This window comes from Acomys russatus, chromosome 5 (assembly GCF_903995435.1).
Source record: "Acomys russatus chromosome 5, mAcoRus1.1, whole genome shotgun sequence".
NCBI lineage: Eukaryota > Metazoa > Chordata > Mammalia > Rodentia > Muridae > Acomys > Acomys russatus.
In genome coordinates, this window is record NC_067141.1 from 60,742,575 (window position 1) to 60,993,671 (window position 251,097).

Genomic DNA, 251,097 nt, shown 5'->3' on the forward strand with positions numbered 1-251,097 from the left:
TTCAGGAAGCTCAAGCAGCAGGCTGGGAGTTTAAATCCAGCACAGGCTACACAGCAGGACCATGTCTCCAAAACAAAAACAAAAAAACAAAACAACACACACACAGACACTCAACCACACACAGAGACACACACAGACACATGGGGGGGGGAGAGGGAGAGAAGAGAAAGAGAGGGAGAGAAGAGAGAGAGAGAGAGAGAGAGAGAGAGAGAGAGAGAGAGAGAGAGAAAGAGAGTTGTTGCTTAGCTTCCATCTCCCTAAAGGGGCTTATCTTCCTAGTATCCTGCTGGGAGGGAGCTCTCAAGTGTCCTCATTAATGTTTTTGTTTTTTCCTGGCCACACTGTTAATACTATTTACCATTTATCTCACTTAGGACCGAATGCTGGAGTCAACACTGAGTGCATCGTATGTGTCACCAAGTCATCTCATTTATTTCTCCCAGCAGCGTTATATGCAAATGACATGTGATTATTCTCTAGTTCCTAGATGAGGAAACTGAAGATGTGAAGGACAGTGACACATTGTAAGTCCCAGGGCCAAGCAAATCAGAGACACATTTGAAAAGAGGCTTCCAAGGGCAGCTTCTCATGCTTACGTCTTGCTGGGGAACTGAAGACCCTAATTAGGTAAGAGCAGAGAAATCTAGAATTTTTTGAGGCAGGAGGAGAATTTGGTAGGAGCCAAAAAGGGGACATAGATTAGGGCCAAGACAAAGGAACTAAAGGTCAAGTGTGGAAAGCAACATTTAGAGGAGGCCTGGCATTGGGTGAGGAAGACTGCGGGCCGGAGTCTGCAGGAATAGGGTGCTGAGTGGTGAGGTGTAGAGGCAGGAGGGCAGGGGATGAAAAATAATAAGACAAACAGCTGGGGCAGGGAGGTCTTGCATAACCTCATGACTTATGCCAAGCAAGTTTACTAAGAAGTATAGCATCAGGCCACGCGCGCGCGGTGGCGCACACCTTTAATCCCAGCAACGGGAGGCAGGGGCAGACAGATCTCTGTGAGTTCCAGGCCAGCCTGGTTTACAGAGAGAGTCCAGGACAGCCAGGGCTTCACAGAAAAATCCTGTCTTGACAAAACCAAAACCAAAACCAAAACCAAAACAAACAAACAAACAAAAAAAAGCACAGCATCATATATACTGTCTGGAGGGGAGAAATGGGCCAAGGTCAGCAGAAAGCTAAATCAAGCAATGTTGCCAGGGGACATAGGATCCCTTAGATACAGCTACCTTAACTGCTAACCATAGCCCTTCAGGGGTTCCCAGGAACTAAAACCATAACTCCTGGGAGGCCAGGCTCCAGCCCCAGACTGGACCTTGCTAAGTCTGCTCCTGGACATGGACACAGAGCTAATGTTCCCTTTGACCTTTCACTGGGACCTCTGAGAAAGCCTTGGATTGGTCTGGCAACAAGGAACACAGAAGGAAAACTTGCTGAAAGACTTTTGGCTTCCTGCGGAGGCTATGTGCACACTCCCCTTGGGCAATCCTAGCTGTGTAGCACTGTGAACTCCTGTTTGCAGGTTTGCTCCAAAACTGAATTCCATCTTCTCCCAGTGACAGGCGGGAGGTGGTGGCTACTAGTTAAAGTACAGGGGAGGCCCCTGAACAGTTTGTGTTTCTGTTCTGGTTTCTCATCTATAGGTTTTTATTTTTTAATTTTTTTTTGGGGGGGGGGGGGAAGACAGGGTATCTTGTAGCCAAAGCTGCCCCTGAACTCCTGATCTTACCTATGCCAGTGGGAGCAGTGCATGCAGGTCTATTATGTTCATTTTTAAGGATGAGGCTGGGAGATTCTGCAGTTCGACTGAGGACTGCAATAAAACGTGGAACAGTGGCTCACACCTTTAATCCCAGGACTTGGAAGGCAGGGGCAGGAGGATCTCATTGGATTTAAGGCTGGCCTGGTCTACGTAGTGATTCAAAGGCAAGTTGTGAATAAGATTTTTAACCCCATATTAAGGCCAACAGATGCCTAAGAGGCACATGACTGTGGAAGGCACAGAAAGTATAGGAGCATGGCCTTCAGGCTAGCTGGGCGAGCTTGAACTCCTGGTCTCTGTAACCTTCGTGGTCTATCCTGTGTTCTCAGCTGTGCTGTAAGTGGGGGCAAAGATACCGGCTTCACAGTACTTTTTTTTTTTTTTCACTTTTTAAATTTTTTTTTATTTTTATTTTTTGGTTTTTCGAGACAGGGTTTCTCTGTGTAGCCTTGGCTGTCCTGGACTCACTTTGTAGATTAGGCTGGCCTCGAACTCACAGCGATCCACCTGCTTCTGCCTCTTGAGTGCTTTTCCTTAGGACACGCTTCAAGCTTGCACCTGGAGACCTAGAAGGCAGCTTCAACACTGTCAAGGCTGCAGAACCAGGAAGAAAGTTCTTTACGGGAAAGGTGTGTGCCACCACTGCCTGGCCACAGTATATTCTGAAAATAGAAAAATTGAGCCTGGTGGCACACATCTTTAATCCTAGTACTTGGGAGGCAGAGGCAGGCAGATCTCTGAGTTTGAGGCCAGCCTGGTCTATAGAGTGAGTTCCAGGTCTACACAGAGAAACCCTGTCTCAAAAAAAAAAAAAAAAAAAAAAGTGTGTGTGTGTATGTGTGTAGGGACAAAGGAAAAAAGGAAACAGGGAAAGAGTTATTATTTATAAAGCACTAACAAGGCTGCTTAGCTTGACGTAGGCACTCAATGATTTCACGTTAAAACTTTTCTTGGCTCTCTGACAAAAATACAGAAGATGGCCCAGTTGTGTTGTCAGCTGTTTAAATGTGGGTTTTGCTCTCCAACAGGGATTCATGAGACCAGCTCCATTCTTAGTGATAGGCCACTGCCTGGCTAATGTTTAATGCTCATGAAGAGGTTAAATGGAAATAAACTAAGAAACCACAGCCTGGCCAGGTGTGGTGGCGCACGCCTCTAACCCCAACACTCAGGAGGCAGAGGCAGGTGGATCACTGTGAGTTCGAGGCCAGCCTGGTCCAAGACAGCCAAGGCTAACACAGAAAGACCCTGTCTCAAAAAACCAAACCAAACCAACCAACCAACCAAATAAAAGACCACAGCCTGAGCCGGGCGTGGTGGCGCACGCCTTTAATCCCAGCACTCGGGAGGCAGAGGCAGGTGGATCGCTGTGAGTTCGAGGCCAGCCTGGTCTACAAAGTGAGTCCAGGATGGCCAAGGCTACACAGAGAAACCCTGTCTCGAAAAAACCAAAAAAAAAAAAAAAAAAAAAAAAAAAAAAAGACCACAGCGTGGGTAAGAGAATTGGTCCTGTCAAGTGGGTACTACTAACTGAGGTGAGGAGGGACAGAAACTAGGATTCATCCCTTTCTGAAATGTTATAAGGGCCTGACCTTTGCTTTTCCTTAGGACAAGCTTCAAGCTTGCACCTGGAGATCTAGAAGGCAGCCTCAATACTGTCGAGGCTGCAGAACCAGGAAGAAAGTTCCTTACGGGAAAAAAGGAATATATTGAACAGTATTCTGACTAGAGTGACGGCGAATGCCTTTAATCCCAGCACTTCGGAGGCAGAGGCAGCCGATCTCTGAGTTCTAGGCCAAATTGGTCTATAGAGCTAGTTCCAGGACAGAGAAACTTTGTCTCGAAAATACCAAATAAAGGGGCTGGAGAGATGGCTCAGAGGTTAAGGGCACTAACTGCTCCTCCAGAGGTCCTGAGTTCAATTCCCAGCAACCACATGATGGCTCACAACCATCTATACTGGAATCTGATGCTCTCTTCTAGGTTGTACATGCAGGCAGAGCACTGTATACACAATAAATAAATATCTAAAAGAAAGAAAGAAAGAAAGAAAATACCAAATAAAGAAAGGGAACAGTGTTACATTGAAGGGAAATAGCAGCAACGCATGTTTATGTTCATAGAGCACTTTCTGGCAGACAGGTACCACTTTTACAAGTGAGGCTGAGAGGTTCCGTGGTCTGTCCGAAGAAGTAAAAATTAAGAGGGAAAGAGTGTACATTCGAATGCGCAGGGATGGGACTGTGGCCTGGCCAGAACAAAGAGCTGTTCAAAGGGTAAGCGACCATGCCTAAGGAGGAAGCACCGAGTGGCAGGCGTCCCGGGCCTCAAGCTTGCTACCGGCATCCTCCGCCCTCCCTGCTTACGTGCGGTCCGTGACTGCTGCGGCGCACGCGGGTACCGCTACTTACAACGCATGCGCACTGTCGCCCCGGGAGCACAACACCTCCCGCTTCTCGAGCCGCGGAACTTGCTTGGGGCGCATGCGCACACCCGGCGGGCGGAGGTCTCTAGAGCGAGTGGAAAGATTTCGGGAAGAAAGTGCGCGGGAGCTGGGCGGAGGATCACGAGTGCGCAGGCGCGGCCGGGGGGGGCGGGCTGCAAGCGGAATCTCAGCGATCCTCAGTTCCTACCGCATCGCCTGCCTGTCGCCATGGCTGCCTACAAGCTGGTGCTGATCCGGCATGGCGAGAGCGCCTGGAACCTGGAGAACCGCTTCAGCGGCTGGTACGACGCCGACCTGAGCCCGGCGGGCCACGAGGAGGCGAAGCGCGGAGGACAGGCGTTGCGAGGTGCGAGTGGGGAAAAGCGCGGTGTCGCGAGCAGGGCCCGCACTCTCCAGGAGGCCGCCTGAACCCCCGGGCCCTCTCCACAATCGGCCACCTCGGGCGGCCTCTCCAGTTGAGTTTGCAGCTGGGGAGATGAGCGCAAGATGAGGCGCCCGCTTGTCAAGGTCACCCCGGTTGTAGTGTGAGGGGCTGGCCGAAAAAGAGGGCGCCGACTCTGCAAGGCGAAATTCTACCCTTCTAGTCTGAGCAGCCCCCACCTGTGGCGTTTAGGACCCTTTAGGGTACCACGAGGACCTAGGGTGGCTGGCGGAGGATGCCCCATGACATCAGTGGCTGTACCCAAGTTTATCCACGAGGCTCCTGCGGATTATGGCGAAGCGGCAGGCCATGAGCTCGTCCTTTGCAGTGGGGGTGGGGGTGGTGCTAGGTGGGGATGTCTGGCCTTCGAGATACCTGGAAACCCGGGGGCTACTGAGAGCTTTGTAGCTCAGTAGTATAGCCCAGTACTATGTCCAAAACGAATCCAGAGATGTGAGTGGGTGATTTGAGTTGATGCTCTCTACAGCCCTATAAAACAGGCAGGTTTTATTTTCTTCTTTTTCTGTTTTGTTTTGTTTTTCGAGGCAGAGTTTCTCTGTGTAGCCTTGGCTGTCTTGGACTCACTTTGTAGACTAGGCTGGCCTCGAACTCACAGTGATCCACCTGCCTCTGCCTCCCGAGTGCTGGGATTAAAGGCGTGCACCACCTATTTCCTTCCTTTTTCATCTCTATCCCCTTTTTAGAGTTTAGGAAAGTGACTGGAAAGACTTGTCCAAGGTCATAACTACTTAGTTCTAAGCCAGTGTCCTTGCCCCATTTCTGGGTGGAGTAACAAGTTAAGTGTGAGGAACTGGCAGGCTGCTAGCCAAGGACAGAAGCTGGGCAAAGTGTGGAGGCTTCCAGGAGATAAGGCTTGCCTTTGCATATGCGTGCTTAGTGATTTTGGAATGCTAATAAGCAAATCCTGCAGCCAGGAGAACCCTTGGGGAGAAGAGGTACAGCTGTCGATTAGGGCAGAGCCTGTCCTGCATCTTTCTAAAAACTTGCTCATAGGGCTGGAGAGATGGCTCAGTGGTTAAGAGCGCCACCTGCTCTTCTAGAGGTCCTGAGTTCAATTCCCAGCACCACATGGTGGCTCAAAACCATCTATAATGTGATCTGGTGCCCTTTTCTGCAGATAAAAGCACTCATATACAATAAATAAATAAATATTTAAAAAAAAAAAACTTGCTCATAGCAGCAGCCTGGGAAGAGGGTTGCTGATGCCTCCTTGCAGTGATCTTGTGTGTCTTGGTTGCCCCCTTTTCAAATGAAGGGAGACTTGGACAGGAAGTTCTGATGCAAGGAGATGAGGATGCTTTGAGGTGGGTAGCCTATGTGGGAGAGACTAGAGAGAGGAAAGTGCTGGTAAAGGAAGCCATTTTCTTTAGCTCTGTGGCGTGAGGTACTATAGAGGCCTGTGGTAGTTTGCTGCTGCGTAGCTCAGGACTGCCTCTGTTCTCGGATGATTGTATGTTGAACTTGTCATCACTGGAAAATAATAAGACCCATTTCAGCCTTAAATGTTGTAGCACTAAGTTTTAGAAAATCACACAGGAGACCACACGTGGTGCTGCAATACCTGTAATCTTTTCAGCACCCAGGGAGCCGAGAGTCTCTCCCAAAGGTATCACAGATAATTAAAAGAATGAAAGATTAAAAGCTGAAGGAAGGTGCTGGGCATGGTGGGGCACGCCTTTATTTAATCCCAGCACTTGGGGAGGCAGAGGCAGGCAGATCGCTGTGAGTTCGAGGCCAGCTTGGTCTACAAAGTGAGTCCAGGACAGCCAAGGCTACACAGAGAAAGCCTGTCTCAAAAAACCGAAAAGAAAACCAAAAAAGGCTGAATGAAGACAAGGACTGTGGATGATACAGTAACGTGACGGCCTAAGTGTATAGTTTCACCAGTGCTCCTTTTCTTAAGTCTGATTTCAGAAGGAAGCCAGTGAGACTTTCTCCTTGCAGCCTTAGGCTGAGGAAAGAGGGGACCCCCGCGGGGAGAATGGGAATCCATGTGGGCATGTCCACGTCCACTGTACCCCTAGCTATGCTTTGGATTAATGGAAATGTCTTTGTGCGTCTGATCCTGTGGCATTCTTGCCAGGGTCCTAAGTGGGGACCACTTCAGCCTTGGGGGGGCTGTTTTTGTGTCTAAAGTGAGACAGAGAGAGGCCGTGTTGCAAGAGGAAGTAATTGCAGCTCGGCAGCCGGTAGCATCATCCCGGGAGCTGAGGCTTCTTCTGTGGGTATTCTCAGTGACTCAGCCTTTTGTTGGGGTGCAATTCTTCATCTTCTGGTTAAGGAGGTGGTGGTAAAGGATGTGATGGGAGTCAGTAGTCCAGAGGCTGGGGTGAGATCCAACTTCTCTTGTGGCTGGTGGTGGTTTTCCTGGTATTAATCTTCCCCCCTCCCCCATAGTTGGTCTCAGTGGCCTCATTGTCAGTTGAATAATGACTACCAGGAAAATTGCCTTCACGTTTTATTACTGTTGCTGGTCTCAATATGAAGCAATGCCCAGAAAACTTTGTGGTTAATTTTGAAGAGGGCCTTGTGTGCTGGAGAAAACAGCAGTGTGTCTTGACATAAGAAAAGGGATAGCTCCTTAATAAAAAAAAATTTTTTTTAAGTGATTTATTTTCATGTGCATTGGTGTTTAGCCTGCATGTATGTCTGTATGAGGGTATCAGCTGTTGGAGTTACAGTTGTGAGCTGTCATTGTGGGTCCTGGGACTTGAACCCAGGTCCCCTGGAAGAGCAGTTAGTGCTCTTAACTGCTGAGCCATCTTCCCAGCCACCTTAACTCAAAAATTTAGAGACAAGCATTGAACTCAAGACCCCCTTGGCTCTGTCTGCTGAGCTGGGAAGCTGTCTCGAAAAACTGAAAACTGGAAAAAGTGTGCCCAGCTGCTGGCTTTATTTTCCTAATCTGGTAAAGATGGGCTGCGAGGATTGTAACTTCATAGGAGTCTAGTGAAGACTGAATCAGTTTGGTGTGGACCAGGGATGAGCCATCTAGAAAGGTTAGCTATGACTTAAGAGCTCCCAAGTTTTTGTGATCTTTTTCAAAAATTTTAAACCAGCTGGGTGGTGCTGGTATATGCCTTTAATCCCAGCACTCAGGAGGCAGAGGCAGGCAGATCTCTGTGAGTTCGAGGCCAGACTGGTCTACAAAGCAAAGCTCAGGACAGCCAAGGCTACATAGAGAAACCAAAAAATAAAAATAAAAAAATAAATAAGCCAGCTGGCTGTGGTGCTACGCATACCTTTAATTCCAGCATTTGGGAGACAGAAGCAGGCGGATCACTGAGTTTGAGGCCAGCCTGGTCTACAAAGTGAGTCTAGTACAGCCAAGGCTACACTGAGAAACCCAGTCTTAAAAAACCAAAAGAAAAAAATAGAAAAAAGATTGGACTCATTCATTTATTGTGTGTGTGTGCAAGCACAGGCTTGTACACATGCGTGTGCCAAGGTGCATGTGTGGAGGTCAGGACAACTTGTGCTCAGCACCCTCTTTCCACTATGTGGGTTCTAGGTATTGAACCAATCAAAATGCATTTAGGTGTAACATTCTAGGGGTTAGATTAAGCTGTACAGGCCTCGGTTAGTTGGTTACAATACAGTTAGGAATTTTTGGAGGTGTACTGTTATCTGTAATAAGTTAACAAAATTTGCCCTCAGGGTGCAAGGATAATAAATACTTTGTCAGGTAGGTCCTCCCCGACCCCCAGACAGGGTCTCACCATCCATGACTGGTCTGGAACTAAGTAGCCCAGGCTGGCCTCCACCTCACAGATCATCTGCCTTTGCCTTCTTCATACTGGTATTAAAGGTGTGTGCCACTACACCTCGCCTGGTTAGTTTCCCCTGTATAAAACAGTTGTAGCTCAGGTTAGGCCTTGTTAACTTCTCACTTGGCATTTGTATTTTCTCTTTGAGACAAAGACTCTTTGTAGCTGGGGCTGTCCTGGAACTTGCTATGTACCTGGCTCATTTGGCACTTCTTAATTTATAGATGCTGGCTATGAATTTGACATCTGCTTCACCTCCGTGCAGAAGAGAGCAATCAGAACCCTCTGGACAGTCCTGGATGCCATTGACCAGATGTGGCTGCCAGTGGTCAGGACCTGGCGCCTCAATGAGCGACACTACGGGGGTCTGACTGGTCTGAACAAAGCAGAAACTGCCGCCAAGCACGGCGAGGCACAGGTGAAGATCTGGAGGCGATCTTACGACGTCCCACCGCCCCCGATGGAGCCGGGTCACCCCTTCTACAGCAATATCAGCAAGGTAGGGTGAAGCCACGTTCCAATTCATGTGCATAGGTGTTTTTCCTGCGTATATTTCTGTGTGCCCCACTTGTGCCTGGTGCCTTTGAAAGTCAGAAGAATACACCAGAGCCTCTGGAGCTGGAGCTAGAGGTGGTTGTGAGCCTCCATATGAGTGCTGAGAACCAAATCCAGGTCCTCCAGAAGAGCACCAACTGCTCTTAACTACTGAGCCACCTGCAGACCTCTTACATGTGTCTGTCCACTGTCATTAACCTTATAATTTGTGATGAAATAACTAACATAATAGCCTTCACTTGTTAACAGCATTTAGTTGGAAGTCAATGTTAGGTATCTGAGAGACACGCCTTCTTCACATCTTTATTGCCATATTTTCAAAACCATCTCCAGCCTCCTAAACCAACTGCAAACTAAAGTGAATTGGGAAACCTTTGTTAAGCTCCTTCCCCCACTTTCTAAGGCCCTTGTGTTTTGGATTGAGGAATAGGATTGAAGGATGATGACCACTGAGATATATACACACATACGTACGTACGTACGTACATACATACATACATACATACATACATACATACATACATACATACATTTTCCTTAAGTTCTCAGCTGCATTCTGGACCCTTGAGAGACCTTCATGAATCCCTTAATCCCCAAAGAGCTGAGCTGGGCAGAATTGATACACACAAAAGTTCTTTAGAGATACAACTGGGAATAACTGGCAACTTTGAAACAAGTCTTTGTTGCTTAGGATCGCAGGTATGCAGACCTTACTGAGGACCAGCTACCTTCCTGTGAGAGCCTGAAGGACACTATTGCCAGAGCACTTCCCTTCTGGAATGAAGAAATTGTCCCCCAGATCAAGGAGGGGAAAAGGGTCTTGATTGCTGCCCACGGCAACAGCCTTCGGGGCATCGTCAAGCATCTGGAGGGTATGTGCATCTTTTTTTTTTTTTTTGGTTTTTCGAGACAGGGTGTCTCTGTGTAGCCTTGGCCATCCTGGACTCCCTTTGTAGACCAGGCTGGCCTTGAACTCACAGCGATCCGCCTGCCTCTGCCTCCCGAGTGCTGGGATTAAAGGCGTGTGCCACCACGCCCGTCCTCTTTTTTTTTTTTTTAAGAGTTATTTAATATTATGTATACATTGCTCTGCCTGCATGTACCCCTGCAGGCCAGAAGAGGGCATCAGATCACATTATAGGTGGTTGTGAGCCACCATGTGGTTGCTGGGAATTGAACACAGGACCTATGGAAGAGCAGTCAGTGCACTTAACCTTTGAGCCATCTCTCCGGCCCCATGTACATTTTCTTATAGGAGTCCTTAAGGGTGATAAAGCAGTACTGTCACCAATCAGATTGACTTTGTAGCAAGGAGGCCTCTGGGGAAAAAATCTGACAAGGCAGATGAACTTAAGGAAAAATGTGTTTCTTCTTCAGAATATGGTCTACTAGCTTGATGTGCTGGCTTACGTCTCTGACCAGCACCAGGAAGCAAGAGAATCACTTTGAGTTCCAGGCCAGCCAGGGCTATATAGTAAGTGATTCAGAGGCAGCAGGAAGGGTTACAGAACTGTGACAGTGAGCCTCTGACACTGCAGGGCCATATTCAGTTCAGAGTGGTCACGTGCAAGTGATTGGATATACATTAAAGTTGTACGTGCCTACCTGCTCTAGGAGGAGGAGCAGAAACTGGTCACGGTGTGACTCATCTAAACCTTAGTTGTCATCCATGAAGGCCCAGCTGGTGGGACTTTGGGGTGTCTGAGGAGCACAAGCTGTAGTGTAACTTTCTATGGTTTTTTGGTGGCCCACTTAGTCTTGTGTACTTTCTCATACTCTTCTCCCCCACCCCCCACCCCAGACAGGGTTTCTTTATAGCCTTGGCTGTCCTATAGACCAGGCTGGCCTTGAACTTATAGTGATCCGCCTACTTCTGCCTCCCTTGAGTGCTGGGATTAAAGGTGTGCACCACCATACCCGGCTCTCTTATGCTCTTTTTTAAAACATTTATTTATTTTATGTATTATGAAGGCTTTATCTGCATATACGCCTACATGTCAGAAGAGGGCATGAGATCCTTGTACAGATGGTTGTGAGCCACCATGTCGTTGGTGATAATTGAACTCAGAACCTCTAGAAGAGCAAACAGGGCTCTTACCCGCTGAGTCTTCTCTCCAGTCCCTTTCTTACGCTCTTTAGGGGCTTGAGGAGATGTAATTGGAAGCTGTAACTTGGGAACGGGTCAGAAAGGACATTGTCAGTTCTCACTGACGTGCTTTGCCTGAGGGCAGCATGTGGGCTCGTCTTGTGGCTGAACGTGGCCGCTCTTTTAGGTCTCTCGGAAGAGGCCATCATGGAGCTGAACCTGCCGACCGGCATCCCCATCGTCTATGAGCTGGACAAGAACCTGAAGCCCGTCAAGCCCATGCAGTTCCTGGGAGACGAGGAGACCGTGCGCAAAGCCATGGAAGCTGTGGCCGCTCAGGGCAAGGTCAAGAAGTGAGGATGAGCAGGCAGACTCCTCCCCCACGAGCACCCTCCCTGCCTGCTCCTGCCCCCTGCACCTTCCCCAACACCTGTTGTACTGACTACGTCTTTAGGATCTTAAGTTTAACTTGTAATTGCAGATGGGACCCGTGGCTCCCATTTTCATTTTAGTATTTTATCCCCCGCACCCACTCCCTCCATAGAATCCAGTCAGAGTAAGCCCTCTGGGGTGCAGGTTCTCGGGCCACACCCAGGGACAGCTCCTCTTACCAGGAGAGCTGAGAGGTAGTGGTTCCAGTTTTAGTCCTCTGTTTACTAAGGGTCTGTTTAGGGAGTGGTCAGAGAGGGACCATGTTGTGATAAGACCAACGGCCAGAAGCTGCAGTGTTGTCCCCGGAGCCCGGCCTGCGCTCTTCCGCAGCTAGGTAACTGGGGGCTCTAGTCATTCCAGTAGAGGGTGAGAGTAACTTCCATGGTGATTTAAAAGACTGTACTGTACTTCCTCTCTGACCCTAAAGGAGCTGCCGGCCCCAGAAGGTGGGATCAATCTTGTCAAGTCTATGCGTTACATTTACTTTTACAAAAAAAGGGTACATATATATATGTACACATATATATATCAGCACATAAAAGCCCCTCTGAGGTTTCTAGTGTCAGTTGAAACAGTCCTGTGCGGTCACTAGAAAATAAGCCATTCCTCATATCAAGTGGGATAAACTTGTCCTCAAGGGGCAGGATACCTCTTGCTGTGTTAGGATCCCGCTGCCTTGTGTAGAGGTGAAGGGCCCCTTGCTCATGTCCGAGTTTTTGTCTTTCACTGTCTGAATCATGTTCCAGCTGCTTGACCCTGCCATGAGGGTTCAGAACTAAATCTTTCCAGATCAGTATAATAAAGGAGTGATGTGCAATATTACTGTCTGGTGTGTTATGCCTGTGATCTGAGGACACCTCAGCATTCAGTTTGAAGTGCTCACGAAGTTCTTGTTTGAATATTAATAGGTGTTGGAGAAAGGGCTCAGCAGACCAGGCTGCCTCCAGCTCCCAGGATCTGCCTGCCCTTGCCTCCTGAATGCTGAGATCAAAGCCTTCCTTATTACCTACTGAGCCTCCAACCCAATTAGCAAGTATCACCAATGTGGGAAACTAGGTCCAAGGTACAAGAGACCTTTACTTCTAATGCTGGGCTTGACTCCTAGGACTTTGCCAATGTGTTGAGTCAAGCCCAGCTGCAGAGCATGTACTCACCCTAATTTGACCCTCAGCACAGCAAACAACAAACTGCATGCCCTGGCTAGTTTTATGTCAACTCAACACAAACCAGTTAACCTAAAAGGAGGGAACCACAGTTGAGAAAATGCCTTACCATGATTCAGCTGCAAAGCATTGTGTGTGTGATCAAAGTGGGAAGGCCCTGTGGGTGGCTGCAACCCTGGGCTGTGGTCCTGGTTTCTGTAAGAAAGCAAGCTGAGCAAGCCAGTAAGTAGCACCTTTCTGTGGCCTCTGCATCACTTAACTCCAGGTTAACTCTCTGTCCAACTCATTTTCTTCAATGATGAACAGTGATGTGGAAGTGTAAGCCAAAGAAACCAACCCTAACCCTCCCTAACTTGCTTTTGGTCACAGTGTTTTGTCAGCAATAGAAATCCCCCCCAAAGACAGGCCCTATAGTTAACACACTAAAAACATTTTTAAGGATTTTACTGTTGTAGCCTAGATTGGCCTTAACCTATGTTTCTCCTGCCTTAGTCTCCTGAATGTTAGAATTGCAAGTGCCACCTTGGGCATAATAGAAATTTCAATGAAGGAAACAAAAAATGGGCTGGTGTCAGCAGGTAAAAGTGCCAAATCTGACAACCCAAGTTTTATCCCTGGGGCCCAAAGGAAGAAACCCACTGACAAGTTGACCTCTGACTTCCACATGCACGTAAACAAAAAAGATCAATATTAGCTTTTTATTTTTTTGGACTCAAGATGGCATGGTGTGTGAAGGCCCTTGCCACGGAAGCATGACTTGAGTTTGGTCCCTGGAACCCATGTAAAAAGCTGGATGCAGTAGCATCTGTCTGCAATGCCAGCACTCCTACAGTGGGGACTGCCTGGAAGCTCATGGGCTAGCTAGCCTAAGCCCACAATGCAGCAGAAACAGCAAAAAGACTGCACCTCAAACAAGGTAGGGGCCAGTGAGGTGGCTCAGCAGGTGAAGGTGTTTGCTGTGGTCTGAGTTTGATCTCTAGAACCCAGAGAAAGTGGAAGGAGAAAGCTGACTCCACAAGATTGTCCTTTGACCTCTATATATGCACATGCTGTGTCGTGCTATATGGCACAAACTTGTGCACATACAAGTTAAAAAGAAAATTGGCCATTGTAAAACAAAGCAGGGGTTTCTTTTGTGTAGCCTTTGGATGTCCTGGACTCACTTTGTAGAGACTGGCTGAACTCAGTGATCTGCCTTCCTCTGCCTGGGTGGGATTACAGGCGTGTACCACCTTGCCCAGCTAAATATTTTTTAAAGATAGCTGGGCATGGTGGTGCATGCCTGTAATCCCAGCACTGCAGAGGCAGAGGCAGAGGCAGGTGGATCATGGTGAGTTCGAGGCCAGCCTGGTCTACAAAGAGAGTCCAGGACAGCCAAGGCTGCACAGAGAAACCCTGTCTCAAAAAACAAAACAAAAAGCAAAAAGATGGGATGGAGACTGGCTCAGAGGTTAAGAGCACTGATTGCTTTTCCAGATACTCAAAGGTCCTGAGTTCAATTCCCAGCATCTACACGGTGGCTCACAGCCATCTATTATATGATCTGATGCTCTCTTCTAGTCTATAGGTGTACATGCAGGCAGAGCACTGTATACATAATAATAAATAAATCTTAAAAAAAGAAAGAAAGTACACTAACCTGTTCAAAGTTAGCACTGCAGATGGCAAGCCCAGAGCTCACCCCCACCACAGGCAAACCACATTTAACTTACATGTTCTTTCATGTCCCTGTGCAGCAGTCTCTTCGTGCTAGTTCACAGCGATCCTTCCCTCCTCCCCAAACACACGCATGTGCTAGGGTGTCCTCTGCTTGGAGGGCCTTCACTTCAAACTTACCTACTATCTTTACAATTGCTTTTGGTCTTGTCACCAAATCCTTCCTTGCCCATCTCACACGGTAGCATTCTGTCTCTTCAGACAATTCAGAATTAACAGTTTCTGGGATACCTATTCTGACACAGTAACCACTCAGGTGCTATTTGAATCACCCATAGGCCCGAGAGTTTTCACTAAACAACATAATATTAGTAGTTTATATGAAGTGCTTGATCCAGTGGATGAAGGAGGCAGAGCATGGTGGTGCATTGTCTTTAATCCCAGCACTTGGGAAGCAGAGGCAGGTAGATGCTTGTGAGACAGGCCAGCCTCGTCTACAGTGTAGTCAGACATTGTCTCAAAAAAAACAAAACAGAAAAGTGGGTGAGATCAGTGGCTGGAGAGATGGCTCAGTGACAAAGAACATGGAGCTCACAACCACTTGGAAATCCAGTTGGGGAGTCAGTGCCTTCTTTGGCCTCCTGAGGCAACACACCTGCACGTATACACTCACGCACATACAATGAAATTGGTGATCCGGGCTGGTTGAGTTAATGAATGCCACTAGGTGAGCAAACACCTGATCCAAAAGCCACAACACTGCTTAGAGTCTTCTCATTGCTACAGACAACAGAAGACAATTAAATCCTAGCACTGAGAAAAAAAGGTGGCTGCAAGTCTACCTTCTAAATAGTGAGATCAGGGGTTGAGGAGAGGGCTGACCAGGTAAGGGTAACTGCTACCCAACCATGGACACCCGAGTTCAAATTCCAAGCATCCATGAAAAAGCTAGGCCTAAGTCTCATGAAAACACACACACACACACACACACACACACACAGAAATAAGAAAACCATACCATTAACAAAAAAAAATTTCCAGTCATTGCAAAATACATATATACATATTCATAAAAAAGGCACAGGGTATTTCCAATATTACATGATTTTGTTTGCTGAATGCCTTTAAATGAGATTGATTCATGAGCCCAGAGAATAAAAATCCGTCTTTTCCTAAGAATTTTGTTTCAGTTAGTGTACATTTTCTTCTTGTCTCAGATGCAGGAGCCTTGGGTGTTCACTACGAGATGAATGTATTTCTGGCACATCTTCCAAGAAGTGGTTGCTAGCTGACTGCAGGCACCTCAGTAAAGACATGGATCTTGACGTTCTCTTCCTATGTGCGCTTTTGGAAGTAGTTACGCCCTTCGGGACAGCGCGCTTAGGTCTGTAAGAACTCGGGCTGCACTCTGGCCACTTTTCGGAATTCTTTAGTGTGGGTCTTAGGGCACTGCATCTCACACCAGCTGATGGGGACCATCTGCACACCTGGAAGGATGAAGACAAAGGGTAATGTGGGAGGCGTGAACGCCAGACACTCTGCTGAGGTCCTTTTCAGCTAGACATGACGTGGCTTGCTTAGCATGTGAAAGAGAACAGTGTCACCCCAGCACTAAGGGAGAAGGAAACCTTGTTTACTCCATGACATATGGGACATTAACCCATTCCATACTGAGTACGTGCTCTGAGAGATGATTTCCAACACTGGACAAAACCAGCGTGTACTCACAGATGGCAGGACACACAACCACGTCACCAGATGATATTATCTTTTTTCTTTTCTTTACTGGGGAAGATGCTGGGGACTAGACCTAGAGCCTTGTGGACGCTCAGGAAGTGCTCTACCATTGAGCTCCATCCTTAAGGCCAGGTGTTACAATTGTAGGGGATCCACCGCAGAATGTGGCACACACAGTTGATCAAAATATTATTTCCTGGGCTGGAGAGATGGCTCAGCGGTTAAGAGCACTGTCTGTTTCTCCAGGGGTCCTGAGTTCAATTCCCAGCAACCACATGGCGGCTCACAACCATCTATAATGAGATCTGGTGCTCTCTTCTGATGTATAGGTGTATAAGGAGGCAGAACACCGTATGTAATAAATAAATAAATATTAAAAAAATATTATTTCCTATACCACATGTGACTACATGCGCTCCTATTGCTTCCCAGGGAAACGGACTCGGGAGCAAGAATAGCTTACCGGATTCGCTGTGGGCCACCACTACTCCTAGCTCATTTTCTGCAGTGGTCAGCAGGTAATTGGACTGCGCATCACCTAGGGAGATCTAGTCACACCGCCCAGTGAAGGGAAATGAGAGACTTAAAGTGATGTTGCTTCTGCCACTTCACCCCCTTTTTATACGTCTTGTTTTTCTGACACGAGGCTTTATGTATCCCAGGCCAGCCTCGAACTCCTGATCCTCCTGCCTTCACCTTCCAAGTGCTGGGATAACATGATGTGTCATTATGCCTGGTTCCATTTCTTCTTTTGACAAAGAACCAGAAATCTGGCCAAAGAATACAACTTTGGCCAGACAGTGGTGACACATGCATTTAATTCCAGCACTCAGGAGACATAGGCAGGTGGATCTCTGAGTTTGAGGCGAGCCTGGTCTACAGAGTGAGTTCCAGAACAACCATGTATACACAGAGAATCTCTCAAAAACCCAAACCAAACCAAACCAAGAGGGATACAACTTTGGCCAATACTATGTCACCTGGGCGGAAACTCTTGTAAATTTCAACCTGCAAAAAAACAAACAGGGGTAAAGGTACAGATTCATCTACTTGACATCATTAAGCCACCCAGAAGACCCAGGCTACTTTCTAATCCCAGGGGGGAGGGGCCATTATTATATCAATTCAGATGTTTATTGTTTCTGTATCATGTCAATAAAAGAATTTGAATTTAGTAACTTGATCAGAGATCTGACAAAAGGAAGTATAATTGGGCTGAGAAGACTCCAGAGTGTGAGGAGTAATGAATAAACGAGCTTCCAAAGGCCAAGAGCAGAGACACTGTGGTCACATGCCTGTCAACAGCACAGGGGAGGCAGAGGAGGGAAAGTCAAGTCTGAGGCTAGCCTGGGCAAATCGGCAAGATCCCACCTCAAAGCAATAAACTTTGTGGGGTTGGAGCACATATACACACGCATGAGGCGTATTTGTGTTGAGGTCAGACTGACATCTGGTGTGGTGAGAATTTTGGTTTCTTTTTTGTTTGTTTGTTTTGTTTTTTTGGGACAGGGTCTCTCTGTGTAGCCTTGGCCATCCTGGACTCACTTTGTAGACCAGGCTGGCCTCGAACTCACAGCGATCCGCCTGCCTCTGCCTCCCGAGTGCTGGGATTAAAGGCATGCGCCACCACGCCCGGCTTTTTGTTTGTTTTTTGAGACAGGGTTTCTCTGTGTAGCCTTGGCTGTCCTGGACTCCCTTTGTAGACCAAGTTGGCCTCAAACTCACAGAAATCCACCTGCCTCTGCCTCCCGAGTGCTGGGATTAAAGGCGTGCGTCACCACGCCTGGCCTAAATCAAGATTTCTAACGTCATAGAAACACCCTACAAAACCACCACTAATCATCAACCTTGTCTTTTTCAGTTGCTCGGATATCTTCCTTGCTATAAAAAGAAAAAAGAAAAAGTAAAATTAGTTATCCATGAGAAGGAAAGAATAGTAAACAAATAAAACAGGCCATATTGGGTTCCTAGCTGCTACAAGGATGGGGGGCCATCTTCAGCATGTATGATAAACATTTAGCTTTTCTTGGACAATATAGAACAATAGTATTTATAACTCTTGACAATGGAAAAGCTTATCAGAAATTCAAGGCTATTCTTGGCTACATATGGAATTTAAGGACAGACTGACTATAGGACTTTTGTCCAAACAAAACAAATCAAGACAAGCCCACCAACCATCTAGCCTACAATAATTGCACAATCATTTCTCTTCAAAGAAGCCACAAAACAATCTACCATTTCTCCCACAAACTTTTGCTATTACTTTTTAAAAAAAGATTTATTTATTTTACTTTCTGTGTATGAGTGTTTTTGCCTGTGTCCGTGTATGTGTCTGGTCCCCTGGGACTGAAGTTACTATGTGGTGCTGGGAATTGAACCCGGGTCCTCTACGAGAGCAACAGGTGCTCTTAACTGTTGAGCTATCTCTCCAGCCCCTACACAAAATTCTTCTTACAACCTTTGGGTTCAATCAATATTAAAGAGTAAGATGTACATCCAAGTGCACATGGGAGGTAGAGGCAGGCAAATGTCTAAGTTCAAGGCCAGCCAGGATTCAATAGCAGGATGCTGTCTTAAGCAAACAAAAACATAAAACAAAGAATACAAAGGTGGGCTGGGAGGATGGCTCAGGGGCTAGAGATGTGTGTTGGTGACCTCTCTGGAACCAACGTCAAGGTGGAGAGAGAACTGACTCTGTAAGATTGTCCTGGCCTTCACATGAGTGCTGAGGTACATACACATACACAGCAGTAATAAAAATATGGGAAGAAGTGAAGAACATGAAAGGCCTTCCGATGAGCCTCTGCTTGTTTGGCTCATCCCGACACTGCTGGTTTACAGCTTCCCTCAGTCCTTACTGAGACAGGGTCTCATGTAGCCCAGGTTGGCCTTGAACTTCTCATGCACCTGCCTCCATCTCTAAGTGCTGTGGCTGCAGGCATCAGAGGGTCAAATCTAGAGCTTCTCCATCAACTGAGATATAGACCACCAGCTGCCCCCCCAGCCCCACCCTCACCTTTATTTAGAAATCCTCTTTTATCATTAACATTTTCCTTTCCTCATAGCTCTGGGGCAAGAAGTAAAGCACTAAGGAGAGTCAAAAGCAGGCAGAAGGGACTATAATTGCTTGACAGATTTCAGTCTTCCCTCTACTCCTGTCTCACTCCTGGTGCTGAGGCAAGCGTGAACTCAAGAATACCTCTTACCGGATAGTTCCTCGAAAAGCGTTTTTAAGTGGTGTGGATCCCACATACAGGATGTGGACTTTGGCAAAACGTGAATTGATGCTAGAGACCTGGGAACAGAGAGGAAGGATAGGTTCAGAGCGCCAGCCACTCACTGCTCGCTCTGCAGCAAGTGAGGGTAACTCTACTACACAGACTTAAGGGGTTTTGTTCGGTTGTGTTTATATTTGATCTTGTGTGATGAGTGCTTTGCCTGTATGTGTGTATGTATGTATTTATGTATGTATGTATGTATACCACACATGTGCCTGGTGTCCACAAAGGTCAGAAGAGGGGCTTGGATCTCCCGGAACTGGAGTTACACAGATGGTTGATGGTTGTGAACTACCATGTAGGTGCTAGAAATTGAACCCAGGCCCTCTCCAAGAGCAGCAAATGCTTTAGCTAATAAGCCATCTCTCCAGCCCTTTAGTTCATATCCAAATTTACATGCGTATGTATGTCTGTGCACATGAGTGCAGGTGCCCACGGAGGCCAGAGGTGTTGTATCCATGCCAGGAAACGGGGTCATAGGCAGCTGAGCTGCTCAGAGTGGATGCTGGGAAGGGAAAGCAGGCTCTCTGGAGAGGCAGCAAGTGCTCTTAACCTGAGATCCATCTATCCAGCCATGTCTAAGCCGTGTCTGTGGGCTGGAAGCCACAATGGCTACCTGATAGTGCTTTTACGGAAATCCAAGGAGAAGACAGAGTATTGACTTTAAAAAGTACTCAAACCTAAATAACATTAGGTGTGGCAGTGAATGTCTATAAGACAATCCAAACCACAACAGAGGCTGAAACAGGAAGGTCTCAAGATCGAAACCAACTTGGTCTACACAGCAAGTCTGGGGCAAGCTTCAACAACTCAGCGAGACGATGCTGTCTCAATTTTTCCCCCTCCAAGACAAGGTTTTTTCTGTGTAGGCCCTGAACCTGAGATCCCCCTGACTCTGCCTCCCAAGTGCTGGGATCTAAGGGCATGGGCGACCACTGCATGGCTCAATATTAGCAAAAAAGCTCACTAAGCCGTATATAAAAATACAGTGTACGGTAACAAATCTAGGCATTTAACAGTTTTTGTCAAGAAACTAGTCTGTGTATGGAATCCAATCGACAGTGCAGCTAATTCCTGATGTTGAGGTCATTGTGACAATTTTAGGGGTTTTTTTTTGTGTGTTGTTGTTGTTTTGTTTTTTTCTGAGACAGGGTCTCTCTGTGTAACCTTGGCTGTCCTGGACTCACTTTGTAAACTAGGCTGGCCTCCAACTCACAGCGATCCGCCTGCCTCTGCCTTCCGAGTGCTGGGATTAAAAGCGTGTGCCACCACCGCCCAGCTCATTTTGATAGTTTCAAAACACATTCTTTCCCCCTATAATAGTTTACAAAGAGAAAGGAACGAAGCTGTGTGAGGTGTGGGAACAGGAATGTGTGAGGTGGACACAAGAGGCTCAGTACATAATCATCCTCGGTTACACTATAGGCCTGAGGCCACCTGGGCTCCATAGGACCCAGGCAGGGGGTATGATCAATGGACATAAATAAAACTTGTTGAGGATGGGGATGAGTACGGAATAACACTCTGGACATTATAGGCACACAAAGCATCTAACGTTAATTTGCATCTTCTCTCCAATCCTCTGGGGCTGAGGGTGGAACTCAGGTGGCAGAACACTGGACTAGTCTATCCGCAGATTCTTAGCCCAGCATTTCATAACACCAGGCACGGTGCTACGTACCTGTAATCCTAGCATTTTGGAGGTAGAGGACTGATTGCCTCGCCAGGTCTGAGGGCAGCTACACAGTGAGCTCCATGGCACCTGGGACTACAGAATGAAACTTCCTCAAGGGAAAAGAGGACACCCTTTCCCAGACATAAGCAGAACAGCTCAGAGAGAAGAATTATGAATCTTTCGAGATGGTAGAGCCTAGGCTGGCTTCAAACTCAGTACATAGGAGAGGATGAGGCTGAACTTTTGATCTCCTTGCCTCTGCCTCCTGAGCACTACAATTATGGGTGTACAACACCACGTCAATTTATGTAGTGCCTACACGTTGAGAGCCCTGTGCCTCATGCATGGTAAGTAAGCAATCTACCAAGTAAACTACACGCCAGGCAAAAACTAGATGTCTGAATTATCTATATTGATCCTGGAAATTTTCAGACCAACAGAATACAGTGAAACTTTCTTTAAACAAAATCAATAGAATAAGCCTTTCTTTCTCACTTTTTAGGAACTCTCTACCATCATCCCCATCATCATGCTAAGTGTGTGTTGGGGGCAGTGAGCGCAGGCTCACACCCCACAGCATGTGTGGAGGTCTGCTCCAGTTACTGTGTAAATACTTGGTGTAAATACACCAAGACCAAAAGCAATTTGGGGAGGAACTGGCTTACAGAACAGTCCTATATTAGGGAAAGCCAAGGTAGAAGAAACTTCAGGCAGGAAGCTGGAGTCAGGAACTGGAGGAGAGGCCATGGAGAGGTGCTGCCTCCTGGCTTACACGGCTTGCTCAGCCTGCTTTCTTATACAACCCAAGACCACCTTCCTAGTTGTGCCACTACCCACAAGGGTCTGGGCCCTGCCACATCGATCATCAATCAAGAAAATGTGCCACAGACAGGCCAAGCTGAAGGCTTCGGTTCCTCAGCCGAGGTTTCTTCTTTGCAGGTGACTCTAGTATATAGTAAGCCGATCAAAACTAACCAGGCAACTCTGTGGAGCTGGTTTTCTCCTGGATCCACACGCTCATGGGTCAGCAGGCTCCCATGGAAAGGCATCTGAGAGGCTATGTTACTGACAGACGCACATTCTCCCTCTACCTCTCCCCCTTTTCTTCTTCTTTTTTTTGAGATAAAACTTCTCTGTGTAATAGCCCTGGCTGTCCTGGAACTCAGAGATCCTCTTGCCTCTGTCTCCCGAGTGCTGAGATTAAAGGCATGCACCACAAAGCCAGGCTCTTCATTTGTTTTAAGATGTGGTGTTATTATGTAGCCCTGCTTGTATTGCCACTCAATTTGTAAGCCAGGCTGGCCTTGAACTCACAGAGATATGCCTTCTTCTTTCTCTTGAGTGCTAGTAGTAAAGGCACAAGCCAAAGTGTCTGTCTTCCCTCTACCTCTTCTGTGGGACAGAGCATCACCATGTAGCCCAGCTTCGTTTTGAGATCCTCTGCCTCTCAAGCGACATCAGAGGTGTGTGTGTGCTGCTACACCCTGGCAGGAAAACATTCCGGGTTGACAGAAATGTCATTTCATGAGGCTGGCTCAGCAGTTAAGAGGACTGGCTGCTCTTCCATAGGACTTGGTTTCAAGAGCTAGCATCCACATGGCAGTTTATAATAATCTGTACTCAAGCCCTAAGGGGTGCCAACAGTCCTTCCCAGCCTCGGCGGCACCGGGGATGCATAGAATACAGACAAAGCACCAACACACATAAGATGACATGAAAGACCAAACCAAACCAAAAATTATTTCCTACAGCTGAGGATGTAGTTCAGGGGTTCCATCACTTCCTCACACAACCCCAAACAAAAGCATGTGCCAGCCAACATGGCAGTCACTAACCACAATTTGCTACTGAGTACTTAAGATGTGGATAGTGTTGGGATTGTGGGGGTCAGGGTCTCACTCTGTAGCCCACACTGGTCTTGAACTGTTCAATTTCCCAAATACTGAGATTACAGATATGCGTCATATCTATATTTCAGCCTGGCTGAAAATGAAGTTTTCTTTCTTTCTTTCTTTCTTTTTTTTTTTTTTTTTTTTTTTTTGAGTCAGGGGTTCTCTATGCAGTCCTGGCTGTCCTGGAACTCACTCTGTAGACCAGGTTGGCCTTGAGTATCCACCTGCCTCTGCCTCCTGAGTGCCGGGGTTAAAGGAATACGCCACCATGCCTATCCCTGAAAATGAATTTTTAACACTTAATAAACTTAAGCAGCCCCATACAGCTGGTGACTACTGTATCAAGTAGCAGAACGCAGCAGTTGTAGACTCTTAAGCACAAGATTAGGGCCAGCTCACCTTACAGGTGACCACAGCTCCCACATCTGGAAGAAGTTGGGACTCTGTCTCTCTCATCACAGACACCACAGGAAGCTGTGGAGAGAATGCAAAGTCAGTGAACTGGCTAAGAAAGCCTTGGGTAAAGACAGCTGAGGTCTGAGAAGAATATAGAATTGTCTTCAACCCGTCAGGCGTCACAAGCGCATACTGTAGATTCATTTATAGCTTATAGCAGAGGACACTAGTGATTTTATGAAATTGGAAAAAAATTTTTCAGCAAATAAAGTGGATAAGAGGCCATTAGAATTAGGCTGCCAGATTTAATATGAACTTTTTTTTTTTTCCTTTGAGACAGGGTTTCTCTGTGAGGCCTTGGCTGTCCTAGACTCACTTTGTAGACCAGGCTGGCCTCGAACTCAGTGATCCACCTGTCTCTGCCTCCCGAGTGCTGGGATTGAAGGCATGCGCCACCACGCCCGGCTTAATATGAACATTTCTCATTAGTTCTAAGTTTTTAAAGGTTCTCTTGGAGTTTCTTGGCATACAATCATATTGCTTATAATTATGAAGATCTTGGCTCCTTCGAAGATATACTGCTTTAAAAAAAAATACTGCATAAGGTAGAATTTACAATTAAATGCTATAGAATAGCAATTCTTGTTTTACTCCAGTGGCAATCAGTGTATCGTCTTCGAACAAGAAGGCAGGACCTCTCTTGCTCTGTTGTCCTACCTTCCTAAATTGTTCCTGTTTCAAATTGTCTGCTTAACCCATTCTTAACGTCAGAACCGAATTCTTTCCACTCCTCCACCTCCACTACTCTCTAGAATAACAGACATAAAGCCCACCACATGTTTTCATTGCACTGCACAATTCTTCTGAACACACACACCTGTGCATATGTCATGGTTTGTGCCTGCCTCCTCCATGGCAAAAGTTACTTGGCTCATGATTCTATCCCCAGCAGTCAATCAGGGCAGCACTGTGCAGGGCACATGAAAGTGCTCAAGAGAGATCTATAGTAGTGATGAAACAGACAGGCTGAGTTTATTTCCAAAACCAATTGACTGCGACCTATTTTTTTTTTTTTTTTTTTTTAACAAATAAGCTGAACCCAAAGCAGAAAATTTAGGTTTAGCCAGGTCTTACAAGTTTGATTCTTTTTAACTTTTTCAAGCAGTGCTGGAAATTGAACCTGTGGTCCCAAGCTTGGCATTCTAAGAAAGCACTGTACCGCCAGGCACAAGCCCATAGGCTAAGGTTTTAATTATTATTATTTTTTTAAAGATTTATTTATTATTATGAATACAGTGCTCTGTCTGCATGTACACCTGCAGGACAGAAGAGGGCATCAGATCACATTCTGGATGGTTGTGAGCCATCATGTGGTTGCCGGGAATTGAACTCAGGACCTCTGGAGGAGCAGTCAGTGCCCTTGACCTCTGAGCCATCTCTCCAGCGTCCCTTAATTTTTAATCTTTAATTGTCTAACGCAGGTCAATCACTGCTTTATCTATGCCTCTTAGTACCTGGGAATGCAGTTGTGTACCATCACCATGCATGGCTACACCTAAACGTCTAATTGGGCAAGAATCTAGTGGGGTAAATGTAATCAAGAGGTAACAAATTTACATGAGTGCTTGGGAAGAAGATTCTTGGGCATGACAATCCCACTCCCACCAAAACCCCGTTTTCTCAATCAGCGGGTCCAGAAGGTCTTCTCTGGTTTAAAAAAAAAAAAAAAAAAAAAAAAGCCGATTAACGAAAGGGGCTGGGCAGGAGTGTGTTCCAGATAGAGGCACGTGCATAGGCAGGAGGAGCATTACTACACTGGTGTCAGTGAGGTGGGACAGTAGAGCTACATGAAAGTAGAGAGGCAGTCGAGACGCACGACGGGAGGAAGCTCTCCACTGGCTGGGATACTTTGATTTGCATGCTTTTCCCTCCACTTCTTTCTATGAGAACATCCACACATCCAATCCAGATTAACCTCACTGGCGTGCAGCGGGTGTGCTTTAGCACAGCGCAGGGGTCAGAGCTGGGAGAAACCAAGAGACCAAAGCGTTCTACTGCTCAGGAACCAAAGACACGTCCGCAGTGCCTGTGCCCAAGGACCAGCACTCAACGGCAGCCTGGGAGAGAACGCGCGCTAGGTAGCCGCTTGCTTTACCGCGCCATTATCGCTGGTCTTCGTCAGGCAGCCTGCCAGCGACGAAAAGATGTAGCCGTGCCGGGTGTAGGTGCCGCTGCCGGGGCTGCCTTCTTCCAAGTTACACAGACGTTCGCCTGCAGAAAGAAAGGCCGCATCAGCCATGGTCTCCCAGAAGCTGGTTGCCATGCAGCCTGGGACTGCGTGCAGAGACCGCTCACTTACCGGGGATACAGTATCTCACAGGTGGTGCCATGCTTGCCACTGTCCAAAACCCGGATGAGGACGAAGTCTAGTTTTCATTGGTCAGCTAAAGGTGTAGCCTCGCAGTAACATGTGCACCAATTGGCGCCTTTAACCGCGCAGGGTAAGAGTGAGGCCCGACTACATTTCCCAGGCTGCCCCGGCCCAGAGCTCTGGGCGTGTCTTTGCAGGCTCCGGAACTCGCGCCTGCGCAGCTGGGTAATGATGGGCGGGCGGCGGGTCCCGGTCCACTGGCTGTGGGCCATGGTGGGTCGTGCTGATCTCTGCCCGGCCCGGGTCCACAGCTGGAGCCGGAGGCAGTGAGCGGCGGACAGGGCGATTGGGCTGAATCTAGCTGATTGAAAAGCTATCACGAAGCAGGTAAAGGCGAAGGTGCGGTGCTTGCTTCCCACCAGAGTCCCGGGTGTCCAGGCCTTTAAGTTCAAGTTCCTGGTCTCTCCATGCCCTGCCCTGCGTGGCTGCGCCCTTCTGAGTCCGAGCGCACCCTTAGCCTCAACCTGCAACCCCAACTTGCCCATTTCACGGGTTTAAAGACTCAGATCCAGAGACAAGGTTTGGCTTGTCCAGTCTCAAGATAATTCGAGACATCCCAAACCTAATCCTATTTTTTGACCCGAGCCCATCATACTTGGTCCCGCTGCTCTTGGAGACACAACATTTTTTCTGGTTTTGTAAACTGACAGTTTCTTCTCTTGCAGGCAGATACTCGAGAGTGTAAGCTCCTTGCATGTGAATGAGCAACTCGACGTTAATATTACCACTCCTTTTTTTTTCTTCCTTTGATTTTAGCACGTTAGCCGGGAAAGAAGCCTTCATAAATAGAATATTGTGTTTTGTTTTTGTTTTTGAGACAGGGTTTCTCTGTGTAGTCCAGGCTGTCCTGGACTCACTTTGTAGTCCAGGCTGGCCTCAGACTCACAGAGATCCACCTGCCTCTGCCACCCGAGTGCTGGGATCACAGGCGTTTGCCACCACGCCAGGCTGAATATTGTGCTTTACTGATGTCTGACATCAGGTTGAGGTGGCAAAGGTCACGGGAGCAGCATTTTTGTCCAGATAAAGTTTCCCATGACTTTGATCTCATTTTCATCCGTTGGCTTTGGAATTTATTCCTATCTCCTCCTCCGCCCCTGCTTGTCAGGCTTCTCTGAGGTACAGATGGTGATGTACGGAAGTGCTGGTGCTTTAATCTTTAATCTGCTGGCAGATGGCCACGTGGCCTGTGGGCACTAATGAGGGATGGCGTTCCTCAGGGTTTGGAGGAACCGTGTTTGTTTAGTCCTCCTCTGTTCACTCAGATCATCCTTTGCCGCACTTAGATTTAAAATAGCTGCTTTTTCTTTATTTCCTGAGGTAAAACCTGTTTCACTCTTGGCCCACGGACAATACATCGTGTCCTAGCCTCGTCATTATCCTCTTATTCCTAGTAGGTAAAGTGAGGAGATGGGCCTGGTCTGATACTTGGTTCATTCAAATTTCATCAGCACCTACAAGCTTTCAGTTTTACATGTTTCTAGTTTGATTTGCCCTCTGAATTATCGTATTCTAATAATGGTTCTATTTCTTTATTCATTAGAAAGAATGAGAGCAGCAAATCCTTTGGTGTCATCACATCAGCGAGCGTGCCCTTGCTGGCTTCTGTAGAACAGCCAGCCTTTCCAGTCCTGCGTCTCTCCAGGTCATTCATCCAAGAAATTTTTATTGAATACTTCTATGAGCCAGGTATTATGCTGGGTATAAAAAGCCTTTGATTTAAAAAAAAAAAAAAAAGTGGCCAGGTGGTGGCGGCACATGCCTTTAATTCCAGCACTTAGAAGGCAGAGGCAGGGAGATTGCTGTGAGTTCGAGGCCAGCCTGGTCTACAAAGCAAGACCAGGACAGTCAAGGCTACACATAGAAACCCTATCTCGAAAAAAAAACAAACAAAACAACAACAACAGCAAAAAAGCATTTGATTTAAACCTGGGCCATATACCTGTGTGTGTATGTGTATATATGTGATATGTTTGCATGTACACATAGACATTTGTATGTATAAAAAATTTAAGGTTTAGAGAAGGTTATAGGACTGTTTAGGTAAAGACTTGAACCCTAAATTGGGTATAAATAGATGAGAATTGGTCAGTTGAGCCTTTGAAGTAGGCGTTTTATGCAGAATTCAAGAATGTAAGAGGTGATTGACAATCTGACTTTTTTAAAAAAAGACACCGTCTTACGTGTCTTTTGCTGGCCTCAAAGTGGCTGTGTGGCCAAGGATGATTTGACATTCTGATCCTCTCGCCTCCAGGTGTACACACCATCATGCTCAGTTTTGAGGATTTTTAATTATTATTTTAGACAGGGTCTCATACTATGTAGCTGACTATCCTGGAACTCACTCTGTAGACCAGTCTCAAACTGACAGAAACCCACCTGTTTTTACCTCATTAAAAGCATGCACCATGCCCACCTGCCTCCGCCCCCCCTCCCCCCCCCCCCAGGGGTTCTCTTTGTTGCTTTGGCTGTCCTGGACTCGCTTTGTAGACCAGACCAGGCTGGCCTTGAACTCACAACATCAGTCCACCTGCCTCTGCCTCCTGAATTCTGGCATTAAAGGGTGCCATCGAGCCTTGCCCATCTTGAGAATTTTTAAATATAGTAATCATAGTAGCTCTGAAGTGGCATATAATTTGCATTTATTACAAATTAGGAAAGTATCTCAGGTTTTTTTGAGACAGGGTTTCTCTGTGTAGCCTTGCTGTCCAGGACTTGTTTTGTAGACCAGGCTGGCCTCTTCCACCTCCCCTCCCCCACCCCCAGTGCTGGGATTAAAGGCGTGTGCCACCATGCCCAGCTAAGTATCTCAGTTTTAAACACTATTGCTATAAAAGGTATCTCATCAAGTAGAACACTTTCCATTATCCCTAAAGAGGGAATATGTAGTAACACAGTGCTGTGGGGGAGTGTGCAGTGGCACAATGCTGTCGAGGAGTGTGCAGTGGCACAGTGCTGTGGGGGAGTGTGCAGTGGCACAGTGCTGTGGGGGAGTGTGCAGTGGCGCAGTGCTGTGGGGGAGTATGCAGTGCCGCACTGCTGTCGGGGAGTGTGCAGTGGCGCAGTGCTGTGGGGGAGTGTGCAGTGGTGCAGTGCTGTGGGGGAGTGTGCAGTGGTGCAGTGCTGTGGGGGAGTGTGCAGTGGCGCAGTGCTGTGGGGGAGTGTGCAGTGGCGCAGTGCTGTGGGGGGTGTGCAGTGGCACAGTGCTGTGGAGGAGTGTGCAGTGGCGCAGTGCTGTGGGGGAGTGTGCAGTGGCGCAGTGCTGCGGGGGAGTGTGCAGTGGCGCAGTGCTGTGGGGGAGTGTGCAGTGGTGCAGTGCTGTGGAGGAGTGTGCAGTGAATCATGATTCTGAGTAATAGCAGTCCACTTAAGTGATGATGTAAGCATGACATTTCTGCTTCTTTTCTTTTGAGACCGGGTTTCTCTGTGTAGCTCTGGCTACTCTAGGACTCTCTGTAGACCAGGCTGGCTTCTTCCTCCTCCATGCTGAGATTAAAGGCATGTGCCACCACTGCCCAGCTTCAGTCTTTTTTTTTTTTTTTCCCTACATTTTCTGTTAATTCTTTCAGCTTTATGGGAAGTGATGAGAAAGGCTAGTTTCTCCCCTGGTGCTTTGGCCTCTCCCTGTTAAGCTTCAATTTTCTTGCAGGCTTTTTTTTTTTAAAAACAGGTTTTCTTTTCACTTGTGTTTCCAAGCTTGTGGAAGGAGATAAGTAACTATTTTCTTTGAAAAGCTGTTTGTGGGGATGAACCAGGGTGCAAGGAGAGTGCATTACTCCAGTTACTGAACTGAAACCCATCTCCACAGCAGAGTAACCGCGTCTAGTTTCTGCTGGGTTATGAGCTGCCTGTTAAATAAGTCAGTGGGGTTGCCGAGGACAAAGCAGTATTCCCTGTCCATTGTTAAAGTAGATTATCTTTATGTAGCTACTGAGACTATCATGGAAAGTCTGTTGGCATCTATTCCATACCTGTGTTCACTGCCTGGGTAGTGAGAGTGTAGAGCCGGGGGCACATTAAGAGCAGCCACGGAGAGTGCAGAGAGCCAGGAGGGTGCCTGCGAAGATTGAGGTGTCAGTCACAGAGCTGGCACTCAAACCCAGAAGACCTGGACCTGGTCCCTCCCACTGCTTGTCTCATCCTCTGAATACCTGAAGTTACCTTGGCTGTTATATCCCTGGCTTAGGGCTGGAAGTGGAACTGGAGACAAAGTATCTTCTGTCATCCAAGTGGTGGCTGACTGTCCTGGCAGGGAACAAGGAGTCATGTCATCTGGCTGGCCTGTAACCTCAGCCCAATAGAGTAGAAACACCTGGATAGGACCAGGAGAGTTCTAGTTACAGGATCCTGCGTGCTACATCCTGGCAACCCCCTGCCTCAGTGACACAGTCAGACATAGTGGCAGCCTTGTTTATGTTGGTTAAGCTTCGCTCTGTGGTCTTTGTAGACAGATACCTCCAAAAAACCCTTCAGGGAGCTGAGGAGATGCCTCAGCTGGGAAAGTCCATGCCACAGGCATGATGACCTAAGTTTGATCATATAGAACTCATGTGAAAAGAGAAGCATGTCTGTAATCCTAGTGCTGGTGAGGCAGAGACAGGTGGATTCCTGGAGCTTGTTTAGCTGAACTAGTGAGTTTCAGTTTGGGGTATGGGGGGGAGCTGAGAGAAGGCAATTAGGAATACTTGCTGTTCTTTAATATTATTAGTTTTTACTTTGGTTTTTTGAGATAGTGTTTCTCTGTGTAGTCCTGGACCTGTAGACCAGGTTAGCCTTGAACTTGAGACCTGCCTGCTTCTGCCTCCCAAGTACTAGGGAAGACTCAGCTCAGTGGTAGCTCACAGCCATCTGTAACTAAAGCTCCATGCAATCAGACAGCCTCCTCCAGCCTCTGGACACTAGGTATACACATTCGGGAAAGCATCCATAAAATAAAAATAAATTTAAAAGAAGTATGTGGAGGCCAGGCATGGTGGCGCTCGCCTTTAATCCCAGCACTCGGGAGGCAGAGGCAGGTGGATAACGGTGAGTCTACAAAATGAGTCCAGGACAGCCCAGACTGCTATACAGAGAAACCCTGTCTCAAAAAAACTAGGGAAAAAAAAAAAAAAAAGTAGTGTGTGGAGAGTGACTGGGGAGGAGATAGCTGCTATCTTCCTCTGTCCTGCATATGTGCTACACACAGAGAACGCCTCTGACCTTGAGCTGTTTCTCCCTCCACTGTAGCCCTTCAGGTGTAAGTTACCTAGGATCTGCTGCATAATTATGCAGTATAATGTAAATACTTTTAATAGGCTCAGAACTGTCGGTCCCTACCTCAGTAATATAGTTGGAACAGTGACCCTGGCAATTGTATAGAGAAGTAACATTTTTCTTTCACAGCTGATAACTGGCTTAATTGAGAAGTTCTCTAAACTGATGCTTTGACCTTTCTCACTGATAGGGTAGGACAGGCCCAGACTGGATGCTTATATTAGTATTCTCTCTTAAGAGCCATGCGGGGCCAGCGGAGTTTGCTATTGGGCCCAGCCCGCCTCTGCCTACGTCTCCTTCTGCTCCTGGGCTACAGGCGTCGCTGCCCTCCTCTGCTCCGTGGCCTGGTACAGCGCTGGCGTTATGGCAAGGTTTGCCTGCGCTCCCTGCTGTACAACTCCTTTGGGGGCAGTGACACTGCTGTTGATGCTGCCTTTGAGCCTATCTACTGGCTGGTGGACAACGTGATCCGCTGGTTCGGAGTGGTAAGTGATGATGCCCAGGGAGCCCAAGAAAAGGGGATGCTTTGGGGGAAAAGGGTGTTTCTGATGGACTCACACTAAGCTTTGGAGCCAACCTACCATGGCCAGGAAGTTCCTGAGTCTTGATGGGTATAGCTCTCTCATGGTTCTTCTTGACCTCACTGGTGTTGGCAGGTGTTTGTGGTGCTGGTGATCGTGCTGACTGGGTCCATTGTGGCCATTGCTTATCTGTGTGTCCTGCCCCTCATCCTCCGAACCTACTCAGTACCACGGCTCTGCTGGCATTTCTTCTATAGTCACTGGAATCTGATCCTCATCGTCTTCCATTACTACCAGGCCATCACCACTCCTCCTGGATACCCACCCCAGGTGGGACCCCACAGGGGAATGGGGAGGAGCAGAGTTGCACACTATGGTAGCCAGTCCTTTGAATGGGATGGGGAATGACTTGGAATCTTTTGAAGCAGAAGTCTTGTGTCCCTACAATGGTCAAATGTTCTCAATTTGCACAGGGCAGAAATGACATTGCTACCGTCTCCATCTGTAAGAAGTGCATTTACCCTAAGCCAGCACGAACACATCACTGCAGCATCTGTAATAGGTAGGTCCTGGCTTTGCTGTGAACCTCATTCAAGGCCCTTTTGCTATAACCCTAGGGCAAAACTTGGCCCTGGAGTTAGTTAATTGTGTATCAAAGTACCTATTAAGATCAGGCATGGCTGGGTATAGTGGCACACACCTTTAATCCCAGCGCTGAGGAGGCAAAGGCAGGTGGGACTTTTTGAGTTTGAGGGCAGTCTGGTCCACAAAGGGCAAGCCAGAACAGCCAAGGCTACATAGAGAAACCTTGTCTCCAAACCCCAAAACAAACTAGGTTCTGTGCTTCCCATTTGCTCACACCTAGTCTTCAGTAGGATCCTATGAGTGAGGCATTTTTGTTACCTGTATAAACTGAGGTGACAAGATGTTTCCTTGTCACCTAGCCAGTAAACAACAGAACTGGGTTTGAAGGAAGGCCTGGCTGTCTTCGAAGTCTGTGCCCTTTCCACCTCAGCAGGATCCTGGTCCTAGTAGGAAAGGATTGTCACTGACATCTCAAGCTCCTTGGCCACCATAACAGCCTGTGTCCCTCCCTCACAGGTGTGTGCTGAAGATGGACCATCACTGCCGTATCCTTTTCTATCTTCACCCTAAGACCCTCAGGTTTACCCCCAGAGCACTGCACAGGCTTCACATCACAAGTTCCAGGCTGTCTAACTAGTGTTATTTTCCAGGGAATTCTGGTTCCCGAGAAGTTAGTAGAAGAGGTGCTATGGGGGGCTTGGCATCTTTGGCGGGGAGGGGGGGGGGCAGAATGTTTACAGACTTTCTAAAATGGATCTTGTAGGAGAAGGGAATTTTCTGGCAGGCCTTTTGTGGAGAAGCCAAGTGTTTGGGCTTCTGTAGCTGGAGGCACCAGATGAACTGTGGGTCCTGTTTTGTCTTTGCATACAGATGGGTGGTGAACCTAAATTAGGTTGAATATTTGCAGGTGGTTAAGATTTTCTGCTGGCAGCTGTGCATGGGGGGCGGGGAGGTGGAGGCAGGTAGATCTCTGAGTTGGAGGCCAGCCTAGTCTACAGAGTGGGTCCAGGACAGCCAAGGCTGCCCAGAGAAGCCCTGTCTCAAAAACCAGCCAAACAAGAAAGATTTCCTGGTGGCATCTGAAAGCTCTGAAAAGCTTAGATACTTTTTACCTTAACCTTGGGAAACTGCCCTGTTCTCTTGCCTTTGTGCTTGGGTGGTGTTGAACTAAGGCTGTGCTGTAGGTGCTTAGCCGCCCCCTCAGTACATCTGATCTTGTCCTTAATCATTCTTCCACCAGCCTGGTTAAACAACTGTGTGGGCCACTATAACCACCGCTACTTCTTCTCTTTCTGCTTTTTCATGACTCTGGGCTGTGTCTACTGTAGCTATGGAAGTTGGGACCTTTTCCGGGAGGCTTATGCTGCCATCGAGGTGAGCCCGTGGATAGGAGCAGAGTTACAACACAGCAGAAACCTTTCCCCAAGGAATGGGTTGGTAGCGCCCTGTCTTAGAAGCCTGAGTATAACCAGCACTGTTTTCATCCCCTTAGAAAATGAAACAGCTTGACAAGAACAAACTGCAGGCAATTGCCAACCAGGTGGGCAGTCTCCACCCCACTGCCTCCTGCTGCTCAGGCCTGGGGGTTAAGAGTTACTTAGGTCACTGGGTCTGCTGCTTTAGTTAGACAGGCTGCCTGCCAGACCAGGCCAGCACTTCCTGAGGGTGTGAGGGCTTGCTGGAAGTCTCTGGCATGGAAGCTTTTAGTAGCTGGCATCACTTCTTTGGGCTAAGCCTGGACTCTGCCCTCACGATGGCCTGAGCAGCAAGGGGTCTATGTTAGTCTGTGTAATGGGGTTCCAGGGGACAGATACCATGCTGGTCTGGCAGCTTCCGATTATTTCCCCTCCCTATTCCTGTTCCTTTTAGGAACCCCTTATTTTGTGCACATCTTGGACTTGTATACTGTACTCCTGTAGTCTTTTCACAGTCCTCCCCCATTAGTCAGTGGCAGGTATAGTGCTATCTATCTCTTGTGGATGTAGCCACACAGCGAAGATGTGGCTGGCTAGAGACTGGTGTGGCTTCCCTGGAGTCCCATTACTGCTGTCAACCTACAAGCTCAGAGTCAGTTCCTTTTGTGCTTTGCTATCCACCCATTGTCTGTCCATGTGATGGTACCACTGGGTTTGGTTCCCCCCATCTGGCTGCTGGTCTGATTTCCTCTGTGGCTTTAATCCCCATTTTTATCTGCCTGGTTTTATATTCCTGCCTATAGGTGCTTGGGGCTCTGGTGGCAGTTGCTGGAGACTGACAGAGCATGGGAGCCAGGCTTTGCTGTTTTCTCTTTGTAGACTTACCACCAGACTCCACCACCTACCTTCTCCTTCCGAGAAAGGATAACTCACAAAAGTCTTGTCTACCTCTGGTTCCTGTGCAGGTATTTTATTTAACTCTGTTTTGACGGGTTTAAAAAAATTTTTTTTTTGTATATGAGTGATCTGTATTCACATACACCAGAAGAGGGAATTGGATCCCATTACAGATGGTTGTGAGCCACCATGTAGTTGCTGGGAATGAACTCAGGACTCTAGAAGAACAGCCAGTACTTTTAGCTGCTAAGCCATCTCTCCAGCCCCAGTTTTGATAGTTTTAAGGGAGGGTAGCATTAAGAAAATTGTTGCCAGGCATGGTGGCGCACGCCTTTAATCCCAGCACTTGGGAGGCAGAGGCAGGCGGATTGCTGTAAGTTCGAGGCCAGCCTGGTCTACAAAGTGAGTCTTTGACACCCAAGGCTACACAGAGAAACCCTGTCTCGGAAAAACAAAACAAACAAACAAAAAATTGTTGTAGGTCCTTTTTCCTCTTTGGCTGTCTGAAGGTAAGATGGGTCACCAGCAGCGCTACTGGAGTCACCCACGGAAATTCGGCCAGGGTTCTTGCTCCTGCCGCGTTTGCTCTAACCGCCACGGTCTGATCCAGAAATACGGGCTCAACATGTGCCGTCAGTGTTTCTGTCAGTAGGCGAAGGACATAGGCTTCATTAAGTTGGACTAAGTGACCTTGAGTGGATTATTCAAGACTGTCTGCCCAGTGAAACTGATCATGCTAGCCTTTGTACATAAAGAATAAAAAAGTGAAGACCTTCAAAAAAAAAATTGTTGTAGGTGCCCATACTCAGAGAGGATTCATCTGAGTCACTTGCCATTGTCCTTCTCTAACTGAGGCTGCAAACGGGGCTTCTCTTCACTATTTTAGGGCAGAGAACAGTAAGGATATGGCATTGCTGGATAATACGATCATGCCAGTTATGTGCCAAGCTAAGCTAAGCTTTTGCTTTATTGCTTCTTAACCAAAAGCTAGGTGACTCCCCATTTACTGAGAAGGGATATTGGAAACTTAGAGGAAGTAAAGGGATTTGTTCTGCAATGTACAGCTAGTTGTTGCAGAGTTGGAATATGAACTCTGCCAGCCCAGTTATGCCCGTGATGCTTGTATGATCCTTCACTACCTTCCAAGTGTGGGCATTGTAGGAAAAGTGACACTTTCCTCAGTAGCAGACTTATTTCCCCATCTTCCCTTCCACATCAATTTATTTATTTATTTATTTATTTTGTTTTTTTGAGACAGGGTCTCTTTGTGTAGCCTTGGCTGTCCTAGACTCACCTTGTAGACCAGGCTGGTCTCAAACTCACAAAGATCTGTCTGCCTCTGCCTCCCCAGGTGCTGGGATTAAAGGTGTGCGCCACCATGCCCGGCTTTTTGTTTGTTTTTTGTTTTGATTCCCCAATGTCTATCAGCTTCTAATTTATATCCATTTCGGCCTCTTTTCCTAGTTCTGTGGCATTGGCCCTGGGTGCCCTGACCATATGGCATGCCGTTCTCATCAGTCGCGGTGAGACTAGCATCGAAAGACATATCAACAAGAAGGAGAGACGCCGCTTACAGGCCAAGGGCAGAGTGAGTGGGAAAGAGGGCACTTGGGTGAGCAGGTGGGTAACTGACCCTACATCTGATAAACAGGCCATGGTCAGGGCAGACTGGACAAGGGTCCAGTTTTGTTTGTTATGTAGTCCGTCTGCCTGAGTGATGGGGGCAAAGGCTTGCATCACCACAACCAGTCGGCAGGTGTCTTAAGGAGCTTACAGAAGCTGTATCCTCATGTCTAAGATGAGGAGATGAAGTGGAAGAGATTTGTAGAAATGTATTTTTCTTGTCTCTAGGTATTTAGGAATCCTTATAACTACGGCTGCTTGGACAACTGGAAGGTGTTCCTAGGTGTGGACACAGGAAGGTAAAGTAAGAGAGAGCAGTGCTGTGCAGCAGACCCAAACTCCCATGACAGAGAAAATGGCCTACCCACAGGAGCAGGGAATATGGTAGTGCCACTGAGGAGTTTAGAGTTAAGTTTCCTCCTTAGGAGCAGCCACATCTGACCAGCTTTTTGTTATAGACTCTAGACTACCACCACTGTTTTATTTGACCCATTGGGGCCTGAGGCTAAAACTTTTGTTTTCAATTTAAGAAGATATTTGTGGGCAGGGTGTGGTGACCCACACCTTTAATCCCAGCACCTAGGGAGGCAGAGGTAGGCAGATCTCTGGCCAGCCTGGTCTACAAAGAGAGTCCACGGACAGCCAGGGCTACACAGAGAAACCCTGTTTTTTTTTGGGGGGGGGGGAGAGGTATTTGTGAGTATTTTGCACACATAAATATGTATACATCATGTGTATGCCTGGTGCCTGAGGAGGTCAGGAGGGGGCACTGGGTGGATCCCTTGGAACTGGAATTGTAGACGGTTATAAGCTGTCATGTGGGTCCGTCTTCTGCAGGACCAGCAAGTACTCTCTGATCACTTCTTTTTGTTTTGTTTTTTGAGACAGGGTTTCTCTGTGTCCTGGACCCGCTTTGAAGACCAGGCTGGCCTCCAACTCCCTCAGAGATCCGCCTCCCTCTAGCTCCCCAGTACTGGGATTAAAGGCTTGTGCCACTATGCTCAGCTGCACCAACCACTCTTAACTGCTAAGCCATCTCTCCAGTCCTTTGCACTGTGGTGTAAGAGATGTGGTTCAGGAAGACTACAGAAGAGTACTGAGAAAGCAGTTCCTAAGACAGGCCATGTAGGTAGGATGGATTAGTCACCAACTCTCTTTCAGCTGTACGGAAGTACGGTATCCGGAGTTCAAGCAAACAATGTGAGAGACTGAGGTAATCTACACATGACAGAGGTCCTACAGCAGTTATGTGAGGCTAGCTTTATTCAGTCCAAGAGGCAAGAGCAAACTGCTTTTCAAACGGCAAATGACAAGGCTAGGCCCCACTGTGCACATCTGTAATTCTAGCACCTGGAAGTCACAGGCAGAAGATCAGGAGTTTATGGCTTTGTCTCCCCTCAATCCATGCCACTCCTGACAGTTATTGAAAGGGCAACAAGCAGATGAATCTAAGCACTTTTCTCTTTGCCTTGTCCTCATTGCATTCCCACCTACCACTGTGTTTATAGTGCCACAGCTGTAATTCCAGTACTCAGAAGTCCAGGGTAGTAGGATCAGTAATACAAGGCCAACCTGGGTTATACAGGACACCCTAACTTGAAACAAAAGTAAGTGACTTGAATTGAGAAGCCTAGAGGAGTGTATGCAAACTGTTAAGCCCCCCACCCCACATGCTTTTGTTGTATGCGTAAATGTAATTAAAACTTTTTCTTATATATAAAAAGAGTGCTCAAGATGCCTTCAGAGCCCCAGAGGATACAGTTCTCAGACACTATCAGATAGCGATTAGAATCACATAGTCTTTGTGACTATTGTATGCTTGCTGCAGGAAGGACAACCAAAAACTCAGAACTAAACAGAATTTTTTTGTCATTCCTCACAGGCATTGGCTGACTCGGGTGCTGTTACCTTCTAGTCACTTACCCCATGGGAATGGTATGAGCTGGGATCCTCCTCCCTGGGTGACTGCTCACTCAGCCTCTGTGATGGCTGTGTGAGCCATGATGTGAACACTGTTGGATGCTTATTGTGTCTCTCAAGAGCTTCCAAGGGCAGCTTTTCTTGGAATCCATGACCATAACGAGCCATTAGGTCCGCACAGGGACAATGAAAAGGAATCTTCTGGCCATCTCAAAACAAGACACGTGGAGAACCCCCAGGACTGATGTCTCTTTACTCAGGCAAATCAGTTTTAGCCCCAGACTAGGGGTCAGGCAACTAGCTACCTTGTCCAGTGCTGACCCTGACATCCTTTAGGTCACAGCGCTGGGGCTGGACACCATCTCTTTCACTTTTGGAAAAGATTCATCAGGTATGTTGAAATTCTGGCTTCTCAATGGGACAAAGACTCTAAGCCTATTGCCAAGGTCACTGCCATTTCTCACATGCTATGGAAGGAGCGAAAATAAAGGCATTTGATTTGTAAAGATAACTCTGCCTTGATGATGGGGGAAGTCAGGATCAAGAAGGCCTACTAAATAGGTGTTCTCATGGTGTCTCCTATGCCCTTGTTTTCAAGGGCTGAGAGTTCTCTGGAACATTCTGGCGTATGTAGGATAAAGGGAATACATGTCAATCTGCCCATTATTTTTAAAAAAAGAAAAAAGACAAATTTTATTTTCTGGCAGGTGCACACACACACAACAATCCCTAGCCCTCAAGGTTGCACTCAACTGCATTCACCGTTCAGCAGCACAGCTTCCTTTTCCTGACACAGAACAGCCACAAGGTCTTTTCCTCAAATACAAGTCTCACTCAGTTTCTTCACTAAGTATCTTCTACAGCCATGCAGAAGCCCAGTATTTGCACTGTATCCATGGTTAGACAGGCTGTGGTCTCCTTGTCTGTTGGGATGGCTGATAGTTAGTACTTGCAGGTTAGATTGTCAGAAGGGTCTAGGCCAGGACCAAAGGCTCAGCTCCCTGGACTCCCCAGCAGAAACCTGTAGACACAAAGGATGTTGCAACACTGCTGTGAGGCTCTTGGCGCCATCACTCCCCTCAGCCTACAGCTTACCACTCTCCCCTGGCTGATACTGCTTCCTTGCGTACAAGTCTCTTCTTGTCATCCAGAGGCTTCGCTAAGGCCCGGATCACCTGAGCTTTGTACGGCAGCAGCTGTGAAGTGAGAGGACATCATTTACTCCATACTCTGCAGGAAATGGTGCTCTGACACTAGGCAGCTCATACTCTGCAGGAAATGGTGCTCTGACACTAGGCAGCTCATACTCTGCAGGAAGTGAGATGTGCCCCACATCTAAGAGTTACCTATTTTATGTGCATGCCTGGTACCTTGAGGCCAGAGAAGGGCATCAGATTTAGATGGCTGTGAGCTGTCATGTGGACGCTGGGAATCAAACCTGGGTTCTCTGGAAGAGCAGGCAGTTCTCTTAAGCAGTGAGCTGTCTCTCCAGCCTCATTTTCCTAATTTAAGGTTTGAACACAGGACCTCATCCGTTACACATTTGCAGTGAGACTCAAATGATGGGAAGAGGCAGGATGACCAGTGTCATCAGGTGGTCAAAATTTACTGGAACCATTCTGAGCGCCCAGGGAGTGTGTATGGTGGGGAGTCTGTGCTTTGCTATGTGTACCGTGCATGTAGTTGCTATCTTTTTTATTTATTTATTTATTTATTTATTTATTTTTTTGTAGTTGCTATCTTACCATACTCAGTTGGGTGACTGATCTCACTAGAGAGAGAGAGAGAAAAAAAACAAAAAAACAAAACCACCACCACCACCAACAAAAACCCAACCAGGTGTGTCAGTTGACACGAGTCAGGCCAGTTTTGGATAGCAGAGACCACTCTGTCTCAAAGACTTACCACAGGAGTGGGTAGGCGAGTGAGAGCATGCATGCACTGCAGAGCAGCAATCCGGACAGCCTGGAACACAAACGAGGTCAGAGGAGACAAAAGAGAAAGGCACTAAAGGGATATGCTGGGCTCAACACACCATCGAATGACTGGAGCTGAGGCTCAGGAATTTGGTGACCAGGGTATCCACATGAAGACTCATGACTTGGGGTGCTTCTAGCAGAAGGGGTTGGAGACAGCTGAGAGTGGAAAGCTGGACCACGGAGTCAGGGCAGGACAGTGCCTCCAGCAGCAAGGAAAGGAGCTGAGAAGTATTGGAAAATGGGGTGCACATTATGGTTTGGCTCTCCTCTACCAGCCCTAGCCATGGAGCAGCCCTCTCCCTTGCTGAGGGGTGACAGCAGGACTTACTGTGGGCAGCTCTGGTAAAAGCACTGGCTTGGGCAGCCTGTTGAGGACATGAGACAGGCCTTTCAGATAGTTCGGCTTCACATCTGGGAGGAAAAAAGATGCACAGGAGGCAAGATGGGCTAGACACTGAGTCTGAGATTTCAACTCCAATCTAACCCATACACCAGACAATTAAAAGGGGTACTGAGTGTGGTAGCCGAAGCCTATTCAGGACTCAGGAGGCTGCGCAGCGGGGGTGGGGTGGGGGTTCAAAGCTAGCCTGTGCTGCAGTATGAGACCTGTGGAAAGAAGTGGGCTTGAGGCTAGGGAAGATATAGCTCAGGTGGTAAAGTGTTTTCTGTGCAACATGAGTCCCACTGAACCACGTAAACAGCTAAGTGCTGTAGTTCACACCTGCAATCCCAGCCTTGGGGAAGTGAAGATAGAGTGCTTGGGGCTTGGTGACTAGCCAGTCGTCACAAAGCAGCAAGCTCTAGGTTCACTGAGAGATCCTGTCTCAAAAATTCAGTGGAAGGGATGGCAAGATAGCTCCTAAGGTAAAGGCTCTTGCCTTTATAGCCTAAACCCCATCCCTGGAATCCACTTGGTACAACTAACTTTTGCAGGCTGTTTTTTGACCTCCAGATGCATGCATCCATACGCATGCACACAAACAATGTGGAGAGCAGTGGAAGACCAGTCAGGCCAGTGAAGTGATCAGCGGGTCAGTGGGTAATGGAACCTGCTGTTAGGCCTGACAGTTTGAGTTCAATCCTTGGGACCTATATGGTGGAAGGAGAGACCTCCACAGGTATATTGTGGCATGCAATTAATTAAAAACATGTAATAAAAACAATGTCTGCATGTACACACACACACACACACACACACACACACACACACACACACACACAGTTTTAACAATAAGCCTCTTGAGCTCTTAATAGCTCAGATGTACCCGTTAAGGGAAAAAGTGGGATGAAGTATAGGTTTGTAGGTGCAGAGCACAGGATAGCATCTGGGTTCTAAATGACTGTAGGGACTGTGGCCAAGAGGAGAGCTCCATGCATTTGGAGACCAGCTTTCAGACACCTTGGGGAGCAGCATGGAAGCCTTGGACCAAAGCAGGCACATTGTCTGTGAAGAACCGCTGGCGGAACATAATCCGAACATCAGCATGGCCAGCACGTGTCAGCACATCAGAGCCGTCAGACATGAGCAGAGAAAAGCCATCAGCTGCTGCAGGGCCAAGTACTGGATCACTGAGGAGGCCCATGAGCTGGTGAAAGGAAAAAGAGCCTTTGAAGTATGCCGGAAGGAAAAATTTCTAATACCAATGAGGATGAAAGCCTTGTAAGAATAAGAGACCAGAACCAGGTGTGGCGGCATGCACCTTTAATCCTAGTACTCTGGAGGCAGAGGCAGGTGAATTGCTGTGAGTTCAAGACCAGCCTGGTCTACAAAGTGGGTCCAGGACAGCCAAGTCTACACAGAGAAACCCTGTCTCAAAAAACAAAAACAAACAAACAAACCCCAAAACCAAAACCAAAAAAAGAGTAAGAGTCCAGGGACTGGAGAGGTTATCAGTGGTTGTGATCACAAGGTCGTTCAGAGAACTTGGGTTCAGTTCCCAGCATCCACATGGTGGTTCACAACTGTCCATAACTCCACTTCTAGGAGATTTGGCAATGTCCTCTGCCTTCCTTGGGCAGCAGAAATGCATGTGACACACATACAAAACACACATAAATATTTTTTCCCCTTTAGGACAAGGGTCTCTTTCTATAGTTCTGGCTGTCCTGGAGCTCTTAAGGTGGACCAGGCTGACATCGAACTCAGAGATCTGCCTATTTTTTGCCTGAGTGCTGGGATTAAAAAGTATGCACCACCATGCCCAACACAAATAAATCCATCTTCAGAGAAGAACAGTAAGAGATAATGGGATCTAAGGAAAGTTCCTCTTTAGATCCCAGGTATGTGTCAGGAAGGACTTACCCGGGTGGTAAGACAGGTGCTGAGAGGATGGTACCTGAGGACCAAAGCCTTGGTTATCTGTAACAGGGAAAAGGGTAGTCAGGGTCCGACATTCAAGCTCCAGAACCCCAAGATACACCTGCTACATGTGGCCCAGGAGCTTTGGTGACTTGAGTGAGATGTCTGTGCCCCGTAAAGCTCAGGCATTTGAGTACCTGGTCCCCAGTTGGTGGCTGTTCAGGGAATACTAGGAGGTATGGCCTTGCTGGAGGAAATGTGTCTTGGGCGTGGGTTCTGTGTTTTAAAAGACTCAAGCCATTCCCAGTGTCTCTCTATGTCTTCTTATTTTGGCTTAAGATGTGAGTTCTCTGCTGTTTCTGCTGTCACGCCTTTGCTCTACCATTGTGGACTCTGACCTCCTGAGACTGGCTGTATACTCAATTAAATGCTTTCTTTTCTAAGCCATCTTGGTCACAGTGTTTTAACAGGGCAGTAGAAAAGTAACTACTACGGGCAAACAGGTATTTTATTTAGCGACATGATTATCTGTGTCTAGCCAGCATCTATGCTCCCTTCTCACCCAGAGTAGCAGTGTGAAAGCCTGATTATGGGAAGATTCAGAGGCCAGGCCAGCCTCCACTGTGTCCACAGCGAGCTGGAGCAACTCGTCCAACTGCTGCCCTAAAAAGGAAGGAGGACATAATTGTGCAATGGCAATGTGGTCTTTTCCTTTAATGACAAAGAATGCAAATCATCTAGTGCAGAGCACCTGGGAAGCTGTTAGAAAAGGACAATCAAAATGACAGAATGCCAGCAGGACAGTCTGTATGGCAGAGGCGCAGCACTCTCAGCACAATGCTGGAGACAGAGCTGTCTACTCCAATACAGACCTACTCCATGGAGGCTGGGGAGATGGCTCAGCAGTTGAGAGCACTAGCTGTTCTTAAAGAAGACCAGGTTTGGCTCCCACAACCCACGTGTCAGTTCACAAGCACATATAACTCCAGTTCTAGGGGGTCCTCCAGTGTCCAAGGACACCAGGCACCCATGTGATGCACACACGTACAGGTAAGCTCTCATATACAAAAGATAAGCATCCTTTAAAAATATTTCTATTATCTTTAAGTATGTACAGGCATGTGTCTGTGCGGCCATGTACATTTGAGTACCAATGCTCCAGGAGTCCAGAAGACCGTGTCACAATTGTCTGGAGCTGGACTGACAGGCATGACTACTGGAAATGGCTGTTTAAGCGCAGTACACACTTCTAACCACTGAGCCATCTCTCCAGACCACAAACACATAAATATGTATTTAAAAATTATTCTTCGTAGCACCATGATGGAGTAAGCTGGCAAGAGTGAGTTGAACCTGCTCCTTCTACTCTCATCTTGGACCCTGAGATACTCTGCGAAACTCTATAGTCTCTGATAAGACCATCTGAAGACAGTAGGTGAAGAGTAATCATTTTGTTTTGTTTCCCGAGACAGGGTTTCTCTGTGTAGCCTTGGCTGTCCTGGATTCACTTTGTAGACCAGGCTGGCCTCAAACTCACAGAGATCTGCCTGCCTCTGCCTCCCAAGTGCTGAGATTACTGGTGTGCACCACTGTACCCGGCTATTATAAGCTTCTTTAAGGAGAACAAGGACTGAAATTGTAGATTTCATCACTAGGTGGCTAAGAGCGGCTCCGGACCCACACCCAGCCCAGTACCTTGAGGTTGCTTATTGAGGAGCCCGGCAAAGCACTTGGCGGCGGCAGTGGAGGAGAAGGGGCAGCTGTGGCCGCAACTCTGCTCCAAAAGCTCCCGCATGAGTCGGTTCAGTTGGGGGATTTCCACCTATAGAAAACCTGGCCATGTAATGGACCCAGAAGACACTTGAACTCCAAGAAATAGTCAGTAGAAAGTGACATCAGAGTTCAGTATGGAAGAGAACATATATAAGTGGGGAAGCAAAAGGTAGTTTAGGCTGTGGCCAGCTCAGGCCAGAGGACCTCTGCATCCCAGGGTCTCAATGTGCTGACTTACATTTCGTGGCAGGGAGCAGACAAAAGCTGTAAGCAGTGCAACCAGCCGCCTCTGCCCAGAGGAGCCATCATCCTGTGATGAAAGAAGAGCTCCTTTGAGCCTGTCCTACTGGCAGTAGGCATGTGTGTCCCTCAGCCCATCCCAGAATAGTCCTACAATTAAGTCTGAAGGATGTGAACTCTAGGTTTACACCATCAGAGGTATCAGACTATTACCTGGAATGGCTGGAACTGGCCTGGAAAGCTGTTTTCAGGTAGAAAAGAGGTGTTGCCATCTAAGAAGAGGGGCACGATGCATGTGACACTCTGGGCAGCTAGTCTGGAGACAGAATACCAGGTGTTATCAAGGAGTTAGGGTATGTGCACACTTGTGTGTTGGTGCCATGGTTATTCACATATTCAAGTTAATTTGGCACAAAAATAGTTTCTGTTCTAGACCTTGATAGTACAGAAATGAACCAGACCAGTCAATGTCTATCCTCTTACCATACCGTCTTATAAGTTCAATGCATAGTGTTTTGTTGTTGCTGTTGTTTTTTAATGTTCATTAATGGAAGGGTGTAACATCCCCTGGAACTGACAGTTGTGAGCTGCCATGTGGGTGCTGGGAATTGAACCTGGATCCTTTGGAAGAGCAGCCAGTTAACTACTGAGCCATCTCTCTAGCCCCTCAATGCATAGTTTAAAAACAGTCCACTGGTGATCCCAGGACTGGAAAGATGGCTTAGTGGTTAAGAGCACTTGTTTTTGCAGAGAACCCAACTTTGGTTCCCAGAACCCACATATGCAGGCTAACAATTGTTTTAACTTAGTTCCAGCTAATACCTTTTTCTGTCTGCATTAGGTACTGCATCATGCATTCACATGGTGCACACATGTACATGCAGGCAAAACACCAATACACATGAAAGAATAAACCTACAAATCTCCCAAGAGCCAGGCTCGGTGGTGCACGCTTGTAATCCTAGTACTTGGGAGGAAGAGGCAGGCAGATGTCTGTAAGTTCATGGCCCATCTGGTTTACAGAGCAAGTCCAGGACAGCCAAGGCTACACAGAGAAACCCTGTCTCGAAAAACTAAAAAAGCAAAACAACAACAATAAACTCTAAAAATATAAACCACCACACCACTACCACTACCAACAAAAACCCTATTAAGTCGAAGGCTTACCCAATAGCCTATGATGTTTTTAAAACAACTACACTTACATACAGGTACAAAGGACAACTGGGAAAGCATTATTGGTGGCTTTTGCCTAAGAATGTTCTCTCCTTCCCTGGGGTGCAGGTCACTCAAGTTTATACTCACTCGGGGCTCAGGTGGGTGGTGGCAGTGCTGATGACAGAGGCCAAGGCAGCTAAGACCTCATCCTCCAACAGGACTTTTCTCAGAACTGATGATTCCTTTGCTGAAAAAAACAAACAAACAAAACACCCATCTATACATGTACATCCACACAGCCACAAGGCCACTACTGTGGTTCAGAAACCCACATGTGGCTGGCAGTGGTGGTGCACACCTTTAGTCTCAGAACTTGGAAGGCAGAGGTAGGCGGATCTGAGTTCAATGTCAGCTTGGTTTACAGAGCAAGTTCCTGGATAGTCAGGACTACACAGAGAAACCCTGTCTCCAAGAAAAAAAAAAAAAAAAAGCACTGCAAATTTGGGTCAAGGCTGCCTATAGTAACAGCCTTGTAAAGAGAACTGTGGACTTGAGGTCAAACCTGGGTTAAATAGTGAAACTAGTAAGTAAAAAGGAGAAAGGAATTCAAAGTAGTTTTTGTCCTTATAATAGACTAACTCTGAAGCATTTTGTACATTTTAAAATTATTTTTAAAATTATGTGTATATGCGTGTTGTGTGTGCAAGTGGGGCAGTTGCTGCACATGAGTGCAGGTGTCCTCTGAGTCCAGAAGAGAGTATGGGATCCCCTGGAGCTAGAGTGGAAGGTGAATGTGGGCCAGCACTGGGAATTGAGTACAGGTTCCCTGGAAAAGCAGCCAGCACTCGTAACTACTGAGCTACCCCTCCAGCCCCTACCATTTCAGCCTCCCCAACACCCTGCTTGGAGACAGGGCAACATCATGTAGTACTGGCTAGCCTAGGACTTGCACTGTAGACCAGGCTGGCCTCATACTTACGGAGACCCACTTACCTTTGCCTCTTGAGTGCTGGGATTAAAGGCACGCACTGCCGTCACAGTTTTATTTTTATTTCTTAAACACAGGGTCTCACATAGCCCAGGCTACCCTTGAACTCCTGATCCTCCTAACTCCACTTTCCACTGGGATTATAGTAGTACTCTACCACACTTGGTGAAAGCCAACAAGTCTACTGTATCCTGCAGAAATGCTGTGTCTTAAACCTTAAAGGGAGGCAGAAGCTGCCCAGCTCTGACCCAGGGGCACAGGAGGAGGAACATTGTGCACTGTGCTTACGATAGGCAGCAGTGGCAAACGAGGCTGGCTAATATGGACAGTCTTGACTGACACTGAAAGTAGAAAGTTGGTCTAATGAAAAAATTTAAAGATGTGTTTATCTTGATAGCAACTATCATACAATGAGAACTATTGTCTCACAGCACCATTAATCCTTACACAATATATGTGATTTTATACACACACACATACACACAAACTCACACTCACACAGGATGCTTTATTCTGCATGTTATAGGTGAGGATGGAGCATCCAGACAAGGTATTTTATAAAGTTAGCAAGTGGAAGATGAGACCATACCTGACCTACTGGACTCCAAAGCTCAATCCTAATAAATTAACTGTATAGCAATTAAAATGTGCACTCCTTTGCCTGATGCTATTACCACTGGATTCTGGTCATTACTGTGAAATCTATACTTAACAGGATAACATGCAGTACCTGAAATACCCAGAAGGTGGTGCTGTCCAACGCTATTAGAAAGCCAACTTCCTAGAGGATGGAAACAAAAAATTACCTGGCATGGAAGCCTGCACAGCCAACGCAAATAGGCAGGGTACAGCTGTCTCATGGAAATACCAGTAGCTCTCAGGGTCCTGCTGGCATTTTTCTGCCACCTGCTGGAGACTCTGACAGACAGCAATAACTTCACTGGACTCTGTAATCACATTCCCTGTGTGGAGACAAATTCAGTATGCTCTGTAGGGTTTTCTCTAAAGCATTTCCAGGTATATTTTTTAAATTAAAAAATTGTATGTATGTATGTATGTATGTATGTATGTATGTATGTACGTACGGACGTATGTATATGTAAGGCTGGGTGTTTTGCCAGTATACGTATGTCTGTGTACCACATGCATACTTAATGCATCAAGGCCCCTGTGACAGAGTGACAGGCATTTGTGAGGTGCCAGTGGGTACAGGGAATGATACATACAAGCCTCCCAGAGAACCCTGGTTCATGTATCGTAAGATGACTGTATATTTCTGATATTACTGCTTCTTCCTCTGAGTGTTGGTTTACAGGCAGCTAAGATCAGGTCCATTTGATGCAGTCCAGTGTTTGATTCATACTAGTCAAGTGCTCTATGTACTCAGCTACCCGCAGCTCACAGTGCAACTGTCATACAACAGGACCTCTAGCCACAGAGCTGCAAAGACTGCACATGTGCAACCCTGGGAGAGCAGTGCATTCATTCGGAAGACAGAGAGACTAGCGGGGTGGGACTGAGATCCACAGCAGCCTTTCCTTTCTTTCATCTCCCCCTTTAAAAAAAGATTATTTATTTATTATACAGTGTTATGCCTGCATGTAATGCCTGCATGCCAGAAATGGCCACCAGATCTCATTATAGATGGTCATGAGTAACCATGTGGTTGCTGGGAATTGACTCAGCACTTTTGGAAGAATAGTCAATGCTCTTAACCTGTAAGCCATCTCTCCAGGAGCCCCCTCCATTTTTGTTTCGTTTTGTTTTTTTGTTTGTTTGTTTGTTTTTACATTTATCATGTCCACAAGAAAGGAAAATATTTCATGTTTCAAATATTAGTTACCAGAGCCTGGAAAGGAAATGAAATGGGGAACAGATACCGGGCACTACACTGGAAGAATAACTTCTGTGGGTGTGTACATGAAGGCTAAGGGTTGATGGCCTAGGTGTCTTTTTTTTTTTTTGAGATAGGGTTTCTCTGTATAATAGCCTTGGTTGTCCTGAACTCACTTTGTAGATCAGGCTGGCCTCGAACTCACAAAGATCTGGCTGCCTCTGCCTTCCAAGTGCTGGGATCACAGGCGTGCGCTACCACGCCCGGCAGTCATAGGTATCTTTAATCATGCTCCATCCTATTTTTGAGACCTGGTCTCTCATCGAACCTTGAGCTTGCAGAAACAGCTAGAAGAGCTAACCAGGCAGCTCTGAGGATATAACTATGGATGACAACAGATCCTGAATATTACAAGATACCTAGTAGACATGATTCTGAAAACTCCCAAGATACAAGAAAGGAAGAAATGTGAGTTGATAGATCCATCACTTTCTTTCTTCTGATGTATTTTATTGAAATGTCACACTGTACATAAACATACACATATCTCTTTTTTTAAAGATTTTATTTATTGTATATGAGTACTCTATTCGCATGTACACCTGTATGTCAGAAGAGGGCATTATATCACATTGTAGATGGTTGTAAGCCACCATGTGGTTGCTGGGAATTGAACTAAGGACCTCTGGGAGAGCAGATAGCCCCCAAATATCTTTATAAATGGATATCCACTCACTATATTAACATTACTATACATACTTTACTAGGTATTGGGGGTTTTTGTTTTTGTTTTTAGGTATTGGTTTTTAAAGAATTACCATGTCACTGCTATGTACAACTACAATTACAGGCCTAGCTCAGGGCTCCATTTAGCCCTGCGCCTTGATGAGTATTACTGGTAGTTACCTTTGTTTGCCTGACAGAGATGCTGCAGCAGCAGAGGCAGTGTCTCCTTGACAATGCTGGGGTGTGTTGAAACAGCTGACAAAGCTTGCAGACAGCGGAAATGCCGGGAATATTTGGTGGGACCAACCTCTCTCGCCACATCTGACTCCCCTGAAAGCAATCAGCGAGGTAAGTTTTCATTGTGTGATCGTGTGAAGGAGACCCTTCTCAGAAAGCCTTGCTAGCAAGAATTGGGCCACAGATTAGCACATACCTTTATGCAGCTCCTCAGCAAGCTTGGGTAGCAAGTGGCTGCTGAAGGCCCCAGGATACAGAGCGGTCAGGGTTCCTGATGCCTCCAGTGCTGCCACCCTACTGGGGACACGGAAGAGCATCAGCTGATGCATCAGCTCGGCCCATCACTCTTCCCACTGCCTGAAAGCAGGAGGGTCCAGGACATGCTAAAGAGCAAGACCCAATCCTACAACACTCAGTTGAACAGGTCTTTTTAAATTTTTGTTTGTTTGTTTGTATAGCCTGTGTAGCCCTAGCTGTTCTAGAACTTACTATGTAGACCAGGCTGAGCTCAAACTCACAGAGATCTGCCTGCCTCTGCCTCCTATGTGCTGGTTTTAAAGGGATGTGCTACCGCTGCCTGCCAGGATAGGTTTCCCTAGTACCTAAAAGAGAGAGCAGCTTCACACCTGTCCAGCCACTAACCATACAGCAAAGAACTTGGCCCTTGCTCCATCTGGTGCTGCTGATACAAAGGCAGGGAGCAATTGCCCAGGATACCTCAACTGCTTTAGATGCTCACCAACTCTGGGAATCTTCCTCCAGGAAGCTCAGTCGGTACAGGTGACCTACAGCCAACTCCAAGTCCCCAGAAGATAGGAGATCTGTGGTTAGAAAGAACACAAACTACATCTTTCTTTCCTTACGGCCACCACCCTTCCAAGAAATCCTATCAGAAATTCACATCACCCAGTGCTGCAGTCATAATAGGGAAATCACTGTCTTCACTTAAGACAGGTGAGGGAAGGAGGGATCAATACCAGTTCTCAGCTTTTTTCCTTTGAGATGTACCTGGCTGGGCACCCAAGACTGTGAGTGTCCGAATGCCAACAAGCTGAAGCTGGGTGCTGGGGTCTGTTAGAGCCATGAATACCAACGAGCACAGCTGGTCCTTGAAGCTACTCAGTGGCCTTTCATCTAAAAGAGACAGAGGCCATATCATAAGGGCTTACGCCCACCCACCTGATTCTAGTGCTGCAGACAACGTTGGGCAGATTTTAAGAGCTGAAACCCATAGTGTTTCCAGAATATGCACTGGAAAATGGCAATCCAATAAGTACAGTCTTGTGCTGCAACCTCTGAACAGGCCCACTCTCCTGGACTGCTCTGCCCTACTATACTTCTGGGCTATAGGGCCCAGGATACATCAACTGCAAAGTGATCTCACCTTTGTCTTCATAGCTCCATTTCTGCTGTAGCTTTAAGAAACCCAGGATCATTTCAAGGATTGTCCGCCGCTGGTTGCTCTGTAATGTTTTAAGGATTTCGGTTCTGACATAAGAGAAAACCCTAGCTCTATCTGGGCCCAGTCACTCCAAGAAAGGACCCAGTACCCCGGTCCCGCCTGCCCCTTACCTGAGTGTGCTGATGGAACTGTTCCAGCAGCAAGGGAAGCACGCTGTTGGTAATGTGCTCGCAGGCCCGGGCAGACGCACCTGCAGCAGCCTGCAACAGCTTGGCACTAGGCCATACGAGTTTCATGTCTGGTTCACATAGATGGTGCCTGCAGTCTAGAGAGGCAGCAATCACAGACCTGGGGAGTAGGCCGAATATTGCCTGATTCCCCTTAATCATAGAGGTTGGAGATGACACCTGGAATTGTTTGCTAGCAGTTACCATCTAATTGTCTCCTATACAAGTAGGGCTGCAATCTCCAAATTACTGGACATGATGTGGGAGCCACCCACAGAGGGCCACTGGCCCCAAAGAAATGCTAGCTCTAAGGTGCTCACTCCCCTGCTGGCTCCATAGTCCCATTACCCTGTAGAATGTTGCTGAGGAAGGAGTCCAGGAGGTCCTCAGCATCAGCCCTCAGCACCGAGCAAGACAGACACGCAGTCAGGGAGTGGAGGGCAGCCAGGCCCTCAGCCTCTACTCGCTCACTTGCCGTCTGGAACACCTGTCAGGGAGGGATCCCATGGCTACTGAGGTGAGCTTGAACCACCCACCCACTGTCTTTTTTCTTGGGGGGTGGAAGGATATGTCTTTGAGAATGTTTGGGGGCACAGCAATGAAAATTAAAACCCCAACTTAGTAGTACCTCCTTCATTAGTTAAATGTTCAACAAGTCTTTTGCCCCACTAGAAAGAACACATTGTAAGAAACAGGTTACCAATGCTAAACAGAGGTTAGTGACCTTAATTTTAAGTCTCTTTCTCTACTCTTGCATTCAGATGGTCCCAGAGCACCATGACCTATGCTCCTTGCCATGAGAGGACAAGAAGCAGGCGCTGTACAAAGGTGGTCATGACTATCACAAAGCAGTTCCCTCATAAGGAAACTGTCTCCTTTGCCATTCAACTGGAAGTCTATATCTATCCCTTTGCTTGTTCACTGAAAAGACCAACACAGCATCTTGACCCTGGGGGATAGGAAAAAGGACAGGGAGGGTACATGACTCCTCCTCGTGCCTGACACCTGTCAGTTAACAGCAGTGCATTTACCCAACTAACACTCACCTCTCTGCGGATAGAGGCCCAAAGGCTGGGGAGGAAGTCCTTAAGTTCCTTCTGTCCATACACAGCACAGCAGGCATTCTGCCAGGAGAAGCGCAGGCATCAGCTAGCTCACACTCAAAGTCCTTGAGAATACGTGGGGCTAATGAGGTAAGCTCTCAGCAGAACCCTCTGAGGTGTCCTATCAGTCCGACCCAGGGCAGAGTAAAGAGCTCACCCCGACTCTTATGAAAGCACAAGGCTGACATGTAGCCCAGTGGAAGAGTGTTTACTGAGGATATATGAAGCTTTGGGTTCAATTCCCAGCATTCAATCTCCCCTAAAACAAAGACTGGTGTGGCAACACACGGGTAATCTCATCACTTGGGAGGTGGAGGTAAAAAGATCAAGAAATCAAGGCCAGCTTGAGCTAATGGACCCTTTCTCAAAAACCCAAAAAGGAAAACCATGAGCACTGACAAGCTCTTGGTTACATAGAATAAGACAATGCAAATGTAACATGGTGCCCAGATCCTGGCCCATGGGGTTCATGAACTGACCTCCACTGGCCAAGCAACTGTACTTTAGTACTACTAACCTCTGTAAAGATAGCCAGATCCTGCAAGGAAAAACACTCACCAGAGTTTGCAGAGAATCCAGCTTGGCACTTAAAATCTCAGAATCTACTTTCTCAATTAGCAGTGGCAGTAAGAACTGTAGAAAAGAAGGAAAAATTTAGGCTTGAGATAGTGTGTTAGCCATCAGAACTAATGCCTGTATTGTCATCAGTCCTAAGAGACAGTGTTACATCAAGGAGTGAGACTCTGAGTTACAACTGTAAGCCAATTATCCTGTCACGTTGTGGTACCTGAGAAACAGGCACATTGTCAGAAAAGCTGGTGGATCTCAAGTATACAGAAGAGATTAGTTTTTTAGGGGATGAGATGGTGAAGTTTTCTATACTGAAAGTCTAAAAATATGTGGCAAATAAGACACTTGCAGGCTACCAAACCCTAAAATTTGTAAGAGCATTCCTTCTTCTATTGCTTTTACATTTTAAAAAAATTTTCATTTTAGCCAGGCCTGATGGTGCATGCCTGTAATCCCAGCACTCAGGGAGGCAGAAGCAGGTGGATCTCTTTGAGTTTATTTTTGTGCATTGATGCTTTGTCTGTATATATGTCAATGTGTGAGTGTCAGATCTTGGAGTTACAGACAGTTGTGAGCTGCCAAGTGGGTGCTGAGATTTGAACCTAGGTTCTCTGGAAGAGCAATCAGTGCCCTTACCGCCGAGCCATCTCTTCAGCTACCATACTGCTCTTTCTTTACATTTACAGCTTTCTCTGGGCAGAAACTATTACCTTAACTTAGACCAGACCCACCTCAGCAAAGCGTGGTGTAGAAGCCAGCACAGCACGAAGACTCAGGATGAGATCATCTCTCTGGATGCCATAGGGATCATTAGGTGGCTGAAAATGGAAAGGAATCATGGCTTTGTGTAATTTCAGGCCACCTTTGGACATAAATCTGAACCTGGCAGGCCTGCAGAGTAGGTGATACTTTGACCCAATCTAGTACAATCATACACAATGAGGTCCCAGCAAGAAGACATGCTCACTCTTAACATATTTTTGTCTTTTAGGTATGTATTTATTTTTCTGTTTGAAACAGGGTCTAAGTAGCCCCAGCTAATCTGTGCTTGAATGCTGGGATTAAAGGTGTATACTGGGTGGTGACACCCAGAAAGGCATTTATTTTTTGCAGTGCTAAAATTAAACTGAGGATTTTGTACACTTCAGGCAAACACTCTACCACTAAGCTACCTTCCTAGCCCCAGGCCCATTACATTCCCCTTCCAACTTTATTTTGGTGTCTTTTTTTTTTTTTTAAAGATTCATTTATCTATTAAGTATACAATGTTTTGCCTGTATGTATGCCTGCAGGCCAGAAGAGGTCACCAGATCTCATTATAGATGGTTGTGAGCCATCATGTGGTTGCTGGGAATCAAGCTCAGGACCTCTGGAAGAGCAGACAGTGTTCTTAACCTCTGAGCCATCTCTCAAGCTCTATTTTTGTGTTTTGAGATATAGTTGCTATGTAGCCTCTCGAATGCTAGTATTAGTAAATTGAGCTAAAACACTGAACCCAATCACACATTTTCTTTCTGATCTACTATTTTAACACTTAGAAATAAGCCCCATCGTCTGTCAGTTGTACTGCTTCTCTGTATATACAGTAAGATTAGTGTGTGTTTGTATGGCTTGTGATCCATTTTTTTCAATATCTACATTAAGGGCACCTTTTTAATAAGATAAGATCTCGTGTAGCTCAGGCTACTTGGAGCACTTTAATGTAACCAGTGTGTCTACCTCTCAAGTGTCGGGGTTACAGGTATGTGCCACCAAACCTGTTTAGTGCTAGAATCAAACCCAAGATTTTGCGCAAGCACTCTACCACTGAGTTACACTGCCAATTACATTAAGAACATTTCCTGCCAAGGTTGGTGGCACATACCTTTAATCCCAGCACTTGGGAGGTAGAGGCAGGAGGATCTCTGAGTTCAAAGCTAGCTTTGTCTAAAGAGTGAGTCCAGGACAGCCAAGATAAAACAGAGAAACCCTGTCTCAAGCAAACAGAATGAAAATAGAATAAAGCATTTTCAAATGGCATTACTTTTCTGCAGCATCAGTTTTACTGTGTGACTAAGCCAGTTCATTTAAATAATTTCTCTTTGATGGACATTTCTATTTCTTTTCACTTGTATAAAAAGCAGCAACTATGACAGCATAAAAAACATTGATAATTGTTGTGTCAAACTAGCCGACTCAATATCAATCAGATTTTTCCTTTTCTCCTCTAGAAACTGCACCAAAATTACAGTAAAGGTTTTTTTTTCTTTTTAATTTTTAAAAAGCCATAAAGCTCAGTGTTGAAGAGAACCAGGTAAGAGGTACTTGAAACAAAATTCTGTAACCTGGAAGGCAGATGGTAAGAAGAAAATGACTCAACACATCTAAGGTGAAAGAACCCAGGTAGACCTGGGGATAGCTCAGTGACCACCACTGCACAGCCCCTGGAAGGCTTTGCAAGTGGCAATTCTCAGGGAAGCTGGAATTGCATATGGGACAGAGAAGCAATCTGAGAGCCTCTCTTCTCTTCCTTAGTCATAGCAGAGTCTTGAAGTTTAATTTTCAAGACTGGGTAACAAGGGTCTTTAGTTTTAGAGGCACAGTAGAGGGGCTCAGTGCTGCACCAGGAGGCCAAAGGGATATGAAACCGGTATTGATGGTCTTAGCCGCCTTCTGCTAGGCACACCTCAGGTCTTTTTCTGGAAGAATAGCAAAGTAGAAGCTCACACATAACTCCTTCACATGTGCTCAGGGCTTCCTGTCAAAAAACTATGAGGGGATAAAGAACATGAATATGCATGTATATACATATACATACAGAGAGTGGTGTTAGGATTTAACGGGGCCAGTGCTGGCTCAGCAGGTAAGGGTCCTTGCTGTGTAAGTCTAGAGATCTGAGTTCAATCCTGAGAACCCATGTAAAAGTGGAAAAGATAACTGACTCCATAAAGTTGTCTTTTGATATCTACCTGTATCCCATGGCACATACGTCATGTGCCTCTCACTACACACACACTCTCAGAAGTAAGACCAGGGCTGGGCTTGGTGGTGCACGGCTTTAATCCCAGCACTGGGGAGGCAGAGGAAGGTGGATCACTGAGCGTTTGAGGCCAGCCTGTTCTGCAAAGTGAGTCTAGAACCACCAAAGCTACAGAGAGAAACCCTGTTTTGAAAAACAAACAAACAACTTCCCCCCCCCCAAAACAACAAAACAAAAAAGAAAAAAAGTAAGACCAAAGAGATGGTTCAGTTGGTAAAAGGCTGTCACCACGGCTGACAACCTGAGTTCAATCCCTGGGACCCACATGGTAGGTGAGCCCAACTCCTGCAAGCTGTTCCCTGACTCCACATGCACCATGCGTTGTGTAGCGGTTTCCTCAGACGTTAAAGTCATTCATTTTGGAGAAACTTAAGACATAGGATATAAATGGGGGAATATTTTAAGATAGGATGTTTAGATGGAGATGAAACATTCCATCCTTTAGACAAGCCAATTAAGACAGGAAACAAGGCCGGGCCAGGTGGTGCACGTCTGTAATCCCATCTGTGAGTTTGAGGCAAGCCTGGTCTACAAAGCAAGTCCAGAACAAACACTCAAAATAGCTTGAAATTAGCTGGGTGTGGTGGAGCATGCCTTTAATCCTAGCACATAGGAGGCAGAGGCAGGTGAATTGCTGTGAGTTCAAGGCCAGCTTGATCTACAAAGAGAGTTCCAGGGCAGCCAGGGCTACCTTGTCTCGTGAAGGAAAAACAAAACAAAACAAAACAAAACAAAACAAAACAAAAAACAAAAAGAAAGAAAGAAAAACAAAACAAAACAAAAACAAAAAAAGTGTGAGATGATCTCAGAGAAGCCAAGCAGTCTGGAAGAAACAGACCAGCTGAGCCGCCTGAAAGAGGCTCAGAGCAGCCGATACCTGGCAAGGACTCTGCAGCCTGATGGCCTGCACCAGGCCGTGAAGTGTGCACCATGTTTTTTTGTGAATTGTCTGTGGTGATGCAGCAGTCTTTGAGTCACTTCTGTTCCTGTAAGTAACCTTTCACTCTTATTCCTATTAGAACCTCAATAAAATTAACTGCTTCACCAGTTCAGACTTTGGTGGTGTCCACACTTCGGTCTGTTGACAGTTCCCTATCTGGGGTAAGTGACATTTGTTTCCATCTCCAAGGAACCGTGCTTCAGTGTCGGAGTATTCACACAAATGAATGTAACAAATACAAAGATTTAAGGGCTAGAGAGAGATGGAACATTGGGCAAGACCACATAGTGATCTTACAAAACCACATCTGAGTTCAGTTTCTAGCACCTGTGTCAGCTGTTCACAGGACTTATAATTGCAGTCCCAAGGAACCTGATACGCTCTTTTCGCATATGCAGGCACCTGCACACATGAGACATGGACTCACTTGGACACACACCATAAATATAAAAATCCTTTCAAAAAAATTTTAAGGTAACATTATTTTTAAAAAACATATGTAGCCATAAGCTAAAAACAGAATGCTATAAATCAATGATGGTAAATAACAACAACAAGGAAAATTCTCCTAAGAGTGACACAGAGAGTATGTCAAAAGATGTACCTACAGCCTGTAATCACAACACTTAGAGACTGAGCCTTGCCACAACCCAGGGTCACACTTCTCTCCCTCCACGCCCTTGCTCTGTCTGTTGGTCTCCTGAGCCAGCTTCCCACATTTCAGAGGTGTTTCTTCTGAGTTGTAATGAAGGTTATTGATCATGAAGCCGCTTTAGAAAAGAGGTGGCCTAACATGATGATGACAGAAATAAGCTAGTAAGTGACGCCCAGCAAAGACAGCTGTGGCTCCTTAAGGTTAGACAGAGTCCACATACTCAAGCATCATTTGGCAGGCGGCAATAGAGCATTCATTTCTTTCACGCTACTAATACTTTCTGTACATATACCCACACATCCCACACAGCACACTAAATAAATGTACAGTGTCTCCGTATACCATGTACTCTGAGTACTGATAAAGAATGAAGGTGCTACTTACAGGGGTAAAATCAATAGGGAAATAACAAGATGTCACTTCAAATAACTCTTCCACAAAAGGTCCTGTGGCAACAGACAAAGAATGAAGTTGACTTAGGTTCATTATATCTGACCATCTTCAACCAGCTACTTCCTGCTATGCAAACATACCCAGACTGAAGTCCTTGGAGATGAGGTCATGGACAATGTGGAAAGCCAATAAAAGATTACGAGGATCCTTTTCTCCATCCATCACCTGGATGAAGCCAAATGTGAAGTCAGCTCCTAGGCCCTTCAGCTCTGGGAAGGAAAGAACAAGTCACTGCTGTCCCATGGGACAGAAAGCCTGGTGTCCTCCTGCTGTCACTTGTTCTCCTTTCCTGCCTAGCTCCAAGAACTCACTGCAGATATGTTCAAGTCTGTGTATGCATGCATGTGCATTTACACAAGTCTAGAATTAAAAACCTTCCTGCACTGGGAGAAGCCTGGACCCCACAGAGTCCTGCCTGTCTACACACCCCCTAGAGAACAATATAATGCTCTAAAGGGGAGAGATAGCAACCGCTTGTTTTTCAGACTCCTCAGACAGCCCTGCCGCTTACCTTCTTCTCGAGATCGCATGAAGTTAGTGATGATACTGAACACCGTATGGCGATCCACCTGTAGCAGGGACTTGAGGGTGTAGAAGAAAAGAAGTAAGTGGAAAAAGAGGACAAAAGAACACTTCAAACACAGCAGCCATTTCCGGCTTCACAATCTCTATGTGGACAGTCCTTTCCAAAGCATCCTAAGATCACAGTAAGAGGGACTGTAGAGAAAGAGCTACTGGTCTACCAGCACAACAGTGATGCTAATAACCAAGACCTGCATCCTGTATGGCTTAGGCTCTTCAGCTGTGAAGACAGGTCAGGCTTAATGTCATTATTTCTCCATTACCCAGTAGAAAGGGAGACCATATACACAAGGTTACCCAGCCTCAAAGTGTTCAGAACGTGGAAGACAAAGTGTGTTGTCACCAAATTCTAGTTATATCAAGTACAAGACAAAAACCAGCAACAAAGAAAACCAGCAACTATTATCACTCACCTGTACATGTACCCCTTGGAAGATGGCTTTAAGCACAGAGACAGCCAGCCCCGGGGGCATGGCCACAGACAGGCTCTGGGGGAGAAGGAAGATATGAGACTGTTGTCTCTAAAGTATAGCTCTACAATGTGTCTCAGTGGGTAAATGGACATTCCAACAAACCCATGTCAGGAGGAAGGACTCAGTGAGAAACTTTCTCTAGCCAAGAATTTCTCCATAGCTCCTTCCAAACCAGCCCAATTTCAATTGCCCAACGGTGGGTTTATTTCTTCTACATGTACACTTTCGTAAAGTGGACCATCTAAAGGGTGCCACTGCCACACAAGGTGACCTACAGAGCTGGCTGACCATAACTTACTCCTATATTTGGGCCTTTGTCCGTCAGCATGTGAAGGTTTATCCCTAAAAGACCAGCAGAGAACTGTACAAGGGCTCCCACAAACACAGTTGTAGTAGAAAGGACTCACAAGCGCCCTCAGGCCCTGCAGGACAGATGGGATCACGAGATGATGGTCCTTCAGCCGGTTCTCATAGAACAGGATCAGGTGCACCACTGTATAAACCAGATGCAGCCGTTAGCCTAGCAACTGCGATGAAGACCCACTAGCTACGTTTCCCGCTTCCTAAGGCCATTCCATTTTGGCTTTCACTATAAATGTTCTCTGGCATCAGGAAGTGAGTGGCCTCCCACTCGATGACGCCTTTGTGAGTTAGAGAAATAGGCAAGTCTCTTATAATCTCATATAATCTCCTAGTGAAACCCAGCTCCGCCCTCAGAATCGCTTCCTTTGTAACTTCGTTACTCTATGTGGCCGTGGTGGTCTGAGTAAGAATGGCCCGCACAGGTTCCATATTTGAAAGCTTGGGGGTGGCACTACTTGAAAGGGATTAGGCGGTGAGGCCTTGTTGGAGGAAGTGTGTGTCACTGCAAGTATTTCAAAAGCCCAAGCCAGGCCCAATGTCTTTCTTTCCTTGTTGCCTGTGGTTCTAGATGTAGAATTCTCAGCTCCTTCTCCATCACCTTTTCTGCTTGTATGCCGCCAGGCGCCGTCATGATGACAATGGATTAAACCTCTGAAACTGTAAGCCAGCCCTAATTAATATCTTTCTTTTATCAGAGCTGCCATGGTCATGGTTTCTCTTTGCAGCAATAGAACACCAAGACAGTGCAGTTATGCGGCAAGTGGAAAACTTCCAGAAGCCAGTTCCCTCCTCCTACCTTCATGTGAGATAAAACTTAGGTCTCCAGGGTTTTACCTAAAGCGCCCAACACTCACGTATAGAACTTTTCCTCTTTTCCTTTGGTGATGGAGACTGAAAGCTGTTTCATGAGCCCCACCACCACTAAGCTTTCTTTCTGATGTGTTTTGAAGGGGTCTATTTAACTAGGGATAACTTTCAGGAACTGTTCTCTCCTTTTACTGTGGTTTAGGGATCAAGCTCTGGCTGTCAGGCTTGCACAGGAAGCACTTGTACCCACTGAGCCATGACAACAGCTCACCATCTTTCCTTAAAGGGCCAGACAGTGGGTATTATATATGTTTGCAGGATGTAGATACACTGAAAAAAAAAAAAAAATCAAAGACTTGAAGTTCAAGTGCTTGCATCTTGTAATTTATTTATTTATTTATTTATTTATTTTTTGTTTTTTTGTTTTTCAAGACAGGGTTTCTTTGTGTAGCCTTGGCTGTCCTGGACTCACTTTGTAGAGCAGGCTGGCCTTGAACTCACAGCAATCCGCCTGCCTCTGCCTCCTGAGTATTGGGATTAAAGGCATGCACCACCACGCTCAGTGTGATTTAATTTTAATAACCTTTGCCATATATACCAGCAAGGAATGAAGTGCACTGAGTTAGTTGTTCATAGACACTCCAAAACCCTTGATTTGGAAAGACTTCCTCCTAGTGGTGAAAGTACCTTCCTTCTCCAAGAGCAAGGAGTGACACTGGAGTAGCACCTGTGACAAAAGCTGGATTCCTCGTGCCCGAGTCCTGGGTTCTGGATTCTCCAAAGAGGATCTAGGAAACAGCAAGATAGAAAGCATCTGCCATTCCAGTTCAAATCATAAAGTAACACTAGTTACTGGTCACGAGTCACACTTACTCCCTGGGTAATAGAGAGCAACAGCATCCTAAAAGAACTTTAAACAAAACAAAAGAGCCCATGAATAGTGTCCAGTAAACACTGAAGCCCCAGCCAGGTGGTAGCACACACCTTTAATCCCAGCACTCAGGAGGCGGAGGCAGGCAGATCTCTGAGTTCACGGTCAGCCTGGTCTACAGAGTAAGTTTCAGGACAGTTAGGGCTTCACAGAGAAACTCTGTCTTGAAGGGAGTTAAAAAAAAAAAAAAAAAAAAAAAGACTGAAGTCCAAACCTATTTGTAAAGTCTTGCTAAGGGGGACATAGCTTTTTCCCTTTTTGGAGACAGTTTCACACAGCCCAGGTTGGCCTCAAACCCTCCATAACTGAGGATAGCCCTGACCCTATGCTTCAGCTATCAGTAGTGGGTTACAGGTGTATATTACCTCTAATTTTATGTTGTTCTGGGGACTGAACCAATGGCTTTGCGCATGCTTAACAAGGTTTCTACCAACTGAGCCACACTGCAGCAGTTTTGTTTTGTTTTGCTTTGCTTTGCTTTCAAGACGGTATTTCTTTGTGTAGCTCTACCTGAACTAGCTCTGTAGACCAGGCTGGCCTTGAACTCAGAGAGATCTAGCTGCCTCTCCCTCCCAAGTGGTAGGATTAAAGGCCTGCACCATTACACCCCTCAAACTGCAGCACGAAGGCCTACTGATAAGGGAGCAGCTGAACTGAAGAAAAAGATTACTTATATTCAAAATAACTCTCCTGAGATCACACTTAAAACTTAACCTGGGTAGGACGTAGGTTTTCTGGAAAGCTGATCCCAAGAATTTTAAATTAAACCTTAAAGATAAAGGAACATGCAATGGTGCAGAAATAAAACCACCCTTGACTGCATTCTGAGGACAGGAAGTCACAGAAATGTTTCTGCTTAGCAGGTAGAATATTGTGCATTTGCAGCATTTAAAAGAACGACCAATGCACACAAATGCTCATAACAGCATTTTTCATAAAGGACAAAAGTGGAAACAATCCAGATGTCCATCACAACTCATGAATAGTTAAATAAAATGCTGGCCATTGGTACAATAAAAGCCTGTTTAATGAGCAAAGAAATGTAGAACTGACATTCTCAACACGAACACACCTTGTAAACATGGTGCTATGTTAACACTGGTTATTATCTTACTGATCTAGATGGCCCAGGAGACAAACCTCTAGGCCTACTGTGAGAGATTACCTATAGTAAATATTCCTTTTAAGGATTTTCTTATTGAAATTGAGTTGGGAAATATCGTTCTCTGGTCTACAATCCTGGATGTAGTGAGAACTCTGCTTCCTGCTTTGAGTAAAATGTGACCTCATTTACGCCTCAAACTCCTACAACTAGCATTTCCGCAACACAGTGTTTCACCCTTGAACTGTGAGCCAAAATAAACCCTTTCTCCCTTAAGTTGCTCTTGTCAGTATTTTATCACAGTAGTAGAAAAAGTAAAATACATGCTCAATGAGAGAAACCAGACACAGAGGGCACACAGCCTGTGGCTCCACATATCAGAAATTTCTACACCAGGTAAATTCATAGATTGTCAGGGGACGGGAGAAAGAAGGACAATGGAATGATGCTGAGGAGCAGGAATTTCATTTTGGAGTGCTAAAGATGTTCAAATGGTGACTGTGGGGAAGAATGCACAGAATCACACACTTTAAAACAGTGAGCCTTGTGATATGTCATATATACATGTGTGTGTTTGTGTCAATACAAATAGAAACATACATACATACATACATACATACATACATACATACATATATATATATATTCATATACAAACAATCAAAGCAAAAAAAAACCCCTAAGGTCCCAAGAAGGTAAACAGAAAAGATTTGCTTATTTTTATGTTTATAGATGCTTTGTCTGTGTACCATGTGCATGCCTGGTTCCCATGGAAGCCGGAAGAGGGTGCCAGATCCCCCAGGGCTGGAGGTACTGTTGTTAGCTGCCATATGGGTATTGGGAACTGAACCTGGGTCCTCTGGAAGAACAGCCAGTGCTTTTAACCACTAAGCCATCTTTCCAGCCCTATGTCAGTTTATTTTCAATAAAATTTTTATTAAAAAAAAAAAAAAAATTCTAGGGCTCAGAGATTAAGAGCACTGTCTGCTCTTCCAAAGGTTCCTGAGTTCAATTCCCAACAACCACATGGTGGCTCACAACCATCTTTAATGTGATATGATGCCCTCTTCTGGCCTGCAGATATAAATGCAGGCAGAGCACTGTACACATAATAAATAAATAAATCTTAAAAAAAAAAAAAAAAAAGTCTTGCACACCTTTAATCCCAGCACTCAGGAAGCAGAAACAGGTGGATTCCTGAGTTCGAGGCCAGCCTGGTCTACAGGGCAAGTTCCAGGACAGCCAGGGCTACCTAGAGAAACCCTGCCTCCAAAACAAAGAAAGCCAAAAACAAAAAACAAAACAAAAAAACCCTAAGATTCCAAGGGAAACAAAAAGCTAAATGATCTGTTCTGTGTAAGGTGTGGCAGCTTTTAAATCTTCCTTCAATTTTCTAGTTTTTTTTCTATATCATAAGACATGATGATATCTTCTGAATAATAACTTATTAATAAGACTTGTTAGGGCTGGAGAGATGGCTCAGAGGTTAAGAGCACTGTCTGTTCTTCCAAAAGTCCTGAGTTCAATTCCCAGCAACCACATGGTGGTTCACAACCATCTATAATGAGAACTGGTGCCCTCTTCTGGTGTGCACACATGTGGGCAGAATACTGTATAAATAATAAATAAATAAATCTTAAAAAAAAAAAAGAAAAAGACTTGACAACTTAAGTGGTCGACCAGGCATGTGATCTGGGGAAAGCAAGCCCTAGACTATAGGCATGTATTTAATATGACTCGTAGAAGCCCAGGTTATAATACTGCTCTGGCACAGTCAGTCTTCTAAGCATTCTACAGACAGGGAGACAGGCCTACACTATGTCTGAGCCATGTGGAGCAACTAGACTCCTGAGGGATTAGGTGGATCTAAGGCAGCACAAAAGGAATTCTAGTTCCAACGAGATACAGTGGAAGGCCTTACTGCCCACTCACTCCATCCCTACAGGCTGAGTCAAAACCTGGTGTACAGGCTTACATTCTATATCTGTTTATGGAGAACCACCCAAGAACAGCTTAGACTGAGGTGCTGATGTGGACAAGGGGGAAAATCAGGTTCCAGGGAAACAGTAATGCATGAAAGTATCTAGGCAAGACTGGAGCAATATTCTAGAACAGAGGTTCTTACCCAAGGGCTTCTACTACTTGTAACACTGTATAGAGACCAGACTTCACATCTAGAAGAAACAAAAGAAATATGGAAAAGTTAAACAGACTTCAATGGTTAAGTATTTCCTGTTTGCACTAGGCTCTGTGCTAGGAGACCACACTCTGCTGGACAAGATCCCCTCCTAGATAAGAAAGAAGTTTCCACATTTCAAATACGAAGTGTAGAGGATTTAAAAAACAAAAAATAATCATTATCATTTGTAACTGCAATGTCTGTATATGTAGAAAATCCAAATTAAAAAATAAGCTATGTACAGATTAGTATTACCACATAAAAAATCCTGTCTATATACACACACTATTCTATAAGACAGCATAAAAGATGAAAGGGGACAAATGGTACCAAGGCAAAGAAAAGCCAAAAAATCAAACCCCCCGCACTGAAGGTGCAGCTCAGTTGACTGAGTGCTTGCCCAGCATCCACGGAGCACTGAGCTCATCCCTAACACTGCATAAGCAGTGGGCAGCACATCCACTTGTAGAGGAGGGCAGATCAGAAGACCAAGAAAGAAAATACCTAGATACAAATTTAGCAAAAATGTACATTTAAAGCTACCGGGTGTTCTGGCTTCCTAGTTGCCAGGATGGTACTTAGAAAATAGACAAGCGACAAGGGCCGGGAAGGAGAGAGAGAAGAGGGCATCTGTGTATAAACATCATTGGTGAGAACATAAACTGGTATAACTGCTATGGAAAACAGTAGGGAGGTACCTCATAAAGTGAAAAAGCAATATTCTACAACCCAGTTGTAACTCCTGGTTTTATATGCTAAAGGAAATGGATTATATCTGAAAAGGTGGTCATATGCCCATGTTCCCTGTAGCATTATTCATAATAGCACAGATGTGAAACAAGACCAAAGCAGCTGAGCTGGGGGCTGGGGCACATGCCTGTAATGCCAGCACTATCTCTGTGAGGCTGATCTCTGAGTTTGAGGCCAGCCTACTCTACAAAGTAAGTCCAGAAGCTCACAACTTTAATCCCAGCATTCTGTATCTGTTTATGGAAAACCACCCAAGACCAGCTTAGACTGACTGAGGTGCTAACGTGGATAAGGGGGAGGCAGAGGCAAGTGGATCACTGTAAGTTCAAGGCCAGCCTGGTCTACAAAGGGAATACAGGACAGGCAGGGCTGTCTCGAAAAAAAAACCCTAAAAAAAAAAAAAAAAATGTAAGTCCAGAACAGCCAAGGCTATATAGAGAAACCCTGTCTCAAAAAACAAAACAACAAAAAAGACTGAAGCAGTTATATATACACTGAAAATTGGACAAGATCTCAATGTAGAACAGTGTTATACAACCAACATTTAAAAAAATAACAACAACAACAACAACAACAATATTATGTTATATATATTATATAATAATAATTATTATTAGTGTTGTTATTGTTGTTGTTATTCTACTACAAATGTTTTAATTATATAGCCCAGGCTGGTGGATTTCAGAGATTCATTAGCTTCTGCTTCCTGGGTGCTAGGCTAAAAGTCATATGCCACCATACCTGGCCTTGGGATAATTTCAGATTATTAGAAAGGTTGCAAAGACAATGCAGTGTTTTCCCTACTTCATAATTTTACATAACAGCTGTTAAAACTAAGAGATTAACATTAGCACTTGACTACCTACACTCTGGATGTTATTCAGGTTTCACTAGTCTTCCCACTAATGCCATGGTTCTGTTACAAGAGCCATTAGTGTCAAGAACCCTCAGTCTCCTCGGTAAGTTTCTCAGTTTTCCTTGCTTTTCATGACTTTGATAAAGTTACTTGATAGAATGCCCTTCAAGTTGGGTTTGACACTCTCATGTTTAGACTGTGGCTACTAGTTTGTAAGAGTATCACAGGTGATATTTTCTCACTCTGTAGCAGGGGTTCAAGTCACCCACAACACCTCTCACACTCACTGGAGCCTCTTGGATTAGGTGCATCCAGTCTCTGCACTACGTGCGGCTACTTTTGCCTTTTAGGTACCCATGGTCAGCCCCTATTTAAGGAGAACAAAATTAAGTTCTACTTTCTAGAGGAAGGAATATCTATCTACGTTATTTTAATTTATTTATAAAAAGTTTAGCTATTACTGTGTTAGTATTGGCTAGTATATATTTATATGCCGTGAGTTACAATCCTATAAATATATTCCATTTAGTAATATCCAACAAATAGGTCTATTTTATTGCACCTATTGCTCCATATTTGCTCACTGAGCTTTGTGTACGTATGACTGAAGTTGTGCGTGTACCATAGCATCCAAGTGGAGGCCAGAGAATAACCGGCGCCAGCTCTCTCCTTCTACATGTGGGCTCTGGGAATGGGGTTCAGGTCTGTGGGCTTGGCAGCCTGCCTGCTAAATCATCTTACGGCCCCCACTGAGTTTTGTTTTGTTTTCTAACTTTATTTTTAACTTTTTGAGACAGTATCTCACTATGTAACTTTGGCTGTTCTGGTACTGAGTACAGAAACCAGTTTGATCTCAAACTCTCATAGGTCTATCTGCTCTCTGCCTGGGTGCCGGGAGTTAAAAGGGAAGTGTCACTATACCCAGGCCCCATTTACCTTTTCTCTGGGAATTGGAGGCTAGCTAGCCTACGTAGAGAGCTCCAGGACAGTCAGAGATACATAGTGAGACCCTATCTCAAAACAAACAAACAAACAAATAAAAGAAACCATGATCTGGGCATGGGTGTGCTATTAGAATAATACTGCTTCTAGATTCTCACAGTTGAATGAGCTGGGAAATATGTATGTGTAATAATCCAGGTTACACAAGCATCTATCACTATTCCTGTATCTATATATGTCAAACTAAACATGAAATCATATTAAAGTCTCTCAGTAAGTCTCGGGGGCTCGAAAGATGGCTAGTAGTTAAGAGCACTGGCTGCTCTTCCAGAGGACCTGGGTTCTATTCCCAGCACCTACATGTTGGCTTGAGGCTCCAACTCCAGTTCCATAGGATCTGATATCCTCTTTTGACCTCTGTCAGCACCAGACATGAAAATGGCTCACATATATACATAGATTTAAACAAGGAAAGTCTGGCAGGGCATTGAGTCCCAGGCCTTTAATCCCAGCACTTGGGAGGCAGAGATCTCTGAGTTCAAGGCCAGCCTATTCTACAGAGTAAGTTCCATGACAGCCAGTACTACACAGAAAAACCATATCTGGAAAAACCAGAGGGTGGGTGGGGAGTTGTTACATGACACAAAAAGCCAAAGAGTTTGTAAATCTAATCCAGTGTTCACTGTAGCCTTTGATTTGTAACTTCTCTGACAATAGGGAACTAGTTCTTTTATTTACAATTACTCATTGGTCATAAGTTGTTTTTTATACATGCACGCTCATATTTGTGTGTGGCTATATGTGAGGATGTGAGAATGCATGTGGGGGTCAGAGGACAATCTCAGCTATGGTTCAAGACAGGGCCTTTCAGTGACCCGAATCCACCAGTCTCTACCTGTGATCCTACCGTAACCAAGAGGCCTGTGCCACCATGCTCAACCTTTTATGAGGGTTCTGGGGATCCAAACTCACATCTTCATGCTCGCCAGCCAAGTGTATTAACAACTGTGCTATCTCTCCAGTCCAATAAAGTATGCTCAGAATCGTCAGCCTCCTTGAGAAACAAGCTTATGAACACAATACAGCATTTTTATAGTTTTATCTTTGGCTATCTAGTTTCTAGACAGACTTGTTCTCTGAAATCACTTATGCTAGATCTTTCCCCAACCAGTTCAGCTGAGACTGTCACACAGTAACAGCAAAGACCATGTCAGAGTCTGCAGTCCACTTGTGGGATGAAGAGGATCTTCTCACTGGGCATCCTTTCACACCTCCAGTGCCATATCTGGTAACAACACACGAGGGACAGATCTAACAGAAGCTGCTTTTACATTTTCAAGGGAGAAACAGACAGGTTACCTCAGAAGGACCAGACATCTCTATGTGCAGAACCTTAACCTCTGCCAACAGCAACAAAGCAGGAAAGGCCTCAGAACACTGTCCTAAACCTCCAGTTCCCCTAGTCTGCTGGACTCACAGCAACAATTTTGAGCTGAGCTGGGCAGAGGCTCTGTCTGATACTAGAGTAAGGATCCAACCAGACAGAGGAAAGGGGAGCTCTGGTCAGGATTCATAGCTTGTGACTGGCACCATTTAGCCATCAGGCACTCTTGGCTCTACTTGTGTCAGGATGTGGAGGGCCCAGCTGCTGCCTGAGTGCCTGAGAAAGAGCCCAGGGGAAAAAACTGATCAAGCTGGCCGGGCGTGGTGGCGCACGCCTTTAATCCCAGCAATCGGGAGGCAGAGGCAGGCGGATCGCTGTGAGTTTGAGGCCAGCCTGGTCTACAAAGTGAGTCCAGGATGGCCAAGCCTACACAGAGAAACCCTGTCTCGAAAAAAACAAAAACAAAAAAAACCGATCAAGCTGTATGGTGGGGGCAGGGCAACACAGCAGGCTCACAGGACAAACAAACCAAGGAACCCCTACTAGCCAAGTCCCACCAAGAGGTTTCCTTGGATTAGATTTTATAACTGAAAGTTACTTCTTCAGCATTCAGAATCCATCAACATGAAGCCGGCTGATCACTATAGCATAGCATCCATGTGCGCCTGACTCCACAATGCAGGATGCTGGCAGACACCCCTCGCGGAGCCCTGAGCTTGTACAGTTTTCACAGAGACCAGATATTGAATGAAAGCATCTGAAAAATAGAGATGCATTAAAACTATCACTACACATTGAATGCAAGTGAGGAAAATGGCTACTAAGGAGGCAAATGCTTGAGTCAATACTCTGAGACAGCTTTCACGTAGCGAGTAAGGTTAGTTAGCATCGTATTCCAGCTCTGCTCAGTCTACCTCGGACACGTCTCCATTACGATGCTCCTCCTTCCATACCTTCTAATGACTACTTTTTTTGCTCTCTACTTTTTGGTGTGATAAAAACTGTTGGGAGCTGAGGATGCTCTGTGCGAATGCAAATTACTAGCAAAGACCAGGCCTTCGACCCATGGGAACTGGCAAAGCCTTCCTTCAGTCTGTGTGTGAATGTTGACCCAGTACAAAAAGCAGGAATGCGGCCTGTTGACAGGCTGAGATTGCTCCCCTACAGAGACCTCCCACAGACACTAGCTATCCCCTCTTTCACCAGCTTTAAATAATAAAGGGGTATTTGGTACTTCAGAGCCTGTCAGTATGTCTGTCCTTTCTTCATTCTCTCATTGCTCTCAGTCAGGTTTTCGGGACTAAGTGGTGCTTGAGTGCAGTGGAAAGTGTTCCTGAAATTCTTAAAAATGTTTATTACATTTTTGTCTCTTTTGTGTTGGGGGCAGACGTTGTAGGGTGCACATGTACAGCTTAAAGGCAATTTGCAGGAGTTGTGCTTGCATTCCCTGCCTATTCCTGGGATTGAACTCAAAGCCAGACATGGTGGTGCACACCTTTAATCCCAGCACTCTGTGAGGCAGAGGCAGGTGCATCACTGTGAGTTCAAGGCCAGCTTGGTCTACAAAGTGAGTCCAGGACAACCAAGGCTGCACAGAGAAACTCTGTCTCAAAAACCAAACACCAACAACAAAACCCCCAAAACAAAACAAAAAAACCAGTCTCTAGGCTGTGCATGGTGATGCACAACTTTAATCTTAGCACTGGAAGGGAGAGGCTGGTGAATAGCTCTAAGTTCGACGCAAGCATGGTCTACAAAGTGAGTCCAGGACAGCCAGGGCTGTTACACAGAGAAACTCTGTCTCAAAAATCCAAAAACAAAAACAAACCAACAGGCCAGTTTCCCAGTCTGGTTTCCCAATATGCTAAAATTGTTAAGATACAGATTCACATGGCCTCTATGCAAGGATGACATACAAATTCACAAAGCACTCCATACTTTAAAGGCTTTCATTCTACTAGTGTTTTAGTCTGAATTATCTTCCTGAAAAACAATTATTTGTTTGCCATCTTCATTTTTCCCTTAAAATTTTTTTTTTTTTTTTTACGTTTTTCGACGCAGGGTTTCTCTGTGTAGCTCTGGCTGTCATAGAATCGATTTGTACACCAGGCTGGCCTTGAACTCAGAGATCCACTTGCCTCTGCCTCCCAGGGCTGGGATTAAGGGTGTGTACCACCACCTGGCTCATTTTCTCCTTATTGCCTTGAAATTCTTTACAATTTAGCGGCCCAGCCCTCTAGTCACGCCCTTTGCCAGGATTCCTTTCCTTCAGCACATCAAATGGGAAGTCCTTGTCCTTCAGTTTGTTTCCAGTCCTTGTCCAAGGAACGTACACACTCAGGTGTCAACACTTAAACACCCCAAACAGAATCATTCTCTTCCTCTTTGGTGTTCCTCACATACTTCTTAAAAGTTGTTTGGCTGGGCGTGATGGTGCATGCCTTTAATCCCAGCACTTAGGAAGCAAAGGCAAGTGAATCTCTGTGAGTTTCAGGACATCCAGGGGTACACAGAGAAACCCTGTCTTGAAAAATCAAAAAAAAAAAAAAAAAGTTGTTTTGCTTCAATGTTGTTGTCTGTTTAAGAAATACAGAGAGGGTCTTACTGTGTAGCCCTAGCTGGCTTGAAATTCCCTAAGTAGACAAGGCTGGTCCTGAACTCCCAGACATCTGCCTGCCTCTGCCTCCGAGTGCTGAAAGGAGGATGCCTCCACATCCAGCTAGACTGGGCTCCCCCCTCCCCCTTTTTTTTCCTTTTAGGTTTTTGAGACAAGGTTTCTCTGTGTAACAGCCCTGGCTGTCCTGGACTCGCTTTTGTAGACCAGGCTGGCCTCGAACTCACAGTGATCCTCCTGCCTCTGCTTCCCAAGTGCTGGGATTAAAGGCGTGCATCACCACACCCGGCTTAGCCAGGGATTTTTTTTTTTTTTGATTGGGGGGCGGGGAGTTTCGAGACAGGGTTTCTCTGTGTGGCCTTGGCTGTCCTGGACTCGCTTTGTAGACTAGGCTGGTCTTGAACTTATAGAGATCCGCCTGCCTCTGCCTCCCGAATGCTGGGATTAAAGGTGTCCACCACCAACACCTGGCTAGCCAGGGATTTCTTAAGAAAACCCTCTGCCTATTTGGGGCAGAAAGACCACCATTTGGCATCCCCCCAGTAATATAAACAAGGGTAACAGAAGGAACACATATACAGGCTGAGCTATTTATCTCGGACTGGCCTCTATAACTCACAGCATTCTTCCTGGTAAAGGCTCCTAAGAGACGGCACTACAAAGGTGAGCCATCTTGTGGGCCTGGGCTACTAATTTTACGTCACTGCAAGTTTCCCAAATGAAAATAGTCAAAATACACAGAAATACTAAATTATGTCTTTGTACTCCTGGGGTAAGAGAACCTATAATAAAGACTTACAATAAAGAGTCATTTTTCCAGGCCGGACAGTGGTGGCGGCAAAAAAAAAAATTCTTTTTCCCAAGGGTAGCTTTACTGGTACAAAGGAACAGTATAAGTTCTGTCCCCTTTATATAGGAGGCCTAAGTTTTTCCAGTGTATCCAGGATTTTCTATCTAGTGATGGATTTGCCAGCACTTCCTAACTTCTCGCGCTTTCCTCAGCCAGGTGAGCTCCTGTGGAACATGGAGACGTACCACGTAGTCACTGACCCAGAAGGCACAATCAGATCTCTGTCTGACAGAGCTGCAGCCCAGGGCTGTGGAGCGGTGTGGGGGAAGCGCAGCAACAGAATGGAAGGAAGGCCCTCAGGAAGAGGCTCCAGCCAGGCTCGCAGCAAGGCCACTTGTGGGGCCCTGTCAGGTAAGAGCTGGCCAGGTGAAAGAGGCCCTAAGGTCACGTCCAGCGCTGTATGGCTCACACCTACCACTCCAGCACCTGGGTCAGAAGCACAAGCTCACCCTTGGTTACTCAAGCAGCTTGAGGCCAGCCTGCTGACACCACGAGGCCCTGTCTCACAATCCAAGCACAACCTTTCTGATGACACCACACTCATTTCTCCACAACTACTCTTTACTCTTTAACAATAATTTCACTCCAGGAATAGTGGTTTCTTCTGGCAACCAAAAATGTAGCAAAATACAACAGAAAACCCTAGTGATAGGAGGAAAAGTACCTATATCCATTATCTAAAAATGCAGCATGTCCAAAAATCGCTCCATCCAAGATCAGCTCCCTTCCCAGCCTGCTTTTGGATAAAGTTACTTCTTTTTCCTGGCCTCAGGCTCAAAACGCTGGGTTCATCTAGGATACTCTTTTCATTTCCCTCAGGTTTTAGAGCTAACTGAGCCTCAAATTCAACAGATTCTTCTCATCTTTAAAAAAAAAAATTTTTTTTTTAATTTTTACTTTATATGTGTTGTTGTTTGCTTGCATGCGTATCTGTGTGTGGGGTGTCAGCTTCCTTGGAACTGTAGTTACAGACAGTTGTGAACTGCCATGTGGGTGCTGGGAATTGAACTGGGGTCCTCTGGAAGAGCAGCCAAGTGAGTGCTCTTAACCGCTGAGCCATCTCTCCAGCCCCATCTTCCTGCATCTTTAATTCCAGTCACATCTTGTGTATGTGGAGGTCAGAAGACAACTTTCGAGAATCTGTTCTCTCCTTCCACCATGTGTGTGTGTCCAGAGGATTGAACTCGGGATATCAAGCACTGTTTACTCACTCGGCCACCTTACTGGCTCCTAAGTAAGTTTATGATGTATCTACTTCTAAAGTTCCAGGGGACTTTGCTGGTAGAAACAGTAGGGTTAGATGTGGGTATGTACACATACTGGTGAAACAAATCTGCTAGTGAGTGCAAGAATGGGTGGGAGGCCCATTACAGAGTCGGAAGTGAGACGCTGTCTAGCCAAGGTAATAAGGAAATCCTGGAGGAACAGCACTGATTTGGATTAGACGGAGCTAACGGAAGGAAGTGGAAGGAACGCACTCAGGAAGTAGAGAATGAAGGCTGGTGCCGGGAACTAGAGGTCCAAGAGGTCAGCGGTGAGAATGGAGGCTGAGACCACGCACTGGCTGTCTCTGAATGTCTGCTTGAGAGGCCTTAATCCCTGGGCAGCCAAGTCATTTCCCTTCTAGTACTTGCAAGTTCTTGGGAGCTGACAACTATTTCTACCAGAACCCTCCCCCACCCGGGTGCTAGGCAGAGTTGGCAGCTCCTTTCTGATCACAGGCCCTTCCTCCTGACGTGCTCAGTGTGAACACAGATTGATTCAGGATAGAGAAAGGGCATCACATGCTGCGGGTAGCTCAACACCGTCCAGTTACCACAGCCTAACAACGAATATGATCCATAAGACTGAGAATAAATCACAACAGGGTTCACTTACATAGGTGCTGCAGAGTTTATTTTAAGCCATCCGAAAGCTTAGGCTCCTTTCTTTCTTTCTTTCTTTTTTAGACAAAGCAAAATGTATTTTACAAAAATATAAGAATGTAGGCAGTTAATTTAAGTCATCTGTTCCAGATGTGTTATGCATCCCCAAAGTCCAAAATTATTGTTCCAAAAATGCACAAATGTGGAAGAACAGTATTGTGTGTGTGTGTATAAATACACATATACATAAAATATATGCCTCTGTACAAAACAAGTTCCTGATATAATTCATTGGATGTAAGTTTTACCTCTAAATAAACTATAAACACTAGTCAATGATGAGTACTCTAAAGTAATTACAGATAAATGTATTGATATCTGCAGTTTAAATGGGTAAGTATGTGATAATTCAAATTACAGAAAAAAAATGTTAGTGATAGGCTCTAAGTGGTGGGTGTGTGAGCCTTTAAAAATTCTTAAGTTAGGAAGGGGTAGTGCATTCCTTTAATCCCAGCACTAGGGAGGCAGAGGCATTGGGATCTCTAAGTTCAAAGCCAGTGTGGTCTACAAAGAGAGTATTAGGACAGTCTGGGCTATACAGAGAAATCTTGTCTCAAAACAAACAAAAACAAAAAACCCTGCAAAACAATAAATAAATAAAATTCTTTAGGTTTTGTTAAATGCTAGGAAATTCCCATAGTAAAATACTGGAGAAAATAAATTGATAATACTTCATAACAGACCATACTTGGTAAAGTTGAAAAATGTTAGCTTGATACAGAGGCTCACACAGTAGCTGAGGCTGGCCTAGGACTCACTAGCAAACTTGCCATCCTCCTGCCAACTCCTGGAACTTAAGGCATGCACTACCAAACTCAGCCAGTAGCAGGCATTTTTTGCCCCTTGATGCTTCCAACTCATATACTTCCCTCTTACAACACAGTTGTCTCTCTCACTACATTATAATCTTTTGGTGGCCATAGATAGTATTCAATTTGTATTTTTGTTCCAAATTCTTTTCATTCTGGGCGAAAAAAAATATGTGCTCAGTAACAACAGAATGGCAGAATGAAAGTGAAAGACTGCTAAAGACTAGCATCTGTTTCTAGCAGTTCATTTCTCATATATTCTAAAAGTTAATCTGTTCAGCTTGCAAACAAAACCTTCTCCTCCCAAGCACATAAAATTTCCAAAAGTAAATAAAAAAAACAACTTGTATCTATATCCATTTTGTGTTCCATTTCTTAAATCTGATTCTGGAGGACTATCATTCAACATTCGGGATGAATTCCAAGTAGGCTTCCTGGAATTTTATTTGTTCAAATCCTGGATAAACGTGGAACTAAAAGATTCCTGAAACTGGAACTCTGGGAAGAAGGTTAACAAATGAGATATTAAAGTCATGAGGATAATTTACCAAAAAACCCCTACTAAGATAGGTGAGTGAAGCCTTAAGAGACACGCCCACTGACCCGGACCCAGACTGGCTCCTCCCTTCCTCCATCCAATTACAACCACTCAGACAGCCGTGGCTCACGCTACTTCGAGGAAGGTAAGAGATCGGAGTGTAACCCTTGGAGCCCGCCTTCTCACGTTAACACTCCACAAATAACGCAAGCACCTGGTTTGGACCTGAACACCCGAGTCCAAGTCCCAGCTCCACTTCCGGGCCGGTCTATGCCCTAACAAGTCTTACTACTCTGGCGTGGCCTCGGGGGTCCTCATCGGAGAAATGTAATGATTCTCTATGGACTACAGCGAGATGCGGGATGCAAAGGAAGCTTTAGGGAGGGTTCAAGGGACTCTCTTAACTTGTTAGAGCTGTAGCCAGAGGACCAATCACAATCACCTCTCCCTTCACACCCTTCCCGCCGTGCGCTGGAGCTGAGGCCGCTCCCTGAGGTCCGGCCCCTGCAGAAGCCTCGCAGCGCTTGCTTTGCCATACCTGCAGCCACCTGGTCAGCGGGCCCCTCCTGCTGACCCATGACGAAGTCTTGCACGAGGCCACACAGGGCGCTCATAGGCGCCGCTGCCTCCTCTAGAGCGGTGGCGGCAGCCATGACGCGGGCCAGAGACCGTGGGAGGGGAAGTAGGTGTTGCCACAAGACGCGCCTCTCCGCGCACGCGCCTCCACAGCCAATAGGTGGGCGCAGGCCTCGGGGGCGGGGCACTTCTAGGTCACGTGCCTGCCGGCTCTGGGCCAGGCGGTTCCATGAGGGACCTAACGGCCCCGCCCCGGAGGGCGGGGCCTGGATCGGGGCGCGGCTCGGGGAGGGGAAGCGACTGCTGGGCACGCAGCCGGGGCGGTTGAGGACGCCTAATTCCCGGCCGCTCTCCCGGGGAGACGGACGGCAGGGCGGGCACCTGGCTGGGTGGGGCCGAGGGGCGGTGCGCACCCTAGGGGAAGCCAATGAGAAAACCAGGCCCGGCCCGAGGGGCGGTGCCGTCGGTCACATGCGCACCTGGGGCGGCTGGAGGCGGTGGCGCGGGCAACCGGAGCGGGAGGAAGGGAGCGGGGCCGGGCCGGGGCGGGGTTAGGCAGGTGAGTGACAGGCTCCGGGGGGCCGGCCCCAGCTGGGAGCCCGGAGTGATCCAGGAGTAGCTGCGGCGGTGTCCGCCCCCTCCCTCCACCCCTCCACCCGGGCTGCTCTCTGGCCGGTCACTGTCGCGGGCCCCCCTGGCCTGGCCACTTCCCTCTCCCCTGGCCCGTAAAGTTTGTGGTGAAGCCGGCGTCGGACAGAGCGCACCCCAGGGGAGATCCAGGCGCTCCCGATGTCGGGCTGCGGGAGTCGTTGACCCGGGGACGCCGCCGTTCGGGGCAGCAGCGTGGAGGAGCAGCCGGCCGCCCGCCGCCTCCGGTGCATGGGGACCGGCTGAGAAGCCAGCATGGGCAACTGCGTGGGGAGACAGCGCCGGGAGAGGCCGGCTGCTCCGGGACACCCCCGCAAGCGAGCAGGTAACGCCAGGAAAGGCAACGAGGTCCCGGAGCGCCGCCAGTTGGCCCCTGCCTTGCCCGAACCTTGGGGTTCTCAAGCGACCTCGCTCGGCGCCCGGTGCCTGGGTTCCCCCATGGCTTCTCAGAGCCAGACGGGGCCCTCCCCGGCGCGGCTGGCTGGAAAGCGAGTTGGGGTAACTGCGAGCGCTGACCCGGCTGAGAGGCCAACTCGTTCACACCGGGAAGCTGGGGGTGGGGGCGGGGGCAGGAAATGTTTCCAGACCTCGGCGAGGCCAGCGGAGGGGGCCAGACGAGTGCGCCTCTGGTCTGGCAGCCCCAGCCGGGGTCGGGGCGCGGCGTGGGCAGCCTGCGTCCCCAGAAGTCGGAACGAGCGAGGCGAACATAGATAGCCGCTCCTTCACTGTGTCATTATCGGGTTGCGGATCGTGTCTTCGGGAATCCGACTTGCGAAAGCAGTATAGAAACATGGGATGGAAATCTTTATTTCCACCCACCCCTCCGCAGGGCTTTTTAGAGTCTCCCGGCCGTCTGGGAGTCTAGGAAAGGTGGGGTGCGGGGTAAGCGTTGTCTTCCGTGTTTGTTAGGAACCTTCTCATCCCTTGGAATGGGATCCCTCTCAGCCATGAGAATGGGTTCTGCTCTCTGGCGGTCTGCGAAGCTCCAACAGCGCGTCGCTCTCTTACTTTCTTGGTACAGCCCTCCTGTCCTGGCGCTGCGTCTGAGGGTCATTTCCCTGGGTCTTGTACTCCCTTCTCTGAGGGTGTTGCAAGGAACTTATGCAAATGATAAACTGTGGAGCACAAAGAGCCCTTCAAGACTGGTCCGAATTTCCAGAGCTGCCTCCCTTCTATGTAAAACCGCAGATCCAGAGAGGTTGGGCAGCTTCTCCTAAGTCACACAGCTAGTTAGAAGTGCAACTGGGTCTGGAATCCCTTCTCCTCTTCCTCCTTGTTACCTCTTTTATGTAAGAGGAGCCACAGGCGCAGTTGTTAATGAAGTGGAAACTCTAGTTGGAGTTTCCTGTCTGCTTTGACACTGAAGGTGTGTTGTTTTGCTTGGGGAAACTGGGAAGGAGGAGGGAGAGAGCCACAGGGGCAGCGTGTCTGTGTGGTAGACAGGATGACTCGGGCAAGCAAAAACAATTTCATAGGAGGATGGGGTAAAACCTACCAAAATCCTCTTGAAAGCAACCCTGGCCATTCTTCTGACCAAAGCCTTTTGTTCATACATTCATTCATTCAATCACTCAGCAGCTACTTCATATGTGTGTGTATGCACTGTCCTTGATTTTGCAGCGTGTTTTCATGGTGGACTACCCTTTCCTACCTCAAACCTCCTCTGCACTGCTTCCTTTCTTCGCTGTCCTTATCCTGGTTTCCTTTCTTTCTAATTTTTTCTTCCAGTGTTGAGAGTCAGGAGTCTGTTGAAGCATTCTACCGCTGAGTTGCAACTCTAGCCTCTAGCTCTCCTTTTTGATTCTTCTTGCCCACCCTCAGCCTGCTATATACCTGTGGCTCAGTTTGACATTCTGGGTTTTCCAATTGCACTCCAAGAGATAGTTTACTTTGTTGCACAACTCTCTGTACCTGAAAAAGACCCCTGTCTCCTAGTGATCAGCTTGATTCCCAGACCCCCATGTCTAGGTAGACATAGGTGCTGTGGTTACCCTCAGGCCCAGCCCCTCTACAGCAAGCGCTGCACTTCTTTACTTGCCTCTCCTTTACTCCGCTGACTTGTCCATGTCTTTCTGACAGCGAGTCACAGGGCTGCTAGGTTCTCCACCAGCAGGTCTTACAAACATGCCCCTTCTCACTTGCTTCCTTCGCTCGTGGCCATGTCAAGCCCATCTATTCCCCCAGGCTGCAGCGAGCGCTCTCCATCAGTCACTCGCTCTTCTAATACTGCACACAGTGTTCCTCTAGAAGCCACTGTGTGTTTAGACTGAAATTTTAATGTTCAAAAGTTTTTCTGTACCTTCTACCTCTACAAGGCCTTTAACTTTCAAGACTGTACAAGTCTTACCTGGTCCTTTCAGAACCAATTCCTTCCTCTTCCCTGACATTAAGGCCAGCAATGTTAGCATAAACCATTTCCCTTTTATGAGAGCCTTTCTTCAGAGTATACCTCAAAATCCCAAATTCATCCATCCATCTATCTCCTTTGTTTTTATTTCTTTTTTTCTGAGATGTAGCCTCAAAATATAGTGTAAGCAGACTGGCCTGAAATTCCCTATGTACCTAGTGTAGCCATGTAGCCTAGGCTGGTTTTGAATTCTCCAGTTTCCAGAGTGTTGGAATTACAGGAGTCTACTACCATATCCTACCTTTAATTTTTTTAATTAGCATATAAAACAATAGGTTAAATTTTTGACATTTTCATATGTGTCACATCCTCTGCTCATACCCACATCCCCTGAAGCACCTGGCCTGGAAGGCCCCCATCCCCTCAGAATGATGGCTTCTGAGAACTGCAGATACTTACCTATGCCACTTTCTCAACAATTACCTGCTCTGTGTTATTAGTCATGCCTTTGAAGTTCACAGTCCTCCATCAGCAGCCACCACTTTAAGCCTGGAGACCTGGGTTCTGTCTTTTGCTGTTTGCCGGTCTGTTTCTGTCACTCACTCACACAACCATGTGTACACAGAATCAGCACTTAGCACGGTGGCTCCTACAGAGGAAGCACTCAGTGTCTATTACTGTAGAAAGCTAACCTCACTTCATCCTGCCACTTTAATCTTTTATGCAAACATTTTGCTGAAGTATATCTCTACTTTTTTTTTTTTTTTTTTTTTTTTTTACCTGCTAGTGAATGGTTCTTTTAATTCTGTGGACCCTGCTGTGAATAGCTTTATTCATAGTCCAAAGCCGAGGGCTACCCTGGAGGGTGACAGATTTGATACAAGGGAAGGAATCCCTCTTAACGTCACAGCGTGTACTTGGCATCCTGTAAAATCTGTGGCTTACCTTTTAACAGGGACATAGTTTCATGTTGTAAGACTAATGCCTAGAACTGCAGGGTGGCTCAGACTTAGAACCCTGGCTTATAATGTGAAGGACCCTCCACTGAATCCCCAGCACAGGGTGCAGGGTGTGCCTGATTCTTCCCTGTAACTGAAGCATAACTTTCACTTTCCTTTGTTCTGAATAGAGAGAGAGACAGGGAACCAAAGGCAGTAAGATGGCTCAGCAGGTAAAGGCACTTGGCACCAAGCCTGACCACCCAAGTTTAATACTTGAGATCCACATGATAGAAGAAGATAACTTTCTTTCTTTTATTTTTTTAAATATGTGTTTGTTTATTATGTATATAGTGCACATCAGATCACATTACAGATGGTTGTGAGCCACCATGTGATTGCTGGAAATTGAACTCAGGACCTCTGGAAGAGCAGTTGGTGCTCTTAGCTGCTGAGCCATCTCTCTAGCCCCCAGGAAGACAACTTTCTGAACCTTTTTCTCTGATTTCCACACTCATGTCCAGAACAATGTATACATGTGTGTATGTGCGTGCACACTCATAAATACATGCAAAACATTTGTTAAGAACTTTAAATTTTTTATTTTTTGGTTTTTTTGAGACAGGGTTTCCTGTGTAATAGCCCTGCTGTCCTAGGCTTGCTTTATAGACCAGGCTAGCCTCCAACTCACAGAGATCTGCCTTCCTCTGCCTCCCAAATGCTGTGATTACAGGTGTACACCATCACACCCAGGTAAAACATTTTTTTAAAAGAGAAACGGAGTCACTGTGCAGTAGCACACGTCTGTAATCCCAGCACTGGGAGGAGGCAGAGGAAGGTGGATCTTTGTGAGTTTGAGGCCAGCCTGGTCTACAAAGTGAGTCCAGGACAGCCAAGGCTACACAGAGAAACCCTGTCTGGAAAAACCAAAAACCAAACCAAAAAACCAAAGAGAGAGAGAGGGAGGCAGGGGATCAGACCCAAATGACGGCACGCCTTTTGAGTCCCAGCACTCTGCATGCTTAGGCAGAAGAATCTGAGTTTGAGGCCAGACTTGTCTGCATCCTAAGTTTTGGGCCAACCAGGGCTACATGGTGAGACCCTGTCTCAAAACACAAAACAACAACAACAAATCAAGAAGAAGAACCTGACGTGTGGCCCTGGGCCTCTGACCTGGGCATGTCAGCAAGCACCTCTGAGCCACATATCTAATTTGTCAGAGGGGACAAAGTTATTCAAGGACATTTGTGCTGTTTTATCATAATCCTAAAGGTGATTGTTCCAAACTGGAGTTATTAAAGTGAAGTGCACCTTATAGTGCTACCCTTTGTCCTTAATTCTGTCTTCTCCGTCATTTGACAAGTGAAACAGGCTCAATGCCCCTGGTCAAGGAATCTTCGTCAGAGGACATTTGCTGGAGTCGGTTCTCTCTGGGTACCATGTAGTCTGTGGCAGTCAAACACTGGCGCTTGGTAGTGGTAGCAGGATCCTTCACTTACTGAACCATCTTGCCGGCCTGATTGTTACTGTTGTGTTTTTAAATAGAAATAAATTATTGTTTATGTGTATTGTGCTTGTGTCTATAGGTGCTCACAGAAGCAAGAAGAGTATTGGCTCTCCTAGAGCTAGAGTTACCAACGGTTGTGAACCATCCAGTGTGGGTGCTAGGCACTGAACTCAGCAAGTGCTCTGGACTGCTGAGCGGGTGATGTCTCTGGCCCCAAAATAAGTGTTGTTTACTAGCCACATTTGTTTCAGTTTCCACGTGGAATTCATTCAAATATTAGTGATTGGGGAAAGGAATAGCATGCATTTACTGTACTCTTGACTGTTTAGTGACATCTGACAACTACAGCTGTCAAAGAAACTAATGTATTTTTAAATACATTTATTGAGACATAGTCCTTAATTTTTCTTACTATGTAGCCCCTTTAAAGATATATTTTTATTGTTGCTCTGAATACATCCCTAGTAGGCTCGTGTTCCCTTTTTCTAGATACTGACTTGCCTGGATGCTTCCAAGACTGCTTGAGGATTTACTCCTGGGGAGGGTACTTCCCACAATACCTCAGGTACATCCAAGTCAGCAACTGGGTCCCCAGTCATGGCAAGAGAAATCGAGGTGGTGGAACAGGCCAGTCTATTGCATGGCCCCACCCTTTGAGAATGTGGCAGGGCTGAAACCCAAATGACTGACCCTGTGATGTGCCAGGTGGATCCACTTACGTTCTGGACACCCAAGCTCAGGGGGCAGAGCCCTGGGCCCTGATCCAGCCTGGCTGGGCTCGGCTCTGTGGTTGCAGAGAGTCTGCTTCTTGTGGGGGCTGTGGCTAGTCTCAAAGGACTAATTGAGCAGCTTCTCCATTTGCTCAGTAAATATTTACTGAGCGGCAGGCACCTTGCTGGCTGTGGACAGGCACGGTCCTTAGCCACACAGAGCTTACAGTCTTGGGGGTACAGACAATAAGCACAAGAAAGTTGCATGTTGTTACCATGTGATGATGCTTATAGTTATTATGTATTATGTATGCCAGTGACGTCCACGGTTATAATTGACCCATCCTCTCCAGCCTGCTTGTTCTCTACCTCTACCATCCCAGTGGTTTCCCGCATTTACTCACCGAAGTCAGGCTGAATCCCCACTTCTGTTACCCCAGGGTTATTTTTGTCTCAGTTATTGGTGACTTCATTTTTCAGTTCCTCAGGCCCCCAAAACTCTCAAGTTTCCCTTGTCTCATGTTCCATATCCATTTAATCAATAAATCCTGTTGGCTTTGCCCTGGGTGTATTCTGAACCTGACTCTCTCCCTTCTGTACTGACTTCACCCTGGCTAAGCGAGCCATCATGGGCCTCTCAACTGACCTCCTGCTTCCTCCTTTGTCTCTCTCTTTTTTTTTTCTTTTTTTTGGTTTTTCGAGACAGGGTTTCTCTGTGTAGCCTTGACTGTCCTGGACTCACTTTGTAGACCAGGCTGGCCTCGAACTCACAGCGATCCACCTGCCTCTGCCTCCCGAGTGCTGGGATTAAAGACGTGCGCCACCACGCCCGGCCTCCTCCTTTGTCTCTTAACAGACAGTTTCTCCCTCAGCAGCCAGAGTGATGCTGTGAACTGTAAGTCAGAGTTTGCTACTCCCTTGCTCAGCCCTTCCCGTCACTCCTCAGCTTATCCCGTGTCCGTGTCAGGGCCTACAAGGCATCTATTTACTTTTCGTTAGGCATCTCTCTTCATTCCCCCTTCCAGCCCCTTGAAATCTGAAGTGGTCCATCCTCTCCTTTGCCCTCCCAGGCCATCCTTTTGGAAAATCGTTCCTCCTCCCTTTGCTCCTGGCATTATCTGTTTCCATTCCCTTTTCTGTTTTCCTTCATAATCTATATCATCACTTCATATTGACTGCATCCTCTTCCTCTGTGTAGTCAGAGATTTGGTCTTGAGTGCCAAGAGCAATGCTTAACATAGTAGGTGCCTAGTATTTCTTGGATGAGTTAGCGTGTAGCAGAGTTAGTGGAATCTGCAGAGGATCTAAATGAGCCTGCCTGTGTTAGAGCAGGTATCCTGAGGAAGGGACCTTGGCTACAACCTCAGAGGGCCTAGGACCAGCATGCCCCTTGCCCAGGAATGGATATGCCTTCTAGTGTCTGGGGTGTGATTCTCAGTTGGAGCGTCCTGCTGGGAGACGTAGAGCACCGCCACTGTGAAGGTCCTAACTAGCCAGGAGCACTGTTGTTTGATGTGTGCAGGCTCCCCCGGTGTTCATAGTCCATAACTCACAGGGCAGGGAAGAGTGGCCCCATAGAATGTGAGGCAGGAAGTCAAGCAATGTGGATTCCAGGTCTCGTCACCATTGATTTGTTAGAGCATTTTTAGAATCATAGGATTTTAGAGCTGAAAAGAAACCTAGAGATTTCTTTAACCTCTTTTTTTTTTTTTTTTTTTTCTTATCCGGCTATTAAAAAGGAGAACAAAGGTGTATCTGCTCCCTACCTAGTTCACAGAGATATGTGGCATGTTGTATCAAAACTGTGTGGGCTCTGTCAAGTATTGATCCTGTTGAGGTCAAGAAGTATGGGAATAGTCAAGGTCAAATGTATTCAAAAAGGGGGAAGCAGGTAGTCTGCTACATTCATGATTGGGTTTGTAGAGCAGGTCATTTGCTTTATGCTTTATTTATCCTCTCTGTATAGATGAATATATAAGCTGTATATACAGATGTATGTGCATATATGACCATATTTGTAATTCACTGCAACAAGAAGTTATGAGGATACGGTTAGCTAAATAATTTTAAATTCTTTCCATGGTCTCAATCCAGGTTTTCACCTGACATTGGTAGGAAAAGCTTTGGATCTTTTCGCCATGCTAGTTTGTGTGGCTTTGGATGAGCCTCAGTTTCCCTGTTAGTATAATGGAGAGATTGTCTCTCTGTTGACCTCGCAGACTCTGGATGAAAAGGAGCCTTTGTGAACTTAGACGGTTTCCGTTCAAAGCTACAGGATTTTACAAAGACATATCCACTGACCGTTACTCTTTCTAAGGTGCACAACTATAAAAGGTCCAGTTTAAAACCTGTTGTGGATGGGAATCACTGAAGTGATTGACTCTCCTGAGTAAGATAGAAGCAGCATAAAGATCCTTTTGTAACTTTGCCTTGTAAAGCACCTGCTTGGTGGGAGTGGGAACCGCCACAGGTCTGCTCAAAAGCTTTGTATCAAAAAGAAGAGAGTTCTGGGTGGTGAGAAAGTGATGGGGCAGAGCCGGGTGACGTGGCACATGCCTGTAATCCTAGCACCCTAGGAGGCAGAGACAGGAGGATTTCTGTGAATTTGAGGCCTGCCTAGTCTACAAAGGGAGTCCAGGACAGCCAAGGCTACAAAGAGAAACCCTGTCCTGAAAAACTAACTAAACAAAACTGACGGGGCAGAACTGAGCTGTCCTTCCTGTAACTGTCTAACAATGTGAGCACCTCTGAGGCCCAGGGCTGAGGATTCCCACCTGAGTGCTCCCACTGCTGGGCTGTTAGGGTGATTCCACCTATGAACCTTGCTTAGTCTTCTTCCTGAAAATTAGTGGTCATTTTCCCCTCCTTAATAAACAACTTAGTTAATACGCTCCACTCAGGAAGTGGAGGCACAGGAATCAGGAGTTCGAGGTCAGTTTAGGGTACATAGCAAGTCTGAGGCCAGCATGGGCTGTGCTGAAACCCCGTGTCAACTAACCATACACATAAGATGTACTTTAGTTCTTAATGGGACCAAGGATGACATCTAGGACTGTACACATGCTCGCCAAGTGCCGTACCACTTAGCTATGACCCCATTGGTTTTTAGAGGTGGTCTCACTATGTAGCTCAGACTGGCCTAAAACTTGCTGTGTAGTCCAGGCTGGCTGTGAACTCATATTTGTTAAGTGCCTTGCCTCTGCCTTCTGAGTGCTGGGATTACAGGTGTGTGGCACCATGCCGAGCTAGCATATTTTTAGTATTCATCCATATTGTAGCATGTGTCAAAGTGTCCTTTCAAAAAGAGAAATGACACCTTATTGTTCTGTTATTCTGTTTCTGTATCTTTATCCACACTAATGGTTTCTTCTTAAGTGGTGGACATTTCTGTTGGGCTCATAAAGTTTTCTGCAGTTTCCCAGGGAAACAGACAGCAGAGTTTCTTAGGTCTAGAGAAAGAGCAGGAGATCCAAACTTGAAGCCTGAAAGGTATTCCAGAGCATAAGATACATGAGCGTGGGTGTAGGCCAGGATCTCCTTTGGTCAGAAATCTGCCTTGCTTCTGGTTTCTAACTCCATAGCTGGTGGTTGGGAAAGATACATTACTGTGTTCTAATAATTCGTCTGGCTTCTAAATGTCATTTTACATCAGGCCTAGAGAGCCACTTGTCTTCTGCTCCTTTTGCAAACAAGAAGGGTAGACTTATAGTTCCCATGGGGGAAGGTAGGGTGAGTCCCAAGGCCATGCATGCACTCTTCTTTTTTTCCCTCTCTCTCAGCCTGCAAGGATAGTGTCTCTCTTGCTTTCAGAGAGGTGTGTGTGCACCATGTTTGCTCCAACCTCAACCCTGTTTTTATTGCCCTCAAGACAGCCTATCAGGAAAGGGCTGGAGCCTCTGTGGTACTGTGCCATGGAATGGCTCCTCACTTGTCCCTGTTTGTTCTGAGAGGCTGGTTCTAGGAGCCTAGAGTGAAGAGTGTATTTCCAGAGCCCCAGCCTACGTGCCTGAGGGTCAGCAAGCAGCCTGTGACTGACAGGTGAGCGAGCCCACAGGCTTCGGGTTATTTTTGAGGACTCAGAGATGCGACTAGCATCATCTAGGGCACACCACGTTCCAGCAGCATCAGGTGCAGGATCCAGGTGAGTCCTAATAACCAACGGCTGCTGTCATCATCTTTTAAATAGGGAAAGAAAGCCGGGTGTGGTGGCACACGCCTTTAATCCCAGCACTCGGGAGGCAGAGGCAGGCAGATCGCTGTGAGTTCGAGGCCAGCCTGGTCTACAAAGTGAGTCCAGGATGGCCAAGGCTACACAGAGAAACCCTGTCTCAAAAAAATAAAATAAATAAATAAATAAATAGGGAAAGAAACAGTGCCAGAGAGACAGCTTCGCCGTCCAGGGCCACACAGCTTGTTGTACCACTGCACTGAAACCCTGATGAGCTGAGAGCTCAGAGCCCTCACTTGTGTTCTCCTGTTCCTCCCTTCTTTCCTCCCTCTTTCACCCTATTCCCCTCCCCTAGGTCTTTGACAGAAGGGGACAGCCTCTCCCACCTATATATGGTCACGGCCTATCAAGTCTCATCCTGGTAGCCTGCTTATCCTTTCAGTTGGTCCTGACTCTTAATTCCATGCCCACAGCATGTGTGTTGCTGTAGTCCCGCCCTGTCTATGGGAAGCACCCAGGATGACAGTTGTGAGGTCTACAACTCTTTGTTGGAGAGCTTTCCTCTTCCCTCTACCTTGTCTAGTTTACTCCCCAGACCACACCTTCAGAGGCAGCAAAAGCCCAGCCTGTATCCACTTGGCACATAGTAGGTACTTGATAGACGTGCCTGGGTTGCTGTTTGAGGGCTTAATGCTGGAGGCGATGGAATCCCAGCCAAGATCTTGATCCTAAAGAGAGAGAGGAAAAACAAAAACAAACCAACAACAAAAAACCCATGCCAGTAGAATGTAAATGCTGTTATTTCCTCTGCCTTCTCCCAGAGTGAACCCCTACTTCCCAACTCCCAGGTGCCAGGGATTTGAAGAAAGGAGTTGCCCACGCTTTGTAGCCTTTGAATTATTCTTAAACTCCCAAGGGAAGGAAGCAAGGAGTCACGTTAGTCAGTGCTTGCAGAATCAGGCATCACTCTTTGTGATTAGTAAGATGAATGATCCCTTGCTTTGCTCAGCATTTTGTAGTTCTCAAAGTGCTTTCTCAACCACTGTGTACTGCTTGGTCCCTACAGCCTCCTGACAGTAGGCTGAGCGGGAATCACTTTTCTCTTCCAGGCACTGAGACTTGATAAGGGTCCTGAGCTGCCCTAGGTTATTTACTAGCAAACAGCAGAAGCGTGTGCATGTGTGTATGTGTATGTATGTGCTCGCACATTTTTTGCCTACATTTATGTTTGTGAACTGGTGTTCAGGGAGGCCAGAAGAGGGTATAGCATCCCCTGGGGCTGGAGTAACAAACTGTTTGTGAGCTGTTATGTGGGTGCTGGGAATTGAACCGGGAGCCTCTGGAAGAGCAGCCAGTGCTCTTCTGCTGCACCGTCTCTCCAGCTCCTCCATTGCTTCATTGCTGTGTGTGAAATCCCCAGGGCAGAGCTTCTGCTTCTGCATCAGTGGAGATCGGAGTGACTATTTAGAGTACTCGGTTAAGTATGATAGTGAGTGGGAGTGATCGGCTGAGTGCCCACGCCCGGGTTAGAGAATGGTGCTAGGGTTTTACTGCCGATAACCCAAGGCAGAGCGTCTGGTGCTTTGAAGGTGTCTGTCTTTCCCAGGGTTGAGAGGAACAGCAGTAGCTCACCCTCTTAACTTGGGAGGTCTGCTGTGCTCACCCTCTGACTCCCTGCATTGAGAGCATAGTAGGACTGACCATGGGTTTTCTTTAACCCACAAATGTAGAGTTCTTTCAGAGGAAGATATGACAGAGGAAGACTTGGTGACAGTATGGTAATTACAGTAAAAATGTTATTCCTTTAGTGTCTATTACCCCAGATCTTCTACCTTATTAACTATGTAATTTAAAAGATTTTATTTATTATTTATACAGTACTCTGCCCCCATGTGTGCCTGCGTGCCAGAAGAGGGCACCAGATCTCATTACAGATGGTTGTGAGCCACCATGTGGTTGCTGGGAATTGAACTCAGGACCTTTGGAAGAGCAGCCAGTGCTCTTAACCTCTGAGCCATCTCTCCAGCCCACTTATTTTGTTATTATTTACTGTTACTTGTGTATTTGGTGGCTGCCCTCCATCTGCCCCTTACCCAGTTAAGATAACCAACTGATGTTCAAATGCAAGGCCTGCTTCCTCAGTTATTCCCTAAGTTAACTACCTCCCTCTCCAACACCTCCAGACAGGGTTTCTCTGTGTAGCCCTGGCTGTCCTAGAACTCACCCTGTAGACCAGGCTGGCCTCAGACTCACAGAGATCACCTGCCTCTGCCTCCCTGAATGCTGGGGTTAAAGGCGTGTTCCACCACCGCTTGGCTAGCTACCATTCTTTCTAGTTCCGTTTGTTCAGGAAGGCAAGTTGTAAGCAAGTTGCCAGACAGTGATGTTATTATGGAGATAGCCTTGAATTCAGCCTCATTTTTGAAAATGTGAATCATTCACAAAAACTTGAGAACTTCAGCTCTCATTAGTAGCAAATCATTGGCAGTGCTCCCAGCTGGCCACCCTTGCTGGTGATTTCAGCAGCTGCCAGTGGCTGCTCTAGGCTGTCTCCAAACAGACTTCGACATTTCTTGTTCAGTAGGTCAAAGCTGGGGAGTGCAATCAGTTTACTGGGACCTACCTCCAGCCTGGCTCAACTCTTTCCTGAGACTCTTTGGGGGCTTCCGTCTTGGAGCTTTGCTCATTTATCTGACGTGGGTCAGCTGCAGTCACACATTGTCACCAAAACCTCTCCATACCTGATAAGCAGCACGTGGACTGAGGCTCCACTCCTGTTGGCCTACATGTAGTAAGTGCTTACACCTGTCTGTCAGCCTGTAGCAATGCCCCTGCCCCTCGGCTGAGTTTTCCTCACTTTGTGATAGTAACTACTATGTGAGACATGGAAGGAGGTTCCCACAGTATGGATGGAATGGAAGAACTTGGGCTCTAGACCATTTTTTCCTGATCCTTTCAGCCTTGGGTTCCTTCTCTGCCCTACCTGCCTACCTTCGTTTCAGCTAAGGGCTCACTGGTCTCTGAACAGGTATAGCTGGTTTACTGACGTCCTTGCCACTCGTGACTAACAGTGCCCTACTTCTGCCAGTTCTTGTGCTGTGTCTCTTGAATGTTCCAGAGAGTGCATTTGTAACAATGTTCGTGAGTCCATGTTCCCACCACCAGGGCCCCAGCATCTGGGGAAGGCCAAGCATAGCTCTGTAATAAGGAGTGTTACATACAATGTTGTTTTGTTTTGTTTTTCCTAGCAAAAGCACCCTGTTCTCTGGCGACAGACTCACACACTTTAATTTCCCAAGCCCTGTCCCATGCTGCAGGAATCGTCTCTAAAGTCAGTACAATTGATTAATCTTCTACCACATTTATGATAAGCCCCTTTTCTTTCTATCTTTCTTTTTTTTGTTTTTTGTTTTTTTTTTTTTTTTTTTTTGTTTTTGAGACAGGGTTTCTCTGTGTATCCCTGGCTGTCCTGGACTCACTTTGTAGACCAGGCTGGCCTCGAACTCACAGTGATCCTCCTGCCTCTGCCTCCCGAGTGCTGGGATTAAAGGCGTGCGCCACCACGCCCGGCCTGATAAGCCCCTTTTCAAGTGTTTAACATTCACAGTCTTTAGTTTTCACGTTGGTCTTGTAGTATAGGCCCTGTCACTTCCACTTAACAGGGGCCTAACAGATGAGGATACCAAGACTTTGGAGGATTGGGACTGAGCCAGGCTTTGTGCTTGTTAGGCAGACACTCCGCTAGTGAGTTGCATCCCAGCCAGTGGGAGAGCTGCCGTGCAACAACAGTGCCTAACTGCTTTGCTAAACCGCTTCTCTATAAACTCTTACCAGAAGTGAGGGGCACACAGTACACAGGGTTAGCTCCAGTTCCTTAAGGAGGCTGAATAATGCTGAGCTCCTGTGACTTGTTTTTTTAAATCAATTTTCTCCTACCTACATCTACCCCTCCAGGCCAGTGCCAGGACTCCAGAGGGACCTAGGAGGCAGTACCTGAGGGAGCCCATAGTACTCTGCACAGCCAGTTTATGCCCCAGGCCAGCTTCTGTTTATGTTCTGTCCTCTGAACTCTCATGCCTCATCCACAGAACCCAGAGTTCATCTGGGTCCTCCTCTCTGTGATATTCCTGGCATGACCTGGTTCAGGTCTGGTTGCTGAGGAGATTGGAGACATTCTTTGCCTGGAAACTTACTGCTATTGTAATTTTTTTCATGGTCTACCAGACTCCTTTAAAAATTTCCTCTTATTCACCCTGTTATTTGGGGGTCTCTCCCTAGGGGTTAGGCTGGGGTAGCCTTTGGATGCAAAAGGCCACATTCTCTGGGGAAATGCCTGTAACCTGGGGCCAACCCTTTCTGTTAAGCTGAGCCCAGCTTTGTCCTACTGTTGAAGGTGCCCAGTTGAAAGAGGCAGGGCCTGACCAGCAGGTTCTTGACCATCAGGCACTTCTCCTGAAGGCCTGGGCTAAGAACTCAGCCTGCTGCAGTTGATGGCACCTTTCCTTTGGCATGAGGGCCATGGCCTTAGGCCACATTCTTTTGTTGTTGTTTTTCAAGACAGGGTTCTTCTCCCCACCTCACCCCCAGGGCTGTCCTGGACTCACTTTGTAGACCAGTCTGACCTCGAATTTACAGAGATCTGCCTGCCTCTGGGGTTCTGGGATTAAAGGCGTGTGCCACCACGCCCAGCTTTGGGCCACATTCATGTGTCTGCCCACCATACTATGCTAGTTTGGGTATAGTAGATAGTCTCAGTTTTAGAGATGAAGTGGTAGTTTTCCAAAACCTATGAGATCAACAGGTTTGTCCAAATACATCCACTGAGGGGAAAGGGACTGGCATTGTGGGGGAATCAGTGAGAATAACTTACGGGCCTAGAGGGTCAAGACACTGATCAGTACAGATGTGGTGTGAATCGGATGCATCTGGTACATGATAGGAAATATGACCCTGCTTCCTGTGTTCTTTGTGATGGTTCATCCTGCATACTTGTCATGTCATCATCTGTAATGGCTTACGGACTGCCTAGAGGAGGAAACAAAGGCAAAGACAGGGTAGCATTTCAAACAACAGCTGTGTGAGCAGTGTTTACTGACACAGTATAGACAAGTTGAAACAAAGGCAATTTGTAGACATTGAAGAATAAGTTGAGGTCGGGGAGGTCCCTGTAGACTCAAGGTATTATGGGAAGGCCTCCAAAGGAAGCAACTAAGTTGCTCCTTGCAGGGCAGGAGTTGAGGCAGGATTAGAATAAGAGCAGAGAGTGGACATAAATGGGGATAGTTTGTAGAAAGGTTGATGACTTGAAAAGAGGGTGCAGGTGGCAAAGGAAACAAACAATAAAATTTGCTTTATTGTAAAAGCAGGGTGCACTCATAAAAAATGCAAATTACAATGCTAGAAGACCAAAGAAGAAATCTTTGTATTGCCATCACTTGCAGAGTCTCCGCTCTTGATGTTCACCTCGCTTCTTACCGCCACCCATTTCTCTGTGCTTCTACACCAAGATTATAGATGCTCTTGCATAGTGGTCAGGGTATTTGGAAAAATGGGAGCCCCAGTGCTTGTGCAAGGGAAGCAGGCACATGAAGTGACTTGGGAAGAGTCACCTGGCATTGTGAGCAAGCAGGATTGGAACCTGTCATACACAGTGGTTTTACCATTTAAGATTTGGGACTTGGGACTGGAGATATGGCTTAGTGGTAAAGAGCACTTACTGTTCTTGCAGAGGGCCTGGAGTCTTGCAGATTCCCAGTACCCACATAGCAGCTCAAAGCCATCCATAACTCCAGTTTTAATGTCCTCTTCTGACCTTCGAGGGCGCTAGGCATGCTTGTGGTGCACACACATACAGATGAGCAAAACACTCATATACATAAAATAAGTAAATCTTTAAAAGGTTTTAAAAAGGATTTAGGGCTCATTTAAACACTCATCAACCTCATAAGTGTCAGGTTGATACCTCCCATACCCCTGGTTCAAGGACAAGACTTTGACCAGAGTTGTCTGAAACAGTGCCAACTCCTGCACCCTCTCTTCCCAAAGACTCTTCCTCTTCCCATTTGCCACGTACTTTTCTCCCGCAACCCTCCTCTGGACTCATGGACACAGAGCCAGTTTTGCCACACCACAGACCTTTCTACTGTGTGAGGTCATTTCAGGGGAGAAACTATATATAGCAGAGGACCAGCATCAGGACAGGCCTGCATTGTCAGGCTATTTAGCATCACCCTTCTGCCGATACTGGCAGGGTCACCTCAGAGTGAGCTGATCAGTGGGGTAGGGTATGATAGGAACATCGTAGGGCAAGTCCCGTGTCCCCACATAAGGCATTGAGTCTGACTCTCCTCTGAGTGATGAAGTTGGGCTGGACCAGGATTCTTAAAACATTTTTAACTACTGAAACTCTTGCAAATGTAATTCACGAAAGGCTCAATAAATACAACCAAATGGACACTGCACTGAGAGAAGCCAGGGAGAATGGCCCCCAAAGCTTATACTTAGGCCTTTGGATTCTACAAAGGGCACATTTTGAAAACTGCTAGACAAAATGCTCCTGAGGTGCCTTCCAGCTTTATGTGGTCTCTGGGATTAATGACACATTGACATTGTTCTTAGCTTTGTGACCTGGTAGAGGCTGATGGTCGTCCTGGGCCAGTTAAGGGTGTGGCAGAAGGCGAAGATCTCAGGGCAGGACAGTCAGAGGATGGTACAATTTGCAGCTTCAGTCTGCCCTGCTGGCCTGTGCTTTGAAGGCCTGTTATTTCTGGCCTGCTCCTGCCTGCCTTTCCTTTTAGTGATGGTTTGCCCCAAAGAAGAGATGAAAATGAGGATGGGATGCATTTTAGGCAAGGAAAGTGCATTTAATTTGAGCAGCCCGGGGCTGAGCTCCTCACTTTATGGAGTGTATGTGTAGAGCATGGCGGAGCCCTTGGCAGAAATAGGAAGCCCAGATCTAGGGCCAGCTTCCCTTCGCTCAGCAAGCATTGTGGAGCGCCCGCTTTGTGTTCTTGGGAAAGCTTAAAAGGGAGACCCCAGCTGGATTAGGACCCTCAAGATTGTAAATCATGCAAACCACCTGAATTTAACTTAGTTTGGCAGGAAGGGCCACAGGCAGGATTGGTGCCCTGGGAAGTCCCCCTCTGCTGCTCAGCTCTCGGTTGGCTTCTCTCTGTGCGCGCTGGCTGCTCTGGCCAAGGCTACCGGGTCCTGTGTGTTGCTGCTCAGATGGACTGAGGTCTTTCCACGCCCAAGTCTGCATTCCTAGAGGGTTAGTCTTCCTAACTCTAGTCAGGATGCAGTCACGTAAGACAAGTCTGGCGGAGGCCAGTCCAAACATTGTGCATATTGAGGACAGTTCCAGTAAAGGTGAACTGGGAGCTGCCCAGCTCTAAAGCTCTATGCTCCTGCAGGCCTTCTGAAGGAAACCAAGTGTGTGTGGAACATGTCATAGCCACACACAGGGGGGGGCAATGAAACAGTTCCCTTGGCAGTGCCTGCTTGTTGCCTAGTAGAAGGCTTGCCCAGGGAGGGAGGACTCTGAGGCTACTGACCCCTAGAACAGGCCTGCAGATGTTCAGGAATGGAGGCCGCTCTGTCTTTGGGACCTGTAACATTTCTTTTTTTCTAAACATCTGCTCTTGACTTTCCCCTTGGTAGTCCCAGCCTCCTTTCCCTCCTTTTTTTTTTTTTTTTTTTTTTTTTTTTTTTTTTTTGGTGTTTTGAGACAGGGTTTCTCTGTGTAGCCTTCGTTATCCTGGACTCGCTTTGTAGACCAGGCTGGCTTTGAACTCACAGCAATCCACTGGCCTCTGCCTCCCTAGTGCGGAGATTACATGCGTGTGCCACCATGCCCAGCCAGCCCCAACCTTCTTACTCATCAACTTGCTTCATGACCTAGCTAGCATACCAGTACCAACATCCTCAGGATCCCAGCGGCCCAGGCAGTGAACTCATGCGCAGCAGGACAGGCAGGAGGGAAGTCAGGTCCTCACATCTCCAGTCAGAACCCTGTGTGCCTGCTAGAGAATGGAACCTTTCGTGGAGGAACTGAGAGAAGGGCTAGGAAGGAAGAGCACACCGAGCTAGAGCAGGGGTAGAGGGAGGAGCTGGCAGGCGTGTGTTTTGACGAGGGGCACTGACAGATAAAGCCTGAAGGGCACTTTGACTGTTGAACTTAGGGACAGAGTGCTGACACTATGGCCAGCCAGATGTCAGGGCACTTCTGGGAAGAAATGGAAAGGAAGGGATAGAGAAAGATGGAGGTCACTTAGAAGAACAGAGTGTGCCAGGCAGAGGAGGGTGGGTTGGGAGCAAAAGTGCAAGGGGTGTAGAAGCCCATTGAGAAAGTCTGTGGTACCCAATGGCAGGTTAGCTGCAGCAGCGGGAGGGTGAGAGTTGTGGGAGAAGATGGTAGGAGACTTGGGGAGGGTTTGGCTCAAATGGTATGAGAGAGAGAGAGAGAGTGTGTTTGTGTGTGTGTGTGTGTGTGTGTGTGTACGCGCTCATGTGCGTGCATGTAGCACTGAAACTGGAACCTGTGCACTAAGCAGGTGTTCTGCCCTGAGCTACATCCCAAGCCCTGATTGTCCCTCAGAGGAGCAGGAGCCCTGCTGGAAAGTTTGGAATTGCTGGCTTACACTCCGGAGACATTATTGTCTTCAAAGGAGAAAAGGAAGTTCTGGGGTAAAGGGGGAGATTGCTGGGGAACAGATCTTGCCATCCACCAGCTCTACTTCTTAGGAAGTGTGACCTCGGCCAAGTGGCCCAGCTTCCTCTTAAAAATGGGAACAATATCTGCCCAGTACTACACAGAGTTGGGGAGAGTCAAAGGTTCTGTAAGTGACAAAGCTCTGTACATGGCAAGCCCTATAGGTGTAGGCATCTTGTTAACATGGCCTTTGATGTGATGACACTGCTACACAGTGACCCCCTGCAGTGACCTAAGATGTGACTTGATACTGGATCCACCCACGCTTCCCCATGCTCCCATTCAGATCACAGGGTGTTGTGTGGTGCTTGGGCGTGGTGTGGAGGCCTGGCTGAGTGACCTTGTAGGTCTTCATTCCCGGCGACTACTATTGGTCTCCCATGACTGCTCTCGGTGAGTGTAGTGAGGGCGATACTGGGTCAGGGGGGAAAGGCAGTGCAGAAGAACCTGTGAGTAGGCAAGCTTCCCCTTAATGTCCTGCTCTGGAGCTGAGGGCCCACTCCTCTGCCCATCTACGCTGGCCTTCATGACCTGCTCCACATTAGGAAAACCATGGTGCTCATGTCCCCAACATGCCAGGAAAGGGGAATGATAAAATGCCATTGCATCTGGTTATGCCACCAGCCTAGGAAGAGGACCCAGATGGAGACGGTGAGTGGTGGTAGTGACGGAATACTGGCCTGTTGGTCTGGGGCCCGTTGAGGTAGAAAAGGCTGAAAGACCCAGAGTCAGGGAAAGGGGAGGCTGTGGTCTCCTTCCCATCCTGCCCTGCCCTCTCCGTGCATGCAGAATTGTTCTTCCCAGCCCCCTCTTCTCTCAATCTCCTGCTCTTCCTCTTTGCCAGGAAAGCCTGGCTTTCAGTGCCCCACACTTCCTTCAGTGTGTGTTTTCCTCACCCTGTAGCTTCTTTGGCTATTTCTGTTTGTTTTCCCCTCCCAGAGCCTCTTTGGAAGCTGCTTGTTCCCACTCCTGACCACCCCTCTAAGCCAGAGTTTGAATTCCTGTGCCAGCCCGTTCCCAAACTAGGCCCCTTGGCATGTTACTTTTCCTAAAACGCAGCTGCTGTGTGTTCCCCTGACCTGCCCAGCTGTTCGTGTCCTCAACCAGAGTCCGTCACTTGTGACAATAAATAGGAAATGAAAGGCAGAGGGCTGCCAGGTGCCTGTTGACTGCCCTTCCAGCTGCCCAAATTCCTCCTGGGAAACGACCGTAGTATTAGACATAATAAAGCTAACACTCATACTTCCCATGTTACTTAGACTCTTTCAGGCATGGTACAAAACATTTTACATGTATTGTTTTATCTCCTTGTAAGACACTGAGCTAAATCATATATCCATCCTCTAATAGGTGAGGGAGACTAAAGTTCAGAGATGTTTAATTTCACCAGCACCATTAATAAGTTAAATCAGACTAGAACCTTTATTGGTCTGACTTCCATGGCTGTTGTCTTAGCCTTGGCCGTGTCCTTACCTCACATTGGAGGATGAGAGTTGAAGGAGGGCGAGGCAGGTTTCTCCAAAGCCCATTTCAACCTTGGTCTCCTGTTCCCCATGTGGCTATCACAAATTGTTGCTAGCACAGCTGAGGAAACCCCACAGTGTCGTTCTCAGAGTTGAACACTGTGTTCTCCATACCCTAAGCAACACAAAGAACAGTTGGGTGGGAGTGGTAGGAGTATTTTTCTTCCCTGTGGATTCCCCTACTCCAGTGGCCCATTTCACAGGAAACCGCCTTCCTGGGGCCCTAGCTCAGTGCTTCTCAACCTTCCTACTGCACCGCCCTTTGATATGGTTCATAAAGTTGTGCTGACCCCCAGCCATAAAATTATGTTGTTGTAATTTCACTACTGTTGTGATTTGTAAATATCAAATATGCAGGATATCTGATATGCAAACCCCAAGGGGTCACTGCCCATAGGTTGAGAACCACAGCCCTGGGCTGTTATTTGGTGCTGTCCTGACAAAGGGGCTTCCAAAAGAGAAACAGCTGTTGAATGCCTTGACTTCCCTCCGCAGCAGTCTTCCCACTTAAATTCTGGTGCCATCTTCTCTGTACACTCTGTACTGACTTGGGCCGTTTCTGCTCTGAGAAGAAGGCCCTGTATTATCTGTGAGTGGTGACTGTCAGTGGGGAGAAAAAGAATAAATTGTGATTTCTGGGGACTATGGCAAATGTGACATTTGAAAAGCATATTCAATATCATAATCACATTTTAGGTTTTGAGAATATATTGTTTTAGAAATAGAACTATCGAAAGTAGAGTTTGCTAAAAATCTTGCCTAATATAGCATTACTTCTCAAATGAAACACGGCTAGGTATCAGGGTGGGTGTCTGTCTGTCTGTCTGTGTGCGGGCGTGCACACACATGTGTGTGCCTACATATTATCAAAAAGAAATATGTACTCTGAAACTTTGTCTTTCATCTCATGCAGCCCTGAAGGGATGCACTGAAGGTCTTTGGGGATGGTACCCATCTTGGGAGCTTAAGAGAAGACCCTAAACTTAAACAGGTGCAGTGAACACTGGCTTGCCAGCCATGATCAGGCTACAAAGGGAAACCTTGCAGCTTAGTGGCTAGGAACACAGATGTAGGTCAAACTAAGCACAATTTAAATCCAAAGTGTAGTGCTTGTGTTGCTTAACTTCTGTGTCATTGTTCTAGACAGGGTCTTAGAATGTGCAGCCCAGGCCGAAAACTGCATAAACCCAGGTTGGCCTTGAGTCCTCTTGCCTTAGCCTCTCAGGTTCTGGCACTGTACTAAGATTGTAGTTATAGAATATTTGTGCCCAACTTGTATTCCTTAACTCTACCCCCCCTCTTGGATAGTAGCAATCTTGGCATCTAGTAGGGAAGAAGTGAGTGGCTATGTCAGCTTTTACTCTTTAAAAAAAAAAAAAAATCAAAAAAAGCTGTCTATTTATTATTTATACAGTATTCTGCTTCCATGTACCCCTGCAGGCCAGAAGACAGCACCAGATGTCATTATAGATGGTTGTGAGCCACCATGTGGTTGCTGGGAATTAAACTCAGGACCTTTGGAAGAACAGCCAGTGCTCTTAACCTCTGAGCCATTTCTCCAGCCCCCAGCTTTTACCCTCTTAGTGAGAATGTTTCTTGAGAGAGCCGGAGGGAAGCTGTGTTCAGAGTACTTCCCAGTGCCACTGGGCTGGCCAGCAAGCACCTGGAGGCTGGCTTCTTTGGGTCTGTAGTTGGTGACTGTCTCCTCTGGTTTCCCCATGGCAGATGTCTCTTCCATAGTGTCCTACGGAGAAGGGCCATTACGCAGAAGCAGAAGGACTTTTATGCTTCAGGAGAGTGTCCAGATTCAGAGGTCCAGAACCTGCACCAGTCTTCCCCGAGGACAGGGGTCTCCCTTGAGTTTTGTGCTAGTCTTGTTATTTGATCTGGAATATCATGACCTGTCAGAGTTTCTGTTTCTGTGATAAAAAACACCATGACCAAAAACCAAGTTGGGGAGGAAAGAGTTTATTTGGCTTACATTTACACATTATAGTCCATCACTGAAGGAAGCAAGGAATTAAAATGGGGCAGGAACCTGGAGGCAGGAGCTGATGCAGAAGTCATGGAAAGATGCAGCTTACTGGCTTGCTGATGCTGCTTTTAAATCTAGGACCACCAGCCAGGATGGCACCACCCGCAAAAGGCCAGACTTTCCTCCATTAATCTCTAATTAAGAAAATACCTACAGCCTGATCTTGTGGAGGCATTTTCTTAGTTGAGGTTTCCTCTGCTCAGATGACTAGCTTGTGTCAAGGTGACATAAAACTGTCCAGCACGTGGCTTATCTTACTTTTTCTCTGAAGCATACACTCCATAGGAAGAGACTGTGGACTCAAAGGCAAGTGATGGTTTCGGGTCAGTCTGTGGGTGCCTGAACCCCAGAGCCTCCATGGGGAGGCAGCATTGAGTTCACCATAGCACAGGTTTATGGAGGAGCTAGGACTCTAAACCATTGGAGGGAAGGGACCCTGTGGGTTTTGGTGTGGGACCTGGCTTATCGGAGGTGGTTAGTGCTACTGAGAGCGAAGAGATCTCCTCTGGCACCTTACCAGATAGATGTGGACAGAGTCTAACACAGGTTTTTGGCTCCTTTCCCAAGACTGGTATTTATACACTAGCTGCCTAGTGATAGCAATAAAGGGACGTTTAAGGAACTTGAAATTATGCCATTAAGAACTGGGGACTGCTTAGCAAGAAAACACAAAGGCATAGGGTGATTGAAAAGCTCTCTTAACTCCCCCCTTAACTGTCATCATGGCTGTCTTACCACATAGTGCACGTAGCACCATGTCCATGCTGCGTACACCCTCCCATGGAACTCCCATGTTAACCCATGAGATGGATTATCATCTCGCTTCAGTAAGGGAGGAAATCAGGGCTTGGGCAAAATGTTCTACCCTTTGTGTTAAGCAGGTCTGTCTGACTCCGTGGCCCACAGTTATTGAGCGATCTGAACCTAGGTAGGGCTTCCTGCCTGGGGATTGGTTATCTGATTTTTGTAGATAAAGTCCCATGGATGGAACATCCTGGAGGTTAAGTTTTCTGTTTCCCATAAGAGAGATCTTAAGAAAGTCTAAAGTAGGAACCAAGTGCTTCTGGGAGCCCTGCTCCCCTGGAGAGCTCAGGTCTACTTGAGGGCATGCTTGCATCAGCTGGGCCATCTAGGACCTCTCCAGATAAGTCCTGGTGCAAGGCCTGGCAGAGGTTCTTTCTGAATGGTAAAAGGAGGGCCATCCCCAGCCAGGCATGAGCAATAGGCCCCAGACTTCCTTGCAGAAGCTCATTTGGAATTTCTGGTTCTCTCTCTTCTTTGAGGATTGGTCCAGGTCCCCTCCAAGAGCTAGGCATCATTGTGTACCCACACCCGTTGGGAATGAGTTGTACAACCACCTGGCCAGGTGTCTAGGCTTGGCGTAGAAGCTGGCCCTGGGATGGTCTGGGAGCAGGCCACATACCTATTCTGTGCTGCTGTTGCTAATCAGCTAGTCCTGGGACTTGTGGGGCTTCAGACTTTGCATAACTGAGCTGGTTACCCTTTGACCTTTGCTCGGCCTCGTTGACTTTCTGTGGGTACATCATTGGTTTGGGGTGCAGAAGGGTATGGTGTGATTCCAGAGAGCCTCTCAAAGCACCGCACGGATAGGAGTGCTCTGTAAACCTCAGAGGTCGCAGGAGGAGCATATCTGGCAGTGATGGGTATTGACCCTGCTTGATGCAGATGAGTCTGCCTCTTCAGTGCTAGGATACCAGGGTGGGGAAAATCCTGTAGGTCATTCTGCCCAGCTGTCTACCCAGTGTGCACTTGCTCTACTTAGTGGCCTGGCTGGGTCATCCAGACTTCCCTGGAGCGAGGCTAGAGCTTGAATGTGCTAGTGGGTACCCAAGCCCTTGCTTGTGTTAGCTTGTGCCTCTGCAGGAGCGGTTCTCAGCCAGGGGGTCTGTGTTGAGACCCCTTTGGGGGTGTCAGATGACCCTTTTACAGGGGTCTCATCAGATATCCTACATATCAGATATTGTGATATTATGATTCATAGCAGCAAAATTACAGTTATGAAGTAACAGTGTAAGTAATTTTATGGTTGGGTGTCACTACATGACGAATTTCATTAAAGGGTTGCAGCATGGGAAGGCTGAGAACACTGCTCTACCCGGTTTTGATGCTACTGTATTGCTGTGTCCTTGTGAGGACAGTCCCTGTTATTCAGTGGATTTTCATGTGCCTGCCTTGTGTGTTCCATGTGCTGGGTCTGAATGACGGGTCAGTTCTGCTTGTTGGTCCTAAGATTGTAGGTTTGGTATGGGTAGACGCTAGTAGTCTTTCTTAGAGTGTGGTAGCAATCAAAGAGATGCCGAATGATTTGCTTAAGTCACTCCAGAACGCTTGATCTTGTCTCTTTGCTGCCCAGGCACATTCTGCCTTCTTTTCTGACCCACAGTATTTTTATTGCAGGAGTTGAAGAGTCTTTCTGCAAGGTGAAGCTAGAGCTTTTCGTTAATCTTCTTTAGAATGTATTTGGCCTCCCCTCCCCTCCCCTCCCTTCCCTTCCTTCCCCTCCCCTCCCCTTCATGGTAGTGATTGAACCTAGAGCCCTGTGTGTGCCAGGCAAGGGCTCTTCAACAGAGTTACAGTTCTGTTTCCCCCAGGTCTCCTGTGGAGGTCTTTTACCCGCCTGTCCTGTTTCTTGTCTGCCTCCCTCCAGTTCCTTCTGATGAGGCATCCCTTCTAGCTACCGTAGCATCTCTTGTCTGCCCACCTGGCTATCTAGAAATCTTGAGATTTAGCCTCCTTGACACACTATACTTCTATGTACTGTTTCCCTCCTGGGTCTGCTGCCACCTACCCTTTCAGGGCGCCCTGTTCATGCCTGGGAACTGTAACCTCAGACCCTCAGTCATGCACATTCACTCACCTGCTGTCCTGCCAGACATGACTGTCTTGTGTAAGACACCGTCTTAACCCTTAGGGACAAGTCTGATGGTGGGAATTTCATGGATGGTGGCAAGATGACGAGAGGATGACACTTGGGAGCAGTAAAAGGAAGTTAACATTTATGGAGTACCATGTAGGCACAGGCACGTTGTTTTATCTTAACACTGAGAGGTGCCATCACTATCTCTGTCTCACAGAGTACTAAAGCTTGCTTAGGACCACAGAGCCAGTGAAAGGGTGGGATGCAGATGCGAATTTTGTTCTGCTTGGCTCCCCTTGGTCTGTGGCACATTTCAGCCACATAGTTCAAGGAACACTCTAGAGCTACTAGTGAGCCAGATGGTTAGGCATATGGGGCTGAGGAGGGGAATGCCCAGAAGTGGGTGAGAACAGTGGTACTAGGTGTAGTGGACCCAGGATTGTCTCTTGGAGGACAGTAAGCACATACTATTTTCTCAGTCATCAGTGACAGGAGGTTGTGTCCCCTTCTGAGCCAGACCCTTCCCTAAAACAGCCATGGGTGTGAGGAAGACCAAAAGCAGGATTAACGTAAGTCTTTGTGTGTATTGGCTTTTTCCTCAGCCCTTTGTAATAGCTAGTTTGCTATTACTATAACAAAATACACAAGATAATTACCTTAAAATGAAAAACCAGTTTGATTTGGCTCACAGTTTCAGAGGTTTCAACCCATGTTCTTTTGGCTCTGTCACTTTGGGCCTGTCAAAGCATAGTGCCTTGTGGTAGAAGCCCACAGCAGAGGAGGCCTTTTCATGGCAGCCAGGAAACAGGAACAAGAAGGGGCCGGGATTTGAGTACTTATTTCCTCCAGTCAGGTTCCACCTCTTAAAGGTTCTAGCAAACCCCAGGAGTGCCACAGGCTGGTGACCACACCTGTAACACAGGAGTCATTGGGATTTATTTCAGATCTAAAGTAGCACATTTTTCTCACCACCGTGAGTCAGCCTTGAACTCCTCACAGCCTCTGACGCTGCCCTTCCCACCTCTGCCCTGGCCTCTTTGAGTTCATCCGGGGCCTTTGCCATGGCTTGGCTTGCCTTTTCGCCTGACCCTTCTGAATCTTAGTGAAATGCCTGGAAATCAAGACTCATTGTTCCCCCAAGTTAGGCACTAAGAAAAGGTTTTATTTGTTTATTTTTGGATTTTTGAAACAGGGTTTCTCTGTGTAGCCTTGGCTGTCCTAGACTCAGTTTCTAGAACAGGCTGGCCTCGAACTTAGAGATCTGTCTGCCTCTGCCTCGCTGAATGATGGGATTACAGGTTTGTGTCACCTTGCCTGGCTTTTTTTTTTTTTTTTTTTTTTTAAAGTAAAGGTTTTGGTGGTGGTGGTGGTGGTGGTGTGTGTGTGTGTGTGTGTGTGTGTGTGTGTGTGTGTGTGTGCATGTGAGTACTCTTGGAGGTCAGAAAAGGGCATGGGATCCTGAAGAGTTGGGGTCATAGGTGGTTGTGAACCAGTTGTGTGGTTGGTGCTGGGAACCAAACTTGACCTTTTGGAAGGCAGCAAGTGTTCTTTATCACTGAGCCATCTCTCTGGTCCACTAAGAGAGGCTTATGAGGGCAGTGGTGACTTCAGGTCTTCAGCCCATTCTGTGAAGGCAGATGTGTCCATTAGTGTACAGCCCCAATTGCCCTGTCACAGAGGCCCGAGGACATGGTGGCTTAGTGGAAGGGAAACCTGTTTTTTGTCTCCTGTAATGTCCTGACATGAACACACCAGAAGGGGACCTCAGCTGCTGGTGGTCATCTCAAGATCCAGTAATGTACCTACTTTTCAACAAACTTGCACATACCCTTGGTGAACATGTGTGCCAGACTGTGCCACAAAACTTTGTGAACCAGAGACTGACTAAAGTACTTCTGCCCTGTGTGGAAGCAGTCTATTGTGGAGACTCCTCTCTTGTGTGTTAAGCAGTGCGGGCACAATGTATAGACAGTATGTGTGTAGGTCTGTAGACTACAAGAGGATGTGAAGTGCTGGGAACAGATTTGTTAAAAGACGGGGGCTGGGCATGGTGGCACATGCCTTTAATCCCAGCACTTGGGAGGCAGAGGCAGGCAGATCACTGAGTTCGAGGCCAGCCTGGTCTACAAAGAGAGTTTCAGTTACACAGAGAAGCCCTGTCTTGAAAAACCAAAAAAGAAAAAAGAAAAAAGAAGAAGCAGCCAGGCATGGTGGTGGTGCAGGCCTTTTATCCCAGCACTGTGGAAGCAGAAGTAGGAGGATCTCTGTGAATTAAAGGCTAGCCTGGTCTACAGGGCAAATTCCAAGACAGCCACAAAGAGCAACCCTGTCTCAGAGGGAAAAAAGTGAATGAACTGTATTGAAGTACATATTTTTGGAATACGAGCTCCATAATAAGGAGTTCACCTTTCTTTCTTTCTCTCTTTCTTTCTTTTTTTAGGATTTTAAAAAAATTAGTCTGTCTGTAATTGTACACCATGGGGTGTGTGTGTGTGTGTGTGTGTGTGTGTGTGTGTGTGTGTGTGTGTGTGTGTGTGTGTGTGTGTATACGTACCTGTGGAAGGCACTGAATCCCATAGAGCTGGAGTTACAGATGCCTGTGACCTGCCTGAAGTGGATGCTGGGATCGTAGCTTGGGTCTTCAGGAAGAGGGCAATTGTACTCTTTAACCACTGAGCCTTCTCTCCGGTCTCTGGCTTGTGCCTTAAGGGCATCAGAGCCCTGGGATGCAATGTGTCTGAGCACGTGAGTGACATATCACTTAATAAGGAAGATGGGTTAGAGAAAGGAGAGTGCTGCTTCTCTGGCCCAGCCTAGTTGCAGAGCCACTAGCTCCTTAGCCCCCAGGACTACTGGTATCCTTTCCTGGAAACCATCGGTCCATTCAGAATCATGAAGGTGCTTCCTGAGTCTTTTGTCCTAACAGTGGAGGAACAGGAGCTGGGCCTCTGTTGCTTGTTGGCCTGAGCACTACTACATTTTTGGGCACTACTGGCAGAAATTGGAATTCAGAGTCTTTCTGGAAAGCGGTCTGGCAAAAAGACCAAGAACCCTAAAAATATCCCTGCTCTTTGACCTAGAAATTCCCCAGTGAGGATTTTATCATAGGGAACCAAGTCGAAATGTGCCCAGAGCTCTGTGTGTGAGGACTTTCATCTCAGTGGAAGACATTAGAAACATGCCAAGGTAAAGCTTAGTGACCGGGTATGTGCCGCCCTTGGTTATATCCCCTGCCCTGGTTTTAGAAATTGAGTTATTTAATATGTAATTCAAGCATCCCCCCCAGATCCAGTCACTCCATCCCCATCTTCACACAAATAGCCTGTGGCAGAGACCTCAGTACACTCCTAGGCCAGACAAGGCTCCTTATCCATCCTAGCAGCTCAGAACCCCTGTACCATACCCTCCGCACAGGGTCCAGGCTGAGCCACTGGAACATGTGTGTCCTCTGCTTCACCTCCTCAGAGGTCTTCCATCTCTTGGGGATAGTGTCTAAGCAGTATTGCTGGCCCAGCAGTCCTCCCTGCCCTGGAGAGTGCACCACTACTCTCTGCACTTGTAACTTGATCTCTCATTGTCCTTTCACACGCCAGTTTCCCTGACTAGCTCTGACCTTGAATTCTTTTACTCGGACCCTACTCCCCAGCCTGGGGCCTAATGTATAATTAGTGCAGTTGGTGAGGGAAGGAAGGAAGGAAGGAAGGACGGACTGACGGATATTGTAAGGCTTTGAGGAACTGCATTCAGTGCAGTGTCCAGCACATAGCATGTTGTACATAATTGCTTACTGGATGAGTCGGTGTGAAATAAAAACAGCAGGCTATTTTATTTTATTTATAATAGAGCTCATTTGCTTCCTGAGTCCAGGCAGAACCAACCAGGTACCTGAGTTTGTATTGAGCTGCCATAGGTGAATCTGACTGGCAGCAAGGGGTTGCAACTCACTCTGAGCCAGAAGCTGGCATCAGAGTGGGGCTATTATAATGCTACAAGTTTCAGTTGTGCACACCATATGATCCCAGCAGTATGCATGTGAATTGAGAAGAGAAAGAAAATACCTCAGTGTGGTTTTGCTAGTTATTTTTAGGTGATAGGATATGGGTGACTTACACTTTTTTCTTTTTATGTTTCTATTATGTAATTTCTCAGTGTGTGGCATATGTCATCTTTTAAACGTTAAAAAAAGTTAGGGATGTGTTTGGGTGAGGGGTTCCCGGTTGTCCTTGGCATTGCAGGTTGAGGATGTATCTCCATTCTGTAGCTTCTGCCAGCTCCCAGGCTGATCCCGGGCACATATCTGGGAGGTAAAGAGATGGTTCCTAGTTCCAGAGCACATTGTCTGTGGCTTGAGGGTCCAAAACGAAGGATGGGGCGTGGGTAATGTGACAGACCCCGGTGTGATGGGCTTTTGTTTTAAAATTTGCTGGCTCACTGATTAAGAGCACTACTGCTGTTGTGCAGGATCCGAGTTTGATTGTCAGCACCATATGGTGGCTCACAACCACCTGCAACTCTAGTTCGATGTCCACAGGCAGCAGGCACATCCATGGTGCATAGACATACATATAGGCAAAACAGACAAGGAAAAAAAAACATAAAGAATTCACCAGTGAAAAAGCCTTCAGTAAACCAGGTATGGTGGTGCACACCTTTAATCCGAGCACTCGGGAGGCAGAGGCAGGTGGATCTCTGTGAGGTTGAGGCCAGCCCGGTCTACAAAGAGAGTTCCAGGATGGCCAGGGCTATTACACAGAGAAACCCTGTCTAGATGGGGGCCTAAGCAGCAGAGATTTGTGATGCTGGGGTCTAGATAGTGGGCTGACTTAGCAGGCAGTTGGAGGCAGGTCAGCCACATGGGACACCGTTATTAGAAAGGTGAGACAGTTGAAAGACAGATCGCTTGGAGAAAGCAACCAGCTGGGGGAAGCCTCCAAACCAAGGTGTTCTCATCTCTGCTTTGGAGCAGAGCAAGCAGGTGAAAGCTGCCTGCCTGTGGGGTGTGTTGGTTTGTTATCTAATGCCACCCTCTTCTGTATTTTCCCCTGACATATTCTCTCTTTTAAAGTCCTGTATGTCTTTCCTTCTGCCTCCTCCAGCTTTCTGTGTCCTTGCTTCTGGAGGGGCAAGATGGAGCCTTGTGCATCTTTGAGCCCTGCATAGGACCGTGTGGCTCCCACCCCTAGTTCATCCATTGACAAGGAGTGCTTTGCATGTATCCACTTCCCCAGCTGGAAATGTCAAGGCCCAGTGTGGCACAGAGGGCTCTGCTCTGGCTTTGTGACTGGCTCCTGCCTTGTGCTTCCCTGGGTCACCAAGGCGACAGAATGCTCACTTGCAAGCAAATAGCATCCCCCTGGTCAGGGCTGCCAGCTTTAGCAGTCCTTGACCTCCAGCTGAGCTAACCTAGAGGGCGCCTTTCCCTCTCGCCCCGAGCTGCACCCACAGGGCTCTCTGCCTGTTTGGTGGCTGTACTGAAAGCAGATAGCTCCTGCTGCCTAGTGCTGTCAGCACCACCTCCTCCTCCTTTCCGCCTCACTCTAGAACCTGTCTGGCATCTATGGCAGTGAGGAGGTTTGAGACAGGTGGTCCCCTAGTGCAGATACCAGCTGCAGCCTGTCTGCAGAGGCACCTACTTCTAGGGGGCCTCATTTTCTCCTAAGTTTGATAGAGAGGCTGCTTGTCTTCTAAGCCACTCCCACAGGGGAGAGGTACGAGACTGCTCTGGCCAGTGTGGGACTAGTGGAGCACTCACTCTTGAGAGAATGAGGCCTGACCTGCCTGACCCACCCCTGCAGAGCCCCACCCCCTCACAAAACTGACTCAGCTCTCCTTGACACAGATCTTAAGCCCTTGTCAGACAAGTCTCAGAAAGGACCCTGATACAGGGCCATGACCAGCAGTCCCAAGCCAGGCAGGCTCTACAGCCTGCTACTCCATGAAACCTTACAGGCAAGAGCCACTGTGACTGCTCTGGGCACCTTAGAAGATGTCAGCCTACTTTCTACTAAGAACTGATTCTACCAGTCCAGAGTTCTCTGCCATTGGCAGTCCTTCTCTGTTGTTCTTTTCCCACTCTCATCACCACCTTTTCCCAGGAGACCTGAGCTCTCAGCTCCCCTGTGTGAGCCACTCTCCTCTGGTTCATTCTCTTAACTCCCTGAGCACCCACACATGCCAGCTGCTCCTGCAGTGGGAAACCCAGGCCTGCCCCAAACCCCATTTTCATTTTGATTTGATTTGTTGTTTAGCTTTTGAGACAGAGTCTTGCTGTGTTGCCTGGCTAGCTTGCTATTTATTGCAGGACTCAAGCGATCCTCCTGCCTCAGCTTACAGGTATGTGTTGCTGCACCCACTCTCCTCATAGCTGATTTGAGGCACGACTTATGAGAGCAGCTTAAATGGAAGCTTGAGTTGACCCAGGATGGTCAGTAAAGTTTTCCTTAGAAAGTAGAAGGCTACCAAAGTCCCAGCTGGGCTCTCAGCCTTGTCGCAACAGAGTTCTCTCTTGCCCCACACGTCTTCAGATTCTCTACCAAACTACATGTAGATGAATGGTAAAGCCGCATGCACACCCAGGTACATTACTCTTTTAAAAGCCCACATGCGCACAGACATGCTTCCTAGAGAAGACAGGGCCTGCCTCCAGCCCTCAGCTGGGAAGGTTGGTGTGCATCCATCTGGATTTCCTTCTTCACAAACACCAAACCTAAGTTCATGTGGAGTTGCCAGTTTTCTAGGGAAGCACACAGGCCTAACAGGACCATTAACTGACCCCTGGCAATTACTCCATCTCTGACTTCTGCCAAGTAGAGGTAGTGTCAGACTCAGTTCTTTCCCACAGTGATGCCATATCACTCCGTGTCAGTGCCATAATACCTTGGTTGGCAAGGTATGACCACCCCCCTTTAAGGATGACTCAAATGGAGACCTCAGGGAAAGCTCCCCAGAACCTGTGAGCTTCTGGGTTTTCTGTCCTTTCTCTCTCACCTCTTCTGCTCCTGCCCCATCTCTGTCCTCAAGATGCCACCAGGTCAGGGACATCCATCCTTTTGGATTTGGATCCTGTCAGTTCTTCATGGCATATGCTGCCCCAAGGTTTTGGTTGACAGACATGCTAGACTTTCTATCGTGAAAAAGTTAGCCTGTAAGCTGAGGGTAGTAGTAACTCACACCTGGAATCCCAGCTCTCAGGAGACTGAGGTGGGAGGAGTGCAAGTTCTAGACCAGCCTAGGCTACAATGAGTGTTCCTCCTTAGTCTGGGCTACACAGTGAGACTCTGCCACAAAACAGAGCAGCCAGCAGCTTACCATGTTATCTGAAGTGGAGAGATCTGCTTTTGAGACTGGGGTGAGAGGCAATAAGAGCTTTGTCTTGACAGAGTTGGCAGTTACCCTTAGTTCCCCATTGTGGCATAGCCAGTTAGGACTAGAGCTGGTCAAGAGGGGCACAGAGATTGAAAACAAGCAAAAGACCAGGGCAGTCCAGTGAGTGCCGTAACAGAGCACAGTTTGGAAATGACCCTAATTACCATGCCACAGGCATGTGTTTGGATAGTTACGAAGTCCTCATTTATCCATGAAGAACAGAGTAAGTAGGAGGACCGTGGGATGGGGGCAGGGCACCCATTAGACCTTACAAGGTCCAGGTCAACCCATCAGATGCCCAGCAGGTCCTGCTGGCTGCACTGGCTATCTCACCTTGGCATCTCCCATACCTGCCACTTGAAATACTTCTTTCAAAGCCAAGATCATGAGGTCTTGTCTCCTCCAGGAAGTCTTCCCAGATATTCCCCATTTCCTCCACAGCCTTTTGAGTCTCCTTTATGCCACCCACTGCTTGTTTGATGGGCTGGCCAGCCGTTTGTCTGTCCATCCATCCATCATCTACCCACCCACCTACCACCCAAGGAATACTGAAAACTCATTCTGTGCCAAGGACCTAGATAACTATGAAGGAGACAGGTCCTGCCCTAGAGAGGCTCCTTCCAGTAGTCCAGGAGAGGGGAGATGGGATCCAGGTGGTGAGTCAGGAGTGGCTGAATGCGTAGAGCTTAGGGAGGGAGTAGGAGTCTCTCACTTTGCCAGGTTGGGAGGGAGGCCCTCTTTGAGGAGGCAGTCTTTAGGCTTTGGATATTCTTGAGGTAATTAAAACATCAACTTCATTTCCTCAGGCCCTTAGGAGCCTGGCAGGGTGGGCTTCAACCCAGCAGGTGCTCAGGGATCAGATGCTGAAATTAATCTGGGCCATGACCCTTTTGTCTGGGCCTGCACATCCTAGCAGCCAGTAATCATCTGAATCCCATGCCTTAGGCCTCCTGGCTCCACCCCCAGTTGTCATTTGAGCGCAGAGAATTGGGTTACCTTGAGGGTGGGGTAGCAGGGTCCAAAGAACTAGAGCGCAGTCTGGCTTGGAGCTCAAGGCTAACCCTATCAGCACCAGAAGAGGACAGCTGCAGAACAGACAGTGCCGCTCACAGGCGTCTATGTCTTTCATAGAATTGGTCTTTCACACAGGTTCTTTGATCAGACTTCCATCTGTGTTACTACCATTGCTCCTAAGGGAAACTGAGGCCCAGCGCTTGCTCTGCTAGTAGCAGCAGAGGCCAAAGTAGAGTGGCCTGCTGTGTTGTGAGGAGGGTGAAATGAGTCTGAAGTGCAGGCGTAGGCATGAGGCTGATTTCCACCCAGGTCCTCCCTGCCAGAGCCTTTGTCCTACACAGGGTCTGGTTTTGAGGCCTCAGAGACAGCAGCCCTGGGCTCCAGCAGCCACTGCTTTGGCAGATGTGGAGGAGGCACTGTGTCAGGGTGTGTATGCTTCCTGCAGACTGACTGTATGTCTCCACTCTCCTACCTACCTATTTGGTTGCTTGTTTCAGTTTTGAATTTACATAGTTATTTACTGTATTTGTATATTTTAAAATATGTGCCAGAGTACACATTCCAAGGATTTCCTAAATTATTCAGATATTTTCATAATAACGAGCATGAACGTACTGTATCACAAAACCAAAAAACACTGTGCATCACTCATGTGATTCAGTCTCACCTGAGACAGGAGTGAGCTTGTCTGATCAGAGACTTTTTCTCTTCTAGGCATCCACTGTGCCTGGCCCCACCAGACCAGTGAAGGACCGTGAGCTATCTGAGCAGTTTGGTTTTGGCACAGACACCATCTTCTCCACCCCACACCCCGTGTGTGTGTGTGTGTGTGTGTGTGTGTGTGTGTGTGTGTGTGTGTACACGCACACATGTATACATTACAGCACAGATGGCTTGCCTTGTGGCTTGGGCTGTGTTTTGGAGAGCCAGGAGTCCTCTTGGGGTTTCCAGTGAGTGCATTGGAGCTGAGTGGAAAGCTAGAAGCAGCTCTATGAACTGTAGGGCAGAGGGACCCAGCTAAGGCTCCCGAGCAGCTCTGTCCCAAAGCACTTGATGCAGGAAGAGCCTGCCAGGAGATCTCCTTCACACTGAGAGCATCTCAACTGAGATGTCCCAGTTCACATGGATTAAATGATGCCCAGATGAAGGACTTCCTGCTCCACCAACAGCTCCTATTGAGAAACCCAGGGTACCTATCAGCAATGGGAGCTGAGGCTTCTGTGTCCTCCTCAGCCTGCAGTCTTCAAGGAGATATCAGGAGGAATGGTGAATGCACTCCAACCCCTTCCCCAAACTCGGCTGCACTTTGCCTGCCTCAGAGAATAGGTTCTTTGAAAGCTTCTAGTACCTTCTGGGGGCGGGGATGATAAGAGTTTGATGTTTTTGTTTTTGTTTTGTTTTGTTTTTTGGTTTTTGTTTTGAGTTTGATGTTTTTAAAAAGCAAGGAAACCAAAGCCCAGTCCCAGACTTTTTCTTACACCAGCCCACTCTATCAACCCAGTCGTTCTGAAGGGAAAGGAGATGAAGGCCTGAGCAGGAGGGCCGTGGAGACTTTCTCGTGCTTCAGTGTGGGGGCCTTGCTTTGTAGCCTGGCTAGAGGCCTGGGATGTGCTTTGTGGGAATACTGGGGGCCCTCCTGGGGACATATGCCACTGTTGGCTCCCTGTTTTCCAAGACTGCTTCTTTAGGCATTGCCAAAATAAATATCTTAGGATACCTCGGCAGCCTCTCGGGCGTTTCCACAGCCAGCACCTCTGGCCTTTCCACTTACTGAGGAGCTGCTACCACCCCTCTGAAGACAGAGGACGTGGTGGTGCTACCAGGCCTGGGGCTGTTGTCTCACCCAGGATCTGGACCCTTTTATCCTCCTGTGAAAGGAGGAAGAGGCTCTGCTCACTGAGGCCCTGGATTTTGTTGTTTCTGATTGTTTGTTGTTGTTGCTGCTGAGGCTGTGTTGTTGTAGGCCAGGCTGGCTGGCCTTATAGTCAAGATGCCCTGCCCCTGGCTTCCAAGTGCTTGTGTTATAGGGCTGTAACACCACACTCTTTATCACTCCCAATTTATGGATGCGCAGATTGAAGTCCAGAGGTTTGGCTGCCCAGGGTCACATCTGTGAAGGCAGACATGAAGAGGGCTCAGGTCCTCTGATTTCAACGCTGCCTTTTGATGTTCCAAACCCTTTAGTTTTCTTGTCCTCCTAGTCCAGCTAGTGACTTACTGAGCCAGCCCCCGAAGCCTGTGGCCATTGCCCACCCCCACAGCTGAGCTAGGTGGACTTCCCAGAACAGCCACCCAGGCCTAGCAGCTCTTGTGGCCAGACGTGTCCCGGAAGAGCCAGGGGTTTAAAAGGATGGCCTTTATTTGTGCACATTTCCAGTTGGGAGCCCCCTGTGGACTGCCCACCCAATTCTGGCAAGTACATTGCCTGCCTGTGAGTCACACAGACACTAATGAGTCAGGTTTTTCCCTTCTTCATTCTGAAGCAGCTGGAGAGGAGTGGGGTTTTCTTAGGAAACAGATCCCTCTCTCTGCTCTCCTGCTCATCCCCCTGTCTCAGAGCAGATTGCTTTCTATGCACACAGCCACAACTTGGCCTTGGAAGAAGAGTCCTTTGTATCCCCACAGGAGAAGGAATCTTAGCTCTGGCCACATGGGAGAGAACTCAGGCCTCCGGCTGAGTGGAGTCAGGAGGAGGGAGAGGTGAAAGGGCCTGCCAGCCTTATTAGTACAGAACACAGAAAGCCAGTACAAGGCTGTCTGCCTGCAGAGCTGTGTACCTGGGCTGGGGCTTGGTCTGTTCTTTTATCTGCACAGAGGTGACTGCCCTCTGGACAGATGTGCTTCAGGGTTCCCCCAAACACAGGGTCTCCCCTGAGCTATCCCTTAGTGCTGATGGCCAGCCTGGTTGTCCAGATGGCCAGCCTGAAGCAAGCTTGGGTTCTCCCAGGACACTTCTTGCCAGGCCCTCGCAGAGGCCTGATTAAACACAGAGAAGCAGGCAGCTTGGCTAGGCAGCAAGTTCCTGATCAGTGCCTCTTGGCATGGCTGTCTATTGGAACCATCTGGAGAGCTTCTGAACCCCTGTGGTGCTGAGAGCGAGGAGCCGACTCCAGGGCAATTAAGTCAGAACTGCCCTCCAAAAGGAGGGATGTGTGTGCATGTTTCTGGTGGACCATGCTGTATTGGTTCTCAGGAGCCTGTCCTCCAGTAGTTAACAGCAGGTATCTGCTAGGACAGCACAGCAAGGGCATGTCCCAGTGTGTAACCCAGAGCTGGTGTTGGGACTCAGGCCTGTCAGGATCATGATGGATGGAGGCTAGAAGTCTGGACCCCTTAGTGCTAAGGAGGGAAGCCGGGGGACCAGGTCTGCCAGGCCTGGTGAGTCACAGACTGTAGAGGAGGAAGGGGAAGGGATGAGTCAGGCACAGCTGCCTGCAAGGCCCAAACTTGGCTTTGGAGCATGAGTGTGCTCAGTGAGTTCTGTCAATCTACAAACTAAACGTTGTGTGTCCCAAACTGTGCTGCATGAGGAAGCGGGCGATGATCCTTGAAACAGTGGGGTTCCTGGTCTCAGAAACGTTGAGCACCCGTATGCATCCTTTAAGCAGATCCCAGAGGCTCTAGGTAGATAAGGGTGGCACTCGTGTGTGGCGGATGTGCATGGAGGACCAGGCAGGGAGCCATGGAAAGGCTTGACTTCTCGTTCCAGCTTCACCCCATTGAGATTGCCGACCAGAAAGGCAATGTCACAGAGCTTCATACTGGCTTCTGGACAGATTGCAGATTAGATTTGCCAAGGGCTTGAGAGAAATTGGAGCCACATCTGGGAAAGCCACAATTGTTTTTAATCTCTGGTCATACGAAGTAGGACGTCTTTGTTTTGAGAGAGAGTTTCATATAGCTCAGGCTGGTCTTGAACTTACTGTGCAGCCAAGCATGACCCAAACACTGCTCTCCCTGCCTCCAGTTCTCAATTGCTGTGATTACAGGTGTGTGCCACCTGCCCAGCTCGACTCCGGGAATTTCAACATGGTTGACTGGTGTGTTTGCTGCGGGGCAGAGGTCTAATGTACACAGGAACCAGTAGTACTTGGTGCTAGACCTCACCTGGGCTGTTTGGTCCTCTCAACTAACATAGCTAAACCAATACCTAAGTGTTGATCATGGGCTTTTTCTTGCTTGGAAGTTTTTAACCAGCCACCAGGCTCTCTCTGGCTTATTATTGATCTCCTCAGGCATTTCATTTCTTCCAGTCCAGGTAAGTTGTATGTGTCTCTGCACTTACCTGATTCAGCATCTTAAATGTTGAAGATGGGAGAAGTGGGGGTTGTCAGTGTGGAGAAGAGTGAAATGCAGGGAGCCCCACTAATGTGTATTAATGATCTAGAGAACGGAGTAGGGGAGGGGCAGGTTCAAATAACAGTGTTGATGACAGGAACCAAGAGATGGCTCTGAAGTTAGGAATATTTATGCTCTTCTAGAGGATCCAAGTTTGCTTCTTTGTACCCACTCCAGGTGGCTCACAACCTACCTAAACTCCAGCTCCACGGGATCTCCACAGGTGTGTGATAATGGCAGAAACCAACACTGTAACATTAATCAGTGCTTCCCACTGGAGCAAATGTGTGGCATATTTGTGTATATACGTACACATTAAGGAAGCAAGAGCCTGTGGGCCTGAGTGTTTTAGAAACCTCTGGTGGGTTTGTATACACACATACATACAGCTGGCTTCACACAGTCTTCTCACTTGCCTCAGAAAGTAAGAAGATGCCCACTTAGGTAGTAAGTCATGGGTCTCATGTTTAATCTCATTTCTGCCTTGGCTCCAGAACCTATGAGGATGACTCCCCACCCCAGTGGTTTGACTTCACTTTGGCTTCACAGTGGCACAAAAGCATCTTCTCTGTCTGTTCTGCTCTTTGCCTTCTGTATGGTACTCAGTTACTAACATGAGATACTCAAAACTTTATTATGAAATATTATGAAATGGTAGATAACTTTGCTCATCTGTAGGCTGATATAAGTTCTGAGCATTGTACAGTGGGTAGTGTGGTATGGGTGTGCTGTGTCTGACAGCTCAGGCAAGGCTTGATACCAGTATAATGATTTTGAGAGGTGGTAGGGCCTTTAGGGATCTATCTAATGAGTGGCTTGATATTTTCTTCGATGTTTGGACTTTCAGAACTGTGGGCTAAAACAGGCCTCTTTTCTTCCTAAATTACCCACTCTCTGATGTTCTGTTATAGCAACAGAAACTATACCAAGACAGTAGGCCAGGCTAAGCTGTGGTGTTCAGCAAGTTAGGAGTAGTAAGTGCATTTTTATTTTATGCTGTGTTCAGCTTACAGGGAGCTTATCAATCCTCAGTTGGTGCATCTGTGTTCCATTCCTGCCCAGTGAAGAATAACTAGAATTTGTGTTTGCTTTCTGCCTTCAGTTTCCTCCAGCAATGGAAGTAGGCTTCCTCATGGTGTAGCGGTTGCTCCAAACAGGGCCGTTGTGTGAGATGAGAGACTGGTCTCCACTACTGAGCCCTAAGCCAGCTGTGCTTAGTTGGGGTCTAGCTGGTTACTGAGTCTGTGTTTCTTGAAGCCTGCGAAGGCCATGGGCACCCAGTCCTCCAGATGGGCTAGGATCCAGGATTTAGAAGGCTGGGCTGGGCCTCTAGCTCCTGTCCTCTGGCTCATACTGTTTTACTCGCTGCCTTTTCCATGATAACCACTGTGTTCAGCTCCAGATGTTGTCGTGTTCCAGTTAGAACTTAGCCTGTGTGTTACTGGGCTAGTTTAACAGAAGAACTTTATGCCACACACACTTGCGAAGCAGAATGGGGTCCAGGGCAAGTGACCTTTCCTCTTAACCTCCATTTCCTCATCAGTAAAATAAAGTGCTAAGGCTATATGACGTTAAGGTGTCACTCTCAGCTTCAAGATTCTGCCCTGCCTTCAGCGCTGTGTGCCGATAGACACCAGGAATATGGAGTCTGGCCAGTACCCACCCTGGGCTTTTCCCTTTGGCAGCAGAGATGTCTGGGCTACCTATGTGGAAACCAGTGGGAGCGAGCTCTTCCTCTCTCTCTTTCCTCCTCCCCTCTGTACAATCCCAAGGTAGCAAAGGGAGCGGCAAATCCAGGAGACCTTTCTAGCAACCCCCAAGGAGCTGCTGATTTATTTATTAGCTGCCATCTCCCTCTTCTACCCTAGGAAAAATGCTGACCCTGTGCCATGAGGCCTGCTCAGGAGTGCAGCATCCGTCAAGTCTGTTTTTTGTCCCTGTTAAACTTAACCTCATTTAACCCCTGCGTTCTCCTGCACTTGAAAGTAAAGAGTAAGAATTTTCAAGTTTTTTGAAATCACAGCATCTTCACAAAGAAGATGCTGACCTCTAACTGCATTGTGGTACTGCACGGTATTGACTGGCTTGATTGCCAGAGTCTCTCATTTAAGCACTAGGCGGAGTAGGTACACTTAGCTATTACCGCAGCCCCGCGTAATGGTCTTTCTACATATGGGAACAGCAGGCATAGGATGGTGCCACATTCATGCAGAGAGCCTCCACTGGCCATCTCTGAAGGCCTTGGGGAATAACCAGAAATCAGAAAGGCTGATGGGGGTGGCAGTGGTGGGGGGGGCTCCTTACCTGGTTATCTGTGGCCAGAGATTCATGTTCAGGTCAGGATGGTGGTTGCACTTGGAAAAAACGTCAGTGCAAGGTTAGAAGGAGAATGTAGTCACTACAAGGAAAGAGAGCTGCAATTATAAAAGTTCACATGGACTTAAGTGGGGGGCTTTCTCCCTCTCTTTTTGGGGGGGGGCTTTCTCAACACCCATGTCTAACTGCATTTGTGTCCTGTTCCCTCCAGACTAGTCTCAGCTAAGGGAGCTGTTAGCCATATGGCCGTTAGACCACCCTCCTGAGATACAAGGGTTCTGTCTGTGCTCAAGCTCACACCGGCCAGTTTTCTTCAGGGAGTGGGCCAGCATGATTAGTTAGTGCCCTCTCTTGGATAGTACTGGATTCTCCAAGGCCTGGGCTGGGGGCTCAGTCCAGAGGGCAAATAATGACCTCTTTCCTAGTATACGTAGGGTGGTCTGCCTATGAATGTGTATGTTGTGTCAGAGTAGTGAAAACACAGGCTGTCTGTACTCTTGTGAGACCCCTTGTCCTTTTCCATAGCTGCCTCTGAGACTTCTGGGTAAGGCTGTTTCTCTTGGCTACACTTGGAACTCCCTTCACCGCAGAGGTTCCGGCCCTCTCTGGGCTTGGTCTCTGGCATCTAGTGCCTTGTCCTTTTGCTGTCTCCTAGCTGAGCGCTATGTGACTGGCTTTGGCCCCTCAGGCCCTCCTCTGTTCTCCTCCCTGTCTTCTTACTCACAAAACAGTCCTCTCTTCCCCATTTGCAGGGCTCTCTTCCCAGTGATTCCGCCTTTTCCCATATTGTCTGCTCACTTCATTTGCACCAGATGCTGAGCCAGCCCCTGGGATCAGGAAGATAAACTTCAGGGCCTCTTAGCTTCAGGCCACTGAAAACGATGATGGCAGAGAAGTACAGTGCTCTGGGCCCAGACACAGGGTCCCAGAGGACAGGAGCCTTCCTGCCTTGATCCTTCTGCCCTGCCTAGGACCACTTGAGACCCTCTGTATCCCAGGAGGAGATACAGTTTAGGATGTCTGGCTTGTCACTTAGCAACCAGCTCCACCCTTTTCCCTCCCTAAGCTCTAGAGATGGGCCCCAGGGAATGGGGAGGCAAGGCCCACAGGCCTGTGGAGAGTCCCAGATGAGTAGAGCTGGCCCGGCACAGGCCTCTCTCCTTTCCCATCGAAGGTTACCCAAGCTCTGAGGGTCATCTCAGGCTGTGTCTCCCTATAAATAGTGTTTCCTGAGAGATTACCTGGGCTCTTCTGGCTACACCCTCTTAGGCTGGGCTGATCCTTCTGGGGCCAGTGGTTCTTTCTGACCTCTTTCCCCTTGCCAGGTGGGTCACTGCAGACTTCTGCATTCAGCTGTGACTACTGGGGACAAAGGGATTCAAGAATTTGTCCTAGCCTAATGGTCCTTGCAGGCCAGAGTGCTGGGACCAAGTGACTCCAATTCTTACTTTCTTCTGTGTGGAGCTTCCTCTCTTTTCAGCTAGCACAAGCCCAGGCTTGTCTGTAATCAGTACTTCAGGGCAGGACACTTTTGGCCCCATCCCTGGAGCCAAGCCTGGGGTGGAGCCTGGTAACTGAGCATGGAAATAGCTGAGGGATTTCTGCAGGCATAAATAGGGCCAACTCGCGGCTTGGGCAGATTGGCTTGGGAAGTGTCTGCTCCCTTTTGCAGGTCTCCAGCTCAAGATCGCATCTCAGGGGCTCAGTTACTCTAGTCCCTGAGCCATAGGAAGAATCTCCTGGGGTCTGAAATCAAGAAGCAAAGGGAAGGCAGGTGTGGTGGCACACTCCTGGAAGAAGCTGAAGCAGAAATCCATGAGGTATAAGCAGCCTGGGCTAAAAAACCAAGACCCTGCTTACACACAAGCATGCATGCACGCACACACAAGCATGCGCTCCCATCTGCTGTCAGTTCATTCACAATTCAGCAGATATTTTTGAGAATCTGCATTGTGCTTGACACCCTCAAGGCACTGGGTTATTGAGAGCAAAGCCAGGAAGTCTGTGCCTTGTCCTTCCTGTGTTTCTGAGAACTGCTGTTCCACATAGTCATTCTGACTTAAGCAGTCTTAGTCAGGTGTTGGGAGTGACCACACACAAACACACACACACACACACACACACACACACACACACACACACACACACACACACACACACACACACACTCACTCACTCACTCCCACCACCACTAGGCAAGTTGGGAAGGACCTGTAGTGTTCTTTCCTGCCCCCTCTCACTTCCCTCCCTGGGGGGTGGGGCCAGACACTGCTCATTATCCAGGCCAAGCTGCAGCAGCCTCCATCATTACCCTCCCCCAGCCCAGACACCCATGCTTTCTCCTTCCCTCCCCAGGCCAGCTCGGCAGCTGCTTCGGAGACCATGTGCTGAGCTAATTCATGTTAAGCTGTGCATTATCACAGCATTTCCACTCCTATTCTGCTGGGTTTTGGGGTTTTGGGTTTTGAGGCAGGGTTTCATATAGTCTAGGCTGGCTTTGAACTCTATATGCAGCAAAAAATGATCCTGAGCTCTAGCTCATCCTGTCTCTAACTCCAAGTTCTAGATTTACAGGTGTGTGCCCCACACATGGGTACAAATAGGGATTTTTGGTTTCTCATGCTGAAGGTTGAGCCAGGGCCTTGTATTGGTCACCTAGGCATTAGCGAGGTAAGCACTCTGCCTCTGAGCTGTACCCCCTGGCCTGTGACCCACGCTCACACATATCATGCCTACACACACACTTTGGGTTCCGGGATCAGACTCAAGACTGGTGCAGCAAGTGGACCAGCTGGACCACCTGAGCTTTACCGGCACCCCAGGAAACTATACAGATACAGTGAGGAGGCTCTGCCGCTCCAGTCACACACATACCTTCTGCCCAGTCACAAGTATCTTTTGCTATTACCTGCCCACCTCCGTCCTAGGAACCTAGGACCTTTTAGATGTTTCTTCTGTCTCCTCCCATGGGGATGCTCTGACCACTAATTATTGTGGTTGTGATCTTTTGTGGGCTGTATCCATAGCAGGGAGCATTTCCTTTGCCTCAGGTCTGACTGGAGCTTACATAGGACAAGTGGGTCCTAAGTAGTGGCCACTGGATGCTTTTGCTGTTGAACCCTGCAGAGCCTGCCCTGACCCTGCACAAACGCACACTGCTGCCCACACTGAGACACCTTTTGCCTCATCACCGTCCTCAGCCCCACTCACTGGCGTCCCGAGTTCTTCCAACTCTTTTCTGGCTGCTCCCCAAAACACCACGTGTCCTCTGTGCTTATTAACAACTTTGGTGATAATCTTTTTACAAAAGCAATTAATTCTTTTTTTAAAAAATATTTTATTTAGTTTTAATCTATGTGCATTGGTGTGAAAGTGTCAGGTCTTGGAGTTATAGACATTTGTGAGCTGCCATGTGGGTGCTGGAATTGAACCCAGGTCCTTTGGAAGACCACGCAGTGCTCTTAATCACTGAGCTATCTCTCCAGCCCCAAGCAATTAATTCTTACTGTAGAAAACGTGAGAATATAACAAACACAAACAAAAATCCATGGGTAACTGCCATTCAGTTATGGCCACTGTTCACATTTCAGTATAAATTCTTCTGTCTTGTTTATTAGTTTTTGTTTTTCAAAACAGGGTTTTTCTGTGGAGCCCTGGCTGTCCTGGACTCGCTTTGTAGACCAGGCTGGTCTTGAACTCACAGAGATCCACCTCTTCCTGTCTAATATTTATATAATTATGCACACTTTTTAGAAGCAAAATCTGGGGCACAGAGCACTTCTATTCTAGAACCTTTCCTCATTGTCACAAAGTGATTGTACCTGGGTACAGCACAAGTTTTATTTTCTTTTTCTGGTAGTATATATTTCAGCTGTCCCAGCATTCCCTGCTAACAACCATGCTTAGTTAAACAGTTTGTCTTGGTGTTATTTTCATAGGTAAATTCCTAGAAAGCCAAACTTCATAATTTTTAAAGATATCATATCAAGTAAGTGGGCTTAGTAGACTTAAAACAATGTATGTGGTACCAGGCGCTGTGGCGCATGCCTGTAGTCCCAGCTACTCGGGAAGCTGAGACAGGAGCATCGCTTGAGTCCAGGAGTTCTGGGCTGTAGTGCACTATGCTGATCAGGTGTCCGCCCTAAGTTCGGCATCAATATGGTGACCTCCTGGGAGTGGGGAACCACTAGGTTGCCTAAGGAGGGGTGAACTGGCCCAGGTCAGAAATGGAGCAAGTCAAAACGATGTATGTGGCCCAGTGTGGTGGCACACGCCTTTAATCCCAGCACTCAGGAGGCAGAGGCTGGTGGATTGCTGTGAGTTCGAGGCCAACGTGGTCTACATAGTGAGTCCAGGACAGCCAAGGCTGCAGAGAAAAACCCTGTCTCGGAGAGAAAAAAAAAAAATGTATGTGGCATATGAATGTTCTTGTCCTTTTGAGACAAAGTCTCATGTAGCCAAGGCTGGCCTCATATTCACTCTATTATAGACAAGAATGACCTTCAACTTCCGGTCTTTCTGTCTCCATCTCATGAATCTTGGGATTTTAGGCCTGTGTCTAATTTATGTGATACCAAGGATCAAACCAGGGCTTTGTGCATTGCTGCATGCTGGGCAGGAACTGCCACCATTTTTGTTGTTGTTGAATACAGCGTCTCACAATGTAGGCCAAGCCAGCCTTGTATTTGCTTTAGTACAGGCTGGTCTCAAACTCCTGGCAGCCCTTTTGCCTCAGTCTGCTGAGTAGTACAACTACAGATAACTGCAGTTTGATTTCAAAGTGTGTCTGTGTAAGCGTGCATGTATGTGCATGTGCTCTGTAAACCAGCCTGGCCTTGAACTCAGAGATCCATCTGCCTCTGCCTCCCTAGTGCTGGGATTAAAGATGTGCACTGACACCGATGCCACCACCACCTGGGTGAGGTCCTTACATTTCTGTAGCAAGTGTTTTACTAAGTCACTTCCCTGAGCCTGTGTGGTTTTTGTTTTGTTCAATTCAACTACCTACAAAATATCTTGAAATGGAAAAAGGCCATCATCAATTAACTTACATGCTTAGCTGAAAAGCTTTCTTTTCTGTTTCTTCTGGATTTAGTCTGGTTGTACACACCCATATATAGGGCTCAGACATCCAGACATGTGTCCTATGCCTGCTCGCGTTTGTGCCTGGGTAGCTGATATTATGTTGTGATTGACCCACTGATGCAGGAGCCAAGCTGGCCCAGAGGTGCTGCCACTGCCCTCTGCTGCCTCAGAGGGGAACAGCACTGAAAGCTGACTGGCCGGGCTCCTGCTTCTCTGATGTTAACTCTGCCTCACCACACCCTGCTTCTGGCTCATGTCAAGGAGACCTTCCATGGATGAGGGAGCTTGTGAAGCCTGTGTCCAGTCACTGTGGTGCTGCTGATGCTTGGAGAGGCTCATGTGTACTGAACAAATGGCATTTTAGAGAGTTAGCTGCCATGTGGCTGCAGGAGGGAGAGCCCCAGAGGGTGCTCTAAAAGAGTTGATGAACAGCAGGGTGCAGTGGTGCACGCTTCAATCCCAGCACTCAGGAGGCGGAGGCAGGCGGATCTCTGTGAGTTCAAGGCCTGTCTGGTCTACAAAGAGACAGGCAAGACTGTTACACAGCGAAACCTTACCTTGAAAAACAAAACAAACAAGCAAACAAACAAACAAACAAAAAGAGTATTTCCAGAGAGGCTGTGAACAAAGACAGCCTCCAGGTACTTGTGTGGGCTTCCAAGGAGATGTAGAAGCAGCCACATGACAGACACCATACTGCCACACCCTGTTTTATGTGATTTCTAGAGATTTGAACTCAGGTCTTCACAGTTGCACAGCAAACCACGACAGGGATGTTATTTCAAAGATACGTCCTTTACACTGATGGTACCCATGAGAGGGGCATGTGTACATAGTTACTGTTCACGTGTCCTTAGGGTCACAACTAGGTAACCTCAGTTGTCAGGCACAGCTGAGTAACACTGGAAAAGTCCCCAAGCTTACCTGTAGCTTAGGAAGCTGTGCTTAGCAGAGCCTGAGGGCAAGGCACGTTCCTGTACACTAACATGGGAAGCTTAGGGCAGGAGGGTTAGGAGGGCAGGGCCAGATTCTCATCTACATTGCAAATTCAAGACCATCCTGGACTACCTGTCTACAGAAGGGAAACAAGACAGTGCTGACACTCAGTTGTATCCCTTTGCTCAGTCCTCGGCAGGCAGCTTAAGAGTTGCCCTGCACAACTCTGACCTCTGCCTGAGCGAGGAGCAGCAGACAGAAAGACCAGAAAGAAATACATCTAGCAACAAAGGAGGCAGAGAAACCACAGAACGCCTCCAGAAGCCAACGAGCACTGAGCAGAGAGCAGAAGCTCATGCTCCTGGGGTCCCCAAGGTCATCCCTGCTACTAGCCAGGGCTCCTGCTGGATCACAGCTCTGATCAAAGAGTAATCACCACCAAAGACACAAAGAGGCGCTGGAGAGATGGCTGCTCTTCCAGAGGCCCTGAGATCAGTTCCAGGCAACCACATGGTGGCTCACAGCCATCTATAATGTGATCTGTGCCTTCTTCTGGCATGCAGGTGTACATGCAGGCAGAGCACTGTATACATAATAAATAAATAAATCTTAAAAAAAAAAAAAAAAAAAAAAGACCCAAAGAGATAGGAACAAAGGGTGTAGTGTAGAAACCACAAGGAGGAGCTGGGCGTGGTGGCACACGCCTTTAATCCCAGCACTCCAGAGTTAGAGGCCAGTATGGTCTACAAAGTGAGTCTAGGACAGCCAAGGTTAACACAGACCCTGTCTCCCAAAAAAAAAAAAAAACAAACAAACAAAAAAAACCCACAAGGAGAGCCATGTCCTTGCTCAAGGCAAATGTGTCTTCAAAGTTCATCCCAAAAAATGTGTCTCCAAAAACAGGTTCCTGTTTCCTCAGCACCTCACTGATCTTGGGTTGTGGTGGTAGTGATGTTTTTTGTTTTTCTTTGTGTGTCGAGGGTTAGCAAGGGGTATAGGGATTCTGTTTTGCTTTTCTGTATGGAAAACCTGTAACTCCAACATCATTACTAAATAACCCACCTTCTACCTCTGTCCCCATCAGCAGGATTCTGTCTTGCTGTAAGCAAGGTTATGGTATCCTTGCTTGCCTGGTTCCTTTCTGGGTTCTCTCTTCCGTTCTTATGGCCTGCTTGTCCATTTGTCGTGGCTGTAGCACTGGGTAGTGCAGGCTAACCCACTGTATTCTTGTGCAAAAGTAGCTTTGTTCTTCTACACAAATCTTCCTTCCATCCTTCCTTCCTTGTTTTCTTCCTGCCTTCCTCCCTCTTTCTTGTTTTATGTGTGTAGAACTGTGTATGTGAGATATGTGTGTGTGGCCATGTTCAGGCCCACCAAAGGACACTGTCAGGCATCCTCCTGTCACCCTCCACCTTCTTCCCTTTGGACAGGGTCTCTCATTGAGCCTGAGGAGATGAGCTGATGGCCAGCCAGCCCCAGTGATTCTCCCGTCGCCTCTGCCATACCATGCCAAGCTTATAGGCACTCTCTCATGCACCTCTCTTTGTACATGAGGCTGAGCACCCAAACTCAAGTCTTCGTGCTTGCCCAGCACATCACTGCCCCCTGAGCCATTTCTCCAGCCTTTCTGTAAGAATTTTAGAATTAGCCTCACATGTCCTTGCAAGAAAATGCCCAGGTAAGAACTTTGTTAGGGACTAGAGAGATGGCTCAGAGGTTAAGAGCACTGACTGCTCTTCCAGAGGTCCTGAGTTCAATTCTCAGGAACCACATGGTGGCTCATTACCCATCCATAATGTGATCTGATGTCTTTTTCTGGCCTGCAGATGTACATGCAAAGTAAATAAATAAATAAATAAATAAATAAATAAATAAATAAAATAAGTGTTTTTTTTTTTTAAAGGAACTTTACTGGAGGGCTGGAGAAATAGCTATGTGGTTAAAAACCACGTGCTGCTTTAACAGCTTTGAGTTAGGCTCCCAGCACCCACACGTGGTAAGCTCACAGCTGTCTGAAACTTCAGCTCCAGGCATCCAACACTCTCTTTTGGACTCTGCAGTCACCTACACTTAAATGTACACACAGAGACATACGCAAAAATACAAATTAAAAATAAGTCTTTAAGCCAGGCGTGGTGGCACACGCCTTTAATCCCAGCACTCGGGAGGCAGAGGCAGGTGGGTCAATGTGAGTTTGAGGCCAGCCTGGTCTACAAAGTGAGTCCAGGACAGCCTAGGCTACAGAGAGAGACCCTGTCTCGAAAAACAAAACAAACAAAAATAAAAACAAAAAATATATAAATAAATAAAAATTTAAAAATGTCTTTAGAGCTGGAGAGATGGCTCCAGGGGTTAAGAACACTGTCTGTTCTTCCAAAGGTCCTGAGTTTAGTTCACAATAATCACATGATGGCTCACAACCATCTATAATAAGATCAGGTCCCCTCTTCTGGCGTGTAGGCACATGTGGGCCTAACACTGTACAAATAATAAATCTTTTTTAAAAATAAGTCTTTATAAGCCGGGCGTGGTGGTGCACGCCTTTAATCCCAGCACTCGGGAGGCAGAGGCAGGCGGATCGCTGTGAGTTCGAGGCCAGCCTGGTCTACAAAGTGAGTCCAGGATGGCCAAGGCTACACAGAAAACCCTGTCTCGAAAAACCAAAAAAAAAAAAAAAAAAAAAGGGGGATAAAAAATAAGTCTTTATAAAGTAAAATGATTTTTATTTGATGATAAAGTCCGATTTTCAGTTTCTTTTTGCATTCTTTCATTTTGTTAAAAACAAAGCTAACTGTTCCTCAGACTCTGACCTATGTTCATTTTGTCTAGTCTGGGAATGACGAAGTTTGTAAGTCTCCATATCAATGCAGCCATGCAAGACCAATCATACAGATTATTCTTCTTAAGGTGTTTCTTGGTAAGATATTTCAAACAGCTTTTAGAGAACTGCTTCTCAGACACAACTGTGATTTTATCCAAGTGTTCAATATGAACAACATTTCCACTGACTTTAACCTTCTCCTGTAGAAACGATTCAACATTTCCCGAATAAAAAATTCCATCTTCTGCCAGGTGTGGTAGTGCACACCTGTAACTCTAGCATTCTGGGAGGCAGAGGCAGGCGGATTTCTGTGAGTTCAAAGCCAGCTTGGTCTACAAAATAAGTCGAGGACAATCAGGACTACAAAAGAAATTCTGTCTCAAATTTTTAAAAATTACCAAAAAAAAAAAAAAAAAAAAAAAAAAGTTCTATCTTTTCCTGGATAAGTAAGATCCAAATGAAACCTCCAGGCTGACTTCTGAGGCTGCTTGTCTTTCTGTGGCAACATATTGAGTAGCAGCCATGGAGAGAGCAAAAATAAGTCTTCTCAAAAACAAAGCTCAACCACGTGTGGTGGCGCATGCCTTTAATCCCAGCACTCAGGAGGCAGAGACAGGAAGATTTCTGTAAGTTTGAGACCAGCCTGGTCTACAGAGTGAGTCCAGAACAACCAAGACTACACAGAGAAACTCTGTCTCAAAAAACCAAAAAATAAAAAAATTTTATAAAGAAAAAAGAAAGCTCAAGGCAACGTCATGGCACTCCTTATGATCGGAGCCACACTGGAATTCTCAGAAAAACTTGACTTTTCTATTTTCATTCAGGTCCTAGCAAGGATGTAAATATGCTTTTCTGATACATTGGACTGCCTTACTCTTTCTCTAAAGACCCCAATCCCTGGCTTGGAGAGATGACTCAGTGGTTAAGAATACTGACCCGGGCTGGAGAGATGGCTCAGTGGTTAAGAGCACTGCCTGCTCTTCGAAAGGACCCGGGTTCAACTCCCAGCACCCATATGGCAGCTCACAACTGTCTGTAACTCCAAGATCTGACACCTTCACACCAATGCACGTAAATTTAAAAATTAAATAAAAAAAATTAAAAAAAAAAAATACTGACCCGTCTTCCAAAGGATCCTGGTTTGGTTCCTAGCACCCACATGGCAGCTCACAACTGTAACTCCAAGATCTGACACACTTGCATGACATACATGCAGGCAAAACACCAATGTGCATAAAATAAAATAAAAAGTTTTTTTAAAGGCCCCATCCCTGCCATTTTGCTTCCTGCTGCCATGTGGGGGACTTCCATGCTGCGGGACTCCATGCAAGTAACTCAGACAGTGTGGCTTTTTCCTCCCCCTTCCCCTCCATCCCCAGGCAGCTACTAAGATGTCTAGCTGCCTGCCCTGGGGTCATTCCCTTCTTACCACTAATAAACTTCATTAGAATTGAACTGAATGTATAGGTCAGGTCAGGGCATGCATGTAGAGGACATGTGCCTGTGCAGTGCACATGTGTGTGCTGGCCTCTGCTCCTGACATCTACATGGGTGCTGGGGACCTGAACTCAGGCCCTCGTGCTTGCACGGAGAGAGCTTTGCCCACTGAGCCATTCCCCAGTTCCTGAATAAGTTCCTTAATGCTTGCATCTTCCGCATCATTATCTTCCACAAGTTCTGATGTGAAATACCTCATGACTGTGTTTTACCTCTAGAAAGTCTATAATGACTCTTTTAAATTCTGCAAAGGTTGTTTGTTTGTTTTGTTTTTTCAAGACAAGGTTTCTCTGTATAGATCTGGCTGTCTTGGAACTCTATAGTCCAGGCTGGCCTTGAACGCATAGAGATCCAATTGCCTTAGCCTCCTAAGTGTTGGGGTTAAAGGTATGCAAGGTCTTTATAATCTCCTTTTCCTGGGAATTCCAAGTCTTTTAAAAACTTATGATAACCTGCTGTAAATCCCAGTCTGAAATAACTGGTAAGCCTGATTCTTGCACTGGTAAGCCTGATTCTTGCATGCTGCTCACTGGCTCTGACTCCTGCTACTTTTTTAAAAATTGCATCTTGTGACCTTTATTGTTTTTGGGTTTTGTTTTAGTTTTTTTGTTTTGTTTTTTTGTTTTTGTTTTTGTTTGTTTTTTGAGATAAGGTTTCACCGGGTAACCAAGCCTATGATCTTCTGAGTAGTGGAGCTGTAGGCATCGGCACCACTCTAGCCATGTTGGGTCTCTTCTCCCCACCCTTCCCCGCCCCAAGCCAGGGTCTTGCTGTGTAGCTCTGGCTGTCCTGGAACTCACTCTGTAGACCAAACTGGCTCACAGCGATCTGCCTGCCTGTCCCCCTTCCCCCAAGTGCTGGGATTAAAGATGTGTGCTACTACACCTGGCCTCTGTTGGATGTTGTCAAGGCCGAGTTTTATGTTGTTTTCTTCCAGCCAGGATTTGTGTTTCCCAGGAACACTTTGCACTGAATGTTGGCCATGGTTCTCCACTCACTGTATATTTGTAGTGCAAGCCACAGGATTTAGTAAAACCTCTCATGTTGCTCTCAGGCAGGCCATTTAATCTCTCTGCATCTGCCCTGTCATCTGTGAAATCGCATCCTGGTACCCACTGCCTGAGGCGGCAAGGCTGGGGTGGGATAGTGTATGTCAGTAGACATCAGTGGTGGCCAGTGAGGCGCAAACCAGGCCAGCCTCAGCCATGGCACCAGCATGACCCTATTGCAGAATCGGCCTCGAATTTGCTATGTAGTCAAGGTGAATTTTAGTGCGCCTCGGCTTTGAGATGGCCGAGCCTTCAGATGTCTGCAAGACAGAGGCCTCTGCCCTCAGTCTTGATGACAGGCTGGAATTGTCTTGGAACTGGGTACCAAGAAAAATGACACTTAGCAGAAATGATTTTCTTCAGATACTGTAGAAAATGGTTGCTTATGTTTTTTTTAATTATTAGATCATGATAAGCCTCAGGAAAAGACAATTATCTATATGTACATATGCTACAGAAAAAGTTCATTATAATTACATGGTAGAGTAACAAGATGTTAGTAATTTCATGTGTATGAGTGTTGTACCTGCGTGTAAGTCTGTGAACTACATGCTTGGTACTTATGGGGGCCAGAACACAGCTGTGGGTCCCTGGATCTGGAGTTGTAGACAGTTACGTGCCAACACATGGGAGCTGGGACGCAAACAGGCTTGTCTGGAAGTACAGCTAGTGCTCTTGACTGCTGAGTCAGCTCTCTAGCCTCAAATAGTTCATAATTTTTAGTCGTGTGGAAAGTTGACAGTAATATAAAGTAAAAGGAAAATTGAAATTGTATATTGGCGTGAAAATGTCTTAACTCCTTTCGGTGAAAAAGAGTGTAATGAAATGCATTTAGTACCCTGACCCTAGTGCAGAGTACAGGGGAGTAGTGCAGGTTTTTGTTTGTGTGGGTTGTGTTTTTGTTTGTTTGTTTTATTTTGTCTTTTTCTCTTTTAAGATTTATTACATATACAGTGTTCTGCCTGCATGTCAGAAGAGGGCACCCGATCTCATTATAGATGGTTGTGAGCCACCATGTGGTTGCTGGGAATTGAACTCAGGACCTTTAGAAAAACAGCCAGTGCTCTTAACTGCTGAGCCTCTCTCCAGCCCTTTTGCTTTGCTTTTGAAACAGGGTTTTTCTATGTAGCCCTGGCTGCCCTGGAACTCACTCTGTAGACTAGGCTGGCCTAGAACTCACAGATCCACCTGCCTCTGACTCAGTGCTGAAGTTAAAGGCATGTGCCACCACTGCCTAGCCAGTTATTCCTTTTGAATAGTGGAATTCTAAGTAATTTTCTCCCAATGGCAACATAGTGCAATGGTCAGAGTCTGGGCTTGGAGTCAGAAGGTCATGCGTTTAGTATCTGTTTGGCTTTTGACAAAAGACAAAGTCTTGGTTTTTCCATCTGTTGGGTGGTTTTTCCATCTGTTGAGGTGTAGCTCTATAGCAGGGTGCTCGCTAGCATACAGAAAGCTATTATTTAAATAAAAGAAAGATCTTGAGTCCAAAGAACTTACCTGTATTTGGCCTACTTGGCTATAAGTGGTTGGTGTTACTGGGTTTCTCCTTGGTTTGAAGTTTATTTCAAAAAGCAAAGGGGGGCCAGTGGCAGCCTATTGGGTTCTGCTTTGTAGACTTTTAAGGCATTGCTTTGGTGACCCCCTTTTCCCTCCCAAGTCATAGGGGCTGGATTTCTTCCTAGTAAGGTAATTATTTGCATGATCCTTTTGAAAAGTTTAAAAGAGGGGCCATAATCACATTTGAATGTGTTATAATGAAGCTGGGCTCCTCTGAGGATACAGAGCTGCCATCATTAGTGCACAAGGGTGACAACTGGAAAAGTCCACTGGTACCACACACAGTTTCTGAATAGTGTGAGAAGAGCCTAACTAACTGCCCCTTCAGGGATGTTCAGCCACAAAGGGCACCCTGGCCATCAGGGGACACAGCTACCAGCACAGACCTATGCTTTCCTTGTAACCCAGCCAGTCTAACTGCCTTATTTTGTTATTCTTAGCCTGTCTGTATTGATCCCAGATTTCTTTTATGCTAAACATATACTTCTTTATAATCAAGATTAAAATGTCCAGTAACAAGCTGGAGGCAGCAGTACATGTTTATACTCTCAGAACTCAGAAAGCTGAGGCAGGAAGACTGTGAGTTCCAGGTCAGCCTTGAGAATTTCACAAAACAGAACAGTTATCTGTTAACAAGAAAGCTTGTACAGACAGTCCCTAACTGAAGATCATTTCACTATCTTTCTTTTCTTCCCTCCCTCCCTCCCTCCCTCCCTCTCTCCCTCCCTTTCTCCCCCCCCCCCTTCTAAATGCATGCACACACACATCCATGTGAGGTCAGAGGACAGTTTGTAGGAGTTGGTTTTCTCCTTCCACCATGTGGCTCCCAGGGAAGAAACTCAGGCCATGGGCTTGGCAGCAGTCATTTCATCAGCCCAAGATCTTTTGATTTTAGAAGATACAGAAGTGACAGTCGGTAGAAACCACACCTCATCTTTGAGTTTTGCTCGTTCCCTCTGCTAGCAATGTAGTGTGACACCCTCCCCATGCTGGGTAGCAGCTGTCTCTACCACCTGTGGGCAGCTGACACTCAGCCTGAACTTTATTGCCAAGCTGCAATGGTCTGTATATTACAGACACTGTGTGCACTTTTGTATCTAAATATTTTCAATTTGTGATGGATTTAGTGGTACATTGTAAGATGAGTACATCTGTATAGGACATACTTTGCTCAGGGGCTGTAGGGATGGCTCAGTGGTTAAGAGCACTTGCTGCTCTTACAGAAGACCCAGGTTCAGGTCCAGCTCCTGTGTGGCAGCTCACAGCCAACCATAGCTCCCGTTCCAGGAGATTTAACACCTTCTGCTGGTTTCATTGGATACCAAATAAATAAAAGAGACAAGAACACACTTGCCTGAAAAATTTATTTCGTATCCATCACTTGGGTTTCCACACTCTGCTATTCAGAAAGTGTCCCAGTGCCCTAAATACAAAGGGGCCAGTGCAGTAAAGTGCCTGATAGGCTGAGGCCAGAGAGAGGGCAAATTACAGCTTATGTGGCTTCAGAGAAACTGAGCCTCTGCATCTGTCTTGCCCAGGTCGCAATGAGCCCTTGAAGAAGGAGAGACTCAAGTGGAAGAGTGACTACCCCATGACTGATGGACAGCTGCGGAGTAAGCGAGATGAGTTCTGGGACACAGCACCTGCCTTCGAGGGCCGCAAGGAGATCTGGGATGCCCTCAAGGCCGCCGCCTATGCTGCTGAAGCTAATGACCATGAGCTGGCTCAGGCCATCCTGGATGGAGCCAGCATCACCCTGCCTCATGGTGAGCAGGCAGGGCCTGGGCTCGGTCCTCACAGAGACTGAACATTGGGGTTTCATTGGTACAAAGGAAAGCCACTCACATGTCAGTAGTTTCTGTTTAAGCTGCTGGAGATGGAGGAGTATGCATGTATGTGTGGCCGTCTCATTCCTTTAACAACTCTTTCTGGCACCAACAAAGAAACATGACACAAAGCCAAGTGCGGTGACACATGCTTGTGATCCCAGCACATGGGAGATAGGACACAAGGGTATCTGAAGTTCAGGTTCAAGGCCAGCCTGGGTTACATGAGACTGTCAAGGAAGGAGGGGGGCCGGAAGAGTAGGAGGGAGGAGCAGGATCCCCCTTTGCCGAATGAGAAGACAGAACCAATAAAATGTACACGCTAAAGGCTTGCTGAAGGCACTCAGGGTCTCAGAGCATTTGAGGCACTGATCTGGAACCTTCTGCCACGTTGTCTTATTTTAGTTCCTAGCACCCTCGTTAGACTGACAGGAAAGTCATAGTAGAACTTGAGTCACAGACCTGGGTTCTGCCTGTGTTCCTGTCTTAGCTTGTGAGCTTTCCTTAGCTGTGTGGCCCAGAGCAGGGAAAGTCTCACACCAGCGCCTGAGTTCCTTGCAACTACAAAGGATTAATCAGGGTGTGCATAAGACCATCTAGTCCAAGACCAGCACTTAGGGGATGTTGAAGCCTAGGACCACCTAGTCCAGTACCAGCGCTTAGGGGATGCTGAAGTCCAGGACCAGCGCTTAGGGGATGCTGAAGTCCAGGACCAGCGCTTAGGGGATGCTGAAGTCCAGTACCAGCGCTTACGGGATGCTGAAGTCCAGGACCAGCGCTTAGGGGATGCTGAAGTCCAGGACCAGCGCTTAGGGGATGCTGAAGTCCAGTACCAGCGCTTAGGGGATGCTGAAGTCCAGTACCAGCGCTTAGGGGATGCTGAAGTCCAGGACCAGCGCTTAGGGGATGCTGAAGTCCAGGACCAGCGCTTAGGGGATGCTGAAGTCCAGGACCAGCGCTTAGGGGATGCTGAAGCCTAAGCAAATGGATTCCCCCCTGCATTGTATTACACCAGTAAGGAAACTGGGGCCCAGCCCAGCACCTAGCATGTGTACTCACCAAAAGGTTGAATAAACAAATAGTAGTATGCCAAAGCTGATGGCGCCAGAACCTGATGGACCAGGAAGTTAGCCCCATGTCCTTCTGGTCATAAGGGGGTCCCAGCGAGTCCTGACTCTGGGGTAGGACTGTGAGGTAGCTGTAGTGTGTGAGTTAATCGGCTTACACTGCTGTGACAAAGTACCACAGGTGAATTCCTTAAACACTAGAAATTTGTTTCTCAACATTCTAGATGCTGGAAAGTCCAAGGTCAAAGGGCCAGCTGTTTAGTTTTCGTAATGATTCTTGCCTCTTTGTTGTTTTTACATGGTAGGCAGGCAGGAAGAGAGAGATTGGGGAGGAGTCTCTAGGGTCTTTCCTTGTAGGGACACCTGTCATATCCGTCCGACTGAGCCCTTATAATTCACTCATGTAACCTTATCTCTTCCAAATATGCTTCAGCAGGAGTCTGGGGACATGGTAATGAGTACAGGAAAGCAGCCCCCAGACCACGCTGACAGCTCTGCCTTTCCCACAGGGACCCTTTGTGAATGCTATGACGAGCTGGGCAATCGCTACCAACTGCCCATCTACTGCCTGTCGCCGCCCGTGAACCTGCTGCTGGAGCACATGGAGGAGGAGAGCCTGGAGCCTCCTGAGCCCACCCCGAGTGTGCGCCGTGAATTCCCGCTCAAAGTGCGCCTCTCCACAGGCAAGGACGTGAGGCTCAGTGCCAGCCTGCCTGACACAGTGGGGCAACTCAAGAGGCAGCTGCACAGCCAGGAGGGCATCGAGCCATCCTGGCAGAGATGGTTCTTCTCTGGGAAGCTGCTCACAGACCGCACACGGCTCCAGGAAACCAAGATTCAAAAAGACTTTGTCATCCAGGTCATCATCAACCAGCCCCCACCCCCCCAGGACTGACAGGCAGCTAACTCCTGGGGAGAGAGGCCATGGAGGTCCCCTGCAGGCTGTGGGGCCCTCAGCCTGTTGCTGCCCTCCAGTGCTGTTGTCTTCTTCAGGGGCGCCTCCCGCTACCCTGCTGTATGGCTCTTAGTGAGCTGTGAAGGGACTTGCCTTCCAGGGCACTGGATCTACCAGTGCTCAGCACCCAGGGAACAGTGCTACCTGTTAACACAGGCCTTGCCAGCCTTGTTGGAGAAAAGGCACCAGGCGCTCTCCACCACAGGTTGGAGCCATGGGGACAGGCCTGCAGACCTGGAACCCAGATCTGTCATCTAGTACCACCACTGTGCTCACTCCAATTTTCTGCTCAGGGTTGGAAGCAATTGCTGTCTCCCTCTTTATCCCTCACCATGACTCTGCCCTGGGCACAGTGCCAGTCCCCTGGAGGGGAGGGAATCACCAGTGAGCCCCAGGGCTTGGGGAGCTTGAGGCAGGCCTCTCTGCCTCTCCCTGCACCCAGCACAATCGGCAGAGGTGAGGCAGGTGGTCATATAGCTGGCTTTATGGCAGGGGTCTGCACAGGGCCATCCCCAACTGTAACCCAGGTAGGGTGGGGTCTGCAGCCTGGTCATGGCCCCAGCAGGGCCCTGTGTATAGACACATCTGCATTTTATCAATAAAGCCTTTTGCTCCTCTCTTGCCTAGCACTTGCCTTTGTGGTTCACAGCATGGAGGAACCCAGAACTCCTGCTGGTTTGGCTACAGATGGGGGCAGTAGAGCATCCAACCTGAGCTGCTGCTCTTGTGGGCCCTAATCTCCTCCAACCGCTATGTGTTCCTGTGGGCCCTGAAAAAAGCCATATCACCTCTGAACGCGCTTTGCTCTTTCTTCAAAGCAGAGATGGCTGCCTCCTGCGGCAGTTGCTGGGACAATTAGTGGGAGGCAGATGTGACGGGAGTACCCACAGAAGGCTGCGTGAGCTGGGTGCCAGCCACCCCACAGAGCTGGCTTGCCCATGCCATGCCAGAGATGATGAGCTTTCAGAAAGGTGTGAGCCATAGGTGGGCAGGCTGCTTCTTCATGCTGCTTCTGGGGGAACTGTGCACATGACCAGGGGGGACTCTCAGGGGTGTCACTTGCAGTTGTAGATGTACAGAGCTAGGCATTTTTAGTCCACTGGCAGGTTAATTAACTGGGTCATAATGACCCAGGGTTCTAGGCTGCAAGTCCCATGTGTGGAGCTCAGCCAGTACAGGTTTGCCTTTCCTCTGTGTACTCTGTTCTCAGGGATTGTGGCCAGCTCTGCCCAAGGCAGTCTGACACTGCCTAGTGCTCCTTTTCAGATGGCCTTGGCTCTGCACTCTGACTTCCCAAGACTCCTAAAACAACACTGTAAGTTCTGCTGAGGGCCCTGGGAAGACAAGAGAGAAACAGATGGACAGGGTCTGTTCTTGGCTAACGGACATGCCCTGTAGCACCATGCTTCATGAAGGTGTGCTGCGGGACCCAGGAGCTGCCACCAGAGGGCAGCAGCTGCTCCAACTGGTGCCTAAAGAAGGTCCCAAATTCCCACAGGTCTATTGGGGCTCATACTTGTATTTTTCAGGCCCCCTGGCTGGCACTGCCTAGACAGCATTTCTTGGCATCCAGCAGGTGGCACTGCCATCCAGGCCAATGGCAGCATGTGGGTCCTTTGTGCAGCCCATTCACCCTGGCTAAGATGTACCCAGTTCCCAGCACTGAGGACACATTGGACAGGCCCCTTCCTGCAGCTGTCCTTTTGGGGCACTGTGCCTCCTGGCATCGGGTAGGCCAGAGGTTAGGGGAGGGACAACTTCCTTCTCCTGGGCAGTGGCTTCCCATGCTCCCTGGGGCTGTCCGAGGTGAAGGTGACAGGTGGGGGAGGCAGGTGGAGAATTAAGGCCGTGAGCTCATGACAAAGGCGCCCAGTGGGTGGGGTGGGTACTCTGGCCTATAAAGACCCCATGCCCAGTGGCTTGGTGAGACAGTCATGGAGAGCGTCATGGAGGGTCCCGAGGCAGTGCAGAGAGCCACTGAGCTCATCGAGCAGCGGCTTGCCCAGGAGGAAGAGACTGAGGTGAGAGCCAGGGTGAAGGGTGTCGGGAAGGGAGGGTTCCAGGTTAAGGAGTACATCTGTGCCGCCGTGGGAAAGGAAAGACATGCTGCATGGGAAGGTGACACGCTCCTTCCCAGGGTCCAGCCAGGCCCATTTCCACATCAGGATGTTCCTGACAGGGTTGTGGGTGGTGAGAGATGGGGCTTCAGCCCCTCAAACAGGCACTTGGAGCGGACCGACCTTCCCGAGGCCCTGCCCACTCATCTGGGCTTCAGGGGATAGACTGGACTGTACAGGGAAGAAAGATGAGACCTCTGAGAAAGCACACACACACACGCACACACGCACGCGCGCGCGCGCGCGCGCACGCATACAGAGTCTCCTGGATGCCAGGGCAGGTACAGCTCCATGGTTTGCTGGTTTGGTTGCTGCTGGGGAGTGCGCTGATAAGAGTGGGTAAGGAAGATGGAGAAGAGCAGCTAGCACATCCCTGGGACTGTGGGCAGCACTTACAGAGGCCTAAGGCACAACCAGGAGCATTTTCTCCTGGATTAGTAAGTGTGACTGAAGGACTAACTTGTCCTGCTTTAAATTCACAACCTCAGAGGTGGAGCCAGCCTGGGCTACATGGTGAGATTACAGAAGCAAAAACAAAAACAAAAAAACCAAAAAACCCCAAAAGGGCCTAGAGTCCAATGCATAGGGGAAAGGTGGGCACTGATTTTAACCAACACTTTTTTTTTTTTTGGCATAGCCAGCTAAGAAGACAGAGGGCAGCAATGGCCAAACAGAAAATGGACAGTAGTGATGAGCAGGCTGGGTGTGTCACTGCGGTCCTCTGGGACTACTCAGGATGATAGAAGAGCTGGGCCTTCAGGAGCAGTCAGTGGAGTCAGGACAAGAAAGAACAGGAGCTAAAGTCTTCCTGGTGGAGGGACAGTGGTGATGCAAATGTGTGATAGTAAGCGCTAGGGCTGGAAAGGGAGGCCAAGGACCAACTAGAAGAGGCCAGGTAAGAGGTGCAAGTCTGTGGGCTGTGAGGAGCCACTAAAAGTTAGTGTGGGGGGAGCTGTGCCATCCGGTTCTGTTTTCTAGATGGTTCTGATGTTGCTAAAAGGAATTTGTTGGCTGGGGGTAGGAGGAGCCTACAGGAAGTCAGCTTAAAAGCATTCATCAGTTAAGAGAAGAGATGAGCTCAGATTTACCAAAGGGGGGGTGTGGACAGTACCTGGGCATCCCTGGGCCGCCAGGAATCTTGCTCCACCCCCGTCCCACCCAGTGTGTGCACATGGCTGTTGCTGCTGGACAGGAGGTTCATGTTGTGTCATTTCTGAAGTGTTGCCACAGACACTGGAACCATCTACGAAGGGACACAGCAGTCCTCTTCCATTCATTCATCCAACAAATATAGCCACAGGGTTGCAAGGACACAGGCGCCCACACAGGCAGCCTTTTCACCCAGCTCCGCTCCATGCCAGCCTCTGGGCTGAGCATTTCACCAGCATCCTCTCTAGTCTGAAGTGTGGTCTGCAGACTCAGACTGGAGTTTTGTTTTGACTCAAAAGTCTGCATTCAATTTCATAAAACCCCCCCCCCTTTTTTTTTTTTTTTTTTTTTTTTTTTTTTTTGGTTTTTCGAGACAGGGTTTCTCTGTGTTGCCATGGCTATACTGGACTCACTTTATAGACCAGGCACTCCTTGAACTCACAGCGATCCACCTGCCTCTGCCTCCCAAGTGCTGGGATTAAAGGCGTGTGCCACCATGCCTGGCTCATAAACACTTCTTGAGGGCAGATTCTGCCACCCCACACATGCAAATATAAAAAGGGCCTGAGTAAGAAATGGTGGCAGTAGAATTTGATAATGTTCCCTCCTGCCTCACAGTGGTCTCTCAGGGAGCCTCCAGCATCCTGTGGCCTCTCCTCAGGTTGGAAGGACTAGAAGGCATGGAGGCCACCTTAGGGTCTGCAGCCTACCAGTGCATCTTTAAGCAAGAACTACAGGAGGAGCCAGGTGTGGTGGCGCACACTTTTAATCCCAGTACTTGGGAGGCAGAGGCAGGCAGATCGCTGTGAGTTCGAGGCCAGCCTGGTCTACAAAGCGAGTCCAGGACAGCCAAGGCTACACAGAGAAACCTCTTCTTGAAAAGCCACAAAACAAAACAAAACAAAAACCAAACAAACAAACAAAAAACTACAGGAGGAGACCAGGTGCAGTGGCGCACACCTTTAATTCCAGCACTCATGAGGCAGAGGCAGGCAGACTGGTGTGAATTTGAGGCCAGCCTCATCAACAAAGAGAGTTCCAGGACAGCCAGGGCTATTACACAGAGAAACCCTGTCTTGGGGAAAAAAGAACTACAGGATGGGCAGAGATGCCAACTCCGTATGCCATTGCTTATTCACTCATTCATCGTTTGTTCACTTGGTTAACAAGTATTAGATGAGCAACTACTACATGCCAGGCCTTGTCACGGTAAATGCGGGTGACAGTAGGTGATTAAGCCCAAAGTCTGCCCTCTGGGGGCTTCCTGAATAATCCAGTCAGGGCCCCACAAGCAAGAGCAGTTGTAGCCCAAGACCATTTTCTTTCTTTTCTCTCTCTCTCTCTCTCTCTCTCTCTCTCTCTCTCTTTTTAAGAAGACACATGAGACTAACACAGGGAGACCCCAACTCATACATCAAGAAAGATGGTTAAGCAAGGTGACTGCCAAAGTAAACATAGGAAGAGGGGTGTGGCTCAGTTGGTAGAGCACTTGACTGTCATGTGATGCCCTGAGGTCTATCTTCAGCACTACAAAAAAAAAAAAAAAAAAAAGTGGGAAGCATCAGAAATAAAATGCAGACCCTTCCCTGAGAGAGGCTAACGCTAGGACTCAGTGGGAAATGACCAAGTTCAGGAGGTCAAGTTCTCCCCACTGCCCTCTTGCCTTGTTATCCTCAACCTGGGCACACATATCTACCCAAGCTGCTTGGGAGACTCTGGGAAAGGGGTGCCAGAACCTCACTAAGGGTGGAGAGGCAGTCTTGGAAAAACCAGAGCTTCAAATGGAGAGAGGAGGTGCATCATACCAAGACCACGTGGCCACAATCAAATGGAGAGAAGAGACACGTCATACCAGGACCATGTGACCACGAACACTGGAAGCTGCTGTTTCATCCAAGCTCCAGATATGACCAGGCAGAACATTTCTGAGAAAATGCAGTCAGTTTTTAATTAATTAATTATTTATTTTGATTTTTGGTTTTTTGAGACAGGGTCTCTCTGTGTAGCCTTGACTGTCCTGGACTCACTTTGTAGATCAGGCTGGCCTCAAACTCATAGTGATCTGCCTGCCCCTGCCTCCCAAGTGCTGGGATTAAAGGCGTGTGCCACCACCACCTGGCTTAGAACTGACAATTTTTATATTGTGAAAAGGGCTGCTGTAAGGGGGGAAAGGTGATGAGACTGGGGCTGCAGCTCAGTGGTATTGCTCTTATCTAGTCTCTGTAAGGCCTTGCTTCAACACCTGAGGGTTCGGGGAGACTGAGAGCAAAAACTATGATCTCTGATCACTATTACCTCATCAAAATGATTCTCCCCAATTAGACCCCTGTATCCTTGGGGTCTGCCTCTATGAACTCAGCCAACGACAAAATGGAAGCTTGCTTAAATTTTTAACTATTTTAGGCGTGTGACTATTTGCCTGCATGTATGTCTTGCACCACATGCCTGGTGCCTCCAGAGGCCAGAAGAGGGAGTTGGTATCCCCTGGGACTGGAATTGCAGATGGTTGTGGGCTGCCTTGTGGATGGTAGGACTCAGACCCATGTCCTCTGGAAGAGCAGCCAGTGCTCTTTCTTTACCCCTGAGCCATCTCTCCAAACCTTTGGAAAATTTTTAATTTTGTATTTGTAATGAATATGACCAGATTTTCCCCCCTGTCTTTATCCCCTAAACAATAAGAACACTTATATAACAGTCACATTGTATTAGTCACTATATATAATATTGAGGTTAAAAATATATAGGACTATGTTGTATAGGTAATAAAGACATATGGCATCATTTTATTAAAAAGGACTTATGTATGCTAGAATTTGTTGTAGTGGTTTTTGTCATTTTGAGTTTTGAGACAGGGCCTCACTATGTAGCTCCAGCTGGCCTCAAACTTCCTATGTGGACTAGATTGGCCCTCCAAAGCAGTAATCCTCCTGTTTCAGTCTCTTGAGTGCTGAGATCGTAGGTGTGAACCACCACACCCAGATTTTAAAACAAAACAAAACAAAACCCTCTTATATCTTTTCATTTAGCTGAGAACCACACCAATCACCAAATAACCTTAAGTAACATTCAGTGGCTTTCCAGAAACTTCGAAGAGCCGCTCCGGGAAAGCTGTCCATGGACATGTTAGTGCTGGAGGAAGAGAAGCGCCTCGGTGTTCAGAGTCCAGCTTTACAAAAGGTTAAGGTAAGTGTCGCGCTGAGAGTCGCGCCCAGGAGACAGGACAGCTAGACTTCCTACCTGCCTCACCCTGCTGCCAGCTCAGCCCCTGTCTCATCTGGTATCATCCCACGCTCTGCCGCAGTGTGGAGGTGATAGGCCGTCCTTACACAGGGCCAAGAGCGCGTGCGCAAGACGTCTCTGGACCTGCGACGTGAGATCATTGATGTGGGTGGGATCCAGAACCTCATAGAACTGAGGAAAAAGCGCAAGCAAAAGAAGCGAGATGCACTGGCTGCGGCCCAGGAGCCACCTCCAGAGCCAGAGGAGATCGTAAGGGCCCTGGTTTGGACAGATGTGGGCAGGGGAGCCTGGGAGGCCCCGAAGCACCCTACTATTCTCTACCGGTGACTGTTCTCTCTGCAGACTGGCCCTGTGGCTGAGGAGACATTCCTGAAAGCTGCAGTAGAGGGGAAAATGAAAGTTATTGACAAGTACCTGGCAGACGGAGGTTCAGCGGACACCTGTGATGAGGTGATGGCCCCCTCTCATTGTACCTGCTTCCCTTTGAGGACCACCATTATAACTGATCAGATCCGGGATCAGCTCCACTTGTGGGCTTGTTTGAGAACACACAGATGTTCTTAGGGTAGCTGAGGCAGCCCCGTAGTGGGCTTCCTTCCTCACTCCACAATTTCCCCAAATCTTTTCTAGACCTTTTCCCAGCTCAGACCACTCCATAGCAAATGCCACATGTTTCTGTACGGGAGATGAGGGAAAGGAATCCAACGAAGAGAGTTCTGGAGATTTGGGCCAAAATCCTATATCTCCACTCCCTAGCTGTGGGACGTGTGGCTGGGCTGTTGCCTCTCCAGGACCTAGATACTGCTAGTGTGAACATGGCCCACTGCCTTCTCAGTGTGTTACAATCAAATGGACCACAAGTGCCTCAATAAGTATTGAGTGGCTGGAAAGATTATAGGCACGGGCCGAAATAAGACACTTTCTCATGGTGTACATTCATGCTTCTTTTTACTATCATGTTTATTTATTTTGGGACAAGGTCTCACTGTGTAGCGCCGGCTGTCCTGGAACTCACTATGTGAATCAGGCTGTCCTTGAACTCACAGGGATCCATAGTGACTTGTGCCACTATGTTCTGGGATTATAAGTTTTTCTTTGTTTCTTTCTATCTTTTTTGTTTGTTTGTTTTTGTTTTGTTGTTGTTGTTTATTTGTTGGTTTGTTTGTTTGAGGCAGGGTTTCTCTGTGTAGCCTTGGCTGTCCTGGACTTGCTTTGTAGACCAGGGTGGGCTTGAACTCACATCGATACGCCTGCCTCTGTCTCCCTGAGTGCTGGGATCACAAGTGTGCACCGCCACGCCCAGTGGAATTACAATTCTTTATTAATCGTGTTAGTATTGCTGGGCAGAGGCAAGAAGAGCTCTAGGAGTTCAGTTCAAGGCCAGCCTGGTATACAAAACAAGTCCAGTACAGCCAAGGCTACACTGAGAAGACCTGTCTTAGAAGACAAAAACCAAAAAAACAAAAATAGTGTTAGTATTATTTGCAGTGGCAGGGCATTGTGTGTGCTAGGCAAGTGCCCTACAACTGAGCCACACCTAGCCCCTATCTCTATTACTCTACCATAGAAATATATGACATTGAAATATATCATTCTAAGTATGTTGATTCAGAGTGGCATTAATTATGTTACAGTGTTCTGTGACCATGGCCACCATCTGTTTTTAAATTTTTCTGTCACTTGTCCTCTGAAATTGTCTCTTGGCACTTTTTAAATGGCCTTGCTCTCAGGAGACCAAGCCTACCAGTGGCCACCCACCCTCGGGCCTGTTCTGTGTTATAGTAGATGTCAACCGTCAGTCACATCTTTGCTGTCTTTTGCTTCCAGGGTATTAATCTTTTTTCTTCTCCTACTTGCTACATGCTGAGAGTAAACTACAAGGAGGAAAAAAAAAAAAAAGGAGGGTCATGAAAGACTGCCCATAACCAGATCATTAGCACATACAAAGACTTGCATGATGGCCCAAGGGTTCCCCCAAATCTAAAGCCTTGAGAGAGGGAAAGTTGTTCCTTCCTTGGATCAGTCATCTCATGTGGCCTGTGCACCCAAGCCCCGCCCCACACTAGGGGAGACAGAGATGAGCCTCTCAATGCTCCCCTAGACTCAGGGAGCACCTGGGAGCAGCTTGGCAGAGCGAGCGCTCAGCGAAATCGTGGCACGCACCATAGCATGTGAGGGCAGACTCGCGATGCCCAGCAGTGGAGCCAGCTGTGCCAGCTGTACAAAGGCACGGCTGGTTGCAAGGGGAAGAGTGAAGAGGCTGGAGTCCCAGGGCAGGCCTCTGGGGCTCCGACTGGACACAGAACACATGGGCCCAGGCCTCGGTTTGGTGGGATAGGTTCAGGCCTGGGACTCAGGCCTGACAGTCTCTTTGGGGGCAGTTCCGTCGGACAGCGCTGCATCGTGCCTCCCTGGAGGGCCACATAGAGATATTGGAGAAACTTCTGGAGAATGGGGCCACCGTGGACTTCCAGGATCGGGTGAGAGGGCTGGTATCAGGTGGGAGGTAAGAATTAGATCTAGTGTCAATAGAATTTAGCTTCCCGTCAAATGTGTGCCAGTAGGCTGCCAGTAGGGGCAGGTCCTACCTCCATGTGTCCTGTGACTTTGGGTAAGCCCCATTGTCCCCTGAGCTGCCTCCAGGCTCTCACTTGGACTAGTTGGGCCCTGGCTTGTTTGTCCTACTCCGCTCCACCCCCCATACCTTTCTTTTGTTTGTCTCTCCACCTTCTTGGCTTCAATCCTTTCCCCCAGGGAACTCCTTTCCTTACAGCGCTGCCACTAACTCCCACCCATCCCTTGCAGCTGGACTGCACAGCTATGCACTGGGCCTGCCGTGGAGGCCACCTGGAAGTGGTGAGACTCCTGCAAAGCCGAGGGGCCAACACCAACGTGAGAGATAAGGTGACACAGCTGTTCTAGGTGCAGTCCACATTGGGGTGCTACAGGGAGGATGGGGGCAGCAAATGGCAAGTAAGCTGAAATGATAGGCACATCGTGGACCAGCCTGGTTCTGGAGTGGCTCCAGGCCCTCATGGGAGCTAGAAAGCACTGAGAAGAGAGAAAGACAAAAGACCTACTCTCTTGGAGGTGTGGTCCACTGAGAGGATGCAGGGTTTGTATATCCTTCACCATCCACCTGCCTATTCATCAATTTATTCTTTTACTTATTCATCTATTATCCTGCTATCCTTCCACTTCTTTCTTTCTGGTCCTCCCCCTTCTGCCCCCACCCCCACCCCCAGACAGGGTTTCCCCTCTGCAGCATTGGCTGTCATGGACTTCCTTTGTAGACCAGGCTGGCCTTGAACTCACAGTGATTTGGCCTGCCTCTGCCTCCATCCATTTCTTTTACATAAAACACTGAGCAAGTACTTTGGCTTCTGAGATACAGACCCTCAGCTGTAAAACTTGCAGTGTTCTTATGTAGATTAGGAGGGAAATGTTTGTAAATGAATTACTTCTTAACGCAAGAGGCTTTTGTCATTATCTATCACAGTCATTTCTCAATTGATGGCATCCAATAGAATTATTCAAAAAAGCTGGAGCTGGGCAGTAGTGGTGCACACCATTAACACCGCCAGCACTCGGGAGGCAGAGGCAGGTGATCTCTGAGTTCAAGGCCAGCCTGGTCTACACAGTGAGGCTTTGTCTCATTAAAAAATAAAATTACAGCCGGGCGTGGTGGCGCATGCCTTTAATCCCAGCACTCGGGAGGCAGAGGCAGGCGGATCGCTGTGAGTTCGAGGCCAGCCTGGTCTACAAAGTGAGTCCAGGATGGCCAAGGCTACACAGAGAAACCCTGTCTCAAAAAAACCAAAATAAATAAATAAATAAATAAAAATAAAAATAAAATAAAATTACTAGAAAAGAATGGGCTGAGGCAGTGTGTGAGTCCATAGTAACATACTTGCTTAGCATGTGCAAGTCTGTGGGCTCGATCCCTAGCATCTCAATGAATAAACATGTCAATTCATTAAAGGAGACTCTAGGCATGGTAGGCACCTCTGCAATCCCAGCACTTGGGAGGCAGAGGCAGGAGAACTGAAAGTTGGCAGCTACCTGGGCAACATAGTGAGGCCCTGACTTTTTGTTTTGTTTTGTTTTTGTTTTTCAAGATAGGGTTTCTCTGTGTAGCCATGGCTGTCCTGGACTCACTTTGTAGACCAGGCTGGCCTCAAACTCACAAGGATCCTCCTGCCTCCCCCTGCCCCCCCGCCCCCCGAGTGCTGGGATTACAGGTATGTGAGGTCTTGACTTTTTAAAAAAGGAGTGGACATTAGCTCACAGCTAGGCAAGAGAGGTACCACGCTAGGCTAGCCAGAGGAGGTGGCACTTAAAGCTGGGAAGGATAGGGGCACATTGTACTGTTCTCTCCTGTCTACAGCTCAGGCCTCAGCACTCAGCCGGGAGTAGGATTACACTGGAGATAGAATAGCTCTTCCACACCAGGCCCATTGTCCAGGCCTGTGGACCAACAGTCCTGCTTCCTCCCACACAGCTACTGAGCACTCCCCTGCACGTGGCCGTCCGCACTGGACACGTGGAGATCGTGGAACACTTTCTTTCCCTGGGCTTGGATATCAATGCCAAAGACAGAGTGAGTGTTTCTTCCTCCCCTGCTCAGCCAACGTGGGTATAAGAGCAGCTCACGGGCTGCCCAGGACAAGTGGTCCTTCCTTATAGGACCCTGGGGTGGGGGTGGGAGGTGTGGGGGTGTCAGCTTCCAGGCACGACCTCTAGCCCGTCTCCTGCCACTCTGCTCACTCACTGACCTTGAGGGTTGGTTACGCTAGCTGTGTGCCACACCTTCTCTAGGAAGGGGACAGTGCCCTACATGATGCCGTGAGGCTCAACCGCTACAAAATCATCAAGCTGCTGCTCTTGCACGGGGCTGACATGATGGCTAAGAACTTGGTGAGTTTCAGTTCTCTGGCGTGGTGGAAGGGTGAGCCCGTGCAGAGCAGATGGTCTGCAGAGGACATGGTGCAGCTGCAGCCTGGGTACACATGTCATTGGCTCTTGGCCCTTCCCACCCTAATCACCTGCCTTCCCAAATCTGGACCAAATGTGTCAAGGGCCAGAGCACAAGTTCAGAGAAACCATTGGAGAGGTGGTGAGAGGACTTCCCCAAGGTCCCCAGGGATGGCAAAGGGATCCCAGTGTTTAGGCCCAATCATAGAGCAACAAGTGGAACAGAATCGAAGGACTCGGTTGCTATGACCATTCTAGCATGGCGTGCTGGCTCTTGGTGGTCCTCGGGCTCTCTGAGAATAGATGTCCTCTGGTCCAAGTCTATCTTTTGGCCCACAGATCAATCATAAAAGAGGAACACGGAAAGGTTCTTCTGCACCAGAAAGGCTAAGGGGACACTGAGGAAAGCAGGGACATATGGAGAGGGTGTAGATGGGCTCGGCTTCAGCACTGCAGGCATTGGGGCTGGGCGATTCATAACGAAGGGATGTGCACTGTAGGATGGTTATGCAGCATCCCAGGCCCACTAGATACCAGTAGCACCCACAACCTCCAGTTGTGGAATGCAAGAGTGTCCTTACCCCTGGGCATTGGTCTCCCATTGAGAACTACTGGCTTGACTCCAGGAATCTGCTGAAGTCTGAATGCATCTTCTATTCTCTCCAGGCAGGAAAGACTCCCACGGAACTGGTCCAGCTATGGCAAGCAGACACCCGGCATGCCCTGGAGCATCCTGAGCCAGAATCAGACCAGAATGGACTGGAGAGGCCTGGGAGTGGGCGTGAGACACCCCAGCCTGTCCCAGCCCAGTAAATACTTACCCAGAGCTGGGTATGCGTCCCCTGCTGTGAGCTGCCTGCAGCTAGTCTAGTAGGAACACTCCCCAGACTCAACACGATAAAGTGCTGGCTTTGCTATTTGCAGTGTTTGTATCCATTTGCGCTCCAACCATGTTAGAACAAAGCCTGGGTGTTAATGAGTGAACTTGGGAAAGAGGACAATATGGAGTCCCTTGGGGTCGGAGTTCGCAAGCCTTCCTATTCTGGTCTGGCTTCTGCTTTTCTTCCCTAATCCCTAGGGCCAGGATTGTGATATATTTCACTCTGGTGTACTCATCCTCACCCCACCCCACCCCTCAACCCCACCCCCGCGTGTCCCTCCACCACCACCACCCCGCGCCCCCAGCCACCTGCCACGGTCTCCTCCCTAGCTCCAAGACTGTCCCATAGAGCTGTGTGTCTGTGCGTGGACAGCAGGGGGCTAACACCTGTTGGCCTTGGCGGAAGCCTGGTAGACAGGAGGAGTGTTTTTTTTCACAACAGCTTCAGGAACGGCAAGTGGGTGGCTACGGTAGGGCGGGGCCAGGGCAGCTCAGCCAATCAGCTCCATCAGGTTCAGCCCAGCCTTGAGACTGAGATCGCGTGTTGGGGGGTTAGGGGTTGGGGGGTAGTTCCTGGCTTTGGGGCTGTGGGTAGAGAGCCCAAGCCCTGTCAGAGACTCTTTTTGGTGTTGAGACCCCAGGAGCCAGTTCCTTCAGGCCAGAGTTGTGGCATTTCTCCAGCTGCTTCCCAGTAGGAAAGAAAGCCGGCCTGGGGACTCTAGGCCCGCCCCTGACCCTGGGACTGGCAGTGCAAAGGTGCACGTGCCCGCCCGCCCCCCAGCCTCCCATACCCACAAGTTGTTGGGTGCGAACACAAAATTGAACAGGGTACGTTGATCATTAACAGTGGGGGAAAAGAGTCCAAACTCAGCTCCCCTGTGGTCACAGTTAGGCCTCAAGGCCTCCTGCAGAAATGTTGGGCCCTCGAATCTGGGCCTCCATGAGGCAGGGGCTGAGCAGGGGCTTGTCTAGGACTGTGAAGGGGAAGAAGGCAGTAGATATTGCCGGCATCTACCCACCTGTGACCACCCCCTTCACCGCCACCGCGGAGGTGGATTATGGGAAACTGGAAGAGAACCTGAGCAAACTGGGCACCTTCCCCTTTCGAGGTAAGAGGGCAGCTGGGGAGCCCGATCCAGGGCGGTGGGGGTGAGGTGGGGTGGGGTGGGGGTGGGACACACCAGCTCTGCCACCTTGGACAGACCCTCATCTGCTTTTGATTTTCCAACTGTGGAGGGTTAAGGGACCGTCTTAGCTCCCAGGGTTATTGTGGTAAAAGACACGGTACAGTGCATGAGGACAACGTTGTCTCCCAGCCCTCTGCTGGCAGGACTGCACCAGCCAGGTCACATAGCAGTGCAGCCAGTATCAGCCTCCGGTTTTTGTTTTTGTTTTGTTTTGTTTTGTTTTTTAAATCTCCTGAGCCTGCCTGGTAGAACTACTTTTCAGTGTGTTGGCTCCTCTCATTCACCTCTTGCTTTACACGTGGGTCCCCTCTCTGAGGCCACAGACCAGATGCTATTGGTGAGATTCGGTCTTCCTCACGGCCACATGTACATTAAAAGATAGTAGAAAAGGACAGTCCCCTGCCCTGCTCCGCCCTCCTCCATCCACCCAGGGCAATTCCTGGTCAGTGCTGTCGGTGGCACCAGCTCCTAGATGGCTACATGGGCTCCCAGGGCTGCGGTCACTGTCCGAGGCCACTCCGCTAATGCATAACTACTGAGCTGAGATTTCAAGCTGCTGATGACAAGCTCCGTTCTGCCCACTGATTTTTTTTTTTTTTAAGATTTATTTGTTTATTATGTATACAGTGTTTTTACCTGCCTGTCCCCCTGCATGCCAGCAGAGGGCACCAGATCTCATTCTAGATGGTTGTGAGCCACCATGTGGTTTGCTGGGAATTGAACTCAGGAGGAGCAGACAGTAGTCTTAACCTCTGAGCCATCTCCCCAGCCTCTGCCCACTGATTCTAACACCTCCTTCTAGGTTGCCAGATCCCTCCTAAGACTATCCCAACAAATGGTGTTTGGTGCGTACCAGTTTCGAGAATGCTGTGGCCCTGACTGAGGAGGTACAGGCTAGCAGCAAGGATAGCGGACTCTAGTTTCCAATTACAGCGCCCCCAGTGGTCTTACTCGTGGGAGTGATAATGTTCTTACTGTGGGGCAGGCAGAAGAAGAATCTACCAGACCGCGAGGGAGAACATGATAAATATTCTAGAGTGCTAGACCTCTGAAGGTATTGATCCCTGCGATGATAATTATTAAAAGTCCAAGTGACATCTGTGAAGTCTCAAACCCTGGGACAAATGGCTGAGGTGTTGACTTGACATGTCAAAGCAGAACTGGCTGCCAGGTTCTCCCAACATTCCTCAGTCCTTACCTGTTGCAGGTTATGGCTGGAATGCCCTGCCCTCTACCGCCTCCTCCAACTCTCTAGAAGCAGGAGGTGGGGGGGTGGGGTGGGGCGGTGAGGCTTGGCAGCCCTTCCCCCAGAGGCTCTTCCCCATATTGTCCAGCAAGTTTGGTCACTCACCCCTTTGCTCACCTCTTGGCTGCTACACCCGGTTTCCTTCTCCTCAGAGAAAGCGAGGGGAAGGGAGAGGGTCAGGGTCATATCTACTGGGGACTCTCCCGTATGTCTCTGCCTCTGGCTATGCTCTCCCCTTTATCTACAATAAACTTTCTCTTCCACCATACCTAGGAGCAGTCATGTTCTTTCTCTTCATCTTTCTGTCTTTCTTTTCATTCAACATTGAAGCAAGCCTGCTTTGTGCTTTGTGACAGGGACTACTGGCCCCATTGAGCCCCCTTCATAGCTCAGTACCCAGGTGATATGAGTGTTTGTTATCAAGGGACAAGTGGCCTAAGGGTGCACACACTGAGGAGGGGAATTGTGTCTATGAGAGCTTGCTTATGGTGGCCTGAGTTGAATGGAGCTGAGCCCTGATTTCCTTGAAGCAAAGCACGAGAATCCTTGGCTTCAAATAGAACACTCTGAGCCCAGCGTGGTGATGCATGCCTTTAATCCCAGCACTCAGGAGGCAGAGGCAGGCGGATTGCTGTGAGTTGGAGGCCAGCCTGGTCTACAAAGTGAGTCTAAGACAGCCAGGGCTAACAGAGAAACCCTGTCTTGGTGGGGGGGGGACAAAAACAAACAAACAAAAAACAACAACAAATAGAACACTGCTTTGGCTTAAGGACCAAGGACACTAATGCAGGGACCAGAAGACTGGCTTTCATATCCATTGTGCTTCTGAAATCCTGTGTTCAAGGTTTCATAGAGATTTCCAAAATTGTCTTTGGACCTTCTCTTTTGTTTCCCCAACTCCCGCAACCAGCATGGGGTACCCTGGACAGTTTGGGGTGGATTTGGTTCATGGGTTCTTGATGGTCTCTGATTCCTCCATTCCTTATGTACCAGGAAGTTGGGGGCTGTGGGAGGAAAAGCTCACTGTCTGGAGGTAGGAGACTACTAGTCTGGCTATTATAACTGAGAAATCACAGTCCCTCTGTAATCCAGTTTCCTTGGGTGAGAACAGGAGCTGAGCCCTTGGACTCTTAGCCATGGGCTCAACAGAATCCCCCCCAAGATGGTCAACCATGCAGCGGCATAGAGGACATAGAGTGAAGGGGAGCCTGTCACAGTTCCAACACGTAGCCTGACATTGAATCTGTTTCTCTTGCCTTCTGGAATAGACTGTGAAGTCCAACACTCAGGGGCAGATGGAGACAGCTATCACATGCCATTCTGCATCAGTGTGGGCAGCAAGACCCCCAAAGAGGAGGTGGGAACCCACCCCAAGTGCTTCAGTGAACACAGAGAGTATTCTTGAAGGCATGGTCTGAAGCTGTATGATTCTTTTTGTTTTGAGACAGGGTTTCTCTGTGTAGCCCTGGCTGTCCTGGACCTTGCTCTGTAGATCAGGCTGGCCTCGAACTCACAGAGCATCTCCTGCCTCTGACTCTGCCTCCCTGAGTGCTGGGGTTAAAGGCATGGGCCACGTGAAGGGGCTGGTGAGGGGACATGTTGGGGAAGGGCTCTTGCTGCTGAAGCGCAATCTCTAGAGCCTGTGTAAGGTGGAAGAGGAGACCAACTCCTGGAAGCCATCCTTCTTCTGTGGCTGGGCTCGCATGCCCCAACACATGTGCTCCCCCTCCCCAAAACAATATAAATGAATGCAAAGTGCTTTCTACTTTTTAGGCATATTAGCTAATACCTTATCAGATATCATATAAAAACCCACAATAAGTAATGAACCGAGTATGCCGAACCTTTAGCCTCTGTTTGCAATGTAGGAAATACATGTCAGTTCTGGGTCACGATAGTTCCATTAAAATACAAAGAACAAATCATAAGGAAGAATTCCAAGATATGCAGTTGGTGCTTTTACTGGTCAGCTACAAGAAGCCAACCACCATTAGCTATTTTGGGAAGTGAAAGTGGGTCTTAATTTGTAGATAAGGGATGTCTGCGGTGGTCAAGAAAAAGATAAACTCGGCCAAGGCTTGTCAATCATACTCAGAAGCAGCTTGCTGAGACCAAGAAAGCCAGATATGGTGACAGTACCATAGCAAGCACAGGGTCTGCTCTTCGGTTTTCCTAGCTCATGCAGGATGCAGACATGAGTGTTGTGCACAGCATTTTATGGTTATAAAAATGGGCCTTGAAGCTGGGGTGGTGGTGCATGCCTTTAATCCCAGCACTTGGGAGGCAGAGACACGTGGATCTTCTTTGTGAGTTTGAGTGTCTCAAAAACCCAGAACAACAACAAAAAAAGAACATTAAATAAAGTTCTTGGTAATCTTTAAACCTTTTATGGTTTTGGTTTATAGCAATCCACCTGCCTCTGCCTCCCAAGTGCTGGAATTAGTGGTGTGGGCCACCATGCCCAGCTCCAGTCTTCAAAACTTGTAAAGGTAAAATCAAAATTATAACCAAATATGGCATGCCTAAACAAGACCAGAACAATGACAGTATTGGTAGACATGCTAACTTGGAAGGCAGAATTTTCACAAGGTCCTACCCCTAGACAGAGAACTGCAGACTGCTGAGAAAGGGAAAGTTAGTTTCTCCCAGGATGAACCCTAGTTAGTCATCCACTGCAAAGTCATCAGCCCTGAAATCAGGTGCACATAATCTGCAGGTTGTACTTATCAAATTTATGCACATGTATGTAACAATAAAGAAAAAGGGGACTTCAGTTTGGAAAGGAGTGAAGGGGGAGACTTGGGAAAGCTTGGAGGGAGGAAAGGGAAGTATGCAATTATGTGAATTTAAAAAAAAATTTTTTTTTTTTTTTTGAGACAGGGTTTCTCTGTGTAGCGTTGGCTGTCCTGGCCTCCCTTGTAGACCAGGCTGGCCTTGAACTCACGATGATCCGCCTGCCTCTGCCTCCCAAGTGCTGGGATTAAAGGCGTGTGCCACCATGTCCAGCTTAATTTTTTTTTTTAAAGATTTTTATTTATTATTTACACAGTATTCTGCCCACACATGTGCCTGCCCACCACAAGAAAGCACCAGATCTCATTACAGGTGGTTGTAAGCCACTATATGGTTGCTGGGAACTGAACTTGGGACCTTCAGAAGAGCAGACGGTGCTCTTAACCTCTAAGCTATCTCTCCAGCCCAAATTTTTTTTTTTTAATAAAAATAAAACCTTAAAAAATTATAACCAAAGACTGGAGGGAGAGCTTTTTCAGCAGGGCCACTGGCCCTGGACTCACTCCTGTCAACAGCCTCAGAAGTGGACTTTGAGTTGTTGTTTTCAGCGAGGTTAGCGGATAGTCACAGGGCTTCTCAGCACGCCTGGAGAGGTGAGGGCCCCTACACTTTTAGCTGTGCCTATTCCTTCACACACACACACAATGGACCACAGCTGCTTCTGAAAGAGAAGACATTTTTGTATATATTTTCAAATGACAATTTTTTGAGTGTAGGGGGTAAGAGGTTGAGACAGAGACTCTACATAGCCCTGACTGTCCTGGAACTCACTTTGTAGACTCGGCTGGCCTTGAACCCACAGAAATCTGCCTTCTTTTGCCTTCTGAGTGCTGGATTAAAGGCATGTATCACTGAGTCTGGCAACAACGTTTTCTTTTTCGTTTTGTGTATGTGTGTGTGTCTGTACATGGCTATGGGGACATATGCATAGGGCAAGTATCACAGGAGACCAGAGGTGTCAGATCCATTGGGACAGGAGCTACAGAAACCTGAACTTCCCGAGTGCTAGGGACTGAACTCAGGTCCTCTAGAAGAATAGCAAGTGCACTTGACCCATCTCTTCAGCCCCTCAAATATTACAACTTTTGAAAAAATGTATTTAGCCGGGTGATGGTGGCACATGCTTTTAATCCCAGCACTGGGGAGGCAGAGGCAGGTGGATCGCTATGAGTTTGAGACCAGCCTGGTCTACAGAGTTAGGTCCAGGACAGCCAAGGCTACACAGGGAAACCTTGTCTCTGGTGTGTGTGGGGGGGGGGAATATTTATTTATGTATATGAGCACTCTGCCTGTGTGCCTGGATACCAAAAGATGACATCAGGTCCCATTTTAGATACTTGTGAGTTGTCATGTGGTTGCTGGGAATTGAACTCAAGGCCTCTGGAAGAGCAGCCAGTGCTCTTAACTGCAGATCTAACTTTCCAGCTCCAAATAACACAACTTTTACATGGACTGTTTGGGCATTTCTAAGTGTGCTACTTGCCTTGAAGGAAACAGTAGCCCAGGCCTTTTTCTAGCTCCAAATACATAGGAATTACTCAGGGTTGTACAGGCATCGGTGGCAAGCCTGGCTAGCCAGCCCATGTGTTTCAGTATGTTTATTTACTAGGGGCAAACTCTGCGTTTGCAGGATACATCTCAGGCAAGACGTAGCTTTCCCTGGAATGGCCCTGAAGTCCGGGCCCCATCTGCTCTGCCCTTTCAGCCCACTTTTGTCTGCTCTCAATTGTGACGTCATACTGTTCCAGAATCAGCTGCTTCCTGGGCTCTTTTCCTTTGGACTCTTCCCTGTAACAGCTAGGGATGTAGGAGACAGTATATATTGTGCTAACAGTGATGGGCCCTGGGTAGAGAGTGCTACAGTGATTGGCCAGGAATGGGTACCAGTCCAGCTAAGGGGGGGAGGGGTTCCAGTTTGTCGTGGCCAAACTGACTCAGTGTTCTCTGTCCTGTGGGGGCCACTAGATCAGTAGAATGCATCACAAGCAGAAAGCAAAATAACCTCATAGATAAACAATGCCATCTTTCCACTGTAGGCAGGAGACAAGACCCCAGTCCCTTTTTTTTTTTTGTTTTTCGAGACAGGGTCTCTCTGTGTTGCCTTGGCTGTCCTGGCCTCATTTTGTAGACCAGGCTAGCCTCGAACTCACATTGATCCACCAGCCTCTGCCTCCCAAGTACTGGGATTAAAGGCGTGTGCCACCACCGCCCGGCAAGACCCCAGTCCTTACACAAGGCTTGTCAGACCAGGTCTGAGAGATGGGGTGGCCTTGCCTCACCCCACCTCTAGCTGCCTTCCTCACAATGGGGCTCATTGCTGAGGTGTCAGAGGGCATCTTAAGGGAGGGTGAGTCACGGGCCTGCCTGCCAGACACCCGCAGGGCTCCGGCCCTTTCAAGCATGAACCATACCATCTGGGCTCCACCACTCCCCGTGTGCTCTTAGCTCTGCGTAAGGCCTAGGGCCCTGGAGGGCTTCTTCGAGTTCCTCCAGCAACCTTCATGCAAGGTGGTGCTGGGGACTGCCCTCTTGCTAGGAGGCGGAGGCCTCGTGCTGTGGACTCAGAGGAAGAAAAAGAAGACAGCCTCAGAGTCTACACGAGACAAGTCTCCAGAATCCCACAGAGCAAATGACAGCTGGATCAAATCTCACTTTAGCCGACTCTCAGAAGAGAGGCTGCCCACCTCCTGCTATGTCAGCAACAATGGCCCTCCACTGGCAAGTAGGCATGGGGAGGCCAACACCTCTGTCCACATGGATACCCTCACCTCCACACATGGAGAAGGGGGCACAGCTCTGCGCCGAGATTCCTTTGCCAGCAAGCAAAAGGTATCTGGGACCTCAGTGACCAAAGAGACTCAGAGGGAGTCAGGGAAGTCATCCTTGGAGGATGAGACATGGGCTGCTGTGGCAGCTTGCGCCAAGGAGATTGATGCCAAGGGGCATCGGGTGGCTAATTCCATGCTGCAACGCTCCACCCCGACCTACCAGCGCACAGGCCATTCGGAGTCCAGGGACATCAGCCCAGATGAGCTGAAGGCTCTGGAGGAAGTGGAGATAAAGCTGAAAGGGAATTTCCTCACTCAGCGGGAAACCACCCTAGCTGGTGCCAACCAAACACACACCATCTATAGCCAGAGTCGCCAAAGCCATCAAAGCCACCATCCAGCCTACCAGAGCAGCCAGAGTCATCCTGTTTACTCCAGCCACCCGGGTCATTATCCAAGTCACTTGAGCCACCAGGGTTATCCAAGTTACTCAAGCCATCAGAGTCATCTGGGCCACTCAAACCACCAGGGTCATCAAGTCCACTCAAGACATCAGAGCCATAGTCTGCCTAACCGCAGCCACCAAAACTATGCCTCTTGAAGCCTCTTAACCATGCGTCCCCTCCCCCCGCAGGGCTGGCTCACATGCGCAGGCCTGTTTTCTCTTCTATAGGGAAACCTATGCGGTCAGGGTGAGAGACTGCCACCCAAATCCCTACTACTTCTGGCCCATCAGAGGTCATGAGGGAGGGAGGGAGGAACGCAGCTCCAACAGCCCAAGGGCCCTGAAGACCCATCAGAGAAGACACGAGGCAGATTACAGGAGCAGCCACAAGCCCCACCCTGACTCCTCATGCCTGGCCGGAGCCAATAAAACCCTGCATGCCCTCATTGTGTGTCCAGGGACTCTGTGGCCAGCTGAGTTCTGGGCAGGCTTGAAGGAGAGGGTGTGTCCCCAGCAGTTCTGTAAGTGGGTCTTAGCTTGGGGCGGCTTTCTCATTGTACTAGACTTAAGACTAGCATAGCTCCCCCCGGCCTCTGGTGCTAGGGTTAAGGTACTGCTGGGGGCCTCACCCATCTGTCTAGTATTGTCGCAGCAGGATATAGTTAGGTGCTGGGGATGAAGGGGCCAGGGACAGGCTTTTGGCAGAGAGTAAGCCAGCCAAGGGTGGGACGAGACCTTGGGCCCCATCTTGGTGCCGTCTCAAGTCTCTGGGGTCCATGAGGATCCATGTGTCTACAGCTATAAGGCTGTATGAGACACATCTGGGTCATGTCACCATTGTTTGAATTGTGACTATAGATACTAAAGCTGCTACCAATGATCAGACTACTTGAAGCTTCCACTGATGTTTTTTGTTTTTGAAAGAGGCTCTCACCATGTAGCTCAGGCTGTTTTGGAACTCACCATGTAGATAAGGCTGGCCTTGAACTCACAGAGATACACTTGCCTCTGCCTCCTGAGTGCCTTGCTGTGCTTTGCTTTTTTAAGTAGATTGTGTGTGTGTGTGTGTGTGTGTGTGTGTTAAGCCACGGCCATAGGAATATATTCTCTTTATAAATAAAGTCCCTGAGTTTCAGAGATAAAACTCCAAGGTAACATAGTAAGATCCAGCTTAGATCTTAAGTCTCTGGGGTTCCCCAGACTTAGATCCAGCTTGTCCCACAATCCCACACAGTGCCCTGATCTCTGCCCAGTGCTTTTCCACTCACATAAGGCTTACCTGTCAGCTCATCCCTGGTCCTCACACACTGTGTCTCCTCTGCCCTCCCACAAGCCTGGCATTCATCCTGTGTCTGCCTCCTGGGCCTCAAGGAGTAAGAAGTGACCCTCTCCTCCCAAATCAGGCAGCCACTTCTGTCACTCTTTAGCCGGGTTCACAAGTCACTGCCTAACACCAAGTAAATCTTTGACATAGACCTGAATCTGTTTCAGATTTCCTGGGGGTCACCATTTGGTGGGCTTAGACCTCTAGGGGTGACCCACGGAGGACAGCCTAAGTTCATAGACACCTTCACTGTGGTCAGCTGGCTTTGTGGAGTTGAGGTGGGAAGACTATTTTCTGGATGTTACTAGTGTGAATTTGTACGGGCGGATAATTAAATTTTAAGTTTTTAAAAATTACTGTTGGCATGTATGTGTGGAGATCAGAGGTCAGTTTTATGGAGTTGTTTCTTTCTTCTCACCTTTACACCAGCTCCAGGAATGTAACCCAGCCCATCAGCCTTTTACCATCAAGGTGGCAAGAGCTTTTTAACCACCAAACCATCTCACTGCCCCAAATGCATATGAATTTTTATTTACATAATTTTCAGCAAAAAAAATGGAAACTTAGGAAAGCTAAAAAGAATTCTTTCAAGTGGGAGGGGTTCCATGGGAGGAATGCACTATAATTGCTTATTTTAAATATTTCATAAAACTTTGTAGTGAGGAGACAGAGACAGGTGGACCCCCTGGGGCTTTCTGGCCAGTTAGCTTAACTTAGTATGCTCCAGGTCAGGGAAAGGCTGTCTGAAAAACAGGGTGGTCAGAAACAACTGAGATTGTTCTCTGGCTTCTACATGGACACACATAAAAGCCTACACCCTGCGCCCCCCACCCCCAACGTGTGCACCTGCACATACACAGACACCCACAGACACATTTAATTGATTTGAAAAGAAAAATAGGGTTAGCGGGCGTGATAGCGCATGCCTTTAATCCCAGCACTCAGGAGGCAGGGGCAGGCAAATTGCTGTGAGTTTGAGGCCAGCCTGGTCTACAAATAGAGTCCAGGACAGCCAAGGCTACACAGAGAAACCCTGTCTCAAAAAGCCAACAAACAAACAAACAAACAAACAAAAAAACAATCACAGGGGAAAGTGTTGGAGGCTGAAAACTTGTATAAAAAGCAAGAGGGTGGTGAGTTTGGCATCTGAAATAGACTAAAAATGCATGCACAAGACTGGAGATAGAGTTTAATGATAAAGCCACTGGCTGCTATGTTCAGGGCCATGGGTTTGTTCCACTGGCCAGAAAAGATAAGGAAGCCTATATCTAGGTCACCTTAAATCATGTACTCAAAGGCTTACATAAAATTTCAAGTTAGCTCACAATTTTGGAATAATTTTGAAAAAGTTTCAGCAAGGCACAGTGGTGCATAAATGTAATCTCAGCATGTCAGAGATGGTGAGGCAGGAGGATCAGGAGGTCAAGGTCATCCTCACCTTCATAGTTTGAGGTCAGCCTGGGCAACAAGAGACCCTGCATTAAAAAAAAAAAAAAAGTTGAGGGGCTGGAGAGATGGCTCAGTGGTTAAGAGCACTGTCTGTTCTTCCAAAGGTCCTGAGTTCAATTCCCAGCAACCACATGGTGGCTCACAACCATTTATGCACTCTAATCCCCTCTGCTGGTATACAAGTGTACATGTAGCTAGAGCACTCATATACATAAAATAACATTTTTTAAAAATTAAAAATAAATTTGAGCTCGGCACAGTGGTGCACACCAGTAATCCCAGAACTCAGGGAGGCAGAAGCAGGTAGATCTCTGTGAGTTTGAGGCCAATCTGGTCTACAAATAAGTCCAGGACAGTCAAGGCTACACAGAGAAACCCTGTCTCTAGAAAACCCAAATACTAATACTAATAATATAAAAATGATACATTTGAAAATATTTCGAGTTGAGTAAATTAAGCATTCAGCAAGCAACCATGATAATTCTTGGTTGGCTCTGTTTCTATAAGGAAGATGTTATTGGTATTCCTCATAAATCATTTTCACCTTCAAACATCAAAGCTGAAACACTTGCACACAATCTATGAGTGCATGCCAAAGTTGGGTTTTTTTTTGTTTTTTTTTTGGTTTTTGGTTTTTTCATAACAGAGTTTCTCTGTGTAGCCTTGGCTGTCCTGGACTCACTCTGTAGACCAAACTGGCCTCAAACCTACAGAGATCTACCTGCCTCTGCCTCCCGAGTGCTGGAATTAAAGGCGTGTGCCACCACGCCCGGCTGCATGTCAAAGTTTTATTACAGTCCTGTTGTAAGCAAAATGGCCAGACTCTTGGTGAGGACATTTTATTAGCGGGGAAAAGACAATCAGATAACTGTTAGGGCTAGACACAAAGAGAACTAAACAGCCACTAGACTCTGGCCCAAGTCAGCTGGGAGGTGGCTGGCTTCCCAGATCCAGGCCTAATTCCATTAAAGTTCACTGGAAATTGCCTAAGCATTTGTCAGGCTTTTTTCCCCCAGAGGGAGGTTATAAATTACATCATGTTTAAAACAAAACAAAACAAAAAACCTCTGTCTCAGGCCTGCATGTTTAGAGTGGTTATTTTCTGTTTGACGGGGTTTCTCTGTGTAGCCCTGGCTGTTCTAGCACTTGCACTGTGTACCAGGCTAGCCTCAAACTCAGATATAGGATAGTTAGTTTATGCAGCAAATTATCAATACCAACTTCAGTGAGTCTGTGTTGACCATCATGAACAGGGCCACTGTCCCTGGCTATGATTCTAGGCCAAGCAAGAAGAGCACACAGTAGGGCAGCAAGATGCTGTGGCCTGCATGGTCCAGAGCGACGGGGATTTGAGACACCTGATATCTCTCAGATTTTGAGGGATCTCTGCTGGGGTCAAGGTACAAAGTCATGCCATGAACAACTAACTGTGCAGGGGCAGGAGAATGGTGGTGTGCTGTGGGTGGGGAGAACCCTGACAGATTTACTTTTGTAGTTCCTAGGAATCTAACTAGGGCCTTGCACAAACCAAGCAAGTGGTCTCCAAGACACACCCCCAGTCTGGATGGGTGAGGAAGGTTAAGAGAGCTATGGAGGCTAAGGGGAAAGCCAGAACAATGGCTGTGCAACTTAGAGTGAAGGAGGACTTTGAAGGTCATCTGCTCTCAGTTCCCGTCCTGTAGGAGAGGCCAGGGTGAGAAGGCTTGCCTGGTCCCTTGGTGTGATCGAAGGGCTCCAAGCACCTCTTTGCATGTGAGCACACAACAGGGAGCTTATAAAGAAAGAACAGGGAAGCTGGGCGGTGGTGGCGCATGCCTTTAATCCCAGCACTCGGGAGGCAGAGGCAGGCAGATCTCTGTGAGTTCGAGGACAGCCTGGACTACAAAGTGAGTCCAGGACAGCCAGGGCTACACAGAGAAACCCTGTCTTGAAAAACAAAAGAACAGGGAAGGGATGCTTAGTGGAGAAAGGCTCAGAGGCCAGAGGACCCACAGAGGGACCCTTGCGTGGCACTTTAGAGGAAGAAGTGATGATGAGGCACCAAGGGCTGTATCAGTAACCAGGGAGGTCCCTCCCGTGAGACACAGTAAATCGCTGTGTCTCCTGTGCAGCCCCGGCCCCACTCAGCACACTTCTCAGGCCTGAGCAGCTTCTAGAGAGAGGAACTCCAGGCCAGGATGGGAGGTGAGAGGAGCTCCCCTCTAACCAGTCCCACTTGTGCTTTCAGGTGAGCTGTAAAGCTGCAGAAGGATTGCACCTAACACCCTTGAATCACAAGGTGCTAGTTACAGATACTTCCAATGAGCATCTCATTGCAATGTCACTAAGAAAAATACCATTGCATTTTTTCAGTTAAGGAAGCTAAGGTTTGGTTGAGCCATTTTGTCTATTTATTTGGTTTGTTTATTGGCTGGCCTGGAACTCAGGGATCTACCTGCCTCTGCCTCCCTGAGTTCTGGGAATGTGTGTCTGTGCTGATCCGTTCTCACCTACCCACCCTCCCACCTGTGTGTGTGTGTGTGTGTGTGTGTGTGTGTGTGTGTGTGTGTGTGTGTGTGAAGACCAGTAGAGGCCACTGGATTCCCCCAGAGGTGGAGTCATAGGCAGATATGTACTGGCCCCACTTGGGACCTGGGAACTGAACTTGGGTCCTTAGGAAGAGCAGCAAGTGTTCTTAACCACTGAGTCATCTGTCTATCCTGTAAATTATTCCTTGTAAATTATTATTTTGAAATAGAGTCTCCCTATGTACCTCCAGACTGGCCTTGTATTCGCTCCTGCCTTGACCTCCTGAGAGCGAGGGTTACAGGTGTGTCCCTCCACACTTGTTGGTTAAGCCATTTTCTCAAGACCTCTCAGCTGGTAAGAGGGCCACCATGCTGAGAGCTGGCCCTGGTGTTTCTGACTTAGAGCCTGTGCCCCAACAATCCTACCTACTGCTCTGCCACTACTTCTCGCCCTTGGTGTCTAGGGTCTTTTTTTTTTCTGAGCCTCTCTAGCTTGATTCAGATGTATGGGGCCTGTGCTTGGACATGCAGCCGGGGGGTGGGGGGGGGGGGAGGCTCTCTGCAACACCAGATCCCAGACATCAAAGTACTTTTTGGGACAGTTTCCTAGCTAAGCCTTTATGACAACTCTGTAAGGTAGGCTTGAAATGACTTGTCATTTCATAGAAAAGGAAATGGAGACTCGGTGGTCTAGGGCCTGATTCCCCATGCAGCAGGGTGAGAGTGAGAGGCTGTGCCCCAAGAAGCTGGAGTACGGGGCCTGCTGCTGTCTCCCAGGGCATCAGTCAGGCTTACAGTCCTGCTTTGAGGCGCACCTATGGAGCCCAGGGACTTCTGGAACTGACTCCCAGAGGAAGAGTGACTTGTGAGTGACTGTGGCTGGGTTAGGGAACATAGAATAAGCCTATCCCAGCTTGAGGTAGCAGATAACTATGGCAACTAAATACAAGTGGCGAGATGGCAGTCTTGGGAAAGCTGAGGGGTTGGTTCAGTGTTGGCTGGAGCCCTCCCCAGGACAATGCAGCCCGGTCCCGAGGAGCTGAGCTCAGGATGTGATCTAGCTGAAGCCAAGCCCTATTTGTTTCACCATGTCCCCTGTAGTATGACAAAGGAAACGATAAAGCTACCTAACACCCGGTGAGAAGGCTCCTGGCAGCCCTCCCAGCGCAGCCTAACGCCTGGGGAGCAACATGGAAAAGGTGTGTGGCATGAAGTTGACATCACGCCATGTCCCCTGAAGGCTGACTCACAGGAACACTTTCTCTTGGTCTCAGTGCCAGGAAACTGTTTCTCTGAGGCAGCTGCTTTGCTCGTACTCTCAGGTTCTGCGGATCTGTTAGTGAGCACATTTCCCTTTTAGCAGTGACTGCTGGGAAGTGCCCATTACGTTTAGGGCACAGCTGTATGGCATGGATTTGGTATGCTAATACTGCTTCCAGCTTTATTGTCTTTTCCTTCTGCCAAATACCTATTTATTTAAAGTCCTAGTGTACAGCCGGGCGTGGTGGCTCATGCCTTTAATCCCAGCACTCAGGAGGCAGAGGCAGAGGCAGGCAGATCGCTGTGAGTTTGAGGACAGGCTGGTCTACAAAGCAAGTCCAGGACAGTCAGGACTACAAGAGAAACCCTGTCTCGAAAAAAATCATAAATAAATAAATAAATAGATAGATAAAATCCTAGTGTACTGTTCCCTGTAATTGTATACTGTTTACGATTTTTATTGTTTGAGACAAGGGTCTCTCCTAGGCTGGCCTTGAACTGTTGATTCTATACTTTGCATCCCCCAAGTGCTAAGATTACAGATGAGGTAGGGTTTTTTGTTTTGTTTTGTTTTGATAAAATACCCTGAATAAGAGAGAGAGAGAGACAGAGACAGAGAGACAGAGAGAGACAGACAGAGAGACAGAGACAGAGAGAGACAGAGACAGAGAGACAGAAAGAGACAGAGACAGAGAGTGCTCCTGGGTATGGTGGAGAAGAAAGTTTATTGTAGATAAAAGGGAGAGCACAGCCAGAGGCAGAGACATCTGGGAGAGTCCACAGTGACCATGACCCTGAACCATGTGAGGAGAAGTGGGAGGGAGTGAAAGAGGGGAGAGAGGGAACCAGATGTAGTAGCCAAGAAGGCAAAAAAGTAAGAGGAGCAGGAAACCAAAATGGCTGGATTATATAAAGAAGAACCTCTGGAGGAAGGGCAGCCCAGTCTCTGGGCTAAAGAGTTGTAGGGGGTAGGGGTGGAGGTTGCAAGATATGGTAGCTATACCCTGTGACGGGTAGGGCCTGAGGAGTACTGGGAGAACCTGGTAGCCAGGTCCACTTTGATATGTTAAATAGGCATCTCAGCGGTTTGTCCTGGATTTGAGACTTAATGCTGACAAAAGCAACCTAACTGAGAAGTTGGTTTTGTCTCCATCCTGGAGGGGTGAGCATCAGGGGAAGCAGGAACTTGAGTCAGGCGGTCTCATTGCACTTACAATCAAAAAGCAGAGAGCAGTGTCTGCTCAACTCACATTCTTCTCTTTATACAGTCTGGAGTCCTAACCAAGGGAATGGAGCTGCCCACAGTGGGCTGCCATCTCCCTTCTAATAACCTAACTGAAATAATTCCCCAGAGGCATGTCTCCTGGGTGATTCTAGATCTCACTAAATTGACAACTGAGATTAGCCATCTCAGGCATGGAGAAGAGAAAGAAAAGGAAAAGAAAGTGAATGCAAAAATGCTAGAGGAAGTGATTCTGCTAACACCCGTTCCTCTCGGGTTCTGCCAAGAGTATCAGTTCTGCTTGGCTTTCAAAGAAATAAAAATGCCGACACCTGTAACCGGTATGTGTTAGGAACCTCTCAGCCAAATGGTTGATGGAACTGGAGGGTGAGCTGAGCGTGGTAGCACAACCCTTAATCCCAGCACTCCAGAGGCAGATGGGTCTTTGTGAGTTCCAGGCCAGCCAGGGCTACATAGTGAGACCCTGTCTCAAACCAAACCAAATCAGGAGGGTGACAAAAAGGGGGATGGGGAAAGCAATGAGATACCACCCTTGACACAGAAAATTGGCAAAAGTTACTTCTGAGGATGGCCAGAGTTGGCGTGGGTTAACACTAGCAGTTAGGGCTGGGCGGTGGTGGCGCATGCCTTTAATCCCAGCACTCGGGAGGCAGAGGCAGGCGGATCGCTGTGAGTTCGAGGCCAGCCTGGTCTACAAAGTGAGTCTAGGACAGCCAAGGCTACACAGAGAGACCCTGTCTCAAAAAACCAAAAAACAAAAAAACACTAGCAGTTAGCCTTCGTGCTGTAAAGTGTGTGTTAACTATCGGGGAGCATGGCGCCCAGGAAGCCGCACACACACATGCCTACCACACACCCCACTATGGGAATCTGAAAGGAATTCCTAGACATAAGCGGAGATCTTTCCAGAAAATGTTCGTTTCAGCATCATATATGGTAGCAAAAAAGGAGGCAAGCCTAAATGTCTCAAGGAAAGAAGGTAACGAACATCATTATATAGAAACATGGGGAACGAATCAGAGCTCTGCGTGTTACTGCAGACAGACTCAGTGCTAAGCAAAACAGAAAACTGCAGACGGCTACGGGAGCCTGGCTCCATTTCTCTGAAGTATAAATTATCTTATTCACGGGTCCTGATATATGTTGCAAGTGGAAAAAGACATGAACGAGAACAGTAAGTTGGGGCAGAGAGGCCAAGTGGAAGGAAATGGGGAGGGTTGTCGTGGGCTCTGGGACCACGGGTGATGGGCTATTGTTTCAGGTACAGTTAAAATGCTTCACTCAAAGGAAAATGGTGGGAACACTGCATCTGTTGAGAGCCTTCTGTTTATGGCAGGACAGGGATGGGAAGGGTGGGTGGTGGGAAGTAAGCTGGGGACTGTGTAGTCCCCAGCATCCTGATGTTCCTGGGAGGGTGGGGATGCGTGGGCTGCAGTGATGGGGCTCTGTTGTAGGCTTCGTGGTCCAGGGTTCTACCGGAGAGTTTCCGTTCCTGACCAGCCTGGAGCGCCTGGAAGTGGTGAGCCGCGTGCGCCAGGCCATACCCAAGGACAAGCTCTTGCTAGCTGGCTCTGGCTGCGAATGTGAGAACAGGGTGCCTTGGGACCTGGGGTTGCTGGGCTGTGGGGGACCCAGGCTCCTTGGCCCTGGCGGGGGGGGGGGGGGGGAAGGGAGGGCGGGGTATGTCTATTCTTTGGCTGCGCTGGGGATGCACTGAGGACCGCTTTGCTTGCCTTCTCTGCTCTCCCTTCCTGCAGCCACTCAAGCCACGGTAGAGATGACTGTCAGCATGGCACAGGTCGGTGCTGATGCTGCCATGGTGGTGACTCCTTGTTACTATCGTGGCCGCATGAGCAGTGCTGCCCTCATTCACCACTACACCAAGGTAGGTGGGTGGGGGCGGGCATGGATTAGAGGCCTGACTGAGACCAAGAGGAGGTTGACAGAGATGGAGGCCATGTTAGCAACCACATGCAACTCCAACTCCAGGCATTAAACACCTCTGACTTCTGACCTCTGATGGCACCAGCACTCTGTGCATATGCCCACTCACATACACATGAGTAAAAATAATACAATAAATATTTGCACTCAGGGAGGCAGAGGCAGGCAGATCCCTGTGAGTTTGAGGCCAGCCTGGTCTACATAGCGGGTCCAGGACAGCCAAGGCTACAGCGAAACCCTGTCATGAAAAAACAAAAATTAAAAAATAAAACGGGGAGAATTGTGGCACCTGCCTCATGTGCTTTTTCAGGGTTCCATGAGATCTGCAGCGCACATAGCTTTGAGCTGCGCCTGGTGTGCAGACTCCACTCAGCAATGTCCCATCGTTGCTACCCATACTTGAGGAAGCAGACCCGTCCCTTAGCCCTGCACCGTGACACAGTCCAGGGCCTGTGTGGGTAAGCGTCCAGCCCTTCAGACCCAGGCAGTTGGCGTCTCCTCGTTTTCTCTGTGCCCACAGGTTGCTGATCTTTCTCCAATCCCTGTGGTGTTGTATAGTGTCCCAGCCAACACAGGACTAGACCTGCCGGTGGACGCGGTGGTTACATTGTCTCAGCACCCGAATATCATTGGCATGAAGGACAGTGGTGGAGATGTGAGTGGCAGCAGCTCCCAGACTGGGATGCTTCCTTTTCCTCTGTTTCCAGCATGGTAGCTTCCAATCCGGAGCAGCTCAGAACCTATGCCATTCCCAGGCTCCTGCTTGTTGTGTGGGCTCCCTGAGGCACCTCCTGAGCTTGGGAGAATCTCTCTGGGTACTTGGCTCTGTTTTGACAGCACATGCCCAGCTCATCGAGGCCAGTAGTTCTGGGCATAGCTCTCACGCCTTGTTTATTGCTACAGGTGACCAGGATCGGCCTGATCATTCACAAGACCAGCAAGCAGGATTTCCAGGTGTTGGCTGGGTCAGTTGGCTTCCTCCTGGCCAGCTATGCTGTGGGTAAGCCTCCTGCTGCTCTTCAACTGTCCTGACCAATCAAGATGCACCCAGGCATCTGCAGGAAGCTGTCCTCTCAACTCTAGGAGATTGGGCTTGACCCTTTTGGGTAGGGGAGGGTGTAGGAGTACTGTGCTGACCTGAAGGGGTTGCCTGCGGTTGGTAAAGTCCCAAATCCCATGCTTAGAGGACAGATTGGCTCCTCTAATCTCACCCTGTAAATCATTCTGTGGGAGCCGAGGTCTCAGGCCTCTGTTCTGGGCCAGGAGTCCACTTTCCTCTGCCTCTGTCCACGGGACGGAATGAACTCTCGGGCCTGGGGGTTGGGATGGGATCTCTAGCTGTCTGATCAGATCCTCTTCCAGACCAGCCTCCTAGCACTGTCACTTAGGCCAGCTGCTCTTGTTTGTTTTGAGAGCGGGTCTCTGGGCTCAAGGGGAGTTCAGCCCTGGTGGGTGGGGCAGAGAGACAGGGGCATCAGCGGGCTAAGATCTAAGTAGACTTTTCAACACTGTGGGAGACACTAGTGGTTTCTGTTCCCTCCAGGCTCTGCAGACTTTGTCTTTGGTCAAGGTCCCTTTAGCACCCTACACTCTCTAAAGTGCAAGGCACGTGTAGCTCTTTCCTGAGGTTACAGATGAGAAAGGCACGGGCTCTGCATTTAGGGGCAACTGAGCTACAGTTTCAACCATGCCACTTACTCACCCAAGTCAAGGCCCCAGCCCTCACTGGGCAGACCCTTTCACCCTAAAAGGTAAAGTGAGAGGGCCTGCTCTATCTGCCACGGTGCCCAGCACATCATAAGTATTTTTGTTTGCTTTGTTTTTGTTTTTCGTTTGGAGACCGGATCTCTCTATGTAGTCCTGGTTATCCTAAAACTTGCTATGTAGTCCGGGCTGGAGACCCACCTGCCTCTGCTTCCTGAGTGCTAAGATTAAAGGGGTATGCCACTATGCCTGCCTATGAGTATCTTTTGTTTTTAAAATAAATTTCTTGTTAATTTTTAAAAGTTACATCTTATTTATTTTGTGTGTGTGTGTGTGTGTGTGTGTGTGTGTGTGTGTGTGTGTAGTGCACATGTTTAATGGCACATATGTGTAGATCAAAGGACAACTTTGGAAGTCCTGGGGATTGAACTTGGTTCGTCAGGCTTAACTGTAAGCACCTTTTGCCCACTGAGCCATCTCACTGGCCCCATAGTAGGTATCTTACAGCTAGCAAACATACTGGCCCATTCCAAACTGCCTTTCTTTCAGTCTTGAGCCACTATGCTTAGGGTCACTCCTAACTCCTCTTAGAATCACAAGCAAAGGCTGAATTTCACATCATGAAGTAAAGGGGAGGAACCTCCCAAGCTCTTGGTGTCATGTCCACAGCGCTTTCCTGCTCCCCATCAGAAGTGGCTCAGTTACCAGTAACGAGAAATCAGATCTCGGAGCTCTAGTTATTATTTCCTCAGCTTAAAGACATCAAGATCGGAGCAGTGTGTGGTGGCACACACCTTTAATCCCAGTACTCGGAAGGCAGGCGGATCGCTGTGAGTTCGAGGCCAGCCTGGTCTAAAAAGCAAGTCCAGGATAGCCAAGGCCACACAGAGAAACCCTGTCTCAAAAAACAAACAAACAAACAAACAAACAAAGACATCAAGATTCTGTTGGGGAAATGTGGGTGGGAGGCAGGGGAAGGGCTGTCCAGCAGGCTGTGCTCCCTGCCCTGCCTCAGGCATGCAGACTTTTCTTTTTGAACATACAGGCAGCCTTTGCCTCTGCAAGTACATACCGTGGACACACAGTGTATGTCCTGTGTGTCACATACCTGTGACATGGCCCAAAGAAAATAGGAATCTACATCTTGTGTCACCAAAATGAAAAGGTACGGGCCCCACAGTTTGAGATTCTCTGTAGTAAATGGTCCTGACCAATGTTCTGTGTCTCTGAACAGGAGCTGTTGGAGGCATATGTGGCCTGGCCAATGTCTTGGGGGCCCAAGTGTGCCAGTTGGAGAGACTCTGCCTCACTGGACAGTGGGAAGCTGCCCAGAAACTGCAGCACCGCCTCATCGAGCCCAACACTGCGGTGAGCTCCCAGCCTGTACTGGCACGGGGTCCCTGCTCAATCTCTCCCTTTCAGAATGTCCGTTTAGAGAATTGTCGCAGTGTGGGAACCCCTAATGCCTCACCCAGGAAACCCTGGTTGCAGAGAGAGTGAGCCCTGTCAGGTCTGTGAACATGCGTTGGAACAAGTGTCCTGAGTGATGGCAGCATCAGTAACTCTGGGACTATATACCTAGAGGTCCAAAGCCCAGAGACAGAGCAACATGGCCTTGACGACAGCCTGACAGGGTACCATAACGAAAGTCAGAGTGACGAGCAGGGGAGAACGGGAGATGTTTTGATTTTCAAGAATTGTCAGAATGATGTGCTCTGAAGTTCAAATTGTGTGTTCCAGTTCTTTTGGGGCCAGGTCAAGGAGGATTTAACAGGGACTGTCAAAGCTGCGTTGAAATCTGCCGCAAATTGAAAAGTGTACATCCGTTGGGTTTTGTTTGTTTATTTTTGTTTTGTTTTGAGACAGGGTTTCTCTTATAGTCCTGGCTGTCTTGGAACTTGCTTTGTAGACCAGGCTGTCCTTGAACTCATGGAGGTCTGACTGCCTCTGCTTCCCCAGTGCCCCATGCCTGGCATGAAAAATGTACATCCTTGTTTTATTTGCTTTGAAATGGAGTCACACTGGATCTGAACTAGTTGGCTCTTGAGATCCCCCTGCCTCAGCCTCCTGAGTAGCTGGACTGTCCTGTTGCATTTGCACTAATGTGAATGTATGTGACCACCCTCTGCATCCAGCAGCATGCATGCTGTACTGTCTTGTTCAGCTCTTTTGATAGCTGGGCAGTAACATGTGGCTGAGGACACTGAACATCTCTCCATGTCTTATCACTCAGATATCTGTTTCTCTCTTATGCCTGCTTTCTTTTTACTTTCTGGTCCTGGAGATTGTGCCCAAGCCTCACATAAGCCAGATATGTGCAAGTGCAAGCCTGCCTCTGCCCAAGTGCAGCCCTGACTGGTCTCTTGACCATTTCTTTCTTTTTTTCTTTCTTTCTTTTTATTCATTCATTCATTCATTCATTCATTCCCCTCCCTCTTTTCCTCCCAGTCCCTTCCTCTCATTTCCCTTCCCCTCCCCTGGCACCCCTTCCCTTTCTTCTCAGAGAAGGGGTAACCTCCCATGGGTATCAACCTGCCTTGGCATACCAAGTAGGACTGGGCACATCTTCTTCTATTGGGGCGAGACAAGCTGTCCAGTTCGGGAAAAGGAATCTAAAGGCAGACCACAGAGTCAGAGTCAGCCCCTGCCCCTGCTCATGAGGACCAAGCTGCACACCTGTTACATATGTGTGGGGGCCTAGAACCATCCGATGGATGCTCTCTGGTTAGGCGGTTCAGTCTCTGTGAGCCCCTATGGGCCCAGGTTGATTTTGTAGGTTCTCTTGTGGTATCCTTGACATCTCTGGCTCTTTCGATCCTTCCTCTCCCTCTTCTGCAAGATCCCCCTAATGTTCAGCTGTGGGTAAAGCCACTCAGATGACTGTTATGGTAGCCTCCTGTCTACAAGAATAGCAGAGTTTTACTAATAGTGTCAGTGGTGGGTTCTCTCTTATGGCATGTGACTCAAGTTGGGCCAGTCATTGATTGGTTGGGTCCAAGGTTTTGTGTGAGGGTTGGTTTCCCCCTCCCTCCACTGGAAATTTATTTACTTTACATCCTGATCACAGTTTCCCCTCCCTCCCCTCTTCCCTCTTTTCCTCCTCCTCCCTTTCTCTTCCGAAAAGGGGAGGCCTCCCATGGATATCACCCGGCCTTGGCATATCAAGTTGTAGTAAGACTAGGGGAATCTTCTCCTGTTGAGACTAGTCAAGGCAGCCCCGTAGGAGGAAAGGGTCCCATAGGCAGCAGAGTCAGAGACAGCTCCTGCTCTGCCTTGTTAGTAGTCCCACACAAAGACCAAGCCGCACGACTGTAACATATGTGCTAAGGGCCTAGCTCAGTCCCTTGATGAATCAAGCTTTAAATTTATCAGTGTTTTTCTGTTTTGTTTTTTTTTGAGACAGGGTCTCTCTGTGTATCCTTGGCTGTCCTGGACTCACTTTGTAGACCAGGGCTGGCCTTGAACTCAAGCAATCCCCCTGCCTCTGCTTCCTGAGTGCTGGGATTAAAGGTGTGCACCACCACTACCTAGCTAATGTTTTCTTTCTTTCTTCTTTTTTTGTTTTTGTTTTTTTTTTTTTAAACAAGGTTCTCTGTGTAACAGCTCTGGCTGTCCAGGAACTCACACTGTAGATCAGGCTGGCCTCGAACTTACAGAGATCCACCTTCCTCTGCCTCCCAAGTGCTGGGGTTAAAGGCGTGCACCACCACTGCCCAGCCAATGTTTTCTTTCTTGATCATACTACAAATGTCAAGTCTAGGAAGGCTTTGTTCAGCTCTAGTTACCAAATATATTCTACTTTGTTTTATAAAGTTTTGTGGTTATGTCGTTGTGAAAGTCTGTGACCCATTTTGAGTTAATTTTTGTGTAAAGCCTGAGACTTTGGTCAAGGTTCCTCCCCCCTTTTTTTTTCTTCTTTTTGCCTATGGATATCCACCACCTCCAAAGCCATTTGTTGAAAAAGCTTTCTTTCCTCCATTGAACTGCCTTTCTGCCTTTGTCAAAAGTCAGCGGGGCAGATTTGCGAGAGTCTATTTCTGGGTTCTCCATTCTCCCCATTGATCTGGGAGTCCGTACCTGCACTGTGCCACCGTCTGGACTGCGCAGCTGCAGAGGAGGGAGGGCTCATGGGTCCTTTTGACAGCTATTTCCTCTTATTTGGTTCCTTTTTTCAAAATTGCTTTCTGTACCTGATTCCTTTGTCTTTCCATAATAATTTTAGAATAAACTTGTCTGTATCTACAAAAAGCAAACCTTACTAGGAATTTTGCTACTCTGTAGACCAGTCTGGGAAGGCACTGTCCTCTCTGTGCCGTCTTTTGATCTGTAAACATGGCACATTCTCTGCTTATTTGGATCTTCTTTGTTTATTCAGTATTTTGTAGTTTTCTTTGAAGAAGTTCTATACATAGTTTGAAAAACGTATACCCATGTTTCACTACAAAGCCCTAGCTGGCCTGGAACTCACAGAGATCTGTCTATTTCTGTCTTGTAAGTGCTGGGATTAAAGGTGTGCATAACACATCCAACTACTTCGTGTTTGTGGGGCAAGTGAAAATGGTATTTTAATTTCACAATCTACATTCATTGCTAGTATTTAGAAACATCTCTCTCTCTCTCTCTCTCTCTCTCTCTCTCTCTCTGTCTCTGTGTGTGTGTGTGTGTGTGTGTGTGTGTGTGTGTGATGAAAATGAAACCCAAGGCCTCAAGCATGCTAGGAAAATTGCCATATCACTGAGCTGCATTCACAGCCCTACAGCTGATTTGTAAATATTTTACATCTGTGGCCTTGCTGAGCTCACTCAGTCGTTCCAGGAGGGGTTTTCTTGTTTGTAGACTGCTGGGATTCTCTACACAGACATCCTGTCATCTGCACGTGTGGAGAGTTAATTGTGTCCATCTTGATCCATGTCTTCTAGTTGCCTTTCCTACCTTTCTGCACTGACTAGGACTTCCTGCACTAGGGTGACTATATTTCCTGGTTCCTGATCTTAAAGAGAAAGCGTTTAGTCTTTCACCTCAAGTATAACGCTTGCTCTGGGATTGTTTGTTTGTTTTTAGTTTTGGTTTTTGGTTTTTTTCAAGACAGGGTTTCTCTATGTTATCTTAGCCATCCTGGACTTGCTTTGTAGACCAGGCTGGCCTCGAACTCACAGCGATCTGCCTGCCTCTATGTCCTGAGTGCTGGGATTAAAGGTGCGCGCCACCACCGCCTGGCTTTGCTCTGGGCTTTTGTAAATGCTTTTTATAAATTGAGGATACCACTCTCTATCCCGAGTTTCCTATGAATTTTTACAAATCATTAACGAGTGCTGAGTTTTTCAAACATTTTTTCACAGTGACTTATATGATCATACGACTGTATGTTCAGCCTGTGGACTATATAGTCTTTTTTTAAAAAGATGTATTATTATTTTATGTGTGTAGGTGTTTTGCCTACGTGTATGTGTGTGCACCATGCACATGTTTTGTGGCCATGGAGACCAATTGAAGTTACAGATGGTTCTGAGCTACCCATGTGGGTGCTGTGAACTGAACCTGGATCTCTGTGAGAGCAGCAAGGTCTCTTAACTGTTGTTCCATCCCTGCACCCCCCAAATCTCTTTTTTTGTTTTGTTTTTCTTTTTGAGGCAGAGTCTCTCTACATAGCCCCGTGTGTCCTGGAATCACTCTGTAGAGCAGGCTGGCCTCGAACTCACAGAAGCCCGCCTGCCTCTGCCTCCCAAGCCCTGGGATTAAAGGCGTGCATCTGGCCTCCCGAGCCTTGGGATTAAAGGTGTGCATCTGGCCTCCCGAGCCCTGGGATTAAAGGCGTGCCTCTGGCTAATCATTTTTCAAATATTGACACAGGTGTGTGCATTCCTGGCACAAACCTCATTTAGCCAGAGCATTATTTATTTTCATATATTGCTAAAATTTCACTTATCAATATTTTGCTAAGAATTTTTATGTCTAGACCAGGCATGGTGGTGCACACCTTTAATCCCAGTACTCGGGAGGCAGAGGCAGGCGGATCTCTGTGAGTTCGAGGCCAGCCTGGTCTACAAAGCAAGTCCAGGACAGCCAAGGCTACACAGAGAAACCCTGTCTCAAGAAAAACAAAACAACAACAACAAAACAACAAAAAAAGAATTTTTATGTCTATATTCATGAGGAATAGGAATACTGGTCTATTTTTTCTTCCTTTCTCTCTCCCTCCTCCCCTCGCTCCTTTCTTCTTTCCCCATGGAATCTGGTTTAACTTCATCAAATAAACTCAGGAAGTGGCCCTCGGTCTTCTGCTCCCTGGTAGTGATGATATAGAATTGAAGTTAAATCTTCAAACATCTCGTGGAATTCTCCAGTTGAAACCCTGTGGCCATGGTGATTTAATGGGATCTCTGGACTAGTTATAGATGGTTTGAGCTGCCAAGTGGGTAATGGGTGCAGCTGGTCTTTGCTGCTTTGCGGGTTCTTCTTTCTCCCACCCTTCTCTACCCCCTTTCTTTCTTTAAGAGCTATTTATTTATTTTATGTATATGAGTACACTGTCTTCATGCACACCGGAAGAGGGCACCAGAACTCATTATAGATGGTTGTGAGCCACCATGTGGTTGCTGGGAATTGAACTCAGGACCTTTGGAAGAGAAGACAGTGCTCTTAACCACTGAGCTATCTCTCCAGCTCCTTCTTATATGTTTTTTTGAGACTGGCTTTCTCTGTGTAGCTCTGAGTGGCCTGGAACTCACAGAAAGCCACCTGCCTCTGCCTCCCAAGTGCTAGGATTAAAGCCATGCGACCCACACCCTGGACAGGTTCTGCTACCTGTTTTCTGTAATATCCAGAGTGTCCATCCGTGGCCATTGGAAAGAATAAGCACAAATAGCTCTATCTTCTTCGGTGTGAACATTTAAGTAATTTCCCAAGTGTGACCCCTCCTGCCCTGAACATTCAAGTGGTTGAAAACAATATATAGCAAAGTGGACATATAAAACAGACCGTTACTTACTTTAGGTTTAAATATCTTAAATGTAACTAAACAATTATCATTCTACTTTGCTGGCTTTCATGGGAACAAACTCACTAAAATATTTTTTTCCCCTAAACCTATTTCTAGAAACAAAATTAAACTAACAAATACAACATTGCCCAGGCTGCCCTTGAACTTCTCTATAACCCAGGCAGGCCTTGGAGTTGTGATCCTCCTGCCTCAGCCTCCTGAGCTGCTGGTATGATCCGCCTGTAATTCTAAGGCTTACCTTGATTGTGTTTTTGCTTTTAAGTCCTGATTCAGAGTCAAGCATTCAAGCTATCTGTCCACTGTGCAGCCGTGGACACTTTGTAGCAAGCATCAGAGTCAAGATCTCAAGTTCTCTCTCCAATACACTGCCAGGGACACTGTAGCAAACAGTGGAAATGTTCCCGGTCTCCTTCCAGCTTGAGTCCTCTCCTTACTTTTAGAGGAAGGGCTGCTGATAAGAAAAGCTGGCTTCTTCCTGGGTGTGGAGCTTCTCCCGGGAGTGACTCTGTCAATAGCTTCTAAGAACTTGCAAGAAATGAAGCCTTCTAGCTAAGCTAGGCCCGGGCTGCCTTGAACACTGTGGCCATCCCACTGGGGAGAAGGCTTGGTCTACTCACATGAAAGAAGGACCCCCCCCCCCTTACTCTCCCTCCTCCCTCTCTCCTCCCCCCGCCCTCGGAATATGGGAAGCCCAGCTGCCATTAAAGCTGAGGTCATCTCACCCTATTCTGCCCCACCCTTCAGGCTTTGCCTTCCTGTGCCAGGCCTGGGCACACACTCAGGAATGCCTGGAACATCTTGCTGCTGCTGCTGCCTGAGCTGTAGGCTCAGACACTCCAACAGCAGCCTGATGTCACTGTCCTTGTCCCAGGGCATGTCCTTCTGCCTTCCCACCCAGTCAGCCTCCTGCCCCAGGCTATATTTAGGATTTTTTAAGGTCTTTGCCATCCAAACAGCTAGCCCTTTCTCCGGAAGCACAGTGGCTTTCTCCAGAAATACGTGGTAGGAACAAAGTTTCATCCAGGTTCTGCATGGTTTCACCTTCTGGAGGTTTGTGACACCTACAAAGCTTCAGGGTTTTTTAAAAGGCAGGCTATTAAGACATCATGGGTGGGAAAGCATGTTTGCTGACAATGGCTGCCCTCTAGTGGTGGATAGTTGAAGGCAGGTATCCATCATCCATCCCCTTGGTCCAGCGAGTACCTGGCTGCTTTTACCCTTTGCGAAGCCTGTACCGCTAACGTTTCCCTTCCCTCCAAATGGAACCTTATTAAGTAATGAATTCTTTCCTAGCTTTTAGGCCATCAAAGATTCAATCCCATATATCCAATCAATTTATATATCAAAAGGAAAGAAACTGGATGCCTCATTTAGTCTGTAAAAGTCCCTGTATGATTTAAAACTGTGACAGTAGCTGCTGGTGCCCCACTGTAATACACAAGCCTTTAGCGATCATGTTGTTCAGCTTCTTCATGTTTCTGGGGAAGATAAGTTGCTCATGTAATAATAGTTATACAACAGACCTCCTTTGGCTAAAGATATATTATTTTCTGTGAAAGCATTTAAATAAGGCCAGGCATTGCGGGGAGACCCTGATGCTGAGGGCTAAGGGTCTGGGGTGCTCCTCCGCAGAAGGCTGTCACAGAGCCTTCTCCTTCCTGGCACAGGTGGTGCTCTGGCCCTCACCCTCGCTGCCACCTTCTAGGCCAGCCTTCTAGGCCAGCATGAGGGCAGAATGCCCCTCTTCTTGTTGGAGTTTTTCCTCCTAAAAGCCCAAAGGAATATTCTTTCTTGAGTCTCTCTATAACCAGCCTGCTTCTGGTGTCCAAATCTGGATTCTCAGTGCACCCTGGACACTACGAATTAGAGTTCCTTACAGGAGGGTGGGATCCCCAACTTTATGAGAGGACAGATGCCGAAGTCTGGGTAGCTGTGTGTCAGAGGTGAGGGTGGGGGCTCTGCAGTCTTTTCTTTTTTTCTTTCTCAAGTCTTTTTTAACAAGCGTTTCTTCTCAGGTGACCCGGCGCTTCGGAATACCAGGGCTGAAGAAAACCATGGACTGGTTTGGCTACTATGGAGGCCCCTGCCGTGCCCCCTTGCAGGTGCTGAGTCCCACTGAGGAGGAAGCACTGCGCTTGGATTTCAGCAACAATGGTTGGCTTTGATGACAAGCAGGAAGACACACCTGGCTTGAGCTGTCTGGGACTCCTCTTCCTACTGCCTGAAGAGGGGCGGGGCATTAGAAATTAGGATTTATCGTAGTCTGTGTTCTACTGCTGTGAAGAGACACCATGACCGTGGCAACTCTTATAAAAAAAAGTGTTTAATTGTGGCTGGCTTACGATTTCAGAGGTTTAGTCCATTATCATCATGGTAGGGAGCATGGCAGCATGCAGGCACACATGGTGCTGGAGAGGGAGCTGAGAGTCCTACATCCAGATCCATAGGCACAGGACGAGACAGCTCCTGGAACTGGCTTGGGCTTTTGAAGACCTCAAAGTCCACCTCCAGTGACACACTCCCTCTAGTAAAGCCACACCTCCTAATCCTTTCAAATAGTGTCATTCCCTAAAAATTTAAATATATGAGCCTGGTGGGCCATTATTACTCAAACCATTGCATTCCACTCCCTGGCCCACACAGGCTTATAGCCATATTATAATGAGTTCCCAGTCTTTTTGTTTGTTTGTTTGTTTTTCTAGACAGGGCTTCTCTGTGTAGCCCTGGCTGTCCTGGAACTCTCTTTGTAGACCAGGCTGGCCTCGAACTCACAGAAATCTGTTAGTTCTGCCTGCCTCTGCCATGCCTGGTTGAGTTCTCTGTCTTAAGACTGCTTAAAAGTCCAAAGTTCAAAATCTCTTTTGAGATTCACTGTAAAAACAAAAACAAAAACAAAAACAACCAACCAGCCAAAGAAACAGACAAACCAGATCAGATATTTTCAAGAAGCTGGGCAGTGGTGCACACCTGTAATCCCAGAACTCTGGCAGACAGAGGCAGGTAGATTTCTGTGAGTTCAAGCCCAGCCTGGTCTACAATGTGAATCTAGGACGGCCAAGGCTACACAGAGAAACCCTGTCTCAAAAAACCAAACCAAACCAAAACCAAACCCTAAAACAGATACTACCAACATATGATGGCACAGAATATACCATTCCAAAAAAGAAATTCATAGAAAATACTGGATCAAAGCAAGGCCAGAAACAAGCTGGGCAAACTCCAAACTCTGCCTCTCCATGTCTACTGTCAAAGCGCTCTACAGATCTCCAACTCCTTTCAACTTTGTTGACTGCAACACACTTTTCTCTCCTGGGTTGGTTCCACACCTTGTTAGCAGCTCTCCTTTGCAGGTATCCCACGACTCTGCCATCTCCAACATCTTGAGGTCTCCACTGAAAGCCAGGCTTTACTTTTATGGCCTCTCTAGGCTCCATGCAGGGACACTAATGACGCACATCTGGCCTCAGCAGCTTTTCCTTACTCATGGAGGGAGATTCCACAAGCCCTTCCTTGTGTCCTTGACTGTCAAAGTAACTTTTTATTCTCTTTTTTTTTTTTTTTTTTTTTTTTTTTTTTTTGGTTTTTTGAGACAGGGTTTCTCTGTGTAGTCTTGGCTGTCCTGGACTCGCTTTTTGTAGACCAGGCTGGCCTCGAACTCACAGCGATCCGCCTGCCTCTGTCTCCCGAGTGCTGGGATTAAAGGCGTGCGCCACCACGCCCGGCAACTTTTATTCGTGCGCCACCACGCCCGGTAACTTTTATTCTCTTGATTAACCATTGTCTCAGAGGCTTACTGCCTCTGCTAACCTAGGCCTAGTCCTGGAAGGTTCTAGCCTCTGTACAATCTAATCTAGGCCTAGAATGTTTTCAGCCTCTGAGACTTACTGTTGAATAAGCTCACCCTTTCTAGAGTTTCTGAGCTCTAGGCTGGCTGGTTCAGTTCAGCTGTTCTGGCTCAAAACTCTCCAAGATGACTCAAGCTGCCTTCTATCAGCTTCTGAGTTGAATCGCTCTGCTTATCCTTATACTAACTTTGGTAATATGTTCTAATCTTCTGGCTCCTTATTCGCTGGCTCATTCTGTCTTCAACAGTGCCTATTTCAATCTCTGTAAAACTCTCCCAATAAAACTGCCTCCTTCCCTCTGTGATGTTCTCCTGAGTCCTCTTTTTCCTGTCTGTTCTGGTGAGAGTTGGGTGTATCCTGTCCTGACTCATTCTGTCGAAATTTCCTCTGATTGGTTACTTTGTCTGCCTCTCAATTAGATGTCACTTTTAAACATGGCTGCTTTCTTCTACAGACTATCTTTATCTTCATTGTTTGGGGAGGTGTGTACTAAGGGCATGTCTATATTCCAGTCAAAGTAGCCATGTTGCTGGATTAAAATTCCTCTACACTTGACTCTAAAGCTGAAGCTGCCAAGTTCTGCTGCTTGCTGGAGCTAGAACTTGGTCCCCTCATTCAAATAAATTTTCATTAGCTTTCATTTTTCGACAGTTTCCTTTACCGTGTAAGCTTTTCCTTAATTCTGTTTCACAAGTTGAAAGTTTAGCTAAGCCAGGTGGTAGTGTCACATGCCTTTAGTCCCAGCACTTGGGAGACAGATGCAGGTGGATCTCTGTGAGTTCCAGACCAGCCTGGTCTACAAAGTGAGTCCAGGACAGCCAAGGCCACACAGAGAAACCCTGTCCAGAAAAACAAACAAACAAAAAAAGCTTAGCTGGGTGGAATCTGGCCTCAAAGTCATCACTCCTTTTATTCTATTTAGTTTTAAGCTTGTCTTTAAACTTTTTATCTCCTTGAGCCCTCGACTCAGTTCCATTCCACCTCCTGGTGCTCTTTTTCTCAAACTTTTATATTTTCTATATTTTATATTTTCTCCTGTCACATTTGCCAAATTTCATTATAGATCTGCATAAGGTTGGCCACTAGGACTGGAGAGGAGGCTCAGAGGTTAAGAGCAGTGGCTTCTCTTCTCTTCCAGAGGACCCAGGTTCAATTCCCAGCAGCCATATGGCAGCTCACAACTCTCTGTAACTCCAGTTCCAAAGGATCTGGCACACTCACACAGACACAAATACAGGCGAAATATCGATGCAAGTAAAAAAAAAAAAGAAAAGAAAAGAAAAGAAAATCTAAAATAATAATAATAATACTGGCCACGAATACCACATGACACAGTCAATACTAGGCTGTCTTGAAATCTTCTCTGCAATGCCATTAATCCAAGCTCAGGCAGATTTTTTTGGACAAGGCAAAAAGCAGCCATATTTTTCTACAAAATATTATAAGAAACAGTCTCTAGGCCACTTGATAATATTGCTTTCCTCTGAAACCTCTTGAGCATGGCCATCCTAATCTACATTGCTATCAGCACCACTGTCTCCCATGCCCCTACTAGGATGGCCCGTTAAACTCCACTTAGAGCATCGCATTGCTTTTCTAGTCCTAAATGCCGAAGTCCACATTCTGCAAGCAAGAAGCACAGCCAGGCCTGTTCCTGCAATACCCCGCTCCCTAGGGCCAACTTCTGTCTTAGTTCTCTTGCCGTGAAGAGCCCCTGTGGCCATGGCAGCCCTTATAAAGGAAAGCATTTAATTGGGACTTACAGTTTCAGAGGGTTAAGTCATTATTGTTATGGTGGGAAGCATTGGGGCACACAGGCAGACACGGTGCTGGAGAGGTAGCTGAGAGTTCTATAGGATGTAATGGAAGCCGGAAAAGAAAGCCACTGGGACTGGCTTGAATGCTGCAAAGCCCATCTCCAGTGATGCGTCCTCCAATAAGGCCACGCCTCCTAATCCTTTCAAATGGTACCGCTCCCTAAGCATTTACATATGTGAGCCTGTGGGGGCCATTCTTATTTACCATAAGCTCCTCTTTCACAGCCTGTGGCTTCTCACACACGCACTCCACAGAGTCCCTAGAGATCTCATACCGGGAAGGAACAGTTTGTTACTTGTCTCTACTGTGGGTACTTTCTTCTGAGCTAAGGGTGAACCAGGGAACCTAGCGAAAGGATAGGGGCTGCAGCTGGAAGCCAGGGAAGCTGGTCACTGAGGGGACTGTTACTTTTAACTTGAAGCTAGAAATTCTTTTTTTTTTTTTTTTTTTTTTTTTTTCCGGTTTTTTGAGACAAGGTCTCTCTGTGTAGCCTTGACTGTCCTGGACTTGCTTGGTAGACCAGGCTGACTTCGAACTCACAGCGATCTGCCTGCCTCTGCCCCCCAAGTGCTGGGATTAAAGGCGTGTGCCACCACGCCCGGCCCGAAGCTAGAAATCTTAATAGTGCATGGTGTGGCTGGAAAGTCAGACTGTGTCCCTTGTTCTCGAAAGGCATCCAAGCTGCATTCCAGCCACAGCACTCTTTCCTAAGGCTTTCGTGTCATAGTCTTGTCTCTAACTCTGATCCCAACTATTGAATGACCAAGGCAGCCTGGGGCCTTGTCACGTTAGTAATTAATGACACCTAGTGGATAGATACTGGATGTACACTCTAGAAGACGGCTGGCCAGCTCAGGTATGAAGATTGAGACTGAGGTAGGACCCGCCTTTCTCTGAAGGCACTCTAATTTCTTGGTCTTATAATAAGAAATAACAAGTGAAACTTGAATTCCTGTGTAGTAGATTTCCTGGCCAGATGTCAAGGACCTCCCTAAAGGTGGTGGAGCCTGCATGGCTCGCCTGAGAGATGCCTTCATAATTTCAAGCAGACAGCCCAATATTAGAGAGGTAGCCTAGGAAACCTTATGAAATTATTTTTGTCAATGGGTATCTGCATTTTCTCATGTAACATGCAATTACTCATGCAGGTAATGTGGGGACAGTGATGTCAGGGTGTTCTCCCCTGTCACGGGATCTGGAGTTTGTCATTTTGGTGATACTGGCTAGCATCAGGTGTCTGAGATCTGCCTGATTCTATTTCCCAGTGCTGGGATTACAGGGATGCACTGCTAAACTTGGCTGTTTTTTTTTATGTGTGGGTGCTGGGGACCCAAACCCGGGCCCTCATGTTTGTGCAGCAAACACTGAGCCATTTGCCCAGCTTCCCATTGGTTTTGAACGGCAGACAGCGAGAGGCAAAAGGGCTCAGCTGAGATATTTAGAAACACTTGATGCAGAAAAAAGGGAAACATGGGACGAGTTGACTTGCTTGAGGTCACCTAGTGGGTCTGGCAATAGCTGGTCTTGGGGCTTGTACACGTTGATGTTCAAGGTGAAAGGAATCCAGCAGGAGGGAGTTGGAATCAAAGTGTAGGATAGAAATCCCATCCAGCCCTGCCTTTTACTAGCCCTGACAACCTGAGCCTGCTGGTTTTAAAAACCTCAGGCCTTCCACCTCACAGAGGATCTATGTGTAGCCATAGGCCAGCCTCAGGACCATCCATTTTGGTCCCTGGGCCTGATAACTAGACTAAGCTAGGCTGGCTGGGCAGTCTTGAATGCCTAGACCTGAAAGTATAGGCGTTTTACACAGCTGCTGAGGATCGAACTCAGGTCTTATGCTTGCAGAGCAAGCACTTCTCCAACTGGCCTCTCTCTCCAGCTCCCCACAGGGGTTCTGAGAAACATGACATGATGTAGCGAAGTGTTCAGTATTAGCTCCAAGCACCTCTCTGTTTGGTTTCCACAAATAGCAAACAGGTTGCTATTCATGAGGCCCCCCCAAGCCCCAGAAAGTCCCGAACACTAAGTGTAGGCAGTTCTGGTGATCGCTTTATTCCTATACACTTGTTCTACAGTACAGTTCAGAGACTAAAGAGAGGCACACAGCTATAATTTCCACCACAGTCTGCTGTTGAGGGAGATTTGAGGATGGGAACTGGGGCTGGGGCCTAGGCTACCTGGGGACCTTGTGATGATTTTGGCACGAAGATCTGTCCCAGGCCTGAAGGTGAGTCTCTTGCTTGAAGAGTCACAAGTAAAACAGAGGCGCCAATGCCAGACAGTTCACACCAGGATGGACCCAAGTCTATCAATACCCAAGGGTCAGCGAGTGTGATCCAGTGGTGCACGGGGAAGGAACTCTCAGTGCAAGCCTTCCCTGGGATTCAGGTCATCCCAGACGAGGCCTGGGCAGGTCTGCCCTTTGCCCTGAAGCGAGTAGTGAATTCAGTCACAGTTACTTTTTCACTAGTTTCTTATTGGCTGTTCTATAAAGGGATCCTGTCTGACATCTAAGGGAAAGGAGAGGCACAGACGGGGATTGGGCTGTCGGCTGTAAGCCAGGTAAGGAAGACAGTTGACTGTAAAGCTGAGGGGAGAAGAAATCCACTCTCTTACATTGAGGAGAAATACGACACAGAGGCCGGCGTGGAGCCAGAACTCCAAATGCAGTGAATGAGGCGGGTAGCACACAGGAAAGCTCTGGCCTGGACTTAACAGAGCTGCTGTGGTCTAAGTCACCCCTGTCTTTTTCCTGATTTCTCCATGGTAGCACACAGGACTGGCTGGGGTCATCTGTGTAAGGGTGGGTGGGATGAGGTTAGTCTATATGGAGAGAGGGCCACAGCATTGGCCTTCAGTCTTAGGGAGTAACCGCAAGGAGGAAAGGGCAGCCCCTGTTCTGAGCACATAAGGGCCAGAGAAGGACAGAACTGCTGCAGGGTCTTGGGGCCAGAATCCTCCACGCTTTTCTGCGACTGAACAGGTCCTGATTGGCAGGTGACAGAGCAGCTCACAGGCTGTGGCGCCACGGTCATTCTCATATCTGGTTCGTTTGTTCACCTCGCACGCTTTACAAGGGATGTCACTTTACAGATACTTCTCCAGCTGTGCCCAACGTTCGGTCAGGCAGTGAGATTCCTGGCTGATTTGGAGGCGCTCTGAGCGCGCTGAACCACAGCGGAGCACTTCTCGCGCCGCAGCAGCTTGTTGTTTTCAAACAGCCCTTCATTGCGGGGTATTCCATGAGAACCATCAGGGAAAGTCAGCAAGCCTTTGAGGGGGACAGAGAGAAGTCATTAAGTAACGTTTCAGGTCAGCTTGATGTGCAGGGGCTGAAGAAAAGAGAGTCAGATAAAATAAAGAAGTCCCCAAAGCCTGTGATTCCAGCACTGTGGGAGACAGAGGCAGGTGATTGGTGTGAGTTCGAGGCCAGCCTGGTCTACGAAGTGAGTCCAGAACAGCCAAGGCTATACAGAGAAACTCTGTCTTGGGGGGGGGGGGTTGGAGCGATGGGGGGAAGAGTACCTGAGTTACACTTGCCTAAATTACCATCCTACTGAGCAGACACTTACCAAAACCATCCACTCTGCCATTTTTAAATTCCCCCTCAAAGGTCATGTTGTCATATCGAATGAAGACTCCGACACCATTAAACTTGCCCTGGGAAAATTCTCCCTCGTACCTGCAGAGACACAAGATGTTGGTTAGTATTTAGTGGGTGGGTTAACTGTCCAGGGTAACTGAGGCAAGCAGTTGCTAATGTGTGCATTAGTCAAGGCACAGAACAAAGCTCTGGCCATCTCAGAGCTCTAACAGTGCCACCTGCACCATTCCCTAGCAGCAAAGAAGGGTCAGAGGACAAGAGGAGAGGGTCACTCGCCTCTTGTCATTTCCAATTTCACAACTACTTAATTTGATATATTTATTTTATTTAGGGACAAAGTCTTGCTATGTAGCCCAGGTTGGCCTCACACTCAAGATACCTTTGCCTCTGCCTCCCCAGTGCTGGGATGACAGACATATGCCACCATGCCTGCCTCTTACATCTATTTTAAAATAATAAGGGCCGGCAAGATGGCTTAGTAGACAAAGGAAACTGTCTCCATGCCTGATGACCTGAGTAAATCCGGGGGGCCCACAGGGTGGAAGAGGAGAACTGACTTCTCTGACCTTCACATGTGCTCTGGTGCACCCTCCACCAGTAAATAACAGACAAATAAATACAAATTAATTTAAAACAGCAATCAATAAAAGAGCTTCTCATCCTTTGTCTGTTTTCTTTAGGGCCTGGACAAGCTCAGGGTTGAACAGTTCACCAGGTCCCCAAGTTGTTTTTGTTGTTTGTTTTGTTTTGTTTTGTTTTTTGAGACAAGATTTCTCTGTGTTACCATGGCTGTCCTGGACTTAGACCAGGCTGGTCTCGAATTCACAGGGATCCTCTTGCCTCTGCCTCCCGAGCTCTGGGATTAAAGGCACCCGGCTCCCAAGTTTTTATCAGAGTCTCATTCGTTCAAAGACTGAGAAAGGAATGAACTAACTTACCTTGAGCCATCTGAGAAGGTCAGTACACCAAAGCCGTTAAACAGCCCATTCTCAAAGTGACCCAGGTAGGTGCCACCATCTGCAAACATCAGTTGACCAAAGCCATGTCTCCGGCCTGAGCAAAGATAAGGACCAGGTTGGGACAGGGCAGCTTCAGTGTCCCTTCTCATTGGCTCAGCAGCCCACATTTTGTACAACCTTACACACATGCACACACACAGACACACACAAAAAACCAAAAACCAACCAACCAACCAAAATCCCCAAAACCTTCCCTTCCCCCGTGTGTGTGGAAAGGCCAGTTTCCTTGAGGGCAGTTTTGGGGTTCACTAGGACTGAACCTTTGAGACTTTAAAGTGGCCAAGTTGAGTTTCCAAACTGAACCCTTAAAGTGCTCATAATACAGTTTCTACTTTAAAATACAGTGTATATTTTAATATATACTCCAAGGAAGTTTGCTGTTCCTAAGAGTAGATTACTTTCAACTGTAAAAAGGAAAACTTAGGACAAGGAATGTCACTGATTCTTGAGGTTCTTCGCTGATTTCCGGATCTTCCTTAACATCTGAGGATTCACTGCAATGGATCCATTGAATGGAACTCTTCAATGACTGAACTCTCCAATCTGCATCCAAAAGAATTCCTTTTCCAGAGCTGGAGAGATGGCTCAGAGGTTAAAAGCGCTGTCTGCTCTTCCAAAGGTCCTGACTTCAATTCCCAGCAACCACATGGTGGCTCACAACCATCTATAATGAGATCTGGTGCAGGCACACATGTGGGTGGAATACTGTATAAATAATAAACAAATAAATTGTACATTCACATTTAAGACAACAGACTATGTTAAAGCACTGTAAATCCAGAAGCGATGAGCCAGGCGTGGTAACACATGCCTTTAATCCCAGCACTCGGGAGGCAGAGGAAGGCGGATCTCTGTGAATTGGAGGCCAGCCTAGTCTACATAGTGAGTCCAGGACAGCCAAGGCTACACAGAGAAACCCTGTTGTGGAAAACAAAACCAACCAACCAACCAACCAAAAAAAACAAACAAAAGCAAAACCAAACAAAACAAAAATCCAGAAGTAGGAAGATTGAACTCATTTCTAGTTCCTCCATTAAGCCCTGACATAAAGGCAAGGCTGTACGTGGAACTGAGGCCTGCGGGAGAATGAAGATCTTCAGAAGGAGCTGGCTGCTCCAGGGGTCTTTCTCACCCTCCTTCCACTCGCCACGGTATTCCTCCCCGCTGGAGTAGGTAAAGGAACCTTTCGTCAGGGTCATGGTGGCAGCTTACAGAAGGAAAAGATGACAACTATAAGAAACAGAAACCAGTGTCACATGGAGGACTAGAGGCTGTGCTCTGCTAAGTGCGTAAATACTACGTCAGGTCACTTCACAAATCACCCTCTTCGCCACCCACCACCACCACCTCCCTCACTCCTACTTCTCTTAAAAGTGTTTAGCCAAGACCTTTAATCCCAGCACTCAGGAGGCAGAGGCAGGCAGATATTTGTGAGTTCAAGGCCAGCCTGGTCTACAAAGAGAGTTTATAGACAGCCAGGGCTGTTACACAGAGAAACCATGTCTCAAAAGCAAGACAACAAAACAAAAAGAGTTTTCAGCCAGCTTCTGTTCCTATGATTTGGGATGGAAATGGAAGCTAAATCTGCAAATATCTACTTGATGCATTCTATGTGCTTAGCAGATGTATAAAACAGTCTCCCCTAGCCGGGCGGTGGTGGCGCACGCCTTTAATCCCAGCACTCGGGAGGCAGAGGCAGGCGGATCGCTGTGAGTTCGAGGCCAGCCTGGTCTACAAAGTGAGTCCAGGATGGCCAAGGCTACACAGAGAAACCCTGTCTCGAAAAACCAAAAAAAAAAAAAAAAAAAAAAGTCTCCCCTCAATGAAGTGATAATATGGCTGGTCAGCTCAGCAGGTGAAACACCAAACTATAACAGAGACAAAGTACTCTGTGTCAACCCAGAAGGCAGAAATTAGCAAGCGCAGGGGTGATCAGGCCTCAGCACACCCAAGGTGCATGCCTGTAAATCTCAGTTCTTGGAAAGCAGAGGCAGGCAGATCATGCATTCAAAGTCATCCTCCGCTACATGAAACTGTCTCAAAATAAGTAAATAGGAAAAAGAATGAAACAAAAATAAGCAGCAAATAAGGTAATAGAGCAACTGAAACACAAGTTATCCAGAGGAAAAGCAAGAAGTTGGTCTGACTAGAGAAGACGGTGCATTGAGGGGTGATGGATCTATGGAGAACCTCACAGATGTAAACAGACTCCTTCATATTCCAGATGAGAAAACAGATGCTCAGAGTGGATGAAAAGTTTTCTGGTGGTGCTAGGAAGATGACTCAGTGGTTAAGAACACTTGTTGCAGGCCGGGCATGGGGGTGCACGCCTTTAATCCCAGCACTTGGGAGACAGAAGCAGGCGGATCTCTGTGAGTTCGAGGCCAGCCTGATCCACAAAGTGAGTCCAGGACAGCCAAGGCGACACAGAGAAACCCTGTCTCAAAAAACCAAAAATAAATAAATAAATAAATAAATAAATAAATAAATAAAAATAGCACCGTGGGAAGGATTGTAATCTTTGTCACAGGCGAAAGCACTCTTGGCGGGCTTTGCCCTTGGACACAGCACGGATACTCCCTGAGATTAACCTTGAGATAGACTGGATGGAGCCATCCTGGGCCTGTAATTCAGGAAGGGGACTGAGGGACTCCACTTGGACTATTGTGTTTCTTTCTTTCTTTCTTTTTTTTTTTTTTTTAAAAGATTTATTTATTTATTATTATGTATGCTTGCATGTACTCCTGCAAGCCAGAAGAGGGCGGACTATTGTGTTTCTAATCGGCCCTCCATGGGAGGAGGAGACCAGCCCTTGCACCTGAGAGACAGGCAGGCGGAGAGGACAGTGAGGAGCAGCAGGTTCAGACTGGGCTTGAGCGAACAGGCCAGACCAGGGCGCAGGCCAGAGGCACCTAGGGACCCGTCCTATGGAACGGATACCGGAAGATTCACTCTTTTTTCCCCCTTGTGTAAGCTAGTTGGGTTGTATAATAAAATTTAATTGTTAAGAAACAGAGAGCCAACCGAGCACTTGTTGCTCCTGCAGAAGACCCAGGTTTTATTCCCAGCCTCACGTGTGTTTCTAACCATCTGTGCTCCGATTCCAGGGGAATCCAAGACCTCCTCCTGATGTCAGTAGGTACCAGGCAAGCACACAGTGCTCATAGAAACCCACAGGCAAAAATATTCATACACACATGAAAAGAAAACTAAACTAAAAACCACTCATAACAAAAATTTTGTTGGTGGCTGAGCCGGGACAAGCACAACCCTACCTGACTATGTTGGCCCTCCTTCCTTCATGCTGACCGGCTCTGGCTTTAGGTCGGACCAGTTCATAGCACTCTCTGAATAATGGGCAGAAGAGACTATAGCAGCTAACTTAGGGAGAGATGGAGTATGCAGAGGCCGGGATGGGAGTGGGCTTGTGAAAGAAGACTGGTAAGGAGGAAAGCAATGGTCAAGGGAAAACAGAGAAGCTTGCAAGGAAGAGGTACCCTCCTACCAAGAGCCAGAATTGGCTTAGTCTGGGTTGGCTATGTGCATTACTTAGTGGAGCATTACCAAGGGTGAGAATGCAGACACATAAGCGCAGAGATTCGAGAAGCGCCGGGTTTGCCTCGTGTTGCACTTAGACCTGTTCTGCTTCCAATGCATGAGTCCAGACTAATGCTCTAGATGAAGAGAGATCATGTGGAGTAATCATCTCAGCTGACTACAGAACCACGAACTCAGCAAGACCTACAGGGCTGCCCTCGGAGCCTAGACCCACGCTAATGACTTGCTGGTCACTGGACAAAGAAATAATAGTTGTCTCAAGCCACTGTGTCTTAGAGGTGTGTGTCATTACCCAGTAAGAACTGGCATATTCATACGAGTGGGTAGTGGTGGCGACAAAATATAGGGAGAGCAGAAAGTAAGCTAAGTCGATCATAGAAAAAGAAGCATACCAATAGCTTTGGGGACTAGTGTTTGTTGTTGTTGTTTCAGAGACAAGGTCTCTCTGTGTAGCCTTGGCTATCCTGGACTCGGTTTGTAGACCAGGCTAGCCTCGAACTCACAATGATCTGCCTGCCTCTGCCTCCTGAGTGCTGGGATTAAAGGCGTGTGCCACCACCGCCCAGCTCTGAAAGAATTTTGTATTCAAGGATATCCCAAAGAAAGGAGATAGACATTTAAGATACCATTAAGTAGAAACAGAGGCAAACAGAATCAATAAGTAGAGGTGTTTTTTTTTTTTCAATTTTCTAGATATTTTTATTCACCCCTTTCATCTTTTCTATAGTTAAGCAATACGATGTTTTCTCAAGTGATAAAGTGCAGATTCATAGGCTCCAGGCCAAACCTGTTGAGTCACATTCTGTGTAGCTGGAGCTTGGGAAGCTGTAGTTTTAAGGAGCACATCATTAGATTCCCACTTGAAAGCCAGTGGACTATGGCCATAGGGAGACACTGAGCATTACAACTTAAAGATCTCCACGATGAATAATTAACCCAAAGGCTCACTCACAGGCGCCTGACTGATGCCAACAGGACAAATGCATCTTTCCTTCTGAGTACAGGGCCTAGGTCTAGTGTACAGAACCAGAGATAATCCTTAAATACTTGTGGGCCTGATGCCAGGGACCAGTTTCCTTTCCTTTCAAGCTGCACAGAAATGGAAACTCTTTTATCACCAGTCCTGCATCAGAGCAGGCTCGGGACGAGGTCAATGTGGCTTCACAGCAAATACAACATTAATGAGAGAAAGATAAGACATTTTCCATGAGAACTTCAAGAGAAAACTACTGTGGAGTTAAGGTACTCTGATAGCTACAGGCCATTTTTAGCTCTTTCTAGAACTGAATGAGTTCATGGCACTCAAAGTCAAATGATGGTACAAACTGCAAACATGCTTGGCATGGTGTCACAATGTCTTTAACCCTAGCACTCTGGAGGCACAGGCAGGCAGACTTCTTATAGTTCCAGACCAGCCAGGGCTACAGATGAGACCTTGTCTCAAGAAACAAAATAAAAACCCCAAATTGCCACCTAACTCTTCAAAACGTACCCACCTGAGTCTGAAGAGTGTATGTGTGTATATAAGTGTGTAAGTGTGTGTGTATGTCTGTGAGAGTGTGTACTATGAGTGTGTATGTCTATGTTTATGTGTGTGTATGTATGCGTATGTGTGTATGAGTGAGTGTGTGAGTGTGAGTGTGTGTGTGTGTGTGTGTGTGTGTGAGTGTGTGTGAGTGTGTGTGTGAGTGTGTGTGTGTGTGTGTGTGTGAGTGTGTGTGTGTGTGTGTGTGTGTGTGTGTTTGATGTTCTGAGACAGGGTCTCTCTATAAAGTCCTGGCTGGCCTTGAGCTTGCTATGTAGACCAGAATGGCCTTGCATTCACAGAGATCCTCCTGCCTCTGCCTCCTGAGTACTGGGCTTATGGCATGCACCGCCATGCTTGGCTGAAGGGCTATATCTTTGGCTACATGTTGTAACTGTACAGTCATGATGAAGTCTGTCACTAGACTTAGAAGACAGTAAGATAAGGGCATTTTCTTTAAGTGTTTGGTGGTGGTTAGCCAATTTCTCTTCACTTAACCTTTGGTGGGTTACTGCAGTGAGGGTTAAGGAGCGGGTACACAGGGCTTCAGGGAGGCAATACTTTTGTACCTATTTACTTTTCATGAAGGCTACATGGAACTTCCAGAGTGGCATCTCACCTTATTCCATAGAAACAGGGGTGGGGGTGGGGTGAGGAACTATTTGAGGATTATCTATGGACAAAATACTAGCCCTGCTGTTAAGTTATAAATCTATCTTTTTTTTTTTTTTGGTTACGCTGTCAGCTCTTGACCCAATATCTTAAATATCTGAAGGAAAGTGATGAAGTTTGAATTTTTATTTAATTCTTTAAAAGATAGATTTATTGATTTTAATGTATCAGTGCTCTATCCACATATTTGCCTGCATGCCAGAGAGAGGGCATCTGATCCCATTATAGATGGTTGTGAACCATCATGTGGTTGGTGGGAATTGAACTCCAGACTTCTGAAAGAGCAGCCAGTGCTCTTAACTGCTGAGGCATCTCTCTGGCCCCTAAAAATGTGGGGTTTTTTTGTTTTTTGTTTTTTTTTATTACCAAATGTGGTAGACTACATTTTCTAAAGATGTTTGCAATGTCTCCCTAAATCTGACCAGACTTGGACTGCTTCAGAGACAGCACCATGGGAGTGATGTTCATCAGAAACACTCATGTTGCTCCTTGCTAGACCCATAACCTGAGCCCTGAGCAACACCTTAGGACACCTGACTGGGACAGTGAGATGGCTCAGCAGGGAAAGGTGCCTGCCCCTGGACCCATATGGCTGGAAGAGAGAACTGACTCCAGCAAGCTGCCCTCTGACTTCTACAAGCATACCATGGCAAGTACACACACACACACACACACACACACACACACACACACACACACACGAGTAAAGACACAGATAAAATGTTATTTAAAGAATATACTATCTGGAGGCTCCCAAGTAACAAGGAAGCCAAGGCAGGACATGTGTTATTGCTCCAGCTAGCATTCCCATTTTTTATGGTGGGGAGGTTTGAGACAGAGTTTCTCCTGGCCAGGAGTCCTGAATGTCCTGGAACTTGATCTGTAGATCAGGCTGGCCTCGAATTCACAGAGATCCACCTGCCTCCCGAGTGCTGGGATTAAAGGTGTGCGCCACCACACCCTGCTTTTCTTTTTTTCAAGACAAGGTTTCTCTCTGTCTCTGTGTGCTAAGCCCTGGCTGTCATGGGCTCTCTTTGGAGACCAGACCAGGCTGGCCTGGAACTCATAGAGATCCACCTGCCTCTGCCTCCCAAGTGCCAGAATTACATGAGTGCCTAGCGGCATTCTCATCTTTTAATCATTTTAGCTCAGACAGGACCAGGCATCAGTGAAGGAGATGTTAGCTGAGTCCAGCTCCAAACACTGATCTCACCCATCTGAGAAATATGAAATAAAGAGAAGCCACCACCACAATGGCAGGTCTAGGTTCCTGGCCCACAGGAGCTGGGAGCATCATGGGGTAGTTTTAAGCTGCTAAGTGTTTGGGTTAGTTTGTTGTCTAGAGATAATAAAGAGAACCTACTACTGACACCATTCTGCGCTGCTTTTCAGCAGTACATACAACAAATTTCTATTCCTTTTTTATCTGGAAAGATACAGTAAGCTCAGATGTTGTTTGCCAAGACCATGTCCAGTCTCAACACTGAAGTCAGAAATGCTAATGAAAAGGAATGTATGTAGAACTCATGGGTCTCAGGCTACGGCTGAATACGTTTGTCTAGAAACTGCTACATGCATCCAAATAGCTGATATTGCCACTACCTGGCACAGTGTTTGAACGTTACCTTATGAGTCTTGTAACTATCGGTGATAATTAACAGCTGCGCAGGCATGAGGCCAGGAGGGAATTTCACCAGTAACCATGATAATTCACAGTTAGCGGAGACAAATATATTTAATAAAGTGAATCCAGTATGAATGAAGATGGAAAAGCCAATACTTCAATGAGGGATACAAGTCAGTGTTTACGTTACTTGCTTATATAATCTTGTTGAAGAAAACTGATGCCCTAGGTTCTGGATATACACATGGCATCCAGTCACAAGCCAAGATGAAACAGACGCCCATAGACACCCACCCTTTCTGTACTCCTGATAGACAAGCTGCAAAAGATCAGTCCAAAACATGAAAACTGAAATTGCTATTTTTAATCTCTGTAATCCACCATCCTATTACTCAGCAAAAGAGACCATAGCCTTTGTTGTCTTAATGTTTTTCTTCCAAACAGAATCTAAGACAGTGTTGAGAAGTTGTTTTCATTTTTTTCAAGAGTGCTTTAAATGATTGTGCATATGTGTGATCCTGCATGAGTGTACATACACTACGTGTGTGCAAGGGCCCATGGAAGACAAAGATGGCTTTAGATCCCCTGGATCCGGAGTTATAGAAGGCTGCGAGCCACCACTGTGGGTGCTAGGAACTGAATCCTGGCCCTGTGTGAGAGCAGCAAACACTATTGCTAAGCCATCTCTCCAGCCTCTTGTTTCTCTCCTTTTTAGAAATCAAGCTTACTAAAGAACATTTATGCATTCACAGTAACTTTTGTCTAAATTAAGAAGTTTTTGTTTGTTTGCTTTTTTGAAAGAGGGTCTTTCCCGGTAGTCTTGGCTGTCCTGGAACTCACTTTGTGACCAGGCTGGCCTTAAACTCAAGAGAGATCCACCTGCCTCTGCCTCCTGAGGCGCCACCACGTCCTGCTCAAACTAAGTTTTAAAACAAAATAACAAAAATATTTTCCCCAACCTAAGGATAATTATACCCCAGTAACTATCCACACTTGTCCCCAAACTGTCCCCAAAGCCACCTTTCTTGGGAAAGCAGTCTAACAAAAGGTCTTTTAGTTATAAAGGAAGCAACCATGAGTTTTTGGAGGAGAAAGTGAACAAGGAGTAGAAAACTAGGAATACTGTTGTTTGGTTGGTTGGTTCTTTTTGAGACAGGGTTTCTCTGTGTAAACAGCCCTGACTCGCTTTGTAGACCAGGCTGGCTTGGAACTCACAGCGATCTACCTGCCTCTGCCTCCCAAGTGCTGGCATTAAAGGCGTGCGCCACCACTGCCTGGATAGGTTTTAAATTTTTTAATTCGAATCCCTCTTCAATCTGAAAAGTAAACAATGGTACCGTTATAAGCATCTCTTATTTAGGAAGAATGTGGGATAGTTAGAATTAAGATGGTGAAAAGAGAAACACTGGTTCCAAAATGAAGGTTTTAAAAAAGACAATGACACGAGAGTGACAGGCTCTCGGGAGTGTTATTGCAAGGACACGATTTTATGCTAAAGGAAAGGAGAATGCCTGTGCAGGGCTATGGTACAGCGAAGTTACTCTGGTTAGTTCATGGATACTGGATTGCAGAGATGACACCCACCAAGTAACTGAAACAACCCGTTCGCCAAGCCTCAGTATGTGGCACGTCTCCCTACCTGTGGCACAGACACGTCCCAGTCAAACAAAGCCTTAGACCTTCATCAGACAACCGACCTCCCTCTGCACTTTTCATTCTAGCCTGGCTCTGTCCTTTTTGGGGGTTTGCTCCCACCCCCACAGGTTCTTTATTTCCCACAGGTCTGACGTTCCCTCCAGACACAACCAGGCACACCCCTCTCAACAGCCAGTGCCCTGTGTTCTCCGGGGCTACGATCTCGGAATCGAAACTCCAAACCCAATTTTGGGACCCCACTCGCTGCCACCTTCTTCATGGCTACCATCTCCTGGTCAGTACAGCCGGGACAGAGGCTCGCTCCCCAGACCGGGTCACCTGCTTGACGCCTCAGTCCCCACCTGGTGGCCCACACTCCCGTGTCCTCCGCTCACCTGCGCCGCGGGCCAACCTGAGCTCGGCCTCTGGGGGACGACCGTCACGCCCCGATGCGACGTGGGGCTCCAGCGGCCAGAAATTTTGCTCTTCTCAGCTCCCCAGTGCCACCTTCCCCTCCGCCACCTTTACCCGCCCCAGCCCCACTGGACGCCGCCATCCCTGGCGGCCGCACTGGGCACAATTCCCGCTGTTCATTGGCTGTTACCTAGGCAACCGCGAGCAACGCCACTCCCCATTGGTCCAGCCCTCTTCCGTGCCATCTTTGTAAGGGGCCCAGTGTTTTGGGAGCCTGGGCCAAAGATCAGAAAGAGGGGTGGGGTTGAGCCTACTGCCCCATTTCAATAACCTCAACAGAAGAGGAGGACCCAGGTTTCACCTCTCCAGAGACCTCCAGGCACAGACTTTAATCCTAAATAAGGCGGAACGTCTGTTCAAAGTGGCCACCAGCTCAAGAGGATGTGATTTTTAGATTCATCAACAGCTCTAAGTATGAAGAGAACCTAAATCCAGCTTTAGAAGCTTGGTTTTACAAAGAGTGAGACGCTGCACTTTTGCACTCATAGGCACTGATTATGTCCCACATTCTTTGTATTTAAAGTATAGGTGCCATTATTGGAGCAAATTTTTCCAAATGCTGTTCCCAAATATCCGTATAACCATACGTTTGTTTACGAAACTGTGAGCGGGCAGCGCGACGGCAAGTTCTTCCAGGCTTGGAAAGCCATGGGCGTTGTTGCTTCTCCCGTGGGACTTATTTCATGCCGGAGGTACGGAGAGACAAAGCAGATTGCTTCAAACTGTTTTGGTTTTTGGAATTGGGATTTCTTCAGTCACAGGTTACAAAACGATAATGATGGCAATAATAATGGTTTATTAGGATTTGTATGAGAACACAACGCAAAAGGAATGGTAATTTGAAGTATTTTTAAAATATTTGAATTCTGTGTTCAAATCCTATCTCTGTTATTAATTGTGTATGTTTTAAAGTAATTTATTAATCTCTTTAGCCTGTAAAATGAAATCGGACTGACAGATTCAGTATGGTGTTAACAGTCGCTAAATTGTAGATTGTACATTAAAGTGCAGCCATTGAGAAAGAATGGAGTGTAAGGAAATGGATCTTATTAGAATTCATGTTAAGAAATATAAAGAGGGCTGGAGAGATGGCTCAGAGGTTGAGAGCACTGACTGCTCTTCCAGAGGTCCTGAGTTCAATTCCCAGCAACCACATGGTGGCTCACAACCACCCATGACGTGATCTGATGCCTTCTTCTGGCATGCACGAGTACATTCAGGCAGAATACTGTATAAATAAAAAATAAATCTTAAAAAAAAAAAAAAAAAAAAAAAAAAAAAGGAGGCCAAATCATGGAAAAACCTGTAAGTTAGTAAGAAGTTCCCAAAATGAAGTTTCTTTGGCCCGTAAACTGGCTTGTTAGGCAAAATCAAAATACCATGTCTCCTTAGGATGCAGTGTCCAACATCACAGGAGATATAATGGCAATTAAAGGGCTAATCCATGTAAGATGCTTAATGCCCAACACTTAGTTAGCACTGGGCAAGTGCTAGCTCTTCATATATATTAGGACATGTTTTGACATGCTAAAACAAAAGGGAAACCAAGTTCTAAGTGGTAAATGCAAAAATAAAGTCTGAGGGGATTTCTATAGGGAAAACTCAGAACTTCAGGGAGAACTCTGAATCCCGGACCTTTCTTTTTCTTTTTTTCGTTTTTTGTTTTTTGAGACAGGGTTTTTTTTTTTTATGTGTAATAGCCCTGGCTGTCCTGGAACTGTCTTTGTGAACCAGGCTGATCTCAAACTTAAAGCAATCCACCTGCCTCTGCCTCTCCAGTACTGGCATTAAAGGCATGTGCCACTCATGCCCCTCATTTTAGGGCACTAGATCTCAGTTGTAGATGGTTTGTGAGCCACCATATGATTGCTGGGAATTGAACTCAGGACCTTTGGAAGAACAGCCAGTGCTCTTAACCTCTGAGCCATCTCTCTAGCTCCTCCTGGACCTTTCCTTGACCATAATTTTAAGTTCATAAGCTAAATGGTTTCAAATATCATTTCCATGATTTTGAGGACTCATGAGGCAGACACCACTGCATTAGTTGTGCCTGAAAGAACAACTGGACTTTATAAGATCTTTGGCTGGGATGGTTTATTTAATTTTTTCTTGTCCTGGGGATTGGACACAGGCTCTTCTATATGGTAAGCAAACACTCTACCACCGAGCTACCCTCAGACCGTAGAGGGATTTATTTGAGGAGAAAGTGCTCAAGATATTCTCACACATACAGCCAAGCAGTAACTCTTTCAATTCAATACTTCTAGTGAGTTGGAGAAATAATTTGACTCAAGGCAGTAGAATCATGGGGGCTGGTGAGATGGCTCAGCAGGTGGGCACTTGCCACCAGGCGTACCAACCTGAGTTTGATTCCCGGAACTCAGCTAATAGGAAGTGAGAACCAGTTACCATCCACTGACCTCTGAACATTCATACACGTGTAACACAGACACACACACACACACACACACACACACACACACACACACACGCTGAGTCAGTGTAAAACACTAAGGTATAATTATAAAATACTGGAGATTATGCAGCTGTCATCTTTGTGAAAACTCTTTGTTCTACCTGCTGGTGGCTCTGAGAAGCAAAACAAAAATATATTCAACAGTAATCTCAGCAGGGAAAGTTTGTGGAGGGCTTTTTATGTCTAGTACAATGCTAAGTGCTTTACTTATAGAATCCCTTTTCAATCAAGCGAGGTAAGGGTGCTTATTCCTATTTTACAGGTGAGGAAGTTTAGAAATTTTAGAAGCTTTAAAAATATGAATCATTTATTGAACAGAGTTTAACCTCAAATGTCTCTAATCTCTATGTATTACATTCTACATTTTATCATTACTGCTACCACCACTACTATTTTACTATTTTGTGGGAGAGGGGAGGGAGGGAGGGAGGGAGGGAGGGAGGGAGAGAGGGAGAGAGAGAGAGAGAGAGAGAGAGAGAGAGAGAGAGAGAGAGAGAGAGAGAGAGAGAGAGAGAGAGAGAGAGAGATCCTGAAGAGGGTATCAGATCCACTGGCGCTGGAGTTCTAAGTGGCTGTGAGCCACCTAACGTGAGTGTTGGGAACTGAATTCGGCTCCTCTGCAAGAGCAGCAAGCGCTCTTAATTAACTGTCGCTCCATCCTTGCAACCCCCATCCCTTTCTCTCCATTCTCCGCTCATGTGTGGCTTTGGGTGGATGTGCTCCGTCTCACACTTCTGCCTTCATCAAGTTCTTTCCTCTGGGTACCTGTCACATGCCCTCTGCTGGTTCACTAAGGCGTTGGCTCGGCTTCCCTTCCGCCAAGCAGGCTGTCCTAAATAGGCTTTAGCCTTCTTCCTCTTTCTCTTCGGCTCGAAGCCTTTCCCTCTCCCTTTGTGATTCAGTTGCTTCCTTTAGGAGGTGGCTTAGTACAGGCTCTGCACACAGCTTTTGCTCACTCTCTAATCTATTCTCAAGTCTATGAACTATTGTAGACTTCCAGCTAAGATTATTAGCTCTTTAATCTCCTACTGTCTCCGGACGATGTTTATCCAGAGTGAGGACAGAGGTCCATTTTCTTCTTCCTTTTACTAATGAAAACGAGGACCAACTGTGTCTAGACATTTAACTGAATAAAGTCACGGGCTTTATATTCTCGAGGGACCAAAGCTTTCCTCAACGATCACATAAAGCGTTGAGTCATTTGCTCATACAATATGTAAACTGAATGAGAACTGGGATTTTTAAGTTCTTGAGATAGCATGGGGTGATCGGGGCATATTTACTTCTTTGCTGTCTCTTCAATGCTTTGAACATAACAGGTGCCTAGTGACACAAAAATGACATTTTTGCAGTCTCACGGTCAGCTCAAGGTAGGCAGTCAATTAACAAGTGACTATGAAGGCTGCTATTCAGAAAGCTTCGGAAGACTGCTCTACCAATTGGAAGCAGGGGCGGGGCTAAGGTGGAGGGCGTGTCTGAGTCTGGTTTTTCTTGTGGAGCATGCGCAGTCTTCACAGAAGATGACGCTAAAGCTGTGGAGGTCGCGATGGCGTAGGTGCAGGTTTTGATTGGCTACTGTTAGAGCGCGAGGGGCCGTGCCTACGCGTCGCCAAGTAAACAGGGCAGGCTGGGGGCGGAGCTACGGAGGCTCCGCGCCCTGGTTGGCCAAGCGGGAGGGGGGGAGTGCCGCGGATTGGTCGCGCCCGCGAGCTCGCTGGTGTGGAGCGCGCCGGGTCCCCGAGCCGGCGGCCTGAGGGATGGACGAGACGAGCCCGCTAGTGTCCCCCGAGCGGGCCCAACCCCCGGAGTACACCTTCCCGTCGAGCTCAGGAGCTCACTTTCCGCAGGTGCCGGGGGGCGCGGTCCGCGTGGCGGTGGCCGTCTCCGGCCCGTCTCCGCCGTGCTCGCCCGGCCACGACCGGGAGCGGCAGCCCCTGTTGGACCGGGCCCGGTGCGCGGCGGCGCAGGGCCAGACCCACACGGTGGCGGCGCAGGCCCAGGCTCTGGCCGCCCAGGCAGCCGCGGCGGCGCACGCCGTTCAGACCCACCGCGAGCGGAACGACTTCCCGGAGGACCCCGAGTTCGAAGTGGTGGTGCGGCAGGCCGAGGTGGCCATCGAGTGCTGCATCTATCCCGAGCGCATCTACCAGGGCTCCAGCGGAAGCTACTTCGTCAAGGACTCTCAGGGGGTGAGCGCGGGGGCGGCGCCCCGGGACCGGGGAAAGAGGGAACCGAAGGGGTGCAGAAGAGAAACTTAAGCGCCAGCCCCCGGCGGGATTGGGGATGCTTCTGGGGCACTGGAGATGGGGAAACCTCGCGGGATGAAGAAATCAATCAGAACCTTTTTGTTGGGGGAAGCGTGAGCGGAAAGCGAAAAGAGGAAATTGACGAGATATGAGGCAGGGAAGTGCTGACCGATGCTGCTTTCCAGTCGGTCCCTTAGCTTCAAACTACTGGGACAAGTACCGGGCCATTGCCTCCAGATTCCGGTCTTTAGGGCTATTCGCTTTCACCTTTTATTTATTTTAGTTTGGCCCAAAGCCGGGTGTCCCTATTCTGTGGGTCAGTTGACCCATCACGGGCTCTGAGGATTTAATTCCATCCTCTGTGTGGAGGGGTTGTGTCTTCGGGGCTCCTAGGTTTCTTTTCTTTCCCTTTTGGTTTTTCAAGACAGGGTTTCTTTGTGTGGCCTTGGTTGTCCTGGACTCACTTTGTAGACCAGGCTGGCTTCGAACTCACAGTGATCCACCGGCCTCTGCCCCCCAAGTGCTGGGATTTAAGGCGTGCGCCATCACGCCCGGCTTCCTTATTAACAGTCATTGGTGACAGCGTGGGTGGACTCATCTGTGTCATCTGTCCCGATTATTGCTCACTCCTGTGGAAAGGTTCACATCGTAGCTTACTGTTCCTCAGTTTAGGACGTGGAGCTTTAAAAACACGAGACTGTCTCCTGCCCTTTAATTTCTCCCTCAAGCTTACCAGCAGTTTACTTAGCTAAGGCAGAGTTTTGCTGACCTTAATTTTGTCCCTTGCTTCCATTTTGAGTGGGGGCCGGGAGAGTGTGGAAGTAGGATAGCATGGGGCATGAGGTGACCAGGGCAACTTTTGAGACCCTGATACAAACTTAAAACGTTGAACACAAATCAGACCAGAGATATTATTAGAGAAATAGTAGGTCAAGATGTGTCAGCTCTTGTCTGTTGACGTTTTTCAGATATGACAAAATGGTTCATTTAAAAAAAAAAGTAATATTGTTATATGTATTAAAATAATGGGTGTTAAAGTTATCTCAAAATTCTCTTGCATCCCCCTCCCCTACCCCCAGGGTTTCTCTATGTAGCCCTGGCTGTCCCTGGAACTCACTTGTAGACCAGCCTGGCCTTGATCAGCCTGCCTTGCCTTCCCAGAGCTGGGGTTAAAGGCGTGTGCCACCACTGTGCAGCTGGTCCCTTGCTTTGTGTGTGTGTGTGTAAATTATTTTTTAAAAAATTCTTAACTTTTAAAAATTAGGCAGGCGTGGTGCAAGCCTTTAATCCCAGCATCTGAGAGGCAGAAGCAGGAAGATCTTTATGAGTTGGAAGCCAGCCTGATGTACAAAATGAGATCCAGGATAACCAGGGTTACATAGGCAGTCTATCTCAAAAAAAAAAAAAAAAAAATCACCATGGAGCCCAGGCTGGCCTCGAACTCACATTCCTCCTGCCTGAACCTCCAACGTCCTATGGACTTACTAATTAAAAAAAATTTTTTATATGTATTGATATTGTTTTCATGTGCATGTCTGATGCCCAAGTAGGCCAGAAGAGGGTGTTGGGTCCCCCAGAACTGGGCTTAGGTGGTTGTGAGCCGCCATGTGGATGCTTAAAAGTGAACCCTGGATCCACTAGAAGAGCAGCCAGTGCTCTGATGTAAAAGGAGCCTTTGTTCGCTTCATGTAATTTGTCTGGGAGGCTTACTGCCTCCATTGCTAACCTCGGCCTAGTTCTGGAAACTTCTAGCCTCCGTACAGTCTAACCTAGGCCTAGAACATCTTTAGACTCTGAGACTGCTGCATAAATTCACCCTTTCTAGTTCTTTCTGAGCTCTGGCTGACTGGTTCAACTCTGCTGTTCTGCCTCAAACTCTTCTCCAAGCTGACTGATTTAATCTGGCTTCTCTCAGTTTCTCACTGAATTGCTCTGCTTGGTCTCAAACTAACTCCAGCAATCTGTCTAATCTTCTGGTTCTTTCTCGTTCTCTGCCTTGTTCTGTCTTCACTTGTGTCTGGCTTGTTCTCTATTCAGTCTGTCTCTGTAAAACTCTCCCAGTAACACTGCCTCTGAATTCCATGAACTGATCTGCCATGAACTCAACTCACCTGTACTGCCTCTCCACTCACTGACTCCCACGGAACTGACTGAACAGCATGCACTAGAGCCCAGAGATCTATATGCCTCTGTTTCCTGAGTACTGGGATTATGACTGGACATAAGTTTTTCTTTACCTGAATCTTGCTCTATACCAGGCTGGCCTTGAACTCAGAGATCTACTTGACTCTGTCTCCTGGAATTAAAGTCGTGACTGCATTCCAGCCAGAGTAGCCATGTTCTGAATTAAAATTCCTCTACACTCTTAGCTTCTGGGCTTTCTCTCCAGCCCCCATGTGTGCTTTTTAGATGGGTTGCATGCTGTTGTGTTTAGGTGGCCAGGGTGGGTTATGATTTGTAGCTCTTGATAGAGTTCATTGAGTAATCCATTCACCCAGAGAATGGATTACCAAAACCAGAGAGCAATTCGGTCAACTGTGTGTGTATGAACTGGACCAGAGAAAGCTTTGAGAATATGCACAGGGCCCCTGATCAGCAAAACAGGCCGCAAGATTTTATCTTTTTTGTTCGGAAACAGAATGGGATTAAAGGTAGGAGTTGTGTTTTGTGGGGCGATAGGTTAATGGTTAGCATGTTGGTTGGATCTTTCTTTTCTTTTTTCTTTTGGTTTTTCGAGGCAGGATTTCTCTATTTTGCCTTGGTTGTACTGGACTCACTTTGTAGACCAGGCTGTCCTTGAACTCACAGAGATCCACCTGCTTCTGCCTCCTGAGTGCTGGGATTAAATACATGTTCCACCATGCCTTGGCTTCTGGATCTTTCAATAGCCACAGGAAGATTATTTGTTTGCTTTTTTTTTTTCTCTTTTAGAAGTATGTCAGAAGCTGGGTGTGGTGGTGCATGCCTTTAATTTCAGCACTCAGGAGGCAGAGGCAGGAGGCTCTCTGTAAGTCTGAGGCTAGCCTGGTCTACAGAACAAGTTCAGGACAGCCAAGGCTACACAGAGAAACCTTGTTTCAGAGAGGGGTGGTGAGGAGGGGGGAGTATGTCAGGTCACCTGGGAATGATCTGCTGCTCTGATAGGTGGGAATGGTGGAATCTGTCACTTCTGTCACCTCAGTACATATTCAGAGGCCTGACCATGGGTCAGTGGGGTTCTGATACTGTTGCTCTGTGTTTGGTGGTGTTAAGGATCTCAGTCTCTAGAGGTAAAATCTACATACAGATTTCAAGAAGAAATTATTAATACGATTGCCCTGCTCCCACTGAAAACGTGGTTTAGGACAGAGGACCACATCCTAAATGCTGTGTAGGGTTAGACAGGCCCACAAACATACTGTATCTGTGTCACTTAGAATCTACACCAAATGCATTTATTTTATTTAATGCTCAAGTAGTGCATGCTTTGTGCCAATACTTTAAAAAAGTGCTTTATGAGTATTAACACTTAATCCCCATAACCACCTTAGGGGTTGGTACTGTTTTATCTCCACGGGTGACACTGGGTGCAGTGTAACTGATTTACACTAGGTCCCTCCCCTAGTAAGGCAGTCAGGACTTTGAATTCACAGTTTCTCTTTCAGCTCTGGTGTTGGTTAGTATTGAACTTGCCTGTGTATGACAGATATTTTTAAATAGTAAGGACAAAAAAAAAAAAAGAAAGTTTGTCTCAGATATAAGGGGAGTCTATAGGCTCCTCAGAACCAGCATGGCTTCAGTCCCAGATTTGCCTGTCCTTAGTGTGTGGCTTATACTTCATCTTCTAAGATGGTTGCTAAAGCTTACTTGTTTGTCAGCTATTGAAAGACAGGAGAGGAAGACTGTGTCTCCACCCTTTTGGGCCCTTCCTAGAATTGCATCAGATTTTTCTGCTTACATCTTATTGTCCAGAACATGGTTGTAGTAGTGTGTGTCTGGGAGCTGTAGTTCTTTTTAATCTTGTCTACAAGATAAATTAGATGTCTTATGTCAGACAAGAAGGGGAAACAAGAGGAACCAGTAGTTTGTGTAATAACTATTTTTGGACAGTCTGAAAGATTCTTTTAATTTTGTAAGATTAATTTTTTGTGTTTTGAAACAAAGTCTCACTATGTGGACCATGTTGGCCTTGAAACTCACAGAGGTTCCCGTGCCTCTGCCTGGCTATGGCTGTGATGAAAGATGTGCAGCGCTGCCCCCAGCTTGCTTTAATTTTAAAATTTCATTTACGAGTGTGTCTGCTTACACTACTTATATACGGGTGCCCTCAGAAGTCAGCAGTGACTGAGTATCGGAGCCCTGCAGCCACCTAACATGGGTGCTGGAACCTGCTCAGGCCTCTGGAAGAGCGAGAGTCCTCCAGTTCATTCTGAAAGATTCTTGACTATGGCAGCTGTGATTCCACTTCCCAGTTTATGGCAGTTTCTGCCACAGGATGATCAAGTAAGAACCTGGAACAGTAAAATGGAAAATGCTAGATTAGAAGTTGTCATGGTGATAAGTGCTCACATTGCCGCTCCTTACTTACATCTTTGCTGCTTCAGATCTCATGTTCACTCAGCTACAGATGGATTTCCTTAGCATTTACTCTTAGGATGTTCATCGTACCAGGAATTGCAGAGCATGCGGTATGACTAGTGTAAGAACATTAGTGAGCCAGCCAGGCATGGTGGTGCAGGACCTAACCCCAGCCCTCAGGAGACGGAGGCAGGCCAGGCATGGTGGTGCAGGATCTAACCCCAGCCCTCAGGAGACGGAGGCAGGCCAGGCATGGTGGTGCAGGACCTAACCCCAGCCCTCAGGAGACGGAGGCAGGCCAGGCATGGTGGTGCAGGACCTAACCCCAGCCCTCAGGAGACGGAGGCAGGCCAGGCATGGTGGTGCAGGACCTAACCCCAGCCCTCAGGAGACGGAGGCAGGCCAGGCATGGTGGTGCAGGACCTAACCCCAGCCCTCAGGAGACGGAGGCAGGCCAGGCATGGTGGTGCAGGACCTAACCCCAGCCCTCAGGAGACGGAGGCAAGCCAGGCATGGTGGTGCAGGACCTAACCCCAGCCCTCAGGAGACGGAGGCAGGCCAGGCATGGTGGTGCAGGATCTAACCCCAGCCCTCAGGAGACAGAGGCAGGAGCAGCTCAGGGAGTTTGAGATCAGCCTGATTTACAGAATGCAGTCCAGGCAGCCAAGGCTACATAGTAAAATAAGAACTTGTTCCAAAAAGGTGGCGGTGGGATTAGAGGAGACCACACATGACAGCCCTGGGCCGGTGCTTAGCAGGTGTACAGGCACGGGGTGTTCATTTTGCCCCTTGAGTTTTGTTTCTCTTTTTAAACAAGGTCTCAGTTAGCCTAGATTGGCCTCAGTCTAACTATTTAGTCAAGAATGACTTGGTACTCTTTTGCTGCTGTTATTGTTTGTTTTGTTTTGTTTTGTTTTTCGAGAAAGGGTTTTTCTTGTAGTCCTGGCTGTCCTAGACTCACTTTGTAGACCAGGCTGGCCTCGAACTCACAGAGAGCTACCTTCCTCTGCCTCCTGAGTGCTGGTGTTATAGGTGTGAGGTGTGCCCTACCACACCTGGCTTCACTTTGTATTTTGTTTTTGTTTTTGTTTGTTTTGTTTCGAGACAGGGTTTCTCTGTGTAGCCTTAGCTGTCCTGGACTCACTTTGTAGACCAGGCTGGCCTTGAACTTAAAGCAGTCTGCCTGCCTCTGCCTCACTCCAAGTGCTGGGATTAAAGGCGTGTGCCACCACACCCGGTGTACACCAAGTGTAGCTTTACCCATGAAAATTAAAGCTTTTGGAGGAATCTTATTATTGATTTTATGTGTATGAAAGTTTTGACTGCATGTATGTATGTCTGCTGTCTGCAGTGGTCAGAAGATTGGGTCAGATCCTCTGAAACTGGAGTTATAGATGACTGTCAACCACCCTTTGGGGCTGGAAAATGAATCTGGGTCTTCAGCAAGAGTAACAAGTGTTCTTAACCACTGAGCCATCTCTCCAGCCCCAGAATCTTTTAAAAAAATATTTTAATTCTTTAAGAATTTCAGAGTGTATTTTGATCATATTCACATTCCCAATTCCTTTTAGGTCCACCCTAGTCTCCCTTGGAGTTTTTAAATTATTTTAGTCTAATCTATGTTGCCTGCTACTCTTGGGAGTAGGGCGCCTGCCCTGGAGTGTGGTTGACCTACTAGGTATCATATGGTTAAGGAGACTGACTCCCTCTTTCTTTTAGGGGAAATCTTAATAATTTTTAACACTTTCAGAGAATGCTTGTACTGTGCTACTGTGCCTGTCTTGAAGAAATCTTGAGAGGAAAAAGTTAAAGAACCTTCCACTTCATGTGTACCAAACATAAAATGTATTTGGAATGTTTGCACACATGCACCACATGCAGTTAGGGGTCAGAAGACAGCTTGTGAAGTCAGTTGTCTGCTTCAACCTTGTAGATTTAGGGATTGAATTCAGGTTGTCAGACTTAATGGCAAGCACTTTTTAACCTGCTGAGCACTCTGGCTAGCCCTAAATGTGAAAGAAAAACAAAACTTTTAAATAAAAGTCACTTCCTGGTGGGTAGCTGGGCTGCAAGTGTATCACACTTCACCTTTTCAGAGGTCTCTTTATCATACCTTCATGCTGGTCACTGCAGGTTAATGGTAGGACACATAGGCTCCAGTGATTGATTGTGGGTTCTGACATCAGCTAGTGAGAAGGCTCTTGTTTCCTGGTACAGTTCTGTTCTTATTTGTGAACTACTACTACCTTAAGTATCTATACATTATTCTATGGTTTTCCTTCCTTTGGTTTTTTTTGAAACAGAGTCTCTCTGTGTAGCCCTGGCTGTCCTTGAACTTACAGAAACCCACCTGCCTCTGCTTTTAAAATCAGCACCAAATGGATATTCTCCTGAAGATAGCAGGAATTGACTATCAAGGAAGAGAAGATGGTGAGGAAAATCAGTCATTTTCTTTCCTAGCTGAATACTGGTATTTTTCTAACTTGAGTGGTTTTAGAGTTCATCCTTTATGGAAGAGAAGAATATTTTTGTCAGCAGCATAGTCCACTATATGGAATCAACATGGCTTTGAAAATTAGGGCAGAGGCTGCTTTGTGTCTTTTGAGGAAAGTACCACATGCTTACATAAACTAGGTCCTGATCAAATTTTAGCAGAACTGAGTTGCACTGAGATCTATTCTTAGTCCTGAAGGGCATGTGTCCCCCTCTCTCTGCATGCTCTTCTAGTTCTCCAGTCTCCCTCCCTGTCTTTCCTGAACTGTTTAGTCCAGACAGTATTCTTCAGTGACGCCCCTGTGTGACTGAGATAACCATATTATTCCTTTGAAGAGCCAATTAATGCTTTCCTCATGGTGGGAGGAAATTAAGAAGCTGGAGGCCAGCACATAAGTGACAGTTGTCTGCAGTTTAGCTCAAGTTCTGCTTTCTTTACGTGGAACAGTTATATTTATTCCCTGGTACTTTTCAGCCCTCTCTTCATCGCTCTTTCACTGGAGGCTGCATGCTGCAGAGGTCTCACCAGTCCTGCACTCAGCTGAGAGCCTGTGGCTGCATCACAGACTGGTTCCAGATGAGGACAGAGGCTTCTGCATGCCAAAGGCTTCTTACTAGCCAGTCACTTTGGATAAGAAAGTAATTCTGTGGCAGGGTATGGTGGCACATATCTTTAATCCTAGCACTGGGGAGGCAGAGGCAGGCAGATTTCTGTGACTTCAAGTAGCCTGGTTTATGTAACAAGTTTCGGGCCAACAAGGCTACATAGTGAGACCATGTCTTTAAATAAAAAGTAATTACAAAAACTTATGGTTCATATTTTACTTTCTCCAATAAATAAACTTGACCTTAAGAATAAGGTCATGCCTTTAATCCCAGTGGATCTCTGTGAGTTCGAGGCCAGCCTCGTCTACAAAGTGAGTCTAGGACAGCTAGGGCTATAGGACAGCTAGGGCTGTTACACAGAGAAACCCTGTCTCAAAACAAAAACAAAAGAAAACAAACAAAAAGAATAAATTGATTGTTTTTGGAAAAGAAAAGAAAAGAGAGTTTTGGGTTTCTCTTGCCTTTTCAAATCCTTATGAGGAGTTCTTGAAGGATCTGGCCTCAAGATTTAGCTAGTTATTAGTGATGGGGTGAGTCAGTTCAGTAGTACCTACTTGATGGAGGCAGATGGGTACGTGTTGTCTGCCATGACCCACCCTAACTTAGGAAGTGATACAAAAAGTGCTTTATGACACAGATAGCCTTAAGAAAAGAATGAGAAGAGTCATAAGGTGAATCATTTGGTTAGCATATCTTCTCTTCTTCCTTTAAATTACTACTTTGGGGACTGGAAGGAATGTGCTAAATGTAAAACAAGCCCAGAGGACCTAAGGTTCTGTGGAAGAGAACATCCAGTGTCTAGGCATGATAGCATACGCCTTTAATCCCAGTGTTCAGGAGGTAGAGGAGGTGGTGGGTCTCTGAGTTTGGGGTCAGAGAGTCTACACAGCTGAGTTTTGATCCAGCCAGGGATATACAGTAAGACCCTGTCTCCACAAACAAAATCAGAGAAACAGATTCAGTGATAGGCTAGAGAAAATGAATTGTGGGTTCTCTTCTCCTGAACCTTTGCCGATCAGAATTTTCCCTCCCTTCCTCCTTTCCTTTCCCTTCCTTCCCTTCCCTTCCCTTCCCTTTCCTTCTTTCCTTTCGAAGCCTTTTCAAGACAAGGTTTCTCTGTGTAACAGTCCTGGCTGTCCTGGAATCGCTTTTGTAGATCAGGCTGGCTTCGAACTCACAGTGATCCACCTGCCTCTGCCTCCCGAGTGCTGGGATTAAAGGCATGCACCACCATGCCCGGCCTTAGAATTTCTTAAGAGCACCCCAATCCTAACCATGTAGCACATTGTTTTTCTTGTTATGACTTTTGTTTCCTCTTTGGTTGATTTGTTATTATTATCTTAACTCCCAACCAAAACCCTCCACTTCCCCACCCCTCCTCACCCCTCCCCACCTTCCCACCCCTCCCCACCTCCCAGCCAGGCACAGGGCTTTAATCCCAGCACTTGGGAAGCAGAGGCAGGCAGATAATCTCTGTGAGTTTGTGGCCAGCCTGGTCTATATAGAGCAAGTTCCAGGACTGCCAAAGCTATACAGAGAAACCCTGTCTCAGAAATGTCTCCCCTCCCCCAAATAAACAGATGTCTTACCAAGTTGGCTTCTGGGTCTTCTAGAAGCATACAAACTCCATTTACTTTGAAGCACAGAGTTAATCAGAGAAGAAGCAAGGAAGAATGAGGAGTCTTGGTATCTTTGGCCATAACTCTTTTTAGCAGCCTATCTACTGCTGAATTAAGGGCCTCATAAATGCTAAGTACGTGATCTACTACTGAGTTACTCCCAGACTTCTAAGTCACCTTCCCTGTCCTCTCTTTTTGTCTATAGAAGATCGTTGCTGTCTTCAAACCCAAGAATGAAGAGCCATACGGGCACCTTAATCCTAAGTGGACCAAATGGCTACAGAAGTTGTGTTGTCCTTGCTGCTTTGGCCGTGACTGCCTTGTCCTCAACCAGGGCTATCTCTCAGAGGCAGGGGCTAGCCTGGTGGACCAGAAACTGGAACTCAACATTGTACCCCGTACAAAGGTCAGTGGCCTATTTCTGGGGAGCCTTAGTGCTTTGCTATGGGTTTGCTGCCACGAAGGGCTGTGTTAGGGAAAAGAGGGTCCAGGGAGGGCTTGTTTTAACCTGAGATGCTGAGTGTTTGGGAGGTGGTGGTAAGGATAGGTTTACACTTTATCTGATAAAAGCTGCTCTCAGAAGGACACAGATAAATTCTATATACAATCTTAGGACTCTCACAAGTGCCTCCTATACATTTATGGGCTTCCTTAGTCTTTGTATCCAGGCAGGTACAAACTGGTTATAAACCTGGGTGCGTTTACTGCTCATTCTTGAAGACTTCTGGATCAAGATTTACATACACAGTTTCTTTTCTTTCTTCCCTCTCCTCCTGCTCCTCCTTTTGTTTTTTTGAGACAGGGTTTCTTTGTGTAGCTGTCCTGGGACTCTCTCATCAGACTCAAACTCAATAGGTATCTGCTCACCTCTGCCTCCCGAGTGCTGATATTAAAGGCATGCATTACTATGCCTGGCTTTTTTTTTTTTTTTTAAATAAAAAAAAAAAGTTATGTGTGTATGTGCTCATGTGTGCAGGTGCCAGCTAAGGCCAGAAGAAGGCATTGGATCTTCTGGAGCTGAAGTTAAAGGTGGTTGTCACTCTCCTCATGTGGGTGCTAGGAACTGAACTCCACTCGTGCAAGAGCAGCAATTGCTCTTTTTTTTTTTTTTTTAAAGATTTATTTATTTATTATGTATACAGTGCTCTGCCTGCAGGCCAGAAGAGGCACCAGATTCAGTATAGATGGTTGTGAACTATCATGTAGTTGTTGGGAATTGAACTCAGGACCTTTGGAAGAACAGCCAGTGTTCTTAACCTCTGAGCCATCTCTCCAGCCCTCAGCAATTAATTGCTTTTAACCACTAAGCCATGTCTCTCTCCTTAAGAGACCAGGAAGGTCTCTTCATATTGCTCAAATGAGTTCTAAACACAGTATGCTCCAGTGATCCACCTGTTTCAACTTCTCAAGGACCTGAATCTGTAGAGTGTGCCACCATGCTTGCCTTTAGATACAAATTAGCCGATGTCAGCTAAACCTTATGCAAGGTTTGGTAAAGAGAATTTAGTTGTGCTGAGAATGAGAATAAAATGTGTGCTTCAACTCTCTATGCAAAGGACTGACAAGGAATTTCCCTCACCTACCTCCATGTTGTGGCCTGGGGCTTGTTTGAGCATATCAGACTAGAAGTCCTAGCCTGGGTGTGCAGCTTACTATTAGCTTACTTAGCATATGCAAGGCCCAGGGTTCAAGCCACACCACCACAGGGAAGGAAAGAAAAGGGAGGTTGGCAAGGAAGAGGAGGAAGGAGAAGGAAAGGACCAGCTCCTGGCAAATTCACATATTGAGTGGATTTACACATCTCTTGTATGTGTTTTGACTTGTTGAGATTCTGATAAAGAGTTGGGCCCATGCTCCCCTTCACCCTTTGAGACAGTACTGGAATATGTACTTGATTCATATGACTTCAGGGATTTTACTAACACTAGTTTAAGAACATCTTTTATGATAATTATTGCTTCAGAGTCTGGTCCCTAACCTGAAATCCTCCTAGATCAGGCCCCTCCTATACTCTAGAAGTCCTTTCAGTACCCCTGCTCAATGACCTATAATTTCCTTTGCTAGGCAAACAGCACAGAGCCACAACTATTTCCTGACTTGCTCTGTGGATGGTTCTGGGGCTCAGTGCCTAAGGGTCTGAGGCTTGAGCTTGAATTCTACTCAGTAGCTTTTTTTCTTGTTGGAGATAGAGTATTGTTATGTAGTCCAGGCTAGCCTTAAACTTGTGATCTTCCTGCCTTAGCCTCCTGAGTGCTGGGATCACAGTAGGCCTCTGTGGCTATGGCCAAATCAGTGAATCCCCTAGTGTATGTTTAGTATCCTCCCTGAAAGAATAGAGATAGAAATAGTTATTATTTAGTAGAGTGACTTTCAAGATTATATGAGATAATCCACATAAAACATATACCCTAGTGCCTGGCATAATGTAAATACTCTATACATTTTGTGGTTTTTTTTTTCTTCAAAAAAACTACCTTTAGGTTTTTGAGAATTACATAATTCTCATCATATCTCCCTTTCTTCCCTCCAAACCCTCCCGTGTACACCTCTCTTTGTTCTCTTTCAAGTTCATGACCTTTTTGTCTTTCTTTGTGTGTGTGTGTGTGTGTGTGTGTGTCCATCTGTCTCTCTCTCTGTGTACACATAAAACATGCTCAGTCTGTATGATAGTTTAAATATGTAATCAGGGCTGTCCATATGCCCTTCCCTGGGAAAGGCTATTTCTCCTGCTCTCAGCATTTCTTAATTGCCTATTCTTCTTTGTCTAGAGTTGAGGACTTACATACTTTTCCTCCTTCCACATCAGCATGTCTATTTGTGGTGGTCCTGTTCAGTTCATGTTTTAGGCAGCCAAGTTGGTGAGACTTCACAGATGTAGCTTCTGACAGTCTCACAGCAAGTTTCCTGTTCCTCTGACTCTCAGTCTTTCTGCCCCTCTTCCACAGTGATCTCTGAGCCTTGGGTGTAAGAGTCTCGAGTGTAGGTACATCGGTTGGGATTGTACTTCACAACTCAGCATTTTGATCAGTGATGGTTTTCTTTAATGGTTTCTGTCTCTGGCCAAGAGAAGTTTGCTGGATGAGGGGTCTCGTGTTTTAATCACTGACAGCACTCTACAGCCCCCTTGGTAGAGAACAGTAAGGAATGCCGAGGGTCTCTTGCATCAGAGTCAACAATACAAAAACACTTACCTGCTGTCAGTGGTGGTGCACACCTTTAATTGCAGAGGCAGAAGCAGCAGGATTTCTGAGTTGGAGGCCAGCCTGGTCTACAGATCAAGTTCCAGGACAACCAGGGCTACACAGAGAAACTCTGTCTCTCAGAAAACAAACGACCACACATATCTTCCGGGAAGCTGAGGTGAGGCAGAACAGTTTAACTTCAGCTGCTGGAGAATATAAGAGGAGTCGATTCTCCCTTCACTGCCTGCCCTACCCTTGTGACATTCTCTCCAGTTGATCAGAGCACTTGTCTCTATGGAAACAGGGATCACATTGTGAAAGTGCTTGAAATAGTAAAGTTCTGGTTCTCACTGGCTCTTTTCCTTCCTGTGTGGTAGTGACAGTTTTGTTAGTCATACAGGGCAGAGTGGTGTGCTGAGAATAGTTGCAAATAAACCTGATACAGGGAAAAGATGCTTTATAGCTTGAACAAGCTAGGGTTTGGTTTTCAAGTGGGAACTGGAAAAATGGGCTTGAGAAAACACGCCCCCCCCCCCTTTCTTTCTACATTTATTTTATGGTATAGTAGAGAGCACATATGCCAAGACTCACATATGGACGTTAGGGAGTTAATTTCTTTCCACAGTTACAGGTTCTGGGGGCCAGATTCAGGTCATCAGGCTTGCTGGCAAGTGCCCTTAGGGGACCATCTCGCCAGCCCGTTTTCTTTGTTGCTCTTTTCTCCCCTCTGCCCTCCTTTTTCCTTTTTCCCCTTTTCTTCTCCTTCCTCATTTGAGACCAGGTCTCACTCTATAGCGCGTTCTGGCCAGGAGCTGACCATGTAGATGAGGATGGCCTTAGCCTTGTGTAGATCCCTCTGCCTTCGCCTGTAAATGCTGAGATCACAGACATGGATTCCCGTGCCCAAGTCATTCCTATCACAAGGAATATGGGATCATTAGATGATGTGGCTCTGTCATCTCAGAGCCCTGCATTACAGCTTCACAGATTAGAATATATGAACTAAGAATTGTGGGAGATTTTAGAGGCCAGGCCAGGTATATACACACACACACACACACACACACACACACACACACACACACACACACACACACACACACACACATACACCATTTTATCAATATTCTATTATGTTGAAGACCAACTCCAATAGTGTGTTCAGCAATCCAAGGCAGTATGAAAATCACAATGTGGTTGCATTCTATTTTTCTTTAAGTTAATGATTACAGTGAATATACATAGAAAAGCAGTTCCCCAATATCCTCACATGTTCAAATGTTTTACATATTATGGGTGAAAAACAAATGTTAAAAACAATTTATTCCTAAGAATCCACATTTAACTGAGTAACTTGTTATAGGTTAACAAAGTGTAAAAAAGCAAGGTAATTTTCTCAGCCAGTTTCTCCTTACTGGCAGGCTGCAATTTGTGATTACAAAGAAAGGATCAATTATCTTACTATTTTATTATTTTTTATTTTTTTCTTACTATTTATCTTAAAGGATGATCTAATAAAAATCTTAAAAGAATCACAAATCTAAACTTTTATTTAAAAAAAAATGCAGTCATTTCTACTGCTCAAGGTGCACATCTACTCATTAACAATTTTTTATCAAATCGTATGAGGAAGCTGAGGGCAAAACCATCACCCTGATCACCAACCCAGCTTTAGCAAGAAAGAGGCACATCAGCTAGTACCAGTCAGGCTGCTGTTCTTGTTCTCGAAAAAAATCTCTGGCTCAACTATTAAGAGTGTGTCTTTATGAACTTCAGATTGTTCCTCTAAGATTTTCTATATCAAAGTCACCAGCAAAAGCATCTTAACCTAACTTTACCACCAATCTAATTCTGCCAATTCGTTCTAAGGGTGGTGGACACTGCTAACAATCTACATCTCTAAGTCCTATGACTTAGTGACACTGCCTAGTGATGGGCTGGAAGCCCCCTTAGACTGTTTATACAGCTCACAGATTGTGAAAGCAACAAGCAGAGTAATGCTTTATAACGGCATGGAGTGCTCAGGACATGTAGTACTTGAGCTCTGCCTTTCTGAGGTATACCCATCATGGTTGTGCTATGGGCCACATTCCATGAGTTCTAATGCTGTTTTGCTGTTCGTCCTACACGGCCTCAACACTATAATTCAAAATTAGCCATATTGACTGCCCTGGACCATGAGACTGAGAAATGCTTTCTCTTTCCCTGAAGAGGAACACTATTACGGATCATCTAGCTGTTCTCTGCCACAGGTCTCCTTTCTTAATCTTAACTCTAACCTAAGTATCTTTTCTCTTTCTCCTGTAGGTAGTATACCTGGCCAGTGAAACCTTCAACTACAGTGCCATTGACCGAGTAAAGTCCAGGGGCAAGCGGCTTGCACTAGAGAAAGTGCCAAAAGTTGGGCAGCGGTTTAACCGTATCGGGCTACCACCTAAGGTATAGATTGTACCTCTGTGGCTTAACAAAGTTGATGGCTTATGGTGGCATAGTCACTCAAGGGGGGAAGCAAGATATCTATACACTTGAACTGTGCATGTAAATGACCTGCCCTGAGTTTATGACTTTCTCCCTTCTGTCAGAGATCTCAGGGCCAGGAAATAGCTCTCCAGGGAATACAGTCCTCTAGACTATTTGAGTAGGCTTCTTCAACTTGGGGGAACGAATCTCTCTCACCCCCTTTCTCCTGTACTTAGAAAGAAATAAAGGCATAAAAACGCTCCTTTTCTCTGATGTGAACTCCGTGGGCCCCTGATGTGAACTCTGTGGGCCCTCTGGGTCTCTGGCTAACTTCTGAGGTCTTTACCTTGGCCTCTACAGAAATGATTTTGTTCCTTCTTCTTGGTTGTAGGTCGGGTCATTTCAGCTCTTTGTTGAAGGCTACAAAGATGCAGACTATTGGCTACGGCGTTTTGAAGCAGAGCCTCTCCCTGAGAACACTAACCGACAACTACTGCTGCAGTTTGAGCGGCTGGTGGTGCTGGACTACATCATCCGCAACACTGGTGAGCAGCCAGGAGCTCCCGTGCTCTGTGCCAGGCTTCTGAGGGTTGAGACAGGCCTGGGACTCTGTACAGACTGGAGTTGGTACCTTGTGAGGATGGTGTTGTCCTGTGTGAGTGGGTATGCATATGTTTAGAGGGGCCTGGCAGACCAAGTTTTTAGGTTAAATTTTGTCCAGATAGAGCATCTGCAAGTAACTAGAGGTAGTGAGGCCTGAGTTGGGTTGCAGACGGATCTCTGTGACTTTGAGGCCAGCCTGGTCTACAGAGAGTCCAGGACAGCTAAGGCCACACAGAGAAACCTTGTCTCGAAAAACAGAACAAAACAAACAAAAATTATAGCTTACCAGATGCAATTATTTTCATTTTGACCACAACCTTTTTGTTGTTTGTTTTGGGGTAGGGTTGTAGGGTTTGGGGTTTGTGTGGCCCAATTTAGTTTGGTACGAACTCATGATCCTTCTGCCTCCTGCGTGACCCCTTCTTCCTTTTTTTCTGTTGTTACTGTTTTGAGACAGGGTCTCGCTTTATAGCCCTGACTGTCCTGGCCTTGCTAAGTAGAGTACTCTGGCCTTGAACTCGCTGAGATCTTCGAGTCCCAAGTGATGAGACTAAAGGTGTGCTCTACTAACCCATATGGCTTGAGTTCCAATTTCCATGATTGTGGGGTTTTTTGTTTTGTTTTGTTTTTCAGTTTTAGAATTGCTACTTGGTTCTTTTTTATTTTTTCTTGTTTTCTGCTGACATTTCAGTCATGCCTTTACTTTTGTTTTTTTTCCATGATGTTTTGAGACAGTCCAGATTGACCTTGAACTTCCAGTTGTCCTGCCTTCACCTCAGAGTGCTGGCATTATAGTTCTGTATTACCACTCCAGGCTGTACCTTTTATCTTCTTGAAGATATTAAATATTTTACTTGGCCATTTAAAAGTTTATATAAGATATCTTCCTTGTTTGGAGGTGCTACAGGTCTATTCTCATGGTCTCATTTCTGTTCTTACTGTGTTGTTTCTGTCTCTGTGTGCTTGGTTAGTTTATTGTGTCCTTTATGTCTCTGTGTGCTTGATTAGTTTGGTGTCAGATACTTTTTATCAGAAACTGTAGAGATGTTTGAAAGTCTGAGGTGCTGGTGTAGGTCTTCTCTGGGTTGTAAAGTTTATAAAGGACCAGCACCCAAGTCACCGGTAGCCCAGGAGCATGTTACATCAAGTACTGGGGAGGAGCTTGGTTTGCTTCCAAGATGGATTCCAAGTTTTCTCTCTCAAGAGCCACCTCTTCCCAAACCAGTCAGTGCTGCAGTAGAGGGGAGAAACTGCAAGTGTGGGTCCTTTCTGTGTGTGCTCTTTCTCTCCTGGATCCGGCTCTTAGACTCTTTTCTTTTCTTCCTCATTCCTTCTTTTCCTTCCTTCCAACACAGTCTTGTGGTAAATAAACTAGGTTTGTCTTGAATTTATGATCTTCCTGCCTCGGCCTTCTGATGCTGGGATTTTGACTCAAATTTTTATAATCTTGTTAAAATCACCAATGCCTTCCAGAGATTTTGAAGTATTTTATCCTGCTTTGTAGTTGTTCTCAGTTGGAGGGGTGGTCCAAGTATATCAAAATGCGTACTCCATCATTTCTAAAATCAGGTTATTTCTGCTAACTTTATGTTTCTGTTTGCAGACCGAGGCAATGACAACTGGCTGATCAAATATGACTGTCCAATGGATAATGCTAGCTGTCGGGTAAGAGGTTGGTCTACATCTCAAAGAGTGGGATGGGAGGAGGAACCCTTAAACTATAGATATACAAAAAAAGAGCTTTAAGTCACAAAAGTTCAGAAGAGTCAGAGAAACACAGGAGTTTGAAGTTGTCAGTAACTGGCATAGTTTTTTCAATGTGTATTTTAAGGAACATCCTGTTGAGTGCTATTTATTGCGATAGCAATAAGAAAAGGAGTAAGTCTGGAGCACACTCATGCTCTGTCTTTCCTTTGAACTTTATGGTACACCATTGTACAGTAAAGGTCTGAATTCAGTGACTCTGCCTAATACTGTTTATCCCAGTAGTTTCTACCCTTTTAAGCCTTTTTTTTTTAAATAGAGGACTCAAACTCCATAGGTTTATAAAAAGCATCACTGCCTTTTTTAAAAGTTTTTTTTTTTTTCTTAAGATTGATTTCATGTGTCTGAATGTTTTGCCTGTGCATATGTGGACCATATATGTGCCAGGTGCCTGTAGAGTCCAGAATAGTGGATCTGAACTACAGATGGCTGTGTGCCACCACCTGGGTGCTGGGAATCAAACCTATGTCCTTTGGAAGAGCAGCCAGTACTCTTAATCTCCAACTGTAGTTCCTGTTGCTGTGGTGGCATCAGCGAGCCTGAAGAAATCATGGAGTCGCATAGGCATAGTGTCCCTAGTGTAGCTTGCCAAGGCAGCTCGTTCTTTCTACTTAGTTCCTGTCCCTGTCCTTTTCTTTTTTTGTTTGTTTGGTTTTGTTTTTTTTTGTTTTCTTTTTGTTTTTGTTTTGAGGCTAAGTTTCTCCTTGTAGCCTTGTCTGTCCTGGAACTAGTTCTATAGACTAGGCTGACCGTGAACTCACAGAGGTCCACCTGCCGCTGTTCCCCAAGCGCCAGGCTTGTTGTTTTCATCTTTATGTATCACTGAGGCATGATGAAATCATCCACCTGTCATTTGACTCTGTTTTCTCATTGGAAGATGGGACATTGCCATCTTACCAGTGAAGTCATGGCTGAACTAAGGTCCACACTAAAAGACCTTGGCTGCTGATACAGATTTTTCTTTCCTTCTATTCTCAAGTTTCTTACTGTTTTAACCTTAGAATAATTTACAATCTCTTTGTTTTTGTCATTATCCTTCTCACTAAGGACTCAGGCACGTCCTAGGTAAATAAATGTATACATCCCATGATAAGCAAGGGCCTCTAGCAGTGTATATGGTACATACTTGTAACACCAACATTCAGGAGGTGGAGACCAGCCTGAGCAACACAGTAAGACTGGTGTCTCTGGGATGGTGGAGTATGGAGGAAATGTCAGAGAACCCTGACCAGACTATACATGAAGCAGATGCCACTAAAACCAGGTCTGGAAAACGAGATCTAAAAAAACCAGTAGAGGTTAGATCTAGGGGCGCTGAAGGAGGAGGGCTGAGATGAGGTGTCTTGTTGCTTGCTTATCTATCTATCTATCTATCTATCTATCTATCTATCTATATCTATCTGTATGTATCTATCTACCTACCTACCTGGTTTTTTAAGTCAGGGTCCCTCTGTGTAGCCCTGGTTGGCCTGGTATGTAGACCAGGTTTATCTACTCCCATTCCCCCTTCTTGCTGCTACTCTAAAAGGCCTGAGCAAGTCTCTCATTGTTCTGCAGGACACAGACTGGGTGGTGGTGAAGGAGCCTGTTATCAAAGTGGCTGCCATCGACAATGGCCTGGCTTTTCCACTGAAGCATCCTGACTCCTGGAGGGCATGTGAGTCTAAGAACACAGGGCTCTGCTCTGTTTATTGCTGAAGTAGGATTGGCCTAAGAGTTAATGAAACACTGTGGTTTCAGGCTTTTTACACAGTGGCCAGCAGTATATGGCACCTTTTCCATAGTATAAACTATTTTAATTTTTACCACTTGTTTCCACAAGAGGCATATGGGTAATGGGAGAGTAGAAGCATATGGCTGGGTGTGTAGCATGTGTAAGGCCCCCAATTCTGCATAGTAATTATTTCAGTATTAAGATGACTTTGCTCATTTTTACTTTGCATTCTTCTCACACTCATGTTTTCGTATTTTATTTCACTTGGGTCTCTGCAGATAAATTGTTGTTGTGTCCTGTCTTCCTTGTTGTACTCCAAACCCCATTATAACTGAGAATTTGTAGAAAGAAAAGGAAGTACCAGTAGAGTCACTAGTCCCCTTTGGAGCGCCAGCCTTCACTTGCAGGACCATCTAGAAGTCTAGCAAGCAGTTCTATCTGTCTGTGGAAGATGACGCGTCACCTAGAAAGAGCTCTGAGACTGGGCAGCTCTGTGTGTGACTCCTGAGTCCTGTGTTTGCTAGTCATGCAGTCTGAGGGTCAGCAGCTCCTAGAAGTGGGTTCTGTTGATGATGTTGGTTTTCTTTTGTGCCGGGAAAGAGTTGTTTTCTTTTGGAAAGAACCCCATTAGGAGACCCAGGATGGGGGAATTTTCCAGTACCAGCTTTGCTGTGAGCCTTTTCTCTTTTCAGATCCTTTTTACTGGGCTTGGTTGCCTCAGGCGAAAGTCCCATTCTCTCAGGAGATCAAAGATTTGATTCTTCCAAAGATTTCAGACCCTAACTTCGTCAAGGACTTGGAGGAGGACCTATATGAACTCTTCAAGGTCAGCCCTTGAAAAAGGCATTCTTCATGGTTTTTCTAGTTAGTCCTGACACAAGCCAAGAAGGATTTTGTCTTACACCCATCTGACTTGAGTTAGCCAGAAGAGCAAATTTACTGCATACCAGCAGAAGCTAGTTTGGAGGGATTGAAAGAAATGGCTGCCCTAGTGCTAGGATGATGTAACTCAGTTTGCAGGTGCTTACTTAGCATACAGAGTCCTGGGTTCCATCTCTAGTACCACATGAATCCTGTGTGCTGCAGCACTCAGCTGGGGGAGGCAGGAGGGCAGAAGCTCAGCATTCCAAGTGGGGCAGGAAATAGTCTACTTACTTCCCTGTCCATTGCTTCCTTGCCACATACTTAGTGAACTACTCTTAAAAACTTGAGTGGGGGCCTGGCATGATGGCGCATGCCTTTAATCGGGAGGTAGAGGCAGGTGGATCGCTATGAGTTCGAGGCCAGCCTGGTCTACAAAGTGAGTTCAGGACAGCCAAGGCTACACAGAGAAACCCTGTCTCGAAAAACAAACAAACAAAAAACTTGAGTGGGAGGCTGGGTGGTGGTGGTGTGTGCCTTTAATCCCAGCATTCAGGAGACAGGGCCAGGTGGATCTCTGTGAGTTCGATGCCAACCTGGTCTGCAAAGTGAGTCCAGGAAAGTCAAGGCTACGTAGAGAAATCCTGTCTTGAGAAACAAAACAAAACAAAAAGCTTAAATGGAGAGAAGAAAATGGGTTCCTGAGAGGCATTCACACAGGTTCCATCATTTCCCTTCTGCCCTTCTCTTGCAGAAAGATCCTGGTTTCGACAGGGGCCAGTTCCATAAGCAGATTGCTGTCATGAGAGGCCAGGTAAGCCTGGCACATCCTCCACTGTTCTTTCCTCTCTGGAAGGGTTATATGCTCAGGTTGAGCAGTTTGTGACAGGACTGTGTTTGACACCTTTTAACTGTGCCAAAAATATTTGTGACTCTGCCCTAAAATATAGGAGAGGAAAGGTACTACCTCTTCCATAGTACTGAAGCATTCATTGAGTGTTTAGCCCTGTACCAGTTGCCATGTACATTATTAGTAAATAAACTATGCTTAAGGCTGCATGCCTTAGTGGCTGAGAACTGGGCTCTGAGCCAGATCTTACAGCGGTTACATGTTCTATGATGCTGGGCAGGAGTCCGAATTTCCTGTTTGTAAAGTAGGGTAGTTACTTTACCTTGCTCTGTTGTGGACAAGTGCACAAGAGGATTCATGGTAAGCATTAACTGGCAATACTGCCTGGCACATGGTGAGCATGTGGATACACATTGGAGTTAGAATTTTGTTTGTTGAGTTACAAGTTGTATTCTTCTTCCTTTCTATTTCACCATCAGAGGAAACTACAGAAACTTGTCAAAACTCTGTGGGCCCAAGCATGATGGTGCTTATCTTTAGTTCCAGCACTCAGGAGGCAGAAGCGGGTGGATCTGTGTGAATTTGAGATCAGCCTGTTCTATACAGTGAGCTCCAGGGTAGCCAGAGCTATGTAGTTAGATCCTATCTCAAAAACAAAACTGTAGGATATTGATGTCATAAGTAACAAAGAGAGCTAAGCAGTGAAGGATACAAACTGATCAGAGTACCTGGGTCTGAAGCCTGGCTCTCCCATTTACATCCTGTGAGATCTACTAAATCTTTCCTTCATTTTTTTTTTCATGTACTCGCTTCATGGGGTTATAGTTAGATAAATTGTTTGAAATAGTTGGAGTAGTGCTTGATGTAGGAAAGTACCCAGCACATGCAGCTAATAACAACTTTGTAAATAGAAAAGTCAGCTTCCTGAAGTAAAAAAACCTTTTTTAGATGGAGAAGTTTATTAAATGAGCATGGGGAGAGAAGGAAAGGGGGGCAAGGGTACCCCAGAGAGAAATAGAGAGACAGAGATAAGGAGCGAGAAGAAGAGAGAGAGGTAAGAGAGGTTCTGAATCTTTTTTTTTTTCAAGACAGGATTTCTCTGTATAACAGTCCTGGCTGTCCTGAAACTCACTTAGTAGGCCAGGCGGGCCTCAGACTCACAGAGATCCACCTGCCTCAGTCTCTTGAGTGCTGGGACTAAAGGCATGCTCCCTCATGCCGGACTTCTTGAACCTTTTTTTCCTTTGAATGGGTTACTGTATAGCCCAGGCTGGACCTAAAGTTACTATGTAGTCCAAAGCTCTTAACCATCCTACCTCCATTTCCCAAGCTAGGATTACATGCATGTGGCTATAATTATCTTACTAATTTGAATCTTCAAAGAATATTAGTCTTTCCACAACAAGTATGTATTTACTTCTTCCTACCATTTAGTTAAAGCTCCCAAAGAGCACTTTTGTGTTTGTTGAGCACATTTTTCTTGGAAATGGGACAGTCAAAAGGTTTTAAGAGCTGCTGTCTTTTTTTTTTTTTTTTTTTTTTTTTTTTTTGAGACAGGGTTTCTCTGTGTAGCCTTGACCATCCTGGACTCACTTTGTAGACCAGGCTGGCCTCGAACTCACAGCGATCCGCCTGCCTCTGCCTCCCAAGTGCTGGGATTAAAGGCGTGCACCACCACGCCCAGCTAAGAGCTGCTGTCTTATTAGTGTGTCTGAATACAAATATTCTGCCTTTCCCAAGTGAAGCAAGGGCCCAGCAAGGCTGGCATAATTTTTGGAAAGCTACATTGTAGACTCTGCTATTACAGGCCTCAGCATAAAGAAACTGGCTTGCTTCTTATTTATTTATTTATTTATTTATTTATTTATTTATTATTATGTATACAGAGCTCTGCCTGCATGTACCCCTGCAGGCCAGAGGAGGATATCAGATCACATTATAGATGGTTGTGAGCCACCATGTGGTTGCTGGGAATTGAACTCATGACCTCTGGAAGAGCAGTCAGTGCTCTTAACTGCTGAGCCATCTCTCCAGCCCCGTGGCTCACTTCTTAAGATAGTACAGGTAGCACCTCATCCACATCATACCCTCTGCTCCAACCGTTTCTCATCTCAGTCCCTTGACAAAACTGTAGCAGTCTTCCCATTACACCTAATTAGGGTCATCATCTAGACAGGGGAGAATCAGGTAGAATTTTATCTTTCTCTCTACTTTGTGTTCTTAATGTCTTTGGAACAGCTTTTGCAGTAGGCCATGATAATAGCAAAGGAAGCATTGGTTTGGGCATAGGAATTACAATTTGATTGCATACAGTGTGTTCTGGCAAAGGACAGTTAGGGGAAACTTGCAAGGAACCCAGCAGAGAAGTAATCTGACCTTGTGTCACTTGTTTTGAAACTTTCTGGATCAGTTGATGGGCCTGTGGGTAAATAATCATAGGGTAAGGGCTATGTTGTGGCCTCATGACTCAGAGAATCAGTTTGTGTAGTCACACACACTCAGCCAATTTAACCTACTCTTCAAAATGGCAGGGCCAGGCATGGTGATACTCTCACCCTTTGGGAGGCTGAGGTAGGAAGGGCTTAGTTGTATGTATGCCTTGTATGTATGAAGCTCTGGAGTTGGTCCCCGCACCACATATTTTAAAAGAGGAGAGGACATTACCAGGTCGAAGGGGATTTTCTTTTCAGTTTTCCCTTATGATTATTCATATTCCAGCCCCACAGCCATGCAGCCTATTTCTTTGACCTCTCTCCACCTCTCAGGTCATATTTTCTATTTTTGTGGTCTTTCACTTGGAGTTGCAGTTTTCCTCTTTGTTTGCTCTCAAGGTAGGGTCTTCCCAGGCTGCCTAGATTGTCTCAGATTCCTGGCCCTCAGGCTACCTCCCTGCCTTACACAGGCAGACACACTTCCATTCAGTGCCTGTTCATATTCCTACTTTAAAAATTAAAAAGGTTAGGCCAGGCATGGTGGCACACACCTTTAATCCTAGCACTTGGGAGGCAGAGGCAGGCAGATCTCTGTGAGTTTGATGCCAGCCTGATCTACAAAGAGAGTCCAGGACAGCCAGGGTTCTATATAACAGAAACTCTGTCTTGAAAAACCAAAAAGAAAAAAAAAAAAGGTTAGAATTATTTTTACTTTATTGTATGGGTGTTTTGCTTGTATGCTGTATTTGCACCCTGCTTGCGTGAATGGTGCCCATAAAGGCTGGGAGCAGGGGTCAGATCCCTTGAAGCTGGAATAAGAGATGATTGTGAACAACTATGTGTCGGTGCTAGGAATTGAATCTAGATCCTATGGAAGAGCAGCCATTGTCTTTTAACTATGAGCCATCTCTCCAGTCCCCACATTTTCAAATTTTCATTTAAAATTATGTGTCTATTATCTGTGTGTATTTGTGCATGCAAGTGTGGTGCCTTTGTAGTACAGAAAAGGGCCTCAGATGCCCTGGAGCTGGAGTTACCGGCAGCTATGAGCCACCTGACAAGGGTGCTAGGAACTGAACTAGGGTCCTCTGCAAGAGCAGTACATACCCTTAGCCACTGAGCTACCTCTCCAGCCCTCGATTGCTACTTTGGCAAATAGCCTACTTCCATGGTATTTCCGTTGGTATTTGTTTTTGACTTTCAAGAAGATACTCTTTGCAGAGGCAGGCTTAGAATACTAGGTCTTTCTCTCACCCACATCTTTCTTTTTTTCACTACAGATCCTAAATTTGACCCAAGCCCTAAAAGACAGTAAGAGTCCGCTGCACCTCGTCCAGATGCCACCAGTGATTGTTGAGACGGCCCGCTCTCATCAGCGGTCTGCAAGCGAATCCTACACACAAAGCTTTCAGAGTCGGAAGCCCTTCTTTTCATGGTGGTAGCCCTAGAAGCAGGCAGAAGAAATCTGCAGGTGACAGGTTGGGAGGAAGCCTGGAGACCCAGGTTCCAGGAAGCGAGAGAAGCTGGTCCACAGCAGAGCCTTTCTGAGCCCTTCCTCTCCACTTGCCGCCTCCCTCAGGGCTTTCCTACCCACAGGGAGAAGCACAATCAGGGACAAGAGTGCTCCTGGACCTTCAGGGTGTTGGGAAGGCTGGTGTCCAGGCAAGGAGCCCAGGTGGCTGAGGGGGAGCAACTTCCTCCCAGCATTTGTAGGCAGGTTGGGAAAGTCCCATCTCCCTGACAACCCTCTACATCCAGTTCCCTATTATATTCTGCATCAGAAAGAAACAAAACAAAAACATCAGAAACAAATTGAAATGCTTATAGGAAAACCCAGATTAGATCCTCTTACATCAGAACCCTTAATCTAGAACCTAAATTTACTAGACCCAGAAGCTCTGATGCCTAGCAGTTGTTTACTCCCATGAACCTAGCTGTGTCTGAGGCCCATCACTGGCCTGCGGACAGAAGCCATTCCTTTGTTTTGCCAAACTGATTCTCTTGCCATACTGTGGTACTGACTTCTTGTGGCAATGAGTTGGCTTTTGCTCTGCATCTCTCAGAGGCTCTGCACACAATCTTTCTGTTTGCTGCCCTGCTGCAGCTTGCCCGGCACTTGGCTGAAGCAGGAGAGGCTGGTCTTGGCAGTTCTGTTCTGCTAGGATGTGTAGCATGTGGAGGTGATCGACTTAGCCTAAGTGCATGCTGGGTGCTAGGAGTGTTCCATGGGGAGCCTGGCACAGCCTCACTCCTGGGCCCTTAGACTGCATCCTTTTCTACATGGTTTTTGTTTTCACTATCCCCCCACGGCCGCCCCCCACCCCCCCAGCCTTTTCTTGGTCTCTTGAGACAGGGCTTCTTCTGTGTAGCCTTGACTGTCCTGGACTCACTTGTCCACCAGGCTGGCCTCAAACTCATAGAGATCCACCTGCCTCTGCCTCCTAAGTGCTGGGATTAAAGGTGTATGCCACCACACCTGGCTATTTTTCCCAGTTTTTTAAATGAGGAGTTCAGTTTAGCTTCTGGGGTGGCTCTCAGCAGGGCTTGTAGGCCAGTCAGGTCATGAGTGGCCAGGACAGCGTCTTTGTTCCTCATGTGTTACCACTGCTGCCTGGAAAGCAACAGGACCCGTGTTCTGCCTCCTAACTGGCAGTGCCGCTTGGTTCCCTGCCTTCTTGTCTGGGGCTGGTTTCTCCTCATCTTCTTAAAGAGAGGCCCTCAAACAGTCCCCCAGTGCCTGCCCAGCTCAGTGTGCATCTTCCTGCTTCCATGTGTCCTCTCCCTTGCCAGGTGTTTGAACCCTTTCTACACCAAAGCAAAGAATTAGCTACAGGAGGGAGTCAAAAGGGGGCCACCTGTGGCTGAGAGGCAGCAGTGTTCACACCCTGTGCTAGGGACCTTTGAGGGTTCTCATACTCTACAATTGGTCAGTCAGCCTTGGAAAGAAATTGTCTTGAAGGCTTAAAAAATATATATATACAAAAAAACAAAACAAAACAAAAAAAACCAAAGAAAGGGAATGAGGACCACAGCTGTGTGTCTTATCTGCCTGCCTGGCTCCCACCATCCAGGAGGCAGGACAGAGGCACACAGCCCTCTCATCAGCTAGAGCAGGCTGCTCCCCGTCCATTCCAACCCAGGAGCCAGCTTGTTATGGGCTTCCACTCAGCCAACACTGGATATGCATGCCTGTGGACAAAGGCACTATTGTTGGTCCCATCTTGACAATCCCATCCAGCCCACTTGGACTCTGGCCTCAGAACCATGTTTGGGAGAATTCCTGCCTCTTCATCACAGGAGTCAGAAGGGGTCCAGGTATGTGACATCCTTCACAAACATCTTCATACCAGCCTGTTGGTGAGATTCCCTACTGGGGTGCTGGAGGGCCAGCGGTGCCTGGAGAGAAGCAGGTACTTCACCAGACTCTTGTGCACTGTCCTACTTCAGATCAGCTCTGCCATGAGGAGGAAATTGGGTCCAATGTAAGAGGAAGCCAGTGCCAGGCCTGGTGGGCAAGGGTGCAGGCGTCCTTCCCTGCCTCTTTCCCTTGAAGCCTGTACTCAGGTTGCCTTGAATGTGGACTTTGGGAGTGCCAGGAGCCCAGAATGTCAGGCACTCCAGAACAGCATCCCTCTGCCAGCGTAGGCCTGTCCCCTTTGTCTCGGAGTGGAAGCTGGTTGGCGAGCGCTGCTGCCCCATTCTTCTAATGCACTGTAGAAATTGTATGTATTGTATTTAAATCAATGCAAATGTATGAATAACAAATCCAGTTCTGACCTTTTTGTCCAGTTTTCTTTGGAGAAGAAAGACAAGGTAAATGCAGTTTTAAGGGTAAAGAGACGTGTCCACGGAGTTACAGAGACTTGGCACCTAACCCTTTTGGGAGTTGTTGAATGACCCTTTCACAGGGGCCTCCTAAGACCTTTGGAAGACACAGATGTTTACATTATGATCTATGGCAGTAGCAAAATTACAGTTATGAAGTAGCAACAAAATAATTTTATGGTTGGGGTCACCATAACATGAGGAACTGTATTGAAGGGTGGCAGCATTAGGAAGGCTGAGAACCACTGGTGTAGAGGCAAATTTAGAAGAGGTTGGCTCTTCTCCTTTGTCAGCAGAGGGCTGTCCCTTGGGGTTGGGCACTGGCGGGGAGAGGAGAGTGCTACTGAGCACATAGTCTGGAGTAGTGAAAAGAGCCCCTCACCTCTAGGTTACCAGGCCATGGTGTGGCATGTAAGAGTGATTGATTGGTCCTGTGCCACGCCACCTGATGGTGCCTTCTGAGAGATGGTGCTCCCAACAACTGCAGCCTTTACCAAGGACCCAGTACCCAAGTGCCTGCTGTGTGGGGTTTATGTAACAGCCTTAACCCTGGTCTGTTCCTTTGGACCAGGCCTACCTGCAGAGCTTTCATTCACCTTTGAGAAAGGAAGCTGTAGTAAGTACCAGGATCTGCAGGGCTTGGAATTGAGAAAGTGCAGCATCCGGCCCAGGGGGAATATCCTGTCCTTCTCCATAACAGACTCACACACTTATTGATGCAAATGTTTTTATTTTCTACTTTAACAAGTTTTCCCTCTGCACTGACTGTGGCACAGGGTGTGAGACAGTTGGCTGCTGGGAGGTGACAGCCCTGGCAGTTAGTGGCAGAAATGGTGAGATGCTTCATCTGAACGCATACTACTTTTATCCCAGGGGAATGCCAGGCAGCCCATTTACACTGTTAGGTCAAACAGGCTGAGGCACGAGCAGCCTTGGTATCACCTCGCTTGGTAAGAACAGGTCCACATAGTGCAGAGTCCAGCGAATTCAGCTTCTGAGCCGAACTGAGGACAGTCTTACCACCACTTTCATCACCTAGACAGGGCTCTGCTCAGGTCTGCTTTTGTAATGCCATAAGCCCTTTGGCAAAAGTCCCTGCAATGTTGGGAGGAGTTCCCCACCCCTTCACTGGGTCAGTGTCTGATCTGGTGGAGGTAACCTGTGGGGCCTGGCTTGTTCCAGTTTCGGTGGGCTCTGGCACTTGTCCTCCTTGAGTTTCCAAACTGCTCGCTGGGGGCCGTGTCAGTGGTGCTGTCCTGTGGGTCAGCCACTGCAGAACTAGGCTCTGGCACTCTGTTGGGAATAAGGGTGTGATAAGCCAACATCACATGAAGAGTAGGGTGCAGACTGAAGAGCTGTGTCACTATAAAGCTGCTCAGGATAAAAGGAGACTTTGTCCAGAACTATATGACAAAGTGAGCCTTTCCAACTTTCTCCATTACGAGGCTGGGGCTGGATGGAGAAATGGGACACTCAAAACCCTCCTCCACACAGGATTTCTCATGTAGCCCTGGCTATTCTGGAACTCACTCTGTAGGCCAGGCCAGCCTCAAACTCACAGAGATCCACCTGCCTCAGTCTCCTGAGTGCTGGGATTAAAGGCGGGTACCATCATGCCAGCTTCTCCACACTTTCTTTGCCTCTCATTCATGGCACCATAAGTCAGGCATAAATAATAACAGCTAATAAAAGCTGTGAAGACTCACTTGCCATCTCATACCCAAGCATCTGCTCAGTCTCTGCTGTTTAGACTGAGGGAGCATCCTAAAGGGAAACTTGTGTTGATGGGTTTAAGGCCAGGTAGTTTACCTGGGTCCTCTGAGGCTCAGTACTCCTGAGCTACAGTGACATGGGCAGAGGTAGGTGGCCAAAGAAAATCTCTACTGCTTGTCATTGTAGGGCCTGCATAGACCATATCTCTGTAGCCTTCCCTAAGGCTTTAACCAGGCTTGCCTTTAAATTCTACGACTGGCAATTTTTCTTTTCTTTCCAAACAATACTTTGCTTCTACCTGGTCAAGAGTCACTGTGAAATATGGCAGTTTTGCTTTAACTGGGCTTTTTTCCCCTTCCTATAGGGATTACAGGGTCATGTGACTCCAACAGTAATAGTGCTTGAGGTACCAGTACCACTGCATACAAACATGAACAGTGAAGGCAAGTCACTGGCCCCAGGTCACACAGCCAGAGCAGTAGAGCAGGCATCCCTTCCCTCAGCCCTCCAGTCCCAAGCACCTACCCGAGCCGGCTGCAATGGTTCTGCCTTGGGGGCCTTTTCCTGCGTAGTCTCCTCAGGGCTTCAGCTACACGGTGATCCCCTGCACATTCCCAGATGATCTGGGCCCGCTCCTCAGCCAGCTGGTCCCCACTGCGCTGGAACAGGCCCTGGATCTGCACCAGCTCAGCATCCTGGAAGATGTTAGCAGAGGCCTGTTTGCGGCCCCGGGCCTCAGTTGAAACCTGCCACAAGGGTGGCTCACTCACCACAGAGGCTGGAGTCCCCATCACTGGTGCTCTGAGGATAAAAGAGGTAGAGACATAAGCAGTCCTGACTGGCGCTGGTCATAAGCTGAACAGGGAAAGTTAAAATATATTCACAGATATGTAAATATTTGCTATAAAATATGCGAAGAGAGGATTGGGGGCTGGGAATGTAGCCCATTAATTTCATAGGGTGCTTTCAAAGCATGCGTGTAAGCACTGGGTTTGAGCCCCAGTCCCACATAAACTGGGTACAGTAGTACATGACTGTAATCAGTATTTGGGAGATGGGGCCCGGAGGACTGAAGTATGAATCAGGACTGGAGAGATGGCTCAGCAGTTAAGAGCACGGGCTGTTCTCACAGAGGATGGAGTTCAGTTCATCTTTAATTCCAGGGAGCCTGATGCCCTTTTCTGGCCTCTGTAGGTCCCAAGCATGGACATGGACATGGGTATACATGCAGTCAAACACTTACACACATGAAATAAAAACAAATCTTAAAATGCTCCAAAGTCATCCTCAAGTATCTAGTGAGTGTAAGGACAGCCTGGATTACATGATGCCACCTTTTTAAAAAAGTGACACAAATACAAGCATTTTCAGTTGCTTCTCCGTGTGCTTACAGCACTAGCCCTCACCCTCACCTGCTGATCTTTTCTTCTTTGGAAGAGTCTGAGTCATCACCCCATTCAGAACTATTACCCCCTCCCTTGCTCTGGCCTTCCATCCACTTCAACACACTATTCCAGTAGTTTCCACACTCACACTGTCCTAATTTCTGTCCTAAGAAGCCTACTCTCTTTTCAAGACTTAATACCTAAGATAAACCCACAGAAGACATCCAGACAAAATCATAAAAGTTGTATTTGTACTTGGAAAATAGGACTAAGAAAACCTGTCTCTCAGACACTGTTACAGAACCCAGTTAAATCCTGTGTGTTAACTAACCCTCAGGAATTGGTGGGTCTACACACTTAGAACAAAAGTGACCAAGGCACACTGTCAGGCCAATGAGAAAGAAAAGGCAAGCGAGGGTGTTGACTGTGCACTGGCTGAGGTGCATGACATCATTAACCCTCTACCCTAGAAGATAATATTGTTACCACTATCCCACTGCAAAAGAAGCAAGAGCTGGGGCCCAAGTTGGACCTTATCCTTTGACTGTGGCCCACAATTTAAACCACTGGGCCACATGGTTTCCAGGGCACCCATTTTACATTTCCATGAGTAAAGGACATCAGTTATCCCACAGGACAACATGTGTGCAGTGTTTAGTTCAGTCACTAGAACCAAGGTTGCTGACTAGGTGACAGCACCCTCAGCTTTGAACCAGTGGCACTTTTCAGAATAAAACCTCCAGCTCCAACTAGTGAATTCTAGGACTGCAGCCCAGTCTAGTACACAGGGCGCTGGCATGTGAATCAGAACCAGCCTTCTAGCCTCGGTTCTGCCACTCACTAGCTGATAGGCTTCCAGAATGCCCCATCCTCTCTGGGAGGATTCTGTCTGCTGCTCTGAGAGCAGGTTGACACTGGTGGTCTCAGAGGCCTTGTACTAGTCAACAATGCTATGACAAGGACAGGTCTATACTGAAGGATAACACTACTTACCTGTTTCTTGTTGGCTGGGAGCTACATGTGTGGACAGGTCTAACTAATTAGCTTTCAGAAAACGCCTCAACTAAGTAGTCACCTTTCCCTCCCACCCCACCCCACCCCCCAACCCCCCGCCAACACCCGCCACACTGAAGGACAGACACATTTTTGCTACAGTGGGTAGAGGGGCCAGAATCTGGCAGAAGCAGAACACTGCTAAGTGGGCAAGCCCTAGGTAGACTGTTAGGCTGGTCTGCACTTGTAGAAGGGGTGATGACTCTCTTTCAGACTCAGCAATGTCATGTTCTCCGTAGAGGAAGAACGGACTGAGGATTAAGGAGCCGTTGTTTGGCAGGAGAAAATGGCTGCCCACTTACTTCCAGCAACTTTCGCAGGGCTGCAAGGCTTTTTACTGGTCAGCCCCAGTGACCCGAGTAACACCCAAGCAGGAAACCACCCTGCAGTCCAGTGTCCAGCCTCAACCATAGCCCCTAGGAGCCCTGGGAAGCCTTGGCACCTCCAGATTTTGAGGCTCTTCACTCGTGGGAGCTTGACCCTGGGATTCAGACAGCAGAGTAAAGCTAGAATTCCAGGTAGGTGAGATGGTAAACATTAGGAAAACTGATAAAGTGGGGGTCAGAACACTTCCTGTCTCATTCAGTGTGTGTTCAGTCATTACGCTCCCTAATTTCTGGGACAAGACCTTATACCAGGAAGCTCAGTGTACACTTGAACAATGGTACTTTGAAAAACTGGAAAACGAAAGCATGGGGCTATTGAAAGATTACAGATGGAGCTTTCATTCCAAAGCTCACACAGAAGATAAGCACGGGCCTGTGCACAGACGAGTAAGGACTAACTGCAAAACACTTCAAATGGACACAGCAGCTTAAGAATGAACCCCCAAAGTAAATGCTGAATGCTGAGGATGACAAAGCTCAACTTTATTTTGAGCCCGGCATTAGAGGAAGAACTATAGAGCCCCTAACAAAGGTTTAGGACACACCTCACCCAGCCAGTGGACTGGCAGCACAGATGGTGTTCAATGAGGCATTCTCTGTAGCATGTGACATCGGGTCCCACTGCTGTCCCATCAATTCTCATCCCACGACCCCCTTTCAGGGAGGTGCAGGTAATGCTGGAGACAGAGCACACCTAGGTGGGGAGGCAGTTCCTGCTCCCAACTCAGGCTGCCACCTTTGGATAACCCTGGATGGCAATTTTCTGTATAATCCAGGGCTAAGAGACTCTTAGAAAAAACAATAGAGGCTGTAGCCCAAGTCCACGTTTGTGCCCCTGGCTGGCTACTCTGGAGAGACAGCGGCCAAATTCTGTTGCTGATCAAGTGGGAATGACCCCATGGTCCATATACTGCTGACTTTCTAAATCTATGCTCCAGAAGTGAGGAAAGAAACGGGGCCCTTATTCCAGACCCGTTTTCAGGCATGACCTGAAAGATGAACTAGTAGAGCAAGGGATAGCTCCTTTTGGAAGAATCCAGGACCCCCAAGGTCCTGGCTGTGGTGAGGGGGTGGGACCCTTACTGGGTACAGAGATGAAATGTACTTGGCATACTATGAACACTCTACATTGCATATTGGTTGAATGAAAAATGATTTCAAGTGGAGGCTATTAACAGGACTATGTAGAACCATGGTTATGGTTATCACTGGCATTTGTAAAAACTACCCAGGGGGCTTCCAAGAGCACTTTTAAAACCATGGTTTTATGACTAAATTCATAGAAGGAAGCTTTCTGTGTCAAGCACAGAACAATACATTTGGTCCTCATGTGAGGTGGCATCCTAACACCCCCTGTTAGCGGGCACTATTGTTACTCATTTTCTAGATGAAAAAGCTGAGCACCTGAAATAGTAAATTGCTCAACCCCACGAGGCTACTAACCAGGTTGTCTGATCTAGGCGCCTACCAGTGTTATTTTCATTCTTGACGGATGTCTGAAAAGGTGTTCAAAAGAAACCAAGGGCAGAAGGTTCTGAAATCTCTGAGAGCCTGCTATCTGCGTCTGAGGGTTTTGGAGGTCGCCACCACTCCACAGACAGGGTTCCCACGCCAGCCTCTGCGCTGGAGTTAGAGCGAGCGACGCTAGAGCAAAGCCCCATGGGAAGTTAGATTAGTGTCAAGTGTCAACCTATAGCCAGTTCCAGCAGACCCCAAATCAGGCAACTAAGACGCCCATTCTAACCTTTCTCCGGCTTTCTGAAAGGGCGGGCGCACCTCTGGGCTTCCTGCCCTGAAGGAGATCTCAAAGGCCAAGCGTAGGTGACTGGCTGGCTAGGAACTTAGGTGAAGGTATCTTAGCCGAAGTTACAGGACGACGTCCCCAGCACAGTGGGCCCCAGGGCTCAAAAGTGGTGGGTGACGGATAACCCCCCAAATGGATCTAGGGTGTGCGATCCCGCGGATTCCTAGCTGCGATCGTCCGCCCGCGCGCAGAGCTGAGCCAGACCGTGGCCTACCTACCTGGTTGCCTTGGCTGCCCGAGGCGGGCGGAACGCAGCCCAGAGCCTGGCCCGGCCACCTGGATTACAGCCACAGTTCTTCCGAGAAAGCTGCGAGCCCCTCAACAGCCAATCCTCAGCTACAGCCTTGCAGCGAGCAACTAAGCCAACCTTCCCGAACAGAACGCCGTGACTCCACTGGCCAATCAGCCGCTGCGGAGGGGGGAAGGGCGTGTCTTAACCCGCCCCTTTCCAGTGCCCGCCTCCAAATCGAGTGCGGAGATTCCTTGAGTCCAATCAACCGCAGAGTATTGGCGAGGGGCGTGTCATCTGCCCCGCCCCCCAACACGCCCGCCCTCCCCATGTCCAGAGGCGCCCCCTTGATTGACGTCAGTCCGGGGGCCTGCTCAGTTTTGTCGGCACGCAAGGCGGGGCTGGGTCGCATTCCTGCCACCGGGTGCGGCGGAGGTGGCGCGCCCTGCAGGGTACACGTGACAAATGCCCCCCTTTCTGGGCTGAGTCCAGAGCCCGTGGCGGCGAGTTCCGGTGTTAAAATCCTCGTATCCTAAAGCTCTTAAAACTCATCTCACCTTCCGGCCTACCTGGGTCTGCGTTCCGAGTGATCTACTTTAATCTTGTTGCAACTGTGTTCGGGCCAGTTACCTAAAGGAGGAAGTACTCTCCTTTCCAGTTCATTTTCTTTGATGGGCAGTAACAGAACTGCAGCTGTTGGCTTGAGGGTACTTAACAGCCTAGCAAGAGAGGCTAACGCTGACCTTAGTGTGAACCTAATATGTGAACACATGAATCATGAACACATGAAGCTGGAAGAGGGTAAAGAGGAGGCATCTTTGGAAGGTCTTGGATGCCACGAAAAGAAACATAATCAGTGAAAGTCAGGAGCGGAAGTTTATAGAACAAGGAAGAGTGGATCTGGGAAGAATAAAGGTACAGGGAAGAAAGCATGCTGGAGCCAGAATAGAGCTTTTCTCCGAAGATGAAATGAGGTTTGGAGATTTGCTATAAATAGCAAGGTAGCCATAACGGGAAGCAGAAGGGTGGGCAGGCGGTGGAGCTCGTGTTTGCCCCTCAGAGGGTCTCTAGGCAAGGAACTAGTGTGCTTATGAGTAGGCACTCTGCGGCCCTTACCAAGTGCCAGGAATGCAGTCAGCACTTCACAAGTGTTGGCTCATTTCCTCCTGGTGTTAAATTGGCAGTTTTAGAAGGTCTCACCAATTCCAAGGAAGTTGGATTGGAAAGGACAGAAATGATCGCTGGGGCTCCAGGAGGCTCTTTTTTTTCCTTTTTACTACAGGACATGTATGTGGTCCTCATACATGCGAAGCAAATGCTCTGCCACCGAACTACTGTGTGCCAGCTCTAATTTGTCTGTCTGTCTGTCTGTCGCTTTGAGATAGTGTTTTACTCTGTAGTTCAGACTGTCCTGGAATCTCCATCCTCCTGACACAGCCTCTTAAGTGCTGGGATAGTAGGCATGAACCACACCCGGCCCAGCTCCTTTCGGCTCTGGAGAAATGCTTGTTTCCTTCACTGAGGGGTTGTTTGTGCTCTTGTCTGGAAATGTCAGGAAGACAGCCTGGGCAGCAGCTGTAGCCAGCTAATTTCCCTGACTTTTCGCACCTCAAAGCTGACATTCTAAGTGTAATTTCTCTTCTGTAAAAGTTCCAGGTGGGGAGGAGAGGAAGAGGACTGGAGAGATGGCTCAGTGGGTACTTTCGCAGAGCACCAGAGTTCAAGTCCCGGCACCCACATGGCAGCTCACAACCATCTGTAACTGCAGTTTCAGAGGATCTGACCACCCTTCTCTGTCTCTGAGGGCACCAAGCACAGACCTGGTGCGTACATACTCGAGCAAAACACTTGTACACATAAAAAAAAAAAAAAAAAAAAAAAAAATTAACAGACGTGCCACTAGCTGGGCATCTCTTTTTGCAAGGAGAAGGCGAATTTGGTTTTTGTTCTCTCATCCCAGTCTGTAGATCCTCCTTGCCCCTCTGCACAAACCAACAAGAGGATGTCTTTAAGGCTGGTTTCTCTGCTTTTCTTGAAGTCATGAGGAAACGAAGGGAGATAAAGAGATAGATAAAAAGAGATAATAGATTCAAGAGCAAGATCTTGAAGGAGCAATTAGCAGCGCACTTTCCGCTCAGAGTCTGCTTCAAAGTGCAGGGCTGAGGAGGGACCACACTGGGCTTCAGACCCAGGAACGCCCTCCTCCTCACCCACTCAACACCCTGAGAAAGCCAGACTCTCAGCATGCCCATGGTTAAAGGACCCGGGAACTCTGATGCCACCAGCACACACCACTGCAGGAATTGGGAGCTTGTGGCTTCTGGGTCAGATGTGACTAAGGCTAGGTGGAGAAGAATGTCTGCTGCTTCCAGTTTTGCAGGCATGTACTGGTGCTTGCCACAGGTTTGTGATTCAGTATTTCTGACGAGTAGACTGACACTCCTCTAGTCATGTGCGCTACGAGAAACCTCACCAGAAATGGGGATATTTGAGACTCACAGAATCGTGGTGGAAACAGTAACCACCAACAAAAAGGGCCCTGTTTGTTTGCTTGTTTGTTTTGAGCCAGGGTCTCTTTGGTAGCTCAGTCCGGCCTTAGATTCCAGATTCTTCTGCTTCAGCCTCCTGGGTTCTAGGATTACAAATGTGGGTCACCACACCATAGCTGTATGGGAGCCTCTTTAGAGGAAGTTGGCACGAGGAGTGTCCCCTAGTGTCACTAGGGCAAAGACTTGCTTTCCTCCAGGGCCTAGATTAAGATGGTATGAATGGGTCTGGTGAGATGGCTCAGTGGGCAAAGGCATTGCCACCAAGCTTGAGAACCTGAGTTTGACCCAGGACCAGCACGATGGAAGGAGAAAACTGGCTCCTGCAAGTTATCCTCTGACCTTTCCACGCATCCTTGACACTGGTATGATGGATGGACACACACACACACACACACACACACACACACACTCTACATAAATAATAAATAAAATATAATAAAAATTAAGGTGAGAACAATGAAGAAATCTTCTGGACTGCAAACTTAATAGAATATATATATGTGTGTGTGTGTGTGTGTGTGTATAAAACCTCAGTAATTAAGATAGATAACATCTCTTTGGGGACATCAAAACAGATGCCAAAAATCTGAGATGAACAAAATATGAAAAAAAATTTTTAAAGGTTTATTTTATTCATTGTGTATACAGTGCTCTGCCTGCATGTACACCTGCAGGCCGGAAGAAGGCATCAGATCACATGATAGATGGTTGTGAGCCACCATGTGGTTGCTGAGAATTGAACTCAGGACCTCTGGAAGAGCAGTCAGTGCTCTTAACCTCTGAGCCATCTCTCCAGCCCCAAAATATGAAATTTTAAAACAAAGACAGGCCTTTGTTTCTTGTCTTGGTTCTGGGTTATTTTGCAAGTGTAAAGGGGACACTCATTTCCCAGCAGCCCTCAGTCTCCAGTCATGTGGAGTGGCTTCATGAAGAACGCTGGTCACATGACACCACATTGGGCAGCTCTGGTTTTAATTAGTTTTGGTTGGGGCCTTTTATTCACTTTTCCACCCAGTTCGGAAAGATAATTGCATAAGGGCATATGGGGAACATAGTTACCCTTTGGATTCATATTGTTTTAAAAATTGAAAATCCCACCGGGCATGGTGGTGCATGCCTTTAGTCCCAGCACTTGGGAGGCAGAGGCAGGTGGATCTCTGTGAGTTCGAGGCCAGCCTGGTCTACAAAGGGAGTCTAGGACAGCCAAGGCTACACAAAGAAACCCTGCCTCAAATAACAACAACAACAACAAATGAAAATCCCAGACATTTGATTTTACCAATAAAGAATCATGAGCCAGATGCTGGGGTGAAAACCTGCTGGCTCAGAGAGGCAGAGAAAGCACCCAGCTGGCCTTCCTACTCAGCTCATGTCCCAATGGAAAAGGTCTAAAAGGCTCACCAGCTCAAATGACAGCCCAGAAGGAAAAGGCCAAAAATCCCAAGGGCCAAAGTCTTCCTATCTCAAAGCCCAAAAGCCCTTTCTTCTTCTTCTTTCTTTTTTTTAAAAATATTTTTTATTTAATTTTAATTTATACGTATTGGTGTGAGGGTGTCAGATTTTGGAGTTACAGACAGTTGTGAGCTGCCATGTGGGTGTTGGGAATTGAACCCGGGCCCTTTGGAAGAGCAGGCAGTGCTCTTAACCACTGAGCCATCTCTCCAGCCCCAGCCCTTTCTTCTTATCCACAGTCTTTAACTCAAAGTTCCTCCTACTCTCTCTCTCCCTTTTTTTTTTTTTTTTTTTTTTTTTTTTTTTTTTTTTTTAGTTTTTTGAGACAAGATTTCTCTGTATAGCCTTGGCTTTCTTAGACTCAAGTTGTAGACTAGGCTGGCCTCGAACTCACAGGGATCCACCTGCCCCTGCCTCCCTAGTGCTGGGATTAAAGGCGTGCGCCACCACCGCCCGGTTTTCCTCCTACTCTTTAATCCCTGTCATCTGGTTACTTGCTCCACCCTTTGACCTAGGATTAACTTTTCACATCCTGTGTACAGAAAGCTCTTGGATTGAAGGTGTGTGCTAGGGCTGGCTGAACCACACCATAATCACCTGTTTACAATAAACAGAAAGTTCTTGGATTAAAGGTGTGTGCTAGAGCTGAGCCACACCAAACAAGAAACAGGTTTTTTTTTTACCGTTCACAGTCTTGGGCTTCACAATGAGATCAAATATCCTGCAACAGATTCATGTCCAATATGGTTCAACCTGGTGCTGTTTTTACCTCCAAGGAAAGTCTAGGAAAGAGTTTCTGCTTGTTCTTCCTCAAGGAAGTGATTGATTCTTTCTGCACCTTAGCTTTCTTGTCTTTAAAACCCTGTCTCAAAAAAACCAAAAACAAAACAAAAAGCAAAGAAAGTAAGAAAGAAAGATGGGGGCTGGAGAGATGGCTCAGTGGTTAAGAGCACTGGCTGTTCTTCCAGAGGTCCTGAGTTCAATTCCCAGCAACCACATGGTGGCTCGCCACCATCTAGAATGAGATCTGGTGGCTTCTTCTGGTGTGCATGAAGACAATGTACTCATATACATAAAATAAATAAGTAAATAAATAGCAAAAAGAAAAAGAAAGAAAAGAAAAAATTTACTATGGGCGTTACTGTAACGGTAGAAGGAAATCTTGCAGGCTGAGTGCTTCAAACAGCCACAGGCTGAAAATATTTTATTTTCCCAATTGTTTATCTATTTATTTATTTGCTTATTTGCTTAGAATGTCTCATGTAGCCCAGGCTGGCCTTTTAATTTGATGTGGAGGCAAGGATGTCTCTGAACTCCCAATCCTCTTTCCACACTTCTGTGGTACTTTGGATTGAACCAGATCTGAGTCCCCAGCCCTTAGACTGAGAAGATTTGAAAAACAAATGAGGTACAGGTGAGTGGTAGAGGACTTACCTTGCATATACAAGGCCTTGTGTTTAATTCATGGGGTTTCAGTTAAATCAAATAAAAATAATCTGGGGGCTGGAGAGATGGCTCAGCAGTTAAGAGCACTGACTGCTCTTGCAGAGGACCCTAGTTCAATTCCAGCACCCACATGGCGGCTCACAACTGTCTGTAACTCCAAGATCTGCCACCCACAGACATACATGAAGGCAAAACACAATGCACATAAAATAAAAATAAATAAGTTATTAAAAAATAATTTTATGGGGCACACCTTCAATCCTAGCACTTGGGAGGCAGAGGCAGGCAGATCGCTGTGAGTTCGGGGCTAGCCTGGTCTACATAAGCAAGTCTAGGACAGCCAAGGCTACACAGGGAAACCCTGTCTTGAAAAACCAAACCAAACCAAACCAAGTTTATTTTGAGAGACAAAAAGTATGATAACTAGTATGTTGTATAAACATATATAGGTAGGTGTGTGTGTGTGCGTGTGTGCGTGTGTGTGTGCGCGTGCGTGCGTGCGTGCGTGTGTGCGTGCGTGCGTGCGTGCGTGCGTGTGTGCGTGCGTGCGTGTGTGTGTGTGTGTGTGTGTGTGTTTTATGCTATGCTGGGATCAAACCCAGGGCTTTATACATGCTATTCCCATGCTCTACTCTCGAGCCACACTTCAGCACAAATAGCATCTACACATTACTGTATTTATGGGGGCTGTTCTCACTCCCATCCCTCCCAGCCTGGGAGATCCCTGGGGATCAAAGGTGTGTGCCACAATGCCCGGCTGACTCAGTTTTCCTTCATTCATGATCATGGTCAGGTTGTTGCTGTGGTTTGAACCTAAAATGTCTCCCACAGGCTTGTGTTTTGAATGCTAGGTACCCGGCTTGTGGTGCTACTTTGAAGGCACAGGACCTTTAGGAGGCAGGGCCTGGCTGGTGGAAGTGGTTCACTAGAGGCAGGCCTTTCAGGGCTGCCCTTTGGAAGGTTCCACCCTCACCTCTTCGTGCCTGTTCTCTGTGTCCTGCTGGACAGCTCCGCTCCTCCTGCCTGGCCTTCCCCCGACCCCACCCACCCCACCCAAACCTCACCCCCCACCCCTTGTCGTGATGGACTGAAATCTGTCTAGGACCACAAACCATGAAAAGCCTCTCCTTGCCTGAGATGGTTTCTGTCAAGTGTTTTGTCACAATGATATTTAGAAAGTAACTAATACGCTACTATAACAAAATACCAAAGACAGGATGGCCTAACAAGAGAAATGAATTCTTATTCCTTTCTGTGTGTTTGTGTCGTACATGGGTGTGAATGCTCAGATGTGTCTCTGTGTGTGTCTATTGAGGGGTGGACCTCAGACATCCTTCTGAAGGCGCTGCCCATTTTTCTGTTGTTTTTCTTGGAGACAGGGTCTCTCATTGGCCTGAAAGTCGCCTTCCCTAGTAGGCTAGGCTTGCTGGCCAGGAAGCCTCAACGACCCTGTCTCTACCTCCCAAGCACTGGGATTACAAGTGCACACACGCAAAGCTTTTTCATATGGTCCTTAAGCTTGCAAGGCAAGCACTTTACCATCAGAGATTGGATTACCATCCAATCTGAGAAATTGATTTTCTCCAGGTCTTGAGGCTGAGCCATTCAACTTTAAGATACCAAGTGAGGGGCTGAGGAGATGGTTCAAAGGTTAAGAGCACTGTCTGTTCTTCCAGAGATCCTGAGTTCAATTCCCAGCAGCCACATGGTGGGCCAAACCCATCTATCCTGTGATCTGATGCCCTCTTCTGTCATGCAGGTGTGCATGCAAATAGAACACTCATATACAAAAAGAAAAAAAAAAGAGAAAAAAAGGATACCACGTGAATCTGTTTGTGGTAAAGTCAGGCACTGGTGGTAGACGGATGGCTCAGTAATAAAGAGCACTTCCTATTCTTGCAGAGGATTTGAGTTCAGTTTCTACAACTGCCTGTAACTCTAGCTCCAGGGGATCCAATGTCTCTTAATTCCATAGGCCCTGTACTCAGCTACACATACCCGGGCACACCTGTACACATGCACACCATTTAAAAATAATAAACTAAATGCTTAAAACAAGTGGTAAGGGCTTTGTTGGTTCCTTCTTTGTAGATGGTGACCATCATAAGAGGAGAAGGGAGAGAGGGGGGGAGGGCAGGGAACTTAGTAAGCAAGGCTCTGGCAGGAAACATTTCATGACCTATTTCTCTTCCTCCTGTTTCTTGTGGGCAAATCTTACCAGTGAATTCTAGTTGAAAGCCGAAGAGGCAAAGGAGCCCTCTGATGTGGTTGGAGAGGTTGCCCCCTACCTGCAAGAGGCCAGGTGCAGAGTAGGAAATGGTAGAGAGGCATCAGGAGAGAACAGAGAAAATGGCAGACCCACTGCGTTTGGTTGATGTGATTGTTGACTCACTTAGGAGACTAGCCAGCAGGCACATCTGTGAGGTAGTTTCTAGAGTGGGTTAACTGAGGTTGGAAACATGCCCCACCCCCACCCCACGTGTGGATGGTACCATTCCATGGCTGAGGGTCCTGAACTACAGAAAAAGAATGTGACCTGAGTACAGGCATTTGTTGCTCTCTCCTTCCTGATTGCAGACCAGCATGGCCACCTGCCTCAGGCTCCTGTCACCAGGACTCCCTGCCTTGATGGACTGTGTGCCCTCAAACTGGGAGCCACAATAAACCCTTTCTCCCTTAAGTTGCTTTTGCCAGGTACATTGTCACAACTAGGAAAGTAAGTGACATAACGAGCTAATGACATAAGCAAATATAGGTTTGTTCTCTCTTACCACCAGAGGTCCAGAGGCAAGGAAGCTTCTGGAATGACCTGCTCAGTGGACAACAGAATCCTTCATTCTGCTGTATCATGTCTGCGCACTGGCAACACTGACTTCCATAAACCCATGTGGTCGCAGAAGCTTTATGGGCAACATTCAATCAGGGCTGTTTCTTCCCAAGCATCACAGGGTTTATTTCATTGTACTGTTTTCTTTTTATTTGTTTGTTTGGTTTTTTTTTTTTAAATTCTTTTGAGACAAGATCTTGCTCTGTAACCTGGGACTGCTCTGGAACTTGAGATTCTCTTGTTCCGAATTACGAGTGTGCGCCACCATGCCTAGCCTGGGTCTTTTTGATGTATTGCCTTAGACAAGAGCAGTTTTAGTTCACAATCAAATTAAACACATAATCTAGTGAACTCCTAGCTTACAACTCATGCCTGCGTAGGCTCCCCCATCCCCCCATCCTGTACCAGAAAGATGTCTTTGCCGTAATCACCAAGGCTGCACTGACACCACATTGCTGCCCTTTACTCTGCTGGGCTTTGTCACCTGTATCCGTGACTTGTAGCCACCATGGTGATTCCATTCAGTACTGTCACTCTTCCAACCATCCTCTGCTGTCCCTGCTAATCCCTTCGTACACTGGCAACTGTCTCCACCATTTTGTCATTTCTAGAGTCAATATACATAGAATCGTGCAAAAAAAAAAAGCTTTTGGGGTTCTTTCCTCCAGTCCACACTTGAGACTAAACACAGAGCCTTGTACTTGAGAGACAAGCACTCTACACCCGAGCTACATGCCCACCCCCGAGTCCACAATACATCCTTTTAATTTGGCTGCTTCTGCTTCTGTGCATTTAAGGTTCTTTCTTGTCTCCTTGTGGCCTTGTAGCCCAATTTGCTTCGGCTCTTAATAATTAATATTCCTTTGCCTTCACCTATCCATCTGCCCACTGAAGGACATCTTGGTTGCTTGCACATCTGGGAAATAACAATCAAGCTTCTCTATATATCACCGGACAGCTTTTTGCATGGATGTTAAACTCATTTGAGTAAATTGCAAAGAACACAGTTACTATAGGAAGACGGGGCTGGTTTACTGTCTTTCAAAGGGACTGGTCCATTTTGCGTTCCCGTGAGCCATGAGCCTCTGTGGCTTCACATCCTTGTCAGCATTTGGTGTTGCTGTTGTTTTGGATTTGGACTTATTCCGATTATTATCATTTACTTTTTAGATAAGGTCTTGCTATGTAGATATGCTGGCCTCAAACTTGTCATCCTCCTGCCTCTGCTTCCCCAAAGTTGGGATTAAGTATGCACCACTATACTCAGTTGTGGGATTTTGCTCATTTTAATAGGTACTCATGAAATCACACTGTTTGCATTCCCTAATGACACAGGATATTAAACGTCTCTTCATATGCCTTTTTGCCACCCGTAAATCTTAGTGACGTTTCAAGTCCTTTTGCTCATTTTCAATAGAGCATTTGTTTTTCCTTGTTAAATTTTGATAATTCTTTGTTTATTTCAGCAGTCCTTCATCAGATGTCTTCTGCAAATATTTCCTCCTACTTGTTCCTGTCTTCTCGTTCCCTTGATAGAATTTGTGCATTGATTCTGAATAATGAGGACAATCTTTCCTCAACATTATCCATTAAACTTGTCCTCGCATTTTATCAACTGAAACTGGATCATACATTCCATCTTAAACTAGTTCAAATAGAGCAACACATTTCCATGATGACCCAAAACCAACCTGCTTCCATGTTCACTCCTGTACACATGGCCATCTGATATCTGAAAGAACGAATCACTAACAGGAGCAGGAGGGAATGGCTGGCAGGTGAGCAATTCCTATTTACCACAGATACTGACAATGATGGATCTGGGAACGCGTGAGGTCTAAGTGTAAGGGAGGCTTGTCCCTTCTACAGTGTGAACTTCTGAAGGCACCTTCTCTTACCCTGGTCCAAATTCAAAACCAGCAGCCTTCATGGAGACTCTGCAAATGGCTTGGAGTAATGTGCTTTATTATGGCAAATGTTGCTTTCAAAATTTAAAAAACAAACTTAATGACCTTTCACAGCTCTTTTGTTGATATAGATGGTATGAAGTGTAAATGTCTTTCATCATAAAAAACCCATTGTGTAGGCAGGTAGTGGTGACGCACACCTTTAATTCCAGCACTTGGGAGGCAGGGGCAGGTGGATCTCTGTAAGTTTAAGGCCAGCCTGGTCTACAAAGTGAGTTCCAGGATAGCTAGAGAGAGAGAAACCCTGTCTCAAAAAACAAAAACAAAACTAAACAAAAGCCCATTGTGTGACATAGTTCTAGGTACTGATTACCCTTAGAACTTCAGCAAGGTATCCAGCCCCTGTTTTTCTGTGGCATCCATTTCCCACCCTCCAAATCATGCACATTTTACTAACATATCACAAGTACTCATTATTTCCTGATTATCAGAACAACTCTATGTAATAATGTAACATTATCACATTGTTTTGTTTTGTCTTGTTTTTGTTCTTGTTTTTTGAGACAGGGTTTCTCTGTGTAGCCTTGGCTGTTCTGGACTCACTTTGTAGACTAGGCTGGCCTCGAACTCACAGAGATCCAACTGCCTCTGCCTCCCGAGCGCTGGGATTAAAGGTGTGCGCCACCACGCCCAGCCATACATTATCACATTGTATGTGATGCAGTGTCAGACTGTAATGTGATAGACAGGTGTGATGGTCGATGCACTGTCAAGGTGATGAATATCCATTCATGACTGAGGACAGAATGAGGTGCAGAAAGGCAGCATGACCGAAGCCTTTCTATATAAGACTGGGCTTTATAAAAGTTTGTAGGGCATTGTAATTAGTGATTGGTGGGGGAGGCCCCAGCCTGCTGTGGGTGGTGCCATGCCTGGGCTTGTGGTCCTGGGTTCCATAAGAAAGCAGGCTGAGCAAGCCATGGGGAGCAAGCCAGTAAGCAGCACTCCTCCATGGCCACTGCATCAGCTCCTGCCTGCAGGTTCCTGTCCTGTTTTAGTTCCCGTCCTGACTTCCTCAGTGATGGACTGTGATGTGGAAGTGTAAGCCAAATAAACCCTTTCCTCCCCAAGTTGCTTTGCCACGGTGTTTCCTCACAGCAATAGTAACAGTAACTAAGAAGAACTTAACTCCCATTCTCCTTTTTATTCAGTTTGGGACCCCAGCCCATGGCATGGTCGTCCCTACATTCAGGGTAGATCTTCACTCTTCAGTTTATTTTCTCCGGACTGGTAGAAACAGACAGCAGGCCATGAGGCTGGAGCTTGAGCCACAAGCAGGAAGCAGAGAGGATTCTGGGAATGGAGTGAGTCCACTTCCAGTGACACACTTCCTCCAACAAGGACATACCTCTTCTCCTATACCTCCCAAAACAGTGCCACCGACTGGTGGCCAAGTATTCAATACCTAAGACTGTTTGACTCTCAAAGCACCACACTGAGACTCCCCTTAGCAATACTCTTTTTTTTTTTTTAAATGAAAAGTCATGATTTTATTCTATATGATATAAAACAACATGTATAAATCTGATACATTATGGCTTAGTTTTCACTTTAGAAACAACTAGATCATTTGGTAACATGGTTCCCACACAAGCATGAAGGGCTGGCTTCAAATCTCCAGAATTTATGAAAACAAACAAACAAACAAACATGATAGTGTACCCCTGTTCCCCCCCAGGGCTGGAGAGGAGAGATAAGAGGCTCCCTAGGGCTGCTGAACAGCCAGTCTAGCCAAATTGGTGAGTTGCAGGTTCAGTGAGAGCTCAAAAAACATGTCAAGGCATAGAGAGAGTGCTCAGTGGTTAAGAGCACTATATTCTCTTCCAGAGGACCTGGGTTCGATTCTCAGCACCCACACAATGGCTCACAACTCCGTTTTCAGGGGGATCCAACACCCTTTTCTGGCCTCTCAGGGCATCAAGCATGCATGTAATACATAGGCATACAAGCAGGCAACACACACACACTTGCGTGCACACACACACACACACACACACACCAAATAGTAAAAAAGAAATAATAATGTTGAGAGAAGGGCTGGAGAGATGGCTTCGTGTTTAAGAGCACTTGCTACAAAATCATGAGGACCCTGCTAGGTCCCAGCACCCTGCTAGGCATGGTGGCACATCCCGTCAATCCCAGCAGTAGAAAGTTAAGGCAAGAGGATAGCTGTGAGTTCAAAACTAGCCTGGGCTACATAGTGAGTTCCAGGGCAGTCAGGGATATACTGTGAGACCCTGTTGCAGAGAGAGAGAGAGAGAGAGAGAGAGAGAGAGAGAGAGAGAGAGAAAGAGAGGAGAGAGGAGAGAGGAGAATTAGATCCCAGCAGTAACACAACATGGCAAATGTTCCCACAAGCACCTGTAACTCTAGCTCCAAGGTGGGGAGCCATGAGCATCTTCTGGCTTCCAGCCTAGGGGAGAAAATGCAAGCCCCTGGCTCAGGGAAAGACTCTGCTTCAAAGGAACCAGTGGAGAATGCCAGAGAACACCTAATGCCCTCTTCTAGCCTCACTCTTCCACGCATACACATGTGCACAGACATGTACAGTCACACATGTGCACATAGACAAAGAAAATATTTTGTTCCGTTGCTGTGAAGAAACATCGTGACCATGGCAACTCTTATAGAGGAAATTGAGGCTTGCTTACAGTTTCAGAGCTTTAGTCCATTGTCACAGTGGGAAGCATGGTGGCATGCAGGCAGACAGGGTGCTGGGGAGTAGCTGACAGTGGTACATCCAGATCTGCAGGCAGTAGGTAGGAAGAGAGAAAGACACCAGACCTGACTTGTGCCTTTGAAACCTCAAAGCCCACTCCCAGTGACAGACCACACCCACTCTAGCAAGGCCACCCATCCTAATCCTTTCAAATAGTGCCACTCCCTGGTGACCAAGCATTCAAATCTATGAGTCTGTGGGGGCCATTCTTCTTCAAACCACCACAGACATGATTTTAAAAGTAAGTTAGAGAGCTAGAGGAAGCCAGCCTCTGCTTTCCACACACATGTGTATACACGTACACAAACATCTAAACATGTAGACACACAAAACTGATGGCAAAAAGGTTAATGGCTTTCTTTTTCTTTTCTTATTTTGATTTTGAGGAAGAGTCTCATGTAGCTCAGTCTACCCTAGAAGTTGATATGTAACCTAGAATGACCTTGAACTCCCGTCCCCTGACCCCCGTAAGTACTGGGGTTATGGGACTATACTGCCTACTGCTGCCATGGGCAGTTCTTAGCTCCTTTTATAACTGTTATAGAGACCAACAATCTCTCGCATATGTAGTCATCGATTCTGGACATAATGTGATTTATGCTTTTGAGTTAGGCTTTACCTAGCTGAATCCTGGCTGCTTTTTAAAAATGTGTAATTAGCCAGGCGGCAGTGGCACACGACTTTCCTCCCAGCAACTTGGGAGGCAGAGGCAAATAGAACAGATCTCAGTGTATAGGAGGAGGCTAGCCTGACTTGCAGGGCTATGTAAACAGATTCTGGCCCAAAAACAAACAAAAGAAAAGTGCAATTATCACATCACAGAGCACTGAAGTATCGATACTATGTAGCATTTTCAAAAAACAAACTCCATGTGCTGCTGACGTGGTTCAGTGAGTAAAAACCTGCACAACCTGAATTTGGTTCTTGGAACCTATGTAAAGGCGGAGGGACAGAGCAAATGCCACACAGATGTTCTCTGACCACACGCACGCTGTGGCTCGTGCATACACTCCCATTGTGCATGCACAGTAATGATACTTGGGGGAAGCACAGTAACGCCCATTTCTTTGGGTCAGGAGACAGGGTGGAGTTTACTTGGTCATTGCTTAGGAGCTGACACATCCACCACTGGTGGCGAGGTGGAGACTGCAGGCTTGACAGTACAGGCTCTTCCAAGATCGTTCAAGGTGTTGGCTGATTCCACTTCATGTAGCCGTTGGGCGGAGGCCTGGCTGGTTTCTTGCCAGCTGGTGGTTGCTCTTAGCAACAGGAGGTTTCTGGAAAGTTCCATGGTCCCTGGCCAGCCCTAATTTCCCAGACTGTTGGAAAGGAGTGTTCCTAGGGCATGTCTACTCACAAGACAGTGTCCTACAGGACAAACAGTCGTCTCGAGTGCCATTTGCCTTCGCCAGCTACGGCTCCTGTCCTTACTTCAAGAGACAGGGTGCTACAAAAGCACGAACAGTCGGAGGCTGATGTCAGAGGGAGCCACAGTCTAGTCTGTCTGTCACATACAAGCAAAAAAAAATTTTTTTTTTCAAAACCAGGGTATTTGCTGAGGTGCTCAATGGTACTTCCAGACTGCATAGTGAGGGTTGATCAGAAACTACAGCAAGCAGCTCAAAGGAGACAGGGTGAGTGACGTCTGGGTCCCCTCAGAAATGAATCTCTGGCTTATGCCAGCAAGGAAAGAATTTTAGGAAGCCAAGGTTTTAGTCAAGATTCGTTGAAATACAGATGGGTATTCAAAGAAGAAAGCCACAGGTGCCACTATAGCCTGGGAGGGACCAACAGCTAGCCTGTATCGTGACCAGCCACCTGACTGGCAGTTCTGAGTATTTTGGGTTTGCTGTATATATGTGGCGTTTTGTGCATGCTGGGTGTCCTGATCCACAGGGTCTGCTACAACAAAACATCACAGACCATGACTTCTAAGTAAGATGAAGTTTCTCATCATAAAGCAGCTCTCAGGAGATGAGAACGTTTATCCCATTCGTTAAGTGCTTGCTGTCATGACCTAATCACCCCCCAAAAGCCCTCCCTCCTGGTGCCATCAACTGCAAGGTTAGGAAGTCAGCCAGTGAGTAGGCAGGGCGTATCTAGGATGTAGCATTAGCCCCTCCCCCCATCTCCCTTGACACAGGGTCTGGCTGTATAGTCCTGGCAAGCTTGGAACTTAATATGTAGACTCAGCTTTGTCTTTGTCAGTAGAGGGGTCTGGTAGGAGGCCAGGAGGCCAGTGTGTGTGTGTGTGTGTGTGTGTGTGTGTGTGTGTGTGTGTGTGTGTGTGTGTTCTGAGGTACCTTCTCCAGGCTCTGTCTCCAGGACTTGGTGACTGCAGCAGTCACTAACCCTGTGAGAGCTACCACCTCCATGGGCTGCAAAGCCCCAGTGTGTCCAAGCTTCACAAAATCCAGAACACTATAAAACCAGGTTAACACACACACACAGGAGTTCAGGCAGAGGCCAGGGGGCGTGGCTGGTTTCTGTCCCAGGGGTCCAGACTTTAGCTGGTAAGTCTGGAGGCCTGGAGTTGACTTCACAGCTCCACAGAAAGTAGTTGGAAACACACTTCTACATCTGGGGCCAGCGGTGGGACACTGGAGCTGCTTGGCTGCAGTGTCTTACTGGGTCTGCGTTGGGACCTGGAGTATGGTGGCCGCGAGTAGCCAGACTTCTATGGTGGCTCAGGGTGAGCTCTAGAAAACAAGGAGAGAAAGCTATGTTGTCTTTTTAAAGTATCTAGAAATACTGCTGTGGCTATCCCACTAGTTACAGTCGAATCACAAGCTCACCCAGACTCATAGGAAGGGAACATAGACCCCACATCTTCGTGGAGGAAAATGAAACAATGTAGCAAATTAAATAAACAACAAACAGGAAGCAGTGGCAGTGGCATACATCTGTACTCTCTATACTTCAGAGGCCAAGACAGGAGGCTTTCAAGTGTGAAGCCAGCCTGGGCTACATAGTAAGACTCGGTCTCAAACAACAAATACTAAAAAGAAAAGCCTCCCACACAGTGGGACTAGGGTTCAGTCCCTGTCAGTCTGCCCCAGTCCTACTTGTTTGAGCATGGTTACTGCAAGGCACATGCAAGTTACTTGAGACAAAGAAGTAGGGGAGGGAGGTTCCTTTGAGCCACGTGTGTTCACAGTAATGAGGTTCAGATGTGACCTGGAGCAAGACATGGGATGCTGTTGCCAGCCTCTCATCATCTTTCAGCTATGCGTATCAGCTTATGAAGGCTTATGTGTTGACTTGACCAGGCCATAGGGTGCCCAGATACGTGGCTAAACATTTTTCTGGGTCTTGGGATTTGAATAACATCATCTCCTTTGACAACAGTGTCAGGATTTCCACTGACGGCATGGTGCCTGCATTGAGGAGTAGGCTCCTACCATGCAACGAAGTTATGACGTGGGCTTGTTACCGATCTCATCCAGTCGAGGTCTCTCACAGGCTGCGTTAGTCACTCTGAGAGTTATAAATAGGGTTATAAAGTAAGGCTGCCTCCTTTGCGGGCATCCATTTACCGTTCTGTGCTTCCACTATGGGCTGAAGCAACTGTTGTCCTCCTCAGATGTGGCTGTTTAAACACTGACTTCCCAGCTTTCTGAACCAAGGGCCAAGATAAACTTTTTTTTTTTATAAACCATCCAGTCTCAAGTGTTCTGTTACAGTAACAGCAAATGGACTAAGACACTATAGGTGTCTGTGAAGGTGTTATTAGATGAGGTGAGTTTGTGGATGGGTGAGCTCCATCCAATCAGTTGAAAGTCTGAGTAGCACAAAAGGCTTGATCTTCCTAGGAGTAAGTGAGGACGCCTGACTCCCTCCCAGGGGGCCTCCAGCCAGCCAGCTGCAGATTTGGGCTTGTCAGACTCTGGGACTTTGTGAGCAGATTTTTGTGATCTTCTCCCCCCCAACCCACTCTACTTCTCTTTCTCTCTCCCCTCCTCTCTTTTCTTCTCCCTTTCTCTCTCTTCTCTTTCCTCCCCTCCTCTCCCCTTTCTCTCCATTGTCTTGAGTGTTTCTCTGGAGAAGGGCAGCTGGCACCAGGTCCCTCTCTCTACACTAGCTTCCTCTGACTTCCCGGAATTTCTGCTCCCCACAAACTCGTGTATTCGTGTCATGTACTGCCTTGGCTACCTCAATGTGAGTTCCAACTGGAGCAACTAACTAACCCACATCACAGGGCCACGTCTCTCTTGTGCAGGCTTGTATGACTTTGACCTCTTTGGGGCATGCAGCCGTGTTTTATTCCATTTGGATAGCTTGGGGGAGGTTTCTTGGGGTGGAGGCCAGGGTGGTGTCTTTCCATACTTTACCACATCTGTAAGAGACTACATTTGGTGACCCAAGGCTGAGACCCTAGTGGTCACAGAAAGGTTTATGTTGAGTGGTCAGAGTGAGTAATGCCTTGTAGAATTTCCTGCGAGGCTGGCCATACTGGAAGTTCATGGTTAAGGTGGATTCTGAGCCGGGTGACAGCTGTAGTGGTTTCTAGTGTCCATGGGTGGAAACTGAGCTGCTCTGAATCTCACTGTTCTCTTGTCACATGGACACAATGAAACTGTCAGTCTCACAGGTCTCAGGGCAGAGCACCATCCAGCCCCAGCCTTGCCCTCCCAGACCATCTTCCTACATCAAAGGTTAAGATGTGACCATGGGGATGTCTCCATCCTGAGGGCTCATAGCAGGAGAAACAAACAGCAGGCAGGGTCAGGATCTCCAAGTATGGGTCTCAAGATGGGCCTGTATGCTCCTCCCCTCCTTTCAGGGTTCTTCCTGGCTCCTCCTTGCTGCCCATCTCCAGGCCTTTGGGCCTTTCTCCTTTCTACCACACAGGACTCAGACTAAAGCTGTGTCCCAGATACACAGAGTGATGAAAGTCTACATCTGGAGACCAAATGGGTGGATACAGTTTCTTTCTCTTCAAGTTGCAGCATGCTAGATAACTGGATAATCTGTGAAACACTGCTGTGCCTCAGCTTCTTCCTTTTGAATTGAGGGTGGTGGTGTCACTTTTAGGTTTATTTATTTATTATGAATACAGTGTTTTGCCTGCATGTACACCTGCACGCCAGAAGAGGACACACCATGTAGATGCTGGAAATTGAACTCAGGACCTTTGGAAGAGCAGCCAGTGCTCTTAACCTCTGAGCCATCTTTCCAGGCCCCTTGAGGGTGTCTTTCAAAGTGCCGGTCTCATAGGACTGTTGTGAACCAGATAACGGTGGCAAGCAGTGAGAGCTGCCTGGTAGAGGTGCTCTGTAGCTGTGAGATCTTCCTTTTAGGAAACTCCCACTCCTCCCTGAGCCCCTTGGCTAAGTCATTCCCAGCTGAGATCAGCTGGGGCCTGAATGTCCCTGTCAGAGGCCCCAGTGGGAGGTTCTAATAACACTCCTGGGCCCCTGGGGACCTTGTGGCTTCCGGTCCAGCTACCTAACACCCCACGGGGTGAGCAGGGGCTGGCCTGAGACTGCCTTTCAGATTCCTTCACCATTAGCCCAGGCCCAGACTGCTGTCCCTAGCTCTTGTCTCTACCCAGAGTTCAGGCTGCTTGTGGCCTGGGAACCCCTTGAGGGACTCGACTAACAGGTCGCCTAACTGTGACCTCTCCTCCTCTTTGGAGAGACAGATTGAGGGCTGCATATTGAGGTTGAAGGCTGCACACACACAATGAAGGATCACTGGGGGAAAAGGGATCATGGCCTTCTATTCTAGGTATACCTAGGGGGACATTCATCAAGCTCAGGGCCCCTGGGGATGGCCCTCCCAAAGTTTGTCTTCCATTCCACCATGACACCTGTGACTGAAAATTCCCCGGATTTCCCCTCACAATACTCTCTCCTGCACTTTTGAGCTTTAACCTATAACCCTCCTTTACTTGTCGTTTGTGTTCACAACTGTCCCTTAGCAACCAGCAGAGTGTCAACACTTGAGGACAGGAGTGAGTCCTTTTCATTCTTACTTTCTACACCCACATGTTTGCATCTGGCAGGTGCTTAGACTAGATTCATTGAGTAGGACAGAGTCAAAATTTTTTCCCCCCCTGTATAGTTACACTTTTCCAGAGAGTCTGCTCCACCGCCTCTTGGAACGTGTTCAAGGTTCCAGTGGCTAAAAATACCGTCCCAAAGCTGTTGAAGGCCTCTTCCATGTAAGGAGCCGAGTTGAGACTCCTGAAGCTGAGAGTTTATGTCCGGCAGGGGGCGCGCTAACCCACACGGCTCCTGATGCCTTTTTTAAGATGGAAGAATTCTCTTCCCTTGCTCCTATTGTCTATGGCTTAGGCTCCCTTGCTCGCAGAAATGCCCTCAGCAGTCCAGCATCCAGATTCGATGCTAGAAGCAAATCAGCATCTCAGCACTGAGGACATTCCTCCAGGGCTTGCTGAGTTCAGAACCTGCAGGTTTGGATTCCAGTGTTGCGCAGACTCTGGGTCAGTTTTCTGGGTCCCTGCAAGAAAAAAGCCGGGTGTCACGGCGCATGCCTTTAACTCCAGCACTCAGGAGGCAGAGGCAGGCGGATCACTGTGAGTTCGAAGCCAGCCTGGTCTACAAAGTGAGTCCAGAACAGCCAAAGCTACACAGAGAAACCCTGTCTCAAAACAAAACAAAACAAAAAACAAACAAAAAAGAATAGCTGAAAACAAAACATGAGAAACATGTAAAATTATTTGGATTGTGGATGAGGAGTCAGCTTCACCTGGTTCCTCCTCAGTCTCTAGCAGCCCCTGGGACAAGGTCAACTGCTTCAATGCTCTGCACCTGTGGTCCCTATCTGAGGATCAGCGCTAAGAACAAGTGTCTCACAGGGTTGGTAACCATCCGCTGGGACAGTAAATACAGCTTTCTTGCCACAGGGCCTAACACAGTAAGCATTCTGTCGCCAACCACATGGGTCACGTGCCCCTGGCCTCTAAAACGGTACCAACATTTAATAAACATTCATTGTCTGCCTGCTGCACGAAATACTTTTACAGATGAAGTCATCAGGCGCTGAACGTTAGGCAGCCCCTCCTCCATGCCCAACTAAGGAGTAGTGGAGCAATAGCAGGCTTGATTCCAAGGCTAAGCTGCCTTGTAAATGCTTATGAATTTAACCATTCATAATACGCATTTGGAGCTTTCTTGAGGAGTGTATACAGGCTGGGGTGGCAGTGACAGGCCAAAGCGTTTTTCTTCAAAGGGGAGCCAGGCTGCTGGAGAAGGGACCTGCTGTGCCAGGCGAAGGGACAGCGAGTTAAGAGCCAGGAGAGGAAGGAGGACGCTCTGTAGAGCAGATTAGCTGGAGTCTGATGCAGGCATCGTCCTGTAGGCAGAAGAGGCTTAGCTCAGTGTGTTAGGATTTCCCATTGCTGTGAAGAGACACCATTACCACAGCAACACTTAGAAAAGAAAATATTTAATCCGGGCTGGCTTACAGTTTCAGAGGCTTTGTTCATTATCATCACAGTGAGAAGCATGGCCGCATGCAGACAGACATGGTGCTGGAGATGGAGCTGAGAGCCCTATGTCTGGATCAACAGGCAGCAGAAAGAGACTGTGTCTCACATGGGCCATAGCTTCAGCATATAAGGCCTCAAAGTGGGCTGGAGAGATGGCTCAGAGGTTAAGAGCACTGACTGCTCTTCCAAAGGTTCTAAGTTCAGTTCCCAGCAATCACATGATGGCTCACATCCATCTGTAATGAAATCTGGTATTCTCTGCTGGCCTGCAGGAGTACATGCAAACAAAAATCCTGTATATACAATAATAATTAAAAAAAAAAAAAAAGACCTTAAAGCTGGCTTCCAACAAAGCCACACCTCCTAATAGTAACACTCCCTGCGGATCCAAGCAATGAGTGCATGGGGGGGTTGTACCTATTCAAACCACACATTTAGGTCCAGTCCTGTTTCTGTAGCCACTTGGCAAACAACTCCATTTTTATGTACTGAGGGTCTCCTATATGCCAGGCCAAGGCAAAGATGGATAATCCAGGATAGACCATGCTTTATGTTGTGGTAGAGTCTGCAGAACTCGTGCAGAGGCATGGTTCAAATGGAGGCCTAGACAAGGAAATAATTGTCAGTGTGGGAAGTTGGACCTAAAACCAGTAGTGTTTAAACTGTGTAGTAGTGTCTGCCAGCTGAGGATGGTATGGAAAATGAAGGGCATTCTGGGTTTATGCGGAAAACTTGCAAGAAGTGACAGAGTTTGGGCATGGGTGGAGGAAGGAAGGAGGGAAGAAGAAGAAAAAAAAAACAGCAAGAAATTGCACGTTGGTTGGGGACAGGTTATGCAATATGCCACATTGACAAGAGCCAGGGCTGTTTCAAAACACTGTTGCTGGAGCACAAACCTTGG

At 47.2% G+C, this 251,097-nt stretch overlaps 11 protein-coding genes and 2 pseudogenes across 17 annotated transcripts; 9 read left to right on the forward strand and 4 right to left on the reverse strand.

Moving 5' to 3' along the window:
* The first annotated feature begins 4,350 nt into the window (after positions 1 to 4,350).
* On the forward strand, positions 4,351 to 11,609 carry Pgam1 (phosphoglycerate mutase 1). The gene is made up of 4 exons (XM_051146561.1): positions 4,351 to 4,557; positions 8,645 to 8,919; positions 9,667 to 9,847; positions 11,249 to 11,609. The coding sequence occupies exons 1-4, from the start codon at positions 4,419 to 4,421 to the stop codon at positions 11,416 to 11,418; spliced, it is 765 nt and encodes a 254-aa protein (XP_051002518.1). The 5' UTR covers positions 4,351 to 4,418; the 3' UTR covers positions 11,419 to 11,609.
* Positions 11,610 to 15,611: 4,002 nt separating this feature from the next.
* Positions 15,612 to 25,820, reverse strand: Exosc1 (exosome component 1). 2 transcript variants are annotated; one of them, XM_051146562.1, is made up of 8 exons: positions 25,653 to 25,820; positions 25,449 to 25,564; positions 23,297 to 23,371; positions 19,259 to 19,347; positions 17,897 to 17,930; positions 17,007 to 17,057; positions 16,513 to 16,597; positions 15,612 to 15,799 (listed from the first exon to the last, which is right to left on the reverse strand). In XM_051146562.1, exons 1-8 carry the CDS (start codon positions 25,681 to 25,683, stop codon positions 15,693 to 15,695), a joined length of 588 nt encoding a protein of 195 aa, XP_051002519.1. In that variant the 5' UTR covers positions 25,684 to 25,820; the 3' UTR covers positions 15,612 to 15,692. The 2 variants fall into 2 exon arrangements, with proteins under 2 accessions (XP_051002519.1, XP_051002520.1); XM_051146563.1 differs by lacking the exons at positions 23,297 to 23,371; positions 25,449 to 25,564; positions 25,653 to 25,820 and having other exon boundaries at positions 17,875 to 17,930; positions 19,259 to 19,304.
* Positions 25,821 to 27,290: 1,470 nt separating this feature from the next.
* Zdhhc16 (zinc finger DHHC-type palmitoyltransferase 16) lies at positions 27,291 to 38,449 on the forward strand. Of its 4 annotated transcripts, none has more exons than XM_051146565.1 (11): positions 27,291 to 27,413; positions 31,168 to 31,462; positions 31,634 to 31,828; positions 31,972 to 32,060; positions 32,600 to 32,628; positions 33,324 to 33,457; positions 33,576 to 33,623; positions 34,378 to 34,463; positions 35,860 to 35,983; positions 36,247 to 36,317; positions 37,901 to 38,449. In XM_051146565.1, the coding sequence occupies exons 2-11, from the start codon at positions 31,220 to 31,222 to the stop codon at positions 38,013 to 38,015; spliced, it is 1,134 nt and encodes a 377-aa protein (XP_051002522.1). In that variant the 5' UTR covers positions 27,291 to 27,413; positions 31,168 to 31,219; the 3' UTR covers positions 38,016 to 38,449. The 4 variants fall into 4 exon arrangements, with proteins under 4 accessions (XP_051002522.1, XP_051002521.1, XP_051002524.1 ...); XM_051146564.1 differs by having other exon boundaries at positions 27,322 to 27,413; positions 31,216 to 31,462; XM_051146567.1 differs by lacking the exon at positions 36,247 to 36,317 and having other exon boundaries at positions 27,322 to 27,413; positions 31,216 to 31,462.
* Positions 34,910 to 35,313, forward strand: LOC127189583 (40S ribosomal protein S29-like; annotated as a pseudogene).
* A 165-nt stretch (positions 38,450 to 38,614) lies between the features above and the next one.
* On the reverse strand, positions 38,615 to 75,345 carry Mms19 (MMS19 homolog, cytosolic iron-sulfur assembly component). 3 transcript variants are annotated; one of them, XM_051146570.1, is made up of 31 exons: positions 75,185 to 75,345; positions 63,925 to 63,973; positions 60,454 to 60,554; positions 59,004 to 59,089; positions 58,537 to 58,611; positions 58,053 to 58,122; positions 57,622 to 57,750; positions 57,473 to 57,534; positions 53,206 to 53,292; positions 52,463 to 52,537; positions 51,848 to 51,925; positions 51,150 to 51,288; positions 50,745 to 50,899; positions 50,557 to 50,635; positions 50,181 to 50,306; positions 49,912 to 49,993; positions 49,369 to 49,466; positions 49,116 to 49,265; positions 47,182 to 47,337; positions 45,535 to 45,634; positions 44,442 to 44,545; positions 44,228 to 44,295; positions 43,912 to 44,038; positions 42,779 to 42,879; positions 42,220 to 42,276; positions 41,317 to 41,503; positions 40,246 to 40,328; positions 39,974 to 40,138; positions 39,844 to 39,903; positions 39,034 to 39,134; positions 38,615 to 38,959 (listed from the first exon to the last, which is right to left on the reverse strand). In XM_051146570.1, exons 1-31 carry the CDS (start codon positions 75,297 to 75,299, stop codon positions 38,932 to 38,934), a joined length of 3,093 nt encoding a protein of 1,030 aa, XP_051002527.1. In that variant the 5' UTR covers positions 75,300 to 75,345; the 3' UTR covers positions 38,615 to 38,931. The 3 variants fall into 3 exon arrangements, with proteins under 3 accessions (XP_051002527.1, XP_051002526.1, XP_051002528.1); XM_051146569.1 differs by having other exon boundaries at positions 49,369 to 49,469; XM_051146571.1 differs by lacking the exon at positions 75,185 to 75,345 and having other exon boundaries at positions 49,369 to 49,469; positions 60,494 to 60,554; positions 63,925 to 63,969.
* Positions 69,760 to 69,852, forward strand: LOC127190183 (uncharacterized; annotated as a pseudogene).
* Positions 75,346 to 75,867: 522 nt separating the features above from the next.
* Ubtd1 (ubiquitin domain containing 1) lies at positions 75,868 to 133,130 on the forward strand. The gene is made up of 3 exons (XM_051146572.1): positions 75,868 to 76,195; positions 130,206 to 130,433; positions 132,070 to 133,130. Exons 1-3 carry the CDS (start codon positions 76,126 to 76,128, stop codon positions 132,453 to 132,455), a joined length of 684 nt encoding a protein of 227 aa, XP_051002529.1. The 5' UTR covers positions 75,868 to 76,125; the 3' UTR covers positions 132,456 to 133,130.
* A 1,304-nt stretch (positions 133,131 to 134,434) lies between these two features.
* On the forward strand, positions 134,435 to 144,910 carry Ankrd2 (ankyrin repeat domain 2). Its single transcript, XM_051147132.1, has 9 exons — positions 134,435 to 134,536; positions 138,863 to 138,964; positions 139,112 to 139,270; positions 139,364 to 139,471; positions 141,403 to 141,501; positions 141,827 to 141,925; positions 143,523 to 143,621; positions 143,840 to 143,938; positions 144,662 to 144,910. Exons 1-9 carry the CDS (start codon positions 134,450 to 134,452, stop codon positions 144,806 to 144,808), a joined length of 999 nt encoding a protein of 332 aa, XP_051003089.1. The 5' UTR covers positions 134,435 to 134,449; the 3' UTR covers positions 144,809 to 144,910.
* A 792-nt stretch (positions 144,911 to 145,702) lies between these two features.
* Hoga1 (4-hydroxy-2-oxoglutarate aldolase 1) lies at positions 145,703 to 174,077 on the forward strand. The gene is made up of 7 exons (XM_051146573.1): positions 145,703 to 145,984; positions 162,552 to 162,680; positions 162,855 to 162,982; positions 163,562 to 163,696; positions 163,945 to 164,041; positions 165,980 to 166,113; positions 173,761 to 174,077. Exons 1-7 carry the CDS (start codon positions 145,789 to 145,791, stop codon positions 173,908 to 173,910), a joined length of 969 nt encoding a protein of 322 aa, XP_051002530.1. The 5' UTR covers positions 145,703 to 145,788; the 3' UTR covers positions 173,911 to 174,077.
* C5H10orf62 (chromosome 5 C10orf62 homolog) lies at positions 147,209 to 153,850 on the forward strand. Its single transcript, XM_051147173.1, has 3 exons — positions 147,209 to 147,326; positions 148,577 to 148,665; positions 152,547 to 153,850. The coding sequence occupies exons 1-3, from the start codon at positions 147,209 to 147,211 to the stop codon at positions 153,468 to 153,470; spliced, it is 1,131 nt and encodes a 376-aa protein (XP_051003130.1). The 3' UTR covers positions 153,471 to 153,850.
* A 5,367-nt stretch (positions 174,078 to 179,444) lies between the features above and the next one.
* Positions 179,445 to 191,606, reverse strand: Morn4 (MORN repeat containing 4). Its single transcript, XM_051146574.1, has 5 exons — positions 191,444 to 191,606; positions 183,167 to 183,264; positions 181,954 to 182,068; positions 180,984 to 181,093; positions 179,445 to 180,682 (listed from the first exon to the last, which is right to left on the reverse strand). Exons 2-5 carry the CDS (start codon positions 183,231 to 183,233, stop codon positions 180,534 to 180,536), a joined length of 441 nt encoding a protein of 146 aa, XP_051002531.1. The 5' UTR covers positions 183,234 to 183,264; positions 191,444 to 191,606; the 3' UTR covers positions 179,445 to 180,533.
* A 4,093-nt stretch (positions 191,607 to 195,699) lies between these two features.
* Pi4k2a (phosphatidylinositol 4-kinase type 2 alpha) lies at positions 195,700 to 221,230 on the forward strand. The gene is made up of 9 exons (XM_051146575.1): positions 195,700 to 196,187; positions 205,725 to 205,925; positions 211,009 to 211,140; positions 211,553 to 211,706; positions 213,368 to 213,429; positions 215,086 to 215,185; positions 215,935 to 216,068; positions 216,858 to 216,917; positions 220,666 to 221,230. Exons 1-9 carry the CDS (start codon positions 195,756 to 195,758, stop codon positions 220,825 to 220,827), a joined length of 1,437 nt encoding a protein of 478 aa, XP_051002532.1. The 5' UTR covers positions 195,700 to 195,755; the 3' UTR covers positions 220,828 to 221,230.
* A 2,690-nt stretch (positions 221,231 to 223,920) lies between these two features.
* On the reverse strand, positions 223,921 to 229,937 carry Avpi1 (arginine vasopressin induced 1). The gene is made up of 3 exons (XM_051146576.1): positions 229,770 to 229,937; positions 225,449 to 225,724; positions 223,921 to 224,503 (listed from the first exon to the last, which is right to left on the reverse strand). The coding sequence occupies exons 2-3, from the start codon at positions 225,712 to 225,714 to the stop codon at positions 224,344 to 224,346; spliced, it is 426 nt and encodes a 141-aa protein (XP_051002533.1). The 5' UTR covers positions 225,715 to 225,724; positions 229,770 to 229,937; the 3' UTR covers positions 223,921 to 224,343.
* Between the last annotated feature and the right edge of the window lie 21,160 nt (positions 229,938 to 251,097).

Coding starts and splice junctions, on each gene's coding strand:
- Pgam1 (XM_051146561.1), top strand. CDS start 4,419: ATGGCTGCCTACAAGCTGGTGCTGATCCGGCATGGCGAGAGCGCCTGG. Junction 4,558..8,644: donor CGGAGGACAGGCGTTGCGAG/GTGCGAGTGGGG, acceptor CTTAATTTATAG/ATGCTGGCTATGAATTTGAC. Junction 9,848..11,248: donor CATCGTCAAGCATCTGGAGG/GTATGTGCATCT, acceptor CCGCTCTTTTAG/GTCTCTCGGAAGAGGCCATC.
- Exosc1 (XM_051146562.1), bottom strand. CDS start 25,683: ATGGCACCACCTGTGAGATACTGTATCCCCG. Junction 25,565..25,652: donor TGTGAGATACTGTATCCCCG/GTAAGTGAGCGG, acceptor TTCTTTCTGCAG/GCGAACGTCTGTGTAACTTG. Junction 15,800..16,512: donor GGTGGCCCACAGCGAATCCG/GTAAGCTATTCT, acceptor TCATCCTTCCAG/GTGTGCAGATGGTCCCCATC.
- Zdhhc16 (XM_051146565.1), top strand. CDS start 31,220: ATGCGGGGCCAGCGGAGTTTGCTATTGGGCCCAGCCCGCCTCTGCCTA. Junction 33,624..34,377: donor TGCAGGCAATTGCCAACCAG/GTGGGCAGTCTC, acceptor TTCTCTTTGTAG/ACTTACCACCAGACTCCACC. Junction 34,464..35,859: donor TACCTCTGGTTCCTGTGCAG/GTATTTTATTTA, acceptor CTCTTTTCCTAG/TTCTGTGGCATTGGCCCTGG.
- Mms19 (XM_051146569.1), bottom strand. CDS start 75,299: ATGGCTGCCGCCACCGCTCTAGAGGAGGCAGCGGCGCCTATGAGCGCC. Junction 58,123..58,536: donor TCCAAGGGGTACATGTACAG/GTGAGTGATAAT, acceptor TACACCCTCAAG/TCCCTGCTACAGGTGGATCG. Junction 51,289..51,847: donor GGGCCTCTATCCGCAGAGAG/GTGAGTGTTAGT, acceptor CCTCCCTGACAG/GTGTTCCAGACGGCAAGTGA.
- Ubtd1 (XM_051146572.1), top strand. CDS start 76,126: ATGGGCAACTGCGTGGGGAGACAGCGCCGGGAGAGGCCGGCTGCTCCG. Junction 76,196..130,205: donor ACACCCCCGCAAGCGAGCAG/GTAACGCCAGGA, acceptor TGTCTTGCCCAG/GTCGCAATGAGCCCTTGAAG. Junction 130,434..132,069: donor CAGCATCACCCTGCCTCATG/GTGAGCAGGCAG, acceptor CCTTTCCCACAG/GGACCCTTTGTGAATGCTAT.
- Ankrd2 (XM_051147132.1), top strand. CDS start 134,450: ATGGAGAGCGTCATGGAGGGTCCCGAGGCAGTGCAGAGAGCCACTGAG. Junction 141,502..141,826: donor CCGTGGACTTCCAGGATCGG/GTGAGAGGGCTG, acceptor CATCCCTTGCAG/CTGGACTGCACAGCTATGCA. Junction 143,939..144,661: donor ACATGATGGCTAAGAACTTG/GTGAGTTTCAGT, acceptor TATTCTCTCCAG/GCAGGAAAGACTCCCACGGA.
- Hoga1 (XM_051146573.1), top strand. CDS start 145,789: ATGTTGGGCCCTCGAATCTGGGCCTCCATGAGGCAGGGGCTGAGCAGG. Junction 162,983..163,561: donor TCATTCACCACTACACCAAG/GTAGGTGGGTGG, acceptor CTGTGCCCACAG/GTTGCTGATCTTTCTCCAAT. Junction 166,114..173,760: donor TCATCGAGCCCAACACTGCG/GTGAGCTCCCAG, acceptor GTTTCTTCTCAG/GTGACCCGGCGCTTCGGAAT.
- C5H10orf62 (XM_051147173.1), top strand. CDS start 147,209: ATGTCAAAGCAGAACTGGCTGCCAGGTTCTCCCAACATTCCTCAGTCC. Junction 147,327..148,576: donor CAACTCTCTAGAAGCAGGAG/GTGGGGGGGTGG, acceptor CTTCTGGAATAG/ACTGTGAAGTCCAACACTCA. Junction 148,666..152,546: donor GCAAGACCCCCAAAGAGGAG/GTGGGAACCCAC, acceptor GTGTGCTCTTAG/CTCTGCGTAAGGCCTAGGGC.
- Morn4 (XM_051146574.1), bottom strand. CDS start 183,233: ATGACCCTGACGAAAGGTTCCTTTACCTACTCCAGCGGGGAGGAATAC. Junction 182,069..183,166: donor CCGTGGCGAGTGGAAGGAGG/GTGAGAAAGACC, acceptor ATCTTTGCTCAG/GCCGGAGACATGGCTTTGGT. Junction 180,683..180,983: donor TGGCAGAGTGGATGGTTTTG/GTAAGTGTCTGC, acceptor TCCCCCTCAAAG/GCTTGCTGACTTTCCCTGAT.
- Pi4k2a (XM_051146575.1), top strand. CDS start 195,756: ATGGACGAGACGAGCCCGCTAGTGTCCCCCGAGCGGGCCCAACCCCCG. Junction 196,188..205,724: donor TCGTCAAGGACTCTCAGGGG/GTGAGCGCGGGG, acceptor TTTTGTCTATAG/AAGATCGTTGCTGTCTTCAA. Junction 216,918..220,665: donor TTGCTGTCATGAGAGGCCAG/GTAAGCCTGGCA, acceptor TTTTCACTACAG/ATCCTAAATTTGACCCAAGC.
- Avpi1 (XM_051146576.1), bottom strand. CDS start 225,714: ATGGGGACTCCAGCCTCTGTGGTGAGTGAGCCACCCTTGTGGCAGGTT. Junction 224,504..225,448: donor AACCATTGCAGCCGGCTCGG/GTAGGTGCTTGG, acceptor TATTCCCAACAG/AGTGCCAGAGCCTAGTTCTG.